This window comes from Leopardus geoffroyi, chromosome A2 (assembly GCF_018350155.1).
Source record: "Leopardus geoffroyi isolate Oge1 chromosome A2, O.geoffroyi_Oge1_pat1.0, whole genome shotgun sequence".
Taxonomy (NCBI): domain Eukaryota; kingdom Metazoa; phylum Chordata; class Mammalia; order Carnivora; family Felidae; genus Leopardus; species Leopardus geoffroyi.
This window is the reverse complement of record NC_059331.1, coordinates 153,693,883-153,904,963: the sequence shown is the minus strand read 5'-3', so window position 1 is coordinate 153,904,963 and position 211,081 is coordinate 153,693,883. Positions and strand designations below refer to the sequence as shown.

At 38.0% G+C, this 211,081-nt stretch overlaps 1 protein-coding gene across 2 annotated transcripts; it reads right to left on the bottom strand.

Moving 5' to 3' along the window:
* Positions 1-3,476: 3,476 nt before the first annotated feature.
* On the bottom strand, positions 3,477-127,775 carry TRIM24 (tripartite motif containing 24). 2 transcript variants are annotated; one of them, XM_045495811.1, is made up of 19 exons: positions 127,093-127,775; positions 66,266-66,384; positions 57,870-58,017; positions 54,767-54,899; positions 48,430-48,546; positions 45,548-45,662; positions 43,238-43,384; positions 34,488-34,605; positions 31,433-31,599; positions 26,417-26,590; positions 16,943-17,116; positions 14,368-14,503; positions 12,559-12,631; positions 11,304-11,472; positions 8,683-9,011; positions 7,211-7,343; positions 5,893-5,967; positions 5,096-5,245; positions 3,477-4,609 (listed from the first exon to the last, which is right to left on the bottom strand). In XM_045495811.1, exons 1-19 carry the CDS (start codon positions 127,454-127,456, stop codon positions 4,400-4,402), a joined length of 3,051 nt encoding a protein of 1,016 aa, XP_045351767.1. In that variant the 5' UTR covers positions 127,457-127,775; the 3' UTR covers positions 3,477-4,399. The 2 variants fall into 2 exon arrangements, with proteins under 2 accessions (XP_045351767.1, XP_045351766.1); XM_045495810.1 differs by having other exon boundaries at positions 31,331-31,599; positions 127,093-127,773.
* Between the last annotated feature and the right edge of the window lie 83,306 nt (positions 127,776-211,081).

Here is a 211,081-nt window from a genome sequence, read left to right as displayed (position 1 = left end):
TCTCACGGTTTGTGAGTTTGAGCCCCACTTTGGGCTCTGTGCTGACAGCTCGGGGCCTGGAGCCTACTTCGGATTCTGTGTCTCCCTCTCTCTCTCTACTTCTCCCCTGCTCACACTCTGTCTCTCTCTCAAAAATAAAGATTAAAAAAAAAAAATAAATAATGGAAAGATTCCTGACTGGATTTTCTGGCTCACTTGTCTTAGGTTTAAAAGGCACTAGGGAGCATGGGTAAGGAATTCACTCCAGTATCCTGATAAATGGCAGAGTACATTAAAGTTGCCTGTTTTCCACATCACATTTGAAAATATGGGAAAGACAATTTTACAGAATGTTTAACTTGTAATTTTTAGGTAAGGGCTTTTTTTTTAGGACTCAAATTAGGATATACTTATTCTACTTAAAAACTCAAGAATCAGATAGAAGTTTATTCCTCTACCCCTACCAAAAAGTAAGTTCTATTTAATATCCAACAGTGAGTTTTAAAAACAGTTGTAATTTTAGAGACTCAAAACTTGTTTACAGGTGAAATTAACATAGGTAAACTTTCAAAGTGACCTATCAAAGTCCCCACTCTGTCTTCCCTTCCTCTTCCAACAGGCTTTAGATAAGAATTTTTCATGGCATCTTTGGTTTTCCTACTTTGAGGGGAGTGGGAATCAGTGATTAAAGTTACCATACCCTTCCTGTTTGTAAAATTACTTTTTGCTTATTTTTTAAGGCTGGTGAAATGCATGTGTCAGAATTTTTTAAAAAGTTGTCCTATTATTTATAGACTAGTGGCTCATCCCTACATGTATCAGTTTTATAGAGGAACACACAAAGGTAGTAATGAAGTGAGACTCAAACTAGGTAAAATTCTACTGAATGACATATAGTAATTTTTCTATTAAAATTCCTTGTGGTAAAACATTCACAGTAAAAATCCATCGAAGCTAATTTTTATTAAAAAATCAAAGCACCAAATGCCCCCTGCCCCAAATTAAGAAAAAAAACAAAGACCAAACAACAACAAAGACTATTGCCTCAGATGTGCTTCACAAAAAACAAATCTTTGTGAGGAAAGAAATCAGTGGTCTGATTGGCTAGCATTTTTCTCACTCAAGAACATGAACTACCACCATGTGAATTATGACTTACTAAATACACACCCAAGAGGAAAGGGAAATATATGTAAAAAGATATCAATTGTTAATTTACATGAGGTTATAAAATATTTTAAAAACTATGTACATGTTATTTAAAAGGAGGACCTCTGTAAGAAACTAGATGGTTGAACTCATTGTCATGTCCATAATAATACCAATCAGATCACTCAATTTCTCTCATTCATAACAGAAAATAAGCACATCTTCTATTTACATCTAAAAACATTTTGCTCATAGGTAGCAACTTTAGGGATTCACGTTAATTTATGGATCAGGTTTCACCGAAGGAGGAATTCTTCCTTTCAGTGTCTAACTAGTCTGTCCATGGAACCCAAATTTACAAGTTAAGCACTGTCACAACATAGGAATTTGAAATGCAAATTCATAAATGGAGCAATCAGCTGAACTCACCCTTTTGATTGTGGAGCGAATCTTCCTGAAAGCATTGCTAAATTATACTGCATTTATATTATGGTGTAGGTGTAAAACATGGTGCCTATTCTTTAGCTTGGAAAAGCAAGTGAAACTACCAAGGGGAGAGGACATTTTCCTTTTAGCACATCCAGCATCTTACCCCTCCATCCAGAAAGGACAAGTGAGGCCTGTTAATTCAAAGGGCAAAATAACTGCATTGCCTGATGCTCATGTACAAATGTATTCTATATATGTCAGAATTGCCTTATGCCAAAAAGATCAGATGCTTGATTCATGGGAAAGCTCTTGATGAGCCGGACTTCGGTAAATCCCAGCTCCCACAAGATTTGTTCATTCACAAGCCTTGGCCAAAGGTGTGGTCATGTGATCACATTAGAGGGTCTTGTAGCTAAGACACTGGGCACTGGTTCTAAATTCAGAGGGAAATCACCGGGAGTTTTTGATCAGAGGTAAACACTGTAGTGTTTTAAGTTTAGGTCAAGGCTGCTTGAATCACACTGAACTTTTGGGAGATGGCTCTCTAAATGAGCACAGTTATTTAGGCTCACCTTATACCTTACTTCTATTAGAATTTCAGGACTATTTTGCTGGGATCCACCTGGGCACACAGGCACTTGTTAATTTAAAGTCACAGAACTTTAATCGTAAAGAGCATTACAAAAAGGCTGTTTGGAGAGACAAACACCTAGTTTTAATGTAATTTATATTATGTATGACTACAGGAAAGATGGTTCTTAATTGCCTTTCAATCAGCAAAAAAAAATGGTAAAGGTGAATACTGTTTTTAAAAGATTAATATGACTGAATGTAACAGTGCAAGTTTTGGGCACATTAGTAGAAATTTTAGCTCAGATGCTAGAATTTAAGAAATTATATATATTTTTTCCCTTAAGAGCTACTTCTCTTTGTGATCCTCCTCAAAATTTGTCTGTATTGCTCTGTTTTACCTCAGGAAACAAGTATGGAAGAACAAACAGTCAAGAACAGTATTCTAAGTGCCAACAATAAACTTATTTGCAAAACCTCCGGAGTTGTTGCGCTAAAAATGCTGGAGCAAAAAAAAAAAAAAAAAAAAACCACACAGCAAAAAAACAATTCAAAGATATATGCGCTGTTATCAAAATTTGTTCAGCCTTTAGAGAATAAATGTCAAATGCATCTTCACAACAATACAACAACTATTCTGAAACACACATTTGGAGAAGTGATTAAGACTTTGTAAGTGACATATTATGGACAAGACCTATCTTGAGAAGCTAATGTAACTAAATTATTTTCTCATATTTTATCTTTAGCAACACGTGAAAACCCAATGAATTAGCCACAGAATATTTTCAAATTGTCCATTTTAAGAAGTATTGCCTTGCGGAAAAAGCAAGTCCTCTAGGTCCAATCCGTGGGAGATGATACCATTCACAGCCTAAGATTCTTTCAGTTCAGCTATATTTTTATTCTGTCAGCCTAAAGAGAAAGATTTCCTCAATTAATGTTTTATAAAGGTTACTTTGAAAAAATTCATGTGTAAATATTTTGCAAAGGTTAGAAGAGAAATATTGTGCCATTTGCCAGTCTATCTTAATTTAGTTTCCTTCTTTGACGCTGAACAAGCGAAAGGAATAAATGGATTATCAGTTCAACTAGTCAGGTCTGGCCCATTAGGAATATGCTTGCTCTCAGAAGATTAGTCTTCTGTATCTCTATCAGGAGAATGAAAATGAAATTCAGAATGAAGTCAGACATAAGATTCAATTTGAGGTTCTGACTTTTTAAAAATAGGAAATCTAAGCTTCAGAAAACATTACATTTTCCTTATAGTTCCCTCAAACTGCCCGCTCCTAAATTCCACAACACATTTTATTCCAAATTATAAAGATGAAAACCACCAAACTAATCCCTTTCGGCGGAACTTATATTTAATGCTCAATAGGGTATACGTTGAAAAAGCCTCACATCAAATATGGCGCACACTGCGGTATTTCATGTCCAGGGTAGTTCCACTAACAGCTGTACTGCTAACAACGAGTCTTGTTATAAAAGGCTCACCTGCACAGTTAAAAAGCAAACAACAAACTACACAGAGACACATAGCAAACCAAACATGTGTACACTTACTTCCTCAGTGGAAGAAGTTATATTTAGAAATGTACGAAAAATGGCTTTGAACACCTGCTATACCAAACACTTCTACAGACAAGAAAAAAAAAAAAAAAACAAAAATCAAACATTTGTTTTCCTGCTTTTTCTTTAATACAGTTGCCATCTTACATTATATACTGTTAGGTGCCTTCTTAATAGCATCTAATCTACTTTTTCGTTGCACCAGTCAGCATCCTAGGATAGAACTCTTATTACCACTCATGTTCACGGAGTACTGTTCGTAAGTACTAATTCATGGTTGGGCCATAATTAATGGATAGTGGTATTTTCTAAAAATGGATTAACGCACACATCCAAACCACATTAAATTTCCACTTAAGAGTTCATACATAGTCTATTTCCTTTCTATAGCTGCTATCACTCCAAATTATAGTTTTGAAATCCAAGAAGTGGGAAGAACGTCTTTTTGTTGTTGATGCTTCTTTCTTCTTTCCTTCCTTGCTCCCTCACTTTCATTCCTTTCCTTCTTTTTCTTTCTTTCTTAATAAGAAGATTAAAAGAAATGGTTTATTAGGGAAATCAAATTCTAGTAAACATCAAAAACTTACAGATCAGAGTGGTCACAAACTCATTTTGTAATGATGTTAAAATTACTGACAAAATGTTTTTTAAAAACAAAAACAAAAAAATCTAAAAACCAGCACACGCCAATGGTGTTGCTTTATTTAAGCAACTGGCGTTCCTCTATGCTTTTGAGGCGTTTCTTCCGGGGCTGTACAAAGTCATCATCTGAGTCATCACTAAATTTATTATCTTCTGATTCATTCCTGAATTCTAGTTTAGGAAACTTTTTTTCTGGATAAAGGTTCTTTAGAAGTTCTTCAAAATAGCTTTCAAGTTTTATACCAGCATTGGCTACTTCTGAATCAGGCTGTTGGATAAAAATAAAAACATGAATTGAAAACAAACATCAATATTTTAACAGTCAACTGTCAATAAAATAAGTAAATTTCTCACATTTTTGTTCCCTTTTAACTCAAGTTTTGGAAAAGTGTTTATGCATCATCAATGATGTAAAGTAAAATAATAGCCTGGGGCTAGACAAAGTCTAGAGAAGGTCAGATAAGAAGTAAATAAAAGGCTTAGACTCATCTGGATTATTCTATAAGGGAGTGGTAACTACTTATTTTCTAAATTGTTTTCAAGTTGTCAGCTATAATTTGCATTTCCACTTACCATGTAATAAACCTTGGATAGTAATGTGGATAAAGTTTTCCTAATTATCTTTCATTCTCTGACAAACTTGAACTTTCAGAAATTTATACTATCATTGGTAGATACTCATCTCTTTTGTTGATGAAGTGTTTGATTTAATATTACTTTCGCATTGCTATTGTTTTTTGTTTTTTCCTCTTACCTCATTGAATTCGGCACAGTTTTGAAAGATCAATCTAAAATCAGCTACAAAATCTTCAGGCTTTGTATACATGGAATAATCTTCTTGTAGTCTCTTCTTGATGGTTGACAAGTCCATTGGATTTTTAATTATTCTATAATAATCAGGCACCTTTCAAAATAAATGAGATGCTGTAATAAAAATGACTAAATTCTACCTGTCCTAAATAAATTCTACAAGCAGGAACCTTTTACAAGCAATAGTACACACACCCACACCCACGCACGCACATATCCCTTCCTGTCTTGTTAAAGTCTACTTAGTACTTGCAATCTGGGTCTGTATAAATCAAAATATGTACAAAGAATTTTGGGGGTCTTTATCTCAAATGAACAGTTTTTTCCCATCAGCTTAGGATATAGGACTAAGCCTCTTGAGAAACAACAGAAATCAGTCCGGAGGGGTGCCTGGCTGGGTCAGTTGGGAGAACATTCAACTCTTGATCTCAGGGTGATGAGTTAGAGCCCCATGTTGGGTGTAGAGATTACTTTAAAAAAATAAAATCTTAAAAAAAAAAATCATTCCAGAGAATAGTAGGTAAGATGTATGAGATGAGAATATATGAGAAATGAATACAAGTTTTGGACCAGTTTGTGAACATTAAAGTGTATTCAAGATCAAAGCATTCTGTTTGTATTAATAAAACTATAAGATATGCATCAGATATAGGAAACTGACTATACATTCTCATAAATCAAGTTTCAAAAAAAAAAATCACCCTACTGTGTAAAAATGCACAAAATGATATTAATACTTACAGTTAGAGGAACTGGATCTTGAAAAGCCAGGCTCATTTCATGGCAATAAAGAAATAAAAGTAGGCGTTCACACTTCTAAGCAAAAAAATAAAATTAAAAAATGTAATAAAATAATGAAATCACAACTTATTTTTAACAACAATGTCATGGGTTTCAAAATACTAGAATAAAAATTAAACCCAGATAAATACAGGAAAAACATTGAAAGAATTTTCATCTCTTCAGTCATTTACTGAACTATATACTGTTTAATAGTTTGGGGTCTATGTGATATAGGAGAGCCATTCTTACAATTATAGGAACAACAAGTGTCATGAGCAACCTATTTGAACCTCTTTAAAAATAAGTTTCCACTTAACTCTCCAAATTGTATATTGGATTATTATAATTATTTTACATTTTATTTTATATTATTTATTTATTTACTTATTTTTTTAATACAATTTGTTGTCAAATTGGCTAACATACAGTGTGTACGGTATGTTCTTGGTTTTGGGGGTAGATTCCCATGATTCATTGCTTACATACAACACTGTATATTGGATTATAATTAATAATCAACAAGAAGAGCATATGTATGTAATAGATCCAGAGGTGGAACCCTTCCGATGGTGTGTCCAGTCCCAAGGCTGCCTGTCTGAATGTAGAAGGTCCCATCGGCTAGTTTTCCCTGCGTAGGGGTTTATCCCAGTAAACACAGTGTCGTGCTGGTAGTGTGTGTTTGGGCCCCTTCTTGCACAGTAACTTTCATATTGATTGTTTTACTTAATAATTTAGCAAAGGAACTTCTTTAGCACTAAAGAAGTGTTGATGTAGTAGCTTTTAATGTTAATTACAGTTAACTATATTAGGTGGCTTTGAGTTATAAACCCAGTACCACTGGGTAAAAGAATGGAATTATTTCCAAGAAGAATAAATACGAAAACCCGTCTGTGGTGCCAATTCTCAACACATTAGTAAGAAAACTTATCTATAGTAAAAATAAAACAAAACAAATTTACTGAAGGTACACTAAATTTAAAACTCTGGACCACATAGAGGATACATGTTTTACCTTGCTCAAGTACAGTCTTTTAAGCTTCTAAAAAATGTATAGACAGTACTGTGATTTTTTTTTTCATTTTAACCAGGAAAAGTCACAGGTTGTATCGCTTAAGATTCTTACGCTCTTGTGAAAAAACTAAAGAAAAAAGAGGTCAGCATAAAATTTTGAATATACACTTCTTTGACGAAAGGCACACCTGCATTACAATAATCCATCTAAACAAAAAAACTGTTTAGCTAACAGTCTAGGTTAGAAATGTTTAAAAAAACTTACCCTTTTATCTATTGGTGTTAATTTAACAAGGCCTTCACTTTTCTTTTTCTCTGAGTTGTGACTGGGAGCATCACAATCATATTCAACTTCTGGTTTAGATAAGTCCCGGCAGAAAGTACAAATCCACTCTCCACTGTTGGGGGATAGAGTATTTCTGAATTCCTTTTCTTTTTTTTTTAAAGTTTATTTTTTATTTATTTTGAGAGAGATATAGAGAGCAAGCAGGGGAGGGACAGAGAGAGAGGGAGAAAATACCAAGCAAGCTTTGTGCTATCAATGCAGAGTCTGATGCAGGGCTTGAACTCAGGAACTATGAGGTCATGACCTGAGCCGAAATCAAGAGTCAGATGCTTAACTGACTGGACCACCCGGGAGCCCCAGGAATTTCTGAATTCCTAATGCATCATTTCTCCCATCACCAACTCACTTTCCCACATCCTCCATACCATCTATGATACAGATTTATTTATTTGGCATGAATTTTTATCACTGAGAATTTACTGCATATCTACTATGTACACAGCACCATGATGAGAGAGCTTAAGAGCAGAAATATAATACAAGGGCCTAAGTGGTAAACGTTAGGCAAGGAGGTATGAAACACTTACATGAAAGAAACACTTAAAAAAATAAATACACACATTAATTTATGGCTGATGTGAGGCACAACTCTTATTTTCCCTAAAATGATTCATGGAAAAGAAATGTTCTTGGTACTATTCTTGCAACTTTATTATTTAAAAAAATTTTTTTAAATGTTTACTTTTGAGAGAGAGAGAGAGAGAGACAACGAGAGAGCAAGCAAGAGTGAAAGAGAGCAAGAGAGAGTGAAAGAGAGCAAGAGAGAGTGAGTGACCAGGGGAGGAGCAGAGAGAGAGGGAGACACAGACTCTGAAGCAGGCTCCAGGCGCTGAGCTGTCAGCACAGAGCCCAACGAGGGACTCAAACGCACGAACTGTGAGATCATGCATGACCTGAGCCGAAGTGGGATGCTTAACCGACTGAGCCACCCAGGCGCCCCCATTCTTTCAACTTTAAATGTGGAATTAAATTTTAAAAAGTACAGCGTTCCAAGAACTAAAGAGATCAATGCAGTGGCTGCTCTTCCCCATCATCATCAGCAGGAGCAGCATCTCAGAGTTGGTTAGAAAAGGTACTTGAGATATTTATAAATGATACAGCTCAATGCTTGGCAAAAACATGCAGTAACTGTGGCCATTGTTATGCGTAAGGATCACCGTTTTCTAGGGTAACCATCTGTAGTAATTCAAAGGACCGGTTTTTTTCCCTTCTTTACAGAGTAGATTTTTGAGAAAAGCGCACAGAATGGGAAGCAGAGTATCAAAGCCCCTATGCTGAAGAATCCATTTGTGTGAAGTGGGTTTTCACTGAAGTTTTTTACAAAGTTACAACGAGCATCAATTATTATTTCTAGTGAAAGAATGTGGGAAAGGAAGTAAGTACCATCTTACCTTGGAAAATTTGCCAAGGTGGGCACATGACAAGAAAGATGAAACACTTTGGGACACTTCTCACAGCACAGGAGCTCCCCTCCATTCTGACAAACTGCACACCAGTCCTCATTGGGGTCGTCCTCTTTCCTGGTCTCTCCGACATGAACAGGTGACTTCTGGGAGGCATCGGGCCACTCCGACTTTCCATTGGAGGAATTTTCCTGGTGAAGTCCAGGTTGATCTCCTGTGCTATCAGGAGCATCTGACCTTAGCACAGACTCCTCAGAGGTAGAGCTCTGACTACTATTTAAGAGCAGGGAGGTGAGAATGCTCCTTGGATAGTTGGTCTGCAATGGAAAGAAGTTAAGAATATGTGTTTATTTCTCAAAATTGGCATTCTTCATTAGCACTGCTGCAATTCGGGACCGTAGACTGCTCTCTCATAGGCACCTGGTTACTTCAAAAGAGTCTGTGAATATGTATGAGAACAGAAGAGGTTTACTCTAATAGAGTCCCCAAAGGTAAAGAGGACCTGAATCTCTACCAAAAACTATCATCAAAATAGAAGATCAGCAGGGGTGCCTGAGCAGCTTGGTTGGTTAAGTGTCAGACTCAAGGTTTAGTTCATGAGATCAAGCCCCACGTTGGGCTCTGGGCTAACAGTGCAGATCCTGCTTGGGATTTTCTCTCTCCCTCTCTTTCTGCCCCTCCCCTGCTCTTTCTCTCTCTCTCAAAATAAATAAATATTAAAAAAAAATTATATCCAGACTCAAAATATGTCTACTGTTGGTTTTTCATTCATAGAAAAGTATTGTGCTTTAATTCTTATAATTAACTTCACTTCTGCAAGAGCTATTAATAACTTGAAGATGAATCTAAATTTTGTGTTGGGGCCTGGGATGGTAAAATTTTTAATAACAAAATCTATGATTTCCTTTAAACTTTTAATATTTAAAGTAATAAATGCAGATTTAGTTAAAAGCATGATTACATAATCTCATTCCTCAGAGGCAATTATTTTTAAATTATTTAGCTTTTCTTTTGCTATTTATTTTTAAATAATTTGCTTGTATTGTAATTTCTCAGATTTTCAATTTTAAACATATTTTCAGTCTTAAATGTGGGTATGTACATTCTTTATGATGGAAGATTAGATTTTTCCTTCCTGCCTCTCTACCCACTACTTACACACATACACGCCACTCATGCCACTTTCTTAACGCTTTATGAAGTATGTATGTATGTATGTATTTATTTGGTACCAGTATAACTTTATGGCCAACATCTATTCCAATTGGTCAGTATCACTGCTGCACTGGTTAAGTGTCCTGAAAAATCAATTTCTGGTTAAATTCATGTTCAGGTTATATCCTGATTATATCTAGTTTTTAGTTAAATTTGTATAATACAGGTGTTTGTTTATACCACTGTAAGTATAAATATTGTTCATCACATAACCACAGAATGTACTATGACTATACTTCCTTTTTTTGTCTTTTCGTTTTTACTGTGATTCAATTCTTCCTTCCTTCCTTCTTTCCTCTCTCTCCCTCTTCCACCCTTTTCTTTCATCTGCTTACTTTTCTAAATACTATATCTCTAAGTCATTCTCACAGCCTCCAGTAGGGTTATAAAATGCTTTCCAATACTGCCGAACATTTTTTTTTTTGCTCTTACATATATCCCTACGGAGTCTCCCATCCTCCCTGCTACAGGATGCACCAGGGGAGCTGTTATACTGGGAAGTACTCTCTTTGTCTCTCTTCTGGGATCTTATGCCTCCTTTCTTCGTTTATTCCATTTTTGATGAAGCATACTTTCAAGTATCTTCTGGAGAATGAGTACATGAGAATTAAAATTTCTCAAACCTTGCATTTATGTCTAAAAATCTTTATTTAATCTTTATGCATGATTGAGAATTTGCCTGGGTGTAGAGTTCTGGCTATGAAATACTTTTGCTCACAATTTTGGTATTTCTCTTTTGTTTCAGAGTCAAACATCCATTTTGAGGACTCACTGCCATTATGTCTGATCCTTTGCATAAGGTGTTTTTTCCATCTAGAAGCTTTTAAAATCCTGGTATCCTGAAATTGGTGATAATACAATTTGAGTCCTGGTTTCATTTAATGTTGTTATTTGGGTCCTTTCAATTCAGATGTGCATGCTTTTCAGTTACAGTAAATTTCCTTGTATTATTATTTTTTTTTGCCAATTACCTTCCATGTGTTTTACTCAAATGCCCAACTTCCTTGTTTTACTCAAATGCCCAACCCCAAATGCCCCTGATTTTTCGAACTCTTCTCCCTATTTTCCATCCATCTTTTTCTTTTAATTTACTGAGAGAGGTCCTCAAACTTTTCAACCTTTAAGTTGACTATTTCCCTGTTTTTAAACATAACATTTTTTTAAAGTTGATTTATTTTGAGAGCATGAGTGGGGGAGGGGCAGAGACAGAGAATCCCAACCAGTCTCCAGGCTCAGCACAGAGCCCAACATGGGGCTCAATCCCACGAACCATGAGATTGTGAGTGACGCTTAAGTGACTGAACCACCCAGGCGCCCCTCAACATAACATTTTTAACCTCCTATCTGCTAGTTACAAGTTTATTTCATCCTATCTCCCAAACTGATATAATTACATTTTGAGGCCTAGATTCTTCATCGGATTCTTGTTTCACTATGACCACAGGAAAATCATAATTTTCAGGCGGTCCACTGTTTTCCTGTTTTATTCGGATTGGCTCCAACATGACCACCGGGACTTTGTGTGTGGAATCAGCTCCTGCTGGTTTGCTGGAAGAGCCAGAGCTGTAAGAGAGAGAGAGAGAAAAAACAAAAAGATCAAAGAATGCTACCTTAAGTGTCTCAAAACAAAGCATAACGATAGCTTTTAGAAGTAATTCTGTATAACTTCACAGCAATGGTCACCATGTTCCATTATCACAATCCATGATAAATGACAGTGAGATGCAACCACTGCCTGTGCACAGATGCCTGCACACAGCTTCCTGTATAAAAAACCTTTTACATATTAACTTATGTCATTAGTCACACTATACTTCTGGAAAGATATTTGAAAAGATTTAAATAAAACCCGAATCATAAGAAAACAGACTTGAATACTCTGAGGCTCTCCAATTGGGCAGTCAGATTTTAATATCTCAGAACTATCTTTCCCACTTCCTTCTCTAGTCAGTGACAAAGAGCACTCTGGGCTCACATTAACGATTTACTGTCACAAAGTGTGAAGACCATTAACTAGAGATATAAACTGTTGGTGTTTGGCTATTTTAAAAAATGTACTGGGACAAAAACCCTTTACGGATACCCACAATGTTCTCATGGGATTAAAGGCAACATTTTTCTCTTGAGAGAATGTATCTTCCATATGATTAGCAAGTAAGAACTGGGTTCACTAGGAGAAATCTGTAAGCATAAATAGATGAGCAAAGCAGTAAGCTGGTAGAGAATTTCAACAACTATGAATTTATTTATTTTAAAGCAGACCTAATGTTTGGGCATTAAAAAAGTCAGAGAACATTGAAGTTAGTATAAAGTTATTGTTTCTTTTCCCCCTAAGTTTGTATTTGTACATATCCTATATAGTGCAATCTATTATACCTACTTCATTTCAATTTCTTCCTTGCTATTAGGCTCAAGACAAACATATCATCCCCCCCCAATTTTTGTATCTCTAAAGACACAATTATACTTTATTTACTTAACCCATTAATTAGTTTGTTAAATTATAACAATCATTGAAATTTTGATTTAAAAGTTAAAAATAAAGGAAGTCGTTCAAGATGTATTGAGTACCAAGAGCATGTTGAGCCCTGGCAGCAGAAATCTAATCAGAGATTTTATACACTAGAGGATAAGGTTAAGTCAGTTTACCTTCCTCGGCTCCCAACACTGGAGGCACTAGGTGAACGTATTGGTGGGTGAACACTAGTCATAGTGACAGGTCCTGGAGAAGAGGAAATCATTCATGTTCATAACATGAGTTAATGATTATGTGTGTCATTTCCTACTGAATATGCTCACTTAGCACTGGAACAAAATGGAATTATATAAAACAATAACCAGTTGTTGGACTCCCAGCCAAGTCTAACCCGGTTAGACTAGCGGAATTAAACCTCAGTACTCCTGGCATTTTGGGCCAGATAATTCTTTGTTGTGGGGGATCTCCGTGCACTGTGGATATTTAGCAGTATCTCTGGCCTCTACTAGTTATTAGATGCCAGTAGTATGTCTCCACATTTCCCACCCAGGGGTGTGACAATCAAAAATGTCTCCAGGGCCGCCTGGGTGGCTCAGGTGGTTAAGCATCTGACTTTGGCTCAGGTCATGATCTCATGGTTCATGAGTTGGAGCCCCACATAGGATTTTCTACTGTCAGCACGGAGCCCACTTTGGATCCTCTGTCCCCCTCTCTGCCCCTCCTCCGCTTGTTCTCTCTCTCTCTCCCCCTGTCTCTCAAAAACAAAAAACAAAAAACAAAACCAAACAAAACAAACCTTAAAAAAAAAAAAAAAAGTCTCCAAACAGAGTCAAATGTAAAGCAGGGCAAAATCTCAGTGAGGACACTAGTACTAGTGAAAGCTACAGACGACAACGAAAAGCAGTAGATGCTGATGTAAAAGCAGTCCAAGACAGAAAGCCACACAGAGACCAATCAATGGAGACAATGAAACAACCATTCTACTAGGCAACGCATTAAGATACTTTGTCCAATGCCTAGCATACAGTTATGCGTAAATGTTAGTCTTAGTAACATTGTCAAAATGGTATCCAGAAATGTTCTGTCAAGTTATACTCCCGCCAGCTATGTATCAGAGTACTTCTCTTATCACATTCTTATCAATGAGTATTTTCACTATTTAAGTCTTTGCTAATTTAACAGTTAGAAATTATATCTTATTTTGATATTTATAATGACTACTAGTGACATTGAAACCCCCAAGTTACTGGCTATTTGTATTTCTTTAGGGAATTATCTAGTCAAGTCCTTTGGCAATTCTGAGTATTTTCCTTAATCATTTATACAAACTTGTTATATAATTAAACAGTTTCTATGCCATATTTGTCAACAGTGTTCTTCCATTTTGTTTGTATGTGTTTTAAATAAGCATCTCCTTTTATACTGTGTAACTGTCTTATGTTTGTGTGACTGATGAACCTTCAGAAATTCTCCTCTCTCCATATTTTGTTCTAAGGCACCTATTTTGCCAACCTCTGTGAGTAGTATTAAGTAGTATTAGGTGAACAGGATTAGGGAGAGTGCTTCTCTCTTAAAGGAAATGAGTAGGTATGTTAAAAATTCTTAAACATCAATTACACACACACACACAAACCACCAAAGAAGAGACTGACACTGATCAATTTTGACCCTAGGCAACTTACATCCAAAAAGATACCATATCACAGGAAAACTTATCAAAAAGAGTAAGTATAATACTAATTTCCTCCTAGGAATGCTCTAATGCCTACAAGTTTTGTTGAAATTAAAAAGGTACAGAGGTTTAAACTTTGCTTCCCACCTTGAAAGTAGACTAAATTTAAACAGTGCCCAAAACTCAGACTCATTTTAATCATCTGAGAAAAGGGTGGAGGGCAGAGGTGAGGGACGAGGGTAATTATGAGTAAAAAAAAAAAAAAAAAAAAAAGGGAAAACACCCCAAAGTCAAAGGAAGCTCACTTTACCTGCAAGGCCTGGAGATGGCACGGATGAGTTTGGTGACTGGACGGTTCTGTTTGAGGGTGGTCTTGGCTGGCCATGATCTATACTGGTATCTTTCCTCACAATATTGTCCAGCATAATAGTACTTGAACAGTCAATCTTATAAGAAACGAAATTATTTCACAACATCCCGACTTTGCAAGTTAAAAGTTACTTTAAATTTAAAAGAAAACTTTAATAGTTTAATTACTATCAAGTAATGAAGTATATAAATATCATATTTAAGAAGTTCTGATGTATATTTTCCCTATAAACAATCTTGAAAAAAGCTTTTACTCATCTTAATGGTCCATCTTAGTAAATATACTGAAGACATACTATTTCAGAAGTTATGAGGAAGGAGAAAGGAGTATCATGTATCATTCACACCCTTAAAAACTCAAACAAAAAGATATATAACTTATTTAAAAATAACAAAAAGTAACCCCCCCCCCAAAAAAATAGCGCAGTTTTACATTTTTGCAAGTTTCTTTAGTGTCTGGCTTAATTAACAGACAAAAGGATTCTTTTATGTGCATAAGAACATAAGCACATTGTGATGTGTGGTTCTGGTTGAAGAATATGAAGAAAATCTGGCCTTACACAGGAAGGACCTTGTGTAGTATCCTCTGAAAGGGTGGTCACTGATTCATACTGCTGAGAACTCGTCTCTGGTATGTACTACGTAGATGAAATAAGCCCACACATAGCATATTTCTAGAACACTAATCTCACCTAAGTACATTACTATTATTTCGGAGGGGAAAATGGGTCCTTTAAAGATTCTTGCTTTAATGTAACAGGTATACAGGTAACACTTCTTTTCCAACTGATCACTCAGCTAAAATAATGCTACACTTCTAGTAAAAAAGACTTTAATTCTTTATTTTATTTTTAATGTAATTTATTGTCAAATTGGCTTATATACAACACCCAGTGCTCATCCCAACAAGTGCTCTCCTCAATGACCATCACCCATTTTCCCTCCCATGCCGTAACCCCTGTCCACCCTGTTTGTTCTCTGTATTTAAGAGTCTCTTGTGGTTTGCCTCCATCCCCCTGTGTTTCTATTTTCTCCCTCCCTTCTCCACTGGTCTTCTGTTAAGTGCCAAGTAGTATTCCATGGTATATATAAACCACATGTTCTTTATGGAAACACTTTAATTCTTTAGATGCAAATACTTTTCATGCTTAAATAGACCATTTATTTCTCAAAAATGTCTTTGTGATTAAAATCAAGTTCAATTCTCTAACATAGTTCCAGCCTTTCTGAACTAGGATTCTACAAGAGACTTAATTCCTACTGTCCTAGGGCACAGATTGTTTATGATGAATCTACTTTTCCTTCTCCATCTAGAATGGTGCTACTTATGAACCATCTTTGGGGGGACTGAGAAAACGGTCACTCAAATCAGCTTCTTTATTCTATGGTTCAGCTGAAGAATTTTAGTTGAGCAAGGCTGGTAGACAAAGGTTCACCTGTATCTGAGGACTGCAGAGAAAAGGCCAGAAGGACGATTTGTGCTTTCTGTGGGTCCTCTTCAGGGGAGGGGGAAAGTACACAGGGTCATTTATGTTTAATAATCTTTTGGCAATACCTTGGCCAATACTTTTCAGAGTGTGAAATGTACTGGAATGTGAGTGGATCTATTGAATCTTAACGTAAGGAAAGTTATTTACACTGTGAGTTAATCCTAAAAGCTAAAGTAAAATTATAGGAATGAGACAAAATTAGTTTTCGTATATATTACCTATGAATGAAAAATACATGTCCTTTACCCATTTAAAGTATATGCAATTATTTAAAAAATGAAATAACTCTGGTAAGGTTAATGATGCAACTAAATAATTGATCTCAGTAACCTGAAAAACCAACTAAATAATGAAAATAAAAAATTTATTTTACCATATGATCAGATGTTTCTTTAAAGTTTTAATGTTTGTGTCACAATTCTATAACCTTGTAGGATAAGGAAAGGTAAAACAAGTATCAACTTACATGGAGATCTATCTATAGGATGTTTTATTTTCTGCCTTTGGAAAAGATTTTTTAGAAAGTCATATTGGTAAAGTTAGTGAGTAAATGTATTTAATTTAAATATAAAATAAACCAGAGCTAATCTTGCACTGGCCAGTATAATCTGGGAGAAAATGTTTTCATTTCCATTGTTAAACTTGTCTCCATCTCTTCTGATGTTTTAAATCCCAGCCTCCCCAGCCCGCCATATCCTTATTCTAATACAGCACATTCCAACATTCACCTTTCCAGTACCTCTTTCCCCCAGGTCCTTACTTCCCAGCTTTCCCAGCTTAGATTCCAGAGTCCATCACTATAATCATTAATTTATAACATGTTTAACATCAGTGCCATGAAAGATGTCCTCTATATACGTTTAAGGGCTTATCTTTTTATTTTTCCTGCTGTTTTATTTCTAAAGAAGAAAAATAATTTCTAACACCCAACACACAACCTATCATCTGACTAACTCAAGCCTTTTACCAGGTAAATTCACTTGAAATTTTCGAAACATTCTTAGTATAAATGTTATGTATACTTACATCTGGAAGAGAAGGAAGATTATAAGAGCCTCCCACTGGTGAGCTCAAATCAATCATAGGTGAGCCGAAAGCCTTTGCATCATATCCTGCTGCACTCGTAATGGTAGGACTAGAAGGAGTAGAGGATGTGCTGCTGGCGGTTGATGGGGCAGCCTGCCCACTGCTGATCTGCCACTATAGTAGCAACAAAGGAGGAAGGGGGTCTATTAGCAGGCCAAAGCATAGCATGTCCTACTAATGTCCGTTTCTTTGTTACAAAACAAAGTAGAAGACACATTCTGCTATCTGAATTCAACTATAATTTGAATGGAAAGCAAGGAGGGACAGGTATGTATAATTTTCATTAATCCTGTCCAAAAACAAAAAATAAAAAGCAGATTATATACATACACACACACATATATATATATATATATATATATTATATATATTTAACCAGAAAACAGTTGGCATGTATCAGAAAACCACAACATCCAATCCTGAAAAGCTAACACATAGGGGGTGGGCAGGAACATAAGCACATAGCAACTTCAGGTAAAGATGGAGGGCTAAAAAGATACATTTGCTTCTGTCCCCACCTGAGACACTTGAAACGAAATAACAGTTTGCACATATTGCAGAACTCCTAAGAGCTTGGAAATTAAAAGCATGAGAGGTAAAGCTGGGGCTGAAAACAGGATGATCTGCTGAGAGTTTGTTTAAGAAACACTGAGGCTCATGTTCCTTTCCCACTTTACTGTAGTTACCCCAAGATAATACAGACTTCATCCATTTCCACAGATGAAGGCTGGAAGTTTATTCTCTAAAATAGAGAAAACTGTGTCTTTGGATTGAAGGGCACCAGGTTCATCTGAAGGCAGAGATGTACTGCCCTGAAAATGAAGATTATGAAGCCATAATGACACTGAATGCTGAGCTTCCCTCCCCCACCCCCAACTCTGCCACTGGCCCCCACCAATCTGCTTACCCAAGCTGGCTTCAAGGTGCAGCCAGGCCCTGAATTTTAGGCAGACGACAGAAAGACGCTTTGGGAACTGGACCAGTCTAAGAAGTACGACTTAAAGATTGTGACACTAAGAATTCTCCCAATAAATCTACCTCGTAGCCTTAAAACTAGAGTGAAACCTCAAACATCAAACATTAGCTCTAGACCCAGGCTTGCAGGATTTTTTTTTTAACACTCATTTCTTATAAACGAAGAGGTAATTAAACATAAACAACTGAGGAAACTCTTATCATTTATGTTAAAGGCTGAGATAAACACACTAAGATAATAGCAGAATACTAGGAATGAGAAGAGATGAACCATGTTGCTCTCCACAATTTACTTCAAGGCCTATGAAAAAATAAGACTTGACTGATATATGGAAGAATAAATGGCTATATGATTAGTAAGTGAGAAGGCAAATAGAACAATTAGTCCCCAACACAACTCTTGAAGCTGTTGTGTTTGAAAATTTTTGTAATAAAACATAGGGGAAAAGGAAAGCAACTGAGAGGTATCTCAGGACTATACAAGGGGGAAAAAAATCCCCAAATACAACAATATATGGACTACATTATACAGAGTGATAGTGTGACAGGCATTCCAATTTTGAAAAATCTAATTTGTATTCCTCACTGAAAACACTGTATAAAGAAACCTGTGAATGTCATCTTTACCACCTACCTACCCCTCATGTCCATCCATCTCTTCCTGTGCCCTCTGCCAACTTCCCTCCTCCAGAATAATCATAGTTATGGACGATGTATATCTTTCCAGGGTTTATTTTTTTAAAAAACCCCTCCCCACCCCCCACCCAACCAGAAAAATGAGATAATACCCTACAAAAATTCTATAATGTTTTTTTCCATATAACATCATCTATAGATTACTGCATTTTCTCAATTCCTGAACATATTCCCCTATCCAAGTGTAATATAATTTGTTAATTTAATCTGTTGATTAAATTTATTATCTATATTATCTCCTAGTTTATTCATTTATTCATGCATGTTTAGATTTTTGACCAGGAAACATTTTAAATATATATATTTTTAATGTTTATTTTTGAGACAGAGACAGAGTGTGAGTGGGGTAGGGGCAGAGAGAGAGACACACACAGAATCTCAAGCAGGCTCCAGGCTCTCAGCTGTCAGTACAGAGCCCTATGTGGGGCTCGAACTCCCAAGCCAGGAGATCATGCCCCGAGGCGAAGTCAGAAGCTCAACCTATTGAGCCACCCAGGCGCCTGGGACCAGGAAACATTTTTTTTTTTCCCAATATATGAAATTTATTGTCAAATTGGTTTCCATACAACACCCAGTGCTCATCCTAAAGGTGCCCTCCTCAATACCCATCACCCACCCTCCCCTCCCTCCCACCCCCCATCAACCCTCAGTTTGTTCTCAGTTTTTAAGAGTCTCTAATGCTTTGGCTCTCTCCCTCTCTAACCTCTTTTTTTTTTTTTTTTTTCCTTCCCCTCCCCCATGGGTTTCTGTTAAGTTTCTCAGGATCCACATAAAAGTGAAAACATATGGTATCTGTCTTTCTCTGTATGGCTTATTTCACATAGCATAACACTCTCCAGTTCCATAATCGTTGCTACAAAGAGCCATATTTCATTCTTTCTCATTGCCACATAGTATTCCATTGTGTATATAAACCACATCTTCTTTATCCATTCGTCAGTTGATGGACATTTAGGCTCTTTCCATAATTTGGCTATTGTTGAGAGTGCTGCTATCAACATTGGGGTACAAGTGCCCCTATGCATCAGTACTCCTGTATCCCTTGGGTAAATTCCTAGCAGTGCTATTGCTGGGTCATAGGGTAGGTCTATTTTTAATTTTTTGAGGAACCTCCACACTGTTTTCCAAAGTGGCTGCACCAGTTTGCATTCCCACCAACAGTGCAAGAGGGTTCCCGTTTCTCCACATCCTCTCCAGCATCTATAGTCTCCTGATTTGTTCATTTTGGCCACTCTGACTGGTGTGAGGTGATATCTGAGTGTGGTTTTGATTTGTATTTCCCTGAGGAGGAGCGACGTTGAGCATCTTTTCATGTGCCTGTTGGCCATCCAGATGTCTTCTTTAGAGAAGTGTCTATTCATGTTTTCTGCCCATTTCTTCACTGGGTTATTTGTTTTTCGGGTGTGGAGTTTGGTGAGTTCTTTATAGATTTTGGATACTAGCCCTTTGTATGATGTATCATTTGCAAATACCTTTTCCCATTCTGTTGGTTGCTTTTTAGTTTTGGTGATTGTTTCCTTTGCTGTGCAGAAGCTTTTTATCTTCACGAGGTCCCAGGAGTTCATTTTTGCTTTTAATTCCCTTGCCTTTGGGGATGTGTCAAGTAAGAAATTGCTACGGCTGAGGTCAGAGAGGTTTTTTCCTGCTTTCTACTCTAGACTCTTGATGGTTTCCTGTCTCACATTCAGGTCCTTCACCCATTTTGAGTTTATTTTTGTGAATGGTGTGAGAAAGTGGTCTAGTTTCAACCTTCTTCATGTTGCTGTCCAGTTCTCCCATCACCATTTGTTAAAGAGACTGTCTTTTTTCCATTGGATGTTCTTTCCTGCTTTGTCAAAGATGAGTTGGCCATACGTTTGTGGGTCTAGTTCTGGGGTTTCTATTCTATTCCATTGGTCTATGTGTCTGTTTTTGTGCCAATACCATGCTGTCTTGATGATTACAGCTTTGTAGTAGAGGCTAAAGTCTGGGATTGTGATGCCTCCTGCTTTGGTCTTCTTCTTCTTCAAAATTAGGCTATTCGGGGCCTTTTGGGATTCCATATGCATTTTAGGATTGCTTGTTCTAGCTTCGAGAAGAATGCTGGTGAAATTTTGATTGATATTGAATATGTAGATAGCTTTGGGTAGTATTGACATTTTGACAATATTTATCCTTCCAATCCATGAGCACGGAATGTTTTTCCATTTCTTTGTATCTTCTTCAATTTCCTTCATAAGCTTTCTATAGTTTTCAGCATACAGATCTTTTACATCTTTGGTTAGATTTATTCCTAGGTATTTTATGCTTCTTGCTGCAATTGTGAATGGGACCAGTTTCTTTGTCTTTCTGTTGCTTCATTGTTAGTGTATAAGAATGCAACTGATTTCTGTACATTGATTTTGTATCCTGCAACTTTGCTGAATTCATGTATCAATTCTAGCAGACTTTTGGTGGAGTCTATCGGGTTTTCCATGTATAATATCATGTCATCTGCAAAAAGTGAAAGCTTGACTTCATCTTTGCCAATTTTGATGCCTTTGATTTCCTTTTGTTGTCTGATTGCTGATGCTAGAACTTCAAACACTATGTTAAACAACAGCGGTGAGAGTGGACATCCCTGTCGTGTTCCTGATCTTAGGGAAAAAGCTCTCAGTTTTTCCCCATTGAGGATGATGTTAGGTGTGGGCTTTTCATAAATGGCTTTTATGATGTTTAAGTATGTTCCTTCTATCCCAACTTTCTCGAGGGTTTTTATTAAGAAAAGTTCCTGAATTTTGTCAAATGCTTTTTCTGCATCGATTGACAGGATCATACGGTTCTTTTCTTTTCTTTTATTAATGTGATGTATCACGTTGATTGATTTGCGAATGTTGAACCAGCCCTGCAGCCCAGGAATGAATCCCACTTGATCATGGTGAATAATTCTTTTTATATGCTGTTGAATGCGATTTGCTAGTATCTTATTGAGAATTTTTACATCCATATTCATCAGGGATATTGGCCTGTATTTCTCTTTTTTTACTGGGTCTCTGTCTGGTTTAGGAATCAAAGCAATACTGGCTTCATAGAATGAGTCTGGAAGTTTTCCTTCCCTTTCTATTTTTTGCAATAACTTGAGAAGGATAGGTATTATCTCTGCTTTAAACGTCTGGTAGAACTCCCCTGGGAAGCCATCTGGTCCTGGACTCTTATTTGTTGGGAGATTTTTGATAACTGATTCAATTTCCTCGCTGCTTATGGGTCTGTTCAAGCTTTCTATTTCCTCTTGAGTTTTGGAAGTGTGTGGGTGTTTAGGAATTTGTCCATTTCTTCCAGGTTGTCCAGTTTGTTGGCATATAATTTATCATAGTATTCCCTGATAGTTGCTTGTATTTCTGAGGGATTGGTTGTAATAATTCCATTTTCATTCATGATTTTATCTATTTGGGTCATCTCCCTTTTCTTTTTGAGAAGCCTGGCTAGGGGGTTATCAATTTTGTTTATTTTTTCAAAAAACCAACTCTTGGTTTCACTGATCTGCTCTACAGTTTTTTTTAGATTCTATATTGTTTATTTCTGCTCTGATCTTTATTATTTCTCTTCTTCTGCTGGGTTTAGGCTGTCTTTGCTGTTCTGCTTCTATTTCCTTTAGGTGTGCTGTTAGATTTTGTATTTGGGATTTTTCTTGTTTCTTGAGATACGCCTGGATTGCAATGTATTTTCCTCTCAGGACTGCCTTCGCTGCATCCCAAAGCGTTTGGATTGTTGTATTTTCATTTTCGTTTGTTTCCATACATTTTTAAATTTCTTCTCTAATTGCCTGGTTGACCCATTCATTCTTTAGTAGGGTGTTCGTTAACCTCCATGCCTTTGGAGGTTTTCCAGACTTTTTCCTGTGGTTGATTTCAAGCTTCATAGCATTTTGGTCTGAAAGTATGCATGGTATGATCTCAATTCTTGTATACTTATGAAGGGCTGTTTTGTGACCCAGTATGTGATCTATCTTGGAGAATGTTCCATGTGTACTCGAGAAGAAAGTATATTCTGTTGCTTTGGGATGCAGAGTTCTAAATAGATGTGTCAAGTCCATCTGATCCAATGTATCATTCAGGGCCCTTGTTTCTTTATTGACCGTGTGTCTGGATGATCTATCCATTGTTGTAAGTAGGGTATTAAAGTCCTCTGCAATTACCACATTCTTATCAATAAGGTTGCTTATGTTTGTAAGTAATTGTGTATATATTTGGGGGTTTCCATATTCGGTGCATAGACATTTATTATTGTTAGCTCTTCCTGATGGATAGACCCTGTAATTATTATATAATGCCCTTCTTCATCTCTTGTTACAGCCTTTAATTTAAAGTCTAGTTTGTCTGATATAAGTATGGCTACTCCAGCTCTCTTTTGACTTCCAGTAGCATGATAAATAGTTCTCCATCCCCTCACTTTGAATCTGAAGGTGTCCTCAGGTCTAAAATGAGTCTCTTGTAGTCAGCAAATAGATGGGTCTTGTTTTTTTTTTTTTTTTTTTTTTATCCATTCTGATACCTATGTCTTTTTGTTGGCGCATTTAGTCCATTTACGTTCAGTGTTATTATAGAAAGATATGAGTTTAGAGTCATTGTCATGTCCGTAGGTTTCATGCTTGTAGCGGTGTCTCTGGTACTTTGTCTCACAGGATCCCCCTTAGGATCTCTTGTAGGCCTGGTTTAGTGGTGATGAATTCCTTCATTTTTTGTTTGTTTGGGAAGACCTTTATCTCTCCTTCTATTCTAAATGACAGATTTGCTGGATAAAGGATTCTCGGCTGCCTATTTTTTTCTGTTCATCACACTGAAGATTTCCTGCCATTCCTTTCCAGCCTGCCAAGTTTCAGTAGAGAGATCCGTCACTAGTCTTATCGGTCTCCCTTTATATGTTAGAGCACGTTTATCCCTAGCTGCTTTCAGAATTTTCTCTTTATTCTTGTATTTTGCCAGTTTCACTATGATACGTCGTGCAGAAGATTGATTCAAGTTACGTCTGAAGGGAGTTCTCTGTGCCTCTTGGATTTCAATGCCTTTTTCCTTCCCCAGATCAGGGAAGTTCTCAGCTATTATTTCTTCAAGTACACTTTCAGCACCTTTCCCTCTCTCTTCCTCCTCTAGAATACCAATTATGCATATATTTTTTCTCTTTAGTGCATCACTTAGTTCTCTAATTTTCCCCTCATACTCCTGGATTTTTTTTATCTTATTCTCAGCTTCTTCTTTTTCCATAATTTTATCTCCTAGTTCACCTATTCTCTCCTCTGCCTCTTCAATCCGAGCTGTGGTCGTCTCCATTTTATTTTGCAGCTCATTGATAGCATTTTTTAGCTCCCCCTGGCTGTTCCTTAGTCCCTTGATCTCTGTAGCAATAGAGTCTCTGCTTTCCTCTACACTGTTTTCAAGCCCAGCGATTAATTTTACGACTATTATTCTAAATTCACTTTCTGTTATATTGTTTAAATCGGTTTTGATCAGTTCGTTAGCTGTTGCTATTTCCTGGAGATTCTTTTGAGCGGAATTCTTCCATTTTGTCATTTTGGATAGTCCCTGGAGTGGTGCGGAACTGCAGGGCACTTCCCCTGTGCTGTCTTGAATAACTTGTGTTGGTGAGTGGGGCCACAGTCAGACTGGTGTGTACCTTCTCTTCCCCTCTCCTAGGGGCAGGATTCACTGTGGGGTGGCGTGGCCCATCTGGGCTACTTGCACACTGCCAGGCTTGTGGTGCTGGGGGTCTGGCGTATTAGCTGGGGTGGGTAGGCAAGGTGCATAGGGCCGGAGGGGCAGGCTCATTTCGCTTTTCCTTTGGTGATCCGATTCGGGAGGGGCCCTGCAGCACCGGGAGTGAGTCAGACCCGCTGCTGGAGGGATGGATCCGCAGAAGCACAGCCTTGGGTGTTTGCGCAGTGCAAGCAAGTTCCCTGACAGGAACTGGTTCCCTTTGGGATTTTGGCTGGGGGATGGGCGAGGGAGATGGCGCTGGCGAGCGCCTTTGTTCCCCGCCAAGCTGCGCTCTGTCGTCTGGGGCTCAACAACTCTCCCTCCCGTTGTCTTCCAGCCCTCCCGTTCTCCGAGCAGAGTGTTAGCTTATAACCTTCCAGATGTCAAGTCCCACTTGCTGTCAGAACACACTCTGTCCGGCCCCTCTGCTTTTGCAAGCCAGACTTGGGGGCTCTGCTTTGCTGGCGGGCTGCCCCTCCACCCCGGCTCCCTCCCGCTGGTCCGTGTAGCACACACCGCCTCTCCACCTTTCCTACCCTCCTCCGTGGGCCTCTCGTCTGCATTTGACTCCGGAGAATCCATTCTGCTAGTCTTCTGGTGGTTTTCTGGGTTATTTAGGCAGGTGTAGGTAGAATCTAAGTGATCAGCGGGAGGGGGTGAGCCCAGCATCCTCCTACGCCGCCATCTTCCCCAACCTCTTCTCCAGGAAACATTTTAAAAACATCCTTAGAGTGTGTATCTACACATTAAAAATAACAACTGGAGAAGAGGGGCGGGGCGCCTGGGTGGCTCAGTTGGTTAAGTGTCCGACTTCGGCTCAGGTCATGATCTCATGGTTCCTGGGTCAAGCCCCACATCAGGGTCTGTGCTGACAGCTCAGAGTCTGGAGCCTGCTTCATATTTTGTGTCTCCCTCTCTCTCTGCCCCTCCCCTCCTTGCTCTCTGTCCATCTCTCTTTCAAGAATAAAAAAACATTAAAAAAAATATTAAAAAAAAAAAAAAACAACTGGGGAAGAGGGAAGGTACACGTTTGTGCACACAGAGTGTGCTAGGTGCTTTTGTACACATTAGCAGTCTCAGCACAACTCTGCAAGGGATTCAATATACAGCTGGGGCAAATGACATTTAAAAGATTAAACTTGCACAAGGTCACAAAACTCTTAGGAAAGTAAACAGGACTTAAGGCTACAATGCAGCTTGAGTCCTTTTCACCTCTCTCTACCAATGAAGCAGAGAAAGAAATGACTTATTTAAAAGCGTTTTTATTAAAATATTAAGAAAATTCTGTGCTATTAAAGCAAAGCTAAACTAATTATAACCACACACAAACACACAGCACATGTACTTTTTGAATAGAATTTTCACATCATTTGATTAAACGAATGTCAGAGAATTATAGAAACCACATCATATTCCTTATTTTGGTCTTGGCAAAAATATGAAACTGAAATCAGCCTACAAGTATTAAGCTGGAAAGAGTGTTGACACAAGTGCTTGAAGACAGAGAACTTTGACAAATATAACAAAATAGTGTCTTATCTAGAAAATATTTTTACCTGAAGACCTTAAGAATATAAATATTAAATCCTACTGGATTTAATATAGAACCTTAAAACATTCAATTTCATCAGATGTATAGGTACTCCATATTAAAACTATCAGTTTTTTTCTAAGTCTCCTTCAAACAATTTAAAGATTTCTCTTTTGCAGAATATAACCTGTATTTGTTAGAATTCTTCTTAGTAAATGTAATGAACTCAGCTAAAAGCTGCACCTATAAGTATTGCCAAAAGTCATACCTACGACTCACTGATTATTCTGGGCCTTTAATCCAACTTAAGTGGATTTCTCTTGTTAATTATAAATCAGGACCCCTTCTCTTAGCTTTGTCTCTATGTCTGTAATAAACTTGGTAACTCACACTTATTAAAAACAAAAAAACTTGCTCTTCATAACCATTGCTTTATTTATAAATTCAACATGATCTGAAAGCAGAGAAGCAGAACAAGAAGCTGAAGAGAGTAAATATATATACCTGTTTTATAGCTTGTTGAGCCAAAAAAGCCATCTGTAGCGGGTTGGGCTTTATTGCTTGTCGCGGCATGTTCTGGTTCGGTGGGTATCTCAGCTGTTGAGGATGTGGAGGAAGAACTGGTCCATTGGGTTTGGGGCTGTGATTTTGGAAATTTATCAAACGTGGAGGGGGTTGCTGGAAAAAAGAAATTAAACCATTTTAGTGACAGTCATCTCCTGAAAGACAAATTACAGAGAAGTCTGTAACTTTCAAAGAAAGACAGCAACTCTGTCACAGACGAACAACTTATTAATACTACAACAAGGGTGTGCGGGAAGGAGGCAGCCTTCCAGAATGTGTAAAGCTATGTGAAAAGGGGTTTCATTAGGAAAGAGCCGTGGGACAGGGGTTTCCAACTTTAAGTAGGTTATAATAGGACTGGATGTAGGCCATGTTAGGAAGTAGGGAAAATTTGTGTTAAGTATCCTTCTAAGTCCCTGATTTGCCCTTTTCAGACATCCTAAAATAATATGGTGGTTGAATACTAATTGTTAACATTTACTGAGCAGTCGTTACATGCCAGGCACTGCTTTCAGAGATTTCTATGAGAGAACTCATTTAATCTTCACAACACTCTTATGAGGTAGGGACTCTTTATTTTACAGAAAAGGAAATCAGGGTATAGAGAATTTAAATAACCTATCCAAGATTAACAAAGGTAGTAAAAGATGAAGCTGGAACTTGAACTTAAGCACTCTAGCTCCAAACTCTTAACTGACAAATCATGAATAGTGAAAACTGTTAATATTTGAAAACTGGGACACCTGGGTGGCTCAGTCAGTTAAGGGTCCAACTTTGGCTTAGGTCATGATCTCACGTTTCGTGGGTGCGAGCCCCACGTCGGGCTCTGTGCTGACCGCTCAGAGCCTAGAGCCTGCTTCAGATTCTATGTCTCTCTCTCTCTCTCTCTGTCTCCCTGCCCCTCCCTTGCTCACACTCTGTCTCTCTCTCTCAAAAATAAACATTAAAAAAAAAAAAAAAAAAAAAAAAGGAATTACTGAGTTTTAGATCTGAGGTCAAACCATATGCCATGCATTGTGATTACCATTTTACATGTGTTACTTCATTATGTCATTTGTAAAATGAGGACACTGAACATTAGAAAGCTTACGTAGCTTGAAAAAGGTCACGTGGCTAGTGAAAGGTGGTGCTAGAGCTTTGATCCAAATCTAGTTTGCCTCATCATTACCAAAATGCGTTCTGGTATTTAGCTGGGGTTGATTAATGTACAGATGAGAGGATGAAATTTCCCTAAAAGAAAATAGATTTCAAGTGGAAACCCTCCAAGGACAACACTAGTTGGTTACAGGACAGGGCAAGGGCTGGGAAGACAAGCCTACTTTGTGCATAAATGCTAGCCTTGGAAATGGAGATCTGTGTTCTAGAAAAAGGTAACCTTATATGCCAGTCTTCGTTTCATCATGAACCAATCCTACGGTTGGCAACTTATTGCGAAGCAAATACTTATTTTTAGGCGCTCTAAACTGTGAAGGAAGACAGCTATAAAGTGTAGCCCTGCCTTCTTTTTTAGCTTTTACTCTCTCGTTTTTTGAATTTACTCTCCTTACATGGGTAAACTGCTTCTCTTTCCCCTGTCTTACAAATTAGTTGGCACTGGGTTCACCCTCAGTAACTCTCAAGAGTAGCCAGCAATTACACACCCAAGAAAAACAGATTTAGATACTGTTTCAACACCAAGGGAAATTCTGTGGGTGAAGAAGAGAAAAATATTAGAGAAAATATCAGAACTGTACAGAAGCATATGCCTGAAGCCATAGCAATTCTTTCTAATTCTTAAAGTTTTGTGACTTGAAGGGTTTTATATCAGAGAAACGCAAACAGAAAACAGTTGGGCGATTACAGTGGAAATAGTACAAAACTTCTAAATTTATCTAAGAGATAATTTTTTATAAAGTGGAAAAGCACCTAAAATGGTCCTTAAGGAGAATAAAGGTAATCCTCGAAGTCCTTTGCTGCCCTACTCTCACAGTCCCAGCAAGAATGAGGTTTATATATTGATATAGTCAAGAAATGACACTTGATGTCAGAGTAATGTACCCTGTGAGAAGTCAGTGTGGGAATGGATGTCGACCCTAACATCAAGGAGCTCACAGTTTGGTAAGACGTGAGGGGTTTTTCCCCCCTCTCCTAAACAGTTACAGTTGACTGCATTAGACAGGGAAGGCAACTTCGAAGAATAAGATTAGGAACTAGTTCTGAGCATAAAAGAAAAAGCAAAACCAGTGGTACTTTAATTGAATGGAATCACCTAATTTGCAAGAAAGATACAGAAGAAAAAAATAGAACAGAGAAATAATTGAGCACTTTAGCAAACTAACGTATAATCATCATTACCCTCATCTGAACTCTAAGTACCTTCATTATTATAGGGTTTGACTGTATTCTAGGTCAGTAGTTCCCAACTGTGCATAACCATGAAGGATAGCAGATGTCCTTCTAACTCTTCAGGAAAATGAATGTTTACATATGAATGAGAGCATCTCCACAGCAATAAATCTGACTCAGGAGAGTAAGAGCCATTGCTGTGAATTATGTATTCAATAACATACGTGACCACACTCAACAAACTATGATCTGTCCACTGGAGTATAAAAAGATATACTGTATATTGCTAAATAAACAGAGATACACAGTCTATCAAGTTTGTACCACTTGGTCATAGAAGTGTGTATCCTATGTCTGTATCACCCAACTCTTTAACCACACAGATTATGTGGTTAATATTCAGAGGAAGAAGAAATAAGGAACTCTCATGCAAGCAATTTTTTAGAAGTAGTCCTTCAAATTTACCTGGGTCCTACAGACAGATGCAGAGTACAATCTGAACATGTCCACAAAGCCAGAGGCACACACGCACCTCCTCTTAGGCACACATTTCCCTACGCTTTACATGTAAATAAACTGGTAGAAAACGAAGTCTACAGCTGAGCAGGGCAAGCTTATGGAGGAGGAGAAACTGATGACTGAAAAATATATGAGTATTTGACAGAGAACACATAAAAATGAGGGGTGAGAAGACAGAAAAACAACAGTGTGTGAGGTAATGACCAAAAGATACGAAGGTTATCTTATTTCTAAGTGGGAAAATTAGGTCACACAATGGAGATTGTGCATTATACAGATTATACAGCAGTAAATCCTAGAGAGGAAAAATAAGATCAAATGCAAATTTGAGATACGTAGGCTAAATAAAGGCTCAGAGATCACTTCTGTTTTGTCGCTGCTTAAATAATGAGTGACCAAGTCACAGAGTATCTACTAACTGCTCAGTTCCTCACTTCTTAGTGAAAAGATAATTAACACAAATAATGGATTTATCTTTTTTTTTGCTTTAATAAACTATTAAATAAAAATCACTTTTCTATCTCCCACTTAAGATAAATATTAATCATGCAAATGCTTAGCACTAAGCGCTCAACCCTCTTCTCTTCACATTTATCTTTAGAAATATTTTGGTACTCTTTGAAGTCTACCTGCAATATGTCGCTCTGCAGAGATAATGACAAAATTACTCAGTTTTCTTAAAATTCCAACTCTACCAGTTGAAACTCTTGGTATCTACAGTGTACAACTCTCTTCTCACGGAGCACTCACCAAAGACTTCTTAAATTCTTTGTTAATTACTTCTGTGAACATGTGGGTTAAAGTAAAGTTCTAGAGGAATAATCAATTTGGCATATTAAGTTAGGCATTTTAATATACCCCTGGATTTGACAAGCCTTCTTAATCAAATTATTAGAAAGCCATAAACCTCAAATAAATCAACTCAGGCCTTCACAGAAGCAATTTAACAAAATCACAATCTACATATGCCTACAACTTTCTTCAGGGTTGAAATAAGAGCCCTATGAAGACCAATTCTATGTTTTGCAAAATTGCTACAAAAAAATTATCATGCCATTTAAAATTGCTTTTTCATGAAGAACCACATTATATATTCCTCTTAGTGCTTGTAAAATACTAGTAAAAAGTTTTTTCTCTAATTAACTGGCATTTTTCCTTTTTACCAAATAATATAGATATTATGCCTGTTTCTCATTTTCTTGGGTTGAGAAAAAATTCTGAGCTGAGTCTTGTTCTCAAGTAGTTCTTCACACTTTGATACTTATTAAACCATGTTCTACTTCATTTGTGTCATTACTGTTTCATTACTTCAAATGCTTCTCAGAAATAGGAAGAGTACATATTAATAAATGTAACTGTCAATAACAATTTGTATGATTTGATTAGACCTTATATTCCTTAGTAAACTTATTACGTATGCCCAGATCTAACTTGAGCAGGACGGTTACACTACTTAACAGAGTGCATAAACTTCTTATCTTGAAAAACTGACTTAAAAGTAAATGGAATACTTCATATCTAGTAAGAATAAGAATGGTTCATGGTTCAGAAATAAAGTTTGAAAAAGGTAGTTTTCTAAGGAACCATTCCGCCCCACTTTTCTATTTGACCCTAGTTTCTAAGATGCAGTGTGGTTTTTCTAAAACACTGCATCCCCACAAAGAACAGAAAACTGAAGTATTAGTCATTCTGAAGCACTAATACAGGACTTATGAGTTACAGATTTACAAATTTCCTCATCATAGGCATGGGTTATTTAGGAATGCAATCATTTATCCTGTTATAATTTGAAGAGTAGATGAAAACAGATGTACCAGCTAAATAAACCATTAATTCCTTTTTGAGAAGGAGTAAAAACTAGAAGCTAAATCAAGGATACTTAATGTGATAAATTTTTAACAATTCATATATGTAAATCACAAATGACAGATGTCTTGGTTATTTTAAGAGATGTTGAATACAATTGTACTATCGTTATCTAAGTTAGGACAGGCCTGCTTCCAAATTTACCTGATGAGAGATGGAAGGTTGCTGGATGGGCCCCTGCATTCTAGGGTTTGGTAAACCCACAGGTGCTGGCCTCCGTTGCACCTGTTGCCTCTGAGCCATTACCTGTTGCTGCATATGCTGGAGTCGTAATTGAGCTAGGCTGATCTGTGTTGGAAACTTGGATAACTGGTTTGAAGATAAACCACCTGGTGGCTGTGAATTCTGTTCCACGACAGGATTCTGCTTAGGCATTTGTGGCTGACTCTCTTTATCTTCAATTACTAAAGAACCTAATTAAAGAGAAAAAGTTAAGTTCTAAAGTTTTTCTGAAATTGAAATAGCATATTTCATAAGGCTCTTTTTGCTGAACTTCAAATTGCCAAGAAACTTTTTCATCTCAGGAACGCTTTACACTCTTAGAAATCAAAGGTCACAAAGAGCTTTTGTTTACGTAAGTTCTATCTATCAAATTTTCACATTTTAGAAACTATTAAAAACATTTTTTAGTTATTAACTCATTTAAAAATAACAAGCCCATAGTAACACATTTTTATGAAAAAATAACTTCACAAAAATTAATGAAGATTTACATTGTTTTAAGTTTTAAAAATCTTCACATGTCTGGTCTAAGAGCTGAACTCTCCAATTTGTTTCTGTATTGTCTGTCATTATATGTTGTTTGGGTTGAAATTTATGAAGAAAATCCAGCCACACATAGACATGTAGTTGGGAAAAGTCCCATAAAGGAGTCCCATACAATATTTTGAGAACTGCTCTTGTATATCAAAATAAAACAAGTCAGTCTGACGTTGGTTCTAAAAATCCCACAATGTATTTGATTCTTTAGAATGAACAATCTGTAATCTCTCAAGTTCCTTATACCTTCACGGCTCATACTACGTCAGCTCTCTGACAGAGAATACTGTGGCTCACAACTACACTTTTAAAATTTAAAGGTGCCTCTAGTAGGTCTGATTACAGCATAAGGCAAAGCTTGACTTCTTCAACAGACTCAATTTCTGATTTATTAAGCATAAACATCCTAAGAAAATATGGTCATCATTCATTAAATACTCATTGCATGTTAGGTAATGTGATAGTAGGTCTATGTATATTCTTGTTAAAGTCCTTTTTATAGATAAGGGATCTAAGGCACAGAGAGATTGAGTAAATTACCCAAACTCACCGAGACATTAATTGAATGTTGACATAGATCAATATTTTCCCTCTGTACTCTTCTAGAAGACATTTCTCAGAAGCCACGGATAACACCAAGTCTGGGAAACTTGAATCCTTCTTACAATATTTAAAATGTAAATCTCATTGTAAATGGTAATTTACACAGCTGTAAGTGATGGCTCTGAGAAGTCTTACCGTAAAGGATATTGTTTAACCTTATTATAGGAATTTCACAAATAGGAGATGCTGTTTTTATTTTGTTTTTGCTGATGCAGACATACCTAAAACTATATACATTTATGTATATAGTTACACATTTTACTTATGTCTACATCACGAGGTTTATGCTGTAAGTTATATGCTTGTAATTACATGTATTTCTACACATGACTACTTGTATAGATATATAACTTGTGATTCATAACTTCTGTATAGCTGAATCTGTGGTGGTTTGGTGAGGTAGGTAAGAGATAGTTACTTAGAAACACACTTTGTATTAAGATGCTGCTTTTTGGGGCGCCTGGGTGGCGCAGTCGGTTAAGCGTCCGACTTCAGCCAGGTCACGATCTCGCGGTCTGTGAGTTCGAGCCCCGCGTCAGGCTCTGGGCTGATGGCTCGGAGCCTGGAGCCTGTTTCCGATTCTGTGTCTCCCTCTCTCTCTGCACCTACCCCGTTCATGCTCTGTCTCTCTCTGTCCCAAAAATAAATAATAAAACGTTGAAAAAAAAAATGTTAAAAAGATGCTGCTTTTTAGTAAGACAGGTCAGAGTGTGTGTGATTCCAGCTGCCTGCTACCTATCAATAAATACATTGCTGCATGCACTTCAAAATTGAGCTACAGGGGTTAACTTATCACTATCCTTTTTGTTCTTTTGTATGGATGCAATCTGTGTAAGCTTATTGCTTCCTTTCTTGATGTGTTAGGAGAGCACTGGCTCTCTCCAGCCATTTCTTCCTTTCCTATCGAGCTGAGTGTATGAGAGACCAAACATCTTTGATGATTTTGAAACATAGTCTGTGAGCCCAAAAAACTGTCATCAAAGGGAATATACTGATGGCTGATGAAGAATGTACAGGGAATTCTTAAATTTCTGTTTCTATAGTTTCCATCTGAGAAATTAAGAAGAAAGGCAAAAAGTGAAGACTTTTTCTACTATTTGAGTTCCTAATCTTACCAAAATGACAGTCTCCCTCTGTGATAATTTGGTGGGCTCTAATACTAAAAACTGGGGCACTTTTCTGTGTCCATGTTACATTTCAATTAGGAAGTTTAAAAATACAGTTATTTCAGGGCGCCTGGGTGGCTCAGTGACTTGAGCGACTGACTTCGGTTCAGGTCACGATCTCACAGCTCATGAGTTCGAGCCCCATGTCGGGCTCTGTGCTGACAGCTCGGAGCCTGGAGCCTGCTTTGGCTTCTGTGTCTCCCTCTCTCTCTCTGCCCCTCCCCCCTCGCGTTCTCTCTCTCAAAAATAAATAAACATTAAAAAACAATGTAAAAAAAAAATACAGTTATTATATAAAAGGTGGAATAAAAGATGAGAAGTCTTCCCTAGCAAGATCAAGCAAATGAAACTTTAGGTGCTCCATGACTGGGTATAAGAAGTAAACCAATATGAGAAATACTATTTTAACAGAACACATTCCACATAACAAAAATCCTGTATCAACGGCAGTTATGAGTCAAAAGTTTTATTACCCCATTGTGATAAATCTATAGTTAACAGTAAAAGCAATATTCTATGGAAAAAAGAACTTCTAAATTCCCAAGTCTAGACATCCTGTGAGTCAATATTAAGGATGTTTCATATTATCCATTTATTTACATATGTGTATTTATATTCAGGCATGTGTTACACAGATACACACGTTAATAAAATACTGGCAAAAATTCCATGTCTTTAAAATAAGGTAATAAAAACACTTTGATAGCATTATCATAATCATTAAGAGCTCCAGAAACAAATGGCACTTTGAGGAAACGGACATAATGGCCTACCTAAATTGATAATATTTTGAGCCCAGAAACTAGGATCACAGTGAAACTGGATGGTATTGTTGGTCACTGGGGAAGCATCACACCTTGCTCGAAGGAGGTGCCGTAACCGGTATGTAATCTAGGAGAAAGGAGAGACAACTAAACATCAGTATCTTTCATCAGGCAAATAATTTATTAAGTTCCCAGGGAATACACAAAAAAAGTCATTTCTGGTATGTATGCTGATACAAAACAGGTAATCATATAGAAGCTATAAAATATGGATACACAACATGGTTTTCTTTCTAAAACGTTAAGTTTTGAGGTATAATTTAGTTACCTATAACTGTTGAATACAAAACTGAAAAGTATATTCAAGTGATACGTTAAAGTGAGTTTTTTTGAATTAATAAAAGTTTAGAGAAGCACCAACTAAATATCTGTAAAATAAACCTTAACATATTTTGCTCTTTTATTATACTTATGCTTTTAAAGAAAGTTTCAAGATTTGGATTACGGGGCTAATGAGTTATGGAAAATACAGATTAATCTCTGCTTAGGAGATGTAAGTACAGCTCACATCTAGGCTGCTGCTAGTGGGATGGCTCCCCTTGCTCCTGTGTTTTGAATCTCATGTCATTACACCACACCACCCACCTCCTTCCACCCTGTCGTCCTCAGTGAACACTTGGACCTTCTCTCTCAGCCCTTGAAGAATTTAGCTCCTGGCTCACTATCACCATCTCCAACATCACTCATCATAATTCTTAATGATTTTAATATCCAACCAGCCGATCCTTCTTTCTAGCTCACTTCCTCTGGTGCCCAGGTACCCATTATCCTATAAACCTTAAAGGCCCTATAAGCCTTTGCTCTTAAATTTTTCCATGTCCTTCAATCTCACATTACCATTATCCTGACCCAGCTTAAACCCCAGCGTCAAGCACCATAATCATCTTCTTGCATATACCCTCAATACCTGTTTTTCTCACATACTCCATCAAATATAGTCCCATCTCTCTCCTCAACCTTTGTCACCAAACAAAACAAAACAAGCAACCCTGGTTAAATCCAGCTTTTGCCTAAATATAGCTGGACTGATAAAGGGAATGATCACTTCAAACACATGACAATTTACTTCCGGTATGCCCCTAAGGGTGACTGGCTAGCATGTGACATTCTTCTGGTACTTTACTTCCCTACTCTAAGTAACTGTTCAACTTTTCTTCTCAAATCTCTAGCACCCTTCCTCCCCCATTGTCAATCTCAGCTGATGATTTTGCTTACAATTTTACTGAGAAAGCAGGAACAATCAGGGACCTTCTACAAATTCCCACCACTTGTGACTATTAGTGTTCCCTCCAGTTGCAATGCTTCTAGAGCAGTCCTTCCACTTGTGCAACAGCACCCAACCCTTCTTGCCTACTCACAGACACTGCTCAGCAACTTTCTTCCCTCTCCTGTATCACCTAGGCTTCCCTTTTACTGGATCACTCCCATCGACAGAGAAATGTTTTAACTTTTCCCAGCTAAAAACAAAACTCTTGGCTCTTTTTCTCTTGCCATCAACTGCCCCGTTTTCCTGCTTTTTACAGCAAACTCTTAAAAAACTCATCTATTTTTACTGTGCCCTGTTCCTCTCCTCCCATTCTTTTCTGAAACCACTCCTTCACTTGGCTTTCAGCATACTATACCCTCATGGTTTTATCTTTATTTTACCAGCTGCTACTTTTGGGGGCCACTGAGAACAGGTTTGGGCTCCAATGCACCATCGAAGCCTCTACTGTTGGTTCTTTCAACTGAGCCCCAGGGCTCAGTCTTTCAACTGCTCTCATTTCTCCTCTACCCACAGTTTCAGTGATCTCATATGGTCTCATAGTTTAAATGACTTCTTAATTTGTATCTCAGGTCTAGATCTCTCTTTTGAACTTGCATTTCCAACTAGTTACTCAACATCTCCACCTGGTTGTCTAATAGGCACCTCAAATTTAATCTGTTTAAAAGGGAATTTGTGATCTTTCTACACAAGTCTACTTGTCCTATAATCTTAGCCTTGTCCATTACTGTCAACACTATTTTTCCTACAGCTTAGTCCTTGGTTCCTTTCTTTTTCTCATGCCCTACATTCAACCTGTTAGCAAAATCCTACTGGTTCTAGCCTTAAAAGATATGGATAACCCTACCCATTTTCCCATCAACTCTATTACTTATTATTATTATTATTTTAGTTTATTTTGAGAGGGAGAGACAAGAGGAGAGGCGAGGCAGAGAGAAAGAAGAGAGAGAGAGAGAGAGAGAGAGAGAGAGAGAGAGAGAGAGAGAGAATATGAATCCTAAGCAGACTCCACATTGTCAGTGCAGAACCGGATGCGGGGCTCAAACTTAAGAACCGTGAGATAATGACCTGAGCTGAAATCAACAGTTGGGTGCTTAAGTGACTGAGCCACCCAGGCACCCCTCTCATCACCTCTATTAATTCTCCTGCTATCACTTTGCAAAAGTTACCTTACTGCAGTAAGTAAGGCTCTAACTGGTCTCCCTTATATCTCCCTTGCCCTCAACTACCTATAGTCTGTTCTCAATAGCTACAGTGATTGTTAAAATATAAACCATATTCTGTCTTCTTTCTCAAGTCCCTCTCTCCAGCAGTTCCTCATCTGAGATTAAAAACCAAAGTCCTCATAATGAACTACAAGGCTTGTGCTATCTGACTGCACGACCTTACTCATACTACTTTCTGATCCTTCACTCTGTTCCAGCCCCTCATGCCTCTTTGTGTCCATATCACAAAAACCACCACCTCCATCTTTGTATCTGCGGTGTTGCTTCGCCAGAACAGACTTCCCCCAAATATCTGCAGGAATTACTTCTTCACTTTTCTTTAGTATTTGCTCAAATATCACCCTCTTTAGATAGACCAACTTATCTTAAACTACCACCTGCACTCCAGTGTTCCCAGACTCCCTTCCTTAATTTTCTCTAGAGCACTTAATATATACCAGGTAATAGTTATATATTTTACTCATTTTGGTACTGTCTCTCTCCACTAAATGTGACCCTTAAAGGGCAAAGATTTTATTTTGTTCTCTGTTCTCCCAGTGCTTAGAATGCTGCCTGATATATATAGCAGGTATTCAGTAAATAATTGTTGAATACATAATTTGCTTTAGTTGCTAAATTATTTTCAATAGCTCTAATAAACTGTGAGTAAAAAACCATCGAACCATTTTGGGACTAAGTAGAATACATGGCACAGTGTGTAGCTAACAGCACTCAACACAATGCTCTTCTCCCTAAGTTTTTCTGTCTTAATTTTTTGTGTCCTCTAACAGTTCTCACTGTAAAAGATGTTCCTACAAAGCCGACCAAAACAATCATTCCAAGAACTTTCCTTTGTAAATATACTCCTGTTTTATCATTTCCAAAAATTTGTTCATTTTGAAATAATTTTTAAATTGTAGAAAAGTGAAAAGAACCCTTCACCCAGATTTCCCAATGGCTGCTGTATTAACACACTTCTTCCAGTGCCTCCCCAACTGCTTTTGCACATACACTATTGCTACTAGTCTTTTTCTGAACCTTTTGACAGCAAGTTGTAGACATGAGGTTCTGTCTACCCTAAACACTCTGGCGAGTGCACCTTAAAACAAAGATCGTCTAACATAAAGAGCAAATTCCAAATTCCGAAACCAAGTCTGACAACACTGCCATCCAATCCAAAGACCTCATTCAAATGCCAACTCTGCCCACAGTGTCGCTTGCTAGGATACTGTCAAGGAATACAGGTTGCATTTGGATGCCATGTCCCTTCAGTTCCTTAGGCTTTCCCTGTCATTTATGTCCTTGATGGCTTTAAAGAGTTCAAGAACTTATATTCTAGAAGAGCGCCTTTAACCTGGGTCTGAGTGCAGTTCCTCTTGATCAGACTTAGTAAAAGCATCCTTGTCAGGAATCCCACACTAATGATAATATAATGTGCACTTCTTAGCACACGAGATCAGGAAGCTCAGGATGGCAGCCTGTCCTACCACAAGTGCTGATACGAATCTTCGTCGCCTGACAATTTTGCTCCCCAGGTTCCCCACCTTGAATTCACTCGATTTCCCCCTTTGTAAACGCTTAGTATTTTGCAAAGAGGTATTGTAGCATTACACTGAAATCCTGTTCTATCAATTCTCTACCCAGCAGATTAGCATACGCTGATGACTCCTTCTTAATTACCACTACGACAGTGACCATATGTACTATCCTTTCTACGTTTATTGATTTACACTGTGACATAAAATTTTCTTTATCATTTAGATAAAATGGTTAAATCAGAAATGCAAACACTTTCTTAAAAGAAAATCAGCTCTAATAAAAGGGAACTGTGAGGTCAATACTTGGATATACTTTTTTCTCCCCTTGAGATACTATGCTGTAGATGAGAAGCCGGAAGACGCAATTTATTTACAACTCAGATAGCTAGTATCTATTTACTATTAATTTGTACCAAGGTCTAAAAGTAGTATCAAACTTGGCCAAACTCTGTTCCTTAAGTAACATTTTTTCCTGATGTATTTTACTGTCATTCAATGTAAAATATAAGAGCTCTTTTACTGTCAAATTATTTTATTACCCATCTAAAATGTAAACCTTGTCAAAACTCCTGACGCATATTTTAGTTATTTCTGAGAAGTGATAAGGCATGACTGGTATAGAGGGTAATGGTTCATTAAATATACACACTTGTTAATCTCTCCAGATGTATCTGAACTTAAATGAACTCAGGTTTTACACTGAAACCTTAGCTACTGTTCAAAAAGCAACAGACAAAACATTTTTTTAAAATATGAAAAGTATCAAAACAGCTTTCAAGATAGCAATACTATATACTGTCTCCTTTCTAATGAAGTTAAAATAAACTTAAAGAAGAAACTTAGTATTTGATTTTCCAATCCTATAAAAATGAACAGGCGGTTTTGTCTATACTTAGAGCTTCTGAAAGAAGACATTATCTTGTACCTGATTTTTTTTACCATCAATCTTTCGTTGAATTCCTATGCATCAAGCACTGAGTAACACAAAATTCCTACTTTAAGAAGTGTAGAGTCTAATGAGATTCATAGAAACATATGCAAATAGGGGCGCCTGGGTGGCGCAGTCAGTTGAGCGTCCGACTTCAGCCAGGTCACGATCTCGCGGTCCGTGAGTTCGAGCCCCGCGTCGGGCTCTGGGCTGATGGCTCAGAGCCTGGAGCCTGTTTCCAATTCTGTGTCTCCCTCTCTCTCTGCCCCTCCCCCGTTCATGCTCTGTCTCTCTCTGTCCCAGAAATAAATAAATGTTGAAAAAAAAAAAATTAAAAAAAAAAAAAAAAAAAAGAACTGCTTTAAAAAAAAAAAAAAAAAGAAACATATGCAAATATAATAGCAGATAAAAATCAGTAATAGTATGATGGACATATGCACAAAGGGTGTGTAAACACAAGAAAGAGAAACCCAATCCAGTCTGGTCATGAAAGGCTGACAAGTGGAAAGGAAGACCAATCTAATCTGAAGCAGGTAGTCTTTAAAAAGATGGACATTATTCAGAGCAAGAAGAGGCAGGAAAGGGTACTAGTACTCAGGCAAGAAAGAATCATATCCTGTGAGCACCAAAGATTAGAAATAAGGAGATGGCAATGAGGCATTCAGGAATACACAAAGAAGGTCACTGAAGATTAATTAGATGGGAGAAGGGAAAAAAGGAGAAAAGAATTCCTTTTTACTACTTATAACTTAATAGTTTCCTAATTGCTAGTATTATAGAAATATTTACGGAGAGTAAAAAGAATGATAGTGTTTTACTCTCCTGGCCTTTCTTCTGTCAACGTTGCTTGCCTTCCTTCTAAATAATAAAGGATAAATTCAGTGTTAACAGGTTGACAGAAGAGTTCTGAGGAAATACTGTGAAACTGTTTCAAAATATATTTAACACTAGACTTCTGGAAAGATTTTTCTCTTCCATTGATTTTTGTCTTTTCTTGACCACAGTTCCTATAGCAAAAAGTGAACTAAGAATTGCAAGCCAAGCTTGAAATTTCAGGCCTGCAAGGCATTCTTCTTATTTTTTTAAGCACATGAAAGTCATCATTTAAAGGATAACTTGAGTAAACATGGCTACATATACCATGCAGAAAAACTATGAGGAACGGAGTTACAGAATATAGTAATTTTCAAATTTTTTGAGGTTGGAGATCCTTGTAAGTGTTTACAAATAAGTATAAGCCTCAGCTCAGTGTGCATTGCAGGCAAATTATTTTATTAGCTACATACATTTGCGACTCAAGGGCCACTTGGGTTCCACAGACTTTTAAAAATCAGAAAAGAAATGATTTGGCGAATCAGGTATCTAGTAATACTGGTTCCTTGTAATTTGCTGTACCCATTTTCTCCTATATAATGTCAACAACATTCTTCCTTTCTCCTATGTCACGAGATCATTGTGCTGATTAAGTAATCCCATCTGTTTTTATTGTTTTCTCTTATTATAATTGCAAATAAAATCATAAAATAAAATTAGAGAAATTTTTAGACAGAGATTTACTAAGTATCTGACTGTATGAATAATATGCTTTCTTACACAATACTGTAATATTCAATATTCATAACTTCATTCATAATTGAAAAAAGAATTGTCTCATTTTCTATTTTTATTCTTTTTCTGTTGGACATTCAGAAAAATATCCAGGAAAACAGAAAAGATATGTACTATCTAGAAGCTATTTTTCAAAAGACCAATAAAGCAGCTGGAAGAAAGAAAGAAAAAAAGAAAGAAAGAAGTCAAGAAAAAATGTATCATTGAAATATTAAGAAAGAAAAAAAAGTCCAAGAGTTGAATACTATCCATGATTAGGAATAGTTTTAGAAATAGTTATAAATCAATTTTTTTTTTAACAAGTCTTCAACTCAATATTTGAACCTAGTTTATAAAAGTTTATCCAGAAGTACATTTCCTTATTTCAAAATGGTCATAGAAAAATTTTGCTACCTGATTCTAAAAACAGAATAGGTGAACAGAAAACTGATTTGGATGTCCTAACTTGATTTCAAAGGGTAACTCTCTGTGTAATCTTTTTTGTTTAAAAAAAAAAAAACAATTTTTTTTTTATGTTTATTCATTTCCTGTGAGAGATAGAGTGCAAGCAGGGGAGGGGCAGAGAGACAGGCTCTAGGCTCCGAGCTGTTGGCACAAAACCCCACATGGGGCTCGAACTCACCAAAACGGGAGATCGTGACTTGAGCTGAAGTTGGATGCTTAACTGACTGAGCCACCCAGGTGCCCCGAATATATTTTTTAAATGTCTTTTTAATTTTTTTTATGTTTTATTTTTTCTTATTTTTGAGAGAGAGAGAGACAGAGTACAAGTGGGGGAGAGAGAGTTAGAGACAGAGGGAGACAAACAATCTGAAGCAGGCTCCAGGCTCTGAGCTGTCAGCACAGAGCCTGACGGGGGCCTTGAACCCACAAACTGTGAGACGGCAACTTGAGCTCAAGTTGTAGACGCTTAATTGACTGAACCACCCAGGCACCCCATTTTTTTAATGTTTATTTATTTTTGAGAGTGAGAAACAGAGAGTGCGTGCACAGGGGAGAGACAGAGGGAGGGGGAGAGAGGATCCAAAGTGGGCTCTGTGCTGATGGCAACAACTCCAATGCAAGGCTTGAACTCACGAACCTCGAGATTATGACCTGAGCCCAAGTCAGATGCTCAACCTACTGAGCCACCCATGCGCCCCATTGTGAAATCTTTAATAAAACGAAGGTAAGGCAGCAATTTTTAAGAATGCAGACCAGTGGCACCAGCATCTCCTGGGAGCTTGTAAGAAATACAGAATCTAGCTCTACTCCACAACTATTAATCCAGAATCCTCAGGTGATTACTAGTGTGCAGTGATGAAATATTTTCAGTAGCAAGGTTCTAGACTACTACCACAATTGTTCATCATGACACAGCCACTTTTCTTTAACAAATGGGGTTGAGATATCCAGCACCATTTATGGCCGACAGAGTTATCAACGTGCTGCCGACAAGAGGAACACAGCTTCTAAGCTCAGTGTCCAAGACGGAATTCTGGTTGATACCTCTGTGTGACCTTACAAATGTCACTTAACTTTGTGCCTTCATCATCCATACAAAAAAGATGGATAGGTATACCTATCTTATAAAAATGATGGCTAAGTTTAAGTGAACTATTACATAGAAAATACTTAGAATTAGCGCCTGGCACACTACAGGTGATCAGGAAATATTTATTATTATCATTACTGTTAGTGTTAAGTTCGATTGCCACTGAGAGAAAACCTGGCAAAGAACCAGACAGGAAGGACAGTGGTGTATTAGAATACACCTAAACCATGGCAGTTAAATATACTTTTTAAAGCCAAAATATTGGGGCGCCTGGGTGGCGCAGTCGGTTGAGCGTCCGACTTCAGCCAGGTCACGATCTCGCGGTCCGTGAGTTCGAGCCCCGCGTCGGGCTCTGGGCTGATGGCTCAGAGCCTGGAGCCTGCTTCCGATTCTGTGTCTCCCTCTCTCTCTGCCCCTCCCCCGTTCATGCTCTGTCTCTTTCTGTCCCAAAAATAAATAAACGTTAAAGCCAAAATATTTTGATCACTTAAAATTAGAAATAGGTAAGGGCACTTAAGTACAAATAGACTAATGAGCATTTCTGAATTTTAAGTATTCCAGTAACTCCCATCATTTCTCTGCTTTTTGATGGTATGTTCCATGCCATACTTAGCTATCTTACCAGTCGCTTGCTATAAAGTAATGCTGTGCTGCTGCCACTGGAAACTGCCCATTTAGAAAAATGCATGACATGTTCCAATTGTTTAGAAAGTCCGGCCACTTCCTGTTGTTGTTGCATAAGTTTCATGCGATGGTCCTTTGCAAGGCTCTGAAAAGAAGAAAATTCAAAATTAGTCCCGCATATAACATATTTTAATGGTCATTTTCAGATTACCAAATTAGAATAACTGTCACCTCTGAGAAGCCAAGCGATAGAAACTTGAATTTTCATAAGAAATATTCTTAGTGTTTTTCCTCTTATTATAAAAGGATCAGTCTCACTGCCACAAAAACTGTGCCCCAAACAACGCAGCTTCTGCTGTTGCCACCACCGCCTCTGCACCCTCTACCCTCCACACCAGGCCCTTGGTCTAGTTTTACATATTCTGGAATTTAGGTCGGTGTTCATGCATCTTCCAATATTCAAAAAGGGGCGAAAACCATGGATTGGCTATGATACAGTCAGTCAATGCCTATTAAATTCAACACTCACAAATAAAATTCAATACTCATAAATAAAATTCAATACCCAAAATTAAAACTCAATACCCACAAATACAATACAATAAAAATAAAATCCAATCTAATAAAGTTATCAGATCACATGTTGTGCAATCACATGATTTCACGTTTTAGGCATTCTAGTCCTGATTGCAACCAGTTTTGTGCCCAGTCACACCACGTGGTAGACAACACTTAAACTTTTTGTGTGTGTGTTTTGTTTTTTGAGAGACAGACAGAAGTGGGCAGGGGGAGAGGGGGAGAGAGAGGGAGAGAGGGAGGAAGGGTGCACACACACAAGGGAGGGGCAGAGAGACAGAAAGAATCCCAAGCAGACTCCATGTGCAGCACAGAGCTGATGTAGGGCTCGATCTCACAAACCGGGACATCATGACCTGTGTGGAAATCAAGAGTTGGACCCTTAACTGACTGAGCCACCCAGGCACTACTTTATCTTCATTTTTTGAAAAACTCTCTAAGAGATTCTGATTTACAGCAGAGTCTGGAAAGAGCCACAGCAATGCATGCACTAGTAATCTCTGAGAAAGCCAATCTAAGTGATGCTTGATTTTAAACAGAGCTTGGAAAATGTTTTAAATTCTTTGTTTTTATTAAAAAAAAAAAAAAAAAAAGAGGGGTGCCTGGGTGGTTCAGTCAGTTGAGCATCCGACTTCAGCTCCTGTCATGATCTCACGGTTCCTGAGTTTGAGCCCTGCAAGGGGCTCTAGGCTGAAAGCTCGGAGCCTGGGTTGTGTCTCCTCTTTGCCCCTCCCTCGCTCACACTCTGTCTCTTTCTCTCAAAAATAAACAAACATTAAAAAATTAAAAAAAAAAAAAAAAAAGAAATCACAGAATCTTGAAAAAATACTATAAATGAGGTCTCCTGGACAGAATACTTCTTCACTAAATAAGACAAGTCTTTAGTCTTTGTTTCCTGTATGGCTGATGAGCCACGGGAATGACCATGCTTTCCCAGGAGGGCAGGACTCTCTGAGAAAGACCTTACAATTTTGTCAACTACAAAATAAAGAGGTTAAACCAAATTATTCTAGTTTTTATTTTTTTTAAATCCTTAAACATCAGAATTCTTTCATTCTCTTCTCATTCTAAATTGCTTCTTTACTGTGAATTCTTTTTGCACGATTAAAAGAATACTAAAATACCATGCAATTAATATTATGTTACTATGGAGAAGTTGTAATCTATTATTATTTGGAGGCAAACACTGACTTTGGATCTAGACCTTCATGAGTATAAAAAAACTCATAAAGAGCCCAATATTTTTCTCACCGTGATGAGAAACAACTATCCTAAGTGCCCTGAGTACCCTTCCCTACATACTGCTTTCACAGAGGATTAAGACTAAAATGTTGAGAGTGGAAGGCATATCCTTTTACTTAATTTCTCATAGGGTTAAACCTTTATGTTTGAAAACAAAATATAGCTTAGTTATCTTTCTAAATCTTTTTTGCTCGATTGCACCCCTTTGGTGGCCCCAAATTGTCACTTGAATGAATCTAAAATGATTAATCTCTTCAACATTTACAGAGCTCCTTCAAGCAAGGCACTGTGCTTTGTGCTATCGAGGAAACACTAAGCCATAAACTGTCAGCTACAATGTAGAATATGGTAAAAGAAAACTTAGGAATGGAGAAGCAATATTATTCAATCACAAATGGATGAAAAAGTCTGTGATTTCAAAGTCACAAATACATGAGAAACTACTATATTAAATTGCTACAAACATACTGTCCCATCAACAGTAACTTACCTCAAGCTGATGCAGTAGGGCTTTTCCTTTTTTATTTATTTCTACCATCAATGTAAATATAGCAACTTTAATATCCTGCTCCACCTGCTTTTGGTTTTGATTTACTTCAATTATCCTGAAAATTAAATGAAAGGGGGAAAAATCTAAACTCTAAGGCAGAAGATTTGTTTTATAATATTTAAAATTGATTTTCTAATGTCTAAATTAGGCCAAAATGTTTTCAACTCTTAAAAGCTCAGCTGTTTCTAAGGGTCCTTCAGTGTAAATTGACTTTCTCGAAGATGACATAGCAGAAATGTAATTCTTCTGAAAAACACAGTCACTTAATTCAATCTTAAAGTCAAAATGTATAAAATTGCAAGAGAACGAACACATTTTAAGAAAATATTACTTGGAAAGATCGTGATGAAAATCATTCAAGAAAATCAATACTTGATCTAAAAGGGTAGACCAAAAAAAAGGTTTATGAGCAAGAAAACCAGGACTCCAAACATGTTCGATTGTATCCACTCTAACTACCAAGTAGGAAAGTGTAAGCACGTCATTCTTAGTGATCTGAACTGCTGCAGTATTCATTATGCCCGCACAGAAGCAAAGAGAACAACAGTAGAGAGCTACTGTAAGAACACATCTGTCTTCAAATAAGCAGCTCAATACTACTTTATGTTTCATCAGCTATCATGTACAGTTTTTCCCTTCCTTAGAGAAGACGGGAAGGCCATTGTCATGGAGATCAAGATAGACAGATAAGAAATACACAGCATCATACCAGAATATCTTACAAAAGCAGAAGAGCATAACGGGACACCCACTAAACATTTTGAGAGAAATCGGAAGTTTGATTTCTCCAGTCTGCTTCTCCAATAGTTATCCTCCAAGACTTAAAACCAATAGGGCAGAGATTTTATTTTCTGTTGCAACTTAAGATAATCACTTGACACCAATATTGGCTATGAAAATCAAGAAACCCAGATAGATATGGGAAGAAAACAACCCTCTGAAACAAAACAAAACAAAACAAAAACTAATTTAGAATTCACATCTTCATTATGGTTAAACAGGATGAAAAAAGGACAGGCAGTGCCATTGTCTGCACACACGTGAAAACGAATTAAAACCAAAGTAAGTCCGTGCTGTAAATGTAATCCTTTTATGACAGTCTATTCAGATATGAGCAATTAGCACCTAATCCAAAGATTCTTTAATTCTCACAATTCAAAACCCCAAATCCTTTCATGCGATAATGTATGACGTTGTAAAAACAGCATAAGGAAGCCACTAACAGAAAGGTAAAAGAACAAATTTGGAGAATTCACACTATCTGGTTTGAAGACTAACTATAAAAAGCTACAGTCATGAAGAAAGTGGGGTACTGTCAAAAAAGAAAAATACAATGGAACAGAATACAGAGTTTAGAAAGAACCTTACACATACATGGTCAACCGATTCCCTACAAAGGTGCCAAGGCAATTAAATAACAACAATTTAGTCTTTTAAACAAATGGTGTTGGAACAAATGGACATCTATAGGTTACAAAAAAGTGAACTTTGACCCATAGCTCATACCATATACATAATGAAAGAGTAAGAAGAAAGACTAAATTTCATCAAGGGTGGAGCTTGCACATAAAATCAGTTACTTTACAATTGCTACCATTTGCCACTTACACAGTAGAATCACCTCTAACTATCTCTCCTCATCATTCTGTGAATATCCCTTACAAATTTTCAACTACTCAGATAAACTTTTAAGCCCACCACTTTATTTGGCAAAAATAGTATGGTTAGCATATGGCAAATGAAACAGTATTTGGTTAATATAGTTGTTATGTAAAAGAGAAAGGTAAAATGCAATGACAGCTGATAAGGAAGACTAACAAAAACAAAAGACACACGATAGAACTGTTATTATCACAAAGAATAAAAATGGTCATAGTAATTACTGAAAAAGGTTAATGACAAAAATAACACATTATAATGATTGGTCTTAAGGAAGATAAACCACAAGACTTTCTCTTATGAATCCCCTGTGAGGCCTCTCTTATTCAGGCTCTTTCTAAAAAGGATTTCTTGATTTATTTGGACAGTGATATGTTACTTTTGTATGCAAAACAACAAAAGAAGGGAAAATGGGATTTCATAGCTGTTGTAAATGTTGTACTATGTCAGTGCAGGTTCCAAACAGGATGAAAAAAAGGGGCGTAAGCTAAACAAACTCACTCTTCCATGTGGAGGTGAGTGGTTTGCTCCCCTAATCACTGACTTGTGAGATGTGAGACTTTGGACAGTTGAGGATTCCTCCTTCAGAAAACAAAAAGCATAACAGGTAATATGTAGAAACCGTGCAAGTATTGTTATCTGATCAGAAATTAAAGGTGCGTGAAACCGTTTAACAATCCCTGCCTCCTGGTGTCCTAAGACCTCCACCCTATTGTAGTTAAAAGGTAACAGCCCAGAGAAGGCATCTCAAAGTTGACCAATGCTTAAAAAAGCAGTTATGTATGCATAATAAAGCGTTAAAATATTTTATAATAGTGGCAAAAAGTAGTTGATTTTGTTTTTAAATCCTGGCATTTCTTTAAAATTTGAAACATCAGATAATTATAAATTATCAATACCTGCCAGATAAATGATCCATTACTCAATGCAATTTATTACCATAACAGTTTTGAAATTTCATGGCTGAAAAGAATGCTTTCCAGTTCAGTTTCCAGAAACCCAAAGTTTCTAGAAAAGTCTTACAAACTATGTTATTAGAGGCATCTGACAGCTTACTTAGATCTACTTCACCATGAGCTAAGTAAAATACCTGTTCTAAAAGAGAATATTCTTAACATGTTATATAAATATGATTTATCATAACACCACAAATGTAAATTTACCTGTTTTGGATCTGATTTCCTGTGAATTTTATGTATTTTGTTTTTTCCATCAGTTTTGTGATTAGTGTATCTATGATCACTTTCTGATTCTGAAAAGCTTCTTCTATAAACTGGTATCTGAAAAGACAAGTAAACAAACCAATTATTTCATGCTAATAAATCAAAAATGAGGAAAAGCATTCCCCCAAAAGCTAAGATAAAGAGTTTAAAAGATATAAATAATACTAAATATATCCCTGGAAGGCAGGTTTTCTGCACTCTCCAAAGTGTCTCTAAGAAAAGGAGGAATCTTGACAGATATTACTCATGGATACTCTAAATTATTTTGGAAATTTGGGGAAGATACATATCTATCACTCATAGTTTAAGAGGCTTAAAGAACTCACCTGGCAGACCTGGCAAAAAGTAACCACAGATATTTAAGTAGATTTCCTTACTACTTTGTAATTTCCTAATTATTAAAGTTTGATTCTGTAAATATTTTGATGATCACTTTTCTTTAACGTTGAGAGCACATGCGCACGTGTGCACACACACACATATAGAGAAAGAGAGAGGAGGAGAAAGGATCCCAAGCAGTCTCCATACTGTCAATGCAGAGCCCGACACAAGGCTCGATCTCATGAACTGTGAGATCATGACCTGAGCCAAAATCAAGAGTTGGATGGTTAACTGACTGAGCCACCAGGCACCGCTTGAAGATTACTTTTGAACATTAGGTAGTTGTGTCATAAAGGTCACAAATATATGCCTTTGGGGAAAATGGTGGGATGAGGAAAAACTCTTGATGCTATGCCTTGCACGTAACAAAGCTTCAAGCAACATAAAACACAGCACTTTAAAAACTTTAACTTGTAAATGAACATGATAATCTCTGACAAAGTACGCATGATGACTCAAGAGTAGCTCCAGGGACACAGTAATATAGAAGACAACCAGTTTTATTAATTTTTCGTAAAATGCATAAAACACAGTATTTTACATAATGTGATTTAAAAGTGCAAGCGTACTTCAATCAGTATTATAGTGTTGCCAGCGTTAGAAAAAAAGGGGAACATAGTTAATATTAATTGTTGGATTTTCTCTGTATAGAATGCGGTCTTTGAGACCCTAGTAATGTGTAATGTTATATGAAATGGTCAAAATGTTTGTTATCTGGTTCCTAAACTCAATTTTAAAACTTTCAATATTCTGTTATGATGTTTTCTGGTTCATTTTACAGAAAACCTTTCTCAGGTTTAGGAAATTTCCTTTTATTCTTAGTTTGCGAAGTCTTCATATCATAGGTGCATATTTTTGACAGAATGTTTCTCCTGTCTCTATTGAAATGATTATGTAATTTTTCCTTTATTCTTTTAATATGAATTACATAACTGGTTTTCAAATGTTACATGAACTCTGTATACCTAAAACAAGGCCAACTTGGTTGTAATTATATTGTCCAAAAATCACATTACTACTGGATTTGGTTTCCTATTTCTTAGAATTTTCACATTCATTTCATGGGTGAGACTAGTCCGTGATTTTCTATTTTTATTCCTCATAAAACAAGTTGGAGAGAATTCATTCTTTTATTGTCCTCTGGATGAGACTGTGTGTATTTAAAAGGTGTTATTTTTATCTCACTATTTTGTTGATTCATCAATGAAGTCATCTGGGCCTGTAGTTTCCCTTGTGAGAAAGTTAAAAATTATGGATATAGATTAAATCTAAGGGCTATTCTGATTTTCTATCTTACCTTGTGCTAGCTTTGGTAAGCTGTATTTTCTTTTCTTTTTTTCTTTTATTTATTTTTTGAGATAGAGTGAGCGAGCAGGGGAGGGGCAGACAGAAAGGGAGACAGAGAATCCCAAGCAGGCCCAGCGCAGTCTCACAAACTGTGAGATCATGACCGAGGCTGAAATCAAGTTGGATGCTTAACCAAGCCACCCAGGCGCCCCTGGGAAGCTGTATTTTCTAAGAATTATCCTATTTCATGCAAAAATTTCCAAATCCATTGACAGACAATCATCTAATAATTTTGAATGCCTTTAGAAAATTTTGTGATGCCCCCTTTTCACTCCTGGCATTGGTTTTTTGGGCCTGCCCTCTAAATCACTCATTAAAGGAATTTGTCAATTTACTAATCTTTTGAAAGATTTGATTTTTGGCTTTACTTACTTCATTAATGTCTGCACTTATCCTCATCATGTCCTTTTCCCCACTTAGTTTAGGCTTAATTTACTAATTTTCTGAAGTTGAGATGTTTAGTGTATTTTTTTATCTACCTAATATATACATTTAATGATATCTATTTCCCTCTTATCATGGCCTTAACAGTGTATTTCAAGGATATTATTTCCACGATCATTCAGATAAAAACATTTTCCTATATCCATTGGGATTTCTTCTTTGATGTTTTATTTAAATTTAGTTCAAACTGTTTATTTTGAAATAATTTCAGTTAAATCTGCAATGGTACAGAGATCTCCTATACCTTTACACAGCTTAGTTTTTCAAGTATTAATTCATCATAGCTCTTTAATGCCTTAATAATCAGAATGCATTTCTTAAGAGTAAGGATATTGCTATGTAACCAGAGTGTGATGATTAAATATAAAACTGACACTGGGGTGCCTGCGTGGCTCAGTGGGTTAAGCATCCAACCTCAACTCAGGTCGTGATCTCATCGTTTTTGGGTTCGAGCTCTGCATCGGGTTCTGTGCTGACAGCTCGGAGCCTGGAGCCTGCTTCCAATACTGTGTCTCCCTCTCTCTCTGTCCCACCCTGCTTGCACTGTCTCTCAAAAATAGGCAGTGAAAAAAAAAAAAAAAAATTAAAAAAAAGAAAACTGATGTTAAGATAATACTCTCATCTAAACTACAGACCATATTCCAATAATGCCATTTGTTTAAATAATGTCCTCTAAGGGAGGCCTGGTGGCTCAGTAGGTTAAGCGTATCACGACCAGCTCAAGTCACGATCTCACAGTTTGTGGGCTAGAGCTCCACATGGAGCTGGGTGCTGGCAGAGCCTGCTTGGGATTCTCTCTCCCTCTCTCTCTCTGCCCTCCCCCTACTCACAGTCTCTCTTTCTCTCTCAAAATAAGTTTAAAATAATGTCCTCTAAATAATTTTTCCCCTTCTAGTCCAGGATACAGCACAGAATCATGCATCACTGCATTTCATTTTCATATGAATTTCATTTCTTCATTTTCAAATATATGGAAGATTTTTATCATCTATCGTTATTTTCTACATTAACAGCATTGAGTTTTTACACAAAAACTTTATATGATTTTAACCCTCTGAAATTTAAGATTGCCCTGACATATGGTCAATTAAATGTTTTCTTTTTATGTTTATAAAGAATGTGTATTATTGGGTGCAGTGTTTCTTAATGTCCACAAGGTCATTTGCTATTTAGGTTATTTGAATCTTACAAAAATATACTGTTCTAATTTGCTTGTCAATTATTGAGAAAAGTATGTTGAAATTTCCCACTCTAGATATGTCTATGTTCTGTCATTTTTTGTTATGTATTTTAAAGCTATGGGCATATAGATTTAGAACTGTTACATCTTTTAAATGAAGAGAGCCTTTTATCATATAAAGTTTCCCTCTGGATCTCAAACAATACACTTTCACATAACAGCATGCCTTTGGTTAATGTTTGTATAACGCATCTTTTCCCATCATTCTTTCTATATACTTAGGCTTTAGTTGCTTCTTGTCTAAAAAGCAACTAGGGGGCGCCTGGGTGGCGCAGTCGGTTAAGCGTCCGACTTCAGCCAGGTCACGATCTCGCGGTCCGTGAGTTCGAGCCCCGGGTCGGGCTCTGGGCTGATGGCTCAGAGCCTGGAGCCTGTTTCCGATTCTGTGTCTCCCTCTCTCTCTGCCCCTCCCCCGTTCATGCTTTGTCTCTCTCTGTCCCAAAAAGAAATAAACGTTGGAAAAAAAAAAAAAAAATTTAAAAAGCAAATAGCAGATTTTCAATTTTTTTATTAAGCTTGCAATCTTTTAATTTGGGACATTTTATCCATTTACATTTATTATAATTACAAATCTATTTATAGATTTACACTTACCAAGTCCTTATTAAATCCCCTCTGTTCTTTGTTTTTCTTCTTTGGCCTGTCTTTAGACTAATTATTCCATTTCCCCTCTATGTTAACTTTGATAATCAGATACACTTCTATATTCTTTTAGTGATTACTCTAGACATTTCAAAATGCAGATCTGGAGTTATCTAATACTGATTTATATTTTTTTACCATCTTCCTAAACTGTACATAAGCCTTAGAACACAGACTCCATATCCCCCTAACATGTCTGTTGTGTACTATACAGAACACACACGACATATACCAGTAAGACATTTTTATTGTTTCATAAATTGATATTTATTTAGATTTACTCGTACTTACCATTTTAAATGATTTTCATTCCATCATGCATTGACTACCATTTCTCTTTTGCCTAAGGTATACTTTAGTGAGGGTTTACTGGGGATATATTATCCCAGTTTATTTGGTCTGAAATGCCTTTCATTAATCTTCATTTTAAAGAATATGTTCACTGGCTATATAATTTTAGCTCTGTAATTATTTTCTTTTTGTACTTAAAAACATACTGGCTTTTCTTTTTTTTTTTTTTAGCCTCCTGGGCATTTATAGGGCTTCCTAAATATGGGCTAGATATCTTTCTTCAGTATTACCACATTCCAAACCATTATATTCTGTCCTTACATGTTGTTTCCTTCTCATTCCTCTCTCTTCTCTCCTTATGGGACCCCAGTTGCACCCTGTATTACTTCTCTACTTTCCATCCTGGGTATTCTCTTACTTTTCTTCTAGTTCATCAATTCTCATTTCCTGCTATGTCAAATCTGTTACAGCCTCTAAGAGTTAATTTCAGTTATGGTAATTTTTAGTTCTGGATTTCCCATCTCATTCTCTTTTATAGTTTTCAGTTCTCTACTCAAAATTTCCATTTTGTCCCTGGTCTTCAATATGGTAAGATATAGCCTTAAGGGTCTTTTTATCTTATTTGTTGTATCTGGTAGGTTTTGTTCACATTGTCTCATCACCTAGCATACGTGATTACTTCTAATTATGTGTTGGACCATTTTGCAAAATTCATTACTGCATCAACTTGAGGTATAGGATGATGTTTTCTCTCTTCAGGGAGCATTTACATTTGAATCTACCAGGCACCCGGGGGCACCAGCAATAGGATTTCAATTTATTCCAACTTTGGGTAATGAAAAAATTTGATGCTGAGGCTTCAGTCCCAGTCAGGAACTATTTACTAGCTAGTTCATCTTTACTATGATAGCATAGACTTTCAGGGTTCCAAATTAAGGCAAGGAGAAACCTTCAAGCCCTGTAACCCCTGAACTCCAATTGCTGTCTTTCCAGCCCTGTGGCCTATTAAAAGTGCTCCTTGATTTCCTGGTAAAATGCCATGAAGGGTAAAAACGCTCCTCGCATTCTCTGTCCCCACTCCAACCTGGTCCAGTAAATCTTTACTACTAAGACTTTTTATCAAGGACTTCTGTATTTTATCCAGGTTTTCTAGTTATCCTCCCTGGTATGGTTTGGTCCAAACTGTCTAGCCTGCCATTATTGGGAGCCTAGACAGTTTTTTTTTCTTTTCTTTTCCTTCTTTTTGTTTTATTTAAATTCCAGTTAGATAACAATACAGTATACTATTAGTTTCAGGTGTATAATTTAAGGATTGAACACTTATATACAATATTTGAAACTCCTAAGTGCTCTCCTTAATCCCTATCACCTTTTCAACCCCACCCCACCTCTCCTCTGATAACCACCAGTTTTTGAGACTTGACCATTTTAACCAATTTTATTTGTACTAATCAGAACCACCCAAATGCTAACATGAAAGTGTACGAGGCCCATGCTATAACAGGTTCTGTTCTCTGAAAAACCCAAAGACGTAGATTTTTTTTTAAATGTAAAATCTCATTTTACAACACTGGAAATTAATTCCATTTAGTTTTAAATAGTGTGTAAGCCAGTGGTTCTCAACTCAGGGTAATTTTGTTCTGCAGAGCATTTGGCAACATCTGGAGATATTTCTGGTCCTCACAACCAGAAGGATGCCACTGGCATCTAGTGAATACAGGTCAAAGATGCCGCTGAACACCATACAATGAACCAGACAGGACCCCCACAAGTATCTGTAGTGACCAAGTTGAAAAATCCTGGAACAGGCCAACATACTGTTGGCCGAACAAAACTTCATTTGCCGACTGCCATCTGGCCGGGGTGCCAGCAGCCCTCCAGTCCTCATAAAGCTTACCATACATGTGTGCACATAATTAAAGATGACAGTACCTATGCTCTTTATGTTCTAATAACTGGCAGTCCCGGCATGTCAGTTTGTCACATGTTTCACAGTAAAGCTTCAGCTGCTCCTTCTTATGAAAAGGACAAAACACTGGCCGCTGACTGGTCACACCAACTGCCTCTGTACAAACAACAGGAGGCAAAAAGAAGAAAATTAACATAAGTGAATACTACATAATTATCAGATTATTCATTTGCATTTCAATCCGTTGAAATATAAAAGAGCTATAAGCAGTTTCACTGACACCATCACTACTACTAGGTTTGTGGTACAGGGACACATGGTAGTGTGGTGAGCACAGCATAACGTGCAGACTTGTCCACTCACGATGTTGTACACCTGAAATTAACTTGACGTTGTGTGTCAACTAGACTTCAATTAACATCAAGAAAAAAGACACAGAATGTTAGGTATTCTCAGCATTTTAGAAGGAAAAGATAAATAAGCTTTTCATTCCAGAACTTCAAACTAACTCAGGAGAAAAATAAAGTATGTAGCTTAAAATGTGCTTTATGGAATTAAAAAGTCTTAAGAAAATAAGCAGATAAGTGAGTGTGACCCAACTCGATGTTTTCCACTCCAATATGGCAGATGACTGTTTTAAATGGAATTCAGAAAATCTAATAAAAATGTATAAAGAACATGATTAAAAAAGTTATTTATCCACTTGTGCAAAAATCCTTAGAGGGTACCCACTAACACAGAAATAATCATAAAGTTTTCACTATATACTGTAGTCCTCCATGTAACTTAATAGTTATCCAGAGTGAGGATAATATTGAGCAATGCTTATGTATAATGTTAAATTAAAAAATCAGAATACAAATAAGTATAATAATTGACTCAACAGTAAGCAGTTATTTCACTAATAATTAAGGATAAAATCCAAACATTTCAGAAATAATCCCACTTCTAGAAATAACCACTATTAATAACCTAGTATGTGTTCTTATGGTTGTTTTCTTTGTATATAACTACATACACTAGCAGGTATTTTGTTTTACAATATTGTCTACAGTAAGTACAGAGCTTCTTAGATAATAAGAACATGTCATTCATTTATAGATTTCCTTTACTTATTGGAGAATTTAGATCCTGACTCAGTCATCTTCCTAGTCCTCAGTGTCACCATCACTCTGGATGAGTTAGAAGTTTACACAGATTGCCACATAAAAACAAGGCTCTCACACTTTTTCATCTCCAGAGACCTGTACTCCATTTTAGCTCCTTACATCATGGTCCCACCCAAAACTTTGGATTGTGCTTAACTGGTTCATTTCTCTAATCACAGATTCAAACATCCACTCTAATAACGTCTACTTTTTAACCTTCCGGTTTTTAGTTAACCGCTCTCACTTTGCCTCCGTGATCTCTAGTTCCCAACAATTTCTTTCATCCTATCAACTGACAGTACTATCAACTTCATCTCCTTTATAGAGTTATAAAAAAAATCCTTCATTTCAATAAATGCCATTATTTGTACCCCTTCCTCTACTGAACTTCCAGAACACCTGTCCAGCTAAACCCCAATCCTAGAGAAGTTCAATTCTTCTCTATCTATACCAATCCCCACACTGCTGAAGCCTGATGGAGGAAGTTTTAAGGCCTATACATCAAATGTAACCTCAATGCTACCAAACATTCTCTGTTTCTGAAGTTGGAGCTCTCTTCCAACTAGAGTTCTTTCAAATATCCCTCACATTCCTTACCTTTAAATCTTATTTCCTCTCCTTTGTTTTTCAGTAGATGGCTGAATTCACAGAAAAAGAGTCTGTCTAGCAGTAATCTGTTCAACGTGTCTGAACCTGTACCTGGCCTCTTTTGCCTTTTCCTCATCAGTACCTTCAGAAATCATATTCCCTTTTCCTGTGTCACCAGAATCCTAGCTTCATCTCGTTCTTCCTCCTCTTCTTGCATCTTACTTTCCAGGTACATCTAACTGTCTCCCTCTGTAAATGTGCACCTGTACTTCAGTTTTCCCCACCCTCCTCCTTCTATTCGTTTGTCAAGCCCCAGATGTGGCCTCCAACCTAAATCCCCAAATCTGAGTCTGATGCTCCTTTGATGTGCTCCCGTGGAACTTATGAGACCAAACTATGATTGCTAATTTGTTCGTAGTTTTCATCATACTAATAACTCTTGTGGGGGTAAAAGTGTCTGTTTTATTTACTTTTTCATCTCTAATACCCAGCAAAATTCCTGGAATATAGAATAGACATATGAACACTGGTTGACTTGAATTAAAAGCAATAAACTAATTTTTAAACAAAAATATATTAATGAGCCATAAAAATTAATGAAGTTCTGATAAATGCCACAACATGGATAAACCCTGAAAATACTGTGGCAAGTGAAATAAGCCAGACACCAAAGGACAACTACTGTATGATCTTACTTGCAGAAATAAGCAAATTTGTGGAGACAGATAGTAGATTAGGGGTTAGCAAGGGCAGAGGAAAGAGGAGAATGAGCATTATTACTTATTGGGCACCGTTTCTTTCTGGGATGATGAAAAAACTGTGGAAACAGACAGTGGTGATGGTTGCCTAACACTGTAAATGCAATTAATGCGACTGAATTGTACTTGTAAAAGTGGTTTGAATGGCAAGTTTTAAGTTACATATATTTTAGTATAATAAAATATTAGTAATCTTTATAAGCGATACAATAAAAACTGAGAAGCCATAAATTACATAAAAAGCAGAGCTTCTTCAGTTATCTACATATCAAATATCACAAAACCGGTTTACCACAACAATATCAGAGGGAAAGGAGTTGTAAAACTTTTGTTAAGCCCACCTCTTGTCACACCTTAGAAATAAGTGATCAGAGAAGTTTAAAAAGCAACTTTTTTTTCATTTGCTGTACATTCGCACCAAATTAAGCCATTTATAGGAAGAGGAGGGTTTATATTTGTCATTTATATATGTCTTCAAATTTCAATTACAATATACACCTCCTTTTTTTTAAACAAAAAAAAAAGAAAAAAACAGGAGTCTATTACAAGTGTATGAAAACAAAGTCAGTACAGGAAGGAAGATAAGGGTGGGAAGGATAGAGAAAAAGAGGTTAAAAGAACTAATTTATTACCTGGAGATACTTCCTCCTTCTGTCTCACAGTGTGGTCTTTTGTGAACTTCACTCTTTGATGAGCTCTGATGCATGTCTTGCAGAGCCACTCAACACACTCTACACAAAACCCATTAGCTTCTGCATTGTCCTCACAGCTTGTACACACCTAATAAGAGAAACATGTCACGTCAATTTTTAAGAAAAATGAAAAGGTGGTCAAACCACTCGTCATATAAAAATGATATACCAACCATACTTGATCTCTATCAGTTATCTTAAGAGTGCTTGTAAATTTAAATTTATAAACTTATGAAACGGATATATAATACTGTCCTTCATTCAATATACAAATATTCCAGGCACTGTACTAAGTGCTGAGGATAGAACAATGCGGAAAAGCAAACATGGTTCCTGCCCTATGATGCTGAGTGTCCTAGATGGGAGTGTGGGTTCATATCCCAGTTCCCCACTCGTCAGCTGAGTAGTCTTGGGCAGGTTACTTAGAATGCTCTCTAAGATGAAGTTAATAACAGATTTTACTGAGTCGTGGTGAAGACTAAATGTGAAGTACACAAACATTACTGTAAGGCTCACACCAATACACAATTACACACTGAGAAGTGCCATAAAGTATGAGAAGTTAAAGAGCATTATGATAGGGGAAACGATCTCATTTTAGTGGGGCTGGAGTACTGCAGAAAGTCAGAGATTACCCAGGCAAGGCTTTCTCTAAGGAGATCATATTAACATTAAGGTATGGAAGTTGAGTCATCAGTTATTAATGAAAAGCCTTCTAGGCAGAGAGAAGAGCATGTACAATAGCCTCCAGGCAAAAGGAGCACAGCAGGTTCAAAGAACTGGCACAAAGTAGGATCAAGGGGAAAGACTGGCAAGAGAAGAAGTGAGGGGCAAGGCAGGCAGGGGTCAGATCAAGCAGGATCATATGACAATTTTGGTCCTTGTCTGATGAAGTCTCCTAAAAGCTTTAAAGTAAGTGACATGGCCAGATTTGCAATTTTAAAAATCACTGTCACTGCAATATAGAGAATAGATTAGAAAAGGGGGAAGTGTTTCCTGCAGAGACAAGTAAGAGGGTTTTTTCAATGTTTTAAGTGAGAGTGGGTGGAAGTGGGAATAAATGAGGGAGACTGAGAGTGAAACTGACTGGTTCAGAAGATGCACTGGATACGGGAGGTGAAGAAGGGAAAGCTTCTTTGTTTCCAGCTTGTGTAACTTTACATGGTGTCACTATTCTCTGGGAACAGTTATTAAAGTTATAGAGAAGCACTCCTTATGTTATCTTCTGTGATGGGGAGAAGAAATTCCGCCCCCCTCCCTCTCAGTTAGTGCTTTACCTTAGCTAAATTCCAAATACATGGATAACATTTTCATTCATCGAACCTGTCTTTTCTTCAGCTCTTATCTTTAACCTTTCTAACATCATTAAAGCCCCTGGCTCCTACTTCCTAGAAACCATTTGGATTCCTTGATATCTCCAGATCCTCTTATCTCTCTGATGCCCTCTGGATGTAACCCCCCACTCTTCCTCCTCCCTCTGTAGATTTTTGTTAGAATCGGGAATTGTCTCATCCTTACAGCCTTAGCTTCAATTATGATGTCTTTAAAGATATAACCTAAAATTTAACCTCTAGGCTACACTAGGCTACAAAAAAGAAAGAGGACGGGGGCGCCTGGGTGGCTCAGTCGGTTAAGCGCCCAACTTCAGCTCAGGTCATAATCTCACAGTTCGTGGGTTCGAGCCCTGCGTCGGGCTCTGTGCTGATAGCTCAAAGCCTGGAGTCTGCTTCAGATTCTGTGTCTCCCCTTCTCTCTCTGCCCCTCCCATGCTCATGCTCTGTCTCTCTCTCAATAATAAATAAAGGTTTAAAAAAAAAAAAAAAAAGAGAATGACAGATCTCAGTATATGAAGTAAAATAAAAAAGCAAAGTAGAAAAGTAAATCATGCTAGTGCTTATCTAAGAAAGATGGGGATGGGTGAAATGACACTTGCCAATATTTTTTAAACATAGAATTACTTAAAATTACATATGAAATAATATTTTAAACATAAGAATAAAGGAAATTAAATGGCTACCTATAGGGTAGATTAAACAGTGAGAGTCTAAATTCTCTCAATATACTGTATTTCACAAATTAAATTAAAAACATTAAATGCCTGGGGCACCTGGGTGGCTCAGTTGGTTGAGTGTTCAACTTCGGCTCAGGTCATGATCTTGAAGTTCATGAGTTTGAGCCCCACCATCAGGCTTTGTGCTGACAGCTTGGAGCCTGGCGCCTCCTTCAGATTCTGGGTCTCCCTCTGTCTATGCCCCTTCCCCAATCATGCTCTGTCTCTCTCTCCCTCTCTCTCTCTCTCTCAAAAATAAATAAATGTTAAAAAAAATTAAATGCCTAAAAATCAAAAGCAAATTAAACTATCAAGTGGGTGGTTTAACCACACAAAGAATTATTTATTTCAAGTAAACTTTAAAATATTACACTGTATGGTAACTCATGTTTAAATAAAAACTAAAAAAAAAAGTACGATTTGATTGACCATCGCCAGTGCATGCATGTAGTAATTGCTGTGTTCCTTTCTTTCTATTTTGACGGAAACAACTCTATAATTTCTACTTTCAGCACCATCTCTATTCTTCTATACTCTTACTCTGCAGACTGTATTTATGCTTTATGAGCTGGGTCCACATTGGATTCTAACAAGAGATGGTGCTGGAGGAAGACTGCAGTGCCAGAGGAAGTAGTACTTGATCATCTTAGCTGTCTTTTTATTTGCTTGCATTCTCCGTGAACATCAGACCCATCAATACTGCCTCACCCTGGCAGAAGCCGTTCCCTCCCCCAGCAGCACTTAGCACCCACCAGACTACAGTTTTTCCAGTCCTCATGGAACCAGCTTTGGAGATACTGACACAGTAGGCCGACGCCTGCTCCTCTGAGGTCTGCAATCCCAAGGCTGAAACATCGCCTGTTCAGAGGTCTGAACTGACGTTCCACAAGACCCTTCTAACTTTGACTAGTTTCTCCTTTTTCCCTCAGCCGCTTCCTTATGGTTGCTATCTCTATGATACTTTAAGTATTTATTTACCTTTCAGTAAACAAGTTTATATCTAGTTAATTTTCAGGATTAAGATGGCTTCTGATTTTACCAAAACTGATACAGTATACCCTATAATATAATGTATAATATATATATTTGGAGAAAATAAATGATTTTGTCACTGTAATTAAGAACCAAGATTTCCAATACTGGATGAATGAGATAAATGTAAAATCAAAAAAGTAAAACCTACAAATCTAAATTGGACTCACATATATCAATATACACCACAAGTACATATTGATATTTGTAAGTCCAATTTAGATTTGTAGGTTTTACTTTTTTGCTTTTACATTTATTTTATCTTTTTTTTTTTTTCCTAGACAGTTGCTCCTTGTATATTTTCAAATACCAGGCACCCATTACCTCATAAGGAAGCACACTTTATTTTTGGAGAGTGCACTACTGAGCCAGATGAAATGCCTCCTCTTCTTAAGGTCTTCCACATACAAGAATCTCAGAGATAGACGTTATGTCCTCCCTCAGTAACTTCTCATAAGCCTCAAATCAGGCTGTTTGCTTAGCAGTGGAATACATTCATATTTGGTAATCACAGACTTTACTCCCTCCGCTGAATGTGAATTTTCAGCAGATCCACGACTCTCCTGATAAATAAGCAGTCTTCTTGGTGCTGTTCACATGACCCTTCCATGGCAGTGAGGGTAGGGAAGGGAAACAGGGAGCCTTCTGTGACCCTCAACAGGGTCAAAGTAGAACCTCAAAGAATGGCTGCACTAGAGATGATCTAGACTCTGGTTATCCTAAGGGACAGCCCAGAAGGCAAGGCTACAACCCTTATTTCTCATATACTCTGCATGACACCAGGTCAAGCTACTAGCCACCTCTGCAGAAAACTAACAGCAACAAAAACGTCACAGTTGGACATTTGGTATCATAAAGAACAAATACCTGTACACCAAATTTTTATATTATTATCTACCGGTTTGGGTATCAAGGGGATGAAGATTTAGTTTTTTTGATGTAGAGAACAGACACTTGCTGTTTGAACTCTTGAAGTTATTTCTCACATTTTTGCTCCAGAAATTTGTTCGTTTGGTAAGTATATTCTGACCACTAGGCTCCCTTTTCTGTTAAAAAATTTGCACCTATGACTTTTCTAAAATCTCAGCCTTCTTAAAAATGCTAGTTTCCTTACTAAGGTTTACAGTTTTCTATCATCTAATACTCACTTGGCATTCTGTTTATCCTTTTCCCTGTCACTTAATAAACATTTCAGAAACTCTAACACGGTTCTTTCCAAAATTCCATGTGTTTGAAGATCCTTTGACTGTGCCCCAGGAGATACTATGTGGCCTAAATTCAAAACCAAGCCAGATGGACTTGTTTATTCTTTTTTACTGACATATAATTAACACAGCTATATTAGCTTCAGGTGTACAATTTTAGGATTCAATAATTCTATATATCTCTCGGTGCTCAACACTGTAAGTGTAGTCACTTCTCTTTTTTAAAGTGAATACCCCTAGCACCCATACTGTGGTCTCCAGATACCATGTGTGACTAAAAGAAACCAAAGATCCTAACAAAATCTCGTCAAAACACAAAGTAGGGAAGACAGCAAGGACTACTGCGATTCTATCAGAATGACTCAGGAATCAATGTGAGGCTCCTATTGCCAAGATGGCACAATTTGATCATCAATTAAAAACAACTAACTACTACAACACCTTTTATATTAAAAATCCATGAGTTCATAAAGATACAAACACACCACTCATTAGTTATCTCCGAAGAACGCTAAGAAACTAAGTCACTATTCTAAAAATTAGCAACTAAAGGAAATGAACCAAGTACTTAACCTACCTTTGCTATGTATGTAACCAAAGAATAAATGAAGGAAGGCTTCTGTTTCTCTTCCAGATAAGAAATATAGGGGAATGACAGAATGAGAATGTCACAATTTTTCAAAGCCCTAACTTAATAAGAAATCATGGTGGTGATCATTAATGGTCATTGACATTAGAAAAAAGACAGATAAAACTCATATGCCTCCTGATTGAAGTACAGGTCAAGCTACTAGCCAGCTCTGCAGACATATGGATGAAAGTATTCTTATGCCCCCTAACCCAAAAGGACCTGAAATGAAATCAGCTTCTACCTATTTACTGTCAGTATACACAAAATACAGGAAACAGAGAAGCATGTTAAATGACTTTATGAAGATGGTCAGCAAAATGCAGAATAAGGCTAACTCCACAGGACTAACACCCAGTTTATCTAACAAATTAAAGGGAGGAAAAAGAAAACTAGTGAAGTAAAGGGGTATTTTGAGATTAATTAAAAGATAGATTTGAGACAAATCAACCAAATGCACTGTGTAGGCCTTAATGGATCCTTATAGAAACAAACCACTGTTTAAATTTTATTTTTTTTTATTTATTTTTGGGACAGAGAGAGACAGAGCATGAACGGGGGAGGGGCAGAGAGAGAGGGAGACACAGAATCGGAAACAGGCTCCAGGCTCTGAGCCATCAGCCCAGAGCCTGACGCGGGGCTCGAACTCACGGACTGCGAGATCGTGACCTGGCTGAAGTCGGACGCTTAACCGACTGCGCCACCCAGGCGCCCCACAAACCACTGTTTAAAAAAAGAAACCATAAGAATTAGAGACACATATCACTGGGTGTTTGATGATATTAAGGTTTAACTGTAAAATTTTTTACATGTGAAATTAATATGCTGGTTAGGTTTATAAAAAATTATTTTTCCAAAGAAGTACTGAAAGATTTATGGATTAGATTACCCTCAACATAATATAGTATGTGGAAGGGTGTCAGGATAAACATAAAACAAGAGTTGATGGCTACTAAGCTAGGTATGTGTACATGGGAGTTTGTTATGTGAAACTGTCCCTTCTCTTGGTAATGCCTAAAATTATCTGTAACAAACATTTTTTAAGCTTTATCTTTGTTCAGCTATGAACTATCCTCAGAGCTCCAGTTTGACCACAGATGACATCACCTTAGTCTCAGAGGCAAACTCAATCACATTCAAAACCAATTCTCTATCTACTTCCCTTACCTCTTAATCTCTGTGAAAAGCACCACCATCTTGGCAGTGAGGTCCCTCTCACCTCCACATCCAATCAGGTACATCAAAACCTTGTGTGAGCTGTAACTTATCCCCTTCCTTCTCGTATTGCCACTAGGCTAGCTCAGCTCTCAATACCTTTTGCCTAGGCCTTTCTACCTCCAATTCATCCCACATTATTACCTCTCTAGTCTTCATTCCCAAAATATCCCTAACAAGTACCCTATTCCTGAACCAGGTTTAACACTCTCCTAGCCTCACTTACCTACATTGAAGATGTCAATTTGGACTCTATTTCTAGTTTAACTGATTATAACTTCTTCCTATTATGTTTCTGTGACCAAAATAGAGTCAATAAACTTACTAAAAACTAATTGATATACAGAAGAAAAAAGCAGCCTCTTAGAGTTGTCCTTTAGATTAGAATCCCTTCAGTTCTCATCTCTTACCATCGTCAATTCATATCAGATCATTATTCCATCCTGTTGATTATTTATGCTGCTTTGCTTTTGAATTTTCTGGATTGAGCATGCACATGTACTACTAGAGTTCAAGTGATATGACTAACAAAGTTTATGTAGTATAAATATAATCATATATGAAAGTGACATGACACTCTAGAAGACAAAAAAAATCAGTAGTATTCACAGGGAAACTTTCAGAAGAGCTAAGTACTTGACACTGTAGTTCACATAAATAACTACATTTCTATTCTTTAAAGCTGGTTTCACAACAATTAGCAAGTTTATTCTCTGCATTAAGCCCTGGTTTGGCCTTTGATGAACTGTGGATACTTTATTATTATTATTTTTTACTTTTTTTTTTTTTTAACATTTATTTATTTTTGAGAGAGATAGAGACTGAGCATGAGCTAGAGAGGGGCAGAGAGAGGGGGAGACACAGAATCTGGAGCAGGCTCCAGGCTCCACAGAGCCCGATGTGGGGCTCGAATTCACGAACTATGAGATCATGACCTGAGTTGAAGTCAGACGCCAACCAGGCGCCCCTGAACTGTGGACACTTTTGAAACAAAAGAGGTATTTTTGTTAGTAACAGATGTATATAAGATGAGCCCTAAATTCCCACAGTTCCCCCAAGAAACCAACAAGAAAAGCTGAAAGTGAAAAGTACAGAAACTTAGCTATGTGATTAGTAAAGTGTCTTAAAGATTACTTTTTAGATTTTTACATTTTAGATTAATAATCATTTTCTTCTCATAGATTCAATTCCTTCACAGATCTAGTGTGCTAAATTAAAGGAACTGCCTAGAGAAATCATCAATCAATCCTAATTCAAAAGTAGACTAATATACTACGCTTAGTGTACACTACAGAATCAATCCTAGCTGACCTCCACGAGAGGCACTACAGTTCATCTTCCAGGGACTGGACATCTAGATAGATCTAAGGGGCCAACAGAAATGTTCTACATGTGGGATATGGAAGTGGGGAAAAGAGAAAAACACCAGTGGGCCTCTAAGTGCAATACCCGGACAATGTTACCAAATGAGGCTTTCAAAGAAATACCATGCAGAAATTTTAAGAAATTTTTTTCTTAATACCATTAAGAAATTTTCTTAAAATGTGAAACCATACTAATCAAAGACATACAATTTTTCATATGTATCATTATAGAGTTCATCATTAAAACAGAAAAAAATGAAAAAAGGGTCTTAAAATTTAGAAAATCTGTCAAAATATAGTAAAATTGCAAAAAAAAAAAAAAAGAAATACATAGAGTAAAATTACAAAAAAATGAAATACTATCAAATACAGAATAATGGTTTCCTCTGAAGGGAAAGGGAAGGTGAGGGTACAAGCAAGGCTTCTGTATTGGCACTGTTTTAATCCTTAAGATGAATTATTCATTATTCTTTATATTCCTTTTAAAGTATTAAATAATTTGATAGACATAATGGTCAAAAGGGGGTCAGACACCTTTTATTTTAGCGTCCTTCAGTAACTTAGGCTGCTTCATTAAGAGAAGGCAATATGGGGCGTCTGGGTGGCTCAGTCAGCTAGGCGTCCGAATTCAGCTCAGGTCATGATCTCGCAGTTCGTTCGTTCAAGCCCCACGTTGGGCCCTGTGCTGACAGCTTGGAGCCTGGAGCCTGCTTTGATTTTGTGTCTCCCTCTCTCTCTGCCCCTAACCACTTGCATTCTGTCTCTCTCTCAAAAAATAAACAAACATTAAAAAAAAAAAAAAAAAAAAAGAGGCAAAACATTTTAAGGCTTAATACACTTACCTGATTAGACTTTTCTACTGTACTGCTGGGAACCTCAGTAGTGTCCTTCACAAAAAAATTATCTATGATGTGTCTCTCTGCACATTCTTGGCTGCAAACTGGACATCGAATGACTCCAACTGGGAAAGACAAAATTGCGTTCTAAGTTTTTTTGGTTTGTACAGCATAATGATTTGACTGTTTGTATTTAAATGCAAAATGACCACCGCGATAAGTTCAGTTAACATCTGTCACCATGCAGTTACAAAAGTTTTTGTGAGAAGAATTTTCAAAACACTCTCCAAGCTACTTTCACATATGCAATACAGTACTGTTAACTACAGTCACCATGCTATATATTACATCCCTATGACTTATTCCTTTTATAAATGGGAACTTGTACCTTTTGACCCCTTTCATTCATTCCACCCACCCATGATCCGCTACATCTCAGGCAACCACCAATCTGCTCTCTATATCCATGAGCTCTCATTCTAAGTTTTAATACAAAAATACAAAGCACTAAACGAGCACATCTCACTTAAACTGTAACTGGGTTCTTTTACAATGTCCACTCTCTTCAAACTCATACCTGTCACTACTTAACACAAAGCAATTCAGTTTATATACATATATGGATTATAAGTATGCGTGTGTGCACCATAAATAAAGTAGGTGTGGGATATACCTAATAATGACTAAAACTTCATTATTCTAAATGAGATTCCACCCGCCCCCCACGCCCCCCCCCCCCCCGAATAAGCATCCCTATGGGCTGCTCTTTTTATTGTTTAGCAACTTCTCCTAGCAGTGGTTTTCAAATATCCATGTGTAGAACCACAGGGGAGATGTTTAAAAGAAAAGAGTTCTAGGGGAAACTGAGTGGCTCTGTCAGTTGAGTGCCGGACTCTTGATTTTGGCTGAGGTCATGATCTCACAATTTGTGGGACTGAGCCCCAAGTGGGGCTCATGCTGAGAGCACAGAGTCTGCTTGGGATTCTTTCTCTGCCCCTCCCTCGTTCATACTCTCTCTCCCTGAATGAATGAATGAATGAATACAGAGTTCTGATTTTCTCTGGACCTATTGAACCAGGATTTCTGAAAGGGGAGCACAAAGATACTTGTTTTGCTTAAAATCTCCATGGGAAATTATTAAGAAACACTATTTAGTTTCCTTTAACAAGTGCAAACAGTGTTCCTTTGGGGGAGGAGAGAAATCATCTTCCATAGTACTTGGGAAATCAATAAATAATTATGAATTGATTAAGATCTAAATTTTTGACTAAAATTTTAAAAATCTAATATTCATTTGATGCTATAATTTGTACCAAGGAGACTGCAATAATGTTCCCGGGTACATTTTTTTGGAAAATGAAATGCATATGAATGAATACAAAGCAACCCAAAGGCCATTTTCATTTGTATATACAAGCACTATTTTTTTTTAATTAAAAAGAACCTATTTTACTTTACAATAGCAACAAAAAATACTAACTACTCAGAAATAATTGTTTTAAATATATAAGGTCATTGTGGAGAAAAATGCTAAGCTAAATTTAGAAACCTTTAAAAATATCTAAGAAAAATCATGTTCGTGATGGTAAAGATATCAGTTCTCTCCAAACATCTATACATTCAATGCAGTTTTAATAATCCCAATAGGAATTTCAATAGAATTTTGATAAGCTGGGAGACATTGTCTACCAAATAACAAGACTTACTCTAAAGCTATGTAAATAAAATGGTGTGAAATTTATGTAAGGATAAAAAAAATGGAAAAGAATACACATAAAAGGCTCACATATAAGTACATTTTATACATGACAGATGTGGCACTAGAAATCAATGGGAAAAGGGATGAACTTTTCACGGTGCTATAGTTCTCTAACATGAGAGGGGGATGAATTAGATCACTACTCAGTTAAAAACAATAATACTTTTAAAAGATTAAGAACTTTAAAACTTTCACAAGGAAATGTAAGAAAACATCTCTGTAACCTTAGGGCAGGAATAAAATTCTCATCAAGAAACAAAAAGCAAGAGATTAAGGGAAATATTAATGAATTCAATTTCACTCAAGAAATACAGCTAGTCTAAAGATACACCCAACATGTGCTGACAAAGAATAATAAAAATCCACAAATTAGGTGACAATGCATTTCTAAAAAGAGAAAGATTGAGTAAACATATTTTTCCTTATTCCTCCAGATAAGTACAGCTAAAAACTCTAGGCCTTCTATATGAAACAATCGTAAGAGCACTGAAAGGTAGAGAGAAGGCGGCAGACTAGCTACAGATCTCAGAACCCAAGGAACGACAGTGATAAGTTCATTGGATTTTCTTTTAGCCCCATGTATTCCAAAGTGGATGTTCATGAAGTCACCATCCTAGGAACATCAACAGGTGTAAACAAAAAAAAAAACTATCCCACAGAAACCTTCTGTGGAAGGACGGTCCAGGAAAGGGGGAGCCTACCAAGACAAAACTTTTAGGCAATAACTGCTCTACTCCAGCCAAACACCACAGATAAAACTGTGCTCCCTTTCCCACCAGCACAGGCCCAGTGGGAAGCCTAGACTTCCACTAGCAGAAATCAAGTACCCCCACTATGCACTGCTGTGTTTGTCACAGAAGCCTGGTGGGGACCTGGGGCTTTCATCCTTACTGGGTGCTAATGGAGCTTTCATCCTGCAGTGTCAGTGGAGACCACATGAAGAGCCTGATTTTACACTTCCAGGAAATAATGAGGTACTCCTCTATCTCTATGCTGGGATGGAGTTAGAAAAGGCCTATTGGGGGCGCCTGGGTGGCTCAGTTGGTTGGGCGACCAACTTCGGCTCAGGTCATCATCTTACAGTTTGTGAGTTCGAGCCCTGCATCGGGCTCTGTGCTGACAGCTCAGAGCCTGGAACCTATTTCAGATTCTGTTGTCTCCCCCTCTCTCTGCCCCTCCCCTGCTCATGCTCTGTGTCTCTCTCTCAGTAATAAATAAACGTTAAAAAAATTAAAAAGAAAAGAAAAAAAGAAAAGGCCTATTGGACATTCAGAACTTTTACCACTGCCTACCAGTAACCTCCTGTCCCTCTGTCCCCACTCCTTAGATGTGTCAATAAAGAACACATGAGCAGCAGTTAATAGACATCCATTTGCCCTATCAACCAGGGAGGTATCAAGAAGTACCAAGACTCTTCCACATCATCTACTGGTAAGGAGGAGGCCCTCCTCTTCCAGATGTCAAGGGAGGCAGAGTAAGGAACACAGACTTCAATTTCTACCTCATAAGAGGCAGAAAATAATAAATATAAGGGCAGAGACCAATGGAATTGAAAACTGAAAGTCATTGAAAGAAAAAGCTGGTTATTTGAAAAGGCCAATAAAATTAACAAACTTTCACCAAGACTGAAGATGACAAAGGAGAAGATATAATTTAGCAAACATAAAGAATGAAAAAAGGGAGTATCACTACAGACCACATGGACATCTAAAAGGTAACAGAGGAATACTAACACTAGTCAGAAAAATTTAATGATGTAAGTGAAACAAACTCCTCAAAGAGTGCAACCTACTATAACTTACCCAATATGAAATAATTTCAATAGCACCCTAACTATTTGGAAATTGGCTCTAAACAAACCAAAGTACTTAGGTGTAAACCAAACAAAATGTGTATTGGACTTATACGCTGAAAACTACAAAACTCTAAGGAGAGAAATCAAAGAAGATCTAGAGAAATGGAGAGACATAAAGTGTTCACGGACAGGGATAATCAGTGTAATAAAGATGTCAATTCTCTTTAATGTGAGCTGTGGGTTTAACACAATTCCTAATATGCCGGCAACATTTTATTTGTAGATGCAGACAAGATTAGTTTAAAATTTATATAGAAAGGCAAATGTACAATAATAGCTAAATCAATATTGGAAACAAGAATAGAGGAACTGTTCTATCCAATTTCAAGACTGTAATCAAGAAGGTCTGTTACTGACTAAAGGATAGACACTGATGAATAAAACAGAACAGAGAACTGAAATAGATCCACACCAGTAGGGTCAACTCATTTTTGACAAATGCGTAAAAGCATCTTAATGCTGAAGGTACAAAATGCTGATGAGAGATATACTGTGTTCACAGATTGGAGGACTCATTTCAGTAAAGATGTTGATTCTCCCCAAATGGATCTACAGATCAATATACTCCTATCAAAATCCTAAGCAAAATTTTTTTAGAAGTATAGACAAGGTTAATCCAAGATTTATGTGGATAAGGAAAAGAACTAAAATAGCTAAAGCAGTTTTGAAAAAAAGAAAGTGAGAGGAACCACTAACCAATTTTAAGACTTATATAGATAGAGTAGTTGAGACAGGGTAATATTGGCAGGATAGACACATAGATGAAAGGAACAGAATAGAGCATCCAGAAATACACCCACACAAGCCCAACTGATTTTTGACAAAAGTGTGAAAATAATTCAGTGGAAGGAAATACTTTTCAACAAATTACACCGGAGTAACTGGGTATTCATAGGCAAGAAATTGAGCCTCAACCTAAACTTTACATTTTGTATAAGATTAACTCAAAGTGGATCAGATTTTAATACCGAACATAAATCTATAAAAACTTTAGAAGAGAACAGGAGAAAATCTTAAGGGCGTAGGACTTGAAGAGTTCTTAGACATATCAACAACACAACCCATCATTAAAGAACATGGATGAATTTGATTTCATCAAAATTAAAAACTTTGCTCTGCGAAATACTTGTGAAGATGGAAAAAAAAAAAAAAAAAACCACTACACAATGGGCGAAAATATTTGCAAACCAGAGGTCTGACAAAGGATACATATCTACAATATATAAACAACTCTCAAAACTCAATAAAGGAACAAACATCCCAATTAGAAAATAAGCTAAACACATGAAGAGATACTTTACCAGTGGGGATATATACATGTCAAATAAGCACACGAAAGGATGTTTCACATCACCAGCCATCAGGTAAACACAAATTAAGATTATGACAAGATACTAATACATAGGTATTATTGCTACTTTTTTTGGATCTCTCATACATTCCCAGAGGGAATGTATAATGGTACAGTCACTCTGTAAAATAGTTTGGCAGTTTCTTAAAAATTAAGCATAGGGGCGCCTGGGTGGCTCAGTCGGTTGCGCGGCGACTTCGGCTCAGGTCATGATCTCGCGGTCCGTGAGTTCGAGCCCCGCGTCGGGCTCTGTGCTGACAGCTCAGAGCCTGGAGCCTGTTTCGGATTCTGTGTCTCCCTCTCTCTGACCCTCCCCCATTCATGCTCTGTCTCTCTCTATCTCAAAAATAAATAAACGTTAAAAAAAAATTAAAAAAATAAATTAAGCATAACGTTAATCATATGAATTGACAATCTCATGCCTGGACATTTATTTGGTGTTCTCCTTGTATGTACTGCTTTATATTCCTAAAGATGAATAAAGAGAGATCAGTAAATCTTGTTAACCTGATCAAAGTCACAGAGCAGTGGAGCTATGATCTAAATTCATTGCTGACTGACCCAAGCGCAGGCTCTGTACTACTACACTTTACAAAAATATTTTAGAAAACATGGGTTAATAGATCACATCATTTTGACAGATAAGATATTAGTCCATGAATTGAGAATCCTATTTGGCTCTCTTTTCCTCCCTGGCTGCTTGAAGCTCAGCTGCCATCACGAACAACATAGTAACTATCCAGACCAGGAAGTCACGACCAACTCATTACTTCAGCAGAAACACATGGTCACTGATTTTCTTCACCTCAGAAACCCAACAGTACCTAAGCCAGAAATTCGGGGAAAACTAGCCAAAGTGTACAAGACCAAGGAGATGTCTTCTTTGTATTTAGATTCAGAATCCACTTGCTGGTGGCAGGACAATTGGCTTTGGTATGATTTGTGATTCCTTGGATTATGCAAAGAAAAATGAATCCAAACATAGATGTGCAAGGCATGTCCTAAACAAGAAGAAAAAGATGTCAAGAACACTGCGAAAAAACTCAAGAACAGAAAGAAGAAAGTCAAGGGGACTGCAAAAGCCAATGTTGGTGCTGACAAAAAGAAGGGGTAAAGATCCTGCAGTGACTTGATCTGTGGTGATCATGCAGATTTTTCATGAGAGGATTAATAAACTAAAAACTTTAAAAAAATAATCTCATTTGTGTAAGGTGCTGAATTTGACCTAAATCAATTTAAAATCCAAATAAATGCTAACAGTATCTTTTTAACCATAGAGTTAATGGGGAACTTTAATTAAAAAATTTTTTTTTAATGTTTATTTTTGAGAGAGATAGAGTGCAAGTTGGAGAGGGGCAGAGAGAGGGAGAGACAGAATCCAAAGCAGTCTCCAGGCTCTGAGCTATCAGCACAGAGCCCGACATGGGGCTCAGACCCACAAACGGTGAGATCATGACCTGAGCCTAAGTCGGGCGCTTACCCAACTGAACCACCCAGGAGCCCCTAATTTTTAAGATTTTATTTTATTTTTTATAAGTAATCTGTACATCCAATGTGGGGCTCAAACTCACAACCCCAAAATCAAGAGTCCCATGCTCTACCAACTGAGCCAGCCAGGTGTCCCAGAAAATGTAATTTCTATTTGACCAAGTGTGAGTACATTTATAGGTCCTCTGCATATATTGGTAGAGATTAGCATCCAGAATATATCCTTCCAGAAACTGGAAGGATTAAAATCTGATTAACTAAAGAAAAATAATTCTCTAAGAAGTGTTGAGATTTTTACTTTTATCACTCATCACTATGAGTGTTTAATGGCCATGGTTGTTTCTTTTTGTTATTTAATTAGGTTGAAAAAATTTTTTTAATGTTTATTTACTTTTCAGAGAGAGACAGAGAGAGCAAGTGAGCAAGCAGGGGAAGGGCAGAGAGAGAAAGACACAGAATCTGAAGCAGGCTCCAGGCTCTGAGCTGTCAGTCCAGAGCCCAATGCAGGGCTTGAACTCATGAACTGTGAGATCATGACCTGAGCCAAAACTGGACACTTAACCGACTGAGCCACCCAGGCGCCCCTAGGTTAAAAATCTTTTAAGTGGTATGTACCTTCCATTAAGTCTGTTTTCTAACGTTACCTTTGATGACGCCTGCAACCCCACCTACCTTCCTGTACAAATAATCCCATCTTGTTCTAATTCTTCCCCCTTCCCCCAGATTTATCCTTTTATTTATTTATGTTTATTGTTTATTGTCTAGCAATCCCAAATAGAACATAAATCCCACGAGGGCAGATTTTAGTCTGTTTAGTTCACTGGTATTCCAAGACAATTAAAAATGTACCTGGCACAGCGCTCAATAAATATTTGGTGAATGATGAATAAACTGCTTAGTAATATATATACTGTATGATTCACAATTCCAACATTGAGAAACTCTTATACTGTAGCATCAGGAGACATGCTCAAGAATGTTCATCACAGCATTTTTCACAAAAACCCATAACTGGAAACAATCCAAATGTCCATCAACAGTAGAAATAAAATCCTAAGGTATATTTAATAAAATACTTCATAGCAATGAAATCAATGTACTTAAGTGTTATCAACATGACTAAATCCCGAAAATTATTTTGAGTAAAGAAAGGAAGTCCTAACAGAATATATATACCATTTAAGTTCAAAAATCCAAGTAAAATATTTTATGTAAAGTATACCTAGCTGATGAACTATAAAGAAAAGCATTTATTTAAATATGTTAATTCACTCACTAGAGCTGCGTTGCTCTGAGGCTTATTAGTCCCCTAGTGACTAGTCTAGAGTTAGAAGAGAGCTCTGACAAAAGCCAGCAGATCTCTGACTGGGTCTGAGGTCTCAGTTGCACCATCCATCTCCTTGACTTGGGTGCTAATGATTAGCACACAAGTCTGGACAATGGCTAGGCCTAGCAAAGAGGAAAGATGCAGCACTTCCTCCCTAGTACTAACTTCAACCCATCTATTGTTCCTGAACTAGACTCCTTCCTAGGCCTAGGAAGATGGATGGATGGTGCAAATGAGACCTCAGACCCAGTCAGAGATCTGCTGGCATTTGTCAGAGCTCTCTTCTAACTCTAGGCTAGTCAGTAGGGGACTAATAACCCTCAGAGCAACCCAGCTCTAGGGAGTGAATTAATTAAGTATAATCCCCATTTTACAGATCAAAAAACTCATCACCATCACTTGTCCATGGTCATACTACTACTAAGCAGCAAATCTGGGATTTCAATCCTGCCTAATGACACATCTTCTATACATTCTACATGGAACATATTTAAATAAAAAAGATAAAATATGAACCTTAAAACCATATACACCTAGGTTATTCCTTTTCATTTATTTCTCTATAACCCCTAAATCTTTCAAGCCTGTATTTCCTCTTCTATAAAACAACAGTAAATGATCATCATGATGATAATGTTTACCATGTTGAGAGCTTACTGTGTGCCAGTTATTGTGCTAAATGTTTCACATTCGTTAGAACAAATTTGAGGCAGGATTTTTATAAGGATTATATGAATAAATGTATAAAAAAAGCCTAACAATGTCAGGCTAGTACCTGGTAAACCTGTGCATTATGAACTTTGTGCCTTCCAATTAAATTTAGGCTAACGGTTGACTCCTGAAAGGACCAGCATGAACTTATCTACCTGATTCCCTCAAAGTATGATCTACTAACATTACAAATGAATTTGGAGTCACAGATGCACTTCTACCTAGATGTAACAAAATGTTGGTGTATCTTAAATTTGTGTCTCTTCTCAAACTTCACTCCAAGTCTAAGATTTGTCAACATAAGAAAAATCAGACACTGCATTTATACACTAAATAACTGAATGTTTGTATGAAGAAAGTGATTTTTTTGACACACTATCCTGGGAAGGCTGAGAATACTCTGGAGACATAACTCAACTCTCATTTTTGAAGAGGGAAAAGCTGAAATACAAAAGGAAAGTAGGGACTCAACTTTAATTAAAGAGAAACAGTAAAGCAAATGGATCTCACAAATGCTATAAACTGCTTCTGTTAGCTGATAGCAAGGTAAGAAGACTACAGAGTATGTGGTGGGAAGTAGCTAAACAAGGAAACCACTATTTATTGAAACAAGTAACACTTCAGTATCATATTTTTCTGCATTTTTATTTTATGTTTGTTTATTTTTGAGAGAGAGAGATAGAGTGAGAGTCGGGGTGGGAGACAGGGTGGGCAGGGCGACAGAGAGAGGGAGACACAGAATCAGAAGCAGGCTCCAGGCTCTGAGCTGTCAGCACAGAGCCTGACATGGGGCTGGAACAGACAAACCATGAGATCATGACCTGAGCCAAAGTCAGATGCCTAAATGACTGAGCCACCTGGGTGCCCCTATTTTTCTGCATTTTATATTTAAAAAAAATTTTTTAATGTTTATTTAGTTTGAGAGAGAGAGAGTGAGCGAGCGAGCAGGGGAGAGGCAGAGAGAGAGAGAGGGAGATGCAGAATCCGAAGCAGGCTCTAGTCTCCGAGCTGTGAGCACAGAGCCGGATGCAGGGCTCGACCTCACAAGCTGTGAGATCATGACCTGAGCCGCAGTCAGACGCTTAACTCACTGAGCCACCCAGGCACCCCTATTTTCTGTATTTTAAAGGAAAAGGACTTATGGAGTTATAAATTCATTACCCATCTAAATGTAAGTTTCTGTGTTGGTGAAGTGAAATCATGAAACATGTTTAGACAACTGTTAAGGTCACATGACTGATGTAGGAACTTAATGACACATTATAAATTATACACTTATAAAAGCAAATGGACTTAAAATGAACTTACTAGGATTTGGTTTTATTCTTTTTTCTACAAATTAAATGTTTACAGCTTTTTGTGAAGTCTTAGTTTCTAAACCTAAGCATAATGCACGGCTTATGCTTTGACATTAAGTGCCAGGAATGACTGGCAACTCTTTGGCTACTCATCTCCACAAGAAAGACATGTGGATTTAAAGCCTCTTATTAAATGCTGTATTACAGACACAAGTGAGTTCAATGATAGGACCATGAGATGGATCACAACCAGTCAGGAAACTATATTCCAACATCCAGGGGACTTTTTTAAAAACTAGAGGATCTACACTGTGCAAAATAATGCTCTGTCCATGGTCCCATCAATACCAGGATGGCTTCCTCTTTAAAGATACATACATGTGTATATAACAAAAGACCTAATTAACATTTTTTAATGTTTATTTATTTTTGAGAGAGACAGAGACAGAGCACGAGTGGGAGAGGGGCAGAGAGAGCAGTATAGACAGACTCCAAAGCAGGCTCCAGGTTCTGAGGTGTCAGCACAGAACCTGACACAGGGCTTGAATTTGTGAATCGTGAGATCATGACCTGAGCTGAATGAAGTCAGTTGCTTAACTGACTGAGCCACCTAGGTGCCCCTCAGAAGACTTAATTAAATACTACCTATAAGAAACCCAATTAAATACAAACACAGGTTAAAAAAAAATAAAAGAATGCAAACAGATACACAGTCAACAATAAGCCTATGAAAACCTGGTCAATTTTATAATGATATCAGATAGAGGAGACAACAGAACAAGAACTTTTACCAGATATAAATTGGGACAATGTATAAAGATAAAGGGGTCAATTCCTTACAAAGATATATAATCCTAAATGGAAATGCACTTAACAGAGCTTCATAACACAATGTAAAAATTGATACAGCTGAGAAGAGAACAAAGTTGTAATCAAGACAGCATGGTGTTGGCACAAAAACAGACACATAGACCAATGGAATAGACTCCAGAATTGGACCCACAAAAGTATGGCCAACTAATCTTTGACAAAGCAGGAAAGAACACCCAAAGGAAAAAAGACCGTCTCTTTAACAAATGGTGCTGGGAAAACTGGACGGCAACATGCAGAAGAATGAACCTAGACCACTTTCTTACACCATTTGCAAAAATAAACTCAAAATGCATGAAGGACCTAAATGTGAGACAGAAAACCATCAAAATCCTAGAGGAGAAAGCAGGACAAAACGTCTCTGACCTCAGCCGCAGCAATTTCTTACTTGACACATCCCCAAAGGCAAGGGGATTAAAAGCAAAAATGAACTATTGGGACCTCATGAAGATAAAAAGCTTCTGCACTGCAAAGGAAACAATCAACAAAGCTAAAAGGCAACCAACAGTATGGGAAAAGGTATTTGCAAATGACATATCGGACATAGGGCTAGCATCCAAAATCTATAAAGAACTCACCAAACTCCACACCCAAAAAACAAATAATCCAGTGAAGAAATAGGCAGAAGACATGAATAGACACTTCTCTAAAGAAGACATCCAGAGGGCCAACAGGTACATGAAAGGATGCTCAACGTCACTCCTCATCAGGGAAATACAAATCAAAACCACACTGAGATACCACCTCACACCTGTCAGAGTGGCTAAAATGAACAAATCAGGAGGCTACAGATGCTGGCGAGGATGTGGAGAAATGGGAACCCTCTTGCACTGTTGGTGGGAATGCAAACTAGTGCAGCCTCTCTGGAAAACAGTGTGGAGGTTCCTCAAAAAATCAAAAATAGACCTACCCTATGACCCAGCAATAGCACTGCTAGGAATTTACCCAAGGGATACAGGAGTGCTAATGCATAGGGGCACTTGTACCCCAATGTTTATAGCAGTACTTTCAACAATAGCCAAATTATGGAAAGAGCCTAAATGTCCATCAACTGATGAATGGATAAAGAAATTGTGGTTTATATACACAATGGAATACTACTTGGCAATGAGAAAAAATGAAATATGGCCTTTTGTAGCAACGTGGATGGAAATGGAGAGTGTTATGCTAAGTGAAATAAGTCCTACAGAGAAAGACAGATACCATATGTTTTCACTCTTATGTGGATCCTGAGAAACTTAACAGAAGACCATGGGGGAGGGGAAGGGAAAAAAAAAAAGAGAGAGAGAGAGAGAGAGGGAGAGAGCCAAAGCATAAGAGACTCTTAAAAACTGAGAATAAATTGAGGGTTGATGAGGGTGGGTGATGGGCATTGAGGAGGGCACCTGTTGGGAGGAGCACTGGGTGTTGTATGGAAACCAATTTGACAATAAATTTCATATTAAAAAAAAAAAAGGTTTCACCAAAATAAGAACGTTTTGCTCTTTCCAAAAAAAAAAAAAAGAGAGAGAGAGAGAGAGAGAACAAATCCATATAACAGATTTTAACTTTTCTCTTAGTAATCAATAGAGTAGAATATAAAAGTAAGTAATGATATAAAAGACTTGAACAAAAGAATCAAATAACTTGCTGCAATAGATGTTTAAAGAATACCCAAAGTTAGGGGTACTGGAGTGACTCAGTTAAGCATGTGACTTCAGCTAAGGTCATGATCTTGCAGTCTGTGATTTCGAGCTCTGCGTCAGGCTCTGTGCTGACAGCTCAGAGTCTGGAGCCTGCTTTGGATTCTGTGTTTCCTTCTCTCTCTCTGCCCCTCCCCCACTCATGCTCTGTCTCTCAAAAAAGAAAAAAATGTTAAAAAAAAAAATACCCAAAGTTAGCAGAATACATATTCTTTAAGTGTGCACAGAATATTTACCAAGATATACCATATGCTGGGCAACAAAACAAGTATGAATAAATTAAAAGAACTAAAAACACACAAAATATGTTCTATGACCACAATGTGATAAACTTAGAAATTAGAAACAGGAAGAAATGGAAAACTCCCACATATGTGGAAATTGAAGAAAGGCATAAAAAAAAATCAATGATCTAGGAAGCTTCCACATCAAGAAGCTGGAAAAAGAATTGCAAATTAATCCCAAGGAAAGTAGAAGGAAGGAAACAATGAGCAGAAACTACTTAATAAAAATAAAGAAAATGAGAATAAAGAGGGGAAAAAAGCAATGTAACCGAAGCCAGTTGAGGAGGGGGGTAGGGTGATTGTTAAAATTAATACTTCAGCTAGACTAATCAAAAAATTATTAATGAAAAAATTAGAAATAAAAATAGAGGTCATTCTACAGATTTTGTGGACCTTATAAAAGCTAGTATGGGAATATTTTGATCAGCATGATTAAATGTATTGATTCTTTGAAAGACACAATTCTCAAAATCTTCAAAAAAACAGAAGACCTGGGTGGCTCAGTCAGTTAAGCATCTGATTCTTGATTTCAGTTCAGGTCATGATCTCACGGTTCATGAGATCGAGCACCATGCTAGACTCCGTACTGACAGTGAGGCACCTACTTGGGATTCTCTCTCTCCCCCATTCTCTCTTTGTCCCTCCCCTGCCTGCACACACTGTCTCTGTCTCAAAATAAACTTAAAAAAAAAAAAAAGAAGAAACCGTGCATAGCTCTTTATCAATTAAAGAAACTCAATTTGTATTTAAAAGCCTTCTCACCAAGAAAAGAGAAGATGTAGAAGGAACTGGTGGTGAATTCCCTCAAACATTTAAATATAACACCAACTTTTCTAAACAACTCTTAGAAGACAGAAAAGGAAGGGACACTTCTCATGTCATTTTATAAAACCAATAATGCCCTGATACTAAAATCAGATGCAATCATTACAAGGACAGAAAAGTACAGATCAATACCTCTCACAAAGATTAACAAAAACCATTAACAAAATATCAGAGGGTCAAATGCAGAAAAAGATACAAAGGAAACTACAAAAATGCAAGGTTGGTTGAGCTTTCAAATAAATTAAACTAATTCACTACATTAATAAAAAAAAAAGGAGAAAAGCCATATGACCATCCTTGAAAAATTCAACACCCATGCAAGATAAACTTTCAACACCCTAGGAATAGAAGGAACCTTCCTCAACCTAATAAAATCCATGTGTGAAAATCTTACACCTAACGTAGTTAATGATGAAATACTAAATGCTTTCTGGTGTGACTGGGAAGAAAGCAAGGATTTCCATTCACAACTTCTACTCCAAGCTATTTTAGTTCATATAAAGAGGCAAGATAAACATAAAAGGTTAACATATTGGAAAGGGAGAAGTAAAACTGATGTCACAGGAAATATAATCACCTATGTAAACAATTGTAAAGCATACATACATACACACACAAAAGCCACATGAAATAGTTACCAATACTTTAACAAGTTATGTGCAAGAACTGTATAATAAAAACTAAGAAACAAAAATTAAAGATGACCCTTAAAAGAGATATCAAACATGTTCCTGGATTGGAACACTCAATATGGTTAGGTTTTTCCTTCTTCCCCAAACTAAGCTAAAGATTCATTGCAATCCCAATTAAAATCCCAGCAGGCTTTTTTGTAGAAACTGACAAACATGCTAAAATTTATGTGAAAATGCAAAGGACCAAGAATAGCAACAAGTTGAAAAATTAACAAATTCGGAAGACTTATGCTATCTGATTTCAAGACTTACTATAGAGCTACAGTAATCAAGACAGGATGGTATTTATATAAGGAAAGAAATACAAACAAACAGAACAGACTCAGGAAATAGACTTATACATATAAAATATAAAACAAGTATTTAATCGTTGTTGCAAAAAGGATGGATTGAAAGCAAATATAACTAAGAATTTTATAGAAGTGAAGTGATAAGTCCTACAAAGAGAAAAATCTGAAAAGCAAAAGAAAAAAGATCAACAAAAGTAAGACTGATCACCTAATTCTCATGAGCAAAATACAATAACTGCCTAGCCAGACCTCTAAACCCAGTAGAATTATCTTTAAAGATCAATTAAGATGTACTACTTGAAAGTTCAACAACTTTATAATATATGATCTGGCCAGTCAACCTCAATATACTATTCTATAAGCAAATCTGACATTATTTTCTTCCTGATGCGATGCGATCTAAACAATATAGCATCTTCTATGAAGTATTATTACCCAACAAGGTTCAACCTGAATTTAATCACCTAAAACTTCCAGTTGAGAGGAATGACTTAAAGAGCCTATGAGGAAACATCACAGAAACCCAGAATGCAAAATACTTTACAATCCAACTGACTTGTTCTCTCCACCAAGTCCAAATCATAGAAACAGGAATAGGAGAAGGAACTATTCTAGATTAAGAAAGATTTAAGAAAGAAAATACTAAATGTAGCTAATCCTTGACTGGATTCTGGTTTGAACAATACAACTGTAAAGGACATTTTGAGAACAAGATGTGAAAATGTGTACTAACCTTAGAATATTAGAAAATAATAGCTACTTTAGTTACCCACAATAATGATATGGGATTATTAAGGTGACTGTTGTTATTTCTGGGAGATGCAAGTGAAGGTATTTAAGGATCAAATGCCAAATCTATGATTTACTTTAAAAAAGCAGTAAAAGTGGCAACAAAGGATGTCAAAAACAATTGCAGCTTCAGGAGTTGGTCTCTCTACCAAAACAAACATTAAGCTAGAAAAAACAACAACAACAACAAAACAAAACAAACTATCAGAATCCACAATTTCAAAACTCTGGAGCTTATTCACACATTTATAGCAACCAGAGAAGCGCTTAATGGAGAGAGAGTCTGCTGACCTTTGGTAAAAAGAGTTGCTTGGGTGAACCACCCACAACGCCTCCTTCCTTTATCCTGTTGCAATGTGGGGAGAGCAGCCTACATTCCTCAAGTGGCTAGTGGTTCCAGGGTGGACAGTAAGGATCTCGTGATCTAAAATTCTGGAGTTTTGTGATCTGAGTAGTATAAGGTTTCTGCAGGCTATAGCAACTTCTTTGGTAGCATCTATCAGAAAATCTACAGAGGTTCGGGGAAACTGGGTGGCTCAGTCGGTTGAGCGTCCGACTTCGGCTCAGGTCATGATCTTGAGGTCTGTGAGTTTGAGCCCTGCATCAGGCTCTGTACTGACAGCTCGGAGCCTGCTTCGGATTCTTTGTCTCCCTCTCTCTCTGCCCCTCCCTTGCTCGTGCTCTGTCTCTCTCTCTCTCCCCGTCAAAAATAAATAAACATTAAAAAAAAAAATCTACAGAGGTTGGGGTGCCTGGATGGCTCAGTTGGTTAAGCATCCAACTCTTAATTTCAGCTCAGGTCATGATCTCATGGTTTGTAAGTTTGAGCCCCACGTGGGGCTCTGCACTGACAGTGTGGAGCCTGCTTGGGATTCTCTCTGCCCCTTGCCCACTAGTGCACACTCTCTCTCTCTCTCTCTCTCTCTCTCTCTCAAAATAAACAAATAAATAAACTTTAAAAAAAATCTAAAGAGGCATATACACTAAAAAAAAAATCCACATATTAAAAATATTCTCTAAGATGTCACAGGCTGAATGCCAAGATTACGGGTCAATACACATAAGAAAGGCTTTGCAAAAACAGTTTAGAAAAGTCATTATACAAATAGGCCACTGAAGACCTCAACAAGCAATAAAATCAAATCCTGAAGAGGAGAAGAACCTGATTTCCAGAGTTATCATAATATACTACTCAAAATGTCCAGTTGTCAACAAAAAATTACAAAGCATTCAAAGAAACCAGGAAAGATAATTCATCCATAAGAAACAGGAATTTGGCAGAACTGGCAGATTTGAAAAGGCAGAAAGAAAAAGAAAAGAACCAGCAAAAGAAATAAGTCAGCAAACCTGAAGGGAAGTCAGCTGAAATTATCCAGACTAAGAAGTAGAGTAAAAAGATGATGAAGAAAATTGAATAGAACCTGAGGGACCTGTGGGATAATTTGAAAAGATAACAGTTGAAAACTTCCTAAATTTGATGAAAGACATGAATCTATATACTTAAGAAGGGGAGTGGGGTGGAGGGAGGGGAAGGAGTAGAGATGGGGACACTTCAAACAAATTAAACACAAAGAGATCTAATTATGGTAACTCTGGAATTCTAATTGTCTCACTCCTCACAGACTGCTGATTTTTGCTTGTTGATGGAGGTAATATCCCATTTGAGACTTTTCCAAACTATTTTGCAAAATATGTATGTATTCTTTGTTGAGTGTACCCACTGAAGTTTCTGTTCCATGCTGTCTGGTGGCCAGCCAATAACTTGAAAAAGATTTCCTTAAATATCTGGCTCCAAAAGGGGAAGGAGATACCATCACTTTAAATTGCAGCAAACATCAATGTCCAGTCCTCAGGTATCTGTCAAACCAATGAAAATACACAACCCCAAATTTTTGGAGCCCTCTGCCGAAGGGCACCAGCCTCTCCCTTCATCAAGCACTCTCCTGCTTCTTTTAAGAATCTGTCCAAGGTCCAGAGTCTGAAATAGCAGATTCTAGTAATTTTCTCCAGTCTATTGGTTGTTTCAGTGAAGAGACTGACCCCTACCAACTCCCACTCTGTGATTATGTGATTGTCACTTTGACTTAATCAGACTGTAAAACTATTGTACATCAAACAGCACTATTAGGGTGAAAAGACAACACACAGGGAGAAAAATATTTGCAAATCACATCTAATAAGGTTTTAATATCTAGAATCTATAAAGAATCCCTACAACTCAACAAAAATTCAGAACCAGGCAAAGGACTTAAATAGACATATCTCCAAAAAAGATACACCAACAGCAAACAAGCATATGAAATATTCTCATCATTAATCATTAGGGAAATGTAAAAAACCGCACTAAGATACCACTTCAAACTCATAAGAATGGCTATTATCCAAGCGGGGGTGGAGGGGGGTGGGGGGAGGAGAAAATAAGGAATATAAGAGTTGTGCAGAGGATGTGGAGAAATTAGACCCTCAGACATGGCTAAAGGGATACAGCAGATCAAATGGTGCAGCCAATGCAGAAAACAGTTTAGTGATTCCTCAAAGAGTTAACCATAGAATATACCATATGATCTAGCATTTCCACTCCTACTAGATACATGCTCCACAGAACTGAAAACAAGACTCATATATCATACAGCAGCATTATTCACAACAGGGAAATTGTGTCTGTGTCCATCATAGATGAATGAATAAATAAAATGTGCTGTATCTATAAAATAGAGTATTATTCAGTCATTAAAAGGAATGAAATTCTGATACATGCTACAACATTGATAATCCTTGAAAATACTAAACGAAATAAAGCAGACAAAAAAAGGACAAATGCTATATAATTCTACTTATATGAGGTATCTATAAGGCAAATTCAGAAGGACAGAAAGTGAAAGAGGTTACAAGGGGCAGGGAGGAGAAAACAAGTTATTGTTTAGTGAGTACAGAATGTCTATTTAGGATGAGGAAAAATGTTCTGGAAATAGTGGTGATGGTCACACAACATTATATTTGTACTTAATGCCATGAAATTTTATGCCTAAAAATGGTTACATTGGTAAATTATACATCATGTATATTTTACCACAATTAAAAAAATATTCAAAGCGTTGGTAAGGCATAGTAAACCCAAATGAATTACAAGAAAATCAATTGAACTGTCATACTTTCTCAAGTGAAACAGAAAACCTGAAAAGTCTTATTATAGATGAAACTTTAAGAAAACTGATTCAAAAGTCAAAAATCTTCCCACAAAGAAAAGCACAAAGCACTGATTACTATTATATATTCGAGAAAGAAAGAATTCCAATCTTACACAAATTCTTTCAGAGAACTGAAAAGGGTGGCACTCTCCATCTTACAAAGCTCACATAACTCTACAGGAGTTAGTGGAGTAGTGGAGCAGGAGGACCCTGGGCTCACCTCAACCCATGAATACTACTAGGTACCTATCAAATCATCCTGAATAACCTAGAAATTGACCTGAAACTGACAGAACAAACTCTACAACTAAAGGTGAGAGAAGAGGCCACGTTGCAGAAGGAAGGTAGGAAGGGCTGAGATGTAGTTTAGGGGAGAAATAGATCATGGCTGCTGTGTGGAGAGGAGGGAGCTGTGGTCACAAATAAAGGTGAGAGAGAGACAGAGAGAGAAGCACACAGGGGAATACAAATGAGAACATTTCTGCCAAACCACTGGCTTAGAAAACAAGGATGGAGTTTCATGAGTTTTTGCGACCAGTGGGGCTTAAAGCCTGGAGTTTTAAAGGTCAGCAGGCTTGGCTGTGATAGAGCGCCAATGGCACTTCACTGCTCCTGGAGAGAAGACAGGCAAACAGCCTAGGAGCATACAGTATGGAAACAGCAATCTATCTGAAGAGTGCCTGGGGCACAGAGTGGGCAGATTTAATTCACTCTTTTCAGAGAGCATCCCTGAAAGGCAGTGTACAGAGACACCTTTCAGGGAGCAAAGGAGCTGGATGGTGCTATTTCCCTCCCCCATCTGTCAGCAGAAACACAGAGCCACCTGTGGGGAAACAGCACAGTACCAACAATGGGTGCCTAACTTGTTTACACCAAGCACCACTCCCCTGCACTCTTGTGGAAGTGCCCTTCTCAGTCATACCTGATTTAGTCCCAAAGCACAGAACCAGCACAGACCCTGGCCTACATCACTTCTCCTGACCAGAGAGTTTTGCAGGGTCTCAGTTCAGGTGGAGGTAGTGAAAGTCTCATTTCACAAGCAGACCGAAGCACACCTAGTTAAAACTTGCCACACTCAGACCAGGAACCAAACACTGACCATAGCAGGCCCAAACACTGACCAATGGGCCTGAAGGATAGAGCAGCCACAACACAACACCAGAGTGCATGCAGCACACACCAGAGACACTCCCTGAAGCACCAGATCCTGGGCACTACAAGATCTCTTCTTCATAAGGCCATTACTTTAAGGACCAGAAGACATAACTACCTTTTCTAACACAGAGAAGGAGGTAGAGACTTAGACAAGGTATGAAGACAGAGGAATTTATCCCAAATGAAAGAACAAGATAAAGCCAAAGGCAGAGATCTAAGTGAAATAGATATAAGTAACATGCCTGATGGAGAATTTAAAGCAACGATCCTAAGGATACTCACTGGGGTTGAGAAAAGAATAGAAGACATCAATGAGAGCCTTACAACAGAGATAAAACAGTTACAAAAGAATTAGAGATGAAGAGTGTAATAAATGAGATTAGAAACACACTTGATGCAATGAACAATAGGCTGGAAGAAGAAGCAGAGGAATGAATTAATAGCCTCGAAAACAAAGCAATGGAAATTAATCAAGCTAAGCAAAAGAGAGAATTATGGAACACAAGAATGGACTTAGGGAACTCTGTGACTCCATCAAATTTAATAACATTCTTCTTATAGGAGTCCCAGAAGAAGAGAGAAAAAAGGAGGCAGATAATGTATTTGAAGAAATAAAATTTATTTGGAGGAGAGGAGAAAAGAATCGACTCAAATATGAACAATCATCAACTTAATACAGAAAGCTATTTGCAGAAGAGGTTATATACAAAACTAATGGCAATCATATATCAAAACCTACTAATAAACGTGCAAAAAAAATGCCAAATTTATTAATAAAGAAAATCAGCAAAACAAAAAAGACAAGAAAGATCAGAGAAAATTTCCAGAAACCACTCAACAAGAAATAAAATGACACTAAATCCACAGGTATCAATAATTACTTGAATGTCAATGTACTAAACACTCCAATCAAAACACACAGAGTGACAGAGTGGATAAAACAAACAAACAAACATAAGACCCATCTACATACTACCTACAAGAGGTTCATTTTAGACCTAAAGACACCTGCAGATTGAAAGTGAGGGGATGGGGAAACATTTATCATGCAAATGAGTGTCAGAAGAAAGCCAGAGTAGCAATACTTATATTGGACAAACTAGACTTTAAAACAAAGACTCTAACAAGAGACAAAGAAGGGCACTATATAATAATAAAGGGAACAATCCAACAAGACGGTGTAACAAATATTTATGCACCCAACATGGGACACCCAAATATATAAAACTAATAACAAACATCAAAGAATTCACTAATTATACAGCAACAGTAGGGCACTTTAACACCCCACCTACATCAATGGACACATCATCTAAACAGAAAACAAATAAGGAAACCGTGGCTTTTAATGACACACTGGGCCAGATGGACTTAACAGATATATTTAGGACATTCTATCCTAAAACAGCAGAATACACGTTTTTTTTCCCAGGTGCACATGGGACATTCTCCAGAAGAGATCACATCTTAGGTCAGAAAACAGGCCTCAAGAAATACACAAGACTCGATCCTGCTTGTTCACCTACCTCCTTAGTACCTGTCTGTTCCTAGCAAGGATTCTTTGGGCTGGTGTCTCCCTTCTCCACCTCCCCATACAACAATGACCACTTCTCAGCCCTTAAAGATCTGGGGGTCCCGCATCGATGAATGAGGGTTCCTGTTACTCCACGTCCTCGTCAGCATTTGATGTTGTCAGTGTCCCAGATTTTGGACATTCTAACAGGAATGCTGGGAAGATGGCGGCGTAGGAGGAAGCTGGGTTCACCGCGCGTCCTGCTGATCACTTAGATTCCACCTACACCTGCCTAAATAACCCAGAAAACCACCAGAGGATTAGCAGAACGGAGTCTCCGGAGCCAAGTGCAGACGAGAGACCCACGGAAGAGGGTAGGAAGGACGGCGAGGCGGTGTGCGCTCCACGGACTGGCGGGAGGGAGATGGGGCGGAAGGGCGGCCCGCCGGCCAAGCAGAGCCCCCGAGTCTGGCTTGCAAATGCGGCGAGCCAGACGGAGTGTGTTCCCACAGCAAGCGGGACTTGACATCTAGAAGGTTATAAGCTAACAGCTCTGCTCGGGAACGGGAGGGCTGGAGGACAACGGGAGGGAGAGTTGTTGAGCCCCGGACGACAGAACTCAGCTTGGAGGGGAACAAAGGCGCTCACCAGTGCCATCTCTCGCCCATCCCCCAGCCAAAATCCCAAAGGGAACTGGTTCCTGCCAGGGAACTTGCTTGCACCGCACAAACACCCAACGCTGGGGATCCGTCCCACTGGGGGGTCTGACACCCTCCCGGTGCGCAGGGCCCCTCCCAAAGCGGATATCCGAAGGAAAAGCGAGCTGAGCCTGCCCCTCCTGCCCCCGTGCACCTTGCCGATCCACCCCAGCTAATACGCCAGATCCCCAGCACCACAAGCCTGGCAGTGTGCAAGTAGCCCAGATGGCCCACACCACCCCACAGTAAATCCCGCCCCTAGGAGAGGGGAAGAGAAGGCACACACCAGTCTGACTGTGGCCCCAGCAGTGGGCTGGGGGCAGACATCAGGTCTGACTGTGGCCCCGCCCAACAATCCAAGTTATTCAAGACAGCACAGGGGAAGTGCCCCGCAGTCCCGCACCACTCCACGTACTATCCAAAATGACCAAACAGAAGAATTCCCCTCAAAAGAATCTCCAGGAAATAGCAACAGCTAACAAACTGATCAAAAATGATTTAAACAATATAACAGAAAGTGAATTTAGAATAATAGTCATAAAATTAATCGCTGGGCTTGAAAACAGATATAAAGGACAGCAGAGAATCTCTGGCTACAGAGATCAAGGGACTAAGGAACAGCCAGGAGGAGCTAAAAAATGCTATCAGTGAGTTGCAAAATAAAATGGAGAAAACAACGGCTCACATTGAAGCGGCAGAGGAGAGAATAGGTGAACTAGAAGATATAATTATGGAAAAAGAAGAAGCTGCTGAGAAAAAGAGAGATAAAAAAATCCAGCAGTATGAGGGGAAAATTAGAGAACTAAGTGATGCACTAAAGAGAAATAGTCTACGCATAATTGGTATTCCGGAGGAGGAAGAGAGAGGGAAAGGTGCTGAAGGAGTACTGGAAGAAATAATAGCTGAGAACTTCCCGGATCTGGGGAAAGAAAAAGGCACTGAAATCCAAGAGGCACAGAACTCCCTTCAGATGTAACTTGAATCGATCTTCTGCATGACATATCATAGTGAAACTGGCAAAATACAAGGATAAAAAGAAAATTCTGAAAGCAGCTACAGATAAACATGCTCTAACATATAAAGGGAGACCTGTAAGACTCGTGACTGATCTCTCCACTGAAACTTGGCAGGCCAGAAAGGAATGGCAGATCTTCAATGTGATGAACAGAAAAAATATGCAGCCAAGAATCCTTTATCCAGCAAGTCTGTCATTTATAATAGAAGGAAAGATAAAGGTCTTCCCAAACAAACAAAAACTGAAGGAATTTGTCACCACTAAACCAGCCCTACAAGAGATCCTAAGGGGGATCCTGTGAGACAAAGTACCAGAGACATCGCTACAAGCATGAAACCTATGGACATCACAATGACTCTAAACCCCTATCTTTCTATAACACTGAATGTAAATGGACTAAATGCGCCAACCAAAAGATATGGGGTATCAGAATGGATAAAAAAAAAACAAGACCCATCTATTTGCTGTCTACAAAAGACTCATTTTAGACCTGAGGACACCTTCAGATTGAGGGTGAGGGGATGGAGAACTATTTATCATGCCACTAGAAGTCAAAAGAAAGCTGGAGTAGTCATCCTTATATCAGACAAACTAGACTTTAAATTAAAGGCCATAACAAGAGATGAAGAAAGGCATTATATAATAATCACAGGGTCTATCCATCAGGAAGAGCTAACAATTATAAATGTCTATGCGCCGAATACAGGAGCCCCCAAATATATAAAACAATTACTCACAAACATAAGCAACCTTATTGATAAGAATGTGGTAATTGCAGGGGACTTTAATACCCCACTTACAACAATGGATAGATCATCTAGACACAGGATCAAAAAAGAAACAAGGGCCCTGAATGATACATTGGATCAGATGGACTTGACACATCTATTTAGAACTCTGCATCCCAAAGCAACAGAATATACTTTCTTCTCGAGTACACATGGAACATTCTCCAAGATAGATCACATACTGGGTCACAAAACAGCCCTTCATAAGTATACAAGAATTGAGATCATACCATGCATACTTTCAGACCACAATGCTATGAAGCTTGAAATCAACCACAGGAAAAAGTCTGGAAAACCTCCAAAGGCATGGAGGTTAACGAACACCCTACTAAAGAATGAATGGGTCAACCAGGCAATTAGAGAAGAAATTAAAAAATGTATTAGAAACAAACGAAAATGAAAATACAACAATCCAAACGCTTTGGGAGGCAGCGAAGGCAGTCCTGAGAGGAAAATACATTGCAATCCAGGCCTATCTCAAGAAACAAGAAAAATCCCAAATACAAAATCTAACAGCACACCTAAAGGAAATAGAAGCAGAACAGCAAAGACAGCCTAAATCCAGCAGAAGAAGAGAAATAAAAAAGATCAGAGCAGAAATAAACAATATAGAATCTAAAAAAACTGTAGAGCAGATCAATGAAACCAAGAGTGCGTTTTTTGAAAAAATAAACAAAATGATAAACCTCTAGTCAGGCTTCTCAAAAAGAAAAGGGAGATAACCCACATAGATAAAATCATGAATGAAAATGGAATTATTACAACCAATCCCTCAGAAATACAAGCAATTATCAGGGAATACTATGAAAAATTATATGCCAACAAACTGGACAACCTGGAAGAAATGGACAAATTCCTAAACACCCACACGCTTCCAAAACTCAATCAGGAGGAAATAGCTTGAACAGACCCATAACCAGCGAAGAAATTCAGTCAGTCATCAAAAATCTCCCAACAAATAAGAGTCCAGGACCAGATGGCTTCCCAGGGGAGTTCTACCAGACGTTTAAAGCAGAGATAATACCTATCCTTCTCAAGCTATTGCAAAAAATAGAAAGGGAAGGAAAACTTCCAGACTCATTCTATGAAGCCAGTATTACTTTGATTCCTAAACCAGACAGAGACCCAGTAAAAAAAGAGAACTACAGGCCAATATCCCTGATGCATATGGATGTAAAAATTCTCAATAAGATACTAGCAAATCGAATTCAATAGCATATAAAAAGAATTATTCACCGCGATCAAGTGGGATTCATTCCTGGGATGCAGGGCTGGTTCAACATTCGCAAATCAATCAATGTGATACATCACATTAATAAAAGAAAAGAACCATATGATCCTGTCAATGGATGCAGAAAAGGCCTTTGACAAAATTCAGCAACATTTCTTAATAAAAACCCTCGAGAAAGTTGGGATAGAAGGAACATACTTAAACATCATAAAAGTCATTTATGAAAAGCCCACAGCTGACATCATCCTCAATGGGGAAAAACTGAGAGCTTTTTCCCTGAGATCAGGAACACGACAGGGATGTCCACTCTCACCACTGTTGTTTAACATAGTGTTGGAAGTTCTAGCATCAGCAATCAGACAACAAAAGGAAATCAAAGGAATCAAAATTGGCAAAGATGAAGTCAAGCTTTCCCTTTTTGCAGATGACATGATATTATACATGGAAAACTCAACAGACTCCACCAAAAGTCTACTAGAACTGATACATGAATTCAGCAAAGTTGCAGGATACAAAATCAATGTACAGAAATCAGTTGCATTCTTATACACTAACAATGAAGCAACAGAAAGACAAATAAACTGATCCCATTCACAATTGCACCAAGAAGCATAAAATACCTAGGAATAAATCTAACCAAAGATGTAAAAGATATGTATGCTGAAAACTACAGAAAGCTTATGAATGAAATTGAAGAAGATATAAAGAAATGGAAAAACATTCCGTACTCATGGTTTGGAAGAATAAATATTGTCAAAATGTCAATACTACCCAAAGCTATCTACACATTCAATGCAATCCCAATCAAAATTGCACCAGCATTCTTCTCGAAACTAGAACAAGCAATCCTAAAATTCATATGGAACCACAAAAGGCCCCGAATAGCCCAAGTAATTTTGAAGAAGACCAAAGCAGGAGGCATCACAATCCCAGACTTTAGCCTCTACTACAAAGCTGTAATCATCAAGACAGCATGGTATTGGCACAAAAACAGACACATAGACCAATGGAATAGAACAGAAACCGCAGAACTAGACCCACAAACGTATGGCCAACTCATCTTTGACAAAGCAGGAAAGAATATCCAATGGAAAAAAGTCTCTTTAACAAATGGTGCTGGGAGAACTGGACGGCAACATGCAGAAGATTGAAACTAGACCACTTTCTCATACCATTCACAAAAATAAACTCAAAATGGATAAAGGACCTGAATGCAAGACAGGAAACCATCAAGACCCTAGAAGAGAAAGCAGGAAAAGACCTCTCTGACCTCAGCCGTAGCAATCTCTTACTTGACACATCCCCAAAGGCAAGGGAATTAAAAGCAAAAATGAACCACTGGGACCTTATGAAGATAAAAAGCTTCTGCACAGCAAAGGAAACAACCAACAAAACTAAAAGGTAACCAACGGAATGGGAAAAGATATTTGCAAATGACATATCGGACAAAGGGCTAGTATCCAAAATCTATAAAGAGCTCACCAAACTCCACACCTGAAAAACAAATAACCCAGTGAAGAAATGGGCAGAAAACATGAATAGACACTGCTCTAAAGAAGACATCCGGATGGCCAACAGGCACATGTAAAGAAGCTCAATGTCACTCCTCATCAGGGAACTACAAATCAAAACCACACTCAGATATCACCTCAAGCCAGTCTGAGTGGCCAAAATGAACAAATCAGGAGACTATAGATGCCGGAGAGGATGTGGAGAAACGGGAACCCTCTTGCACTGTTGGTGGGAATGCAAATTGGTGCAGCCACTCTAGAAAACAGTGTGGAGGTTCCTCAAAAAATTAAAAATAGACCTACCCTATGACCCAGCAATAGCACTTCTAGGAATTTACCCAAGGGATACAGGAGTACAGATGCATAGGGGCACTTGTACCCCAATGTGTATAGCAGCACTCTCAACAATAGCCAAATTATGGAAAGAGCCTAAATGTCCATCAACGGATGAATGGATAAAGAAATTGTGGTTTATATACACAATGGAGTACTACGTGGCAATAAGAATGAAATATGGCCCTTTGTAGCAACATGGATGGAACTGGAGAGTGTGATGCTAAGTGAAATAAGCCATACAGAGAAAGACAGATACCATATGGTTTCACTCTTATGTGGATCCTGAGAAACTTAACAGAAACCCATGGGGGAGGGGAAGGAAAAAAAAAAAAAAGAGAGAGAGAGAGAGAGAGGGAGAGAGCCAAAGCATAAGAGACTCTTAAAAACTGAGAACAAACTGAGGGTTGATGGGGGGTGGGAGGGAGGGGAGGATGGGTGATGGGTATTAAGGAGGGCACCTTTTGGGATGAGCACTGGGTGTTGTATGGAAACCAATTTGACAATAAACTTCATATATTGAAAAAAACAAACAAACAAAAAAGAAATACACAAGACTGAAGTCATACCATGCACTTTTTCTGGCCACAATACTATGAAACTGCAAGTCAACTACAAGAAAAAAAGATCTGCAAAGACCACAAATACATGCACACTAAACAACATGCTAAAAAAAAAAAAAAAAAATACATGGAAAGGAATGAAAATGAAAACACAATGGTCCAAAATCTTTGGGATACAGCAAAAGTGGTTCTAAAAGGGAAGTATAGGGCAATACAAGTGTACCTCAAGAAGAAAGAAAAATCTCAAACCACTGAACCTTACATCTTAAAGGAACTAGAACAAGAACAACAAATGAAGCCTAAAGTCAGCAGAAGGAAGGCTATAATAAAGATTAAAGCAGAAATAAATGATAACAGAAACTAAAAAAACAATAGAACAGATCAAGGATACCCACAGCTGGTTCTTTGAAAAAACTGATTAAATTGATCAACCTCTAGCCAGACTTATGAAAAAGAAGAGAAAGGACTCAAATAAATAATATCACAAATGAAAGAAGAGAAGTAACAACCAACAACACAGAAATACAAACAATTATAAGAGAATATTATGAAAAATTATATGCCAACAAACTCAACAACCTAGAAGAAATGGATCCATTCCCAGAAACATAAATTAGCAAAAGTGAAATAGGAAAAAAGAGGAAACCCGAACAGACTGATAACCACCAAAAAATTTAATCAAAAATCTAAAAACTCCCAAAAAATAAAAACTCCAGGATCAGATAGTTTCACAGGTGAATTCTATCAAACATTTAAAAGTTCACACCTACTCTTCTCAACCTATTCCAAAAAACAGAAAAAGAAGTAGAAAAGGAAAATCAGTCTACATAACCCATGACCATAGAAGCAAAAATCACAAAATATAGGCAAACCAAATTCTGCAACATGTAAAAAGGATAAAATACCATCACTAAATAGTCCTCTGGCCTAGAAATGCAAGATTATTTTATGAGAAAATCAATTCTTAGAATCCACCACCCAATAGATAAAAGGGAAAAATTAGATACTTACTAGATACATAAAAGGTGTCTGACTTTTTAAAAAATCTATTCAAGATTTAAAAAAAAAATCTATTCAAGATTAAAAAAATAAAAAAGAAGGCCTAAAATTAAGGCTTAATATTATGTGCTGTCTCAATTCTGGTAAACTTGGAACATCCTTGAAAACTCATAAAGATAAGGCCCCCTACCCAAACGTGTCTCCTGTATCACAGGGACCAGGAACAATTCCTGCTTATCCTTGAATAGTGGGTTTCAATTCCCTGCCAGCTTGCAGAATTATTCAAACAAGCCAATCACATCCTCCCTGGGGAACCAGCAGACACCCCAATTTTCTAACAGTATACATATAGCCTGTCTCCCATGGTACCTGGCTTTTCACCCTGCCCTCAAGTACAATGCTGTGTGGCCTTGCATGGCCTGCAGTGTCTTCCCCCAAAGCTGTGACTAACTAATAAACTGCTGTCAATCTCATCTGTCCAGTGTTGTATGGTGAGCCATTCGTATAACCTTAGGGCAGGAATCTCTCACACCAGCAAGGTGAATAGTATGCTACTAAAAGAATATATTATATGTTGTATATATTAAAACAGCACCTATAATTTTACAGAAGATATAACATACTAGAGATTTTAGGCAACACAGTAAAGCAAGAAAGAGGAAATATTTAAGGATTAGAAATGCAAGAAAAAATGTTGTTATTCACAGATGATATGATTACATGTAGATGATACGACTATAAATGTTGAAAAGCCCAACAAGCTAAAGAAAATTACTTGCACTATTAAGATTCAACAAAGCTACTTTAAAGAAAAACTTTAAAGAAAAACTACACATTTGTAGTTTTATTTACCAGGAACAAAAAGGTAAAAATGAAGTTAAAACAGAATGCCATTTATAAGAGCATCAAAAACTATCAAGTTCCCAGGAAAAGTCCTAAGAGAGTATGTGCAAATTTCCCATGGGAATAATTATACTTGTTTAATAAGTCACTAAAGAAAACATAGTAAGAGATCGCATAGCTGTGGATTAGAAAACTCACTATTACAAACATACAAATTCTACCGAAATTAATCTAACAATTTTCCACAATCCTATCAGGTTCTTTGTGGAATTTAAAAATGGATTCCAAAATTTATGTGATAACTCAAACAGCTAAAAATAATCAAAAGACACGTCTGAAGAGTAATAACAAGTGGTGGCCAGAGTTTACATAAGGACCTGTTTTACCAGTTATCAAAATCTATGGTAAAGACACAGTGATTAAGAGAGAGTGGCACTGGTTCAGGGAGTGATAAATAAACGAACAGAGGAGAAATGGCTGAGAAATAGATCAAGTGCTGAGAAACAAACTCACTCATACATAAATACCCAATAAGTGATAAGGATGTATTAGGAAAAGAATGGTATTTTCAGTAATGGTGTTAGGACAGCTAGTAAAAGATGAAGGTTGATTTCAACCTCTTGGTACGTACACACACACACGCGTGCGCGCGCGCACACACACACACACACACACACACACACATCAAATGCAGTTGAAACAAAAATTTAAAGGTAAAGGGCAAAACTATAGAGCTTTTAAAAGAGAACAGAGAAAGATAATTTCGTTACTTTAGGGTATGAAAAGATTCTTGAAGCTAATGCACTAACCACATAGTATGATTCATAAATTTAACTAATTCAAAGACTATAAAAAAAAAAGATGAACAGAATGAGATAAGATACCTACAATATTAAAGAACTCCTATTAAAATGAAAATAAACCCAATAAGTAGATGGAAAAGACTTGAGTAAGCACTTCATGATAGCTGAAATCCAAATGGTCAATATGCATATGAAAGATGCTCAACCTAACTGGTACTTGGCAAAAGCATATGAGATTCAAAGACATTAACAAGAAACTCAGCCCATCAGACTGATAAATAAAAAGATGAATAACACCAAATGTTGTGAGCATCCCCAGCTTAGTCAATAGGAATGCATGTTAACCGCTGATAGGTATAGGAGAGTTGAGTTGAAGATTTTAGTTTTCAGTCCAAAATTCAGTACTCATATACATGAACAGCAGGATACATCAACAAGAATGTTAATAGCTGCACTATTTTTAAAAGCCCAAAGCAGGCAATATTTCAAATACCCAGCAACAAGAAAAATTGATATATTTGTACAATGTACTATTGTACAGTATTAAAAATCAATGAACTATAGCTATATGCAGTAACATGGATGATCCCTTGATCCCTTCAGTTAAATGAAAACACCAAGAAATAAAATGAAACGTACCCAGTATTATTCCTTTTACATTAAGTCCCCAAACAGGCAAAACTAAATTATATTATTTACCATAGGTTAAGTGAAGAGAATTAACATAGTTATTGGACAAATGGTTATCATCTATGGAGAGGGAAGGGGTGATGAAAAAGAAACACACAAGGAACTTCTGGGGTACTGGCAATATTCATTTCTTGACCTAGGTGGTGGTGGTTACAAGTGTTCACTTAAACTGTTAACTGTATATGTATTTCCTTCATAAATTTTACAAAATTTGAAAGTCCTAGTTTTTGAGGAGGAAAACACTCTTCAGCAAAACTGAGAAAGCAAGAACAGATAGGAAGTAGCTACAATGACACTAAGAAGTAAAAAACGGCCTGAACTAAGAAGGTAACAAAAAGGGAACAGATTTCTGACAAAGGTAGAAAGGAGAAGTGACAGAACTTGTTTAGGACAGTTGCTTTACAAAATCAAGGATTAAGTTTTAACTTTTGCTTAGTACTTTTATTTTTTTTAATTATTTTTTAATGTTTATTTATTTTTGAAGGAGAAAGAGACAGAGTGTTAGCAGGGAAGGGGCAAGAGAGAGGGAGACACAGAATCTGAAGCAGGCTGCAGGCTCTACGCTATCAGCACAGAGCCCGATGCGGGGCTCGAACCCACAAACCGTAAGATCACGACCTGAGCCAAAATCAGACACTTAACCACCTGAGCCACCCAGGCGCCCCATTGCTTAGTACTTTTAAACCTATGTTGATTACATAGGAAAAGACAGCATACAAATAATGAATTTCTCCACAGTTAAATATTAAACAGGCTGAGATTTACCAAAATACTACCACTCATGATTTTAAGAAACTTTTTCTACTTTCAAAATAATTTTCTCTAATACTAATCAACATACTTCACAGTTTTCTTTTTAATTTTACTAATACACATACTTTCTTTTTAAATTGTAGTATTATTAGAGTTGTCACAAAACCAGCAGTCCCTTGTCCCACTATAAATGGAAGATGGTGCTATACTAAATATTTCCCTCTTCATCCTAACATTTCTATTAGTGTTCTATTAAATCAAACCATTTATGAACATCTAATAATAGTCACAGAGCATATTACAATTCTATTTCCTTTCTCAATTGTGTTGTTAGTAATGAATAACTCCTGCATTTTTTTAATTTGCTATGTTTTTTAGTAATCACTAAATTTTTCTGTTGGAAAAAAATTTCAAACAGAACTGCAAATCCCTTTCAATATGTTCAACTATATCAAGTAATCTATGAAGTTTACTTTTGTTCCTTCAGATGTATCCTTCTCGAAATCTGAAGTCATTCCTCCAGCTCCAATCTTTCCCAAGCCTGCTGCAAGATGCCATCCTGAGACTTTTCTTTCATCATTATCCTGGGAATTCTTTTGCCTAATGACATGAACATAATTACCTATTTGCTTTATGCCGCATGAAATCTAAATAGTTTCAAAGTAATCATACCAATATAACCACTAAAAATAGGCCACTTAATGAAAATACAAGGTTTTTTTGTGTTTAAAATACAGCATATCTAAAGATGCACAATTAATATTGTGATTTAAAATCAGATGAAAACATTCTTCACTATGTTAGTAAAACTAACCTGGTTAGTTTTACCTGTTGAATACATGTAATGTTCATTTGTTTCAGATAGGGCTTTCTTTTGGGACGGGGAGGTGAGAAGGGTTAATACTTTAGTTTTTACTTGTTATATAACACATTTATATTGTTCCAAAATCAATAGTGCAATACAAGTGACATTTACAAGTCTAGTTTTCATCCCTAATCCCTTCCCTGTTGTCTTTTGCCTCCCTCAGTAGCCATTTTTAGTTTTTTATTACTTCTTTTTAGAATATATGCATTATGTTCTTATTTTTTTGTTACTGAGATATTGTTGCTTTTAGGCCCTTATAGTGGACAGAGCTAACACCCACACACGCACAATATCACCCCATGTTCCACAAAAACTGGCACTTTATACATACTTTTCTGCACCATTCTATTTTTTACTCAATAGTACATCTTGGAGCCAACAGACACATGAAAAGATGCTCAACATTGCTCATCATCAGGAAAATACCAATCAAGTATTACAGACACCACCTCACCCTGGTCAGAGTGGCTAAAATAACTCAGGAAACAGCAGATGTTGGTGAGGATGTGGAGAAACGGGAACCCTCTTACACTGTTGGTGGGGATGTAAACTGGTGCAGCCGCTCTGGAAAACAGTGTGGAGGTTCCTCAAAAAATTTAATTAAAAATAGAATTATCCTACAACCCAGCAACAGCACTACTAGGAATTTATCCAAAGGATACAGGGGTGCTGATTCATAGGGGCACATGCACCCCAGTGTTTATAGCAGCACTATCAACAATAGCCAAATTATGGAAAGAGCCCAAATGTCCATCAACTGATGAATGAATAAAGATGATGTGGTTTATACATACAATGGAATACTACTTGGCAATGAGAAAGAATGAAATCTTGCCATTTGCAACAACGTTGATGGAAATGGAGAGTATTATGCTAAGTGAAATAAGTCAGTCAGAGAAAGACTTATGTTTTCACTCATATGTGGAACTTGTGAAACTTAAGACCACGGGGGAAGGGAAAGAGGAAAAAATAGTTTCAAGCAGAGAGGGAGGCAAACCATAAGAGACTCTGAAATACAGAAAAATGAGGGTTCATGGCGGGTGGGGGACAGGGGAGAGGGAAAAATGGGTGATGGGCGCTGAGGAGGGCACTTGTTGGGATGAGCACTGGGTGTTGTTTGTAAGTGATGAATCATGGGAATCTACTCCTGAAGCCAAGAGCACACTATATACATTGTATGTTAGCTAACTTGACAATAAATTATATTAAAAAAGAAATAGTACATCTTGGAATTCACACCTTAGCAGTCTATAGAGAACTTCCTCATCCTCCTTCTCCATCTGTACAGTAATACACCATAGATTATTCTCCTAATTATCTATTGCTAGTCATTCCAATCCTTCATTATTGCGAGCAATGCTGCAACAAGCCTGTATATACCTCATTTTATACTTTCGTAATTCTATCTTCAGGATATATTTCTAAAAGTGAAGATTGCTGGGTCAAAAAGGAATGCATTTATAATCTACCTAGATGTTGCCAAATTCCATTCCACCAGAGTTTTAACATTCTACCTCCCCACTGACAATATTGCTGAATGCCTTACTTTCCCCACAGTTTCACGCACAAAGTATAATGCCAAACTTACTTTTTTGGTTTGTTTTTGCAATTCTGGTAGGTGAAAATAGGGCTTTTCATCATAGTTTTAATTTGTAGTTCTCCTGCTATAAATACATTGTCACCTTTAAGGATCATTTGCACTTATTTTCCATGAGCTTTTGACATAAGTTTAACCTTTTTCTATGACGTTGTGATTTTTTTCCTTCATAATTTTTAGAAACACTTTTATTATTAGGAGGATAAGCACTCTGGATAGAAGTTGGGAATATTTCTCTTAGTTTACCATTTGCCTTTTGCTTATGGTGTTTATTATACTGTACTTGTTTTCTAATTCAAATGTTCAAATTTGTCAAATTTTCCCTCGTGGTTTCCAGACTTGAGGGGATGGTTGGGAAAATTTCCCCCATTCCCAGGAATCCATTGTTTTCTTCCAGTATTTCATTTTCTACATCTTAAACCTCTGATCAAATTGGAATTTATCCTGGTACTCTGCAGAGTTGGATCAAATATGATTTTTCCAGATGACTAAGCAATTGTCTCAGTAACAGTCATTAAAAATATTTTTCTCCCAGTGACTTGAAATACCACTTTTATCATATACTAAATTTTCATATACCTTAGGTCTGCTTTTGGATTTTCTCTCATGCTCCTTACATCTGTCTACTCACGCACCAGTACTGTGCTATTTTCATTACATACCCTTTATATACTTTAATATATCATCCTTATTAAAAACAAGGAATCCCTTTGCATTTGGCTTAACTCCGCTTCTAAGCTTTTCACAAGTGTTTGTTTTCATCATGTGGATTATACACAGGTTAGATTTCCTGACTTTACTTAAATTCTTACAACTACAGTGGAATCTTCTATTATATCGTCTAACTGCTTACTGTTTATATATGTGAAGGCTACCGATGTGTCTAGGATTTCATATCCTGCAACTTTATTCTACCCTTGATTTTACAGGTAAAGACTCTGAAGTTTCTCCCATTAAAATGCTGGCTTTTGAGATAGACTAAATTTGATTTTAAAAAATTCTTTTTCAAGGTTTTTGTTTTGTTTTGTTTTGTTTTTTGAGAGAGGGAGAGAGACAGTTCAAGTGGGGGGAGGAGCAAATAGAGGAGGACACAGATCCAAAGCAGGCTCCAGACTCTGAGCTGTCAGCACAGAGCCTGATGTGGAGCTTGGAACTGTGAGATCATGCTCTGAGCTGAAGTCAGCTGTTTAACCAAGCCACCCAGGTGCCCCTATATTTGATTTTTTTAAGAATCTATCAATTCTTATTTTATTATTCGTAACATGAAGGAGAGCTGAATTTTGCCAAATGATTTTTTTTTTTTTTTTTAACTATGGAGACAATCATATGATTTTTCTCCTTGGCTCTAACATCCAAATACCAACTCCTACATTCCTAGAACTAATCTTTGTCCAGATGAAACTGGTTAAAATGCTTCTCTCTTCTGGGGCGCCTGGGTGGCTCAGTTGGTTGGGAGTCCGACTTCAGCTCAGGTCATGATCTTGCAGTTTGTGAGTTCAAGCCCCATGTTGGACTCTGTGCTGATAGCTCAGAGCCTGGAGCCTGCTTTGGATTCTGTGTCTCCCTCTATCTCTCTCTCTCTCTGCCCCTCCCCTGCTCATGCTCCTTCTCTCTCTCTCAAAAATACATTTAAAAGAAACATTTAAAAAAATGCTTCTCTCTTCTGATGTCAATTGGGATAAATTGTTTTCCTATAAAATCCTTTTCACCAATAATTTTCAAATCTATTTGCATAATTTTCATGAAGTTATCTTCATGAATATTTAAACTTCATGTTTTGATGCTTCTTTTCCCACTTAAAGTTTCTTCTCCGTTTCAAAAATTTAGTTGGCTGGTAAGCTATTTGACAAGCAAAAAAAAATTTCAAAGAACCAAATTTTGATGTATCAGTTCTATTATTCCATTATCTAAAACTATTACTTTTGTCAGTATTACATCTTTCCTTCTCCATTCTTTTCATTTATTTTGTTGCTTTCTACCTTTTTGAGTGTTTCATGTATTTTTGTTTTCATTGATGTAAGCACTTGACACTAACAATTTTCTTACAATAATTGCTTTGGCTCTAACACAGAGGTTGGCAATATGGTCCATGAACCACATCTGGCCTTCCACCTATTTTCTATCCCTCTAAACCCTGGCTGTAACCTATTGACTCTGATGTGTCATGTCATGAAACCTAGCAATTTTGTTTGCATTTTCACTTTAAGCCGAGAGTTGTTTGGCAGTGTGTTATTTGATATTTTCTAGGTAGAGGCAGTTTTTGACTTTTTTAAAAACCGGATTTTAGTAAAAAAAAAAAAAAAAGCTATATATTTTGGACAGAAATTTGAAGTTTTCTTCATATGTCAACAAATACAGTAGTCCCCCCCCATTCCTTATCCATGGGGGATATGTTCCAAGACTCCCACTGGATTCCTAAAACAATGGACAGTACTGAACCCTATATATGTTTTTTCTTATACATACATACCTATGATAAAATTTGGCTTATAAATTAGACACTAAGAGATTAACAATAGCTAATAATGAAATAGAACAATTACAACAATATAATAAATGTTATGTGATTGTGGTCTCTCTCAAAATATCTTACTGTACTCTACTCACCTTTCTTCTGATGATTTGAGATGATAAAATGCCTACGTGAGGAAATGAAGTGAGGTGAATGAGGCAGGCACTGTGCCACAGTGTTAGGCTACCACTGACCTTCTGACAATATGTCAAAAGGTGGGTCATCTGCTTGTGGATGCACTGGATTGTGGGTAACTGAAACCATGGAAAGCCAAAGTGCATATGAGGGGGAATTACCGCAATCATTTTTAATCAGTTTTGTATGCATTTGCAAAGAAGGTACACTCTCTCACATGTAATAGGAGACAACCATGACACTCATTTATACCTTTAATGGCCTTATAAAAATTTTGTCTGCTTGATCTATCTACAATTAAAAGAGATTTTGGGGCGCCTGGGTGGCGCAGTCGGTTAGGCGTCCGACTTCAGCCAGGTCACGATCTCGCGGTCCTTGAGTTCGAGCCCCGCGTCGGGCTCTGGGCTGATGGCTCAGAGCCTGGAGCCTGTTTCCGATTCTGTGTCTCCCTCTCTCTCTGCCCCTCCCCCGTTCATGCTCTGTCTCTCTCTGTCCCAAAAATAAATAAACGTTGAAAAAAAAAAAAAATTTAAAAAAAAAAAAAAAAGAGATTTTAAGTCTTCTATTATTAATATGTTTCTAATTCTTATGGACTCTTCTGAAATCTTGTAAAAATCAACTTGTCATTAATTATCTGTGTATCTAACAATCCATCTTCATTGAGACCTGGAGCTCGTAGCCCTGTAATGTGTCGCACCTCTTGAATGATTTCTGGCCCGAGTTCTACCTTGTGCAACATCACAATAGTGACCTCTGTTTCCTTTTTATTTGATTTGTATGGTACATCTTTGCCTAACTTCTTAGTCTTAACATTTCCGAGTCTTTTGGTTTTGTGGTTATATGCATAGAAGATAGAAGTGGATTTTGCTATGTTAGTTAACCTGAAAATTTTTTTTCTCTTAAGAAACCAATTAAGCCCAATGACTGATATGTTTTCAATTCTCTTAGAGAAAATATATAAATTATTTGTGCGTGTTTTGTTTTTTCTCCTTCAAGTTTCCTTTGACATCTAAAGAGGTTTGAGTGTGTATCCTAATGGTTATCTTTGTGCCTTTATAATAACCTTAGTCCTCTCTTTATTAGCTTCTATTGATTCCCTAGTATGAGCAATATTGAAATTAGCTCCTTTTTCCCCTTCTATCATCTCTGTACTACATCCCCCAGCATCTATTTAAAGTAATAATATTCTTTGATGCACTAGTGAATTTCTATAAGACAAAACCAATGAACCTATTAAACCACTTCTTCGTTGTCTGAAATTTAGTATGTAATAGCTTCCTCAGGAAAGATTCATGTGAACTATATTCTGTAAGTTCTTTAATAACTGCATTGGATCTTCATTGTCAAAGCATATAACAAATACATACTACTTTTTCACTCCCTATCCCCATCACTGAATTAAGTTCTACAGTTACGTGTAAGAATTCCCTGCAGAGGACACAGGGAAGATGGCAGAGTAGAAGGACCCTAAGTTCGCCTCGCTCCGCAGATACAAGTAGCCAACACTCACATCAGCATAAATAACCCAGAAGACAACATGAAGACTGACACAACAAACTCCGTAACTAAAGGTAGAAAAAAGGCCACGTCAAAAAAGGTAAGAAGGGTGAAGACATGGTTTGGGAGTGAAATGGACCGTGGCCAACCCCGTAGGGAGGATGCTGTGGCATGGAAAAGGGCAAAAAATAGACTATCATACCAAGGAGCCCGCACTCGGAAAATGTATCCCTGTATTTGACTTTGAAAGTGACAGGGACTGAGTCTCATGAGTTCTTACAACCAGAAGGACTTAAAGCCTGGAAATTTAAATATTGGTGATGGTCTCTGCTCTAGAAGAGTCCAGAGGGTGTTAAAAAGTGGATTTCCTGCATTTAAAAAGACAGCACAACAAAGAGCCAGCACTGATACAGTGTGGAAGCAGCAGTTTGAAAAACACCAGGGGAAGATGGAAGGGAGAATATTTATTCATCTCAGAGCATGGCCTGGAGAAGTGGGGACTCGGGGGAGACCCTTCCAGGAACAAAGGAGCTGGCAGGTGCCACTTATCTCACCCACACCAAACATAAACACGTGGCCACCTGCAGGAACCTGCAGGGCACCAACACTTGCTACCTAAGTTGCTTACACCAAGTCAAGTCATCTCTCTCACCCCTGAACCTTGGTAGATCTGCTCTTCACAGTGATGCTTGCCTCTGTCCTGGGCCTGCAGGCCACCTCCCCCCACAAAACTGCTGCCAATTTCACCAACACCTTGTCTCCCGACCTGAGCATTTTGCCAGACCTCAGTTCCTGTAGCAGCAAGTCTCATTTCCCAAGCAGACCAGTGCACACCAGTGCACACTTATTAAAACATGTCCCACTCAGCCAGGGACCAAAGACTGCCCACAACAGGCAAAGAGAGCCTCTGCAGACAATTGAATTGAAGTAAAAATCAACCAAGACTCAACAGGAGGACATACACAACTCACAAAGGAGACACTGCCTGAAGTGCAAGGTCCTGGGGAACAGGGCACACTGCAGTACAGGGCACCAGAGGACGTCTTCTTCAAAAAGCCATTACTTTCCAGAGCAGATGACACAGCTGACATTCCTAACACATAGTAACAGATATACAGAGTTAGATAAAATGATGAGACAGAGGAAAATGTCTCAAATGGAAAGACAAAACCATAGCAAGGGACCGAAGTAAAATGGATATAAGTACTATGCCAGATACAGAATTTAAGTAATGATCATAAAGACACCCACTGGACTTTGAAAAGAATGGAAGACATCAGCAACACCCTAAACAAAGGGACAAAATATATATATATATATATGTATATGAGATGAAGAACAGAAAAAAGGAAATTAAAAGTTCATGGATGAAATGAATATGAAGTTAGAGGAATCAGAGGAACAAATTAATGACCTAGAAGACAAAATAATGGAAATTAATCAAGCTGAGCAAAAGAAAGAAGAATTATGGAACACAAGAACAGACTTAGGGAAATCTGTGACTCCATTTAACATAATAGCATTCCTACCATAGGAGTTCTAGAGGAAGAGGAGAGAGAAAAGGAGGCAGAAAATTTATTTGAAGAAATAATAGCTGCAAACTTCCTTAATCAGGGAAAGGAAATAGACATCCATATCCAGAAGACACAGAAAACGCCCATGAAAACCAACAACAGCAGGCCAACACCAAGACATATGGTAATTGAATTTGCAAAATATAGTGACAGAGAAAAATCTTAAAAGCAGCAAGACAAAAGAAGGACTTAACTTACAAGAAAAGACCCATAAGGCTAGCTGGGGATTTCTCAACAGAAACTTGGCAAGCCAGAAGGGAGTGGCATGGTATATACAAAGTGCTGAATGGGAAAATTCTGCAGCCAAGAACATTCTATCCAGCAAGGCTATCATTCAGAAGAGAAGGAGAGACAAAGCATTTGTCAGACAAACAAAAACTAAGAGTTTGTGACCACGAAAGCAGCCCTGCAAGAAATATTAAAGAGGACTCTGTGAGTGGAAAGGAAAAGACCAAAAGTGACAGTATGAAAGCAGGAAACACAAAAGCAGGAACAATGAATATCTCTGTAAAAATCAGTCAAGGAACTCACACCAAAAAAAGGGCATAAAATATAGTAACATATACCTAAATCATCAGGGGGAGAGGAAAAAAGAATGGGCTCAAATTTGAAGGACCATCAACATAAATTAGAGAATGCAATTTGCAGAAGAGGTTATATACAAACCTAATGGCAACCATATATCAAAATCCATTAATAAACATGAGAAGAATAAAGAGAAAAAAAATGACAAATAGGTGCTTGGGTGGTTCAGTAGGTTAAGCAACTGACTCTTGATTTTGGTTCAGGTAATAATCTCACAGTTTTGAGACTGAGCCCTGTATGGGGCTCTGTTGGCTTAAGATTCTCTCTTTCTCCTGTTTAATATTCTGTCTCTCCCTCTCCTTCTGCCCCTCCCCCACTCGTGTGTTCTTTTGGGGGGGTGTGTGGAGGATGTCAAATACATCACTAAAGAAAATTAGCAAAACACAAAAGAGACAAGAAAGGCTCAGAGAAAATCTCCAGAAACAACTACAGAACGAGTAATAAAATGACACTATAAATTCATATTTAGCAATAATTACATTGAATGTCAATGGACTAAACACTCCAATCAAAACACACAGGGTGACAGAGTGGATTAAAAAAAAAAAAAAGACCCATCTGCATACTACCTATAAGAGGTTCATTTTAGACCTAAAGACACCTGCAGATTGAAAGTGAGGGGATGGGGAAACATTTATCATGCAAATGAGTGTCAGAAGAAAGCCAGAGTAGCAATACTTATATTGGACAAACTAGACTTTAAAACAAAGACTCTAACAAGAGACAAAGAAGGGCACTATATAATAATAAAGGGAACAATCCAACAAGACGGTGTAACAAATATTTATGCACCCAACATGGGACACCCAAATATATAAAACTAATAACAAACATCAAAGAATTCACTAATTATACAGCAATAGTAGGGCACTTTAACACCCCGCCTACATCAATGGACACATCGTCTAAACAGAAAACAAATAAGGAAGCAGTGGCTTTTAACGACACACTGGGTCAGATGGACTACACAGATATATTTAGAACATTCTATCCTAAACAGCAGAACCCAAGAGCAGAATACACATTTTTTTCCCAGGTGCACATGGGACATTCTCCAGAACAGATCACATCTTAGGTCAGAAAACAGGCCTCAAGAAATACACAAGACTGAAGTCATACCATGCACCTTTTCTGGCCACAATACTATCAAACTGGAAGTCAACCACAAGAAAAAAATCCGCAAAGACCACAAATACATGGATGTTAAACAACATGCTACTAAACAATGAATGGGTCTACCAGGAAATCAAAGAAAAAAAAATACATGGAAATGAATGAAAATGAAAACACACAATGGTCCAAAATCTTTAGGATGCAGCAAAAGTGGTCCTAAAAGGGAAGTATACAGCAATACAGGTGATACTTTAAGAACCAAGAAAAATCTCAAACAACCTAACCTTACATCTAAAGGGACTAGAACAAGAACAACAAATGAAGCCTATGGTCAACAGAAGGAAGAGTATAATAAAGATTAAAGCAGAAATAACAAAAACTAAAAAAACAATAGAACAGATCAATGATGCCAAGAGCTGGTTCTTTGAAAAAATTGATCAACCTCTAGCCAGACTTATGAAAAAGAAGAGAAATGACCCAAATAAATAATATCACAAATGAAAGAAGTAACAACCAATAGCACAGAAATGCAAACAATTATGAGAATATTATGAAAACTTATATGCCAACAAACTGGACAACCTGAAAGAAATGGATCAATTCCTAGAAACATAAATTACCAAAAGTGAAACAGAAAGAAACAGAATACTTGAACAAACTGGTAAGTACCAAAAAAGTTTATCAGTGATCAAAAACCTCCCAACAAACCAAAGTCCAGGACCAGATGGCTTTGCAGGTGATTTCTGCCCATCATTTAAAGAGTTAGTACATATTCTTCTCCAACTATTCCAAAAAATAGAAGAGGATGGAAAACTTTGAAATTATTCTATAAAGACAGCATTATCCTGATAGTAAAACCAGATAAAGACACTACACAAAAAAGAGAACTACAGGGCAGTATCTATGATGGACATAAATGCAAAAATCCTCAACAAAATATTAGCAGAGTCCAACAATACTTGAAAATCATTCACCTCAATCGAGATTTATTCCTAGATGCAAGGACGATTCAATATTTGCAACTCAGTCAACATGATACATCACATCACTAGGAGAAAGGATAAAAACCATATAATCATTTTAATAGATGCAAAAAAAGCATTTGACAAAGTACAATATCCATTCATGATAAAAACCCTCAACAAACTAAGTCTAGAGGGAATATACCTCAACATAATAAAAGCCATATAGGAAAAACTATTATCAGCCTCAATGGGGAAAAACTTTTCCTCTATAATGAGGAACAAGACAGGGATGTCCACTCTCACCACTGTTATTTAACAGAGTACTGGAAGTTCTAGCCTCAGCAATCAGACAACAAAAAGGAATGCAAGTTGGTGAGGAAGAAGTCAAACTTTCACTATTTGCAGATGACCTGATACTATATTGAGAAAACCTGTAAGAATCCACCAAAAAAAACACTAGAACTGAGAAATGAAATCAATGCAGTTACAGGATACAAAATCTAATGTAGAGAAATTTGTTGCATTTCTACACACTAATAATGAAGCAGAAGTGAAATTAAGAAAACAATCCCATTTACAACTGCACCAAAAGCAATACCTAGGAATAAACTTAACCAATGAGGTGAAAGACCAGTACTCTGAAAACTATAAAACACTGATGAAAGAAACTGATTATGACACAAAGAAATGGGAAGACATTCTATGCTCATGGATTGGAAGAATACATACTGGTAAATACCCATACTATCAAAAGCAATCTAGAGACTTAATGCAATCCCTATCAAAATAAAAAAAAAAAATGAGCATTTTTCACAGAACTAGAACAATGGAACCAGAAAAGACCCTCAACAGCCAAAGCAATCCTTAAAAAGTAGTAACTGGAGGTATCACAATTCCAGACTGCAAGTTATATTACAAAGCTGTAGTCATCAAAACAGTATGGTCCTGGCACAAAAACAGACACATAGATCCATGGAACAGAAGAAAACAGCCAGAAATAAACCCACATCTGTATGGCCAATTAATCTTCAACAAAACAGGAATGAATATCCAATAGAAAAAGACAGTCTTTCCAACAAATGGTGCTGGGAAAAGTAGTTACTTGCAAAAGAATGAATCTGGCCCACTTTGTTATACCATACACAAAAATAAACTCAAAATGAATTTAAGACTTAAATGAGAGACCTGAAACCATAAAAATCCTAGAAGAGCGCACAGGCAAGAATTTTTCTGACCTAGGCAGCACTTTTCTAGATATGTCTCCTGAGGTAAGGGAAACAAAAGCAAAAATAAACTATTAGAACTAGATCAAAATAAAAAGCTTCTGCACAGCAAAGGGAACAATCAACAAAACTGAAAGGCAACCTATGGAATGGGAGAAGATATTTACAAATGACATATCTAATATAGGGTTAGTATCCAAAATAAAGAACTTATAAAACTCAATGCCTAAAAACCAAATAATCAGTTTAAAAACAGGCAAACAACATGAACAGACATTTCTCCAAAGAAGACCTACATACAGCCAACAGACATGTGAAGATGTTCAACATCACTTATCATTAGGAAAATGCAAATCAAACCCACAATGAGATATCACCTCATATATGTCAGAATAGCTAAAATAAAAAACACAAGTGTTGTCAAGAAAAAGGAACACTCATGCTCTGTTGGTGGGAATGCGACCTGGGGCAGCCACTATAGAACACAGTATGGAGTTTTCTGGAAAATTTAAAAATCGAATTACCCTATGATCTAGTAATTCTACTGGATATTTACCCAAGGAATACAAAAACACTGACTTGAAAAGATACATGCAACCCTATGTTTATTGCAGCATTATTTACAATAGCCAAATTATGGAAGCAGCCCAGGTATCCATCGACAAATGAACGAATAAAGAGGTAACACACATGTGCGCACACACGCACACACACAGGAATATTACTTAGCCATAAAAAAGAATGAATTCTTGCCAGGTGCAACAACATGGATGAATCTGGAGAGTATAATGCTAAGTGAAAGCAGTCAAAGACAAATACCATATGATGTCACTCGTGAAATTTAAAAAATAAAACAAGAAAAAAAGAGACAAACCAAAAAACAGACTCTTAACTATAGAGATCAACTCATGGTTACAAGAAGGGAGGTTGCTGAGGGATGGGTAAAACAGGGGATGGGGATTAAAGAGTATACTTATCATGATCAACAATGAGTAACGTATAGAAATGTTGAATCACTTACTATATTGTACACCTGAAACTAACATAACATAGTATGTAAACTGTACTGGAATTAAAATAAAAAGTTTATTTTTTTGAGAGATAACATGTCGCATGTGAGCAACATGGGAGGTGGGAGAGGGAGAGAGAGAATTCTAAGTAGGCCTCATGCCCAGTGTACTCCTCAGGATTTGATCTCATGAAATCTCATGACCATGAGATCATGATCTGAACCAAAATGAAGAGTCAGATGCTTAAGTAAGCCATCCAGGCACCCCTCAAAAATGTAATTTAAAAAATAAAAAGAATTTCCTGCAGAACATCTTGCCTATTGTTTTCCGGCCAAAAGATTTCTTGACATTAAAGACTCAACAGCATGGTATTGATGTAAAATCAAATTGATTGATGGAACAGTGAGCCCAAAAATAAACCAAGACATGCATGAATAACGGATACTTGACCATGACAGCACAGTAAAAGATTGCTTTTTCAACAGCAGTGGTGGAATAATTAAATATCCACATGTAAAACGAACTTGGATCCATACCTTATATCACATATAAACATGAACTCAAAATGGACCAAAGATGTAAATGTAAAACTTAAAACTATGAAACTTCGGGGCGCCTGGGTGGCGCAGTCGGTTAAGCGTCTGACTTCAGCCAGGTCACGATCTCGCGGTCCGTGAGTTCGAGCCCCGCGTCAGGCTATGGGTTGATGGCTCAGAGCCTGGAGCCTGTTTCCGATTCTGTGTCTCCCTCTCTCTCTGCCCCTCCCCCATTCATGCTTTGTCTCTCTCTGTCCCAAAAATAAATAAACGTTGAAAAAAAAAAATTAAAAAAAAAAAAAACAACTATGAAACTTCAAGGGTAAAACATTTATGTTAGATAAAGTTTTCTTGATACAAGGAGCTCCTCAGAGAAACAACCAAGCTGGTATAGAAAAAGTACAGGATGAAGCGAGAAACTCTTTGGTCTGCCAGAACGTAAGACGTGCTCAAAAACCAATAGGGGCATGCCAAAGGGTAAGATTTCAACTTAAAGGGGTTTCTACTGCCCAAATTCAAACAGTTTGGTTATCAAAATAAATAATGAAAGGAAAGGTTTATAGTGTATTAACTTAAAAAATTTCACAAGCCACAGTGATGAGTAAATGGAAAAGGAAAATCTCATCCATACAGAATATCAACTAGTAAGCAGAGGATGAGAGAAAAATCACCATTCTGCAACATCACAGTAGTAACTGATGAAGGCAAGAAATCATTCGTGGATGCTCATCTATGGTTTTTTAGAAACAGAACACTCACACTGACCCCAAAGTATCTCACAGGAGGTTACTTATTAATTACAAAGGGGGAAAAAGATATTTGTAAAGTGGAGAAATCTGGCCATTTAAAGTAATGACCTAAGCCAAACACGAATAATAATGAGACAGAATGGTTTCCTAATGTAAAGCACTGAAGAACCTATCACTTTAGCCAAAACGAGGCATTAGGCTGGATACAGTAAGGAGAGAGAAATCAAACATTAAGTTTGAAAAAAAAAGAAGTTTGACATAAGTAATTACTAACGACACCAAGGAACTGGGATAACAGGACTGGATAGTAAGAAGTTGAGACAATGCTAGGGCACCTGGGTGGCTCAGTCAGTTAAGCATCGGACGTGAGCTCAGGTCATGATCTCACAGTTCGTGGGTTTGAGCCCTGCATCAGGCTGTGTGCTGACAGCTCAGAGCCTAGAGCCTGCTTCAGATTCTGTCTTTCCCTCTCTCTCTGCCCCTCCCGCACTCTCTCTCTCTCAAAAATAACTATACAATTTAAAAAAGTTTTTTAATAAAAAAATTTTTAAAAGAAGTTGAGACAAGGCTAAAAATATAATTATTAGAGCAGATATAATAAATATATGACATATAATAGCCACTACCTCTAAGGCTAGGACAGATTGTGAGAAAAGATACAGCCATCGCTCACTTTGGTGCTGCATCAGTGGGATTTGTTGGAAATTCACCCTCTGGAACTTGTTCACAAATCTTCTTACTCTATGGTACATACTGGCAATCTGTGTCCTGGATTTCTCCCACCACCAAATGAAAAAAAAAAAAAAGCTGTTGTGAAGGACATTATTATAACAACTGACAAAATTTAATATAGATTATCAGATAATGTTGTTGTATTAATGTCAAATTTCCTGAATCTGGTAATTATACTGTGGTTATACGAGATTATCCTTGCATATATCAAAACTCATCAACTTGTAGATTTTAAATTTGTGCAGCTTACTGTATGTTAATCTTATCTCAGTAAAACTAAAAACACTTAAAGAGACTATACTTCAGAGACACATAGACATGTTTGGAGCTCAAGGGTCATGTCTACAACTTACTCCCATATAAGTAAAAAATAAATAAAATTAAAAAATAACCCTAAGTATACCAAAGCGACAAATAAGGAAAATGCAACAAAATTCAGCATCCTTAGGAAGGGCTCATAGGGCTTAATGCTAAGTTCTCACATGTGGGCTTTATGCTGAAACATCAGTTGGCTGGATATGTGTCTCAATTCAATTTTTTTTCTGTGAAAACCTTAGAAATCTTTACTCCAGGTTCTTCTGGAGTCAAGTCCAATGATAATCTGACATTCTTTCCATTGTAAGTGATGCACTCTTTTTGTGTAGATGCCCAAAGTATTATTTTCTTTTTCTTTCAGAGCCCTACAACAAATTTCAATTGATGGCTGTTGTCTCCATTTTCCTAGGCACTTGGTGAACCTTTTCAATACAAATGTTCATCTTTGTTAGTTTTAACAATATTTTGTTTTTGTTTTGTTTCTTTGTTCAAGTAGTCTTCAGGTACTATTATTAACGTTCATATATTTATGTGCATATGTATGTAAAATCTTTTCACTTTATGAATTTATGATATCTTTACTTGATTTGTAAAATCATTTATTTCTTTTATGGTACTTTCTGGAGTGTTTAGTCATTCAAGAATTTTCTGGTTCATCTTCATTTCTGAAATCTTTCTAATTCATTCCTCATTCTGTCAATTTTTCTTTTCATGACCTCCTACAGAATAGGAGCTCATTTCTAAACTTTTCTATATCTAATTTATACTGTTTTTTTCATAACATAGTTTTATTTTCCCAGCTCATTTTATGGAAATAGGTTTCATTATCTCTCTGCTTTAAGACCAAGGTATACTGCTATCTTCACTTCTTTAGATCTGTTAATTCAGAGGACTTCTGTCATCTTTTTTTCTTATACTACCTTTCAATCATATAAAACTATAGTACTTTCTATAGACCAATTTACAGTAGCATGTGTTTTCTTATAAAGTTTCCTAGGTAGGATTCACAAACAAATGGTACCTTAGTGTAAACACTTCCCTAATACTTTGAGATTTGCCTTCTCGAATGCCCCCTCCCACATGTATCTGAGGCTTTTCTCTTCTTTGCCCCCAAATTCCTACCCTGGTCAACTTGTGTTTATTTGCAGCAGTTTCTTCTCAGTGTGGGGCTCTGTTCTTTCACTGAATATTTCCAAGAATCTCAGGAACCAGGCTGTCCCAGCTCCCTTGCACTTTCCAGTGGCAAACTGTGTCTCATTTCAGACCCTATTAACGATTTGTGGACCACACTTTGAGTAGCACTAAACTGAGATACTCTCTTCTTCAGAGAAATGCTGGGTGGCTTTCTAAGAAGGCAGACAGGTACCACTATAAATGTATATGATGTCTAGCAGCAAGTGGACCTCAACATGATCTGCAATCCTACCACATTTTACTGGAAAATTCAATCCTCTCTGAGGACACACAGACAAACCTTCTATTTATTCCTGCCTTCTCTCCTGTTCATAACAAAACATCTCTCCTTCTATCCAAAGTCATCAATCTCTCCACCTATGCCTTGGATTAATCCTATCCTGCCTTGTCAAAACCCTCACACACTCACTTAGAAATCTCTTTGGTATATCCAATAGCTCACTTGATTGAACTCTTCCACTTTCATATAAACATGCTTAAAGCCTTTCCTGTTTACAAAAAAAAGCAATCAACAAGAAACCCTTAACTCCATTTTTTTCTCCCCAAGTATTGCCTTATCCCTTTAAACTTCTCTACAGAGTTGTCTAAACGTTCCATCTATATCTCTTTACTTCCCATCCACTGTATAACCCACCCCAATATGGTTTCCCCTTCTACTTCACCAAAATATGCTTTTGCACGACTGCCATGTTTCTAACGCTAAAAATGTTCTTGGCCTCTTACCTGATCTTGCAGAAATATGACACTATGAAACACCACTGCTTTGTTAATTCTTTCTTTCCTTGGCTTCCATGACACTACATATTCCTGGTTTTCTCCTACCTCTTTCTCAGTCTCCTTTGTATATTTCCATCCTTATCTAGTAGCCATTACATACCTGACTTCCTGAAGCCTTGTCCTAGATGATCTCCTCACTTTCACCTCCAGAGGAGAAGGGAAAAGAGCAAAGGAAGGACAATGGGAGACCAAAAAGGATGGGTCAGAGAAGTGGGAGGAAACCTTAATACCAAAAGATGGGTGGGAAAGTGAGCTGAGATTAGTAAAAGCAAGTTAAGGCACATGACACACAAGTATAGAAGAATGATGAAGACTGGAAGAAACATAAATCAACATGCACCAGCATGAAGAGACAGACACTAGGAATCTCATGTGCTCTAGGTTCTCTTCCTGGTTATCCTTAATGCTTAATATAGACAGCCAATAGAGCCCAGAGAGAGTATTCATTCACAAGGTAAAATAAAGACCTTCTGGTAGTTATGAATCCTAATTACTATACATGACTCATGACAAGAGTACCTATGGACTATGTATATTAGAAGAAATCAGAACAAATTTCTTTGAGGAACAGTGTATTTTTACAACTTAGAAGAGATTTGAAAATGATTTTGAAAGAAGAGATAAACATGGAAAAATACTGAGGCAATTCAGCTGATAGTTATATTCACATGTTGTTTTAAACAAATATTTGAACATGAACCCTACATATATTATGTACACATAGTATAGCACTAGTAGATCTTGTACACAATCACATGAACATGAAACAATTTTTAAATACACAATTTTACTTATTTGTTTCTGAAAGTGAAAGAGAGAGAGCACAAACACATGAGTGGGGGAGAGGCAGAGAGAGAGGGAGACAGAGAATCCCAAGCAGGCTCCATGCTGTCAGTGCACAGCCTGACTCAGGGCTCAAATCCACAAACCCTGAGATCATGACCTGAGCTGAAATCAAGACTTGAATGCTTAACTGACTGAGCCACCCAGGTGCCCAAAACATTAAAAAAAAAAAAAAAAAAAAAAGTTTTTAATGTTTATTTATTTTAGAGAGAGAAAGTGCACATGTGCACGAGCAGGGGAGGGGCAGAGAGAGAGGGAGACAGACTCCAGGCTCTGAGGCGAACCCACATACTGCGAGATAATGACCTGAGCCAAAGTCGTAAGCTTAACCAACTAAGCCACCCAGGCGCCCGCCACCCACTCAGAAAAAAACATTTTTAAAGAATAAAATCAGGGTCAAATATTTTTAAATGTCTTGCTAATCACGATAGCTATGAAGCTATTATCCTCTCATTGTCCAAGATGTGATATACACTTAAGGCATAGTTCATCGTTAATATAGAGGATGTCCATCCATTTCAAAGAGTCTTCTTGGTAACTTTGAAACTTTTAGGTCTAATTGTTAGATATGGTTAGAAAATTATTTATGTTCCTCTCACAGTAAGACTAATTAAGGTCCTATAAAGCATCAGCTCTGTCACTATAATGCTGTTATACTTACAAATTAATATTATTTTTCATCAGAGCTAAAAATGAGACTTCAAAGATTCAAATAATTTAGGGCTAGTGGAAAATCACAAATCCATCAACTCCATACACCTGGTAAAATGGAAAACAAAATGGAACAGCAACAATTACAGCTTTCTACAAAATACAGATCTCCTGGCCAGCTAATCCACCACTGACTGACTGCATATTCAGGTGCCAGGAGATGACAAGTATCTATCCCTCTATGTAACACTAAAGAAGTCATCAAAGGTGAGAAGCCCTGAGGAACCTTCTGTGTTTTCCTTAACTGGGGAAGAGCCAAGCTATCAGCATCCAGCCTTGATTACAGATTTAAAATGTAACACTCAAGGCTATTAATATTGGCACTGGGGATCACTTTTTATGGCTATTGCACATGTGCCCTATATGCTACAACTTGGGAATTTCTCCAGGCTGCTGAAACTGAGGGGTTTTTATGAGTGGCCTCCATATGGGACTTTCCTAGTAACTGAGATTACAGGATTTTATGTCAGGGTCCTGATAATGGCCTACCATGATCTTCAATTTTTGACAGTCATTTTTGTTCAAAACAAAGGTTATAATCCATAAACCAAGTTATCCCAAAACATGTAAATTGTATAATTTGTGTATGTGCACTAGGGGTAGAATGAGGGGACACAACAGGGTCTGCAGTATAGAAATCCTATCAGTTCCAGGGTAGCTGTGTACAGTTTATAGACTGCACAGCACAAGGGACTTCTCAATTTAAGAGAGCTCTTATTTCTAATTAATGCAAAGGTACCTTTTGGCCTGCAGCAGCCCTGATTCCTTCCCTCAGGATACTTCGTATACTTTATGTGAAATGTAGCCATTTAACAGGCTTATTCACGTGACCATGACAATCTACTTATCAAGTACTTTAAAGGTTAATTTATGCATAGAAGTTCTAATGTTTTCCCTCAACTCAATAAATTATATGTTACCTCATAATGTGACACACATACCATTTTAGAGACTACTGGTCTAGAATGTACTTGCAAATGCAGGAGTCAATTTGAGAAAGGGGTCAAGGTTACAGGGAGAAATGCAAGACTTGTGCAACTAGGTTGATAACTTAATCTGGGAAGATCTCTAAGAAAAATTAAAAACACAAAAAAATCTAGAGATGTAAGAACCAAAGTTAGCAAATTACTCACATCTAGGTTTATTTAAAAGGTGCAATGCAATTTAAAAATGGTAATTTGGGGTACCTGGATGGCTCAGTCAGTTAAGCATCCTGCTCTTGATTTTGGTTCAGGTCATAATCTCACAGTCATGAGACTGAGCCTGGCATTGGGCTCCGGGCTAAGCATGGACCCTGCTTGGGATTTTCTCTCTCCCTCTCTTTGCCCCTCCACCACTTGCACATGTACACGCTCTCTCAAAAATAAACATTTTTTCTAATGGTATTTTGGGGCACCTGGGTGGTTCAGTCGTTAAGCATCCCACTTCAGCTCAAGTTATGATCTCAAGGTTCCTGAGTTCGAGCCCGGCATTGGGCTCTCTGCAGTCAGCACGGAGCCCACTTTGATCCTCTGTCCCCCTTTCTCTCTGTCCCTCCCCTACTCACACTCTCTCAAAAATAAACATAAAAAAAACCTAAAAAACGGTATTTTGACATCCACTTTCCACCAGGACAGAGTAACCAATACCAAGACAAGTTTGCCTACAGGAAAAAATGTATGTAACTGGGAAGAATATAGGAAGCAACTTGTCTTCAGGCATTAGACAATAAGCAAGTAAAGACTGTGATCCCTGAAAAAAAGGAAATTCAGGAGGTGAGCCTCGAAAATGTCTTGATTCTCTGCCTGGGGACTCTTTACCAACCACAGTGCAGGGAGCTAGAGTCTAAGTAGAACACAGCTAAGAGCCAGAGGAGAATGTGGGGCTGTGGAACAAATTAAACACTGGAGGAAGAGAGCTGCAAAAAGTAAGGATGCCAGGAGTCTCTGTAGGGTTTCTCCCAAGTCCTTGGCTGAAGGCTACCAGGCATGTGCACAACAAGACTTTGGGAAACTTACCAGAGAGTAGTTGCTAAGGGATTGAGAAAAGCAAAGATACTAGAGACCCAACAAGATCAAAGAGAAAACCAATTTTTAAAAAGTAGTCTTAACTCAGCCATACTAATAATTACTTAAAATGTAAATGGTCAAATTAAAAGCAAAAATTTACAGGTTGGATTAAGGAAAAAAAAAAAAAAAGACACAGCTATATACTATCTACAAGAGACATAATTTAAATATAAAGGTTAAAAGTAAAAGAATGGGAAAATATACCATGCAAATAGAGATTAAAAAAAAAACTGGTGCAACTGTATTAATATAAGACAATGCAAACTTCACCAAAAAGTAGTGTGAGATAACATTTCAGTGTTAAAAAAGGGCAAGCAATTCATCAGTAAGATAAAGATTCAAAATACCTGTAGCAAAAACTAACCAGGATTAAAGGAATAAAAAGATAAATCAACAATTATGAGATTTTAACATTCTTCTCTCCATAACTGATGATCAAGTAGACAACAACAAAAAAACCACACCCAATACAAATATAGATTTTTACAACACTATCAACCAACTTGACCTAACTGACATTTACTGAACACTGCACCCAACAACTGTAGATAGAATTTAAGTTCTTTTCAAATATGCATGGAACATTCACCAAGACAGAGAATACGTTAGGACATAAAAGGTCTCAATAACTTCAAAAGATTTAAGTCTTAACAGAGAATTTTTTTTTTTTTTTTACTACAATGGAATAAGCTACCCAGAAAATCCCATTTACCTTTAAATTAACACATTTTTCTTTTTTTTTTTTTTAACACTTATTTATTTTTGACAGAAGGAGACAGAGCACAAGTAGGGGAGGGGCAGAGAGAGAGGGAGACACAAAATCCCAAGCAGGGTCCAATCTCTGACCTGTCAGGTCCTGACATGTAGGACCCAAACTGAACCCAAACCAAAGAACTGAGAGATCATGACCTGGGCCTAGGTCGGATGCTTAACCAACTGAGCCACCCAGGAGCCCCAAATTAATACATTTCTAAGCAACCCATCAGTCACAGAAGAAATCACAAGAGAAATTTAAAAAAATGTTTTTAATGTTTATTTTGAGAGAGACACAGTGCAAGCAGGGGAAGGCAGAGAGACCCACAGAATCTTAAACAGGCTCCAGGCTCTAAGCTGTCAGCACAGAGCCCCACGCCGGGCTCAAACTCACAAACCGCAACATCATGACCTGAGCTGAAGTCGGACGCTCAACCAACTGAGCCACCCAGGCGCCCCCACAAGAGAAATTTTAAAATATTTTCATAGAATGTTAATAAAAACACAATGCAAACTTTGTTTGAGGTGGCTAACACATAGAAAATAATACCTTTAAAGCAGAGACAAACAAGAAATAAAATTAAAGCCAAAAGTTAGGTGATAAGCCCTTAGTGACTAGCAAGCAAGAAAAAGAGTAAATATTACTAATAGAAGCAAAATAGGGGACAGCACTCAGCCTCTGAAAACATTAAAATGATAAGGGAATATTGTGACCGAATATATGCCAAAAATATAGCAATTAGATGAAACAGAAAATTTTCTTCAATTTACCAAAATGGATTCATGAAGAAATATAAAATCTGAATAGCCCTGTATCAATTAAAGACACTGAATTCCTAATCAAAAACCTTCTCATGAAGAAAACTCCAAGCCCATATGGATTCACTGAATTCTGTCAAATATTTAAATACTAATTTTACAAAACCTCTTTCAGAAAATGAGATGGAACACTTTATACATTGAGGTCAGTATTACCTTGATACCCAAATCAGATAAAGATACAAGAAAGCTTCCTCATCAACATAAAAATGTCCTTAAAATATTAGCAAACCAAATCCAGAAGTACACCAAAAGGATAATACATCATGACCAAGCAGTGCATATCCCAACAATACAAGATATGTTTAACATCTGAAAATCAACATAATTCACCACATTAACAGAAAAAAGAAAACCCACACTATCATTTTAATAGATACAGAAAATTCAATTGACAAAATTCATCATCCACTCATGATTAAAACCCTCAGCACCCTAGGAACAGAAGGAATCTTCTGAATTTTGATAACGAGTATCTGTAAAAAGGTAATAGATCTAACATATTAATTGTGAACAACTAATGTTATCCTCCTAAGATTAGGAATAAGGCAAGGATGTTATCTCTCATTTAATAGTGAAATTAAACATCTATTCAATATTGCAATAAGGGAAGAAAATGACCAATTATTAGGAACGGAAAGAAAGAAGTAAAACTATCTACCTGTAAACAAAGGCAGTCTACACAGAAAATCTTAAGGAATTTACAAAGAAACTACTAGATTTAATTGAAGTTAGCTAGATAATGGGATACAATCAATATACAAAAGTCAATTATATTTAGACTAGCAACCATTAGAAATAATATTAAAAAAAAAATTTCTTTAATGTTTATTTTTTCAGAGAGGACAGAGAATGTGAGCAGCCGAGGGGTAGAGAGAGAGGGAGACAGAGGATCTGAAGTGGGCTCTGTGCACAAAGAGCCTGACTCGGGGCTCAAACCCATATGCCATGAAATCATGACCTGAGCTTAACCGACTGACCCACCCAGGCACCCCTAGAAATGATATTTTCAAAAACACCATGATCATTAAACAACATGATCATAAAATTTTTTGGAATAAACTTCACAAATATTGTGCAAGCCTACTATGAGAAAATAGTACTCAGAGAAACTAAAGATCTAAATAAATGGGAGATAAAACATGTTTATAGATAGGAACTGTCAATATTGTTAGATCATTCTCCCCGAAGTAGTATCTGGACTTAATGCAATTCTAATCAAAATCATAGCAGGCTTTCATGTAGAAATTAACAAGCTGCCTCTAAAATTTATGAAGAAATGCAAATGACTTCAAAGAGCCAAACAATTTTGAAAAGGAACAAAACTGCCCAATTCCAAATTTGCTTTGAAAGCTACAGTAATAATCGGGGCGCCTGAGCGGCTCAGTCAGTTAAGCGTTCGACTTCAGCTCAGGTCACGATCTCATGTATTGTGAGTTCGGGCCTCATCAGGTTCTGTTCTGATGGCTTGGAGCCTGGAGACTGGTTCAGATTCTTTGTCTCCCTCTCTCTCTGCCCCTCCCCTGCTCACGATCTGTCTCTCTCTGTCTCAAAAATAAACATTAAAAAAAAAATTTTAAAGCTACAGTAATAAAAAAAAAAAAAACACTGTTAGTACCGAATGGATAGATCAATAGAACAGAAAAGAATATAGAAATAGAACCATACTATGTTCAACTGATTTTTTTACAAAAATGCCCAAGTGACATAATGGGAAAAGGACTCTTTTCAGTAAATGGTGCTTTAACATATGGTTGAAAACATGAACCTCAACCCTTACCTCATACAAAAATTGCTCAAAATAGACCATAGCTCTAAATATAAAAACTAAAACTACCAAAAGACGGTATAAAATCTTAGTAAATTTAGGGTAGGCACAGAAGTATTAGAACACAAAAATCACTAATCATAAAAGAAAAAAATTGATAAATCATACTTAAATCAAAATTTCAAACTTCAGCTCTTCAAAAAATACCATTAAGAAAATGAACAGGCAAGCTATAGGCGTGAAAGAAAATACGTGCAATACACATATTTAACAAAGGACCAGGATACAGAATATATATAAAGAATAGTTTTCTGGGGCACCTGAGTGGCTCAGTCAGTTAAGTGTTTGACTCTTGATTTTGGCTCAGGTCATGATCTCAGGGTCATGAGATCAAGCCTTGCATTGGGCTCAGTGCTGAGCATAGAGCCTGCTTGAGAACATCTCTCCCCTCCTCTCTGTCCATCACCCCAACCTCCCCCCACACTCCCCTCCAGGAAAAAATAAACATTAAAAAAAGAATATATACTTTTCAATAATATATCCAATTACCTAATTTTAAAAATCTGCAAAAGACAAACTGAAATTTTACCAAAAAGTTGTAATAATCAATAAGCATAGGAAAGATGCTCATCATTATTCATTGGGGAAATGAAAATTAAAACCATGAGACAACCCTTCGCACATACTAAAATGACTAAAATTAAAGACTAACTACACTCAAATTGGCAACGATGTGAACCAACTGGAACTCTTATACGTTGCTGGAGGGAATGCAAAACAGTACAACCAGTGTAAATATACGTTTATGATGCAAACAAGAAATTCCAATTATAAGTATTTACCCAAGGAAATGAAAACATATCCACATAAAGACTTGTCTACAGATATTTATAACAATTTTATTCATAATAGCCCCAAATTGAAACCAATAGTATAATTTCCATTAATAGGTGAATATTGAATATAATATTGTATAATAAAACTGGTGGACAATATGGATCAGTGTTAAATACTATTAATTCTTTGTCATTGTATCTTGTACTCACAAGGTGATTTATACTTCTCTCACCAAGAACCCAAAGAAACCAGATCCCAGAATTGACAGTTATGTATCTCTGAGACCACCTATTAGAAAAGAAGTCTAGGAAAACTGATGGATTCTTTTATTTTACTCTCCTTGGTCAAATAATGTGATCCCTTTCAAAAGTAAGCTCAGTATTCTTGTAAAAATAGCTTAGAGTTTGCTACGCTTGCTGACTACATCACCACCACAAAATATTACACCATGTTGTAACATCTCTCCAGGATTAGTTTGTCTTCTGACTTCATGTACCTGTAATGTACCTAAAGAAAAACTGTTTTCTAAGCTCTTCCCTCTTTCCTGGATATAACTGCACACTAAGAAAACGACAGTCACACCTGAGGTAGTCATCCAACTTTAGCATGTGGCCACTCATCCTCATTCCTTCCAACTGGCAGCCTTACAAAAGGACAGTTTTGACCCATGTTCTCAACGGCGGCTTGGTAGCTAGTTTAATTGTGTCTGAACATTTATAAATTAAAATACTTTGTTGTTATAAATTAGCTTTATTTCTTTTTCATAAAAAATATCTTAGGATTTATTTTCCATGAATCTCATTTAGGATAACGGGGAGCACCAAAAAGTATTTAATAGAAAAATTAGGTCTGATAATGTTGAAACCTATCACTCTATACCTTGAACTTTAGTCCTAATTTCCTTAAGAATCCTCTTATGATCAATTTTATTTCAGAATATAATACTGCTTGAGCTGAAGAAGCACTAGGGTTTAATATTATATTCTAGAATTCTAAAACTATGCCAAATTGGGCACTCTGGGGGGATGGGCCTAGAAATCTAAATTTTTTTTTTAATTTTTTTTTTATAACGTTTATTTATTTTTGAGACAGAGAGAGACAGAGTATGAACGGGGGAGGGGCAGAGAGAGAGGGAGACACAGAACCGGAAGCAGGCTCCAGGCTCAGCCATCAGCCCAGAGCCCGACGCGGGGCTTGAACTCACCGACCGGGAGATCGTGACCTGAGCTGAAGTGGACGCTTAACCGCCTGAGCCACCCAGGCGCCCCTAGAAATCTAAATTTTTAATGTAAATTTTTAACCAGTGAGGGGCGCCTGGGTGGCTCAGTGGGTTGACCTTCCAACTTTGGCCTACATCATGATCTTGTGGTTCATGAGTTCAAGCCACACATTAAGGCTAGATGCTGTTGGCGCTTCAGATCCTCCACCCCTCTTCCTGCCCCTTCCCCACCTGCATTCTCTCAAAAATAAATAAAACATTTAAAATTTTATTTAAAAGAGTAAAAAATAAAATTTTACTCAGCGATTCTAGTAGAGCTAAAATTTGAAAACCACTATCTAAATTCAAAAGGGAAGAGTTTAACTGCAACATAATTGTGGCCTCAACAAAACTTGTTTTATTTGGCCTACACAATGGGCTTGTGTGCAATATCTATATATCTATATATATATATATATATATATATATATTTTTTTTTTTTTTTTTTTTTTTTTTTATTCACTTGCCAATATCTAATACTAGCGAAAGGTTACACAAAAATCCAGGCTTCAGACTTCTCATTAAAATATATACATAGGGGCGCCTGGGTGGCGCAGTCGGCTAAGCGTCCGACTTCAGCCAGGTCACGATCTCGCGGTCCGGGAGTTCGAGCCCCGCATCAGGCTCTGGGCTGATGGCTCGGAGCCTGGAGCCTGTTTCCGATTCTGTGTCTCCCTCTCTCTCTGCCCCTCCCCGGTTCATGCTCTGTCTCTCTCTGTCCCAAAAATAAATAAACGTTGAAAAAAAAAATTTAAAATATATACATAAATGTCCTTCAATACTGGCCCTGCCCTCTCTTACATGACCATCTGCTGAGGCTGAGTTTGTTCGCCTTCTCTTTCACTCTCCACCATTCTCTACTATTTTGCCCAGATACCTGGCTTAGCTCCTGTAGGTATTACAGTTTGACCCTCAAGACTGTACCGACACGTTCATTAGGAGAATGAAGAACAGAGATGATCAAATGAACCCTATTTATTTAGTTATGAAACATACTGGCTAAAGTTTTACTTCAGCTAGTATTAAAATAAGTTTGCAATGAGAAAGAAAGGGAGAACATAAGTCATTAAGATTCAGGATAGATAGTGTTTTTAATTTACTGAAGATAACCCTCTTTTTTTTAGAGTGTATTTAAAAGTGTCATTTGATAGAGACTTTTTCTTTCTTGGTATAAAAACAGAAACATTACCTTCCAATCTTAAATGCTTTCTTGAACTATTGCTTACAAACACCAAGATAAAATATATTTAGAGATTAGAATTAAAAAGAACATTTTAAGAAATGTGGAATTGCAAATTTGTCTCAGAGTTGATTTTCAGAGCTTGTCTTATCCATGTTCTCATTCATTCTGACCTAAATGTCACTGCCAGGCACATGATAAATCTTAATTCTAGAATTATGCAAAATTCAGATCCTGACTACTAGCCTGTTTAACCGCTTAAAATATAAATAAAAGAAACTATAAAATGTATCTAAAAACTAAGACTTAAGTTTCACCTGTACTAAATTTCCAACAGGTGAGCCACATCAGAGAAAACAAGTGTGAAAGATCTCAGACTTTTGCAAGCTAGCTTACCAGGGTTGAAGACACAAAGACTCAGGAGTGAGAGATAAGGGGCAGTTTGTTAGTTACAATAACATAAAGCAAAGCACCAACACTTTTGCACTGGTTCCCAGAACCCCAGTTCCCACCAGGCAAGGCGAAAATGGCCAGCTGACACCTGCACAGGCAATGGGTTGTGTTACACAAGAGGAAACCTAAGCTTAGAGAACACCAGTCTTTTATCACAGGCAATAAGCACGCCTGCCTTTTACCCCAGTAGACATTTATTATACTGGACCATACGCATGCCTGCTCTTTGCTCTGATGGAAGACACTATCTCTATCTTCCAAGGCTGTTCCTTATACAAACATCTTTTAAAAAACAGAAACAAAGGGCAGTCAGTACCTTCCTGGCAAGACCTGCAGAAACTTAGAGACCCGTGGAAAATTGTCTCCCTCAACTGGATACTGTTCCTAACATATACTCAAATGAGAAGTCTAACACTACAATCTATTTATGGCATCAATTTCATATACCCCTTGACCGGCTCAATTAATCACCAATTTATCTCAAATTAAATCAACTAGAGCCTCTAAAAAGGAAGTATATATTAAAAAGGAATGACTCCCCTTTTCCAGTTACTTTCTATTTTTAAAAAGAAGATGCTCCAATATTTGCAATATTAAAATTTAAAATCCTCAAGCATTCCACTAGAAATGATTACTATGCTTACTTTAACTAACTTTAAATGTTTCAAACCTGTTAACGCTAGCAATAGGAACTACCTGTCAAAAGTCTCATTATACAGTAACAAACACCACAAAGAGAACAGTAACTTCAACATTTCCAGCTGCTCTCTACAAAATACGAGAAAATTCTGCACCCCAAATCACTCTGTTCTTTTTCTCCTTACCCTTTACCGTCTCAAAATAAAATCTTCGAATGAGAAAGACAACAAAATACCGTCTCTTTGGGTTCCTTTGTCCCTAGCTGAAGGTAGAAAATCGGGGACTCGTTAAGGTAAAGAACCTGAAACATGCAAGATAGAAAATAGACGGCATCCGATCTGTAATCAATCACCGGAGAAAGTCCCCATCACTTCATCTTCATCCCTCCCTTCCCCCCTCCAGCTCAAATAACGTGGGTATATACGAGATGATTAGGATCATATGGACCAGGACAAAGCTCCGGGGAGGCAGAGGGTAGCAGTTAACTAGATGCAGTCGGCAAAGAATCCGAGATACACGCTACAGCCGACTCCAACGGAGGTTTTCAAAAGTGCGGGTCGCACGGGCCACCCAACCCTGGAGGAGAATGCTGAGCAGCAGGAGGAGCAGCGGCGGCGCCGCCAAGTCCTCAGCGCCCGTGGAAGTTGCTCGCGGGGCGCGCGGCACGCCGCAGAGCGCGCGGGCCCTCCATGTCACCGCCGCCAACACAGACCCTCCTCCTCGCCCCTCCCCCGCCGCGCACCCCGGGCGGCGGCGACATGACAGCGGGTCGCGCCGCACAAGGGCGCTCGCCTCCCGGAGCCCCTCCCCAGGCTCCCCGGCGTCCCCGGCCGGCTCTCACCTTGGGTGGCGAACGGCGAGGAGCCGCTGACCGGCGAGCCGGGGGCGGGGACGGGCGGCGGGGTCTCGGCCGAGCCCAGCATGGGCGCGGGCAGCATGAGGTAGCGCTGGGGCGCGGGTAGGCAGCGCTGGCAGAAGGAGTGCAGGCAGGGCAGCAGCTTGGGCGCCCGGCTCTGGATGTTCTGGTGGCACACGGCGCAAGTGTCCAACAGGTTGAGCCGGGCCGCCTCGCCTCCGCGCTCCGAGTCGGGGCCCTGCCGACTCTCGGCCTCATTCTCCCCGCTTGGCGCCGCCGAGGGCCCCCCGGCGGCCGCCGCCGAAGCCGCCGCGGCCGCCGTCGCCGCCTTCTCCACAGCCACCTCCATTGTCCTGCCCCCGCCGCCGCCGCCGCCGCTGCCGGGGAAGGGGGAGCGCGGTCTCCGCCGGCCGCCGCCCCCGACGACGATCTCCTCCTCCTCCTCACAGGCCGTTCGGGTGACCCGCGGGAGAGGGAGGGAGAGCGGGCCGGGCCGAGAAAGGCTCCTCAGGCCCCGGGGATCCGCCTCCCGGGTGGCGCGGCCGGAAGAAGGGGATCTGTCAGCGGGAACCGTTCCTCGCACCGGGAAGGCTGCGCCCCGTCCGCTTCGCCAACCGCCGCGGCGCTCGTCGAAACCGCCCAGCCCGCCCTCGTCTCCCCGCCTTTCTCTCTGGGCCCCTGGCCCATCTCAGGCCCCGCCCCCGCCCTCCCTCTCCCAGCAACTGAGGCGACAACGAGGAAGGCGCCGCCCAATAGCCGCAGCGCCTGGCCGGGGGGCGGGGCCTGCCCAAGCCCGCGAGGCTCCGACGGCCTCGGCGGGAGGCTGGGAGGTGGGAGGGCGCTTGCCCAGCCCCGCCCCCCGAGCTCCTAGAGCCGCGGCTTCTGATTGGGCCTTTGTGTGTGTTTCGCTCCCCTGAAAAGATTAAGGGATCGTTTGTGAAAGACAGACCGACTAATTCGGTCCGCCTGTGATAGCTCCTCCTATGGGGCGGAGCTCCACCGTGTGTACTCAACGCCGTTAATTAAGTAACTGCTTCGGAGAAAACTCTCGTTTTACTGCTGAAGACTGGGGTCCTGTGGGAGGAGTAAATATGGTGGGAGGGTTCAAAGGATGACGAAGTACAGATTGTGAGGAGCTAACAAGGTAAGAATTTTACAAAAGCAGAAATGTTGTGTAAAAAAGATATGTGGAGGCAGCATAGATTTGCCACCTGAATTTACTCTTCTCTATGATGAATGATGGAGCCTGAAGAATAAGGGGGTTGGGGGGGGGGAGGTTCTCTTGCAAGTCAGAAATTTTTTTAAGGATTTCGCCAGTGAAACGATGAAAGGTGAAATCAATTTTTAAAGTAAGTGATTTGCTTTTCAAATGAATAAAAATGGTTCTTCAAGGACTTAATATATAAAGATGGTCTGAAAATGTCTTCATTGTATACGGTTGGCACCAACTCAAAAAATAAAAATAAATCTCCGTACTGACGTCCAAATAACGCCTTCAATATTTTTTTCATTCTGACCCCCAAAACACAGGCTTACGTCATAAGGTACACACGTGTTCCCTCAAAATATAGCCAAGCTTCCGGGCACCTGGCTGGCTCAATGCATAGAGCATGCGGCTCTTGATCTCAGGGTTGTGAGTTCAAGCCCCATGTTGGGCGTGGGGCATAATAAAAAAATGACCAAGCTTTTAAGGAACTGGAAGTATAGAAATGGAGTGAGGAAAACAAAACTTCTGCACACACATGTAAAAAGATTGTATGGAAGCGTAAATGGAGTAGTGTTGGACCTTTGAGGAAAGTGGGATGGGGTCAGAAAAGGCCTTGTTAAAACTGAAATGATCCTGGGGCGCCTGGGTGGCTCAGTCGGTTAAGCGGCCGACTTCCGCTCAGGTCATGATCTCGCGGTCCGTGAGTTCGTGCCCCGCGTCGGGCTCTGTGCTGACAGCCCAGATCCTGCAACCTGTTTCAGATTCTGCGTCTCCCTCTCTCTCTGCGCCTCCCCTATTCACGCTCTGTCTTTCTCTGTCTTAAAATAAATAAACGTTAAAAAAAAAAAAAATTAAAAACCGAAATGATCCGGGAAGAACAAATGGCAGCGAGAGAGGGCAGGCTCTAGGCGTCCTGGCCCTCCCTCACCTTTCCCAAGTTATTCCCCTCCTACCAGCCTCTTTTCCAAACATCGTGAATCCAATCACTATAGGCCTCCAAGAGTGAAGTTCTCCTTCTTAATGGCTTTCAAGAGCTCACTATTTGTTTTGTATAGTGGTAGTTTCTTAAACCTTAGTTTGCATCAGAATCACCTGGCAAGCGTACTTAAAAGCTGGTTCTTGGGCTCATCCCCATATTCAATTTTAAAAGCATCTGGTGATTGTGATTAAAGCTCCCTGCGCTCTCATACTTTATGCTCTAGCAATTTTCATACCTCCTGCTTTGCACATTCTGTTCCCTTTGTTGTAGAATGCTTTTCCCTCAAAGTTCAGGCTTACCTAGTGTCCCCCTAAATGACTCCATGTGAAGTTCATCACTCTTTCCCCCGTACTCATTCTGTACTCCCATCTTTTGGTAGCTGCACCCTGAAGATCTTCATATACTAGGAAAGCAAATTATAAATTAATGACTTCATATGCTAATAATTCATTACAGAGATGGTAAACGGGATTCAAACAGACTAAAGACAAACACGTTTTATTCCCTTGGATGATGGTAGTGAAGGAAAGAAAAGGCAGTATAACCTGGAGGCTTGTTTTTGGAGAATTCCATGCAATTTGATAACAATCCACTAGTTTAGTTTCTCAAATCATCATGGATAATCAGTTCTACAGGAAATTATCTTCCATATTCTTAAGCTTCCTAGCCTCATATACTTAAAACAATCATATGTTTTACTTTGTTCAAATATATATGGCTTCTGGTTTTATTAAATTCCAGAAAGCAAATTTATTGTTTTAGGGTTTTTTTGATCATGCGATTTTCTTATCTAGATATTGTCATCTCAAGTGTGTTGCAAAAATAGTTCACAGAGATTCATACTATGATAGCTGATTCGTCCTTAATTATAGCTCTCATGTATCTCCCTCTCTTATTCTATAATGTCTACGACTCCCGAATTCATCCAAGGCTCTCCATATTTTCATCCCTATCTGATCTCCCTGCCTATTCCTACTGCTTTCCCATATCCATTCTATGCTTCACCCTAATTGGATGGCTTGCCATTGTCTAACTGTACCAACATCACCTCTACATCCCTCTGAGAGAGGGGGTAATATTTGTCTGCGCTGGAATAGAAGGCAGTCTGCAAAGGACAGCAAGAGCATTCGATGCTAGTGAGTATTTCTCAGGGCCACCTCTCACGTGGTAGTAATGGATGGAAATTCTAGATCTTCCAGGAAAGTGTAACGAAACCATTTTTCTTTAGAGCTCTTAGAAATTATAATACATGTCAACGCAAGGAACGTGTGAGAGATAACCCCTTTAATGCAATCTTCTATATCTTTAGAGAAAAGATAAGGAAAAAATTCATACCTTCAGAAGTAGCTGAGAGATTTGGGTAACTTTCAACCTCATTGTTAGAGCAAGGAGAATGCAGTGTGCAGGGACCAAAGACTGTCTTGTTATCTCAGTGGCTTCCTCAGATATGCCCACAGTCAAGAACCGATGGGAGCAAGGCACATTCTGTGTACTCCATCATGAAGCGATGTCCCGGGACCCAGTATCTCTCTCACATATGCCATGACCCTATTAAATCCTTGGATCTTCAAACTGGCCCTAGATAGAAAGGAGAACGAATATTGTATTGATGGTTTTAAAACCCCCAAATGATGACCAAAACCAAAATGGAAACAGAACCTAAAATAACTGAGAATATAACTAGATTAAGTTGTCTGCCCTCAGGAAGATAAAAATTAAGTTATTTAAAAAAAAAAAAGTGTATATACTACTTGGGGTACAGTAAAGGGTTAAGTCAGTGAACATGGGTTATTCAAACCCTGCACAGTCCAGACAAAGCACCGGTCTTTAACTCGCTATTGGGGGATGACCTCTGAATCTTTGCCCTACCTGATAAGAGGATTGCTATATGCCTGAGGCTTTGGCCTCACACCCAGATAGTTTACTCTATGATTTATGGCTCACACAGTTTTTTGTGTACCTGAGGCTCTGTGCCACAGTGTCAGTCTGTCCTCTGGAAGGCAGGAGACTGTATAGCTAAGGTCAGTTACCTGAGGACTTACTCCTTGCTCTGTGACTGACCCCTAATTGGATCCTGGGGAGGCTTGGGTGAATTTCCCGCACTGGCAACACTTTGCACATGTTGTTACGCCTTGTTGCTAGAGGAATAAGCATGTTGGTGGGACTCCACTGGCCAAGAACTGGAAGCTCTCTCCTGGTTTCTCCTGGGTTTTGCCTACGTGCCTTTTTCCTTTACTGATTTTAATCTGTATCCTTTTGCCGTAATGAATTGTAACTGGGATATAGAAGCTTTTTCTGAATCTTACGAATCCTTCTGGAAAATCATTGAAACTGAGGCTGGTCTTGGGAATAGCCAATACAAAGGGCATGCCATTTTTCCTACTAGTAATTCTACTTGTAATTCCTTGAGGCTAAGGAGCATCTCTTCCGTATTCCTTTAATACCGCACAAACTGCATGGAAGCAAAAAATCTAAAGCTTGCTTCCTCCTGCTTTATTCCTTTAATCCTTTGCTTCATTCTAAGTACTTGCTTCAATTACAGCTCATTTCCCCAATTATCTATCTTCTATCTATCTATCTATCTATCTATCTATCTATCTATCTATCTTTTTTGCTTCTTGTGAGCCATTTGCTGAAGAGAAAAGTCCAGGAGAGATCATTGCAGTGATTTCCCTTTTCCCTCATCACCTCCCCTATACAATCATTCTTTTCTTCTAGGTAAACATTGTTTTTAGAAGATGAAGTGTGGAGGGAAAGAAGTCACGAAAGGGCTGGAGAGTGACGGGAGAAGGGGCGTATTTATTGCCTTGTCTGAAGGACAGGAATAATGAAGAGAGTTGTAAACTGAATATTGACTCATGAGGCTTTATGCACAACGATTTTTATGGACGGTTGGAGCCAAGTCAACTTAAGTATTGGGAGCAATACCTGTGCAGACTGTTCTGGGAATATCCAAAGGCAGAGAGAAGCCCCTCAGTGCTGTGGAAGCACTTTTATTGGGCTTTATTATGAGAGGAGGTACAGAGGAGAGAAAGCAGAAGCAATGGAAAACCTGAGGATCAAGAGTAAGTCCATCAGAAGACTAAGAAGAAGAAGAAAAAAAAGAGGAGAACAGTGAAGATAATAAGGGAACAAGTGAAAGCACACAAATGAAAGAAAAGGAAAAAGGAATAACGCTTGCAGATAACATAACAGGAGAAGAAAAGGTGGAGTAGCTAGGAGCTAGAAGGAGAAGGAGGAGTTTCATGACACTCTGTGATGAAGGAGGTAAGTGAGAAGCGAGTAGATGAACCAAAGTGGAACTTTGAAAGGACTCTGAAAATGGTGACATGGTTTATTTTGAGACATAACTTGTAAAAATTTATCCAGTCCTAACTCAACATAAAACACAGCCAGAGCAGAAGCCATTTCTACTTTCCAAGAGATATTTCACTTGATAGTAGAATTCCTTGTACACATTTGTGCTTTTGACAAGTGTCATTCTTTCGGGGTTCCCCCACCAACATTTATGCTACATGAAACAAATATTCATTTGTTACATAGCTTCTGTTTGTTTTCATGATGGTGATATATATCAAGCACTACTTTTAGCTATGCCTGCTCTTCTGTTCTGTAACTTGTTCTTAATTTAGCCCAAAGATGCCTGACATAGCCTCCCTGAACTCCATGTACAGAGTTTATTGCTACTGGGGAGCATGTTTTCAGAATCTATGTAAACATGTTCTATACGTAAACACCCACACATATATAATTTGACATAGCTAGAATCACAATAGCACAATTTTAGTACTTCTTTAAAATTAATGCTGGGAACTGAATTGTGTCCTCCTTCAAATTCACATGTTGAAACCCCAATCCTATATGTAACTGTATTTGAGGATAGGGTCTTTAGGAGTTAATTGAGATTAAATGAGGTCATAAGAGTAGAGACCTAGTCTGATAGGATTGGTGTCATTATAAGAGTAGGGAGAGGGGCGCCTGGGTGGCGCAGTCGGTTAAGCGTCCGACTTCAGCCAGGTCACGATCTCGCGGTCCAGGAGTTCGAGCCCTGCGTCGGGCTCTGGGCTGATGGCTCAGAGCCTGGAGCCTGTTTCCGATTCTGTGTCTCCCTCTCTCTCTGCCCCTCCCCCGTTCATGCTCTGTCTCTCTCTGTCCCAAAAATAAATAAACGTTGAAAAAAAAAAAAATTAAAAAAAAAAAAAAAAAAGAGTAGGGAGAGAGATGAGAATACACTCTTTCTCCCCCTAGCCCTCAAACCCCCTCACTCTTCTCTCTCCTAAAGCACATACACCAGGGAAAGGCCATGTGAAGATCTAGAAAGACGGCCATCTGTAAGCCAGGAAGAGAGCTTTCACCAGAAACTAAATTGGCTACAGCCTTGACCTTGGACTTCCTACCTTTTGAAATATGGGAAGTAAGTTTCTGCTGTTTAAACCCTCCAGTCTGTGGCATTTTGTTACAGCAACTCAAGAAGACTAAAACGCCCAACAATACATGTAGGTACCTATAGATTTATGAAATCACTTTTAATGATTGCTTATGATTCCATTATAACAAAATTTATGCTTAAAAAAATATATTGACAGACATTTAAACCTGTATTAATCAAGTTATGGGCTAAGCTGGTTTGAGAATTCCAGTGGCTCAAACCATATCAAGTTTATTTTTCTTTTACATAACACATCCCAGTGTGGGTCCACGGCTCTGTTTCGCAATCATACAAGGCAACAGTGCCTTCTAGCTTGTCATTCTGTCATCCCTTAAAATGTTGTCTTTGGTGACAAGGCCAGATGGGGCCATAAGCACTATGTTTTCACTTGAGAAGAGAGAGGAATTGGCAATTTACATCAAGTAACACAAACGTTGGGCATTAACTTCCACTCACATTATGTTGTCACAGGGCCACACCTAGCTTCAGGATAAGCTGGGAACTATCCTTTTCAGTAGCGTAGTCATGAATCCTAAAACTCAGCAGAAGTGGACATTCTGTTAGTAAAGGGATAAGGGAACATTGGATGGGGCAGAAATTAGTAATCTCATGTACAATTACTTTCAGCATTTCACTTATCTCTGTGACCTTACATTGAATTTCCAGAAGTGAAATTCTTAGAACAAGGGTTGCACAATTAATATTTTTATATTTATTGCCACACTACACTTCAGAAAGAATTTAATTACACTCCCACCAATGTTGTATGTAAATATGAATTTCCCTACCTCTTTGCCATTATTCTACTTAATCTTTGCTAATCTGAATATTTAAAGAAGGTAACTCAGTATTGATTTTATTTTCATTTCTTTGATTAATGCTGGGACAGAACATATCTTTGTATATTTAGGGACATTTGTATCTTTTTTCATTTGTGATTATCTGATCACGGCCTTGGCCTCTTTTTCCATTGGGTACTCATCTTTCTTTTTTTTGAAAAAATTTTTAATGTTTATTCATTTTTGAGAGACAGAACAGAGTGTGAGCTGGGGAGGGGCAGAGAGAGGGAGACAGAATCCAAAGCAGGCTCTAGGCCCTGAGCTGTCAACACAGAGCCCGACGACGTGGGGCTTGAATTCACTGACCTGGAGATAATGACCTGAGCTGAAGTCAGATTCTTAACCGACTGAGCCACCCAGGCACGCCTCATCTTTTTTCTTATTCATGTGAAAGGGATTGTTTTTTTTTTTTTTTCAACGTTTATTTATTTTTGGGACAGAGAGAGACAGAGCATGAATGGGGGAGGGGCAGAGAGAGAGGGAGACACAGAATCGGAAACAGGCTCCAGGCTCTGAGCCATCAGCCCAGAGCCCGACGCGGGGCTCGAACTCACAGACCGCGAGATCGTGACCTGGCTGAAGTCGGACGCTTAACCGACTGCGCCACCCAGGCGCCCCGGGATTGTTGTTTTTTACACACTATCTTGCAAAAGATTTTTTCCTATGTGTCATTGGTCTTTTAATCTTACACATTTCTTTTTCTGCTAGGCAAAACTGTTAACTTTTTATGTAGTCAAATTTATCATTTTTTTGTTTTCTGGCTTTCAATTTTGTAGCATATTCAGAAATGCCTTTCATCAAGAGATTATACAAGTATTCACTCATATTACCTTCTAAGAAATACATTTTCTTTTCTGTTTTTTAAAGTTTATTTGTTTATTTTGAGAGAAAGAGAGAAAGAACGAGTTGGGGAAGGGTAGAGAGAGGGAGAGAGAGAATCCCAAGAAGGCTCCTCATTGTCAGCACAGAGCCCCATGTGGGGCTCCATCCAAAGAAACCATGAGATCATAACCTGAGCTGAGATCGAAAGTTGTACACTTAACCAACTGAGCCACCCAGGCGCCCCCTAAGAAATACATTTTAATTTTCACTGTGTGGCTTACCACCTACTTATTGCAGATGGTTGTTCCCTTTCCTACATCTTACTGATATTTCAGGCAGAGGGAAGTGGAACTGTACATTCTGCACTCTTCCAAAGAATATTCCCAGAAACCCTATCCCTTTCACTTCCCTCTCATTGGCCAGAACTGTGTCGAATAGCCACTCAAATCTCAAGGCACCTTGGAAATATTGTCTTTTATGTGAGCACATATTTATCCAGAATAGGATGAACTTCCATTATAAGGAAGGGGAGATTGTTGGGGATTTGGTAAGAAACGTATGTGTGTGCATGTCTGTATGTCTGTGTGTGCGTGTGTGTGTCCATATGCACTCACACTCGTGTGCATGCACACTTATCTATGCAGTGGATATGTGTGAGGAGGAATAAGAAGAAGATGGTTTTAGTTTCCTCTTAGGAGGAAAACCAAAAATTATAAATAAGAGTAAAGATTTCCTTTTTACTGTATAATGATTTTCCTTTTACTGTATAATGTTTTACAACTTTTGAATTTTGTACCTCATACATATTATTTATTACAAAAATATTTTAATAAGAAATTAAACTTCCTTTAAAAAAAGAAATACATTTTAATAGGTAACATATTTGTATGTTTTTCTTTCTTTTCCAATTTTTATTTAAATTCTAGTTAGTTAACATACAGTGCAATTTTGGATTCAGGAATAGAATTCAGAGATTCATCACTTACATACAACACCCAGTGCTCATGATAACAAGTGCCTTCTTAATACCCATCACTTATCTAGCCCATCCCCCCACCCACCTCCCTCCATCTACCCTCAGTTTGTTCTCTATCTTTAAGAGTCTTTTATGGTTTGTTTCCCTCTCTATTTTTTCCCCTTCCATATGTCCATCTCTTTTGTTTCTTAAATTCCACATATGAGTAAAATCATATGGTATTTGTCTTTCTCTAACTTATTTTGCTTAGCATAATACCCTCTGGTTCCATCCACATCATTGCAAATGGCAAGATTCATTCTTTTTGATAGCTGAGTAACATTCCATTGTGTGTGTGTGTGTGTGTGTGTGTGTGTGTGTGTGTATACATATATATATGTATGTATGTACATATGTATATACATACATATATATACACACATATATACATATGTATATATACATAATATACATATATACATACAGTTGATGCATATATACACATATGTATATGTGTATATATACACACATATACACATATACATATGTGTGTGTGTGTGTGTGTATACACACACACATGCCACATCTTCTTTGTTCATTTGTTGATGGACATTTGGGCTCTCTCCGTGGTTTGGCTATTGTTGATAATGCAGCTATAAACATTGGGGTGTATGTGCCCCTTCGGATCAGTATTTTTGTATCCTTTGGGTAAACACCTAGTAGTGCAGTTGCTGGATTGTAGGGTAGATCTATTTTTAACTTTTTGAGGAACCTCCATACTGTTTTCCAAAGTAGCTGCACCAGTTTGCATTCCCACCAGCAGTGCAAGAGGGTTCCCCTTTCTCTGCCTCCTCGCCAACACCTGTTGTTTCTTGTGTTGTTAATTTTAGCCATTCTGACAGGTGTGGGGTGGTATCTCATCATGGTTTTGATTTGTATTTCCCTGATGATGAGTGATGTTGAGCATCTTTCCATGCATTATATGGTTTAAAAATAAAAATATAAAACTACACAAGTGAAAATTCTTGCTGCTACCTCCATTCTCTTTGATTCCATTAACCACCTGACCCTCCTCCTCCTCTGGCAAATCCACTGTAAACTGATGAGAGCAAAAAAGGAAAATAATATATTAGTATTGTTTTTTTTAAATAATTTTGATCTCCTAGATCCCATGAAAGGGCATCAGAAACTTTCAGGAGCTCTCATACCACATTCAAAAACCACGGAGCCAACCCATTACTAGCAAGTGGAAGACTTCATAAAAGCTAGCTGAACAGATCCATTTATCAAATAATTACATACTTCCTGATTTATAATTTTTACAGCCCTTCCCGCATGACTTTTTCACAGTATTATTTCTTTTTGAAATAAGTTATTATGGAAGTTTGGAAAAAAGATTGATATGCTCCCAGGGTGCCTGGGTGGCTCAGTTGGTTAAGCGTCTGACTCTTCACTGCATCTCAGGTCATGATTTCACAGTTTGTGGGTTAAAGCCCCTCATAGGGCTCTGTGCTGGCAGCATGGAGCCTGCTTGGGATTCTTTCTCCCTCTCTCTGCCTGTACCCCACTCTCTCTCTCTCCTTGAAAACAAATAAAGAAACAACAACAAAAAAAGACTAAAATAAACAAACAACAACAAAAAAAGACTTCCACATATACCCTACTCCACTTTGACACTTGTCCTCACGGTCCCCATGGTAGTAGTTTGTTGTATATACTTCCAGACCCTTTTTCCTGTATGTGTGTATTCGTACATATGTGTGTATTGGGAGCTTCAGGTTTGTCACACACACCCACACACACACAAACACATGTAAATAAGATTGTGCTATATGTACTGTTTCTGTAACTTGCTCTTTTTACTTTATAGTCTGAAGATCATTTCATATTTTTACACATAAATGTACTTCATTCTTTTCAACAACCACATAATATAGCAACAGCTCTGTGACATGAACGTTTGTTATTTAGAAGAAGGGAAAAGAGAACCAAATTTATTCTTATTTCCATATGGAGGATGAGTGGTACCCACTACATTCATTAAATGGTTCATCTATTTCTTCCTAATTTGAAATGCTACCTATCGCTGATACCAGATTTCCATATACGCATGGGTCTGCTTCAGATACTATTTCATTGATTGATTTGTCTATTCCTGAATAGTTTTTTAAAAATGTTTATTTTTGAGAGAGAGAGAGAGGGAGAGACAGAGAGAAAGTCCCAAGTGGGCTCTGTACTGTCAGCTGTGGGGCTCAATCTCATGAATGGATGCTTAACTTATATCTCTATAATATGTATTGCTATTTAAGAGAGTAAATCCACCTTTCCTTTGATTTGCTTTGCAAATTGTTTAGACTGTTCTTGTATGTTTACTACTCCATATATATTTTTTCCCACAAGAAAACAAAGTATCTTTATTACCTTCCACGATATATTTAGTTTTGCTTCTCAGAAGAAATTTAATAGGAATATAAATACGTTTTTTTATATAATCATATATATTCTAGTCAAGGTGTATAATGTAAACTTAAAGCAATCAGGGAAATACCACATCACTATCCATATACATTTTATAATCAGGGTATCAAGTTCTATAAAAAATGTAATTGTGATTTTTTTTAATGAAATTTTGTATTTTGAATAGGAAATACATGGGTCTGATGCAAAATTCAGAGTGTATAAGAGTGTATGTGTGCACACGGGAAAGCAGTCAAAGCAGATAGCACATAGATGCTAATGGCTAGTAGAAAAGTGCTTTATAATCCTTATGTTCTTAGTCTATGTCACAAGCATTAATTCTGTCTTTGGTTTGTACCCTATTTTCCTCTTATTTTTATTATAGTTAATGGTATGTATAATTGTATCTCTCTCCCCAACAGAAATATGAACTTCCCAGGGACGGTGTTTATTTTCACTTCTCTTTGCAGTCTAGCACCAAGAATACAGCCCAAGGTTCTGGGATACCATTAAGGAGAGAGAAAAATTTGATTTTGATATATAGGAAGGTGAACTATATTAAGGCTGGGATCCAGCAGGAGTAGACACTGAAAGCTGAAAACAATCATCATCTAAAATATATAAACAAGGGCGCCTGGTGACTCGGCCTGTTAAGCGTCTGATTTCAGCTCAGGTCATGATCTCATGGTCTGTGAGTTCGAGCCCTGCATAGGGCTCTGTGCTGCCAGCTCAGAGCCTGAAGCCTGCTTTGGATTCTGTGTCTCCTCTCTCTGCCCTTCCCTCACTCACACACACTCTCTCTCTGTCAAAAGTAAATAAACATTAAAAAAAATAATAATAAAATAAAATGTATAAACACATCTGCCTGCTAGGAGAGACTTGATATACATTGAGGCAAACCATCCCTGAGTTCCAGGGAAACCTTCATAATTTTCTTTTAGTTGTGCAAATGCAAAGTAAAGAGCTTTTTGGAACGCAGCTGTGGTCTAGGAGCTAAAGTGCTCTTCATAATTCTATGACATTTGTCTTCATACTGCAAAGAATTGTGTATCTGAATACCATGTTTCCTTTAGATTATCATTTAGAAATATTTGCTTCCTGGATTCCAATTGTCCTATGTAATTACTTCTGCATATTCTTGGGCCATATCTGTAGTTATACTATGCGTGCTATTAGTTACCCACAGGAAATCAAAAAGACCCTAAAGACTGCTGAAATAATATGCAAGCCTGGTCATCCCTTCAAGCTGTAGGAAAATTGATCAGGGCACTATGCTGATCTTGGGGCTATTTTGATATAGACTGGACTGTTGATAGCACATGGTTTTATTCGAGATGGAATCCTGGACTCCAATAACACCACTGATATTGAGTTACTGTATTCTTATATACCTAGCATACTGAAAACACACGAAATATTTCTTGAGTAGATTAAATAAAGTATGTTTAGGGGGATAAAAAAGCAAGACCACATCTGTGGCTGAGGATGGGGATTCCTTTGAATGTAATAAGATTTCTAGTCTGCTGGGAAGAAATCTACCCAGGGAGAAGAAATCAGAACATTTGAAATAGAAATGTAGATAAAGGGAAGCTGAATTCTCCCCGAACTGAAAATAATTTAATGTCTACACTCCAGGCGTCGGTTATGAGAGCTGGATTGTTGTGTTGTGCTGGTTCTCAGCTGGTAAAAACTGATTGCCAAGTTTTTGAGAATCTTGCAAGTTGGTTGTTAGACTGTTTAGAAGCTTAAAATTGGCCCTGGTGGGAGTATTTACACTATGGAAATCTACCATATAGAAGCAAACATCGAAATGGGCTTCCCTACCCCTAAAGAGCTAGTTGTTAAACATCTGCTGGCACGTTACTGATTCCAAGTAAAAGAGAGGGACTCAAAGTACAGTGGCCACACATCCCTCCTTTGCCTGGGACAATCTCATTGTACTGCAGTTTTCCTGATGTATTAATAGCTCCCCTTTCACTGCTGGAAGTTTCTAGTGTGCACAATAAATATTTGGTGATTCTAGCTGAAGGGAACTCCTCTTATGTAGCAGTAAGCTGACCCTGCAGTCTGGCTTGTGTCCGGGCTTTGTGACTCCTAGTATAAGACGCTAGTTGGGACCTGGTGTATAAGTTTGAGAAACACCAAATACAACTCTTCTCTTGTTTAACAACTTTAATTCATTCCCTTAAACACTGTTGCTAATTAAAAATACATTTTCAAAAAAAAAATATTTTTCATTACATTTAAAAATTTTTAAGTTATTTATTTATTTATTTCTATTTTAGAGAGAGAGAAAGAGAGAGCACGTGTGAGTAGGGGGTAGGGGCAGAGAGAGAGAAGGAGGATCCCAAGCAGGCTCCACGCTCAGCACAGAGCCATATGTGGGGCTTGACCCCACGACCCTGAGATGAAATCAAGAGTCGGATGCTCAACCAACGGAGCCACCCAGGACCCCCTAGTTTTCATTAATTTTAATGGAAAAAAAATTATGTCTTAAGTCCCAGCCCAAGATCCTATATAATTTTTGCAGAAACATGTACAACTAAATACTACAAACAAATTTGCGTAGGTAATAAACAATTTGGAAAAAAAGAACATGATTTGTATGTCAAGCATAATGTAACAAAGGTTTAGTGTACTTGCCAAAAGATGAATTAAAAACCTGGTGTTAGGTTGAGGCAGAGGAAGCGAGGGAATCTAAGGACTTTCTGCCAGATATTCAAGATCAGGGTGAGGCGCACTTGATAATAATTTTCTCTTTCTTGAGACAACAGCTAGAAACAGCTTCTTTTGTGGTCACAATCAATTTCCCAGAATATATGACTGATTCAGAATTTTTCTTCATCTTCTCATAATTTGCAAAAATTCTATACCCAATGCGGTGAGGTCTCCTTTAAAAATATTCAAAGCATTTGATTCTTTCTCCCTTTTTATTCTGCTTATCACACCCACCTTTTTTCAATGGTTAGGTTTCTCATTCTTTTGTTCATCTTTCTGTACCATTTCATTTCCACCAATAAATTTGAACACTTTGGAGGCTCATACTGCTTTGTACTCAAGATGCTCTTAAAGATAAAGTTATAAGACAAAACAACCCTTTAGGACAAAATGAAGACCAAACAGAAAAGCACTTCAAAACAGACTGAAGAATCCCTCTCACTTAATGCACATGAAAAACATACACAAGTCTTACACAGTACACAATTCAGATCTGTTCCACATGATACTCTTTAACTAGAAATTGTTGTGTCAAGTGAATTGGTGAGTGGGTCTTTGTTTGAGACGATAATGTCAAAATACTGCTGCTTATAGATATTTGCCTAATGTGTTTGTGTGAAAATATGCCATACTAGAAAAATGGGTTGTTGGAAACATGGCATTATGGCTAGGGACACTATGGGCCAAGATGATAAATACAAAAAAGGGAGCCTGATGTGTTGAAATCCCGTTCTGAAATCTTTAAGCATTTAGGAAAGTTTTGTTAAATGTTCCAGTCAAGTCTTGGCTATCACCACTAGGAATGGAAGGGAATGTGCATGCCCACGCTTAAAAGGGAAAAACAAGAGAGAAGGAGACTACTTAGAAAACAAGGGAACTAGACATCCTAAAATCTTTTAAAGAGAAGACAGAATGGGTCATATATAAAGGACTAAGAGTCAGATGGAATCGAACTCCTCAGCAGCCACACAGGAAGCTGGAAGACAACGAGGAAAAGCCTTTAGACTTATACCAAGTCTGAAATTTTTTCTAGATATTCACTTGAATTTTAAAAAAGATAACATCAGTGCATAGCTTTATGATTATATGTATTCCTAATCCCCTCACAAGCCTGAAAAGTAATCTCATAGCATAACGTCTCTGACCTGTTTTTAATGTTACAGTCATAGTCAAGTGTTGCCTGTTACAGACTTTATGACTGGATGCCCTAGAAAGTTGTGAGATCTGCCCCCTTTCATACTTGGCTTTCAAGGAGAATTCATTCTCCTTTTCAGAACTCCAATGTCACTTATTTTGTATTATGATGAATTATCTCCTCATTAGATTGTGAGGGTCAGAAGCTCAGCTTAATCATCTTACCACACCTACTTGTCTAGCAAAGGACCTTGAACATGGTAGGTGCTCGAGAGTTAAGAGTTGAATGCTCCTACACCTGGAGTAATTTTTTATCTTGGAAACCTGTTTAAAAACTTTTCTGTTATTTCAGACTTCCTCCCAATACCACTCCTACCTTATAGAAAAAAAGAGAAAAATTTCTCTCAAAACCATGATTTCCTACTGTTTGTTGCATAGGAAAAAAAAATTCATGTTGAAATCCTGATATCCAATCACACTTTGTCCCCTGATGATATTTTCCTTCTTTCACGTTAAATATCAATCTTTAAGAGAAATAACTATTTATTATACTCAATTCATTATTCATCGCTCATAAATATTTAAATTGAATCACTCCAGATGAGATTCAGTAATAAAATATTCAATTTGAAATGTTGCTTTCTATTGGAATAGTTGATTTCAGTACTTTTTAGAGCTTCAAGTGAACTTTTTTCCTAAATTGTACAATGAATGAATCCAGTTTGACCCTCACCTGGTGAGCACCGATTGCTTGGAAATGAAATGGTATATCCATTTAGCTTTTCTTTTCTTTTTTGTTTTTTTAAAGAATTATTTATTTTGAGAGAGAGAGAGAGAGCACAAGCAAGGGAGGAGCAGAGAGAGAGGGAGAGAGAGAATCTGAAGCTGGCTCCACACTGTCAGCACAGAGCCCAATGTGGGGTTTGAACTCACAAACCATGAGATCATGACCTGAGCCAAAGTTAAGAGTTGGACCCTTAACCAACTGAGCCACCCAGGCACCCCTCCATTTAGCTTTTCTAGACCAAATGACCAAAAGGTGCTATCTGCCATTTTTTTAAATAAAAGCATATACTATAATAGTATGAGTGCATTAGTGGGAATATAAATCAGTTCAAGTTGAAATATATAGCAAAATTCTTTTTTTTTTTTTTTTTAATTTTTTTTTCAACGTTTATTTATTTTTGGGACAGAGAGAGACAGAGCATGAATGGGGGAGGGGCAGAGAGAGAGGGAGACACAGAATCGGAAACAGGCTCCAGGCTCTGAGCCATCAGCCCAGAGCCTGACGCGGGGCTCGAACTCACAGACCGCGAGATCGTGACCTGGCTGAAGTCGGACGCTTAACCGACTGCGCCACGCAGGCACCCCTATAGCAAAATTCTTAATTGCATTTATACATTTGATCCCCAAATTCTACTCTTAAGGCTTTATTTTATGGAAAAGTATGCATAATTTCAAATAATAGTATATGTGCAGTTTTTAAAAATCATAGCAATAGTGGGGTGCCTGGGTGGCTCAGTTGGCTAAGTGTCCCACTTCAGCTCAGGTCATGATCTTGCACTTCATGAGTTTGAGCCCCATGTTGTTCTCTGCCGACAGCTCAGAGCCTGGAGCTTGCTTCAGATTCTGAGTCTCAGTCTCTTTCTCCCCACCCTCACCCTGCTCCCTGCCTCCATGCTCTGTCTCTCTCAAAAATAAATAAACATTTGGGGCGCCTGGGTGGCTCAGTCGGTTGAGCAGCCGACTTCGGCTCAGGTCATGATCTCACGGCCTGTGGGTTCGAGCCCCGCGTCAGGCTCTGTGCTGACAGCTCGGGGCCTCGAGCCTGTTTCGGATTCTGTGTCTCCCTCTCTCTCAGCCCCTCCCCTGTTCATGCTCTGTCTCTCTCTGTCTCAAAAATAAACGTTAAAAAATTTTTTTTAAATAAATAAATAACATTAAAAAATAAAGATAAAAATAAAAATCATAGCAGTACTTATGATAGCCAAAAAAGTAGAAATAACCCATAAACCAGTACTAAGTTTGCTTAAATAAATTGTATTATAATCCTGTAATGAAATGCTGTGTAGTCTTTAAAGATTCTTTTGTCAATAGGTGAAAAACTCAGTTTCAAAAGACAGAAAGAAAAAGAGGAAGGAGGAAAGAAGGAAGGAAAGACCTGGAAGTCTATACACCAGAGGTCTATATTTCAGTGGTCTTTTCTTGAGTGAAAGTACAGGTGATTTTTATTTTCTTCTAGGCGTTTTTCTGCTTTTCCAAAATTTTAGACACTAACAGTTTTTTTTAAGTTTATTTTTTATTTTTTGAGAGACAGAATGAGAGAGAGAGAGTGCATGCAAGCAGGGAGGGGCAGAGAGAGAGAGGGACAGAGATCTGAAGCGGGCTCTGCGTTGACAGCAAAGAGCCCCATGTGCGTCTTGAACTCAGAAACTACGAGATCATGACCCGGGCCAAAGTTGGACGCATAACCAACTAAGCCACCCAGGCACCCCCACCCCCTTTTTTTTTTTACATTGGACCACAGAGTGCCTGGCTGGCTCAGTTGGAAGAGCATTTGACTCTTGATCTCAGGGTCATGAGTCAGGCCCCACATGGGGTGTAGAGATTACTTAAATAAATAAAATTTTAAAAAATCAAGCAACAGATTTTCATAAATAAAAATTCAATACAATCAAGAGCACACCCTAATGTAAACTGTGGGCTTTGGGTGATAATGCTATGTCATTGTGGGTTCATCCGTTGTAGCAAATGTACCACTCTGGTAGGGAATGTTGATAGTAGGGGAACCTATGCATATGTGAAAGTAGGGGGCACATGGGAAATCTCTGTACCTCCCACCCAATTTTGCTGTGAACTTAAGACTGCTCTAAAAATGAAAGTTTATTAGAATAAATAAAAACAGATGTGTCTCAGTGGCTCGGTTGGTTAAGCATCCAACTGTTGATTTCGGCTCAGGTCATGATCTCATGGTTCATGGGATCAAGACCTGATATGGGTTCTGTGCTGGCAGTGTAGAACTTACTTGGGATTCTGTCTCTCCCTCTGCCCCTCCCCTGCTCACAAGCAAGCGTGCTCTCTCTCTCAAAATAAATAAATAAAACATTTACAAATAAATAAGTAAGTAAAAATAAACAAATAGGAAATAACAGGGGATGAGGTCAAAGCATTAGTACTGGTGTTGGGTAAACTAATGGATTCGGTAATCTCCCAATTTCGTTAACAATCTCTATCCTGCTTCTCTCTTCTTACTCTCTAAATTACATCTTCTTTCAAACATTGGAACCATGCACAATTATAAGTTTATATTTTATATAGCTCTTTAAATAATTTATGAAACATCTTATTATTTGAGAGAAATAAAATTGTCTTAAATTTGAGAAAAAGTGATTTAAAGTAGAATTTGGTTGTATGTAAAAATTAAACCACCTTCTGGGAAGTATCTAGCATTTCTGAGAAAATGTTTTAAGCACTTTTCTGATACACTTTGATTAGGTTAAGCCAGGAGTCCTCACAGAGATGACTGATCTCAGATTTGGAGCAGGAAATGTATAAAATGATCCTAGAACCTCTTGTCCTAACCGAAAAGCAAAGAAACTATGAAAGACTACTGTGGTCACATCACAAGGATACAAAAACCAACTGGAAGAGGCTCGCATTGACCAAAGTGATAATTTGAACATTAAAAAGAAGAGTAATACGGGGCACCTGGGGGGCTCAGTCAGTTGAACGTCCGACTTCGGCTCAGGTCATGATCTTACAGTTTGTGGATTTGAGCCCTGCATTGGGCTCTGTGCTGACAGCTCAGAGCCTGGAGCCTGCTTCAGTTCTGTGTCTCCCTCTCTCTCTGCTCCTCCCCCACTCACTCTCTGTCTTTCTCTGTCTCTCAAAGATGAATAAATGTTTAAAAAAAATTTTTTTTAATATAAATAAATAAATAAATAAAAAGAAGAGTAATAACCACAACGAATTCTCATCATGGGTGAAAATTCAAGCACTCATAAATAGTCAACATTAAACCACATTGATCATCTTTGGAAGATGCCAGAGAAGCAACTCATTTGCCCACTAACAAAAGTTTTCCTACCTCTCCATAAGAACTGTACCTCAGGGAAATCTTATAGGAAAATTCTTCCTTATAGAGGAATTCTAAATTATAAATATATAAGAATTAATAAAATTACAACATCACTACACATCCCTTAATGAAATAGCACATCTAGGAAATGACCATCAATGGCTGTGAAAATCATTAGGTGAAAAGTTGGTGGGAAGCTTAAAATGAAGGGGTCAGACCAACAGCACCAGAAACCAAAGATCAATCTTGACATCACAAAAAGAGAGCATTAAGCATATTATACTCCTCCAGATGTAATAGAGAGTATATATTACCACCAGTAAAGTATTAAAAAAACTTTTAATGTTTATTAATTTTTAAGAGAGAGAGTGCAAACAGGGGAGGGGCAGAGAGAGAGGGAGATACAGAGTCTGAAGCAGGCTCCAGGCTCTGAGCTGTCATCACAGAGCCCAACACGGGGCTCAAGTTCACAAACCACGAGATCATGACCTGGGCTGAAGTTGGACGCTTAACCCACTGAGCCACCAAGGCGCCCCTAAACTATTTTTGTAAAAAAAATTCTTATATGAGTACGATCAAGCCCCTACATCTAACTACCACTTTATGGGAAATTCAGAGAATTGAAGAACATTGTGGGATGGAGGGGAAAAGGAGATGTGACTGGCAAAATTCAGAAAATGGGAAATTCTATACAAACACAAATAACCTGGGTTCTTCAACACCAGCAACAAAATGACAGAGAAAGAGACGGGGAGACTATAGGTTTAACGAGACCTAAGAAATTTATCAACCGTGAGCAATGGGAAGGCCTTGTTTGTATCCTACAGAACAAAACAATTCTAAAAACCAAAAGTTTATGAGATGATAGAGGAAGTTTGAACACTGGGTGGGTATTATATTATTCAATGATATTAAGGAAGTATTGTAAATGTTTCTTAGTGATGTTAAAGTGGGGGGGGGGGGAGAGAAGAGATCTTAGAAATACAAACTCAAGTTTCTGTAGGAGTAGAAAATTTCCCTCTATTTCCTTAGGTTCTTCAGTTGGATCTGCAAAATAAACTGACAATAGATAAACAGAACAAAAGGCACATGAATGTATTTGATGTTTAAAATTTTGTACTTTTGAGTGAGAGGGCTTCACAGAGAAGAGCAAACCCCAGAGGAAATGGAGGCATTTATACGATTCTGGTAAAAGAGGATAGGTTAAAAGAGAAGTGACAAGGCAAAGCAAAGAGACTTGGAGCTTCAAGAGGTAGAAAATTGTAGCAGGGCAGGTGTATGAGGGAACTAGTGATAAATAGGGGCTAGTTAGCAAGGTTTGTTTGCGTAGACTCTTTCTTGGTGCCCTCTCCTCTCGAGTCCTAAGATTGTTATTCTCTTCCTGGTATGAAAGAGGGAAAACGAGATTTATGGTGTTTTCAGGAAGATAGGGGGTGGCAGAAAGCTCATCCTCTTTCTGCTTTTACTCCATTGCCTTCAGCTCAAAATAATCATTATGCCAAAAGTGGCATATTGTGGGTGGCATATTCTGATCTCCTGCATATCCACTGGTGAAATCTGGAATTCACTTTATTTTTTGTTAAATGTTTATTTCTTTGTTTTGAGAGAGAGGGAGAGAGAGCATGCATGGGGGAGGGGCAAAAGGAGAGAGAGGCAGAGAATCCCAAGCAGGCTCCGTGCTGTCAGGGCGGAGCCTGATATAGGGCTCAACCCTGTGAACCCTGAGTTTATGACCTGAGCTGAAATCGAGTTGGCATTTAACTGACTAAGCCACCCAGGCGCCCCTGGAATTCACTTTAAAATAATCCAGTTTGATAGATAGAAAATAAATAAATAAAAATCAATACAGTTTGGGAAGAGGAGTATACAGGAGTATATATAAATGAGCTGGGTTATGCGTCGATACCCTTTGAATCAAGGTGACAGGTACCAGGTAATTACACAAACTCTCTTTTTCTGCACAATGAAATGTTTTAAAGTAGAGAGTCTTTCTAAACATTAAATTTTCCCATACAGTTTTGTGGAGAATAACTTGCACATGAGAAGCATAACTTGTGCCTAGACATTTTCCTTCCACTTCGACTAAAAATGTTATCTAGCTACCTATTCTTGCTCAAAGAAGTGTCTATGAAAGAAATCTATGAACTGCCTTTCTTCAAATTCCCTTGAACAAGATAGAAACTAACTTTGACCATGCCGGCAATGAGTTGTTGCCTTGGCAATCATTTGAACAACCCTGAGAGATAGGTAAAGTATTAGCTTACCCATTTTTTAGATAAGGAAACTGAGATTCAGAAAAGTTGACTTCCCCAGGGAGAAAGAATTCTACTTGAATAATTGGAAGAATGCCTAGTAGAATCCAGGTAATGTAATACTTAGGTGAGTGGTGTTCCTTCTGTATCAACTGCTTCCCCCTACCCTCCCTTCTGTATAAGGCAGAGGGAGGTGTCCATGATTTCAGTCCCCAGAAACCAGAGTCTCTGAACTGTCCTATGTTAGACTCTCTTTTTCTTACCTTGATGCTGTGCATCTGACTTGAGTTACGCCCAGTGAAAGAACAATCTTCCTCTTACTCATTGTGGGGCATTCTGGTATATGGTTGTTGTGGTATTGCATATTGTAATATCACATTACTAGAGCTTTAGTGTGGGCGAGATCACTTCATGCAGGAGAGGCTGTTCTAAGGCTGCTCAGTGCTATTCATTTAGGGGAAAATAAATCTTTCAGACAGGAGGTAAAATGAATATAAAAAACTATGGTTTGCAAAATATGACATTTCTTCTCTGTCTGCCAGACCTCTGATCTTTCTTGAACTCTATGTTTATTTCCTTTGTGTAAGACATTTAGAAAATTTCAATCTGTTTCAACTCTATCTGAGGCTAACCAGAAAAGGCTTTGGTCTACCCTTGCCCCCAGAGGGTTAACATGGAAGCAGGGTAATTTTGTCAGGATTAGGGTAATTTTAAGTAAAGTCATATGTAAGTTACAACCCAGGAGCGCCTGTGTGGCTCAGTCAGTTGAGGTGTTTTTGTTTTGTTTTTTAATGTTTTATTCGTTTTTTGAGAGAGAGAAAGAGAGAGACAGAGACAGAGACAGAGAGACGGAGACAGAGTGCAAGCAGGGGAGGGGCAGAGAGAGAGGGAGACACAGAATCCAAAGCAGGCTCCAGGCACTGAGCTGTCAGCACAGAGCCCCAGTGCCAGGCTCAAACTCACCAACCCTAAGAACATGACCAAAGCCAAAGTCAGATGCTTAACTGACTGAGCCATCTTGGTGCCCTACAGTCAGTCAGTTGAGTCCTGACTCTTGATTTCAGCTTGGGTCATAATCCCAGGGTTGTAGAATCAAGCCCCCTGTCGGGCTCTGTGCTGTGCATGGAGCCTGCTTAAGATTCTCTCTCTCCCTCTCTGTCCCTCTACCCATCTTCCCTGCTTGCGCTCTTTCTCTAAAAGAAGAAGAAGAAGAGGAAGAAGAAGAAGAAGAAGAAGAAGAAGAAGAAGAAGAAGAAGAAGAAGAGGAGGAGGAAGAAGAAGGGGGAACATTATAACTCAAGGGGAAGTTGACACATCATTTAAATTAGCAGCACCAAATTCATTAAGTAGCGTATAGGAGAATGAGATGATAAGTGGATTGTGAGTAGATTTTCTCCATGAACTCTATTCTAACTTGTTAAGACTAAGATATGTCATTATCGTAGAAATAACAATAAAAGAACTTTCAGTCCACCAACGAATATTTATTTTCTATTGAAGTCTAACTGACATATGATATCTTATTAGTTTCAGGTGTGCATCATAGTGATTGGATAGCTTTATACATTTCTTTTTTTTTTTTTTTTTTAATTTTTTTTTTCAACGTTTATTTATTTTGGGGACAGAGAGAGACAGAGCATGAACGGGGGAGGGGCAGAGAGAGAGGGAGACACAGAATCGGAAACAGGCTCCAGGCTCCGAGCCATCAGCCCAGAGCCTGACGCGGGGCTCGAACTCACGGACTGCGAGATCATGACCTGGCTGAAGTCGGACGCTTAACCGACTGTGCCACCCAGGCGCCCCAGCTTTATACATTTTCAAATGATCCCCACAAGAAGCCTGGTTACTACACAGCACCATACAAAGTTATTACAGTATTTTTTTACTCTATTTCCTATGTAACAAATATTTATTGTTGCTAGTATCATGTAGGTCAGCACTCTGAAACTAGATCTCTAGAAACTGAAGGGAAACAGAAGCACAGTAATAGACTCGTTCGATGTACAAAAAAAAAGGCCTAGAAAGAGTGAGCTTCAGCGAGAAATTGAAAACCACTTCTGCACAATCAAAGCAACCAGATTCTCTTCCAAATTTTAGCACAGTAATTCTGACAAGAGCCTGTTAGACACTGGCGAGTTTGAAGCTGAAGCAATGGGAGAATTAAAACAACTTGGAAGACCTTCAAACGGAGTTAATCAGCAGTTGAAAAGATTAAGCAATTGAGACAAGGAGAGAGAGGAGAGGGGTGGTATAAGAGCCGTAAATCCTCATTTATCACTGCTGAAGTCAATAAGTAATGTCTAAAATTGATCAATGACAAAACAATGGTAAAATGGAAATACTAATAGCTACCCTGTATTAAGTATTCATGTGCCAAGCTTAGTCCTAAGTTCTTGACACATAATAATTCACTTACTCTCAATAAGGCTACGAGCTAGAAATTATTATATCTCCTTAAGCATGTTATTTAAATCAAGAAAGGTAGGTAGTAAGAGAAAGAGCTAACAGTTAAAATGTGTTCCCTCTGGAAATGAAAAAGGTAGAGAAGGGCGGGGCAAGGTTCAAGTGTTTCTCATTAAAACTTTTCTGACAAAGGGTTGATGGAGGGGTGGGGGCGAGGGGAATATGGTGGGCATTGAGGAGGGCACTTGTTGGGATGAGCACTGGGTGTTGTATGCATGCGATGAATCACAGGAATCTACCCCCCAAAACCAAGAGCACACTGTATACACTGTATGTTAGCCAACTTGACAGTAAATTATATTTTAAAAAACCCCAAAAACAAAAACCAAAAGCTTTTCTGTACTAGGGGCACCTGGCTGACTCAGTTCATAGAGCATGTGACTCTTGATCTCAGGGTTGTGAGTTCAAGTCCCACGTGGGTTTTAAGGCTTACTTTAAAAAAAAACAAAAACAAAAACTAAAACCCCAGCTTTTTAAAAATTACCCCAGTAGTACATTTTCTTGAAAAAATGTGAAAATTTCAGATAAGGCTGAAGGCTTAAATCTGCTATGAATGCCCACCACCAGCTACAGTAACTATTTTAGCAGTTTGGTGTGTACTTTTCTAAATATTTTCTTCTGTGTTTATGTATTTACATATGAACTCGTGAAAGTGTATGGTATTGTTCTTTGTATACCTGATTCCATATATGATATGTATATATTCATACGTATTTTATGGATTGATTGCATCCCCCCAAAAAGATAAGTTGAACTCCTAGGGGTGCCTGGGTGTCTCAGTCAGCTGAGCATCTGACCCTTGATTTCTGCTCAGGTCATGATCTCCTGGTTTGCGAGTTCGAGCCCACTGTGGGGCTCCATAATGACAGTGCTGAAACCTGCTTGGGATTCTCTCTCTCCTCCTCTGCCCCTCCCACCCTCAAAAATAAATTAATTAATTAAAAAAAAAAAAAGATAAATTCAACTCCTAGCTCCCAGTACCTCAGAATGTGACCTTATTTGGAAATAGGATCTTTACAGGTAGGTAATCACAGTTGTCAGGGTGTATCCTAATCCGATATGACTGGTGTCCCTAATAAAAAGGGAAATTTGGACATGGAGACAGATACATACAGAGGGGAAGTGATGTGAAGAGTCAGAGAGGATGTCACATGAAGACAGAGGGTAGGAGTCATGCTGCCATAGGCAAAAGAACACCTGGGCCACCAAAAGCTGGGGAGAGTATTCCTCTAGGAAGAGAAAGGATTCCCTTATAGTTTTCAAAAGGAGCATGGCTCTGCTGACTCTGATTTTGAACTTTTAGCCCACGCAACCATGAGACAATACCTTTCTGCTATTTTAAGCCACCCAGTTTGTTGTGAAACTGATACACCACTCTGTGTGTCTTTAGGTTTCCTGCTTTTTTACACGCCCCCGCCCCCCGCCCCCGTCCAAAAATAGGTTGGAGATCGGGGTATTTTTGAGTATGAAGGAGAACAAGTATAAACTGAGACTATCCTGGGTAAACTGGGATGAATGTCACCTAGTATATATAAAACTACCTACTATTTATCTATTTATCTATCTATCTAGTTATTTATTAAATTATTATTTTCTCCCACGATTTTAGTTAAATTCAAGTAAGTTAACATATAGGATATAGTGTAGTATTGTTTTCAGGACTAGAATTTAGTGATTCATCACTTACATAAAACACCCAGTGCTCCTCCCAACAAGTGCCCTCCTTAATGCCCATCACCCATTTAGCCCATCGCCCCCCCCACCCCCTGCCCACCTCCCCTGCAGCAACCCTCAGTTTGTTCTCTATAGTTAAGAGTCTCTCATGGTTTTCCTCCCTCTCTGTTTTTATCTTATTTTATTTTTCTTTCCCTTCCCCTATGTTCATCTGTTTTGTTTCTTAAATTCCACATGAGTGAAGTCACATGATATTTGTCTTTCTCCGACTGACTTATTTCGCTCAGCATAATACACTCTAGTTCCATCCACATCATTGCAAATGGCAAGAGTCATTCTTTTTTTTTTTTTTTTTTTTTTAATTTTTTTTTTTTTTTTCAACGTTTATTTATTTTTGGGACAGAGAGAGACAGAGCATGAACGGGGGAGGGGCAGAGAGAGAGGGAGACACAGAATCGGAAACAGGCTCCAGGCTCCGAGCCATCAGCCCAGAGCCCGACGCGGGGCTCGAACTCACGGACCGCGAGATCGTGACCTGGCTGAAGTCGGACGCTTAACCGACTGCGCCACCCAGGCGCCCCAAGAGTCATTCTTTTTGATTGCTGAGTAATATTCCATTGTATGTATATACCACATCGTCTTTATCCATTCATCAGTCTATGGACATTTGGACTCTTTCCATAATTTGGTTATTGTTCGTAGTGTTGCTATAAACACTGGGGTGCATGTGCCACTTTGAATCAGTATTTTTGTATCCTTTGGATAAATAACTAGTAGTGAAATTGCTGGGTTGTAGGGTGGTTCTATGTTTAATTTTGTGAGGAAACTTAATACTGTTTTCCAGAGTAGCTGCAGCAGTTTGCATTCCCACCAACAGTGTAAGAGGGTTCCCCTTTCTCTGTATCCTCACCAAACATCTGTTGTTGTTTGAGTTGTTAATTTTAGCCATTCTGACAGGTATGAGGTGGTATCTCATTGTGGTTTTGATTTCTATTTCCCTGATGATGAGTGATATTCAGCTTTTTTCCCTATGTCTGTTAGCCATTCGTATGTCTTCTTTGGAGAAATGTCTGTACATGTCTTCTGCCCATTTCTTAACTGGATTATTTATTTTTTGGGTGTTGACTTTGGTAAGTTCTTTCTGTATTTGGGATACTAACCCTTTATCTGATGTGTTATTTATAAATATCTCCTCCCATTCCGTAGGTTGTCTTTTTAGTTTTGTTGATTGTTTCCTTGGTTGTGCAGAAGCTTTTTATCTTGATGAAGTCCCAATAGTTTATTTTTGCTTTTGTTTCCCTTGCCTCTGGAGATGTGTCTAGTAAGAAGTTGCTCTAGGGGTGCTTGGGTGGCTCACTTGGGTGAGTGTCTGACTTCAGCTCAGGTCATGATCTCCCAGCCCGTGGGTTCAAGCCCCGTGTCAGGCTCTGTGCTGACAGCTCAGAGCCTGGAGCTTAATTCAGATTCTGTGTCTCTCTCTCAAAAATAAATAAACATTTAAAAAAATGAAAAACAAAAAAAAAGGAGTTGCTCCAGCCAAGGTCAAAGAGGTTGCTGCCTGTGTTCATCTCTAGGATTTTGATGTTTCCTGTCTCACATTTAGGTCTTTCATCCATTTTGAATTTGGTTTTGTGCGTGGCATAAGAAAGTCACCCAGTTTCACTATTCTGTATATTACTGCCCAGTTTTCCTAATACCATTTGTTGCAGAGACTGTCTTTTTTCCATTGGATATTTTTTCCTGCTTTTTTGCAGATTAGTTCGCCATATAGTTGTGGGTCCATTTCTGGGTTCTCTATTCTGTTCTTTTGATCTGTGTGTCTGTTTCTGTGCCAGTACCATATTGTCATGATGATTACAGCTTTGTAATACAGCTTGAAGTTCAAAATTGTTATAGTTCGCACTTCGCTTTTCTTTCTCAACATTACATTGGCTATTTGGGGTCTTTTCTGGTTCAAAACCACCTCCTTTTTAAAAGCTGAGTAATATTGCATAATCTAGCTATGGTTTATTTAGTCATTCTTCATCTGGTGGACAAGTTACTTGCTTCTAATGCTTCATTGTAAAAGTGATGCAATGTAGGGGCGCCTGGGTGGCTCAGTTGGTTAAGCGGCCGACTTCCGCTCAGGTCATGATCTTGCGGTTCGGAAATTTGAGCCCCACGTCAGGCTGACAGCCCAGAGCCTGGAGCCTGCTTCAGCTTCTGTGTTTCTGTCTCTCTCTGCCCCTCTCCTGCTCACGCTCTGTCTCTTTCTCAAAAATAAATTTTTAAAAAATTAAAAAAAAAAAATAAAAACGATGCAATGTTGCCTTTTTATGGGCTTTCCTGCATATGTGTGTTAACCCTTCTCTAGCATGGATACATAGAAGTGGAACTACTGGGTCTTAAGGTAGATGGATTTTCAAATTACCCTCAAAGTTGTTTGACCAGTTTAGTTTTTATTAGCAATGTGGGAGAACATCCATTTTCCTATAACTTCACCAAACCTGATATGGCCATATGGTCAACTTTGTTCTTTTTCTTTTTAAAATTTTTTTAAATGTTTATTTGTTTTTAAGAGAGAGAGACAGGGCGTGAGTGGGGAAGTGGCAGAGAGGGAGATACAGAATCTGAAGCCCAGGCTCCAGGCTGTGAGCTGTCAGTACAGAGCCAGACATGGGGCTCAAACTCACAAACCACGAGATCACGACCAGAGCCGAAGTCAGACCCTTAACCAACTGAGCCACCCAGGTGCCCCCATATGGTCAACTTTGTAATGTTTCAACATTTATTTCCCTGATTACCACTGTGGTTTATCTTCTTATATGTTTATTGACTATTTGTATTTTGTCTCCTATGAATTGTTTGTTCATACCATTTGCTTATTTTCTATTAAATTGTTTGTCTTTTTCCTTTTGATATAAAGGAATATATATATTCATGTGAACATATTTATATATATACACATATATGAATTTATATATTCTAGCTTATAAACTTTTGTTGGTTATATACAGTGCAAATATTTTCTATCAGTCTATCAATTTCTTTAACTTTGTTTATGGTATTATTTTTTATTGTCCAGAAATTTAAAAATTTCAGTGTAGTCCAATTTATCATTATATCACCTTTTTGTCCTTAGATTTTTGTATCTTAGTTAAGAAGAACATCTTTCTTACTTTAAGGCTGTCAACAAATTATTCCGTATATTTCCTCCATTATTTTTATCATTTTGGTTCCTATTTGATCTTTCAACTGTGTGTCTGCATTACATTAATACAGATTTTAAACTTATACACATACAAATTAAAAAAAAAAATAGGGTTTTGAACTAATCAGAAAGATGTGGGCTGCAACCAAATTCCACCACTTTCCAGTCACATGACCTTGGGTAGATGAGATAAGCTCATTGGGGTTTTGAAAAATGAATGAAATAAGTATATATGGAAGGAGTTCAATAAATGTTATCACTATTATTTTTTTTAAGATAATCAGTGATGGTTTCACAACATTGTGAATGTACTTATTGTCCCTGAATTGTATACTTAAAAATGAATGAAATGGTAAATCTTCTGTGTGTTTTACCATGATTTTTTGGACAGTTTACCAAAATTAACTCAAAGTTAATCAAAGACTATGAATTTAGATATGACTTTTAAAAAGAAAATTGAGTGATTTTAAAAAGAGAAAATAACATGTGATCTTAGCATTTGAAAGCCTGTGATAAATGAATATTTGGAAAGAGAAAAGGAGGGAAAATGTGTAAATATTTAATGAGAACCAACTGATACAAAATTTTAACTAGCTTAAAGAAAATCTTATCAATAGTAAATGGCTTTGGAGAGAAAGATCATTTAAAAATAATATCAATATAAAATTCCACAGCTTACTTTAGGGCCATTATGACAAGAGTTTTTAGTCTTCATTAGATAAAAAGCTAATGGAAGAGAACTGGACCCTTCCTTATCTTACAACTTACAGAAAAAATCAACTCAAAATGGATTAAAGACTTAAACATAAAACTCCTAAGAGAAAACACAGATAAAACACTTCTTGACAACTGTGACCACGATTTCTGGATATGCCACCAATAGCACAGGCAACAAAAGCAAAAACAAATTAAGTAGAATGACATAAAAAAAAAAAAAAAAGATTCTGCATAGCCAAGGAAACTACACAAAGAAAAAGAAACTTACAGAACAGGAGAAAATATGTGCAAACCATATATCTGGTAAAGGATTAATATCCAAAATATAGCAAAACAAAACAAAATATTTTTTTAAGTGGACAAAGGAATTGAATAGATATTCCTCTGAAGAAGACATACAGATAGCCAAACATCCTCAAAATCTCTAATTATCAGGGAAATGCAAATCAAAACCACAATGAGATAGATATCACCTATCTCATCTTGGGATGACTTATCAAAAATAAAAAAGATAACAGGTGTTTTTGCGAATGTGGAGAAAAGGGAATCCTTGTACAATGTTGGTAGGAATGTCAATGGGTGCACCCTCTATGGAAAAGAGTTTAGAATTTCCTCATAACAAAACAAAAACAAAAACCAGTGATGGAAGATAGACCCAGTTGCACTCTATACTGGCTATAGGAGCACATGATAGTATTTGAAGGTATGTATAGCAGAACCCTTAGGGAAAAGGCCTCACATTGAAAGGGGCAACAAAGCCTGGTTTGGCAACAAAGCTGCCAATACGGAAGAGCAGAGACTTTCCTCCATTAGAACTCCTTCTACATAAAGAAGTTTCATTTGCAAAAGATTACACAAAAAGATTTATCATCCTGAAAATGACAACAACAAAACCACAGTAAGGTATCCAAGGCACTTAATTTAACAAGAATAATGAAAAGAGGAAAATATGATAAAGCATAGCCAGATGGACGTTTCTTTTTCTTTCTTCCTTCCTTCCTTTCTTTCTTTCTTTCTTTCTTTCTTTCTTTCTTTCTTTCTTTCTTAAGGATTTAAATATAATTTGTTGTCAAATTAGCTAACATACAGTGTATACAGTATGCTCTTGGCTTCAGGAGTAGATTCCCATGATTCATCACTTACGTACAACACCTAGTGCTCAAGAAAAATCCCAAATACAGAAACTAACCTCACACCTAAAGGAACTAGAAGCAGAGCAGCAAAGAAACCCCAAAGCCAGCAAAAGAAGAGAAATAATAAAGATTAGAGCAGAAATAAACAATATAGAATCCAAAAACAAACAAACAAACAAACAAAACCAGTAGAACAGATCAATGAATCTAAGAGCTAGCTTTTTGAAAGAATAAACAAAATTGATAAACCCTTGGAAAGGAGAATCCAAATAGATAAAATCATGAATGAAAGAGGAGAGATCACAACCAACACCACAGAAATACAATTATTAGAGAATACTATGAAAAATTATATACCAACAAACTGGACAATATGGAAGAAATGGACAAATTCCTGGATACCCACACACTACCAAAACTCAAAAGGGAAGAAATAGAAATTTTGAACAGACCCATAACCAGTGAAGAAATTGAATTGGTTACCAAAAATCTCCCAACAAATAAGAGTCCTGGGCCAGATGGCTTCCCAGAGGGACTCTACCAGACATTTAAAGCAGAGTTAATACCTATTCTTCTCAAGCTGTTCCAAAAAATAGAAACAGAAGGAAAGCTTCCAGACTCATTCTATGAAGCAGCATTACCTTGATTCCCAAACTAGACAAAGACCCCACTAAAAAGGAGAATTACAGGCCAATATACCTGATGAACATGAATACAAAAATTCTCAACAAGATACTAGCAAATTGAATTCAACAGTATATTAAAAGAATTATTCACCATGATCAAGTGGAATCCATTCCTGGGCTGCAGGGCTGGTTCAATATTCACAAGTCAATCAACGTGATACATCACATTAATAAAAGAAAGCATGAGAACCATATGATCCTGTCCATAGATGCAGAAAAAACATTTGGCAAAATACAGCATCCATTCTTAATAAAAACCCTCAAGAAAGTCAGGCTAGAAGGAACATACCTTAACCTCATAAAAGCCATATATGAAAGGCCCAGCTAATATCTCCTCAATGGGAAAACTGAGAGCTTTCCCCCTGAGATCAGGAACACAACAGGGATGTTCACTCTCACCACTGTTGTTTAACATAAGGTTGGAAGTCCTAGCCTCAGCAATCAGACAACAAAATGAGGTAAAAGGCATCCAACTTGGCAGAGAAGAAGTCAAACTTTCACTTTTCACAGATGATGTGATACTCTACATGGAAAACATGAAAGATTCCACCAGATGGACATTTCTAAGTGTTTCAGGTCCATGAACATTCCAGAAACACCCTAAGTTAAAGACATTATAATGATAAATAATAAAATTCATTCACTTTGAAGTTTTTTTTCCTCCAACCTCTATGAAGACTCTGAAAAACCATCAAGGGTTTTTGGCCATATAACAAGGTAAAATTTAAGTTTTAAGTTATGTTTGATTTGGAGCTTCAGCTTCCCACATTTTGACTTGAAAAATAGACTTACCACAAAGAAAAGCATACCTTTTGTTTTGAGAATGATTGAAGGATTTAAAAATATTCATCTGAAGTAGTAATACAGAATGAAACCCTAGAATAACTAAATGTAATACACACCACCCCACACACACATACACAAAATGGGATATTATTCAACCATAAAAAAAGAAAAATCTTGCCATTTGTGACAACATGGAGGAACTTTGAGGGCATTATCCTAAGTGAGTTAGTCAGACAGAGAAAGACAAATACCATATGATCTTATTTGTATGTAGAATCTAATCAAACAAACTGGAAAACAAAACAAAACTGAGGTCATAGGTATGGAGAACAGATTTGTGGCTGCCAGAGGTGGGGGGTGGGGGATAAGGGGTGGGTGAAATGGGTGAACAGGGTCAAAAGTTAAAAAAATAAGTCATGGGTCTGTAATGTGCTATACAGTGACTATAGTTAATAATGTTGTATTGCATATTTGAAAGATGTTAACAGAGTAGATCTTAAAAGTTGTCATTATAAGAAAAAAAATTTGTAGCTATCTATGGTGGTAGTTGTTAACTAAACTTATTGTGGTGATCACTTTGCAATATACACAAATGTCAAATAAAAAATTGTCAAATAAGAAAGAATTGACTTAAAAAGAGATGTCCACTGGTCAGGTGACAAAAGGTACACAAAAAGATGTCCAGGCACTCTTAATAGAATAGATTTAGAACCAACTCCCTATCCCCAGGATCATGGGATCAAGCCCCACATTGGGCTCCTCAATGACTGTGGAGCCTGCTTGAGATTCTCTCACTCTTCCTCTGCCCCTCTCCCTGGCTCATGCTCTTTCTCTTTAAAAAAATTAAAAAATTAAAAAAATACTGCATTTGATATTTAACTTAGAGTATGAAAGAAAGGGTTGCTCTTTGTTGAAACAATTAGATGACTAAACTATTAAAATTAAGAGTTATTTTATGCACCCAAAAGCCTCAAAATATTGAGCAGTTATAAAGTTTTTATAGCTGATGAATAATTAGTGAGGGCTTTATTTCAGTAAGAAATTTTAAAAAATGGCTAACTCTTTTCATTTGTAGCTCTGAAGGAATGCAGAGTACAGAGCATATAATTTATTATACATAATAATCTTATGGACAGCTGGGAAACACAAAACTCATCTAAAAGGGATTGCATTTTTATTCACGTACATGCAATTTACTCAAGAGTGGATTATTTTTTAATTGTATGTGTTTGAAGGAATTTCATTATATCAAAAGAGATGAAACAATAACATATGCCTCGCTCGGCAAGCTTCTAAAAAATACAGCAGACAGTAAGATACTGCATTGTCGGCTTACCAGTTCTCTTTTTTTAATGCCCCACAACCATCTGTCCCATATTTTCTAGGACAGACCTGGTTTCAATATCCTTTACAATCATCTCCATAAACTTGTACAACTCTCTGGGAATTCAAATATTTTGAATATTTTGGCAAGTGGGAAATGAATAAATCAAGTTAGTATCCATTAAAACAAAGCATACATATAACAACAACAAGAAAAGGCAGGAAGTCACAAGTGACATAGAATGACAGGCTTAAGAAACACCTTGATTGTTTACAGGAGCTCATGCATGCCTGTTAAGTATCTACATATGGTATCATCATAGATCCAGGGGCTATGGAGAATGAGCACAGATTCTATTTAGCACCCCAAATCTCAGGGCACACTTTCTCAAATAAACATGGCTCCACCTCTGTTAGTTGCTCCGTTTCCGCCCATCTGTTCTGGTTAATTGCTTTTCCTTCCTCATTGTAATTTCCAGTGTCTGGACAGGCTTATCCTGTTTCCTCCGGATGGTGTTTTTGTTTGTAGTCAGTTCCTGACTCTTCTTCCTGTTCCCTTTTATTCACTCTCGTTTCGCCTCTCATGGGCACTGTAGACTACTTACACAGAACATGCTAAGCATGATTCCAACAACCATCCTGACATTTTGGTATGATGGCTGGAATATTCTAGTACTTGACTTTAATATCATAGGTGTTTTTGTACCATAACACACACACACACCCCGCCCCCCCCCAAACCCCTACCTTCAGGAAATTGAGAAGAGCACGATGGATGGGAGGAGTGGCTAAATGCTTTAAACATATTATGGTACTTAGGTTGTGTGGCTATATACAGACAACAACCGACGAAATTCTTCTTAAAAAGCTACAATACAGGAGAGAGCATTTAGTTCTGTGTTGGTGTTGGGGCGATAGGGTAGGTAGGGTATATTTCTTTGAAATGCCAGCTCTAAAGCTGTGAACTAGAAGAGAAGGAATCAAAGCTGGAGGAAGTCATTAGCAAAAATCCAATTCACTCACAGGAAAAGGGGGACTCATTTATAGCTATGGGTATGAATGGGAGGGATCACCATAAAAGATCAAGTCCAAATAGGGGATGTTGAGAGACAATTCTCCAAGAGTTTCTGCATTTCTGTACAACCTGCAACGAGGTCACTGATTGCCTTTTGTTCTGAACTGTGTTTTCAGTGATGTTTATTTAGCAATCTACCTTGGAAGATAGAGATAGTATCCCCTTCAGAGCAAAGGACAAGTTCGCTTGTTGTCTAGTGTAGTAAAAATAATGTTCGCTACTAGAGCAAAGGACACATGTGCTTACAATCTTATAGTGCATTGTAAAAAAAAAAAAAAAAAGTTCTTGTTTCCTAGTCTCAAGGCATTTTTCCTATAAAAGAACCTACTGCATGCACAGGTGTAAACTGACCCTTGTGTCACTCTATGGGAATTGGAACATGGGGAAATGGTACAAAAATGCTATTATTGTGGCTACTGCACTAGCCGTAAGTAGTAAGCTGTCCTTCATTTCCTATCCAGGAGTCTCATATCTTATACCAGCATCCATGAAACTGTGGCAGGCTAGCTAGATATCATGTAGGGTAGAATCTCAGATCCTTTAAAGTTCTTGACAGGAACTCAAGCCTAAGTATTAAGATTATGTGGGCATCTGATCCAAGGGAATTGAGGTGTGGGATGGAAATGCCAGATATGAAGCCAGAGGATTTCAGAGTTTTCATTGCAAGCCAAAGAAGAACAGTCCTTAAGTCCAATCCCTCATGGAATGGAACCACGAGACTCTAGGCAAGTGCCAGTTTTCTAACTGGAAATTGACAGTGGCATGTGGTCTTATGGTAACTATGTTGAGAAATCCTAGGTACCCAAGAAAGCTGGGTAAGAAGGGGTCAGGTAGCTTTTCAGGCTCCCTCATGGAGAATTCATGGGTGTCGCTGTTGTACAGTGCCATAGAAATTTTTGGTATTTCAGTTTGCGGATCCTTCTGATTTATAGCTAAAGGCTCTACATGAGTCCTCCATGGTTTCATAGGAGGAGAGTGGAGCAAACTGTAGATTGTTGAGTGCTCATTTTGAATAGCAAGTATGAAACAAGAGCTTATCATCGGACACTAGAGTGGGAGTTGGCAAACTTTTTCTTAAAGGGCCAGATAGTAAATATTGTAGTCTTTGTGAGCCGTATGATCTCTGTAGCGAGAATAGAATTCTGCTATTGTAGAGCAGAAGCAGTCATAAACAATACCAGTGGGCGTGGCTATATTCTAACACAACTTCACTTGCAGAAATAGAGAGCCGCTGGATTCAGGCTGTGGGTAAGTTTAATGACTCGTACACTGGAAGACTGTTATGTATAGGATGACCTCATTATTGTGTGACCTTAGTAGTGGCTCAGGACCCTGAGTTCAGAAGCGCCCTACACTTGGTATGATGCCCTGCTGTCACTGTCTGAAAATTCTTAATAAATTTTAAACAAGGGTCTTCATATTTTCATTTTGCAGCGAGCCCAAAGATTATGTAACTGGTACTGGTTATATACAATCTTTTTGCTATCATATCACTATAGCCTGAACAAAACCAAATGAATCTGAAATTTGGAATGTACAATGATGAAATGAGGTCAGATGTAAGATATCAGATGTGTGCCAGAGGTGTCTTAGAGATAAAATGTTTCCCAGTGCGGAAGCAAGTAAAGTAAGAACATGTCTCTTCTCCTATCAATAATAGCAGCATATATAAACAAGGGATGGGTCTGTTTGAAGAATGGCTATTTAGTGATCCATTAGGCAATATAAGAATTCAATGTACATTAGGAGTCTGTTACTGAAACATCAAGCCTAATGCCAACAGGTACTAAAAACATACCACTTCTTGCCCTGATTCTAAGTGACGTAATTTCACTTATGATAGTTTCCTCACACATTTCTCTCTAAGAATTCAGCCTTGAGCTGGTCAGAATAGCCAGTCCTTTTGCTAGTTAAATTTCTCATTGTTCAATACACTGGTACTGTTGTTCACATTTCTGTGTCACTTTAGTGAGCCTTGAACTTTGGGCAACTGGCAAAATTAATTCAAATGAAGAACCACCATGGAAGTGATAACTGCAGCAAGGCAAATAGCATCTTGACAGGCCAGCTGCTAGTTCATATCTTCTTCTTCACCACATACCTTCTTTCAGTTTTCACAGTGGTCTTTATCCAGGCTCTGAGAGTCCATTAAAAACATTCACACAGACAAGTACTATGATTGACTCTTGATCTGGTGATAGTTTGAAAGAAGGGATAGATGGAGATCGACTGGTGGAGTGGGGTGACAAGGGAAAGTAAGAAGAGAAGTGAGAAAGAGATGATCAAAAACATTCCATTATATATATATATATATATATATATATATATATATATATATATATAAAAGAGTTGGCCTTTCTACTCAGCCAAGTGATTGAGGGTAGAATTACCTCTCATGGACCCTCATCTCACCAAATGATCAGTGGGAAGGCAGAATGGAAGATAATCTTTTTCATATGTGGTGGGTTTGCCCAAGGACAGTTAAGAGTTAGAACAGCACATTTTAATTATGAGGAATGTTTTCTTAAGGATATTTGATTACTATTAAATACATTCCATAAGATCATTGTTTAACTTTAAAAAGAAAGTTTGCTTTCAGTTTTAATAGTTGTAAAATGCTGCTAAAGAAATCAGAAAAATCTACTCAAATCCAAGCTTGGGTAAATGAGATATGGAAAGATAAGATACAAGAAAGACATACCATAAATGAAAACACATTTGCAATTTGTGTGTCTTTTTTTTTTTAGAATATAGGATGACTTTTATAAAAAATCAAAAATTCAAAGGCAATTTAAAATTAAGGTATAAAAACCAAATGGTGATTTATAAGCAGTGATATAGCATAGAGTGAAAGGAGCTATAAATATCTAGAACAAAATAGTTGGTAACGATATTTATGTAAAGCAACTTTCAATACATGCTTTTTGTTACTAAAAAATGTTTTATAGTAGAAGGGTCTAAAAATTGCTTATTGATTACCTACACTGTGTAAAGGACTCTTTTAGGGAAGTTAGAGCATCCATATTATTTTGTGACATAGTCTTTCCCTCAATCTTGGAATCTAGTTGAAGGAGAAAATGCACACATAAAAACGTAATGAATTTTATAGAATCCTAGACAAATAAAAGTCATTAAAAACCAGTGTGGATGAAATTTTCATTCTTAAAACATTTTTATGCAAATAAAACTATATGTAAACAAATTGGAAAAAAAACCAAGAAACTGCCTGAAAGGAAAAACTTTTCTTTTACCCTCTTATTTTTGGAACCCTGCAAATTAAGTTAACAAAAGACAGATTAATAGGTGTAAAGGTCCACAATTTTTATTAATATTTACATGCACAGGAGTTCACAGGAAAGAAATGAAACTCAAAGAAGTGGTCAGACTCAGCAACTCATATACCCGTTTGACAAAAGAAAGAGGTCTTGGGCTTCAAGGGATGAGAAGTGGTGGGAAAAGGACTAGTAAATGAATGGTGGAACTAATGGAATATAAGGACTATTTAGTAAGGTCTGTTGATGCAAACCCATCATGATATTTACTTCCTGTCTTCAATACTAAGAGTCTTCCAGGTGAAGGTTGGGGCCAACCTTCCCTCTCTCAAAGAGAAATTTATGTACTGCTTTCAGGCAGATAAGGGGAGGGTAGAGAACTCTTCCTGTACCTGTTGATTCTCACTTGCCCTCAGTTCAAAATAATCCTCAGGGCAAAGCAGCTTTTATTTTGAGGTGACCCCTTCAGATCAAGACAGCCTATGCTAATGGCTACGTTTAATATTGTGATAGGAATATGGAGAGGACAGATTGCTCTCTGGGCTTCCTAGGTACAGAAAACTTCCTTGGGAAGCCATGACGAATTCTCCTATTTCTACTATTACGAAATTGTGAAATAACTTAAATGTTTTTACTGATTACAAAATAATACATGCTGCTCGAAATGGAAAATCAGGAAAATTTAGAAAGAACAACTCCATCATCCAGAAGATACCATCACTATGAACATTTCCCCCACATTACTTTCTTTTTTTAAGTTATTTATTTTTGCGAGAGAGAGAGAAAGAAAGACAGAGCACAAACAGGGGAGGGGCAGAGAGAGGGAGACGCAGAATCTGAAGCAGGCTCCAGGCTCGGAGCTGTCAGCACAGAACCTGACATGGGGATTGAATCCATGAACTGCCAGATCATGACTAGAGCCGAAGTCAGATGCTTAACTGACAGAACCACCTAGGCACCCCTCCCACGCTACGTTATGACCATTTTTTAAAGTGTATTAAAGAACATGTAGCTGGGACAGCAAAAAAAACAAAACAAAACAAAACAAAAACCACTCCTTTTATAAGTCAAGTCAAATTAGTAAGTATTGGAACATGGAATGGAGAAGGCTACTAAAGCTCGGTCCAGTTCTGTGCTTCTTCATGACAAAAAAAAATGCATAAAATTCATTAATTGCCAAGTCCCTGTTTTAAATAATTGCTAAGAGGAGATTGGCAATTTCTTCCACTCTTTGTTAGAAATGTCTCGTTTATATTTTAAACAGCTTTATTCAGATATAATTCACACACTATACAATTGACCCAGTAAAATATACCAATTCAGTGGTTTTTAGTGCATTTATAGAGTTGTGGAGCCATCACCACAGTCTATAGGTATAGAGCAGTTTTACGAAGCAAAAAAGAAACATGGTATGTTGGAGCAGCCATCAGCCGTTTGCTTCCAATCCTACCAGACCTATGCAGTTACGAATCCACTTTTTGTCTCTCTGGGCTTGTCTATTCTGGACCTTTCATATAAATGGAATTATACGTTACATGGTCTCTTGTGATGGACTTTTTTTACTTAGCATGATGTTTTCAAAGTTCATCCGTATTGTAGCTGTACTTCTTTTCTTCTTATTGATGAATGATATTCCATTGTATGGATGTACCATATTTTCCTTATCCTTTCATCAACTAATACGAATTTGGGTGGTTTCCATTTTTTTTTGGCTATTAAGAATCATGCTGATATGAATACTTGTGGATAAGTTTTTATGTGGACGTATATTTTCATTTATCTTGTAGATACCTAAGAGTGAAATTGCTGGGTCATGTGGTAACTCTGTGTTTAACATTTTGAGGACCTGCCATATGGTTGTCCAAAGGAATTGGGCCCTTTTACATTTACACCAATGTATAAAGGATGCAATTTCCCCACATCCTTGTCAAAACCTCTTACTATCTCTCATTTTTGTTATAGCCATCCTAGTGGATATGTATGGTTTGATTTGCACTTCCCTGATAGGTAATGATGCTGAGCATCTTTTTAGGTGCTTATTGACCATTTGTATATGTCCTTTGGAAAAAAATGTCTCTAAGATATTTTGCCTATCTTTAATTAGATTGTCTTTTTTATTATTGAGTCATGAAAGTTTTCTTATATATTCTGGATACAAGGTCTTATCTCATATATGATTTACAAATATATTTTCCCATTCTGTGAGTTATCTTTTCCCTTTCTTGATGTGTCCATTGTAACACAAATATTTTTAGGGTTTTTTTTTTTTTATGTTTTTATTTATTTTTGAAGGAGAGACAGAGAATGAGCAGGGGAGGAGCAGAAAGAGAGAGGGAAACATAGAATTTGAAGCAGGCTCCAAGCTCTAAGCTGTCAGCACAGAGCCCGATGCCGGGCTCAAACTCATGAACTGTGAGATCATGACCTGAGCTGAAGTCGGTCGCTTAACCGACTGAGCCACCCAAGTGCCCCGCAAATATTTTTACATTTAGTTTTTTTTTTAAAAATTACCTATTTTGTTGTTGTTGCTGCTGGAAATTTTGGTGTCATATCTAAAAAGGCTCAAATCCAAGATCACAAAAATTTATCCCTAGGTTTTCTTAACAGTTTTATACTTTTAGCTCTTATATTTAGGCTAACAATCAAGACAGTGTGGTACTGACATAAGGATAGACACGTTGATAAATGGAACGGAACTGAGACTCCAGAAATAAATTTGTAAATTGATGATCAGTTAATTTTCAAAAAGGGTATTAAAATAATCCATTTAGAAAAAACATAGATTTTTCAATAAATGGTGCTGGGACAACTGGACATTCGCACACACTAGAATGAACTTGAACTTCTTTCTCATACCATATAAAAAACTAACACAAAATGAATTATACGCCATTAAAAAATCTTCTATTTTTGTATATGGAAGTGTGTTACAATCCCTTATCATAGACACATTTTTACAACAATAAGTAGAAAGTATACATTTTTGCTACAATAAGATCTTATTATATAAACCTTTGTTTCACATTTATTTCTAATTATTTCTTTGAGGTATATTTCTCAAAATAGGATCATTGGGTGAAGAAATTTATTTGTTTTTAATACATATTGATAAATTACTAAATCAATTTCAGTGATTGCATAATAGGTTCAATCATTTATCATAATGCATTTACTTGATTAGTTCCCTACACAGCATTTCCTAATACACAATAAATACTAAAGAAATATTTATTGATGAAAAAATGAATTCCACTCCTGTGGAACATTTCAGTTGCTTCCAATTTTTCCCTATGTTTTATAAATACTATTGAAATGCATATTCTTGTGCATTAATCTTTTTGACACCTCTCATTTTTTTTTTTTTTTTAAGGATAGATTTCTAACACTGGAATTTTTTTGTAAAAGAGCACATGAGTCTCTTCCTATGTAATCCTTTCTGAATGAGTTCTATTTTAACTAAAGAATTCTGGAGAAATTAGGTTTAATATTTTTCCTTTTTTCTCCAAATTATAAGCTTTTGGATTTATCAACTTTATTGTTACCTTAATTTTTTTATTCTTAATTTTATTCTTTTTATTTTTGATCCTTTTGACCTGCTTTAGGTTTGCTTTTGCTATTTTTTTCTGATATTTCAGTTATATGTAGCTCTTAAACTTTTATTTACATTTGCCTTAAAAGAAGTGACCTAAATATATCAAAGATTTACTGTTAGTAGTGAGTCCTATAAGAAAAGAAAATGGTTAAACAGCCATCATCATCATCCTTAGATTAGATAAGAGAAAAAAAGAATGTTTAGATAAAGATCATTTGAATAATAATTGATAGTCAACTTATTGGATGAATATTTAGTTTCTCAGAAGATATGTTTAATTCCATCAGGTTTATTAGACTTAGTTAAACCTAATTTCTTCCTAGAAGATTTATAGAATAGATCTGGCCCGGACAGCTTTGGGAAATTTTTTCTTCATCTTTTTACACTAATAACAAAGTAGCAGAAAGAGAAATTAAGAAAACAATCCCATTTGCAGTTGCATTAACAAGAGTAAGATACCTAGAAATAAACTTAACTAAGGAGGAAAAAGACCTCTACTCTGAAAACTATAAGACATTGATTGAAGAGATTAAAGACAACAAAAACAAATGGAAAGATATACCATGCTCATGGATTGAAAGAATTAATAATCTTAAGATGTCCATGCTACTCAAAGCAATTTAAAGACTCAATGCAATCCCTATTAAAAATACCAATAGTATTTTTCACAGAACTAGAACAAACAATCCTAAAAATTTGTATAGCACCACAAAAGACCCTGAATAGCCCAAGCAATCTTGAGGAAGAACAAAGCTGGACTTACTGTTTTTTTCTATCTTCCCAATGAAATTACTCAAAAGAGGAAAAAAATTCTACATGTAACCAAGCAAAAGAAGTCACCTTATAAGAAAATCCATCAGACTGGACTGAGATTTTTCAAGTAACATTTGAAAACATAAAAAATTTCAGAAAATGATTTTCTTTCTGCTCAGTAATTATTTATTGTAAAAGCAATAGGAAGACATACTCTTATGTGGAAGTCCTCTGGAAAGGTCCTCTAGAACCTTTCCTAAAGAAACAAGCAACATAAGCCCAAACATGTTGTAGGGAAATAAAATTAAATTATATATATATATGTATATATAATTATATTATATATAATATATGTCTGTTTATATTTATTATATAAATAATTTAAAATAATTATGAGTTCTTGGCAGAGAACTCCTGTAATAAAAGATAGATTAACAACAAAAAAAGTGAATAGAAGTTTAATAACATATATACTTTACATGATTGATACCCAAAAAAACTGAATAACTCCCGAAGAAGGCCCCAAGACACTACCTTAAATACAATCTCCAAATAAAAACAAAAGAAAGGTGTTGGGGAAGGCTGGAGGACAGTTCTAGGAAGTTATGAGGAAGGTTGGCTGTGGGGATTTAAGTAGTTCCTTTCCGATTCACAACATTCTTTTGTGATTTAGAGTAGACTTCCTCCTCCTAGGAGAGTGGCAAACACTTACAAATGGAGATTTCATTTATAAATGTATGTCTCCTTTACAAAAGAGTAACTTCTACTCTCTTTTCAGAGTTCCTCTGTGCCTGCATTTTCTCAAAATATTCAGCTCAAAATAATCCTTATGCCAAAGAAGCACATTTTGGAGTGACTTATCTTGCTACTATTCAATACAAACCAACTAAATGATATAACCCCAAAATTGGGTGAAGAATCAAAAAGAAAAACGACAGCACATGAATGAGGAAACAGTTATAGGAAATGAGGGGCTGTGTGTAATTAAGGCACTTATCTATAGAACTGGTCTAAATAACTATGAAACAGAAAGTCTTATGATTTTGAAAGAAATGTAAAATGGATGAGGCAGGGATTCTCATAGGTTTCGTCTACTGTTGTAGCCTAAAAACATAGTAAATGCCCAGTAACATTTGTTGAATCAATGAAAAAATGCTACACTGTATGGTGTAATGGTATCTTTTTTTTTTTTTTTTTCAACGTTTATTTATTTTTGGGACAGAGAGAGACAGAGCATGAACGGGGGAGGGGCAGAGAGAGAGGGAGACACAGAATCGGAAACAGGCTCCAGGCCCTGAGCCATCAGCCCAGAGCCCGACGCGGGGCTCGAACTCACGGACCGCGAGATCGTGACCCGGCTGAAGTCGGACGCTTAACCGACTGTGCCACCCAGGCGCCCCAGTGTAATGGTATCTTATTATAATGAACTGGAAAAAAATTTCAAAGCATACTAGCCAAGAAAATGGGAGTGATAAGCATATGTGTATTACTTTTATTATAGATAATTGATAGAGTATTTTCTGTAGTTGGTTCATTGAAGTGGGCTTTTTCCTTCAACAGTAGGGAAGAGTTGTCTCCCCTGACAAAAGATTAGGAGGCACCTGGGTGGCTTAGTCACTTGAGCATCCAACTCTTGATTTCAGCTCAGGTCATGATCCCAGGGTTGTGGGATCAAGCCCCATCAGTGCTTGATCTCTGCTTGAGGTTCTGTCTCTCTCCCTCTGCCTTTTCCCCCTGCTTGCGCGTGCTCTCTCTCTCTAAAATAAAATTTTTAAAAAGTTAAAAGAGATTAGAATTCTGGTATTAAAAAAATTTTCAGCCTCATCCATATATGCCCAAATGCCCCAATTTCTTAACTCAGGATCTACCTCATTCCCCATCAATGCCCTTGATGAGTGGAAAGATCCAGAGGTATAATTTTTTTTTAAATTTTTTTTAACGTTTATTTATTTTTGAGACAGGGAGAGATAGCATGAATGGGGGAGGGTCAGAGAGAGAGGGAAACACAGAATCTGAAACAGGCCCCAGGCTCTGAGCTGTCAGCACAGAGCCTGACGCGGGGCTCGAACTCACGGACTGCAAGATCATGACCTGAGCCAAAGTTGGATGCTTAACTGACTGAGCCACCCAGGCGCCCCCAGAGGTGTAATTATTATAGTTAGATCCTGGCCTTGGTCCTTTGGGAGTGACTTCTGAAGGAGAAGAAGAACTCCTCAAAGCTGTCTTGGAGGCGTTTTAGTTCTCTATATGTGTTCTTTGTTGCCGATACATAGCTTTTCATTTCTCTATTTTCTGGCATCAAAAGATGCCAAGCGACTAGCTGTGTCAGCACTGAGCCTGCTTCGGATCCTCTGTCCTCCTCTCTCTCTCTGCCTCTTCCCCCATCATGCTCTCTCTGCCATAAAAACAAATAAAAACATTAAAAAAACAAAGATGCCAAGAGACTCCACTATCTTTATGATCATTATTGTCATCATAATGACTTAAGTACCCAAGCCACTAGATTTCCCAATACCTTCCCCTTCACCTGGAATCATCTTGTTACAAGATAAACCTGAACATATTAAGATTTTTAAACAATGTATTTAAACAAAAATTGATTAGAAGCCAGCAATTCCAAAGCAGAGGTAGTTAATAGCTCTCCATCCACAGGCAGCAGAGGAAAGACTCAGGTAGAGAAAATGTGGAAGTAAAGAAAGGAAATTGTTTGATTGGTCATGGCTTAAAGCCTACTTGACTGTTTGTGATTGGTTGGCCTTAGTGTTTTGATTTCACAGCGTTAAGGTATTTACGGGTTTGGATTTTGATTTGCTTATGAAGGCCGGTATGGCATTAGAACCACCTCGGTCTAATGTCTTTCTTGTTCAATTAACTCCAAGCTTCCACTGATGATAATTTGAGTCATTTTGATACCATAGCATGCAATGAATTACTTGGGTTTTATGCCTGCCACCCCCCACTCTTTTCCATGATAGGGGTGGGACTAGTGGGGGAAGCACAGGAGACATTTAGGGTGAGTCACAATCAGCCTGGTCCTAAAAGTGAGCGTCTCCTTAAGTTTTATGCTCCTGGTGCTCCATCCTAGTCCTGGCCCTGCCTCCAACACCGCAGCAAGAAGGTTATCCTTCAATACACAAGTGAATGTCATCTGGAATTCTATTTTGAGGTTATGTTTTGTGGGGTCACTCCCAGCACCAATTAATTCTGTCACTCAGAGTCCCAGGAGGAAACAGATGTCACAGTCAAATTAGGATAACTTGAGAAGGATTTATAAATGGACTCCGCAAATGTGAGGACAAAGTAGAGAGAAACCACAACACCCTGGGAGTCCATTGAGACCTAACCCTGGTGAAGGGAGGGAGTGGTTACTAGGACCTGAAGATAGTCAGGGAGAGTGGAGTGGAGAGGACACCTGACAGGATCTTGAGCTCTGATCAGGTTTTTAGTGACCTTGTGGGGGAGGGGCCCACGGCAATAAATGCTCTGACCACTTGTTCTATGTACTGATTTACTGGCAGTTTCCCCACTGGCTGCTCGGTATTGCTCAGCTTCCTGAAGCAGGTGTAGAAAGGGGAAGAGTAGGTGAGCACTGGCAGCTAACTCTATAAGAAGTAAAAAAAAAAAAAAAAAAATACAAAGTGACATAAGGAACAGTGGGGTTGTTATATTCGTATCAAATAAAGTTTGTAACTCACAAAAGCCCCACATAACCTTCGGTGAACACTTTTTTTGCATCTAATAACATAGCTACAAAACTATGAAAGCACATAGTTGCAAGAAATCTAAGGAGAATTCACAGATGGCATATAGTGAGAAGCTTTAATGTTTGGTTTAGAAAAATAAAGTGGGAGGGCTTGATACAATAGTAACAAGAAAAGCTGAGAAACTTCTCTCTGATTAACTATAAAACTGGAAAACATATCCCAGAACAGGAGTTGGAGATATCCATAGAAGAGATACAATAAAAATGTAATCACATGTATAAACTGAAATCCAGGCATTGGTCTGGAGAAGTTATGGTATTGCAGTTTTAAACTGAGATATTTTTTAATTAGGATTCATGTAACAGGTAAACTCCAGGTAACAGAAAAATCCCAAAACAACACTGACTTAAAATTAAGGTTATATTTTTCTTTCTTTTTCTTTTTTTGAGTACAGTTGACACACAACATTACATAAGTTTCAGGGATACAACATAGTGATTTGACATGATGCTTTGCTCACCACAGTGGAGCCACCATCTGTCACCATACAATGCCACTGTGACATCATTGACTGTATTCCGTATGCTGTATCTTTTATTTCCATGATGTGTTCATTCCAATACTGGAAACTTGTATCTCCCTCTTCCCCTCACCAGTTCTGCCCATCCCATCACCCTTCTTCTGTCTGGCAACCATCCATTTGTTCTCTGTATGTAGTAGCCTGATTTTGCTTCTGATTGTTTTTTTCATTTGTTTTTTAGAGTCCACATATGAAATTATATGGCATTTGGCTCTCTCAGTCTGACTTGTTTCCCTGAGCATGATACTCTCTAGGTCCATCCATGTTGTCACAAATGGAAGACCTCATACTTTTTCATGGCTATGTAATATTCCAGTGTGTGTGTGTGTGTGTGTGTGTGTGTGTGTGTGTGTGTGTGTGTTTGTGTGTGTGTGTGTGTGTATCACATCTTTGTTTATGTGTGTGTGTATTTAAATTCCAGTTAACACACAGTGTAATATTTTCAGGTGTACAATTTAGCGATTCAACATTTATATGCAACACCTGGTTCTCATCACAACAAATGCCCTCCTTAATCCTCATTACTTATTTCACCCATCCCTCCACCCACCTCCCCTCTGGTAATCATCATTTTGTTTTATACTCAAGAATCTGTTTCTTGGTTTGTCTCTCTCTTTTTTCCTCTATGATCATTTGCTTTGTTTCTTAAATTCCACATATGAGTGAAATCATATGGTATTGGTCATTCTCTGACTTATTTTGCTTAGCATAATACTCTAGCTCCATTCATGTCATTGCAATGGCAAGATTTCATTCTTTTTGATGGCTGAGTAATATTCTATTGTATGTATGCCACATCTTCTTTATCCATTCATCAGTGGATGGACATTTGGGCTCTTTCCATAATTTGGCTATTGCAGATAACGCTACTATAAATACCCAGGTGCATGTATCCTTTTGAATTAGGATTTTTGTATCCTTTGGGTAAATACCTAGTAATGCAATTGCTGGGGAGTAGGGTAGTTCTATTTTTAACTTTGTGAGGAACCTCCATGCTGTTTTCTAGAGTGGCTGCACCAGTTTGCATTCTCACCAACAGTGTAACAGAGTTTCCCTTTCTCTACATCCTCACCAACACCTGTTATTTACTATGTTGTTAATTTTAGTCATTCTGACTGGTGTGAAGTGATATATCTTTGATTTGTATTTCCCTGATGATGGTGATGTGGAGCATCTTTTCATGTGTGTGTGGGCATCTGTATGTCTTCTTTGGAAAAATGTCTATTTGTGGCGTGTCCATTTTGTTAAACTAGGCTCCATGCCCGTGTGGAGCCCAACGGTGGGGCTCAAACTGACAACCCTGAGATCCAGACCTGAGCTGAGATCAAGAGTCAGATGCTCAACCAACTGAGGCACCCAGGCACCCCTCTTCTGTCCATTTTTAAACTGGATTATTTGTATTTAAGGTGATGAGTGTTAGGGGCACCTGGATGGCTCAGTCGGTTAAGCATCTGACTTTGGCTCAGGTCATGATCTCATGGTTTGTGAGTTCAAGCTCCGTGTCGGGCTCAGTGCTGACAGCTCAGAGACTGGAGCCTGCTTCAAATTCTGTCTCCCTCTCTCTGTCCCTCTGCCACTTGCCCTCTGTCTTTCTCTCTAAAATATATATAAACATCAAAAAATTAAAAAAATAAAAGGTGATGAGTTTTATAAGTTCTTTATATATTGGATACTAACTCTGTATCAGATACATCATTTGTAAATATCTTCTCCTGTTCCATAGGTCGCCTTTTAGTTTTGCTGATTGTTTCCTTTGCTGTGCAGAAGGTTTTTATTTTGATGAAGTCCCAGTAGTTTATTTTTGCTTTTGTTTCCCTTGCCTCTGGGGTTATATCTAGTAAGATGTTGCTATGGTCAATGTCAAAGAGGTAACTATCAGTGTACTCCTCTAGGATTTTGATGGTTTCTAGCCTCACATTTAGGTCTTTCATCCATTTTGAATTTATTTTTGTGTATCGTATAAGAAAATGGTCCAGTTTCATTCTTTTGCATGTAGCTGCCCAGTTTTCCCAAAACCTTTTATTGAAGAGACTATCTTTTTTTCTGTTGTAAAGTCTTTACTGCTTTGTTGTAGATAAATTGATTATATAGTTGTGGGTCCATTTCTGGGATATCTGTTATGTTCTATTGAAGCATGTGTCTATTTTTGTACCAGTACCATACTGTCTTTTTTTAAAAGTTTTGTTTATTTATTTATTTTGACAGAGAGAGAGAGAGAGAGAGAGAGAGAGAGAGAGGAGGGGCAGAGAGACAGGGAGAGAGAGAGAGAATCCCAAGCAGTCTCCATACTGCCATTGTGGAGCCCCAAATGAGGCTTGCCCCCATGAACCATGAGATCATGACCCAAGTCGAAATCAAGAATCTGATGCTTAACCGATTGAGCTGCCCAGGGCCGCAATACCATACTGTCTTCATCTTTGCTTTTCTTTTTCAAGGTTACTTTGACTATTTGGGGGTCTTTTGTGCTTCCATACAAATTTAAAGATTGTTTGTTCTAGCTCTGTGAAAAATTCTGGTGACATTTTGACAGGAATTGCATTAAATGTGTAGATTGCTTTGGATAATATAGACATTTTAACAATATTTGTTTTTCCAGTCCATGAACATGGAATGTTATTCTATTTCTTTGTTTCTTTAATCAGTATTTTAAAGTTTTCAGAGGACAAATTTTTTACCTCTTCGGTTTCTTTCATCAGTATTTTAAAGATTTCAGAGGACAAATCTTTTACCTCTTTGGTTAGGGTTATTCCTAGGTATGTTATAGTTTTTGGTGCAATTTTAAGTGTGGTTAATTCCTTGATTTCTCTTTGTGCTGCTTCATTATTGGTACATAGAAATGCAACAGATTTCTGTACATTAATTTTATATCCTGCCACTTCACTGAATTTGTGTATCAGTTCTAGCAATTTTTTGGTGGAGTCTTTTGGATTTTCTATATAATATCATGTCATCTGCAAATAGTGAATTTGACTTTTTCCTTGCTGATTTGGATGCCTTTTATTTCTTTTTATTGTTATGATCGCTGAAGCTAGGACTTCCAATCCTATGTTAAATAATAGCAGTGAAGTGGACATCCCTGTCGTGTTCCTGTCCATAGAGGAAAAGCTCTCAATTTTTCCCCATTAAGGATCATACTAGCTGTGGGTTTTTCATATATGGACTTTATGATGTTGAGGTATGTTCCCACTATCCCTGCTGCACCGAGAAGGTTTTATTTCATAATAAATAAATAAATAAATAAATAAATAAATAAATAAATACCATCTTTAAATTCCAGTTAGTTAACATATGGTGTAATATTAGTTTCAGGTGTACAAAAAAATTAAAATAAAAAATCCCAGATAAAAAAAAAGTATGTTGTACTTTGTCAAATGCTTTTCTGCATCTATTGAGAGGATCATATGATTCTTATCCTTTCTTTTATTAATATGGTGTATCACGTTGATTGATTTGCAAATATTGAACCACCCTTGCAGCCCTGGAATAAATCCCACCTGATCGTGATGAATAATTCTTTTAACGATGTTCATAAATTTTTGAAGTGTTCCTGCTACTGGCCCAACTCCTGATCCCAGGCTTGACCCATTTTCTATCTTCAAAAATGTCTTTTATTTCTATTATTTAAGTTCTTTGACTTTTCTCTCACTGAAAAAGAAATGAAGGACATTGAGGTCTTAAATAAAAATGTCCACTTTGTGAAAATGCTCATGTGAGTTCAGTGGGACCATCTATCAAGTACTGCTCAGTGGTTTGGATTGTCCGAGGTTCATAGAAATCACAAGGGTAGAAGCGCCTGGTTGGCTGAGTCAGTGAAGCCACTGACACTTAGTTTGGCTCAGGTCATGATCTCACGGTTCGTGGGATTGGGTCCCGCATTGGACTCCACACTGACTCTGGAGCCTGCTTGGGATTCTCTCTCCCTCTCTCTCTGCCCTTCCCCAGCTTGTGTGCATGCTCTCTTTCTCTAAAAAAAAAAAACAAAAACAACAATAACAACAACAAAAAAAAAAAAGAAAAGGAAAAAAAATACAAATCAAGGGTAAAGGCCAGTCTTTCCACATTGAGGCTGCTATTAGTTGCAGGCTTTTCTCATGGCCTTTATTATGTTGAGGTATGTTCCCTCTATTCCTACTTTTTGAGTGTTTTTTTCATGAATGGATGTTAAATTCTGACAAATGCTTTTTCTGCATCTACTGAAAGGGTCATATGGTTTTTATCCTTTCTTTTATTAATGTGATATATCATGTTGATTGATTTGCAAATATTGAACCACACTTGCAGCCCAGGAATAAATCCCACTTGATCATGGCAAATAATTCTTTTAATGTACTATTGGATTTGATTTGCTAGTATTTTATTGAGAATTTTTGCATCCATGTTCATTAGGGATGCTGGCCTGCAGTTGTGCTTGTGTGTGTGTGTGTGTGTGTGTGTGTGTGTGGTTTTTTTTTTTTTTTAGTGGAGTCTTTGTCTGGTTTTGCAATCAGAGTAATGCTGGCCTCATAGAATGAATTTGGAAGTTTTCCTTCCATTTCTGTTTTTTGGAATCGTTTGAGAAGAAGAGGTATTAACTCTTCTTTAAATATTTTGTAGAATTCCCCTGTGAAGCCATCTGGCCCTGGACTTTTGTTTGTTGGGAGATTTTTGATTACTGATTCAATTTCTTTGCTGTTGAGAAATCTCCAGCTAGATTATGGGTCTTCCCTTATAGATTAGGGACTTCTTTTGTCTTGCTGCTTTTAAGATTTTTTTCTTTATCACTACATTTTACAAATTTAATTACAATATGTCTTGGTATTGGCTTGCTGTGGTTGATTTTGGTTGGTGTTCTCTGTGCCTCCTGGATGTAGATGTCTGTTCCCTTCCCCAGATCAGCGAAGTTTTCAGTTATTATTTCTTCAAATAAATTTTCTTCCCCCTTTTCTCTCTCTTCTTCTAGGACTCCTATAATATGAATGTTATTACATTTGGTGGAGTCACCGAGTTTCCTAGTCTATCTTCATGTTCCATAATTCTTTTCTCTCTCTTTTGTTCGACTTCATTATTCACCATTATTTTGTCCTCTATATAACTTATTCATTCCTCTGCTTCTTCCAGTCTTGTGTCCATTGCATCAAGTCTGTTTCCAATTTTAGTAATTGTATTTTTCATTTTGACTGTCTCTTTAACTCTTTTATCTCTATAGTATGGGCCTCCCTGAAGTCTTTCCTTCTTTTCTCAAACCCAGTGAGTATCCTTAGATTATTGCTTTAAAATCTCCATCAGACATTTTTCACTTACATCTCTGGCCATGACCTTATCTTGTTCTTTCATTTGGGATGAATTCCTCCATCCTGGGATTTTGTATATGTCTCTGTGTGTTAGAAAATCCTGTTATGTTTCCTGCTCCTGATAGTAATGGCTTTATGAAGCAGAGGTCATAAAGTGTCCAGGGTCTGGCACATCAGGGAGTGTCTCTGATGTGTGCTGTGTGCAGTCTGCTGTTGTGTTTTAGCTGCTCTATCCCTCAGGCCAGTCATCTGCAGAAGCATTCCTTGCCTGTAGTGTTTGGTCCTTGGCCAGAATGTATATCACTACATCTTGATCAATTTGTCTATCAATGGACATTTATGTTGCTACTAAATCTTGGCTATTATAAATAACACTGCAATAAACAGAGGTGTACATATTTCAACTGGTGTTTTCATTTTATTTGAGTAAATACCAAGTAGTAGAATTGTTGGATTATATAGTATTACATTTTTAATTTTTGAGGAGCTTCCATACTGTTTTCCATAGTAGCTGTACCAAGTTTACATATATATATATATGGATATATATATCCAAAGGAAGACAGTCTAATGCTGGTACAGTGGCTCTACACAAAACCTTCTGGAATCCAAGTTACTTCCATCTTTCTGCCCCACTGTATCTAAATGGTGGCTTTAAACTCATGGTCAAGGAAATGGAGGCTGTCAATCCATTCGTATTCTGGGCAGCAGGATAGAAGAAGAGAGGAAGAATGGACAAAGCAGAACTGCTAATTATATTTTAAGGAAAGCTTTTGTGAGTTGCCATGCAATACTTCTGCTTAAATCCCAGTAGCTAAAACTTAGCCACATTGTCAACATCTAGTTGGGGGGGTTGGGGGGGGTGGGGAGGGGAAACAAGAAAAAAGCACAGTTCTTTTTCATGTTCTAGTTGGTTATTTGACCAGGTGAAAATCTGAAGAAAAGAAGATGAGAGCAGACACTGAAAGACAACCTGCTCTCAGTCTCAGCCATAGCTGGCATTTCACATGCTTCCTGGAACACAGTGGAGCCTCAGTTGGAAGAAATGTTGATGTTTTTTATGAGTGCATAGACACAAAAAGTTCAAAATGAGAAATTTGGAGTTATATATTCAAGTTCCATTTTCAATTTGACCCATCAACTTGGAAAAGCACGTGGTTAAGACAGTCTAAGACCAAGCCTACATTCTCTTTTTCTCTTGTCGAAGTGACTGCCCCTCACATAGTAACATCAGATAATGTATGTGAGAGTGATTATGCAGTGGGTAACCCAGCTAAAGACTGAGTGTTTTGTTTTTGTTCCTCTTCTTTATTGGGATTGTGCCAGAAACCACTTTGGACTCACTGGAGAGAACATCTTTTAAATATCAGTGAGCCTTCCTTATCATTTGCCTAAACAATAAGACATAATTTTATTTGAAATAAGAATAACTCATGGCTCCAGTTTACTAGTCAAGAGACCAGTGATTCTTAAGCTTATGTGTGCATAAGAATCAGCCAGAACCCTTGTTAAAATTTCTTTTTCCTGGTCTCTGCTGCCCAGACATTCTTATTCTATAGATATGGGATTAGACCTGGAATCTACATTTTAGCAAGTTTTTCAGATAAGTTTGATGTATATGTTTAGAATAGCACTATCCAACATAAATGTGTTATGAGCTATATGTAATTTAAAATTTTCTAGTATTCACTTAAAAAAAAGTGAAAAGAACTTGGTAAAATGAACTCTGATGATATGTATAATTTAACCCATTATATTAAAAAAATTACCATTTCAACATACAATCAATATAAAAATTATTATCAGATATTTTACATTCTTTTGGTGCAAAGTCCTCAGGGTCCAGTGTGTATTTTACACTATGGTACACCTCACTTTGGACCTGCCACATTTCAAATACTTGATCACCATATCTGGCCATGGTTATTGTATTGGATAGGGCAGGTTTAGAGGATTAGACAGTACTGGATTAAAACCACAGACGTCAGAGACTGCATTTCACTCATAGTAGAGCTTAGCATAATGCCCAGAATATAGGAAGTGTTCAAGAAATTCTGGTTGGTTTGTTAGTCATGTTAAAGATGGGGCTGTAATTACATGAAGCCATGTGCTGTGACTGTGGCTTGGAAAGGAGCCCCAGGGTTTTCTGGGGCGTTCAGAAACCTGCAAGGGGCAGTTAATAGATAATCTTTAGTTTTCTATTCAAAATAACTTCAAACGCTGATGGGAGAAGAAATTATCTTCAAAGGATTTAAGAGAGAAAAACAGAACAAGTTAGTAAAACTGGTTGCTAGGACAACCTTCTCAGGATTGAAAGAGGAGAGTCATACATTGTAGACCTGAGCTTAGTACGACTATGATCTCTTCTTTTGTAATATACTCTCCATTTGCTTGGCTCTAAGAAAGAACAATTTTTAAATGGCTATTTAAGAGTATAATTTGGAACCAGAGGGCCATGTAGCTCTAAAAGCGTGTAAGTGCTACACCTGTCAGAAGGGCTAACATTAACAACTCAGGCAACAACGGATGTTGGCAAGGATGAGGAGAAAGAGGATCTCATTTACATTGTTGGTGGGAATGCAAGCTGGTGCAGCCACTCTGGAAAACAGTATGGAGGTTCCTCAAAAAAATAAAAATAGAACTACCCTACAACCCAGCAATTGCACTACTAGGCATTTATTCATGGAATACAGGTGTTTCTAGGGGGCACATGCACCCCCGTGTTTATAGCAGCACTATCAACAATAGCCAAAGTAAGGGAAGAGTCCAAATGGCCATGAATGGATAAAGAAGATGTGGTATATATATACACAATGGAGTATTACTCAGCAATCAAAAAGAATGAAATCTTGTCATTTGCAACTACTTGGATGGAACTGGAAGGTATTATGCTAAGTGAAATTAATCAGTCACAGAAAGACAAAAATCATATGAATTCACTCATATGAGGAATTTAAGAGACAAAACAGATGAACATAAGAGAAGGGAAACAAAATAAAATAAACAGGAAGGGGGACAAAACAGAAGAGACTCATAAATATGGAGAACAAACTGAAGGTTACTGGAGGAGTTGTGGGAGGGGGGATGTGCTAAATGGATAAGGGGCATTAAGGAATCTACTCCTGAAATCGTTGTTGTACTATATGCTAACTAATTTGGATGTAAATTTTTTTTCCAATATGAAGTTTATTGTCAAATTGGTTTCCATACAACACCCAGTGCTCATCCCAACAGGTGCCCTCCTCGATACCCATCACCCACCCTCCCCTCCCTCCCACCCCCCATCAACCCTCAGTTTGTTCTCAGGTTTTTTTTAATTTTTAATTAAAAAAATTTTTTTTAATGTTTATTTATTTTTGAGACAGAGAGAGACAAAGCATGAACAGGAGAGGGTCAGAGAGAGAGGGAGGCACAGAATCTGAAACAGGCTCCAGGTTCTGAGCAGTCAGCACAGAGCCCCACGCGGGGCTCGAACTCACGGACCGCGAGATCGTGACCGGAGCCGAAGTCACACGCTTAACCGACTGAGCCACCCAGCCACCCTTGTTCTCAGTTTTTAAGAATCTCTTATGCTTTGGCTCTCTTCCACTCTAACCTCTTTTTTTTGTTTTCCTTCCCCTCCCCCATGGGTTTCTGTTAAGCTTCTCAGGATCCACATAAGAGTGAACACATATGGTATCTGTCTTTCTCCGTATGGCTTATTTCACTTAGCATCACACTCTCCAGTTCCATCCATGTTGCTACAAAGGACCATATTTCATTCTTATTGCCACGTAGTACTCCATTGTGTATATAAACCACTATTTCTTTATCCATTCATCCGTTGATGGACATTTAGGCTCTTTCCATAATTTGGCTATTGTTGACAGTGCTGCTATACACATTGGGGTACAAGTGCCCCTATGCATCAGTACTCCTGTATCCCTTGGGTAAATTCCTAGCAGTGCTATTGCTGGGTCATAGGGTAGGTCTATTTTTAATTTTTTGAGGAACCTCCACACTGCTTTCCAGAGCGGCTGCACCAATTTGCATTCCCACCAACAGTGCAAGAGGGTTCCCGTTTCTCCACATCCTCTCCAGCATCTATAGTCTCCTGATTTGTTCATTTTGGCCACTCTGACTGGTGTGAGGTGATATCTGAGTGTGGTTTTGATTTGTATTTCCCTGATGAGGAGCAACGTTGAGCATCTTTTCATGTGCCTGTTGGCCATCCGGATGTCTTCTTTAGAGAAGTGTCTATTCATGTTTTCTGCCCATTTCTTCACTGGGTTATTTGTTTTTCGGGTGTGGAGTTTGGTGAGCTCTTTATAGATTTTGGATACTAGCCCTTTGTCCGATATGTCATTTGCAAATATCTTTTCCCATTCCGTCAGTTGCCTTTAGTTTTGTTGGTTGTTTCCTTTGCTGTGCAGAAGCTTTTTATCTTCATGAGGTCCCAGTAGTTCTTTTTTGCTTTTAATTCCCTTGCCTTTGGGGATGTGTCAAGTAAGAAATTCCTACGGCTGAGGTCAGAGAGGTCTTTTCCTGCTTTCTCCTCTAGGGTTTTGATGGCTTCCTGTCTCACATTCAGGTCCTTTATCCACTTTGAGTTTATTTTTGTGAATGGTGTGAGAAAGTGGTCTAGTTTCAATCTTCTTCATGTTGCTATCCAGTTCTCCCAGCACCATTTGTTAAAGAGACTGTCTTTTTTCCATTGGATGTTCTTTCCTGCTTTGTCAAAGATGAGTTGGCCATACGTTTGTGGGTCTAGTTCTGGGGTTTCTATTCTATTCCATTGGTCTATGTGTCTGTTTTTGTGCCAATACCATGCTGTCTTGATGATGACAGCTTTGTAGTAGAGGCTAAAGTCTGGGATTGTGATGCCTCCTGCTTTGGTCTTCTTCTTCAAAATTACTTGGGCTATTCGGGGCCTTTTGTGGTTCCATATGCATTTTAGGATTGCTTGTTCTAGTTTCGAGAAGAATGCTGGTGCAATTTTGCTTGGGATTGCATTGAATGTGTAGATAGCTTTGGGTAGTATTGACATTTTGACAATATTTATTCTTCCAATCCATGAGAATGGAATATTTTTCCATTTCTTTATGTCTTCTTCAATTTCCTTCATAAGCTTTCTATAGTTTTCAACATACAGATCTTTTACATCTTTGGTTAGATTTATTCCTAGGTATTTTATGCTTCTTGGTGCAATTGTGAATGGGATCAGTTTCTTTATTTGTCTTTCTGTTGCTTCATTGTTAGTGTATAAGAATGCAACTGATTTCTGTACATTGATTTTGTATCCTGCGACTTTGCTGAATTCATGTATCAGTTCTAGCAGACTTTTGGTGGAGTCTATCGGATTTTCCATGTATAATATCATGTCATCTGCAAAAAGTGAAAGCTTGACTTCATCTTTGCCAATTTTGATGCCTTTGATGTCCTTTTGTTGTCTGATTGCTGATGCTAGAACTTCCAACACTATGTTAAACAACAGTGGTGAGAGTGGACATCCCTGTCATGTTCCTGATCTCAGGGGAAAAGCTCTCAGTTTTTCCCCATTGAGGATGATGTTAGCTGTGGGCTTTTCATAAATGGCTTTTATGATGTTTAAGTATGTTCCTTCTATCCCAACTTTCTCGAGGGTTTTTATTAAGAAAGTTTGCTGAATTTTGTCAAAGGCTTTTTCTGTATCAATTGACAGGATAATATGGTTCTTTTCTTTTATTAATGTGATGTATCACATTGATTGATTTGCGAATGTTGAACCAGCCCTGCATCCCAGGAATGAATCCCACTTGATCATGGTGAATAATTCTTTTTATATGCTGTTGAATTTGATTTGCTAGTATCTTATTGAGAATTTTTGCATCCATATTCATCAGGGATATTGGCCTGTAGTTCTCTGGATGTAAATTTTAAAAAATAAACAATAAAATTAAAACAGAAAAATAAAAAAAATAAAAAAATAAAAGTGTGTAAGTGCAAGCAGCAAGAATATGGGCTGAATGTTGTTTGGAAAGGGCCACCTGAAGTGAGGCACAATCACTTATAAGATTCCTGTTAAACTATTGGAATGTGCAGTTCAAGAAGAACTTTTAACTCCCAGCTGCAGACAAATGTCACTCATGGGAACCAAGAATGGGGGTCAAAGAAGTTTTTTTCCTTGGGCCTAGACTATCATTAGATTAAGCAGTTTAAGGTTGTTAAGAAAGTAATTATTGGGGGCGCCTGGGTGGCGCGGTCGGTTAAGCGTCCGACTTCAGCTAGGTCACGATCTCGCGGTCCGTGAGTTCGAGCCCCGCGTCGGGCTCTGGGCTGATGGCTCAGAGCCTGGAGCCTGTTTCCGATTCTGTGTCTCCCTCTCTCTCTGCCCCTCCCCCGTTCATGCTCTGTCTCTCTCTGTCCCAAAAATAAATAAACGTTGAAAAAAAAAAATTAAAAAAAAAAAAAAAAAAAGAAAGTAATTATTGGTACTTAAGAGATTTTATTTTATACTTATACAGATATTAGTTGGTAATTAATCTTTAAAAAAAATTTTATGTTTATTTTATATTTGAGAGAGAGAGAGAGACAGAGCATGAGTGGGGGGTGGGGGGTGGGGCAGAGAGACAGAGACAGAATCTGAAGCAGGTTCCAGGCTCCAAGCTGTGAGCTGTCAGCACAGAGCCTGACATGGGGCTTGAACCCACAAGCTGTAGTTCAGGACCTGAGCCGAAGTCCGGGCTTAACTGACTGAGCCTCCCAGGTGCCTCTAATTGAGAATTAATCTTTAAGTTTTTTAATAAATTCTAAATAGCAAACTTTTGTTGAACAATTACTGTATTTGTGGCACTCTGCTAAAGGTTTTCCATGTTTTTAATTCCCAGGGAAAAACATTTTGATCTACATGTTACAGATTTTTAAAAAAAATGAAATTTAGAGATATAAATATCTTGTTCAAGAATTTCTTCTGTAGGAACAGTGTAACTAAGAATCACTTTTATATTGTACTTTGCATTTTTAGAAAAGATTGCGAATATTTTTCCTCATCGTAGCCTTAATTAAGTGTCAAAATTCAAATTTATAACATGATGGTGGGGTGCCTGAGTGGCTCAGTCTGTTAAGCGTCCAACTCTTGAATGTGGCTCAGGTCATGATCCCAGCATTGTGGGATTGAGCCCCACGTTGGGCTCTGTGCTAAGCGTGGACCCTGCTTAAGATTTTCTCTCTTTCTCTCTTTCTCTTTCTCTGCCCCTCCCCCAATCATGCTCTCTCTCTCAAATTAAAAAAAAGAGAAAGAAACATGGTGGTAAATGCATAGGGCCTTTAAAGATCTAAAGATTACAATGGTAGCTTCATGTAATGAAAGTGACATTTGAGGCACAAATTGCCCTAATGATATTAGGAGAAATTGAAATAAGTAGACATTGAAGGCAAATGCGGTGACTAGAAATAAGCTGTCAGAATCCCAGCAGGAGGGAATAGAAAGGCATTTCTACACTAACAAAGGAAGGCAGTGATGGTAATCTTTGGTAATTAGTCTTACTTATCTGATCTCTTTTATTTCCTATAGGCTTTCTATTCTAGGAGAATAATGACTATGACTCTTCTACTCCATTCGTTGCCACCTTGGCGTTAAATACTGATTCTTTTCCAACTGGATATGCCTTCCTTGAACTCTGTTGAGAAGGAATAACTGGGCAAAGAACAGACTGATTTTACTCCCTTTTCTTAAACATGAAAGTAATTGACTCATTTTATAAGATAGTGCAGAAAACATTCAGAATTCAGGGAGGTAGACGAGAGTCACAAGGATTTTTCAAAAGAATACTTTTTAACCTAATATTAAGCCACAAACAGAAGTTACCTGTACTTGTTCCACAACCCTCTTTGGTAAGGGCTTGTTTTTATTTTTTAATTTAAAAAGTCTAATAGTGAAGACAACTTTCATTACCTCTCCTGCCCCCACACCCCTGCTCCCTTTGAAGGAAAGACAGGTAAATAGTCAAATTACATATTTAAGACACTGCATACTCTGACTACCTTCGTTGGATTAATGACAGTGATACCCTTTGTGATAGTCAGCTATTCCTGCCATAGTGAAAGGGAATGGAAAGTCCAGAATTTTGGGTATTTGCAGGATTGGAAGCCCCAATCCACAATATAAAATTCAGAACCTTTGTGTGACCAATGCCAATAAAAATTTGTCCTCTTGGCAAGGATTAAATCAACAGTGTGACATCACATCATATCCCTTCCTAAAACCTTTTAATGGATTAAGTTAAAGGCAAGTAAATCCTTTTAGTTAGACAAATGGCCTGGAATGGTAGTTGGTGTGTGTGTGTGTTGGGGGGGGGGGGCAGGGAGTAAGGGCAGGGATATTAAGAGTGTGGTTCTCCCAGTGGAGCTTGATAAACTTAAGAATGCTCACTTAAGCCCAGCAAAATCATGGGACAAGAAAGCCGAAAAATATAGAAAACCCCAAAAAGTACAGCTAGACGTATGGGATGGGATTATTCGGGGTTTTTTTTCATTTAATTGGAACCAAATAGCTAAGAAATTGACTAGAGTAGGTGCCAAAAGAACCACCATCTTAGACTAAAAGATAAGATTGATCAAGTTACAAAATTGTACTTAGCCTCCAACCTTCTATCAGCAGGAAACAGGTTAAGAAAGCAACTTAGTCTCCAAGGAAGTCATATTCTCCAATGATCTTTTCAAATATAGCTGAGGAGCAAAATAGAAAAGGAAGGAAATTCTAAAGGGTGGAACCAAGGGTCACAGTAAACCATAGACTATAGAACCTTCTCATGGAGATACTTGATTCTAAAATGGACCAGTGTGCTTAGTGTATCTCCTGCTCATTCCTTTTTTAAATGGGAATATTTTGTGTGTATCCTGTACCTGTTCACCATTGTATATTGTGTTTATAAGTGAGAGGCATTTTATACTTTTAACTCACAAGTATGATGAATTAGATTATTATTCATCAAATAATTGTTCTTCTCCACCTTTCCTTTGTGGGAGTGTATATTTTCCTGTCCCAATGACTTTGAACAAGGCCTTGCTTTGTGACTTGTGAACGTGTGAACATGTGACTTGCTTTGGCCAATGGAATGTAAATGTATGTAATACATGTAAAGGCTTAAAATGTGCATTTGGCTTGTGCTCCTCTGCTCCTATAAACTCACAGAATGAGCTTGTCTCTTGGACCAAGAAAATGTGGAGACACCTGGAACTGAACCGAGTGAAACTTGAGTGAAAACAGAAATGTTTGTTGCTTTAAGCCACTGAGTGTAGGAGTGATTTGTTACACATCATTATTACATTAATAGCTGACTAATTCACCAATTCTTTAGATGAAGAGAAGCTACAAATGGATATGATGTAGAGAAGCCAGATATCATTATAGATATAGGGTCTATCATGACTTGAGCTTGATAATATAATTAGATGAGACTTTTGGGGTGTTAATTTGGGGATGTGGTCAATGTGCTAGAGGAAGAGAGAATTAAGTACTTAGTATACAGTGGTAGTCACTAGTGCTATTTGCTCCATGTTGTTTCCTCCCTTCCAGGCATGGAGTATAATTGTATTTTCTGGCCCCTTGTGATTTTGTGGGGTCAAGTAATTAGTACTGACAAATGAATTGTGAGCAGAAGTGACATGTAATTGCTAATACAAGAACCTTAAGAGCTTTCTTTTCATTTTTGCACAGGGATTGGTATTCCATGTAATGGCTGCTCTATTGGCCTGTGTCCTGAGTGAGGACATTGTTGACATCAAGCAGAGCCTACAAACACTCAATGGAAGTGTCATTATCACTTCCATATCAATGATTGCTGTGTTAAGTTCACTAGAATTCTGTAGTGGTGTGGGGGTGGTAAAATCATCTTTCCCATCTATTTTTGGATTAAGTGTCTGGATGTGGGATAGCTGGGTTGATATTTTCCTAATATACTCAAACTGGTTTTATGACAGCCTATTCACATTCTGCTTGTTCAGTGCCCATGCTCTATTTGTTACTAAATTTTGAATATCATCCTTGTGGCTGGGCAAAAATAATGGAAAGTGCACAGTGCACTAGTCATTTAAATTTTTTTTTAATTCTTGGATTACATTGTTGGTATAGAATCCCAAGAGAAGGCACATGATCTCACATTACCATATTATGAAGTAGAGTAGATAAAACCTGGGCTGAGACTAAGTAAGCTCTACCCTAAAAGCCTATCAAATCAGGAATATTTGATGTGAAGATTCAAATCCAAGTGTTTCCCTATCCCTTTGGAAAACAGTACTGGGAGAAAACATACTTTCCATGCCCCAAGTTAAACAGTTCTGGGACTCAATACCCTTTCTGTCCCCAAGCTAAACGGTTCTAGGATAAGGAATACACTCGTCTCTTTGCTAACTAATGCTGAAGACAAATAAGAACAACTTAGCCGCTTGCTCCAGGACATACCTTATGAATCAACAAATAAGTGCTTCTTAAGATTGAAATATGCAAATCAAGGCTCCCTTGCCTCACTGTACTCACCAGTCCAAAGTTATGCAATAAACTATGCCCAGTCCTCAACAGTTCCCCATCTTGTAAGACCTACATTAAACATCACCCAAGTCAGGCACTAAAACCCTAGAAATAGAATTCTGAGACACTGTTGAGATTTTGGCAAGGTCATGTTCTGCCTCATTGCAGTAAGTCTAATAAAATTATTTCCCCTCGATCCAGTAGGGTTTTCTGACAGTTTTTTTAAGGAGTCAACGGACCAAACTGCTTTCGTAAGTGCAAAGTTTCACTAGCATGCATGAGTATGATGAAATTCTTTTATCAGGGCTAGCGTTAAATATTATTATATGGGGAAATCTTTGCTTATTTGAGAGGGAAAAGTTTGAACACATTTCAAGTTTTAAGTATTCCATCTATCTAATGTGGACCTAAAATTAGGGTCCAGCATCATGTGCTGCCTTGAAATCTAGTGAAATCAGGAGGGCTTTTCACGGACAAAGTGCAAGTTCCTCCAGTCCATTCTGCTCTCAAGGTTAAGGTCGTCTAGCTGAACAACCCTCCTTATCAGAGGGACTGGGTATAATTCCTGCATATCCCCGAGTAGTGGGCTTTAGTTTCCCGCCAGTGAGTGGAATTATTCAGAGAAGCCAATCACATCCTCCCACAAGGGAGGCATGTCACCCACCCTCTTGATACCACAAATCCCGCCTTCCTCAGCATCTGGTTGTTCACTGTTCCCAAGTACAAGCCCCATTTGGTCCCTGGTGTGTCTTCCTTCTCCACGCTGTGATTACATGACATTAGGAAACTGCTGTCAATTTCACCTATCCAGGGGCAGGAGTTATGTCTTCAGCCATCTTCATGACCCTGGGGGCAGGAATCTCTCCCTCACCAACTGGGTGAAGAGGATGTGATTAATACGTCAACATTAATTGTGTTCCTACAATGTGTCAAGCAGTATGTCAGCTGTGAGGTCACCATAGTGAACAAAACAGACTTACTCTGCCTTCACAGACCTGATAGGTCTGTAAGACAGACACTAAACAAATAGTTGCACAATAATATATAATTAAAATTGTGCTAAATACTATGAAGGAAAATGTAAGGGTGCTTTTGGGAATTGTTTATGTCTTTTGAGCGTTTGCCTGTTGGGTTCTTAGTGTTTGTCATGTTGATTTATTTGAGCTAATAGTATAGTTAAGATATAAACCTTTGTCAAATTTCTTGTACGCAGTTTTCTTTATTTGCAACGTAATTTTTATTTTTTAAAATATAGATGATTTTAATTTTCTGTTGTCAAATTGGTCAATCTTTTTCCTCCCGATTGTTTTTTGTTGCCTTTACTCTTAGAGTTCTTCCCTTCCGGAAATTTGGTGACTATTTATTTATTTAATTTTGTATGTAAGTATTTTTTATTTGAAAAGAAATACATGCATATATGTCATGCAAGAAAAATGTCAAATAATACCAAAGAGCATAGAATGTAAAGTAAGGTTCCTTCCCAACCCAGATCTCCAGACACATCAATGGGTCTCAAGTACTCTTTTAGAATTTTCTATGCACATATGGGCACATACCTTTTAAGCAATGCTAGCTTATTACATTTTTTTTTTCAACGTTTTATTTATTTTTGGGACAGAGAGAGACAGAGCATGAACGGGGGAGGGGCAGAGAGAGAGGGAGACACAGAATCGGAAACAGGCTCCAGGCTCTGAGCCATCAGCCCAGAGCCTGACGCGGGGCTCGAACTCAAGGACCGCGAGATCGTGACCTGGCTGAAGTCGGACGCTCAACCGACTGCGCCACCCAGGCGCCCCAATGCTAGCTTATTACAAACTGTCTTCTGCCCTTGTTTCTTTTACTTAATGATATACTTAGGACATTTCTAGATTAGGTATGTATGTATACTTGTAGTCCATTTTTAAAAATAGATGCACAGTTTTCCACTGAACATCTCAGAATGAACGACTATGCTTCAGTCTATGTTACATATAAGGCTACAGGGAACAGTTTTATAAATATGTCTTTGCATATGTATGTAAGAACATAAATGGTTAAATTTTCAAAACTGGTTTGCTGGTTGAAGCAGTTGTTTATTAAGAACCCTCTCTATATTAAGAAAATCAGTACTTCGCCAAATAATGTCATAATTATTGCTTCCTGGTTTGTCATTAAAGTTCTTTTGTGTTACTTGGGCCGTACTGAAAATATAAGTGTTTATATAGTCAAATTTAATCAGTCTTTTCCTTTATAATGTCTGGGATTTGTATCTTGTGTAGATATATATCAAGATTAATTAATTTTTTTCTACTACTTTTAAGATTTCATTTTTACATTTAAAGTTTTGATTCATGTAAAGCTTATTTTGGCTAAAAGAATGAGATAAGGAGCCAAGTTAATTTTTTTTCCAGATGGCTTCTCAGCATCTCAACACCATTTATTACAAATCAATTTTACCCTACTATTTGATATGTTGCCTTTATCCTATACTAAATTCCCACATACATTTAGATCTATTTCTATAGCTTATATTTTGTTCTATTGATCTGTTTGTTTATTCATGCATTGGGACCAAATCTTTTAAATTGCTGTTCTTTATAAAACATCCTATACATTACTTTCTATTCCATCTGGAATCAATTTTGGTAATGATGTCATGTGAGACTCTAAATGCCAAATAAAGTCACGCTGCAGACAGAAAGAAAGAAAGTTAAATAAAATGGAGGCAGTGGGTATATATCTCTCAGCTTGTCTTAAAATTAGTGTGTGAAAGGTGGGAAGGGGAAAGAATAGCTTGTGACTGTAGCATTTTTGTCATTTTATTGTGAAAAATATATTATGATATTTATTATTATTAACAATATGGTAAATGAATATTGTTGCAATATGGTCATTTTGGTCACTTTTTCTGTCCCTATAGTCCTTTGAAATTGTTAATACTAAATTTTGCTATCTGAATAAATTATGGAAGACTATCCTATTATTGCACTACCCTACCCTTCTCCCTTTGTACTTTTGTCTTTCCTGTTTGTATGATTTTTGTTTAAAAAAAAAGATTTAAATGCAAGACAAAATGTTTGAATTTTGCCACAGGGCTCCAAAGAGAAGCAGTACCATGATATAACAAAAATACGTGGAACTGAGCCCAGAATATTTGACCAATAGATTCAACTTGGCTATAATTATAAGCATTAGCTTCCTTTTAGTGAAGTACAAAATGAACTAGAGCTCTAAAGTAAACAGAAGCATTAAGCCTTGGTAGGGGTTTAAAAGTCAGACTACAAAAGAGATCGAATCCTCAATGGGATGGTATTAGGAGATGTTGGTGAGGTGATTAGGTCATGAGGGTGCACTCCCATGAATGAGATTAGTGCCTTTATAAAAGAGACCACAGAGAGCAATATTGTTCCTTTTGTCCTGTGAAGACACAATAAGAAGACAGTCATCCACAGGGGACTCTCAGCAGACACCAAATCTGCCAGTGCCTTGACTGCTTTCCCAGGCTCCTCAACTGTAAGAAGTAAATGTTAAAGCCATTGTATGGCATTTCCACTATAACAGCCCGAGCAGACTAAGGGAGAGGTGTGGCTGAAACCCCCTTGGAGGCCGGGTGCAGGGGTGCAAGAACATCTGCCTCCGGGGTTCCCAAACAGGCCAGGTTTGGCCACTCACTGCTGACAAAATCCAAAGGCAGAGAGACTAGCGGTGGTGACACAAGATGGGAATTCATCTCAGTGAGCCATCATCTGGAAGACAGCGGACTAGCATCTCAAAGACTGTCTCCAAAATGCCAGAAATACTTCCAAGTGTATATAAGGAAAATGTGGGGCAAAAGTTGGTGAGTGTGTGCAGGTGGGCAGTGAAGATCAAGTCGATTATTGTCTTGGGGTCTGACGTGCGGGGTCTTGCAGACTCAGGGCTGTCCTTGTTGCTTAAGAGAGTAGTTTCAGTTACCATCGCAGGAGGTTTCGCCCACAGGGTCTTTTGCCTGAGTTAAGAGGCAAGCTAGAAAGAAGAACCCAGCTAGAAAGAAGAACCCAGCTAGAAAGTCTGAGGTCCACATGTAGGCAGCTGAAGTCCTCTTTCAGCAAGACTTCAGTATGAAGACTCTTGTTGCCTAATATAGCTGATCAGTTCTCTTTAAATTATCCGAGGAAAAGTTAAGAAGATTCACAGAGCTGAAATACAATTTCAAGAAATGCTCTATTCTTGCTACTCATTTTCTATCAGATGGAGAATGAAACAAAATTCTTTTGAGTGTTTTTTTTTAACTGTTTCAAGTTTAAAAAGCTCTTCATCCAAATTATACTAGACATTTGCCTGACTTTTTTTCATGTTATAGTTTTATCGGGTATGTTTTTTTGTTTCACGTTTTAATCTGACCAGAATTAACTTTTGATTGTAGTGTTATGAGGTGAGAGAGAGAGATCAAACTTTGTTACTCCAATAGAAAGACATTGTCCCCAACTGTAGATCAAATAATTTATCTTTTCTCCATTTATTTGAGCTGTCACCATTTATCACCCAATTATCATATACATGAGTATTTACATATGCATGGATATGTATCTACTCATTTATATACTCAGTTATCATACAAAGGAGGCTGTTTCTGGATTTTCACTGTGTTGCCATAACACAACTATACATTTCTGTGCCTGTATGATACTGTGTTAGCCACAGCACCTTTGACCTAAGTTTTCAGAAGTTATTGTCTTGTGCCTATTTCTTTCACGTGGGATTTGCCCAGCTTCTTTGCGCTGTAGGCTTATGTCTTTTGCCAAACTTGGGAAGTTTTTGACTGCTATTTCTTTGGCTATTTTTTCAGCCCCTCATTATCTCTCTTTTTCTGGGGATCCATCAGGTAGATCTTTTGTTACTGGCCCATAAGTCCCTCAGGCTCTGTTAATCCCCCCCTCCTGGTCTTTTTTCTTTTTTCTTTTTTTTTCTGTTGCTCAGTAAGTAAATTCTATGAGCTGGTCTTCTGATTCTGTCTTCTGTCATTTCCCCTCTACTACTGAGCCCACTCACTGAGTTTTCATGTCAGTCATTGCATTTTTTAGTTTTATAATTTCCTTTTTTATTTATTTTTATAATTTCCATTTTTTAAAACCTATTTCTTTGTTGATATTTTCTATTGTGTGTGTGTGTGTCTTTTGTTTTTTGTTTTGTTTTTTTTTTTTTTTTCCATGAAAATTTGTAATTGCCTCTAGGAGCATTTTTTATTATGGCTGCTTTAAAATCTTTGTCAGATAATTCCAATATTTGATTCATCTCAGTATTGGCAGTTGATCGTCTTTTCTCATCCAATTTGTGATTTTCCTGGTTCTTGGTATGATGAATGCTTTCTGTTGCAGGCATTTGGGGTATTGTTAGGAAGCTCTGAAGCCTATTTAAATCTTATATTTTAGCAGGCAATTAAGATGCAGGTCTTGGCTTACTTTTGTGGGCTGTGGTTCCAATGATAATTTAATTTCTAGAGCTCTTACAATGCTATTCTAGTCTGCTTAGTTCACCTGAGGCTGCTGGGGCTCCTGTTGTACCCACTGGTACCTCCTGCTGGACCGAATACCCTTCTCTGGTCCTGGTGCTTCTAGGTGGGCAGGAGAGACACCAGCTGGCCCCCAGAGGGAGAACAGTCCCTGGGCTGTCTGGTGCTGGCAGGATCTGCTTCAGGCCCTGCTGGGTACCTTGTACGGGGGTGAGAGGTGCCTCCCTGGGCATGCCAGTGATTCTACCCTGGAGGTGGAGGATGCTGGGGGCCCATAGAAGGGAGAGTGTTTTCCAACTTCTGCTCTCTGGGCTGCTGGCTCTTGGTAGGTTTCCCGCCTGATCTCTATTGGTGCCTAGGGCAAGGAAGAGCCTACTTCATTTACCTCATGCTCCAGGGGTAGAGGGGAGGCAAAAGTACCCCTACCCGTCTTAGTTTTTACTGGGACTCTTCAACCAAAAGACAGATCGGGGTGGCAGGGTGGCGGGGTGGCTCAGTGGGTGAAGTGTCCAGCTCTTGGTTTCAGCTCAGGTCATGATTTCATGGTTTGTAGGATGGAGCCCTGCGTCGGGCTCCACGCTGACAGTGCGGAGCCTGCTTGGGATTCTCTCTCTCCCTCTCTCTCTCTGCCCCTCTCTGCCCTGCACTCTCTGTCTCTCTCAAAATAAATAAATAAACATTAAAAAAAAAGATTAACCAGAGAAAAATGGCGTATTAACACATGTACTGCACATCAAGGTTGGAAAAACCTGAACTAAAAGTGAGTTAAAATGGCAGTTTAGAATTTCAGCTTCTATAGCATCTTCAACAAAGCATACATTTGTAGAGAAGGGATACATTTGTAGCATACATACATTTGAAAGCATACATTTGTAGAGAAAGGGGAGCAGCTGTAGTGTTCCAAGGGTGACAAGCTGTGGAAAGGTAAACCTATGGGAGGATACTAGTGGAGTAAGGTTTGCTTGCAGATTCTTCTGGTTCATCTCTGGGCTGACAGAAGTCTGTCTTCAGTGAAAGAATTAAATCTCCTTTAGGCAGAAGAAGGGGAGCTTTCACTGCCTTTGCTGCTTTTTTAGAGCCTTCAGTTCCAAATAATTTTTATGTCAAAAATGTATATTGTGCAGTGACATATTGCAGCTTCCTTCAGGGGTCCAGGGGTTGTGAAATACCACACTCGGGTTGTCTTCTGCACAAAGTGGGGGAGCAGGGAGGTGCTGGATTGCTTTGCCGTCTCCCTGACAGCCAGCTGCTGCCAGGTGGTCTTGAACGATGGGCAAGATCCCTGCCAGGTGTCTGCCAGGCTGCCCCTTCTCAGATGCTTGGGCCACAGGGAGTGACACAGGTAGACTGAGGGACCTCATGACACAAAGCTGTCTAGTTCTTTGCCCTTATTCCTATCTCTGTTCTTACTAGGACCTGTACCACTGCCTTACTGTAGGTCCCCCTTGTAAAGGTCAAGGAGTTAATGTTTTATTTGGAGTCTTCCGGCGTAAGAGATAACATCTAAGGAGTGTTTAGGTGAGGTCCTGTGAATGTTTTTCAAGACCAATGACTCCAAATACCTGGATGCTGAGACCACTGGCTCCAGGGCACAAGTGAGTTATGGAGCACTCATCCTTGTACCACCAGTTCTTGGATGACTGGGAGGACACGTGCACCAGACCAGAATCGCGAATAAAAATCCCAGACCCCAAGCAAGGGGTCTCCTATCCCTGCAGAGTTTCCCAGATGCTCCATTTGTATCTCTCAGTGTATCTATACATATCATCAATAAAACTCTGCATTCACCTTCTGCTGGCTCACATTTGATTTCCATCTTTCATGAAGCCAACGACCCTCTCAACTCATCCCATGGGATCCCCTCCAGGTCCTTGGACCTGGCCTGCCTGCATCAGAAGCATGGTGTTCTTGGGGGTTCTTTTTGGTCAATGCCTGTTGGCAATTCCAGATTGTGGTTTCTTCCCTGTGCTCAGTTTGAGATGTATGGAAGACAATCAGAAAACCCAGGGAACTCATGGCCTTTTGGTTCTTTCAGTTCTGAGGTCTGTCGGTAAGTTTGCCTTCTTTTCTTCATCTTTCAGAATCCACACTAACAGACTTGACCAAGCTCTGCATGGCTTCCAGCAGACTAAAGCCTTGTCCTTGGGACCACACAGCCTACCCCCACCCCCACCCCCCTTAAGTTCCAGCCTGGAAAAGCTCAATGCTGCCAAAAGAATGCACTGTTTTTCCTAGCCAAATCCTGGTGATAGGAACCTGTTTTTCCTCTCCATAGAGCATTTGCCTTAGAAAATTCACTATTATAAATTTTTTCTCTGTCTCTTTGTGATGTATATGTACCTTCTACAATGCAGCAATTTCTTTCTCAAGGACTTGGGAGAAATTATTTTGTTTTATTTCTTGAAATGTAATCATCGAAAAGGGTAGGGCCAGTTAGCAGAGTGAGATGTCCTAATCACACCCCTTGACATCCTTCAGGACTTTTCCTTTGGTGTGTACGTGGTTTTTGAGGGTGAGGAATACAGGAAGGCTCCCTGGGCAGCTCTGGATTGGGGTCCCTCATGAGGTTCCCGTCAGACAATGGCTGGAGTTGGGACAAGCAGAGGGCTAGAGCAGCTGGGGACTGGCCAGGCAACCCTCTCACTTCCGGTTGTCTTGGGGGTCTGAGTCTGTGATCTCTCACTGGGGCTGGTCTTGGCCCCAAGACAGTTGGACTCTTTACATGGCAGCTGCAGGCTTCAAGGACAAGTATTCCAGGGACCAGGGCAGAGGCCACAATGCCTTTTCTGATCTAGCCTTGAAAGTCAAGTGGCATCCCTTCCATCAAATTCTAAATACAATGTTACAAATGTTCCAAGTGAGTCACACGTCTGCCCAGACTTAGGGGGAGGAAAAGCAGACCCATTTCATAATGGGAAGAGTGTCAAGGTCACATTGTAGATGAGTCTGAGGAATGGGAGATAATGCTGTGACCATTTTTGGGAAATGCAATTTGCCACAATTATCTACTTTTCAAGCATTCTGATTTAATATGCTATAGTCTTTTCTATCTACAAATAGAAATGCTTCTTTGCCCCTACATTTTCTATGGGAACTTCAGATTCTCTCCCTTTTTCGTGAGAGTTTACAAAATCGTAGGCATTTCTCCAGGGCCTATAAAGCTAGGAGAAATAGGCTTTATAAACACTGCTAGAAATCTTTGAGTCTGAGACCTTTTTTTTATCCAATTCATACTGTGGGCAATGGCCAGAGCACCTTTATTATTAGTTCTCCATTCAAACCCAGGGACTCCAGCCTCCTGAATTTTGTTTCCATTTTAAAAATAAAGCAATAAAAATTGGTAGTGAGATACAAAAATTAATAACATTAATTTTCCTGTCCTTGAAAGTAATTACATGCTCACTGAAGAAAGTTGAGAAAATAGAGATAAGTTAAAAAGAAGAAAATAAAATCAGTGGGACTGAGTTTGAACTTCAAAAAACCTTAATTAAGAATCACAACAATTTCTTGATAACAGAAAGCATTTTCCCCCCTCTGTAAGGCTATTTAGGGAAAGACAATAATGTGCAAAGGTGAGGGGTTTGGTTTTGTTTTGTTTTTAAGATTTTAAAAATCCGCACCTTCTCCTGCCTTTAATTATCCAGAGAATATCAACAAAGGGAGATGAAGATATTTCCCCCCACGGAGATAAATCACAAGTCCAAGTCTGGATGACTTTCAGGGACTCCTAAGTAGTCTGAGCCTACCTGGAAGGGTGTTAGCATGGAAAATGAGGAAAACGTAGTTTGTGAAGCAGCTCTACTTTGTAGGGAGCAGAATGTTGAGATGCTTGAATTTTTTCCCCCTTCTTAACTGGGTTTGCTTTACGTCTGATGTGATGGACAGACGCCGAGGCTACAGGGCACAGCTGTTGGATCCTCACATAGGATGGAAATCCTGTCTTTGCCCATTTCCTTCTGTTTGTGCCGTTCCACGGACTCCTTTTATTTTTTAAACTTGGCACTGCAGTTAGTGTTCTCTTCCAGTACTTACTTCTAGACTCAGGTTTAAATTTTTGGCAAGCATATTTTTTTCCAAATCATTTTAGTGTCTTCTGTGACAGAGCTAAATTTATACTGTATGTAATCTCTGTATTTTGACTGACGCAGTTTTCTTCATTGATTTTAACACCCAATAGCACAAATTTATAAACAGTCTTTGTACAGTTACTTCTTACCCAGAGATGCAGTAGAATCCTGAGGATACAAGATTTGAGGCCTTCAGAGATTAAAGAACTTTTCCCCAAATAATTTTCTACTACAATACTCAACTCCATCTACAAATATTACCACTATTGACTTTGGGGTCTATATTTTTTTCAATCATTTATTTCTCTGCAATGTTCTTTTTAGATATAAATGGGATTATGTCAAAAATACTACTTTGTAACCTGCACTTTTCCATGTTTTTCAAGTCCATATATATAGACTTCTATAATTTTTAATGGCTCAATAGTAATCCATTATAAGAGTTGATTATGTCATTAATCAACTTACTATCAGACGTTTTGGTAATGTCCAGTTTCTTCCTTTTAGCAAAAATAATGAGAGGAACATATTTTTTAAAAAAGTTTTTACACAGGGACGCCTGGGTAGCTCAGTTGGTTAAACGTCCAACTTTGGCTCAGGTCATGATTTCACGGTTCGTGAGTTCGAGCCTCATGCTAGGCTCTGTGCTGACAGCTCAGAGCCTGGAGCCTGCTTCAGATTCTGTCTCCATCTCTCTCTGTCCCTCCCCCACTCACTCTCTTTCTCTCTCTCTCTCTCAAAAATAAATAAATATTTTTTTTAGATAGAGGTTTTGCACAGCCATTAGGCTTTCCTAAAATATTGTAGAATTTCTGGGTCAAAGCACATGCAAAAATTTAAATTTAAATTTGATTTGTATAGCCAAATGGCCGTCTAAAAAGCTTACAATCTTTGATTTCTCCCATTGAGTTCCCCATATATCAACATTATTGCATATTAGTTAAAAAAACAAAAAACAGAAGACTTGTGAGTTTGATAGAGAAAAAGACACCCCAAATAAAATCCAGTTCTTACAGGGTTACAGGAACTTGCAAGGTTCTGTGTCTTGCATGTTCAAACAGTCTTGCATGTCTATGTCTACCTCTTTCATTCCATCTTATACTCTTTGCCACCCTGCTCACTGTGCACCAGCTCTTTCCCACTTTAGGGCCTCCCACATCTTTGCTTCTTCTACATTGAATGTTGAACGCTCATGTCCCATCTTTGAAGTCTCAGTTTTACATTCCTCTGATCTCTTTAAGTTCGATGGGAAGGATGGGTTGGATGGGGGTTAATCTTCATCTATTATAGCAAGGAATCAATAAAGTGTAATTAAAAGTAAATCAAGAAATTTGGCTCCTGTCTGCTCCACATGGACTGCCTTTTCCAAAAGTCTAGTCTGAGTCCACCCTGTAGACTCAGGATTCTGAAAAGTTGCAAGGGAGGACAAGCCCCAAAGCACATGTGCTTTCCAAATCTCTGCTTGCATCCTATTGGTAATGGCCCATTGACCAACCACCAACATGGCCAAGCCTAGATTCAAGGATGGAAATATAGCCTCTACCTCTCAATGGGAAAACCCCCAAAGTCGTATTGCAAAGAAGAGTGAAAACAGGGATCTGAGAACTTATCGTGGCTGATTTGCAAAACATTTTGCCAACATTGCCATTTTGTAAACAATCTCACACACTACTTTCCTCCCTCTCCTCTTCTTCCTTTTATCCTCCTTGCCTTTCTCTTCTTCCTTTCCCTCCTTCTTTCATTTGCTTCTGGGTATTTCTTTTTAAAATTAAGAGCTCAGAGGGGCACTTGGGTGGCTCAGTCGGTTGGGTGTCTGGCCTCGGCTCAGGTCATGATCTCGCAGTTTGTGGCTTCAAGCCCTGCATCGGGCTCTGTACTGACAGCTCAGAGCCTGGAGCCTGCTTTGGATTCTGTGTCTCATTCTCTCTCTGCCCCTCCCCCACTTGTGCTCTGTCTCTCACTGTCTCTCAAAAATAAATAAACATAAAAAAAATTAAAAAGAAAATAAAATTAAGAGCTAGAAGGTTTTGTCTTAATGTGAAATAGTCAGGAGTAGTTTGTCCATTCCCTGTCAGTAGGAATTATGGGAAACACTTATTAGAACTACTTGAAACAAAACATCAGAAGTTCTTTAGGAGACTGAAAGACTATCATAAATTTACAGAGCCCCTTCTGCCATTTCTGTCTGTTTGGCGGCTAAAATTAAACTTCGAGTAGGGTTGAAGTTGAAGTGGTCACTTTCTGTGAAGACCTCAGATATTCGTTTAAATTATGAGAGTCACAAAGGGGTAACCATCAAGCAACACTGATCTTTAACTAGAAAACATAAAAATTTCCATTATGACTTGTTCTGAAGTCATCATTCACAACATTAGTAGGTTCTGGTGGGTTATGTTATGGATATATTTGCCTAGGAAGTTTTCCATTTTGATGTAGTCAGCTATTTCTAAATTAGCATTTCTTAAAACATATTCAGGTCAAAACTAAATATACAATCTTTTTTTGTTGCTCTTGGTAAAAGTCAGTAAGTCTTGGAAAGTCCATATAGAACACTCCCCATTTGAAGATTCATGAGTCTTCTTTAATATTCCACATTAAATTTTGAGATGTCTTGGTATAAATATACCTATTTAACTCTGCTTAACTCAGTGTCTCCCGGACTTATCTGACCATGGAAATCTTTATTTTTCAAGTCACACTTGACAATATTTTTCAGAATACAATTTAGCATTTACTTCCATAAAAGAATGGCCCTTAGACACACAGTATTCCTTCTGCAATGATTGAGAATAGAGACTTAATAATGTCATTACTTATCTGAGGATTGACATCTTTAGAAATATTAGTCATCAGAGTTTGGAACACCTACAAATGAAGAAAAGAATATCTTAATCAGTGTACTGCTTGACAAGAAGTATTTATTTAATGGGGTATTACCATATCCTTTACTAACAAACCAAATAAAGATGTAAAGGAACCAGGTCTTATTGATGAAGCATGGGAAAATAAAATTTCCCCTGAACTAAAAGAGAAAAACATATCTGATTCTTGTTTTCTTCTAAAAATATTTTTTCTCCATGGAGTTGGAAAAATGAAAGAACTAAAGATTTGGAAATAAATGAATTGATATTCTAGAAACCTAGGTCCCTTAAAGCAGATATCCTCATGGCTCATGAGGGTGAGATCTTTTCATTTAGAATCCCATCCTGTCACATACCAGAAAAGGAATTCTAATCTGGAAAAGTGTAACTGTATGCATTATGTAGTTCATTGCCATATGCTACTTGGGTGATACCATGATTGAATGGAGTTGGTTCATCAGAGTTAGATAGTCTGCAGCATAACAGCAGCTTCTAACATGTTCTTTGGGGATGAAATTGAGGGAGGAAGATGGGACAGTCACGGGAGACTTTAGTTCATCCAAAGAGGCTTTCTTCAAGGGAGAAGATGAGGAGGGGCCAGGGTAGCAGGCAATAGGTAGCTCTCATAAGATAAGATAAAAAGTAAATTAAAAAAATAAGAACAATTTCTATCCATTTAAGGAGAGACTTAAAGATTTATTTTCTAGTGGTTCAGGTAATGAATTCATTCTTCTTGGCCTTGTGTACTTTTTGCAGTCTTTGGATATTGTCTTCCAGATCTTTCTTTTTGTTTATTCTCTTACGACATTTAGATTCATGACTTCAGTGACTATATTCTGAACTACTTATTGTATCAGGAAGAGCTGTTGGCATATTCCTCCTCCAGTATATGAATGATGTCAAAACAAACATCAATTTTTAATTTCCTTAGCATATTTAATATACATTGATTGCCAAGTATGGGACCCATCAATTTTAGATGATGTATTTCTCATAGAATGACTGAATGGTTCATGATGTGAACATCATTCTATAGTAAAGCCACACAGTCACTGCAGAAGTCTTATTGTTCTAATAGTTGTCTCCTTTGGCCACTTCTATGTGTGTGTGTGTGTGTGTGTGTGTGTGTGTGTGTGTGAAATGAAGTCCTGTTGATAATACAAGGATATTGTTCCTCTGAGTCCTTCCTTATTTGCAGAATACTAAGAACTATTTCAAATTCTCTACAACTGTTCAGGAAATCTCCAGGGGGTGCCTAGCGTGTACTGTGAATGCAGTCATCCAAGGTGCCATTTCCTGCAATATGTCCTGAGAGACAGATTCTCTGAGTTCTAATATGGTACCCTCCATTTGGTATCCTCTTTCCTTGCTTTCTAGCTGCTGTGGTGATATTCCCTGTTGGTGTTTCTTAATTCAAAACTTAGACTCTTCTGGCTCATTGTTCACATAAAAGTTATGTTCTACACTCCAATATGTTTACAGTACTGAATAGGAGTGTTGTCAGTTAAAGATGGTCTCACATTTCTTTGTTTCTCTTCCCAATGAGTGCTAGAGTCTAATTCTACCCTTGAATCTGGGTCAGCTCTGGTAGTGAGTTGCTGGACCAATAAACGTGGCAGAAAGGACATTCTGGGATTTCTGAGTGTACATAAGAAGTTTTGCAATTCTCCAGTGGACATCTTGAAATGATTACTCTGAGGTAAGCCCACTACTGCAGAAGTCCATCCTAACTGTAACTACCATGCTTTGTGATAGCCCAAGCCAGTCATATGAAGAGGTTCATGGAAAGAGATATTGCTATGCCCCTATTGTCCCATCCATACCAGCCCAGTCACTAGACATGAATGAAGAAGCCATCCTGGTCACTCATCTCCAGCAGACATAACATGAAGAGGAACTGAGGAATCAACAGAGTCAAAACAGAAGCCCCAGACATGTGACCCCATCCCAACTCTCCCTGGCCATTTGAGTCCCCTATTGACTCAGTTACTGTGGAGCAGAGGCAGGCTATTCCCACTTGGTCTGTTCGATTCCCGATCTACAACATCACGAGCATGATAAAAATGATTGCTGCTGTATGCCACTAAGTTTTGGGCAGTTTATTTCTATCTTGGTCCATTCAGTCTGCTCAAACAAAATGCCATAAAATGGGTGGGTGGGTGGGTGGATTATGAACAATGGAAATTTCTTCCTCGCAATTCTGGAAACTGGGAAGTCCAAGATCATAGCGTGAGCAGATTTAGTGTCTGGTGAGAGCCCACTTCCTGGCTCATACACAGCATCTTTTCAATGTAACCACACATGGTGGAAGCGGGAAAGGGAGCTTCCTCTGTCTTTTATAAAGGTGCTATTCCCATGCATGAGGGAACTAAATCTCATGACAAGTACCTCTCAAAGGCCTAACTTCCTGATACCATCACCCTGAGGGTTAGAATTTCAACACGTAAATTTTGGGGGAGACACAAACATTCAATCTATAGCAGTTACACAGCAAAAGATGACTGGAACAGGGAGAACATTCGCTTGCCTCCACTTATGCCATCTGATGTTACCAGGATAATAAGCAGGTTCCCTGTACTCTCATTGCTGTTTAAAGATTTTAGGGGAAACAGCTGTCCCCTGACCTCTGGCATGAGTCCCTGGATGGAAGACCAAGAGAAATTTGAGAAGGTATGAGCAGCACACATCCTGTTATATTCAAAATTGTTCAACTAGAAAATCAACCTAAATAATGAGAACAAGGAACAGAAACTCTAAAGAGAAAAAAAAAATCACTTACAAAGAAATGGGAATTAGAATGTCATCAGACTTTTCAGCACCACCATTGAAAGCTTAAGGAAAATAGAATAGCTACAAAATTCTGAAGGAAAATAATTTTCAATCTAGAATTTTACTAGAAACTATCAGAATATCAAAATTTTCTATCGAAATAGAAAAAAAAGTATCTCCTATGTCAACTTTTCTAAGAAAGTACTGAAAGATGCTCTTTAAACACCAAGGAAAAACCAAGATGCAAGAGTCAGGGCAGAAGAGGCAAGGGGAAGTCTTAAGATTTTAGCTATGATGCACACCTAAACAATGCCAATCTAGATTTGAGCTCTAGCTCTGGGCTTTAAAAAAAAGGGGGGGGGGGGGCTGGTTAACCACATAAAAAATGTACTGAACGTATTTTACAGAACTATAGGAAATTTTAAGAAGATTTAGACAAAGAAAATTAGCAAATTAATTCCAGATGAAATAGAAAATTGTAGAAGACAGAAAATAAACTTTTAATATACCTCTGACTCACCAGGGAGCAGTATGCATATAGTCACAGTCATAAGAGGGAAAAAATGAAAATGGGGATAAAAATTATAAAGGGAGGGCCCTTGGGTGGGTCAGTCAGTTGGTTAAGCATCTGACTTCGGCTCAGGTCATGATCTCACGGTTGGTGAGTTTGAGTCCTGCATCTGGTGAGCTCGTGCCCCACTTCTGCTTCCGTTGAGCCTGGCCTCACATTGGGTGAGCTGGAGACCCGCTTCCGGTGAGGTCGAGCCCCACTTCAGGTGAGCCCCACTTCTCTGTCTCTCCCTCTCTCTCTCTGCCCCTCACTCACTTGCACCCTCTCCCTCTAAAAAAAAAAAATTATAAAGGAAGGAGGTGGAGGAGAAAAGGGAAGTTGGGAGTGAGTTAAATCTTTATTAAAATATAAGGTCATGGATATTGCTTTAAATGGATAACACAAGAGATGATATGTCTTTTGTTTGGAAATATGGACATAAATATCAGAAGAAACAGTCAATTGAGTTGAAAGCTTGTTCTATGGAATGGGATGAAGGGAAGAAAACAGAGGGGAACAAGGAAATGCTGAGTTATATATAAACCTTTTAGTAACATTTGAATTTTTAAATTACTTACATGTAATACTTTTATAAATGTGAAAAAATATTTGCCCTAGACCCATGTCTAGATATTAAAAATAAGATAAGAGGTTCTTTTTTTTATGTTTATTTGTTTATTTTGAGAGAGAGAGAGAGAGTGCATGCAAGCAAGGGGAGGGGCAGAGAGTGAGAGAGAATTCCAAGTAGGCTCTGAGCCTAATGTGGGGCTCAACAGGGGGCTCAGTCTCACAAACCTCAAGATCATGACCTGAGCTGAAATCAAGAATCAGACATTTAACTAACTGAGCCATCCAGGCACCCCCAGATTAGAGGTTTTTAGGAATGAAAATATATACTTTTTTTCTCTCATTAGAAAAGTAGTACATTTGTTAACAAAATAAAAAATGCAAAAATGCTCAATGAAGAAAATGATTATCATACAGAGATGATCACTATTAATGTCTCATTGTATTCTCTGATATTTTCTGTTTATGTAACATTTAAGGAACCAATTTATTGAATAGGATGAATCTCTTGGAGTCAAAATCCTCCCTATACTATGTTGAGACCTTTTATTTCCCCTGTCCCTTAGTAATACCATGAAAGGCCCTATAACTTTCCTTTCAATTTCAGTTATTAAATTAATTCTAGTGCCAGTAGAAACTTTCATATCATCTTATCATCATTTAAAACAGTATCTTCTTCAGCCTGGCTTTGGTTTGAGGTATGTAGAGAGTGGAGGTAGCATGATCTTCTTTCCCTTTTTCTCCTTCCATGTTTCAGTACTTTTTCCTCCCCCATTGGCGTTGGGAGGAACTCAGGGGAAAGCACACAGGGCAGGGTGTCCAACTGGGTGTGGATTGCAGTGCTTTTTCTCTTCACTTCACTGTACCTTAGTCAACAGCTGACAGCAGAACGCTTGGCTCTCCTGTGTCCCAAAAAAAAAAAAAAAAAAAAAAAAAATCCTACATGCTTTATGTACTGGTATTTTGAGCTAGAACATTTACGTTACTTTTTAAAAATTGCATATCCAGGGCAAGAGCCTGGGTGGCTCAGTCAGTTGAGTGTCCGACTTCAGCTCAGGTCATAATCTCACGGCTCGTGAGGTTGAGCCCTGCATCTGGGTCTGTGATGACAGCTCAGAGCCAGGAGGCTGCTTCAGATTCTGTCTCCATCTGTCTCTGTCCCTCCCCCACGCGTGCACACACGCGCGTGCACACACACACACACACTCTCAAATATAAATAAACATGAAAAAAATTTAATTGAATATCCAAGAAAATATAAACACCTTTTGCAATTTGATGTACTATATCATTCATTTAAAAAATACAGAACCAAACATTTCTTTAACAATGAAATACATTAAATCATTCCTTTTTTCCTCCATGGACTCTTATTGTCATTCTATGCCTGAATAGAAACAACAATATCCATGGAATTTAGAGTAATGTAATATATTTTCTCTTTAAAGCCTTTTATTGATACTTATTACATATACATAGTCTTTTTTTTCCCCAAAAACTTTGGACAATTTGGCTCTGAATGTTAAAAAAATTTCTCTTTGGGGTGCGTGGGTGGCTCAGTCCATTGAGCTTCTCTGACTCTCGATTTCGGTTCAGGTCATGATCTCATGGTTTGTCAGATTGAGCGCTGCTTCGGACTCTGTGCTGACAGGGCAAAGCCTGTTTGGGATTCTCTCTCTCTCTCCCTCTCTTTCTGCCCCTCCCCTGCTCATGTGCATACACACTCTCTCTCAAAACAAATAAATAAACATCTAAAAAAATTTCTTCTTGATTGGGTTATTTCAACACCCGTAAATTCACAATTAATCAAAGCAATACAAATATTTTACATTTTGATGAATAATAATGAAATATAAAAAATAAAATATTAATGGGAAGGCATCTCTTAATATGATGGATGGTGCTTCTCCCCAATTACTTCATTTATCAATTGCTACTTATTGCTAGAATGAGAGAAGGTTCGGCATGCACCCTATTCCTATTTTTCATCTTTCTGGAAATAAACACTGAGAAAATGTGATTACATACATATGTAGATGAAATGGAAGGAGTTTTGTTATAGCAATGCCAATCAACTCTTTGGATGCTTTCTGAGTTGTTTTTGAAAAATCATATAGTTATCTTTGCTGAAAATTATTTTTGATAAGGTATCAGCTGGCAAGTCAATTAAATCTCCAATTTTGTTAACGAATAACGAATAATTTTGTTAACGAATAAGAAATCATCTGACTTGCAAAAAGATTGATCTACTTATTGAAGGCATTTATTCCATTACTAGAAAGCTTATCAAAAACACCTTCTTGAGAGTTATCAGTGACTACCTATCTCATGTTACTAGCTTAGAGATGCTTAGCTTTGCTGAGTTAAAAGGAAGGGAAACTATGGTAAAAATAAGCCTGTAATACTGAAAAATGTGCATTTAAGGATTTTTTTCCTCCTAGGCTGTTAATAAATCCAGGTCAAATTAAATAATTTTTTGGTTGTCTAAACTGGTTTCCTTCTACAAAATGAATCTACTGCTGGACACTTGAAAATTATATTACTATCTATAATAAACATTCATATACCCATCACGGATTTAATACTTATTAATTTTTGGCCACATTTGCTTAACTTTTTGAAGTATTTTATGGTAAAATAGAGACATCAAATTATTTCTCCTCCGTGTATTTCATTAGATGTCTCTAAAAATAGAACATTTCCTGCATAATCACAATAACACTGTCACGCCTACAAACTAACAATAACTTATTAATATATTATAGATAGTGCACAGAATCCTATCGTGAGTTGATGCCCGTATTAAACAATACACCATTGCCTTCACTATTTCTTACTGCATTGTCTTTGTTCTCAGCGTCCTCTCTCTGGGAAATGACACATTTGACAAAATCATAGTTGGAGGAAGGAAAAGGCAAGGTCATTAAACAAATATCGAAGTTATTCCTAGCATTCTGTTTTGCAATATATCTGATGTCAAAGTACAAAGGAAGTAAAAATCTCTTCCTCTACCCATCGTGGGTCCTCCAGCTGGTGCCCTGTACATTGGACTGACAAAGAGAAAAACACACAGAAGTTTATAAACAAGTGTCTCACATATGTAAAACATGGGAGTCCCTGTTTGGTTGTAACTTCAGTTTATATTGCTTCTTAGTAAAGGAACAATGTCCACAGAAGTGACAAGAACAAAAGAAAAGGGCCTTGAGTCTCTGAGGACAAACTGTGAAGGCAAATATATGGGAGACTAAGAGTCGATTAAAGCTTGTTAGTAAAGTTTGTTAGGTAGATTCCTCTGGGGCCACTTCTAGATTGATAATGGTCTAAAGTTGTCTCCTGGGATTAACTTTTATCTTTCCTGCTAGACGGGGATGGGGAATGGGGCCACACATTTGTAAATGTATATCCTGCTTTTATTTAAATGAGGGAAGGCAGAGTGATTTTCTTTTTTTTTTTAATATGTGAAATTTATTGTCAAATTGGTTTCCATACAACACCCAGTGCTCATCCCAACAGATGCCCTCCTCAATACCCATCACCCACCCTCCCCTCCCTCCCACTCCCCATCAGCCCTCAGTTTGTTCTCAGTTTTTAAGAGTCTCTTATGCTTTGGCTCTCTTCCACTCTAACCTCTTTCTTTTTTTTTCTTTTCCTTCCCCTCCCCCCATGGGTTTCTGTTAAGTTTCTCAGGATCCACATAAGAGTGAACACATATGGTATCTGTCCTTCTCTGTATGGCTTATTTCACTTAGCATCACACTCTCCAGTTCCATCCACGTTGCTACAAAGGGCCATATTTCATTCTTTCTCATTGCCAAGTAGTATTCCATTGTGTATATAAACCACTATTTCTTTATCCATTCATCCGTTGATGGACATTTAGGCTCTTTCCATAATTTGGCTATTGTTGAGAGTGCTGCTATACACATTGGGGTACAAGTGCCCCTATGCATCAGTACTCCTGTATCCCTTGGGTAAATTCCTAGAAGTGCTATTGCTGGGTCATAGGGTAGGTCTATTTTTAATTTTTTGAGGAACCTCCACACTGTTTTCCAAAGTGGCTGCACCAGTTTGCATTCCCACCAACAGTGCAAGAGGGTTCCCGTTTCTCCACATCCTCTCTAACATCTATAGTCTCCTGATTTGTTCATTTTGGCCACTCTGACTGGTGTGAGGTGATATCTGAGTGTGGTTTTGATTTGTAGTTTCCTGATGAGGAGCGACGTTGAGCATCTTTTCATGTGCCTCTTGGCCATCTGGATGTCTTCTTTAGAGAAGTGTCTATTTATGTTTTCTGCCCATTTCTTCACTGGATTATTTGTTTTTCGGGTGTGGAGTTTGGTGAGCTCTTTATAGATTTTGGATACTAGCCCTTTGTCCAATATGTCATTTGCAAATATCTTTTCCCATTCCGTCAGTTGCCTTTTAGTTTTGTTGGTTGTTTCCTTTGCTGTGCAGAAGCTTTTTATCTTCATGAGGTCCCAGTAGTTCATTTTTGCTTTTAATTCCCTTGCCTTTGGGGATGTGTCAAGTAAGAAATTCCTACGGCTGAGGTCAGAGAGGTCTTTTCCTGCTTTCTCCTCTAGGGTTTTGATGGTTTCCTGTCTCACATTCAGGTCCTTTATCCACTTTGAGTTTATTTTTGTGAATGGTGTGAGAAAGTGGTCTAGTTTCAACCTTCTGCATGTTGCTGTCCTGTTCTCCCAGCACCATTTGTTAAAGAGACTGTCTTTTTTTCCATTGGATGTTCTTTCTTGCTTTGTCAAAGATTAGTTGGCCATACGTTTGTGGGTCTAGTTCTGGGGTTTCTATTCTATTCCATTGGTCTATGTGTCTGTTTTTGTGCCAATACCATGCTGTCTTGATGATGACAGCTTTGTAGTAGAGGCTAAAGTCTGGGATTGTGATGCCTCCTGCTTTGGTCTTCTTCTTCAAAATTACTTGGGCTATTCGGGGCCTTTTGTGGTTCCATATGCACTTTAGGATTGCTTGTTCTAGTTTCGAGAAAAATGCTGGTGCAATTTTGCTTGGGATTGCATTGAATGTATAGATAGCTTTGGGTAGTATTGACATTTTGACAATATTTATTCTTCCAACCCATGAGCACGGAATGTTTTTC

Coding starts and splice junctions, on each gene's coding strand:
- TRIM24 (XM_045495810.1), bottom strand. CDS start 127,456: ATGGAGGTGGCTGTGGAGAAGGCGGCGACGGCGGCCGCGGCGGCTTCG. Junction 58,018..66,265: donor CAGTAGAAAAGTCTAATCAG/GTAAGTGTATTA, acceptor TTCTCTTATTAG/GTGTGTACAAGCTGTGAGGA. Junction 45,663..48,429: donor GGAAATCAGATCCAAAACAG/GTAAATTTACAT, acceptor TTTAATTTTCAG/GATAATTGAAGTAAATCAAA.